The sequence below is a fragment of the Ctenopharyngodon idella genome, chromosome 12 (genome assembly GCF_019924925.1).
Source record: "Ctenopharyngodon idella isolate HZGC_01 chromosome 12, HZGC01, whole genome shotgun sequence".
NCBI classification, from domain to species: domain Eukaryota; kingdom Metazoa; phylum Chordata; class Actinopteri; order Cypriniformes; family Xenocyprididae; genus Ctenopharyngodon; species Ctenopharyngodon idella.
In genome coordinates, this window is record NC_067231.1 from 25602653 (window position 1) to 25891010 (window position 288358).

A 288358-nucleotide genomic window follows, 5' to 3' on the forward strand; every position below is an offset into this window, starting at 1 on the left:
CACTCCGTCAACTTTACTGTAGTAAACGCTACACACTGGCAAGTGGAAATACTGGTTTAATCCAGCCATATATGTTTGAACCAGAAATTGATTCAAAAGAAGAAGTGGAAGAATGAATTATACAGTGTTGTCTACAAGTCGATGTATCAGTAATGTGTGTTATGTTTCGCTACAACATCGGACATGTAACGGTAATTGATATAGCCTTTGGCTTGACTACGTTATTAAACAGCTAATAATGTGTTGCTAATGTTAGACAAACCATGTTTCCATTCGCCATCTCAGAATCAGACCGCTGCCTTTTAAAAATCAGCATCCTTACAATGCTTTGAACAACTTCTGGAAAAAGGTATATAGCTCATCATAACATCGTAATATTCATCATATACATAATGCACCTGCTATATTGCTAAATATACCCAATTTTTCATATCAAAAGAAAAATATACCAGGATAACCTGGCTTCTCTTGAGTTTCGCAACATAGTTAAAGACATGCTAAACCCAACCCGCTTTGACGGGAATTGGTTACAACATGCTTGTGAACAGACAATTTCAAAACGCGTTTTTGACACTGTCTTTGGTAAACCGCAGTTTTAAGGAGAAAATATGAGGAATTTGAACATGGTTTGTCTTGAAGCATATTAAAACCACCACACAGACATTAAAACCTGATTTTCACTACAGGGGGTCTTTAAATGCTATAAAAGCTCTATCAGATTAAAACATGCCTATTTTTCACCAAAATAAGCAGCTCAGACTGTCAAATAGCATCAAGTTTAACAGGACAACATATACAGTTTAAGTCCTTCAGGTCAATGCATACTGACACCACTGCTAAGTTTGGATCAAATGAAGCCATCTAGGAAATATATATGTATTCGGCAGACACTTTTATCCACAATGACTTATAGTACATTCATTCCCTTGTAATAACCCATGACCTTGGTGTTTGTTTGCAGGAAATATATAACAAGTGAAAATTTGAATCTCAACAACTCTGCCTTGCACTTTTGAACATGTGTTTTTCCGTTTTTTTTTTTTTTTTTTTTTTTTTTTTCCCATAACCAGTGGCTTCTTAAAAACACATTCAAGGAGAGATATATTACCTGCTCACTATGTCTCCTCTATGAAAGCAAAGCCTCAGTGGCAGTCACTGTGCTAATTTGTTTACACATCTGTATGAATGCATCCCAATAAATAATCTATGTGGGACACAGACAGCTATCCAGGCTTATAATATCTACACTACTTTCATGATCTGGCTGTAAAAACACCTGATGATCACTCCCTTTACCTGTCCGATCTGCCTCACTAAAGACATTTATCCTCATCTTCTCCACATCAGGTTTGGCTTTGCATGAAGGCTCAGCGGGGATTTGCTTTTGTAGTTCAAATCTTTGTCGCTTCTGGTTAGCTGCAGCGCCTCATATCAAAATGCCTTACAGATTAGACACCTCCACCTTCAAAAAAAGGAATAAAAAGACAGTCACAGGGAAAAAAAAATGTTTTCAAAGATTTTACTTCACAGGGAAATGTGGCAAAAAGCACAAAGGGAATTCTTAATCCAGTTGTTAATGATGCGAAACAAGTGTTCCTCAGGAATATTGGATTTTCAAAAAGATTGCCAAAGGCTGTTCACCAAACTGCCACCAGCTGATTTTTTTTATGACAACGCATGATATTATCTAAGTGACTCACTTGCCCCATGATTTTTCCATGCTTATATGGCTATGTGAATAATATTTAAACTCTAGTGTCTGTGACGGCATGTGGCTTAACAGGAAATACTCTTAACCTGACCTTTGTTGTATTTTAATTCATATTTCAACACTTTCATTCGCATTTATAAGACTTTCTTAATGCCAAACATTCAATATAATGGACTTTAAAATCCCTCCAGGGAACGCGGTCTGAAAGATGTAAACTGCTGTGAAGCTTCTTGCTCTGGTTTCCACAGCACAAACATTAATGTGTGACATACATTGCATGCTGTTTATAGACATGGAGGGAAGCAGTTCAGTTTAACTGTTTGTGCTCTACTGTCCATTAGTTCTATCTGCCGATATATATATATACATACAAACAGTATATATGTTGCTGTATGATTGAATTTGTACACAACATAATTGGTCACCTTTAACAAAAATATAGTATATTATAAAAACTGAAAATTAAATACCATATGCTATATGCAAGCAGTGTTGCTAGCAACTTCAAGGTCATGGATTGGGCCTCCATTAAGTGATAAATGCATATAAACAGATAAAACGTGAATATAAAAGCATTTGGCTAATGCATAAATGTGAATGCAAACTTTTGAATTCTTATTTCAAACCTGGTTTGTATGAATGAATTTAAAAGGATCTATACATTTTCCATTCTTCCTCCTTCTTTTGAGATAAAAACAGATGAATGCACTATAAACTTTCAGAATTCAAAACCTCCTCCTGTGTGAAAAGAGACCATAATCTGATGAAATACATTTACTGATTAGTGAATTCACCCCTCAAAGTGCATAAAAGATTGTTAAAAGACTTTCCTCATTACAAAGTGTAACCCATGCCAGGCTCTGGTCCACTATGATTACAGGTAACAGCCGTGTCACACTGTATCTCCCAATCACAGAAAGTGTCCTCCATCTGCATAACCTTGAGGAGTGTGAAAAAGTCTGTTTTTCTTGGTAAATGTGTCTAAACAGGCTGCCCTTTCTCCCCTACACCTGTTCAGCTTAATATTAGCATATTTCTGTGAGGACAGAGTGTGCATGTGAAAGCAGGCTGAGAGGATTAGTGAGAGATGCACATGAACTACAGTCCTGCACTGCTGAGGAAACCCTCCCTTGTGGTGTTCTGCTACTGCATGAACTGTAAGCGAGAACAAATTTGTTATTTCATAGAAATACTGTGTATGGGCTGTGTTAGGAAGACACATCATGGCCATATTCCACGATGACAATGTCAGCAGGCTCAAATTGAGCAAGAAGCATTGGGAGGGGAGCATGAGTAATCATTTTCACAAATGAATTGGAACCTCTGACCTTAAATTCATTGAAAGTCTTTGTGATGTGCTGGAGTAGACTTTACAGAGAGAGTGCTTGACTCTTGCATTGCCAATACAAGATCTTGACCAAAAAAATGATGCATCTTTTGATGGAAATAACATTACAACATTTATTTACATCCACACAGTGACTTTTTGTTTTGGCCAGGCAGTGTAGTTAACAATACAGACCACTCAAAAAAAAAAAAAAAAAAAAAAAAAATATATATATATATATATATATATATATATACATACACTTTATTTTACAGTGCCGTAGTTACACGTTACTACATGTACTTACTACAGTAATAACAGTAAATTATGCATAACTACAAGTAACTAACCCTAAACCAAACCCTAACCCTAACTGTAACTCTATAGTAAGTACATGTACTTAATTAATATTACTTATTTGAGTAATTACAATGTAACTACGGCCCTGTAAAATAAAGTGTAAATAAATAAAATATACAAAAATAAAAAATTCAAATGTTTGGGATCAGTAAGTTTTTATTTTTGGAAAGAAATTCATACTTTTATTCAGCAAGGTGGCATCAAATTGATCAAAACAGTAAAGACGTGTAATGTTACAAAATAATTATATTTCAAATAAATGCTATACATTGCTATATAATGCTATTTATATACATCAAGGAATCCCGAGGAAAAAAATAAAATAAATAATATATATATAACATTAAGCAACTGTTTTCAACATTATTTCTTGGCATGTTTCTTGAAGACTGGCTGCTGAATATTCAGCTTTGCAATCACAGGAATAAATTACATATTATAATATAATAAAACAGTTATTTTAATTTGTAATAACATTTCAGAATTTTTGATCAAATAAATTCAGCCTTGGTGAACATAATAGACTTCTTTCAAAAACATTATAAAATAATACTCCAAACTTACAGTGTATATATATATATATATATATATATATATATATATATATATATATACACACACATAGGTTTTTTTGGCAAGCAACATATATTTCACCGGTGACATTTTTTGCAGGGCTTTTAAAAGCATGACTTGCATTTTTCCCCCCTGTCTGCTGTTGTTGACATCACAGCTCATGCACTAGCCTGGAGCAAGGAGTTCTTATATACTAGTCAAGGACTTGGGACTGTGCACATTCTCGTGGTGCTATCAGCCAATCAGTGTTGTCAATCAAGATGTTATTTACCTGCTGTTCTAAAGCAATCAGTCACATGACATTTATGGAAAAAAGCAACATCTGTAAAGCAACGGGAATGCTAACAGATTTCTCAGCATACATGATAATTCCAGGCTCCTTTTAAAAGTGAAATGCCAGAGTCTGAACTTCAATTCACACTGAACAGAACCTCACTTGGTTTGAGTGAAATGTCTGTATTGGCTGATGCAATAGCATTAACAGTTCTGAGAAACGTTTCAGCCAGACCAGCTACAGATTATGTTAGCGTGCAAATTACCGGTTAACATTCTCTTAGTACCAGACTTTGATGTCCAGTTTGAGAGGAGACATCCCCATCTCCATTAGCATACATAAATATAATCCCTTAATATGTACACCAAGGGCCTTCAAATTATTCATCAATTATGATCTCCATTCCTTAAATGTTGCTATTATCGAAGCCGTTCTCTGCAGGGGAAAGGCCACACTTTTACTTTCTCTTCAAAATTTCAAGTCATTAGAGTAGAGAGAACACTTTCCATATTCCTTCCCCGACTGATGTGAATGGTTAGGCATTTAATTAAATTTGCTGTACATAAAGTCATTAGCGAGCTTTTTGAAAAATGTTATGCTCAACTGAGTCTAATTATTACCCAGTGAAAGCTGGCTTCAAAGTTATTGTCTTTGATGATGATACACGGTCTCACATCGGCTGTTCCTTTGTGATCTTCAGGCGCCTTCTTCCTCAAATTCACCTTCTTTTTTTGCCTAAGTTCAAAGAAAACTGGGATGTATTTTTAGCTTCTCCGATTAGGTAAAACCATAACCTTTCCGATCACTCCATTATACTCTGACCCAAGAAGCTGAGAAAACTTTTCCTTCCCATAACTTTGTATACTTCCTACACTGTAAAAAAATGTCCTGTGAATTTACTGGTAAAAAAAAAAAAGTTGCCAATATTTTACTGTTAATTTTACAGTTCTTTACCGTAATCTACATTGCAGTATGTTGCTGTAAAAATACCATGCACAGAAATTGTCTGCCATTTAAATTCATAAACTTATATTTATAACTATATGAGCATATTATTCACTTGAACTTATTTCATTTGAGTCCACTAAAAAAAGAAATAACCAAATTAAACAAAATCATTAAAACTAGAAACATCATGTCAGTTTAAATCTTTTGCAGATAACTGCTAGCTAACAACAGCACATGTGCAACTAAAATTAGCTAAGAGATTGTCACTGCATCAGTAACTACACAGTTACTGCCTTTAAATAAAGCAACATGTTTCTCAGCTCATCATTGACTGAAGCACAGGCTCTACTCTTCTGCACAATGCTGACACAAAACTCAGACAACAGAAACCCTTTAAATCCCAGCAAAACATTAAACACCAACATTTTTGTGCAAAAACATAAAATACCACTTCAATTCAACATTTACTCTACTGATCAATTATTGAGTTCTATTAAATTTCACTATTACGTCAGTGAAATTAACTTGTTTCATTTAATAAATTTGACTTACGTTTTACAGTACATTGCTGTTTTTTTCATGATTTCACGGAAAACTACTGGCAACTGTTTTTCTACAGTTTGTTGCTGTAAAATTAATTTACAGTTTATTACTGTAGAAACGTGTTCCACTATGCGTGTTTATTGAGCTTACACCCCACAAATTGATCAAACAAAATCCCCAGTGTTTAATGAACACTTATATGTGTCCACAGTACAGAGTGTTAGAGTAAAACTGAAGCAGTGTTGAAGTTAATGAGATAATTCAGTGATTAATTAAGTGATGATTGAGAATTAGTGACAAACACCTGCTGTTAACAAGCAGAATCACGGAAGCAAAAGCAAATGCTGACCTCCATCATGGTAACGTCAAACGAAACAATAAAACAACATCTAAACCTCTGTTAATTCTCAGTAAGAACTGCTGTAGACTTGTGACAGAAATAAAGTCAGTCTGGTTAGTAATAAGTGAAGCTGGTAATGCTGTTTGTGGAGTTGTTTAATCAGATCTTGAGAGATTTAATGTCTTCTTTTATCTTCAGCTGACTTAATCTTTTTCTGTTCTTGTTGTTTCTTTTTACTTCATTGATTCTGCTTATTAACAGCAGGTGTTCATCAGTGTCTGAATTCGAACACGTGTTTTCATTCACTCTCTCAAGTGGACTATATTAGTGAACTAATGTAGGGAATAGTGAATGAGGGTATAGGGTGTGATTTGGAACACAGCCTCAGAGTGTCGAATTTGAGCGCTGTTAATTCACGGTATATTGCTGTAGGCTACTTTCTCGAAAACGTCACATATTACCCAGAATGCATTGTTTTCTACGGTATATTACTGTTTTAATGGAAAACAGCATGTTACTGTCGAAATTTGGCCATTTTTTTACAGCAATTTTTTACAATGGATCAACATTTTCGTTGATCAGTGTGTTGACTACAAATCCTGTTGATTTTTATGCGCTGATCTTTAAACATGATTTTTGAATTGTGAATTGTTTATTTTGGTTACTATTTAGAATACTAAAGAATGAATTAATTATGAATTGTAAAATAGAATATTTAAAACTGTATTAAGATTACAATAGCCACATGTTAGAATTAATAGAGACTTAGTGAATCGTTGTAAATGAATCAAACTGAATTGTTCTGAAAAATCGCTGTAAAAAATCCTACTTGAAAAACTTTCTTCTAACAAATGTAAAAAGGTAGCTTGAACAAAGATTATTTAGCAGGCTGAGCAGTTTATCTTAAGTGAACTAAACAAGAATACCCTAAACATGTTTTGTTGACCTTATTTATATTCTCAAGTATTTGTCCAAATGTTGTTCAAACTTCCCGAATTGAGTTATCTGAACAAGCAATTTTACTTTGAACAATGCTGTGCCAGTTCCCAATAGGTTGCCTTATTTTTTCAAGTTGAGTCAACTTTTTTTTCTTTTAGAGTGGATACAAATCATGAATTAAATCTATTTGCTCCTCAAAGATTCACACCCCTAAATAATCAATTTATTTGCTGATGTTGAATATCAAATCTGACACCAAACACCATCTTCAGAACACAATCTTTTATATTTTCACAATCATTGAACAAATTTTACAGTGTTACTTTGAGCTATTGGAATAAAGAAATGATTCATGCCAAGGGCGAACTTCCTTTTATAAAAGTTAATTGGAAAATATTACTCTCACAAATACAAAATACCTGTGTCCAATGAACACAAACAATTGCATCTATAAAAATTTTTTGTCCACATAGCAATTCCTTTCTTATTTCATTGATCTTCACGTGACAGCGAATTGTAGAAAAATGTCAAGAGGCTGTCATTTAATCACTCTTTTTCTTTCCATAACTGGGGAGAGTGACAGACCTCTGACAGAAAGAGGCGAGATTTCAGCAAACACAGTCGGTAGGTGAGAAACACCGAACAAAATCGTTGTTTCGAGTCAGCTAGTGGGACACAGCATTTTTTTTTCCTTGCAGTCATTATTTTCTCCAGTGTCTAGAGTATGTTTTGCTGAACCCTCAAAGGTTAAACCCTGTTTCCTGATTCAAACACCATTGATCTCAATGCCTAGCTGCCTCCCCTCCACTCAGCCCGACTCAGCAGAATCACAAGCTTTAAATGCTTTAAAGCCAAGCCCATTAAAACACAATAACTCATTAAATGAAAGATGTGTTTCCACTGTTTTGGGATGCAATTTAGTGTAAGAAATCACTGATGCAAATCCCTGTTTCCAATGTAAGGATTAGTCAGAGCACATTCTTTAAAGTATCTAATGAAGCCAAAGCTCAGCTGAAAGATCCATCTCTTTCCTAAGATGAAGGTTTCTGAGTCTTCCTGTGGGAAAGAGACAAGTGAACCTAGACTATAAAGGATCCATCAACGGGGCTTCAGCTAAAAAGAAACAGCAGCAAAACATAAGAGAACAACAATCATTGCACAGGGACCTTGTGTCTATTCTTATTGTTAAAAAAGAAACATCAGACTGCAATGCCATATGGAGTCAATTAGACCTGCTGTTATTGATCGGTGTACAGAGAGAAAGTTCAGATTGGCTGACTGATGTCAAAGTTGAATAGTAGAAATGTAATTTTCTTTCAATTAATCAATTGTTAAGAAGGGGTCAAGTCACATTTCATCATTTCGATAAAGTACTGAATCTGATTAAGTAAACTAGTATTTGCACTTGAAACTGTACCTGAAGCTATTCATAATTTCATAAACTATAAGCTACTAAGCTACCCTTCAAAATGTGGTTAGTTACAACCACAACCTACCAACAAAATGTAGCAGATCACTGTAGTGCCTCAGTTCAAACCGATCATCTCTTCCTAGTTATTGCATGAAATAAACATGAATGAACATCAAAAGGTATGTTGTTTCAAATGCAGAAAGACGTCAATACACACCATTTTTCAAGTTCAAATCCACCGACGTTAATCTACTAACTCTCCTGTCTGGTTTGTCAGAACAAAATGGTGGATTCTGCGTTATGATTGGTCAGATTGCCTGTCAATCAAACTCCCGGCGAAGGGTGAATTGAATGCACCAGACTGACAGACAGACAGAATTGGATGCATAATAATAATTATTGTCTTAAAAAAAAAAAAAAAAAACAATTCACAAAAATAAATCAGAATTCCCAATGCTACATAAGAGAGAGGACATTCAAGGAAAGGATATCTGAAATGCTGAAACATTATGTAGCATTTTGTTATGCTACATTGCTAAGTGTTGGAAAAGTAACTTGTTACATGAAAAAGTAAAAATGACAATGTAATTAATTCTGAAAAGAGCTAAACTACTGTCACACCTTAATATATTTAAGTCAGTAGTGTTCACTGTTTACTTGCTAACATTGCTAGGCTGCCATTCAAAAGTTACTTAAAAATATAATTTTTCGAAAGGATTTCAAACTGTACATTTCAAATCACAATAAACAGAATCGTAACTTTGTTCAATCACAACGAGTAATTCAATTATCCCAGCAGTTTGTCAGGAATGGTGTAAATACTGAAGTTTGGCGCTGTTAGGTGGCTTGGCAGCAGGCCAGCTATTGATCATGAATCCGGTACCAACAGAGGGAAAACTGCTGACGGCTCATGAATTCACCAAGGACATGGGTGTCCATTATTTAATCATCATTTCCTGGGTAAAGGGATCAGTTTTCCTTTTTCTAACTTCCTCTCAATAGGAGCTGCCACTCCAGAACCAAAGAGTAATTTGCAACTGTTCCCCTCTCCTCATTTCTGCCTTGTTGCTTTTCTTGATGTTAAAAGTGAGTCAATTACCCTGTTTCCACCATATAAAGGTAGAAGTATTTGAGCATGAGAAACGATACAAGTAATAGGATTTAACGGCACAGAAGAAAAGTAAAGAACTGAAAAATTTGCCCAGCATATTTTCAGTGAGTTTGTGAATTCATGTATTATTAAGGTCAGAAACTGTAACGTTATAATTCTATGTGTCAGGTAATGCATAAGCCCACATAAATATATATTTGTATACATTTAGACTTTATTTATTACTAAGTTAAGAACAACTGTTGCGAAACCTAGTGATTTATAACTTTTTTTTTTTTTTTTTTGCTTTAGTGAGGTGAATTTATTCCTAAAATAAATCAAGCAGTTTGCAGTTTCTGATTATTACACATTCATTTTAACCCTCTTTCGAATTAAAAAAAAAAAAAAAAAAAATTGTTCTTTAATATTTGATTGGATCTTTTCCTTAATTTGTCATTCTAATAATACCTTGGGAAATAATTGCTTTTCAAATCACAAAAGGGTTATCAGACATGCATCATAAATTTTGAAGACTTTCAGGTCTTCTGTGCTACTTGCTGTTCAATAAAGAAAAAAATACTGGAAAGAAGTGGAAAGAAATGAAAAAGAGGAAAACACCCTAGTCTTGGCACAGGCACTCATTCAAGCAAAAAATCTCCCAGAATGCCATAGTTCCTGCTCTTACTGTGAACCGCAGAGGCCTAAAAGGCTAAATGCACAGAAAAATAAACTGAGATAAACAAATACTTTATTACCCCTCCATGTCATCTCTTCATTGATCCACTGACCCATCACACTTCAGATGAAAAAACAGTTCATTTTTAGAACTGTATTCCATTTTCGTTTGTATTATTAGCCGTATTAATTCAAAGCTCTGCAGTTATGCCTTAGTTTCAGAAAATGTATGAATCATTTAAGAGCAGATTTTATTTGTATTTAAAAATAAATGAGAAGTTAGACTTCCAGTTTTTTTTTTCATTAGATGGGCAAAGTAGAATATGAGGAGATAACGGGAACATGGTGCATAGACAAGGACTGCACGACCACAGTATTGGTACAGTATGTACTGTATCATGTCATTATTATTTTTATGGAAATTCTGTGAAGAATGGTATTAAAACCATACAGTAATACCTATTGTATAGTCAATTAAAAATTTTACAAATCAAAGGCATTTAATCTAATTTGACTTTTTTGTGATTTGGAACTGTATGCACAAAAAAAAAAAAGAAAAAAAGATCTGATTATTCATAACCAATGAATGATAAGTCTGCCTGACACATTTCTACCAGTGCAGGTATATAGGCCCATTGACACCAAGGACGATAACTATGACGATAACTATACAGTTCTAAAAATCGTTCTAAATATAAAACCATAGCAGAGTCCACACCACGACTAAAACGATGACAGCACAGAGAAACAACATCACTTTCGGAATGATTTTTTTCCAGCTGATGAATGATAAAAACATTGAGAGCCAATCAGAATCTATCCTGCATTAAAGAACTCAAGCATTTAAAGTGGCAGACGACAAAACTGCAGCAAGCACTTAGAATAAACAGAACGATATTGTGTGTTGGTGCGAACACTAATATAGTTACCGTTATAGTTATCTGATGTTAATTATCATAGTTATCATTCTTGGTGTGAACAAGCCTTAAACCAATGCTACTGGAGATAGTGTGGGATAGTGTGGGATTTCCAGCATTACTCCAGTCTTCAGTGTCACATGATCATTCAGAATCCTTTTAATATGCTGATTTGCTGCTCAAGAAACATTTCTGATTATTATCAATGTTGAAACCAGCTGTTCGGCTTATTTACCATGATACAGTTTTTTTAGGAAACGTTTCCACCAAAATTTCCTGGAACAATTTGTCCCAGGAACTTTTTTCCCCAGACCTGTTGCTGTCTGCGTTTCCATCATGGTCTAAAGTAGCTTCAGAACTTTACAAATCGAATAAATGAATCGGAGCACCAAAGTCACGTGATTTCAGCAGTTTAGCCGTTTGATAGGATATCCGAATCACTAATAGGAAAACAAAAGATTCATAAAGCTCAGAAGCTTCATGAAGCAGTGTTTTGAAATCGGCCCATATAGATATTGTTGAAAAGTCAAAAAATTCTCAAAAATTATTCTTGTTGCTCTATTATAAGATAGAACCACTGAAGTCACATGAACTGTTTCAAATATGTCTTTAGTACCTTTATGGACCTTGAGAGTTTGAATGGCTTTGCTCTCAATAGTGGCCTCACTGAGCCATCGGATTTCATCAACAATATCTTAATTTGTGTTCCGAAGATGAACGAAGGTCTTACGGCTGTAGAACGACATGAGGGTGAATAATAAATGACTTTATTTTCATTTTTGGGTGAACTAACCCTTTAAACTAATGCTCCTGGAGTGGTGTGGGATAGTGTGTCCAACTAAAAAAGAAAGAGAAAGAAGTGATGACCACACGAATAGACATATAATTTGCTTGCTTACAGTTGTCTCTAAATACTGAACTGGATTTGGAAAAAGTGTTTTAACCACAAAATTACATAAATAGCTTTATATAAACTCCTTTTACGGTTTTAAAGGTGTTTTTTCTCTTTATCAATCCCTCGATCCACCTAAATAAGTATAAGGAATACATCATCAGTACTTCATCTAAAAGGAGCAGCAGTGTCAAAACACACCTGCTGAGAGAGCACAGGCCTTCCCCTCTGAGACCCTCCTGGAGCAGGTGAATTGGTCTATCACCTTCCATTTCTCCCACACTGAGGAACGTCATGCTGCAGGAAACATCTTAATGTTGTGTCTGCCCACACTCTCACCTAAACACACCCAGAGATGACGATTAATAGTTCACCCAAAAATGAACATTTTGTCATCATTTACTCACCCTCCGGTTGTTCCAAACCTGTATGTGTTTCTTTCCTCTGCTGAACACAAAAGAAAGATCTTCATTGAATTCCATAGTATTTTTTCCTACTATGGAAGTCAATGGGTGTCGTCAACTGTCTGGTTATACTAACATTCTTTAAAATATCTTCTTTTGTGTTCAACAGAAGAAAAACTCATACAGGTTTGGAACAACTTGAGGGTGAGTAAATTTTTGGGTGAACTATCCCTTTAACACATTTAACTCTGTGGTCAATTTATGTCACCAGTTTTCTGATTTAACCAAAGACAAGACCTCATTTATTAGGATTACAAGCAGATATTAAAGTGACATTTCACCAAAAATATGAACATTCTGTCATTATTTACTCACTATCATGTCATTCCAGATCTTTCTATACAAATACTGTTTATAATGTTGAGATACAATACTATATACAATACTATACTATATACTATATATATCCCCCCTCATACCCTTTCAAATCAAATATGCCACCTTTTATGCAATATGGGCATCAGTGATGTCATGTGTCATGACTGTCATTGGTGTCAAACATGAAGTGACACTTCTAACATCACCATATATTGATTTTAAGATAATTTAGTCTTTTGTATGGCTTTAATATTTTTAAGGATGTGTTTTATGCTCACCAAGGCTGCATTTATTTGTTCAAAAATACAGAAATTTTTTTTATTACAACCAAAAAAGATCTGTTTTCTATTTGGTAATATTTTAAAATGTAATTTATTCCTATGATGGTAAAGCTGAATTTTCAGCATCATTACTCCGGTCTTCAGTATCACATGATCCTTCAGAAATTATTGCTGTTTTGATAGTCAAGAAATATATATATATTTTTTTTATTAATATCGATGTTGAAAACAGTTGTGCTGCTTATTTACCATGATAATGTTTTCAGGATTCATTTTAAAAAGTACACTCTGAAAATGCTGGGTTGTTTCAACCCATGTTTGGGTCAAATATGGACAAACCCAACCGTTGGGTTTAAAAATTTTAATTTAAAGTTTTAAATCAACGGTTGGGTTTGACCACATTTGACTCAAACATGGGTTGAAAAAACCCAGCATTTTTTGGAATGTAGGTTTAAAAGAATTAAAGTATTAATTTCTTGGTGATTTGAATGTTGATGTTGATAGATGTGTTTTAAAAGAGCTGTATGAAGGGTTTAAAGTCTAATTTTGTGTTCCACAGATAATAAAAAAGGAGGAATACATCCTTGAATATAAGGTTACATCCTTGACATACGCAATGACAGAATTTACATTTTTGGGTTACACAATTCCTTTAAATCATATAGGTAAGAATTATGATATTTACTTCTTTTAAACATATTACATGTTGCTTACACCTTTCCCCTCACATAAAACATATAAAAAAAAAAACACTATAGATGTTTTACTTTCATTCCCAGAGAGGGCAGCTGTCTCATCAAAAGCTGATAATGACAGCAGTCCGCTGCTGCCGGAGCAAAGAGTGTTTGCATGAACAGTCTTCCCTCTGAGGTTTTAACACCCACACACCCACATACACACACACACACACACCCACATACATACATACACGTATCCAAGTCCATAAATCTGTGGATTTGATTTCCCTTGGTGCTCAAAGAGTAGAAAAAAAAAAAAAAAAAAACCTGAAAGAAACAAAACTAATGGAAAATATCCTGGTGGATGTGTCTGTGAACTCTGCATATATTTGGAGATAATCCAGCTTTGTGTTCTGCTGTAAAGCGGCGCTCTCCTCCAGTGTCACAGCGACTTATCATTGCTATAACAATTATAACAACATTAGGCACAGAGAAAGCACACCAAGACACCGCTGTCATCGTATAAACAAAGCGGATGTAGCTTTGATCCACCATTGACTTGTGATTTAGCATCAGCTAGATGTCAGGCTGTTTAAATATGAGCCAGGCTGCTCAGATTTCGAAACGCTATGAGAGGATACTGGGAAATTAAAAAAGATAAAATGTAATTTCTTGAAACACATTTGAAGCCATTCTCTTGACCTCAGAGGAAAATGTCATTGCTCAGAGGTTGCTAAGACTTGGAGTTTTATCAACATCGTCTTAAATGTTTCTCCTAAAACACAGGCAATTTGGCATACAGTAATGTACACACAGTACACAGTATAGAGCTATACGATTAGACAACTGGATAGTCCTGAACACAGAAATGATTCATTATTCATTTATTTATTTAGGAGAGGAGAAACATCTGAAATCAAGAAGCATTCAGCAAAGGTTTTCCTATTCAATTTAATCTTATATTTGCCTCTTTTGCAATTTTTGAGACCGCGCGGGCTGTGCGTATACAACTGCGCATGCACAAGGTGAATGTTGAGACAGAAGAGTCCACTAGGTGGCAATACACACAGTTGTGATGTACCGTGCAGTATGGTGTTAAAGCTCCCTCACACAGCAGTCATCATAAACTTCTTTTAAAAGTTTACTTTTCTTATAAATGCATGTTTGGTCCACATTACACTTTACACAAACAAAATTAATATTCATTCTGGGCACTTCTGCCAAAACAAGCATTCATCTGCACTATGACATGATGATGCTTCTAGCTGTATTGACAGCAAAGCACTATAAAAATGAATTGCTTGGCAAAGGCCACATTAATTTACTGACCCAATTTTCAGGGGACATGAAGGCCAAAATCCGCTTATTCCGTCGTCTAAATGACTTGCGGGATCATAACGGTTCAAAATAAGCTACCTCATGCTCTGGAGAGATTAAAAAGTCCAGTCATAAGTCATGCGATTCATTAGGTCAAATATAACTGGCCGAAAATGATCACTCACGCCTGAGCCTGAATATCAGTCCATGAAAGATGAGATTACATCATTAAAGTTAAAAAAAAAATAATAAAATAAAAAAACTGACTTTTTTCTCAGAATTGCATGATATAAACTCGCAATTGTGAGTTATAAGTCAGAATTGTGAGTATATAACTCACAATTGCGAGTTATAAAGTCAGAATTGTGAGTTATAAAGTCAGAATTGCAAGATGCAAACTCGCAATTGGGAGAAAAAAGTCAGAATTGTGAGATAAAAAGTTGCAATTATCTTTTTTTATTTTTTTATTTAATTGTGGAAACAAGCTTCCATAATATACCCTTAAAAAGAATGCAAATTATTTTATGTCCAATTAAATTTATAAATTACCTGTTAACTTTGACCAAAAATCCCACTAAAAATAATAAACACTTAACACCACAAATGAATCACATCAGTAAACGCATTAACATCGACAAATGTCTCTGCAAGGACAGTTCCCTGGCCCGGCTTTCCCAGAGCATATAAAACAGGATTACAGTATCCAGACAGTTCGAATCAATGTGACCTCTGCATGAATACCATCAGTGAGAAGAGAGTTGAGCAGAGAGAGAGGATAGAGGGTTGTCTGTTGAGCTCACCACGTGATAATATCCCACAAGTGTCCAGCCTGTGAATGAAAGCTCAGGGCGCAAACGAGAAAGACTCATGTTGGACACAGAGCTGCGCTGTATGATCACCCAGAATCCCTTTCTCTGCACAAACCTCCTTCTCTGGCCCCTGAGAATTCAAGAGAATCCAACAATCATGCACAAATAGAGTGATGCAGTACTGATGCATTTTTGTAGGCCAACCCAGAAGTTAGGATCTCCCTGGTTCCCTCGGCAAAAAACAAATAGGATTTTTCCATTGGCTTTTGGATTATTGCAGAAAAAAAAAAAAAGCTAAGTTTATGATTCTTACATATTTTGTTCATCATGATAATTTTATGACTTTTGAAGCCTAAGGGTCAGATTTACTAACAGCTTGTGCCAGCGCCACCCTTCTTTTGGCGTTAAAAAACTACTGTCAGGACTTACTAAAGACACACAGTGAAAAATTAGCGCTGGAAAGTCGTGGACGCAGTTATTTCTGACCTTATTGCATATGCATTTGTAGGAGTTTACTTTTCAGACACAAAATTTATGGGAGGAGAGTATATAAATGAATCATGCAAGGCGATTTACTAAGGTTTACTAGTCAATTTACTGGTATTTGCACCATTATTAATTCCGATATGTTGACTATATCCAATTTTTTTGATGACCAGCTTTTATCTTCTTTTAAAAGTGACCCATATCAGCTTAGGCTAAAAAAGGAAGTAATAATGGCGCGATTTGCAATGGACTCAGATGAAATTATAATAAAAGCTTTTGCTTTCCGAACCATCTTTAAAGGTCAGCAAAACACTGGGTTGAGCATTCATCCTCCATAGAGTGGTGCAGGTATGACATCACTTTGTAGGCCAAAACACGGAAGCGAGTTAGCATTTTAGCACTTCCAGTTCCAATGGGTTTTTTGAATGGGATTTTGGTTAAATGGCTGAAATAAGGTATGTGGTGAATGCAAGCTCAAGACAGTTTCACGTTTTATTCTACGCCATAAAATACATCAGTATTACCCCACTCGTGATTTTTTTTTTTTAAGCTGTTATGTGTCTTGAAAAAGGCGGTTGCTAACAAGTGGCTAAATGGGACTACACAGGCAGTCAGGGACATTAAACATCCTCACGCCGAAAAGGTAAACTCAGTCTGCTTTTACAGCCTCATTATGCTCATAATTGTACTCTTATAAATTAGTCTAACTCAAACATTCTGGGAAAATGTTTTTAGATAAAAACCGAAAGAGTTGTTGGAAGCTTAGTGATGGTGACGTTGAAGTCGAGCGACCGTGGTGTAGTTCATTTATAGCCTACCTTTAGCTTTTTACTTCTTGCGACTGCATTTATTCTTCAAAATTCATAAAAGTTATGTTCATCTGTGAAAATTATCTTGATGGACAAAATGTGTAAGTATCATAAACCTTTGTTAATCACAGAGCTTGTTTTTTTGCGATAATCCACAAGCCTGAGGAAAATCCCATTGGATTTTTGTCGAGGGAACCAGTGTGATGCTAACTGCCGGTTGGCCTACAAAGTGGCGTCATACCTGCGCCATTGAAAAGAGTCATGTGATCGCGGTTGGTGTCCATCTGAGCTGACGTTATTCGCCACGTCGCTTTTTCAATGACGTACGACTCGCATTGGCAAGGGAATATCCGATCCGTCCGCTTACATGGCAGACGCAAATGCATGTATCCAATTCATATCAGATTTATTTCCACATATGAATGAGGCCTGAAAACAATTGGAGAATATCGGAATCCATGTGCTTTTTTCCTGCTCACACTTTTCAAACAACACACACATTTTATTATAAAAGATCATCAATGATAATTGAATCAGCATTTTATATCATTAACTGGCCCTGTATGCATCCTCAACATGTCTCACACAAACCTTCATATCATCAATAAAACAGCTCTGTGAATCTCTCCAGTGACATGTGAATCATTAAACGCATTATAACCACTCAAAAAGCCAGAATCATAAAATATTGGCGAAATCAATTATTTTTATAATTGAAGAATAATAAATAATTACAGCAATGATAATCTGATTATCTTCAGTCAAATGTGCTTCACAGTATAGACATGGAAAAGCACAGCACACGCAGGAAGAACATGACAGAGGTTCTATTTTTAAAAATAAACACAAACATCACTCAGACATCAGTCAACGCATGCCAATACGACAATGAATGCAGCACATCTGAGTAAGCCAGTGGGTGGAGAAACAAAGAGAAGGGGTAAATAGTTTTCAGATTTTTAGTAGGTTGTAATCATTTGAGGATTTTTGCCCCTTTTTGTTTAATATTTTATAGTTGTTATGCAGCAAAGACAGTGGGAACTATTATTACGTTATCTGTTATTATTACAGTATCTGCTGTTACTTTTATAATTGTTACTTTTATAAACATACACATTTTTGGACTTGGTACAGGTTTAACCTACATTGTGCGGACCAAATGTACGGTACGGTTTATACAGTCAATATTGTACAAAATCATTATGTCTATGGAGAGTCTTGCAAAACAGTCTTGAAATCCCAGTACTATTTTAGGATACAGTCCTTATTTTGTGAATTAATCATCACTGCACACTTACACGCACAAAATTCCCTAGTTTCTGTTCCATACTGAAAATCAATGGACACATGGATAGACTCCAGTTGAAATGATGCCCATTCATTTAGCTCTGACTCAATAACTCGCTAGCTTTTTCCACACATTTGAGTCTGCCTTCTGTGCTGCCTTTTTTTATTGTCTGTGCTGGACTAACATTAGCTATGAAGGAACATTGACCATGACGGTTACCACACAAATACACACACACCACTATAAGCCATGCACTAATGCTCCAGTGAAGTAAAGGACGGGTCTGATTATGATGGCAGCATTAGACTCAGGCAGTCTGTGTGTTTTCCACTGTCAGCTCCTGTGTGTACTGTCACTCAACACAATCATCACACCCACTCTCTCTCTCGACCTCCAGTCCCCTCAACAACACACAAATGTCAGAAATACTGATGCACATTCAAATCCCTCACAAAAGTCATAAGACCTTGTACATGCCAGTTTTTTATTTATTTATTTATTTTTATTTATATAAAAACACACACAACAGTAACGAATGATGATGTACTATTTATATTTTTACAATACCATGATGCTACCACATGTTTAAAAAACAGAGTCGTGGTTTTTAGAAGGGCTTTTTACCCTTGAAACAGTTAACCCTGGGTCATTCTAAACCCCGGGTAAATGGAATCCTGGGTTATCTTGCTTCACGTTTCACACTGCTCATAATTTACCCGGGGTTAACAATTAATCCTGGTTATTTATAAACTGACGTTTCACATTGTACATTCTTAAACCCTGGGTTAACGTTCATATTTGCATATGTGCAGTTTCAGTGTCATTGATTGGATAAACACAGCATGTGACCTGTAGCTCCAGCATTGCGCATCCTCATATTGCCGACTGTACTATCGAGTTTATACTGAAGGGACATTTCAGACTATAAAAGTAAGAATGAAACGGTCTCTTTTTCACTCAAATTGTCACGTTTTCTGTCAGCATTTGAACATTTTCCTCACAAATGCTGAATTTACTGTTTATATACAACGCACAGTGTTTGTGACTATACAAAGCAGACAAATATGAGGCACACGATTGGTTGTCTGTTGCTAAGCGTCTAACATAACATTCTAACACCGCATCATTTCACACTGTACAAGTACTAACCCCGCTTCTGAATTTAAGTGCGAAACGTTCCTTTACCCGGGGTTAAAACTGGTGTTTAGAACAATGATAACCCGGGGTTAAGCGCAGTGTGAAAAGCCCTAGAGTCATTCAAAAGCTTCATATGAAGGTGCTGAAATCAATACAGACCTCCTCCATTGCTGGCAAACGCATTTTTGGGTTTTGTTTCAATGGACTGTAGTTAAATATCCACTTTATCCAGCACTCTTTTCATGCTCTAGCTGTGTTCTGAAGTAGAAATCACTACCGAGTGAGAATCCAATATAAACGATTCAGTACGTGAGTGAATTCATGAGAGTGAGTGAGCGAATGATTCAGTTATTCAAACTGAATCTCGAACCGATTCAGGGGTGCGTTTCCCGAAAGCATACTAAGGTCACAAATACATCAATATCAGCAGTCGGTGTTTCTCGAAGCCATAGTTCCAATGAACATTAGCAAACAGCATCGCAAAGTTGTGTGGATGGAACTGCAGCTCTCAACCTGTGGTTAGAAGCATAGTTTCTGTAACCCAGCATGGTTGAATGACAAACTTGCGAGAATACGGTTTCGGGAAACAGTCGTGACTAGCTACTGTAATTGATTTCTTCAGCAATGCATCTTACACCATATCTACACCGGACACCCCTTGCAAAGCATTTGTCCTTCATGTCAGTACGTCATAAATAGAACAAGGCATCAGTTTACTGTTGGAGATTTGTCGCTCGTGTCGCGCCGCATCCAGTGTAGACAACAGGCTCGTTTGAGATGAGCAAAATCTGCGCAGAACCGATCACCAGTGATCACTGCGAGATGCATGCCGGTTAGAAATGTGTCCGAGGGTGGGCCGCCTTGCTCTGATGTCATGCCGACGTGTGTCAAAAAAGTCTTGCGACGGCGAGGCGGCCTCATTGGATTCTGCAGTCGGGCGCAGTTGCTCTCCACCAACTGCGCAAACCAAAAGCACGATGGGAAACGACTTGCTGATGACACAGCTTAATGCTCATTGGTTTAAACAACCGTGATGTATTGATTTTAAAACTCTAATATCATGATTTTATGTGTATAAATTATGTGTGAATATTCCCAAACTTTCTGAGAGTGCGATCTCTCTGTGGGTTATGTGATTGTTGTCATATTTATAAATATGACAAATTTTATATAAATATATAAAAACATGTCTGTAATTAAAATAAAAATGATTGATACACACGCCTTTCGAATGGAAATAAATAACAAGTACTTTGGGCGTATTGTTCACATCGCATCGCGCCGCTTAAAAATCTTTTTTAAAACCTTTTTCCACTATAAAGAACCTTTTATGTTAAAGGTTCTTCATGGACCCATAGATGCCAATAAATAACCTTTATTTTTAAGAGTGTATGTGGCTTTGTAATTTACAAACTGAAGATCCTCTGATTGATAAGAATCATGTCTAAATAAACCAATTCTGCTTCATATTAGTTCAACATTAGGGTTCATTCAGGTTTACTTAATAACTAAAAGACTATAATTTAAAAATCATTAAATAATAATTATATAAAAATAATAAATAAACCAGCTTACCAGAAAGGCTGTTAAAGTAATAGCTCTCTTGCTTGCCATGCCACATTACATGCTTACAGTGTAGACACAGAGGCAGAAATTAATTCTCAAAAAAGTCTGGATTGTGGCGGGCCACAGATAACACTTGGTGGGCTGGATTTGGCCCGCAGGCCAGACTATCACTGCATTGTGGGTCCTCTCTATCTTCTGCTCGCACACAAAACCTACATCTGTGTCCCTGAGGCCATTTTCTTTCCAACACTGCAGTGGAAATCCCTCGCAAGGTTTGAAAATACTGACAATGGACATTTTCTTGTTCGAGCAGTCATTACACATCATATGTGGCTGTGTTATTTAGAAACTGAAGCTCCCCTGATTGTTCATAAGAATCATGTCTAAATAAGCCAATTCTGCCTCGTATTAGTTCAGAATTAGGGTCTATTCAGGTCTGATTAGCAGTGCAATTCAGTTTGTCTGTGAAGATGATTACAGTCAATGGCCTTACTGATGTGTGTCTGAGTTCTGTGCACTGTTTCGATTTCTGTCTTTTTCTTCTGTTCTTCTCCCAGACAGATGTGGATGTGGATGGGAAACTTTTTTTTTTTTACCTTGTAAGAGTATGTCAATATGGCAGAGCAACTGTCAGTCTAGGAATCAGGACAGTCTCTCTGTGTGGCACCGGTTGAGTTTTTATTGTTTCTTTTTTTTTTTTACTATTATTTCTCTCTCCCACCCCCATCTTGCCATAAGAATTTTTCTTCAAATCCATTATGAACTATTCAGGTAAACCTTAAACTTTAAAAACTACTCCAGTTAAAATGTTTGGGTCTGTGACAGATTGGAGTTCAAAAATGTTGTAAGTATCAAATGCTGGGTAATTTTTTCAGACATTTTCATTAACCAAAAAAGCACCACTAAAACTCTCAGTTTAGCTTCGGTTTTTAGTGAATATGAATCTGTAGGAAACCATGTTTATCTCAAACAAAATCCCTTTTAAATAAAAATGTAAAAATTATTTCTCTTGCAGGAAGGCATTTGGAAGCTTTTGGAAGAATTTGTTGCTTAAAACAACCTTGATTTACCACAAATGTATGTATAAACGCAATGAACAAAATGATAAAACTCTCTTCCAATGTGCAAAGTGTGCCTTTGTTCTTTGTCATTTTAATTATGCATGCTATAAATACATGTCAAATACATCAAGATGAACAGACGCTTATGAGAAATGTGTCTTCTGCACCTGGTTTGAATAAAGGTCTTTCATTAAGGTTGAAAAGGGAACACAATGTCACAATATCATCTTTAAAGACAGTGAGGATGAGATAATTGAAATGAATAGATGTGAATTAAGGGATCAGACTGTGGTACATAATGAGCCAGGAACAAAGAAAGCCCAGACTGTTAAAACTCATGAGCGCACAGACACAGACAGACACGCAGCTGGTCCTGAGAGAACAAACGGTCTTGTTATAAGAGGGCTGTGGTCCGCAGCAGACAGCAGGGCCCTTCGATTAGCTTGCTCACTAATGACTCTAACACACCTGAGTCCTCAATGTCCTTTTTCCCCTAGAGAGAAACTCACTGATAAACACACAGGACACACTCACGGACACTGTCAACCCAATACTTTCCCATTTGATCTCACACTTGAAGGGACAGAAAATAAGAAAGGCTATATAGACGAGGCAGATATACTGAGAAATAGTTAACTCAGAGACAGGGGTCTTAAAAAGAGATGTAACCATGATGGTCTTCGGTACAACTAGGCATGTCATTTAGGTATTATATAGCCTATAAATTAAATTAAATTAAATAATATTATATTAAATAAACAACACACTTAACTTTTAACAATGCAAAGATATCCATTAATTATTTGATACTGATATCTGCTATTTATAACTGATTAGTTAATTTACTTTCAAGCAAAAACAATGAATAATAGTGATAAAATATATAATTACATAAACTAATATTATCTTTTTGTTTAATATTCCAGCAATAAATATCTATTTAAATAGAATAGAGTTCAGAAGCAGCTACTAATCTCCACCTCCGTCAAAAATGAGATAATGATATTGAGCAAATGCTCTCTGCTCAAGCGTCAGCCTATAGAGGGTATGCATAGACGTCACTTTCCCACTGGAACGCGCTCCCTCAGCTGGACTGAGTGGCAAAAGAACCTGCTGCATGACTAGATTTAATAGGGGAAACTGTGAAAACGCGAGTAAAACAAACGATTACACTAAAGGTTGGAAGCATTGAAAATCAATGCTACCACTCAGTCTTTTGCCACTCAGTGGGTGTAACCGCAGTCATAACAGTCGACGGTGACGTCACGTGCATACCCTCTATTCAGAAATACTGGTTCGTTTGCAGAAATCGATAAACGCCACTTCACTTCATCAGCAAAAGCCTAAAGCTGCGTCCGAAATCGAATACTTCTCTACTATAGTACACGAAAAACAGTATGCGAACAAAGTAGCATGTCCGAATTCATAGTATTTAAAAAACAGTACGCGATTTCGGACGCAGCTTAAGTCCTCAGGAAAACCAATCAGAAGACTCAAATCGAATCATATGATTTCAAGATGAACTATGGTGTGCGTATGATTCAGCTTTCAATTGCTGAGCTGCAAAGTTTTTATCATGTTTTGTCCATCATTACAGTGGCACTGACAGGATTTCACGAGTAGCAAGTAAACACAACAGTGTTCCTTTTGCTGCTGTAAAACTGACAGAAACAGACGTTTTCTGTGGCTTATTGAGGTGGACTTTACACCGTGTCTACACCACACGCGACCGTTGCCGCAACAGCTAAAAGCTGTCTACACTGAATGCGAAAAACCAACCGTTGCAAATCACTTGGACTACGTCAGAAATAGAAAGGGGAATCCGTTTACTGTCGGGAGTTTGTTGTGTCGCATCGCGCCGCGCCACATCCAGTGTAGACAATAGCACTGATTATAATGGGTTCTATTGTCTTTTGACGCGCCGCGTTTGCCCTTCGCGTTCGGTGTAGACACTGTGTCCGAGCTATATCATGCTATACAGTGACAAAGAAATCACAACAGGGAATTTTCAATCATGGTGCTGTTTTGATTTAAATGAGGCCGATCAAATGTCAATAAATACATATGTTTATTTATTTATATATAGGCTATGCTATCATACTGCCCAGCCCAAATAATCTCTCAGAGAGCAGATTGTGTAGGGCTTGTTAACCAGACTCCCTGCATTGCAAATGTATTCTAACTCAGCCTCTGTGTTGCAGTCAGTGCTCCCCAATGAGTCTCACTTGTCATTCAATGGATATTCGAAATCAGTGACGGAAACATGCTGAACAAATTCATGGTAAACCCAATAACTGTGGTTTTTAACACAGTGTTGTGGCAAGATAACAAGGCCAGCTATCTGTGCAGAAATTCTGAGAAGTGGCAGCACGTCAAGCTGTTCATGAGGGCAAAGAAAAACATTCTCTGTGCAAGACTAAGCTTTTTTCTTTATTGAACATTTTACAGATGCTTGCAAGGTTTTTTTTTTTTTTATACTGGGACTTGTATATGTGGTTTATGGGGACTCTCCATAGACGTAATGGTTTTTATACTCTACATATTCTATCCCCCTACACTACCCCTACCTCTAAACCTACCCATCACAGAAAACTGTCTGCATTTTTTTAATAAGAAAAAAACAAAACAGCCATTTGGTGTCCTCATAAACCATGTTTTAAGGGATAGTTCACCCAAAAATGAAAATTTGATGTTTATCTGCTTACCCCCAGGGCATCCAAGATGTAGAGTCCAGGGCATCCAAGATCTATAAGAGTCAAAAAAAACATGCACAGATAAATCCAAATTAAACCCTGCGGCTCGTGACGACACGAAACAATTGGTTTGTGCAAGAAACCAAACAGTATTTATATCATTTTTCACCTCTGAAACACCACTATGTCCAACTGCCTTGCGTATCCGGTTGGTGAGGTCAGAAAACGCGTTCTGATGACGGAAGTGATGTCTCGCGCTTATACTTCAATGAGTGCGAGACATCACTTCCGTTGTCAGAGCGCGTTCAGACCTCACCAACCGGATGCGAAAGGCAGTTGGATATAGTGGTGTTTTAGAGGTGAAAAATTATATAAATATTGTTCGGTTTCTCGCACAAACCGATCATTTCGTGTCTTAGGACATCGATATGTCGTCACAAGCCGCAGGGTTTAATTTGGATTTGTCTGTGTATGTTTTTTTTTGACTATGCTAAACACTAAAACAGCAATGCTAAGCACTAAAACAGATCACTGGCTTTGCCAAGGTTTGCTGCAATGAATAGTCTAAAGAGTTTTGTTTGAGGAACTTACATGCGATTAGAGAGGATATCCTTGAACATACCATTTCTTTCAAAGAAATTCTGACCACTAAGCCTATTTTCTAGGAATTCTGAAGACCTCTTTTTAGATTTGAACCTTCAGATTTTGAGCACAGTTTTTGAGTATATGTCTATTTTGTACTCGTTTGGACTAGTTTGTACCACCAAAAGTTTCTTTGAGTTTTCATATTTTTTCGTAGTTCCCATTAATTTCCTATGTCGGTCGTTTTTGACCACGAAGCAGCCAAATGTGACTCTTTTTTTTTTTTTTTTGTGACCCTTTAACATTTTCAAATCATGTCAGTGATTTTTTTTGTGTGTTCACATAGCTAATGCGACAAAAGTCAATCAAGTCATCAAAAAAATTTTCAAAACGTACAATTTTTCGGTCATTTTTGACCAAAGAGGACCAGAAGGGTAATATAGCTGTTTGTGAATGTAAAAGGTTTGCAAAGTTTTAAAGATCAAAATGCACGATAACTAAATTTTTCTCCTAAAAGAACGAATTGATTCTGAACTGCTGAAACAAGTTTTCAGCAATTCCAGTCCCACTTCCTGTTACATACCTACATAACAATGTAACAAATTTGCATAATGCCAGCCTATGGTCATCATTTGCTGCCCACGAACATTGTTTACTTTGCCCCACCCTTAAAAACTGTAGTTGTACCTGAGGCCTGGAAGAGTTTGGTTTGTGTTGTCAACAAGTCGAGAAGATGCTATTTTCAGCACTGCAAATCCACTTTGCATGCACTTCAAAAGGATAAGGACTCGTGCTGAAATTGATATGGAAAAACAAATGCCATTATTTGTATCACTGTGTGTCAAGCGCTGAGGAAGATCCTGAGCTGAAATTCAGATATGGTAATATGCGTTTCATTTCCAATATACTCTGAAAGTGGTAGACCAATCACAACAGACTGGACCATCTGACCAAGTAGAGCAGAGTAGTCTCATGAAAAGGAAGAAATTTGACACTGAATTTGTGAACAAACCGTTTTCAGACTATTTGAGAAATGAGGTGATGTGCAATGTATATTATGAGAAAATTAAAGTGTTTTTGACCTTGAATGTGTGTAAACCTATTTTAGGAGACCTCCAAAACAAAATTAGGAACCTTTAAAATAGTATAATAGGGTCACTTTAACTATACTCTAACTACCACTTGTGGCTCCGCAGTGGTCACGAACATGCATGTATTCCTTGATGTAGGAGAGTTTTTGTGCATCTCTCCTTAATACTGAATGCGTATAAAGTGTTTTCCATTTTTCAGTGAAAATGAAGCTCAGTTTCACTTGCCATTTTGTCTGTGCATAAAGAGAGAAACATAATGAGGGACCTTCGAAGAACGAAACAAAGTGGTGTGTTTCCTCCATCCAATAGTGAGCATCTGTGCCTAATGGAGTCACTTAGTGGTCACTCATTCTCAAGGTCGATTTGTCAATCTGAGTGAAAGGGAATTGAGCTCGTTGATAGCTCATCTTTTAAAACACTCTCCAGTCAGAATAATTGTTTCTGTGCATACAATGGCACAGCAGTCGGGACGACTCCTCTCAGCATGACTCATCCTTTATTTTCCTTCCTGGAAGGGAAAACAGCAACCGATCACTACACCTCTCCATGTTCTACCATCTAAACTCGAAAAGAAAGAAATAGCTAAGAGATGACTTGAGGTGCTAAAACAAACCAAACTACTACTTATTCTTCTTTATATACAGTGCACAACATAAATGAGTACACCCCCTCAGAACAAATACAAAATATGTATTTTCTTTATGATCACTAATACAATTCATGGAAAGATGGCAAAACTAAAATGTATTAAACATATACATAATAAAAACTGAGAAATATATGTCATTAATAGCCATAAAATAAGTAAATTAGCCAATTTTGTTTAAATTAAGGATTGCAGAAATGAGTACACCCTAGATTTAATTCAACAAATGTATAATACTCTAGTACCTTCATAATTTTGAGTATACTGCTCTAACACTTCTTGGCAGTGTACAAGTTCATGACAAGTTGTCACATCTGTCTTGTTAAACTCCTGGATGATGAGCTCCTTAAATGCCCTGATCTTTAATGGGGAGTGTTGCTCAACTCGTCTCTACAGAATCCCCCACAGGCGCTCAAGAGTGTTAAGATTGGGAGAATGCATATCCTCATTGTCATGTTGAAAAAATGCCCAACAATGCAGGGAATGAGGAAAGGGTAACATCTTCTGTTTTAAGTTTGTGTATTAAATTACACAGTGGTGTGGGAATTCATGACAGCATTGATAAAGCACAACTCCCTCACACCTTCAGCACTCATACATCCCTATATAAGAGCTTTACTACCACTGAACTTTACTGTGGGAACCAGGCACTTCTCACTGTACTCCTCCTCTAGCAACACCATAATGTTTTGGATGCTGTTAGATCTAAAATGATTGATTTGGTCTCATGAGACCAGAGTATTGATTCCCAGAATCTATATTTTGTAAATATGAGCTTTGGAAATGGCTAACTGACTTTATTGTGCTTCGGCTACAGTAGGTAGTTCCAGTGAGAACAACAACCATGCATGTCACTTCTGCAGGCTGCATCTTACTCTGTGAGATAAACAGTCACTCTTTTCATAGCTTTTGCTGGCTCTGAGACACTTGCTTGGTATTTCTCCTGCTCTTTGTCCAGCAAAAAAATCCCTCATCACTAAATGAAAGCTTAAAATGAAGGCCTGATTATTTCAGGGGCCTTGTCACAAGTACATTGTTTTTGAATTTCTGTGTTACTTTTGCTATATTTTCACACTTAAAACAATGATTTGGTAATCCTCTTGTACCACTGTCCTCTTTTGTGCTAAGAAATAAGTCTCCTGACAGTTCTCTCCCAAGTGGTTCCATTGTTGTCAGCATTAATTGTCAAGAATTAACTTCTCTTTAAATGTTTTGGTTCAACATACTTGCCTGTTGATCAAACATACTTACCTGTTGATCAAACATTGCCTTAAACTTACACCAGGAATTTTTTTATTTTGTTTTATTTAGTAACTTTTAGGAGGGTGTACTCATTTTTGCTACACAACATTTTATCACCTTGGTAAGAAAATCTTATTTTCCTGAATAATGTTGACATTCTTCTTTAGTAATTGATTAAGCAGACTTGCTGGAACATTATATCTCTAAAGAACCCTAACATGTCTTCAAAGTAATTGAGTAATTGCTGACTTTCAGAAGTTTCAGAGGGGGTGTACTCATTTATGCTGTGCACTGTATCCATCGTGTTATGTGTTGGGAAGTTGTGATAAATGATCAACACTCTCTCAAAAAGAAAACTCAAGACTTTTATACTACACCAACAAAATGTCACTTAATGCTGCATTCAAGTTTCAGAGGATTTCCAAGACTTTTTAGACTTTACTTTACCCAAGGCTAAACCTTTAGAGTTAAAGCAAAAATTAAAATTATATAATCATTTCATTTACAAACCTGTATTTTACAAACCTTTTTTTAAACCTGCTGTCTGCGTTTCCAGCATGGTCTAAAGTACCGTGAAGATTAGTCCGGTGACGTAGGACTGCACACGACTTTCCAGTTCCAGTTGGATTTCGTCCTCTGCATATAAGCTTAATAAAGCCTGAACCTCGTCGTCGGTCCATCTGTTGTTTTTTTTTTTTAAACTCCATTGTTGATTCGAACAGCAAACAACCCTTCCTGCACGCACCGCAACAGACTTTTAAAAATGGTGGTTGAAATAAAATGCAGCATGGAGTCCGCCAATCAAAATGCTGTGTGAACTCAACCAATCAGCATGTTCAGTGCCCAAGTCCTACCCCTGAAAGTTCCTGAACTTTGAAAAAGTACTACCTAGTAAGCAGGTACTTTCTGAGGAGGGAATTTTGACCTGGAACTTCAATTAGACCCTGGTTCCTGCGGTCGAAACACACCGAGTACCCTAGTTCCCTAGTTCCTGGGGAAAGTTCCTGCGGTGGAAACGTAGCTTTTGTGTGAAGAAGAGACTGAAATGTAATCGCCCCCTCCACTTCTGCACTCAAATGTTTTACTCAACATTATAACCTTGCTGCAACAACATACAGTGCAAGAGGTTTGACATCAACTGTCAAAATGCAATTAGCTCTAGCGTGTTTTGTGACTGATTGCCACATGCTGAGTTTGAATGAATTTAAATTAGATTTGAGAGACACGGCAGAAAAGTTTCAGCAAATAACAACAACTTTCGCTTTTCTCACAAACAGCTATCATATGGCTTCAGAAGACTTTATATACAATGAAATTGTTGGACAATGAAATTGAAACACCTGGCTTTAGACCACACCTATTTATTAGTATGGTGTAGGGCCTCCTTTTGCAGCCAATACAGCATCAGTTAATCTTGGAAATTACAAATACAAGTCCTACACTGTGGTCAGAGGGATTTTGAGCCATTCCAGTGGCCAGGTCACTCTGTGATACCGGTGGAGGAAAACATTTTCTGACTTGCTCCTCCAAAATACCCCAAAGTGGCTCAAAAATATTTAGATCTGGTGCCTGTGCAGACCATGGGAGAACTTCACTTTCATGTTCATCATATCATTCTGTCACAAGTCTTGCTGTGTGTATTGGTGCATTATCACTCACGGCACCCCTCCAGAATGGTTCGGTAGTCCTTGGCATTGATGCGCCATCAAGCACAGTAGGGAATGCCATGAAATTGCAGCCCAAACATCACTGATCCATCCCGGTGCTTCACTCTAGGCATGCAACAGTCCAGGAGCCTCAGTGTGGCTTCTCCACACCGTAACTTCCACAGATGTAGGATAGACAGTGAAGGTAGACTCATCAGAGAACAATACATGTTTCACATTGTCCACAGCCCAAGATCTGCACTGTTGGCACCACTGAAACCGACATTTGGCATTGGCACGAGTGACTAAAGGTTTGGCTATAGCAGCCCGACCATGAATATTTACACTGTGTAGCTCCCGACCAACAGTTTTGGTGGAAACAGAAGAGTCGAGGTATGCATTTAATTCTGCATTGAGTTGGGCAGCTGTGGTTTTATGTCTTTTGGATGCCATCCGGGTTAGTACCTGGACATCTCTTTCAGACAGCTTCCTCTGCTCTTACAAAATTTCCATTTCTGGGTGACTGAACAGCATTGCTATTCAAAAGTTTGGTGTTGGTAAGATTTTTTTAAACATTTTTGAAAGCAGTCTCTTTACGCTGCATTTATTTAATTAAAATACAGTAGAAACAGTAATATTCTGAAATATTATCACAATAAAAAAAAAAAAAAAAAAACACAAAACAAACTGTTTTCTATTAATAGATTTAAAATGTGCCATTTTCCCTGTGATGCAAAGCAGTCACTACTCCAGTCTTTAGTGTCAGATGATCCTTCAGAAATCCTTCTAATATGCTGATTTGCTGCACAAGAAACACTTATTATGATTATTAATGTTGAAAACAGTTCTGCTTTTTTGTGAAAAACCATGATACTTTTTTTTCAGGATTCTTTGATGAAAAGAATGTATTAGCAGTGTAGTTCAATAACAATAGAATCTATTGCATATCAAAATTACCTGATGTGACAGTTTCATTGCAGTTATTTTCATGCAATGTTTTAGCACCTAATTCACGCCCAAAAATTGTGTCGTAAACGCAGTTTGCACATTGCAGTTTTGCTAAGTTCTGGCATATTTTACTGGTACTTTACAAGTATCACGACATCACTGTAATCCAGACATCCGAGTCACCTCTTTAAAATGGAAGAAGTGTGTTTGATTACACCTCAAGTCTGCATATATGCTTGACAACCATCATCTGATAAATTGCTGCTGCCATGGTCAAAACATAAGTGTACAAACGATATATTTTAATACATAGAAAGTAGGCATGTTTTTGCGATGCAAACAAAGACAATTACTGAATTTTAAATACCATCAGTGTGGATGACTGTGGGTGATTATTGAATAAGACTGTACTGAATTACATCGTGTGAATTCGGCCCTTACTCTGATATCATGAGACTTTTTTTTTACATTCATTCCTGAGTGACATTCAGTGTTTTACAGATTAATTAATTTCGTTTGTTCATTTCTAAGTTAATCATCCTCTGACCAGCTGATTCTCTACCCTGATCACTTGATTTATCTCCACATTGTCTAGGAAACGCTACGCCTTGCTTTGCTCACTCTGAGAACAGCAATTTTTAGACAATTTCATATGCACAGAACGATTTCAGCAGCGGGCATGATATCATCGTGCACTTTTCCTTCAGATAGCATGAGATATTTAAGGGAAAAGAACTCTCTGAACTCAAGAAATTTAGAAACTGTTGAGTGAGACAGACACAAAGACAGATTGGTAGACAAGTCCATATGCAATGCAAAGACAATGACTTAATTTTAAATACACACAGTGCTATTTAAGCACATTTAGGTCTGGGTTAAGCTGGACTGGGTGATTAGTGAATAATACTGTGCTGAATAGCAGTGCACTTTGTGAATTTGCCTCTTAATTCTTCACCTTGATCAATGATAGCGTCAGCGTGAGTTCTACCAGGAAGACTTTAATGCCATTCATTCATAATAATAGGTCTGGCCAATCACTGCTTGACACTTGGACTAGATAAGCACTGAATTCTCTGTTTCATGTTCGCAGTTGATGGCGCTGACATTCCCCACTATCCTCCCAACCACCACCAGTTTGGCCCTGTCCATACATGGGGGTAGGCTCCACCCTTGCCTTCATCTTCAGGCAGGATCAGCCAAATCTGCATCCCCAGGATTTGGACTAAGGACGGGGCCTACGCTAAAGAACTTTTCTATACAACTAAACCTGAATCATTGTAGCTCACTACTGTCTGTTTACACTTTTGGAATAAATACCATGTAAACATTCACCTGCCTTCTGAGTCTTTATGGTAGAACTTTGTTTACCTCCTTGTTGTCTAGGAATCGTAATGCTTTATTTGCTTGTTTTCTACAAACAGCAATTTGCAGACAATTTCATATGCATAGAGTGATTTAAGCAACCCTTTGTGCAGTATTCTGTCAGACAGTGGTTTAGACAAGTCCATTAGCAATGCACAAATAGAATGGCTGCGTCCAAAATGTCCAGAAATCAATTTCAATAGGACATTGCTAAGTCATTTTTAATGTGATAGTTAAAGTCACTCTACTATATCTCTAATACAATATATTGTTAGTCCTGAGATTATTTACATCAGTAAATAAACAGATCCACAAGTAGTGTTCAGATTCCCTAATGGTCTGGTGGTAGAACTTTTGTTAAGCTTGTCAGAGGTTCTGAGTTCTAATCCGCCCTCATATAGTTCTTTTTTTTTTCCTCATTAAAATCAGAGCAATTTGCAATGCACACAGAGAATGGCTGCATCTGAAATCGCATACTTCCCTACTATATAGTAGGCGAAAAACAGCATGTGACAAAAGAGGTATGTTCGAATTCACAGTACTCCTAAAAAAAAAAGTACCCAGATGACCTACTACTTCCAGCAAGCTTCTGAAGTGTGCATAAGATGCAGTGGCATAACTTTGTTTTAAAAAGTGGGAGGGACAGAAGTGTGTGTGTGTAACAATTGTAGAAAAAAATCACATTATAATGTCCAGTAATCAATTTCAATAGTACAACTAACTCATGTTTAATGGGATTGATTCAGTCTTACATATATCTTTAATAGAATATATTGTTATTACAGAGATTCTTCACGTCAGTGAATAAACATAGATCAACAATTACTTTTCAGACTCCCTGATGGTCTGGTGGTAGAACTTTTGTCAAGCGTGTCAGAGGTTCCGGGTTCTAATCCCCCCTCATATTTTTATTTTATTTTTATTTTTTTTTTCCTCACTAAAATCAAAGATGTTCATCAATGTTTGTATATCAAAAGCAGTTACACATTTGTGTGCATTTTGTTTTGTGATTTCACCAAAAATAATTGAGTCTCCACAATGACATTTAGCGATAGATTGACGCGCTTTTCTGTGTGAACACTGTTGCCTTCCACCACTGATAACAGTGGCAACGAACACTTCATGATTTCAAAAACAACACATTCAAGTGCCAGATCACCTCTTATTTAACACAAATGAATGTCAACTGGATATGTTTCATTTGCATTAGGTATATCTGTGCAGCGAGATGTTTCAAAAAAAAGTGCTGGGGACAATATCGACCCTGGCAAAAAGTGATGGGGACATGTCCCATCCATCCCACTCGCCAATTACACCTATGATACGATGGACACTACATTTGGACACGAGGAGGATTTGTAAAGGGCAGTTTAGTGATGCAACTGACGCTGGTAGGTCATATAATAATGACAACATATAGCGAATGTAGTACATCACACTACACACACTCATAGAACATACTTTTTTAGCAGTCGTGAAGTAATTACTTGATCAAAATAAGTACCTACTCAAGAGAGTATGCAAATTTGGACACAGCCAAAGACTTAATTTCATGGTGCTATTTAAGCACATGGGTCTAGTTAGACTGGATTGTGGGTGATTAATGAATAAGACTTTGCTGAATTACTATGCACTGTGTGAATTCGCCTTAGACCATTTGATTCATCTTCACGTTGTCTAAAAAATTGCAATGCCTTGCTTTGCTTGTTCTCTACAAACAACAATTTGCAGACAATTTCATATGCACAGAGCAATTTCAGCGGCGGGCATGATACCCTTTTGCATTTTTCTGTCAGACAGCATCAGATATTTAAGAGAAAAAACTCAAAGGACTCTCTGAACTCAACAGGTCCACAAATCTAGAAACTGTTGAGTGAGACACAAAGACAGATTGGTTGAAAGACAAGTTCAGACAAGTCCATATGCAATGTACAAAGACAATGAATTAATTTCAAGATGCTATTTAAGCACATAGGCTTTAGTTAAACTGAATTGTGGTTGATTAGTGAATAAGAATTTGCTGAATTACTGTGCACTGCGTGAATTCACCTTAGACCACTTGATTTACAGAATCTCCACATTGCCTAAGAATTGCAATGCCTTGCTTTGCTTGTTCTCTGACAATTTCACAGATAATTTCATATTCACAGAGTGATTTCAGCAGCAGGCACGATACCCTTGTGCATTTTTTTCTGTCAGACAGCATCAGATATTTAAGGGAAAAGAACTCACAGGACTCTCTGAACTCAACAGGTCCAGAAATCTAGAAACTGCCGAGTAAGACAGACTGGCTGAAAGACAAGTTTAGATGTAAAACCTCTCATAGAGCAACCGAGGGACTATGAAGAGTTTCATTCAGCTACACAAACTGAGATAAAAGAGATATGTGGAAATCTCTCCCAGCAGCGGGATAACCTTACACTGTAAGAGTCTACAACCAAAAGCACAAGTACACTTAAGAAAAGGGGTTGACCGTTCATCTTTATCTTATCCCTTCCTCAGCATGTGTTTTATATTTGTGTAAGTGTGTGTGTGTGTGTGTTTGCTGAGAGGATTATCTTCATGCCCCGCTGAGGGTTACACACCATCTGGATGGGAGGTGACCCTGGGTGGGGAGGGGGCACGTCTGGAGCCGTTAGGACGTTGATGGTGTGTGTGTGTGTCCTTTAATCCAACACTCCTGTCCAATAATGTTACAATTCGATGGAAGCATACCGAATAAAGCTCCCCCGCATCTGAACTAAGCAGTCTAGGGATTTAACCATTCAGGGAGATGGGAAGACACTATATAAGATCATTTAGCCTGGCTGTCCCCAGGTGTCTGTCTCCTTCTTGCTCTATTCATGTCCATATGTTTGGACGCTGCTCTGTCACAGCTGTACACCTGCTTAATTAATCTCTGATCACTCCCAGTTCCAGCAGAGGGGGAGCTGTCCCAATGAATCACTACGAACAACTGCTTCCTTAATGCTATCACTCTGATTATCTGCTTAGACTCGCACGGTTAGCACAGAGATTGCTTAAGGCAAATAAAAAATACTCGAAAATGGAAATTATCAAGAGATCTGAGAAAGTTCATTGGAAGTTCTGTAGAATGTTCATATATGGCATTAAGTTGTGGTGAGGTAATTATAATTAACTCATTTACAATGATTTTTGAAAGTGTCAAAACAAAGCATAGGTGCCATTTACAATTAACATCTTTCCCATATAATCATAAGAAACACAGGTGTAAAAGGTCCAAAAATGGGTTTTGCGATCCGAGCTTTCTTGGATCTCTGGATAATTTTCATTTGAATATTTTGTTTGCCCTAAGCGATATCTGAGCCTACCAACGGAGTCTCTGCTGCTAAAACAAAAAGAGCGACAGCATTCACGGGGACAGCTGAGCCTCTGCTGGAACTCCCAATGATCAGACTGATGATTAATTAAGCAGGTTCTAAATGCATGTGATCACATTTAACCCTCTGGTGCTCTTCTGTCATTTTTGACCTTTTTTTTTTTTCTTTCTTTTTTTTTTTTTTTTTTTTTTTTAGATTTTTTTACTTCATCGGAATGGTACGAAACTTAATAAAGGTTTTGGCACTTGCTATGTGAACACACACACACAAAAAAAATTATGGACATGATTTAAACAGGTTAAATGGTCCTGAAAAAAATAGTCACACCTGGCTCCTCACGGTCAAAAATTACCGAATTGGAAATGAATGGGAGACGAATTTCATCTAGTGAAAACTTTTGGTACTGCAGCCAAACACAATCTTACTGAAAGCTCATTTTTTGAGATATCAAGCTCAAATTTGGAAGACAACTTGTTTAGATTTTTGCTTTGATTTTCTTGCAGTTTTAGAGTAAAATGTGTTATTTCATATAAAATTTGAAAATAGTATTTTTGTGCATTTTTCATAACAAACATAAAATTTAGTAACTCTTTTTTAAGATAACTTTTTAAAACTGTTTTTTCACTTCAGCAATAATTTGCCAAGTGTCATCTTTAAAAAGAGACCAAAATTAAGTCTGTGCTCTAAATCATTAAAAATTTATGACAGTTTAACTTGGAAATTTTTCACTGACACGCAGAGAGTACCCGAGCATTAAGCATCAATGCATAAAATATAAGACTTTTTCACTTGTTTAAAAAAAAAAAAAAAATCTGTTAGTGGAGTACGACAAAACACACTTATTAAAGATATATTGTCTTAATATCTTGAGCAGTGTTAGTTCTCAAGTAAATTTTTCCTATCTTTTATTAAGGGAAAATAAGACAAAATAGTCATTAAGAATGGGATTTTGAAAAAAAAAAAAAAAAAGTAGTTATAATTAGCTATATAAATATATAAATAATAAAATACCACATTCAACTAAGCATTATTATAAGCATTATTACTTACTAATTCATTAATCAGAGTTTCTTGTTAGTTAATAGTAGTTACTAGAGTGTTAATATTGCATTACTCATTTGTTCCTATGTAGTTATTTATTAATGATGGAGAATTATTCTAAAATGTTCCCATATACTATATAAGGCACACTGTTGGCTACATCAGTTTTTTTGATTAAAAAGCAAATGAAATATAGATGACAGAGGTGAGAGATGGGTATGGTGGATGACAGTGATGGGCAATAAATACCTTGTCCTATCTTCAACCAATCCCATCCTGAAGGACACCCATTGAAAACTTCAGGCGTCTATGATGTCATCGTTTTTTTTTTTTTTTTCCTGAAAATACTGGACAAAAACTGAACAAGGTTACAAGAGAAGGAATAAGACATCTTGTTATAAAAACGTTATAAAAAAGCGTGCTTCTTGACTTCAATGAGAAGTTTACAGAACATCAAAACCTCATTTATTTTCTGACTGACCATGAAGATTAAAAAAAAAAAAAAATGCTTTACTTTAGCTAATAAAAGAGCCTTGTAGGTACACTATAAGAGAACCATTATTCCATGTTGCATTCATAAAGTGTAGGTCTGGTTATTTGTGATGCAGGAGAAATGTGAACGGAAAAGTTAACCTTTCCCATGAGTGATGGCCGTCAAGGCACACAGCTCCTCTTCATGACAAACCCCTATCCTTAAAGGTTACATATCACCATCTATATTTGCCTGTCACTTTATGAAGGTAGAAGTTGGAGCCGAGTGTAAAAGACTCCATCCTGGATTCAATCATTCAGCCATCATGCCAACTACCCAAGCAAAAAGTTCTGCACCAAATTCTGAAATTGCAGAGAGCTAAATAAAATTTCAGACTTTTCAACCAAAATATTATGCTTATAATATAATGTGTAATGGAAAAAAGAGATCAAATTATAAAAAGAGAAAAACAGAATAATTTTCCCTAGTGGTCTCAGCCCCCCACAGTATAATAATTTTGTGTGTGCATGCTCCCCACATGTTATGACTCTGCCGAGCAGCAGGAATCCCCCAAAAATAGGTCAGCATTAACAAAGACCTGCCACTTCTGAGGAGTAATGGAGGTTTAAATATTTCACAGAGATGAAAAAAGAAATAAATAAATAACACAAACAAAATGATTAGTGTGTGTGTGTGTGTGTGTGTGTGTGTGTGTGCGCGCGCCCACACACGCGCGCGGGGGGGTCAAAACAAAACATAATTCAATTGTTGATTTTGACTATTTGTATGTCTATTTTGACTATTTATATGTCTATTTTTTTATAGTGCCTATTGTATATATTGTGCATATATATATATATATATATATATAGAGAGAGAGAGAGAGAGAGAGAGAGAGAGATTTCTCTGAACATTTTAAAACTGAAATTTCAAAAATGTTTAAAACAATTATCCCAGTCACCAAAACTGTAAATTTTAATTTAGCTATAAATTAAACCATAAAATATCGTTCACAATATTCTCAGGTAGCTTTAGAAAAATAAATATTGACATAAAAATATCTAAAATGATAATATCATTATAATTTAATATAAAACCATGTTTGTTTGATGTTCAATTAAAGCACTATGGGAAAATAAGCGCCTCATAAAATAAAAAGTTAAATTCCTCTTAAAGTTAAAATTCAAATACATCCCGTTTCCTCAATTCAGATTCAGGGACTGAATTGAAATTTAAAGTAACTGTACCAAGTCTTGTACCAACTATCCACACACAAGCTCGCTGGACACTACCTGCACACACACAAACAAATTAGGCTAACACATACACACACAGAGACAGAGAGAGAGAGAGAGAGAGAATCAAAACATACTAACATAGGACATCTGCAAGTGTATTAGTTTGGAAAAGACACCGTTCCCGTGAGACACCGAGAACGGAATGATTAGCATATATTCCTGCGATGACCGCTCAGATCGCTGCTTCTCTGCGGGACTGACGGAAAGGAGGGAGGGGTGGAGGGAGGGAACGAGGGATGGAGGGGAGGCTCCATCTCTCTAATGTAGTTGATGAAGATCCCACACTCCAGAGACCTGACAGGGGTCGCACTCTCTCCAATCACGCCACGGACCGCAGAGCCGCGAGCCAGTCAGCAAAGCGCTCTCTCATTCCGCTCGGTCTTTTTCTCTCCGACCAGCTCACTCACTGTCACTCTCTCTCTAACACACACACTCGTGCGCGCTCTGTTCATTCTAAAACCGCAGGGACGTACACTTCAGCACTCTTTCTCTCTCGAGCGCGCGTGCGCTCGCTCAACCTTTTTTCTTTCCTCACTGGCGGCACGCGCATCTGTCTCCGCTTCTGTACTGTACAGGATGAACAAGAACGATAGACTCCTAAGAGAGAGTAGATGAGAAAACAAGGAACTAAAACAAGGAAGGCAAGGTGAAACGAGGAATGAAAAGAAGCTGAGGACAGATGAAGGAAGAGAGTTTGTGAAGCGTTTGGATTTTACTGATTTCAAGCCTCCATCCATCTTTTTGGACGGTGGAAAAGGACCCAATTAAGGTAGGACATTTTCTGTGCACAAATCTCCTGAATCCGTGAGTGTATTTTGCTGATGTAGACTTTCTTACCAGGTCAGTAATGAACAGTTAGGAAGCGCGGAGAGCTCATAACTCTTGGTGCAAGTGTTGGGTTGCTCTCAAGCTAAATCACTGACCTGTCAGCATCCTCAATTATGAGCGTTTATCCCCAATCGTATAACATGTAAGCTGCAATACTTCCAGTGCTTAGAGTCCAGAAGGAAAGAAGCCAACGATTAATCCCTGCCCCCTTTAGAACAGTTTTTGCCTCCGTTTTTGGAAAGGCTTGAGAGTTTGACTGTGGAGGCTGAAGGAAGGTTGTTTTGCTGACTGACTCTTCAGTCAGGTGAAAAATGATGGCTTGATGCTTGCAGAGATTGGAGTGGAAGTCCTGATTGCAACCCACCAGTGCAAACACTCATACCTGGAGTGTGTGTGAGCCTCAATTATGAGTGTGAGCCAACATTTACATATAAAAGCAGGTGTGTGCTTCGCTTCTTACTGCCAAAAAGTAGTGAAACACTGGTTCATAAAAAAAAAAAAAAAAAAGAGCTCTGCCAAGAGACATTTGGGCAACATCAAGGACCTGCTTCAAGTGGGACTAGAAAAGACAAATTACTAGCAGTGCTGAATATCTCAAGTGGCTCTAAAATGCAGTGTTTCCCTGACAGCTCCTTCCCAGATGAAACAGCAGTGCAATGAACAGTTTCAACATGTTGTGAATTATGAAAGAGAATGACACTTAATCCACATAATGCACTTGTTAAGTCTTTGTTTCTCACACATCATTGTCATACTATTAATAGAGATATTCATGTACAAAGCACTGGAGTCTGGTGTTTATGTACATATTAATTTAATCTCACAGAGATTATGGACTTTGTGACATGCGAGAGGGATTAGACCTCAAATGGTTTCTGTGTTGCTGAGGTATATGAATCACACAGTATTAAAAAAAAACACGCCCTCTACAGTATTTATTACTGTAATTATTATTATTTGATTTAAGGCTGAAAATATCGCAACATACATTTTTACAATTCAAACCTAGACATAAGTAAAGTCTTGGCATTTAATAATTATAAAAAATGCAAACACATTTGTGTAATTAACAAAGTGAATTCCTTTATACAAAAGACCAGATGTTCTTGCTTCCACCAGAGCACAAAATAGTCTTTGGAACATTTCAAATCACGCTGGAGAAGAACATGAGCATCAGGTTTTTCTCTTGTTGAGTTAATTCAGATATTCATAAAATGTTCAAAACAAATTGTTATACTGATAATATAAAATTAATAAAGAAAAAAGGTTGTATTAAATAACAAAAAATGCCAAACAGAGGCTTTTACCCAAGTGTTCTTAGACTCTTTATAGAGGTTGCATCGGTTTAACATCATGTTTGCTTGTAGGAAACACTTCAGACGCTTAAAAATAGCATTTCTTGCATTGCACATTGCTCTGAAATGCAAAAAGAACATCATCTGTAGATTTAATATAAAGATCACACCTACGATGATTCATGTCAGATATCTGTTTTGAAAGCATTTCATGACTGTTATAATTACTCAGTATTATGGCAAGTGTAACCAAATATAGAATCACACTCTGGTGGTAGGTTTTCCCTCAGAGACAACATATCTATAATTTTCAGTGGTTGTTTGTACAACCGTATTGTGGCAGCTGTTATGTGTGTGTGTGCAGGGGGAGGTGTGGCGTAATCCCTTCTGGATAGTAAAATTCAGCATCAGCATTCCTAGAATAAACCACAAAGTACAAAACAGTGTTAAAAATAATAGGAGGTGAGCTGTGACATCCACTTAAATTCATCCAGACTCTGCCTCTAGCTGTCATAAATCAGAGGACGTGATGTGCCAGGACAAACGACACAATATCAGCCTATCTCTAACTGTATTATCCACCTATTTTCATTTGATCTGTTGCGGCATTGCAAACGTCCCACGGTAAAAAAGCTGATCCCGTCCATCTGTTAAAGGTTGCATGGATTTGTGGGACGCTCTAGGACAAAAAAAGAATAAAAGATGAATGCACAACAGTCAGTGGACAGAATTTAACTCACAGATGAAGCCGAAACGCATCCTATCTTTTCCCTGGATCAAGCCAGCCTTTACAAAGAAAGGAAACACCAGGCTTCAATCAGTGTCTGAAATCAGTAGGCAGGGACAATCCAAAGATCCCTCCTGAACGTACTTTACAAACTCAGAGCTGGCAGGTCTTGGGTTTGCTTTTTTTTGACAGAGATCAGAGCAGACAGTAGAAGAAGCAGAGCTCCTAGTGATCTGAGCTTCTGGTGAAAACAAAGCCATGTCCCAACAAGAGTCCAATTCCCCAGAGTGAGCTATAGCAGATGCACAAGCATTGGGTTTAATGAGGAATCCTCTTTTGACCAGTTGGTAACACAAGAGACAGGCAGCTCACAGATAGAGAGACGATCAGCACTGAGGGAGAGAGAGACAGCTCTCAGGGAGAGACGGCTTTGAGGGTGAGCTAAATGAGGTCTAATCAGCTCAAAGCAGATGGGAACCCTGAGACGGAGGGGATCGGGAGCGGCAAGATTTGACATGTCCCTATGTCCCTCTCATCAGAATTCAATTGGAATTGAGAGAGAACGATGACATAAAGTGGCACGGGTCCAGGGCCATGGACACAAGGGTCAATAACAGCTGGACACACTGATATATTTGTGTGTGTGTGTGTAATATAGACCCAAACATCCAGATTAACCTTGAATGTACCCCTATACCATTCCCATAAACCCCCCCCCCAACCTATCCATCTCCATAAAATGACCAAATTAAACACCATATCATGGACCAAAGGGTTTTACTGCTCTTTTTAAATTAAATAAATGAATTCAGTGCACTATGTAGACATGCTCTGTTCTCAGTCCGACCAGACAATTATGGAAAAAAGCTGCAAAAGCGGGTTATTCAGAAAGCATATAAACACAGAGTTTTTTTTGTTACATATCAATGTTTTTTTATGGAAGCTTGTTTCCGCCACTGAATAAAAAATAAAAAAGGTAATTACGACTTTTTATGTCACAATTCGGACTTTTTTTTTCCCCAGAATTGCTAGATACAGACTTGCAATTAATTGCGAGTTATAATGTCAGAATTGCAAAATATAAACTCACAATTGCAAGAAATAAAGTCAGAATTGCGAGTTATAAACTAATAATTGCACGTTATAAACTCGCAATTCTGACTTCTTAGAATTGTGAGATATAAACTCGCAACTCGCAACTTTTTTTCCTCAGAATTGCAAGTTTATATCTCACAATTCTGACTTTATAACTCACAATTGCATGTTATAAAGTCAGAATTGAGATATAAACACAATTCTGAGAAAAAAAAAGTCAGAAATGCGAGTTTATATCTGCAATTCTGACTTTATAATACACAATTGCCACTTTATATTTCGCAATTCTGACTTTATAACTCATAATTGCGAGTTTATATCACAATTCTGAGAACACACTACACTGTTTACACTTTTATTTTTTCTGACAGTATATCTAAATGTGAGGATGTCCATCAGATATTCTAATGTTCAGATGCCCTTCTGAAGTATCATAATCATAGAAATGAAAAACTGAAAAAATGGGGGGAAAAATTAGAAATTTGTAATTTGATATATATTTTTTTATACAAAAAAAAAATAAATCTTATAAATGCTGTTCTTTTGAACAGACCCCACACTTTTCAATGGTAATGTAAATCAGATTTGGCATCCACTAGGAAGCATCAACTATACACAGAAAACCCACAATAAATAAGCACAGTTACTCATTTCACATGCCAAAAAAAAGTGTTTATATAGAAACACTAAAGGAACATTAGCTAAAATATGTGCCGTTTAACTCTAAAGGTCAGAAAAGAGAAGACAAATGGTCGTGAAGAACTAAATTACAACTGTTTCTGCTGCAAGAAACCTTTAACATTATAAGTGGACTTCAGAGAAAAGAAAATGCTGCCAAAGTGTAGGATATGGCCCAGAGATACTTCACATCACATCCTTTACACACTTCTCACTCCCTTGATACTCCAAAGCATCAAGTTCCTCATTTCAACCAGCCCAATGGCTCTTTTCATTCACACAAACCTGAGCCGCTTATCTCGAGTTCTCTCTTAAAGCGATCTCAATGCATAATGCAGCTGAATAAGCTCTCTCTTTAAAGAAAGCCATCGCTGATGCAGAGAAAGAGCATTGAGGGAGTGAATGACTGGGCAGTGCTGTACAGAGGAGGATATCCTCTCTGGTGTGCTGCACGGCGCCGTAGGCTGCAGGAAAGATCCACGGTAATCCCGTGTACTTATTGTGTGACTGACGAGGGCCTTCAGATATCCTGGAGACTGAATGGGTGGCAGAGAGGTGATGCAACAGGCCAGCTGAACCCTTCTAATGCCAAAGTCAACAAGGCCATAGACAGTTCAAGGAATAGTTCATCCAAAAATGACAGCTCTGTTATTATTTACTCAGCCTCATATTGTTCCAAACCCGTATGACTTTCTTCTGCAGAAAACAAAAGATATTTGAAGTTTTTCTATGCTTCCTTATCATTAAATTACAATAAATGGGCACTGGAGCTTTTAAGCTTCAAAAAAAAAAAAAAAAGGCATCATAAAAGTGTTCTATGACTTGTGTGCCATTTTCTGATTCCACACAATAGGTGGCTGCAAAAGAGACTTAAGTTGTTCAATGTTCAATTCCTGAGTTAAAGGGTCAGTTCACCCAAAAATTAAAATTCTGTCATTAATTATTCACCCTCATGTAGTTCCAAATTACAGAATCTACTGATTCAGTTAATCAGTAGATTCGGTTCAGAATGAGAATCAGATTCCAGTCTGAATGATTCATTAATTCACTTAATATTCTTATTACAATAGATAACAAGCCACTGGAGAGGAAGACTGTCAGTTAAAGGGGTTGTTGATTATGATTTCACTTTTTTAACTTTAGTTAGTGTGTAATGTTGCTGTTTGAGCATAAACAACATCTGCAAAGTTACAACGCTCAAAGTTCAATGCAAAGGGAGATATTTTCTTTTAAAGAATTCGCTGTTTAAGGACTACAACAAAGGCTGGTTGGGACTACAACGAGCTTCTTCCCGGGTTAGTGACATCACTAACCCTAAAATTTACATAAACCCTGCCCCCGAGAACACACAACAAAGGTGTGAAGCCAAAACAAATGCAATAGCATGTCATAAAAGCAAGATGACAACATAAGTTATAACCGTAATTAAACTAAACTAAACCTGTTCTATCTTCATGCAGCATATATTCTCTGGCTGTATAGGATCTTACAACAGTCCTCACACAAACGATTTATAGATTATCATGACAGAATGCTAATCAATAACTTTAAGATATCCCACATCAGCTATAAATTCATCAACTAACCATTCAGAAACGTCCTGTTGCATTGTACGTTGTCACTTCTTCTTGAGTCTTTCTATCATTGTCCGACTCCGGTTTGAACATAAAAGGCTGAACAGTTTCTGACATTTTCAGTGAGTCTGCGTGATAATCAGAGCTGCTAACACGAGCTCTTGAAACACCACCCTCTTCTTGGGAGCAGCAGCTCATTTGCATTTAAAGGGACACACACCAAAACTGAGCGTTTTTGCTCACCCTCAAAAAGTGACAAATTTAACATGCTATAAAAAATGATCTGTGGGGTATTTTGAGCTAAAACTTCACATACACACTGGGGACATCAGAGACTTATTTTACATATTGTAAAAGTGGCATTATATGACCCCTTTAATACCCCTTTTGGTTTTTTTAATCACAAAATTTGACAAATTTCAATTCTACTTAATTCCAGAAGACTTAAAATATACATATGAATCTATTTTATGATATTTCATTGTGCTTTTTTGTTGTTTGAAAGCGGCAGTCACCATTTGTTGTAGTTGCATGGAAAAAGCACAGCAGGAATGTCTTCAAAATATCTTCTTTTGTGTTGCACGATAAAAACGAAAGTCATACAGGGAACAACATTAAGGCGACAGAATTTTCATTTTTAGGTGAACTGCGCCTTTTAGTTCTTTCTTTCTTTGCTGTGGTTATTTTAATCTCTTTCTGCATCTGGCAACTTTCTAAGTTCTTCCTTCTCGCTTTTCTGTCTCTGTTCTTTTCTCTTCACCCGTGTAATTTTAATGGAAGGACAGAGCAGCTGCTCTCACCCTCCTTCGTGTCCGCAGTGATGATAGCTCCTGGTATTGAACTTGGGTGTGTGCGTGTGTATCTGAGTATCCATTATCATTTTCATCCAGAGCGAGAGATCAGCCCAGATCACTCATCCGGATATGCCTGCCATCAACACTCACTGCCGCAAACACTCCTGCGGAGAGGCCTCTGCCCAACGCCGATCAATAATTGAGATTATTTGGACTGCCTTCACCTTGGGCTATATGTAGTTTAAAGCTTCGGTAAAGGGACTCATTTCTACACTGTTTTATCACAGGCGGAGCTGCTTGAGTGTGTGCGTTCATGTACATGCGTCTGCTCGCACACAATTGAGATGTCACCTTGGTGGGGTTACAGATATATCTGTGGCTGTCATGACATTGTTACTGCTATTCTGAAAGTCTTGAATCATATAATGCACCAACTCCAATGCACAATCCATTCAACTAATAGCAGCCTAAAAGAAATAAATAAAGAAAAAGAGAATAAAAATCATTTTGTGGCGTTTCAAGGTTAAAGCAACAATACATTTACCGTCTCTGTTCCAAAAGCTACCAAGCTGCCTACGTATAAATGCTTTCTTTAAGCCAAATTCAAAGGCAGCATTGCATATGTCCTTCAAAAAGAAAGCAATCCCATAATGCTTTGCAACAAGCTACAAAAAATTGCAGATGGAGTAAAAGAAATGTTAAATATAAACTTTTTTTACTCAGTATTTGCGTGTGCTATATCATTTTATGCTAATTGTGTGTTTTTGTAGCTCAGCTGGTAGTGCATGATACTAGTAATGTCAAAGAGAAGGATTCAATTCATCTATTAAAAACATACAATACAGTTCAAAAGTTTTGAGGTCAGTAAGATTTTTTTAAAAGAAATTAATACTTTTATTCTGCAAGAATGCATTCAATTGATCAAAAGAGACATTTATAATGTGGCAAAAGATTTCTATTTCAAGTAAATGCTGTTCTTTTGAACTCTGTTCATCAGTTTCCACACAAAAAAACATTAATCAGAAATGTTTTTTTTTTAGAATGATTTTTGAAGGATCATGTGACACTGAAGACTGGAGTAATGATGCTGAAAATTCAGCTTTACTATCACCGAAATAAATTATATTTTAATATATATTAAAATAGAAAATAGTTCTTTTAAGTTGTAATAATATTTTAAAATATTACTGTTTTTTACTGTATTTTTGATCAAGTAAATGCAGTTTTGGTGAGCATAAGAGACTTCTTTCAAAAACAATAAAAAAAAATCATAATGACTCCAGACTTATGAACAGCAGTGTACATGTAATTAGAGTAATGCTAAGTTCACAGCTGTGCATTTTGTGAGAAGAGCAGTATTTGTATAACACACAGAACTGATGTGTATGTACAGCCTTTCTCATCCGTCCATTACAGTTTGTATGCTCCCTAAGTAGTAAACAGCAGGGCAGTACACTAGGAATTGGAACAGAGCCACTGTGTTTTCTCTAATTTCCATCACTTTCACAGTCATTTTTCTCAGTCTTTTTTCCTTCCATGTCAGACCTCCTACCGTTCTCAAGCTTTTTAGTTGTATTTTGAACATGTAACCCCTCACTGTCACCCTCCACCTGCCACCTCCACACACACACACACACACACACACACACACACACACACACACACACACACACACACACACACACACTTGCTATGAGACAATCAGCAGAAGGGGGCCTAAACATCTCAAATTAAAGTCTGGCTGTGATGGATGGGCTCCTATCTGAGAGAGATATTGCACCTGTTTCCCCCCTGAATGATAGCCACTTCTCCCCATCGTTTATATTGATTTGTCTCCATCCTCCCTGCTCGTTTTCAGCAGCTACTCGTACACCCACTACTACATGGCAGTAGCATGAACAATCGTGCTTCGACACATCTGCATACTAGCTATAATTTGACTCTGATGTCTTTTGTGTAATACAAGTTCAGAGATAAACACTTCAACTGAGCGTCAAACATGTTCCACAAATATTTAAAAAGAATCTTCCACCCAACCTTTTTTTTTTTTACAAGGATTTGCAGACAATGAAGAACTCAGGTTATTGCATTTCTATTGAGAGAAAGAAAAGCAAGAGAAGGTGGGAAGAAGAGAAATTCTTTGCCAATGCAGAGGTGGCTTGGGAGAAGAATAAAGGACGTTAAAGACAACAACAAATAATAATGATAAAAAAGAGACAGCAAAAAAAAAAAAAAGAGACACATAAGATGATATTTCTTTTGCAATGTGAAAAGACAACATGAAATCAAAATTGACCCAATTTAGTTTTTTTAAAGACCCCCTGTAGTGAAAATCAAGTTTTTATGTTGTTTATATGTCTATGTGGTGTTTTTAATATGCTTTAATATGTAGACAGTCGCAAACCCGTGGTTTGAAATCACTGGTGTTTCTGACGTCACAAACTACCTTGTGACCAATCACATCAACGTGCCGGCGGGCTTTAGCATATCATTAACAGAGAAGTAGCAGGGGAGTCTCGAGAGAAGCCAGGTTATCCCGGTATATTTTTCTGTTAATATAAAAAATTGTGTAGATTTAGCAATATGGCGGGTGTATGATGCAAATTACGATGTTATAATAAACTATATGCCTTTATCCACTGACGTTCTGAGTTGTTTCTAAGGATACTGATTGTTAGAAGACGGCTGTCTGACTCTGAGATGTCAAACATGAACATGGTTTGTGTAACATTAGCAACACATTAGCTGTTTGATAACTTAGTCAAGCAAAAGCTAATCATATTAATTACCATTATATCCAACGTTGTAAAAAGCGATACCACTGTGCAGCGTTTACCTCAGTAAGTTGACCAAGTGGATCTCTGAGCTTATGCGAGTGAGAGGAGGCAGGGCTAATTAGCATATTCATAGATCCATGTATACTAAATGAAGCAAGGGTCTAGAGTTACATTCAAGCTATTTTAAGGCATGAAGAATTTTTTTTCACAGGAAAAAACGTTTGAATATGTCATTTTGGTGATCAAAGGTGAGTTTTAAGGGATAAAATTATTGACTATAGAGGGAATTTAATAAAAATCCCTGGTCTTTTTGTGCACTATTTATCACTAGATGTTTTCTAAAGAAAGAAAAAAAATGCATTCTCAGCGTTTGAATTTTTCTGATGTAAATAAAGCTGCACTGACAAGGACATATAATATCAACTATTAATCTAAAGTTGTTTTACTCAGCAATCTCTTGTCATTGTACAAAAATGCTAAATCTATCTTTGTAGAGTTCCAGTGTTCTATTGTTATCTGTTCTCTCTATCCATGAAGAGAGAAATTTTAAGACTTGCTTTTTTTTTTTTTCAAAAAGCATGTCAGTTATAACTTATATTAATATTATTGTTTGTTATTTACCAATTCTCTCAATTCATTCAAACCCAGCCTGATAATATAAAGTCTCACGGTAGAGTATTTATCACTAAATATTCTGTTTTAGTTGTAAATGTGTCACATTATGGAAATTAAATAATTGGGATCACCATTTCATGTGATAGTGTCATTTGCATTCTTCTCCCTCCACGGTTCATTTCTGTTCTCCAGCATGCGGTTCTGTGCTGCGTCGTGCTGCTATCACATGCTGCGCCATGGTGTATCTCCTGTATAAACCTTCCTCTCTTCTTTCTGTGGATGCTGTGTGTGCAGTGACATTCTCCACTTGTTCTGTCCTCATACTGTTAACTAATATCTCTGCATGGCTTTGCTACTTTTCAGTGTTTTACATCATCAATTTCTTGTAAGTTCCAACAAACTGTAATTTTTTTATGATTTTTTTTTACCCCCGTATTTGAATGTCTGTCAAAGGACAGTGCCATTTGGACAGCTGATGGGTTCAGGCTGTAGAGGAAGTTTTAAATATATTCATGGGTTTTCCTGGGCGAAAGTGAAACCCACACAGTGAAACAACATCCAGACAGAAACAAACTGGCTGAAGTCCTACTAGACCCATGCAGAAAATGCCACCGCTACAGCAGGGGACAGAATATGTGAGCACTCGTGTGTAAAATAGAAAGATAGTTTTTGTGTGTCTGCATATACTGACACATATGCTGCATTTGGATCAATCTCAGCAGGGCATTGCCAAACATACATTGAACTGTGTCCATGAGTGTATATGTGTATCAACATAAAGTCTACATAGACAAGCGGACAGACGGACAGACGGATAGAATACAGATAGATAGAACGATGGATGGATGGATGGATAGATAGATAGATAGATAGATAGATAGATAGATAGATAGATAGAATGATAGAAAGAATGAAAGAACAAATGATAGATAGATAGATAGATAGATAGATAGATAGATAGAAACCCGATTCCAAATAAGTTGGGACACTGTACAAATTGTGAATAAAAAAGAAATGCAATAATTTACAAATCTCATAAACTTATATTTTATTTACAATAGAATATAGATAACATATCAAATGTTGAAAGTGAGACATTTTGAAATGTCATGCCAAATATTGGCTCATTTTGGATTTCATGAGAGCTACACATTCCAAAAATTTGGGACAGGTAGCAATAAGAGGCCGGAAAAGTTAAAAGTACATACAAGGAACAGCTGGAGGACCAATTTGCAACTTATTATTTCAATTGGCAACATGATTGGGTATAAAAAGAGCCTCTCAGAGTGGCAGTGTTTCTCAGAAGTCAAGATGGGCAGAGGATCACCAATTCCTCCAATGCTGCCGGGAAAATAGTGGAGCAATATCAGAAAGGAGTTTCTCAGAGAAAAATTGCAAAGAGTTTGAAGTTATCATCATCTACAGTGCATAATATCATCCAAAGATTCAGAGAATCTGGAACAATCTCTGTGTGTAAGGGTCAAGGCCGGAAAACCATACTGGATGCCCGTGATCTTCGGGCCCTTAGACGGCACTGCATCACATACAGGAATGCTACTGTAATGGAAATCACAACATGGGCTCAGGAGTACTTCCAGAAAACATTGTCGGTGAACACAATCCACCGTGCCATTCGCCGTTGCCGGCTAAAACTCTATAGGTCAAAAAAGAAGCCATATCTAAACATGATCCAGAAGCGCAGGCGTTTTCTCTGGGCCAAGGCTCATTTAAAATGGACTGTGGCAAAGTGGAAGACTGTTCTGTGGTCAGACGAATCAAAATTTGAAGTTCTTTTTGGAAAACTGGGACGCCATGTCATCCGGACTAAAGAGGACAAGGACAACCCAAGTTGTTATCAGCGCTCAGTTCAGAAGCCTGCATCTCTGATGGTATGGGGTTGCATGAGTGCGTGTGGCATGGGCAGCTTACACATCTGGAAAGGCACCATCAATGCTGAAAGGTATATCCAAGTTCTAGAACAACATATGCTCCCATCCAGACGTCGTCTCTTTCAGGGAAGACCTTGCATTTTCCAACATGACAATGCCAGACCACATACTGCATCAATTACAACATCATGGCTGCGTAGAAGAAGGATCCGGGTACTGAAATGGCCAGCCTGCAGTCCAGATCTTTCACCCATAGAAAACATTTGGCGCATCATAAAGAGGAAGATGCGACAAAGAAGACCTAAGACAGTTGAGCAACTAGAAGCCTGTATTAGACAAGAATGGGACAACATTCCTATTCCTAAACTTGAGCAACTTGTCTCCTCAGTCCCCAGACGTTTGCAGACTGTTATAAAAAGAAGAGGGGATGCCACACAGTGGTAAACATGGCCTTGTCCCAACTTTTTTGAGATGTGTTGATGCCATGAAATTTAAAATCAACTTATTTTTCCCTTAAAATGATACAGTTTCTCAGTTTAAACATTTGATATGTCATCTATGTTGTATTCTGAATAAAATATTGAAATTTGAAACTTCCACATCATCGTATTCCTTTTTTATTCACAATTTGTACAGTGTCCCAACTTTTTTGGAATCGGGTTTGTAGATAGATAGATAGATAGATAGAACGAATGATAATGTAAACATAGACGGGCGAACAGACGGACAGACATATAGAATACAGAGAGATGGATGGATGGACAGACAGACGGATAGATAGAATGATAGATAGAACAGCAGAATGAATGATAGACAGAATGAACAAACAAATGAACTATAGATGGATGGATAGATAGATAGATAGATAGATAGATAGATAGATATTAGTATTTTATTTCTAAAAACCTTTATTCTTTGACGCTTGGAATCAGACAATCAACCTGGAAATCACAGTTATGGAACTATCAATCTTTTATTCTTGTGTGTATTATGCATCAGACGGTCTGTGGGTGTGCTGTCTGAGGCCGAGACTAGTAATCGGCCTCCAGACAAATTCTCAACAACTCTTCTTTCCAGCTGGCAATATATCCTTTCAGACCAACAGACATTGGTACAACATATCTCTCTTACGACTTTAGCTGCATTCATCAGTCTAGGGTCGTCTGTGAAGCCCCACGGCTCAGGGGAATGCTAGAGTAGGCCTGCAGAACTGATGGTCTCCTCCGAGGCTTTGTAACCTTAAACATAACCCAGCCATCGCCCATTGGCACCAGGGGAAAGATTTCCTGTCAACCAGGTGAATGACTATTAGTTTACGGTGACTGCAGGAGTGGGGGGAAGTGAGGAAGAATCTAATGGCCCTCTGAGATGGGCTCTGACTATTTTCCCCTAGCCATATTACAGTCTCCCGCTCTCTTGGTGACTCTTATCTTCCCTTTCTTTCTCTTTTCACCCTTTCTGAATGGCAGAAGAGATAGCATGGAGGACTGTTGGATGATCAAAAGCTTGAAGTGGTTGTTGTGAGAAAACAATAAAAATAAGACGAAGCGAAGAGGGAAGAAGGGGTGACTAGGAGAGAGTCTCAGCCACAAGCGGTGAATAAAAATCAATGAAGCAACTTCAAAGCATCAGAGATGCTCCTTTCAGACAAAAGGGCCCAAAGAGTAACATCAATATCATCCATACATATTCACTCTCATCCATACCTGGATGTTGTCAAGCCATGCCGAGGGTTTTTTTTTATGAATAGATTTTCTGTGTCAGACTCAACTCTGGCCTATTTGTGAGCTCAAACAATTACCTCTAATCTCTCTGGACCCTGGGATAGGATTCATCCTGACTATTTAATGGAAAATATTTACATGTATGAGTTTGCCCTTTGACTGTATGTGAGTGTTCCCTGGGAATCTGAATGAACAGGTATTAATAACAATTACTAACAAAATGTTCGTTAACAAAGTTTTTTTTTTTTTTTTTTTTTTTAACGGTAATGAGACAAAAAAAGTGCATCATGGCAATAATTAAACAGTTTTACATATAGTGCTGATCCAAAAACACACTGATGACAAAAATATGACATGAAAAATAATGTAATGTAATTTTTCTTGTGTGGAAAAGTGCCAATTAAACAAAACTAAACTAGCCAATCGGATTTCTTTTCACCCATCCCCCACACATGCACGCACATAGGCTACAAACATTTGCTACTTTACAACACACAAACGCACAACTTCATTTATTCTCATTCTCTCTTGATTTCTCAATATGTCATAAGTGTAAATGGATAGATTAATTATCAATTAAAAAGTTATCTAAAAAATAAAAATGGCATTAATTAGCAACTTCTCATGGTACGCACAGCTCGTACAGCCGTACACCTGCAGGCGCCACTGTACACTACCGTTCAACATTTTGGGGTCAGTAAGATTTTATATGACTATGGCTGAAAAAATAACTATGACTAAATATAACATAATAACTATGACTGAAAAAAAAAAACTAGTTCCTAGAGCAATGCTTTACCAGCTGAGCATGTTCATGGAAGACGGTTGACTGTTTGAAGCTGCATTCGAAAATAGGAAGACAACTGATAGTTTGAGTGACATCATTGAGTGCCGCCCCACAAACTGTCTTGCACTTGTCCATCACAAAGAACCCTCTAGCTAGCAGAGCCGTCAGAAACTGTGTCTGATATTATGAGAAATTTGAGTGTGATTGACTGCTGAGGGGGGAAAAACAGGTTTTTTTTTAAGCATGACAATTTTGTGAATGCATTTGTGATGCTGAACTAACAGTAATACCATGATTTGACTTAATAAGACTATTTAGAATTGCATTAATCCATGGAAACTGTGTAATTATCTGGAAATGGAAGCTAGAGAAAAGATCCATCTTACCAAAAATATTCATACTACTGCATCTGTCTAGATTAGGGGTTCCCAAATCCAGCCCTCGCGCCTCCCCGCTCTGCACATTTTGTATGTCTCTCTTCTGACACTCATGGGTTCCATTCGACCATATGTGTGCTGTGAAGTGTACTTAAAAGGGTATTTTGGCATCTTAAGGGAGATTCCAATCTGAAACAGGTGTGTTTGCATGCAGCTGTTTGTAAGTGGGTGTAAAGTGCGTGAGGCACAACAGTTACAAGTCAACTATCATGATTACGGATTGAATAAGATAAAAGACCAAATTATATTTTCATATTAAACATCGCAATATACATTTATCATTCAGTTTAGGGTTTTTGAATTTGACAGATTAGATTAAGTGAAATGTGTAATTAATTAATATATATGGATACTATATAAATAAAATAAAATAAAGATTTATATGGATTTTATACACATGTATATATGAAAATATGGTAATTTATATTATATTTATAAGTATATAAGTATATAAATTTAAGTATATTATGGCATCAAACCTTAAACTCTAATATGCGTGACCTGAGTTTCGTCTGTGTTTGATGACATTGCAGGGTGTTGCGAATGAACGTATTTTGTTATTATGGAAAATGAGCTTTTATAAGGTGTTTGAACACCGATGTGTGTCTGCAGTGTGTGAGAACAACCAGCATATAATGGTAAAAATCCACTCACTCATTTTTTTTTATAATTCCCATAAATCAAAAGCAGTCTCTTCAAACGAGTTGATTCAGATCCACCCCTACGATGACGTCATTGTAGGTAGAAGCCCCACCCACAGCCGGTGACAATCTGCCCTATTAGCATAAACACAGCCCTGAGTGGGTCTGCCATTTCTGTATCCTCGCTGTAGCAGCTGGAGTTGAAAAATGTATGTGCAAAGAGGCATTACAAATGCACATAAGAGTCTCCATAGACTCCCGCCATCTGAGTCACTGAGGACATTGTGGTTAAATTTCCTTTTCAAAGGAAATGTGCTGAAGAAAATCAGTAAAGTCTTATTCGTTTGCGCCAATCATTTTGCGCCGGACTGCTTCACAAACGAGGGTCTTTTCAATGCCTACAGTTCAAACATATAAGGCTGAACTCCACTACTGACAGTTTCTGATATTTTCAGTGCGTGAGATTGTCCTGTTTTGTTGTTGCCTGTGTTCTGGCAATCTGTCCTACATCAGTATGCCGGAGCATGATCTCTTGAAGCTCCACCCTCTTCTTGAAAGGGGGCAGGGAGCACCAGCTCATCAGAGACTTAGATTACATCTTGTAAAAAGGGGCATAATAGGTCCACTTTAAGTGAAGTGAACTTGTGCTCAGGGAGTAGGGAGCAGTGAACACTGCGTAGGGACCCTGTCAATCGGGACGTACCCGAGAAACTGTGCAGAGCTAGGAGGCATGAGGACTGGAATTGGGAACCACTGGTCGAGATTAGGGTTGCCCAATCCCGTTCCTGGAAATCCACCTACCTGCAGAGTTCAGATCCAACCCTGATCCAACATACCTGTCTGTAATTATAAAGTGCTCCTGAAGATCTTAATTAGCTGGTTCAGTTGTGTTTGATCAGGGTTGGAGCTGAACTTTGCAGTAATAGATCTCACAGGATTTGACACCTCTGGTCTAGATTACTAATACTGACCACATTATTTAAACACAACTAAGGCCTAAGTGATGCCTTTGACTCATTTTAAACACAGGTTGTCAGTATGAATAAGTATTACTTTCTAATCGTGCTTTTCACCAGAGCCCTTTCCTACCTCTTTGAAATTAATATTTTATCCACTGCTGAGTGTCACAGAAAATTTGAGGTTATATCCATGCATGCCAAAACCTATCTTCATTTCATTAAGAGGAAAAGGCATTTCCCCTGATTATGTCATTTAGCAAGTCCAATGGGTCAGGAATTTCAATGAAAATGAAGTATATGATGTGTATATACAGTACATGTTTTAGAAGGTAATGTAGGTCCCTCAGGTATATGATGTGATATTATAAATGCAACATTTACACAAGAAGTTTTTCAGTAGTGTGCTGGATTTCATCAGAAAATCAACTGTTCATTTGAAGCGTGTCATCTGAGTGCTTCTGCATCTGGTGATGTGTCATCTGTCTGATCTACAACAAAGCTGAATTTCAGTAGAATATAAATATACTTGCTTACTCAATTTGACCTCATTTCACAAGCTAGTACAACAGGATTATCTTCCTCTCACAACAACAAAGATACAACATAGCAGTTATTATACAGTTTATGACCACAGAATGTCATGACTGACCAATCAGAATCAAATAAAACAGTGTAATATGTTAATGCTAACATACACTGGGGGAAATGGTGTAGAAACCATTTCTACTCAAAAATGAAAATTCTGTCATCATTACTCACCATCACGTCATTCATCTTCGGAACACAAATGAAGATATTTTTAATGAAATCTGATTGATTTCTGTCCCTCCATTGACAGCTACACAACTACCACTTTGACACTTCAAAAAGTTCATGAAGAGATTGTAAAACTAATCCATATGAATTGAGCAGTTTAGTCCATTTTTAGTCCATTTTCTGAAGATGATTGCTTTATCAAAACAGGTTTAATTTAGTCTTTTATTCACATATAAACATTGATCAGCGAACATAAACAGAAGCTCAGCTGAGCCTGCTTGACGAGTGAGAACAAACCTCTTGTGGACGCTTAAACGTGCTGCGTAACACAAGAATGAACCTCATTTCACGCCAACACTGAGCTTTCGTTTACCACAACTGATGTGTGAGTAATGTGAATAAAAGCCTAAATTAAATCTGTTCAGCATATAAAGCGATTGAGTCTCTTCAGAAAATTTGGACTAAACTGCTCAATTCATATAGATTAGTTTTACGATCTCTTTATGAACTTTTTGAAGCGTCAAATTGTCAGTAGCGTAGCTGTCTATGGAGGGACAGAAAGCTCTCAAATTTCATCAAAAAGATCTTCATTTGTGTTCAGAAGATGAACGAAAATCTTACAGGTTTGGAATGACATGAGGGTGAGTAATTAATGACATAATTTTCATTTTTGGGTGAACTAACCCTTTAGTTAAACTGCAAAAAATGCTTTTCTTACTTAGAATTTTTGTCTTGTTTCTAGTCGAAATATCTAAAAATTCTTAAATCAAGAAGCATTTTCTAGAAAAGTAAAAATTATTGTCTTGTTTTTGAAACAATAATTCAAAATTAAGTGAATTTTTGCTTAAAACAAGCAAAATAATGTGCCAGTGGGGTAAGCAAAGTAATCTTATTTCAAACCAAAAACAAGCAAAATAATCTTATTTCAAACCAAAAACAAGATTATTTTACTTATCAGATTATTTTGCTTGTTTTTTGCAAGGCATTTTTTGCAGTGTAATATTTTCTTAATGCTACAGATGCTACACATCGCTACCCTAATTCAGCACTTTCATGGCAAATATATGCTCTGGGTTTGCACAAGGAAGGACAACACTCAAATACAATATTAGGTTTGTGCCCAAATTGCAGTATTCTGTGATTCATAATTAAATAAAAATCTCAGTCTGTGCACTCCTGCTGCAGTGGCTCAAACCTCACTGAAGTGAGGGATCTTGGCTCAGATTCTGGCTTGCCTCTCTGTTTCCCTTGAGCTGGATGGAAGGAGCAAACAGTCTCAGTGTTTGTTCATCAATCACAGAGATTTCTCTCTCTCTTTTCCTCCAGCTTCTGCTTTCTTTCCTTCTCATGTTCCCTTCCTGCAGGGTCACGGTCCTACCCGCTCTCATGATTCCTTTTTACAGAGTAAATACAAGTGACATTTGCCTGATCTCAGGATGGTCACCGATTAGTCTTAGCATTAAACATAAGCAACCATTAAACTATTCACACACGCAGAGACCCTTGAGTTTTCTAGCCTGCAGTGCTGATCTTTCTGAATGCATCGATTATTTTACACTGGATTGTAACAAGGATATTTTAAAGCAAGACTGAGTTTGCTTTCATGTGTGCTCAAGAACTTGTCATTTTTGTAGGAGGAATGCCACAAGGTGATTTAAACAAGTAAAACATGCTCCATGATTGACGTTCTACATTGGTCCTGAAGGAACAACCTATCAACCAAGCATAGTCCTTATTTTTATGGAAAAAAAATTTAATAAAGTGATAAAAAAAATACAGTATATCAGAGGTTTTCAAACTTTTTGATATCACAGACTCCTAAATATGATGATCACAACTGGTCAGTCGTTCATTCGACTGTACTATCTCTACTATACTTTTCCACAAACCCCCTAAAACGCCATTTCAAGACCTCAGTTTGAAAATCTCTGCCCTACATGTTTATATGGAGGCACAGACAACCCCTTAAATCACAGAGAGCTGACTGGTTGATGGAAATACTTTTATAGAACAAGCAAAGGATGTTGATCCAGGAACACGTCCTACTTTGTTAAATCACATTAAGCAAGAGAAATAAGAGTTTTCTTGAGTGCAGAAAAGAAACAGGATTAAAAGACAGTCAATCAGGCCACATTTGGCAACCCCAAAAGGAAAAGCGTTTCCCTTGAGCAGCTTTCAGACAAATTCAAATGCTATTTCTGAAGTAACAACATCGTGATTGATGTGTGTAACAGTAAGAAACCAACATGCTGTCCATGCCCCGTCAATTCTGACCCACATCTGAGCCAATGCAGATTAACCTTCCAGGACCCCAGAGCAAATACCCACAAGCCCCTGACAAAGACGATGGAAACTCTACCTTCTTCCTCACAATGTCCAAAAAACAAACCAGTTTTTATGTATAAAGGAGTTGTTGAAGAGATAGAAAAGTTAAAACAATATCTGTCAATCCTTCAAGGACTCTGACGGCTATGGATTTACAACAAAATTGCCCATGTTCCCAAAGCCCCCCTTTAAATTACAAACGACTGCGAAGGACGTTGTTTCATCACCATACTTTGACTAAACAGCTTACTGTTTGGATTAGGGCTCGGCCCCCCTCCGTTCTGGCACTGCTGCCTCGTATAAACCATGAACCCAGGGTAGAGATAAAGCATTGCTCTTCAACTACCAAAATGGAATAAGAAATCATCCTGACAGAGCCAAGCGTCTTGAGGGCCCGGCGAGTTGCACAGTGAATGAAAGGAGGCTGAAGGTCACTGTTTTTCAGAGCCTTCCCTGGAAACAAAGACAGAGTCGGTTTTGATAAGAGCACAGGTTAACGCATTCGGTTTAGTCTGGAAAAGGTGAAAGGTTTAAGGTGAGAGCCTGATACCCTTTGATGGACAGAAAGAGACGGACAAATATGTCAAAGAGGCAGATAGAGATTCAGGATATCATTGAATCTCTTTATCAAAATGTAATTCAGAAACAACATGATTAATCCTGCATAACAAATCTGGTAGACAGCAGTTTGCTCTAAGATGCAGCATGATGACAGGCACCTGAGGACAATTTTTTTCCTGACGCTATCGCAAAAATCTCAGTGCCGAAGTTTCGTTCGCCATATATCACTGTATAATGCTGACTCATGCTGAATATACTGCGCAGAGTCACTCTGTGTCAGACCATTGTGCCTCCCAGGCAGAATGTCATATTTGACCAACCTATGATATTGTTCTCGTGTCTTTTTAGTTTAAAGTCACCATGAAATCAAAACAGACAATTCTTGTTTTTTATGGAATAGCCTCTGGCAGAATTTATCATTAATGATTTATTTTATTTAATTCATGTGGCCTTTTGTAATCTTTAATCTAAATAACTTCACCTCCCATTTGCAGCGACATCTTGTGTTTACTGGCGCGAGGGCAGGACAACCTGTCACTCACATGAGATCAACCAATAGCAAACCATGGCCATCCAATGAATACCCCATGGACAAATCAAGTCCTGCCCTGCGATTTTTTTTCTTGTTCTTGTTTCACTCAGGTATGCTTCACAATAGGGAAGAAAGGACTATTGCAACTTCCATTTCATGCCGACTTTAACAACAACAATATGTGACTTGATTATAAAATCAACCAATCTTCAAACAATGTGCTTTGAACAGCGGTAGATCACTGCATAGACAGTTTTCTGAGGTGACTCAGGCACAGTGCACATATTCATGCAGTTTCATGACATATATACGCGGCTGCTCTTCATTCCTCTCAACCATCTCACTGAAAATGAATTGTGTCCTAGTGCATAACTTTCTTCGAGCAGCTCTCTGTGCTTTACTTCACCGCCCCCCTTCACTTTCCTTGCTTTCTGTCTGCACCATAGATACAGAATAAACTGTATGGTCATAAAAAGTCTCTTCACCTGCTAGAAGCCATCAAGATCTGGAAGGGATGATAATAGCACCATTCCAAAGATCAGATGCCTAATGTACACCCACTGACAACCAGTTTATATATTTTAAGTCAATTTTGCTATGTAAAAAAAAAAAGAAAGAAAGAAAAGAAAAAAAATCTACCAGAACATATGTTGACCCTAGAGGGTTAAATAATGCAAACCATGCTGCCATGAGATATCATTATTTCTTTGTCTTTGATTCTTATTTTTAGTTGATCATTTATAATAATACTTTCCCCCCCTTTCTTCCTAGCTAAGAAATCATAAAATAATACAAAATAATGTTTATTAGTAGTTGTGTAACCTCTCCTGTTTGAACCGCCCACTCTAAGCGGGACTCAAACCCCAGTCTTGTCCGCATGGAAGCCGGGCACTCTAACAAGCAGGCTAAAGACCGCAGTCTCTAATGTTGGTCACTAGAGCACCTCTTGAGATCAGGAGTGTGAGGTTTACACGCACAGCCACTACCGGCCTACGTCCGTTACACTCACCCCCCCCCTAAACCTCACTGCCATCCGGGTCACGGCACCAATGTAACCCCTGCTGTTCGAACCGCCCACTCTAAGCGGGACTTGAACTCGGGTCTGTCCGCATGGGAGTTGGGCGCTCTAACAAGGTGGCTAAAGACCGCAGTCTCTGGCGTCAGTCGCTAGCGCCTCTTGAGATCAGGGGAGTGAGGTTTACATGCACAGCTCTTACCGGCCTATGTCCGTTACACTCACCCCCCTAAACCTCACTCCCATCCAGGTCACAGGCACCAATGTAACCCCTCCTGTTCGAACCACCCACTCTAAGCGGGACTCGAACTCGGGTCTGTCCACATGGGAGTTGGGTGCTCTAACAAGAATACTAAAGACGGCAATCTCTAGTGTCAGCACACAGCTCTTACCGGCCTACGTCCGTTATAGTAGCATTAATAATCCTAATAGGTTAAACTTTATTTCAATAGTCCACAGACATTCTACTAACTATAAGTAACTTGCAACTACATGTCATATCACTCTCATTAGAGCATTTGTTGACTGTAGTAGACTGTTAGTTAAAATGTAATTCATTTCTGTGACGGCAAAGCTGAATTTTCAGCATACTCTAGTCTCTGTCACATGATCCTTCAGAAATCATTCTAATACACTGCTTTGTTGCTCTATAAACATTTCTTATTCTCTATAACAGTTCTGCTTAATATTTTGGTGGAAACCGTGAAACATCGTCAAAAGAGCAACATTTATTTGAAATAGAATCCTTTTGTAACATTATAAATGTCTTTACTGTCACTTTTGATCAATTTGATGCCAACTTGTTATGTTCATTTCTTAAAAGTTAATTTCTTTTAAAAAAAAAGCCCCAACAGTAATGTGTGTATATTTTCTAATTTATGAAAATGCATGTCTAAATGTGGACGATACAGAACACAACCATTCATTTTATCAGCGTAACATTTAGTTAAAGTAAAAAGAGACAAATATCTACCCCCTCCGAAATACCAAATGCCCCTGTAAGTAATTCATCCTCGTGCTGACTCTGGAGCTAGACATAAAAATAAAATAAATAAATAAATAACAAGAGGAGAGGAAAAATGGATGTGGCGAGTGTTTGCAGCCAAACCTGTAAGAAACTTATTTCCTGTGGAGTCGGTTTGCTTGCGGGTGGTGCATACGGACAGCGGTGGGATTGAACTTGATACTCTGCAGGTGAAGGGAAGGCAATAGTTATTTCCCACCTCATCCATACTCGCAGATTCCCTCTCCATCAAACATGACCTACAGGGTGAGGAAAAATACATTACCAACTGGAAACGTAGAAACACATCAATGAATTCACATACTCATGTGAACCATTCTTCTAAACCCGGGAGATGGATGATGCACTAAAGCTACTGACAGGTTTTGCTAGCGCAAAAGCCAGTTAGAAAAACAAAAGCTGCACTTCAGTGATGATGCTGCGCACTAAACCGGTCAAAAGCACTATTTGGTGAGGTATTAATGTAAACACATAAATAAGGGAATATTATGCTGCGTTCACGCCACCTAGTATTTACCAGAATCTTGAGATGACAACACGTGACATTGTATTCGGAGCTGTTCGCGTCCTTTGACTGGGAATTATGCATTTCTATGGCACCACTATCAAGGCCTAAATGAATATACAGCGGTCAGGTGGTACATGTGGGAGCTTTCAGAAAACTCCCAGCTTACAAGCTGTAATTACGAGCTCTACGAGGACGTGAACGAGCTAGAATCTCGTACTTACAGTAATTACGATATGGCGTGAACGCACCTTTAGTCTATTCGGAAATTGGTATCAACTGAATTAAAGGGTCAACTCTCCTTTTTTAGACACCATCGTTCAGTTTTATTATTAAAACTTTGTCTTGTGAAATAATTTTTTTTTTTTTTTTTTTAAATCTGCTGTTGAAATAGCTTTAACAAAATAGTAACAGGGCGAAACTGAATGAGAAATTTCATCGTTCCAGAGCAGCAGAAATGTCATCATCCAATATCATCTGCCAAGAAGTGCTGTTAAAAAAGAATGACTTTGCCCATTTTTGCCTGCTGAGAGATAATCAGGAGTGCTCAGTAGACTTTGCATATAGATACGGCAGTGCCTTTGGGAGCCTTGCAGGCGTAACACCACATACGTGATTGATTTTTTTGAAACATCTCTATTTGAAACGGCATCTCTGTCTACAGTACGTCACTGCTCTGTGTTCCATTCGGCAGAACACGGCACACACGGCAACTGAGCTAGCTTATAGTGTAAGTGTACTGGGACCAGGAGGGTTGATCTTTCTTATCCTCAGTGATCCAGAGAGATTGTAGCGCCCCTACTGAGGTTGGTTAGTTATCGGCTTACTGTTCTTACAGAGAACATGGTTGAAAAAAATTATAATAAAAAATAAAAAATGTGGTAAGCCTGCCAGTTTAAAGCACATCATGCCCTTCTTTCTTTTTTGAACCACAAAATGAAAAAAAAAAAAAAATGTCCCACTCACGCTTATCCATATAATAGCAACCAGCAACAAGCTTTAAAAAAAGATGCAAAAGTATCACAGACATTTCGGTGAAAAACAAACCAAAATTTTATGAGTTATTTAACGAAAATCCTGACCTTGGCCTTTTGTCTTCTGTGCATGGCTATGCGACTTGAGACTCTATTAAGATTAATGAATACGTGTCCTTCTTGAGGCATCAAGGGGTATAGAAACTTTTGAGCACAACTTTTATATACATAATGTACACGTTTGACTCTGGTACAAAAAGTTTGCAAAGTGTATTACGTCTCCACTAGAAGTTATGCCTTTATGCTTAACATTATTTAGTGAAAATAGTGGTATTTGGGAGTCAAAAGGAGAGCTTAAAGGTGTAGTTCACCCAAAAATGAAAATTCTGTCATTAATTACTAACCTTAGTGTCGTTCCAAACCTGTAAGACTTTCGTTCATCTTCGGAACACAAATGAAGATCTTTTTGATGAAATCGGAGAACTTTCAGTCCCTCCATTGACAGCCACACAACTGACACTTTGGCGCTTCAAAAAGTTCATAAAGAGATCATAGAACTAATCTATATGAATTGAGTGGTTTAGTACCAATTTTCTGAAGAGATTTGATTGCTTTATGTATGATGAACAGATTTAATTTAGGCTTTTATTTACATATAAACACTGATCAGCGAACATAAACAGAAGCTCAACCCAACCTGCTTCAAGCACGAGAACAAACCTCTTCCGGAAGCTCAAACATCCTTCGTAACACACAAGATTGAACCTCAGCGGTTCTCACACGTCAAGCAAACATGCTTGAGCTTCTGTTTACCACAACTGATGTGTGCGTTGCTTAATGTTTATATGTGAATAAAAGTCTAAATTCAATCTGTTCATCATATAAAGCGATCGTGTCTCTTCAGAAAAAATCTATCCAACTATTCATGACAGAGACTGCATATATGATGACTAAAAGTTTAAACGACTGAAACGTCATTAGATTCTTGTTAGCAACACGTTCAAAGGAAATTATGAAAGCAGAAGAAACAACACATTTTTCTCAAAGAGAAATGAGGGACTCTATTCTAGTAGGTCTTGAAATCAACCATCTTCAATGTTCTCTGCTCCAAAAAAAGGTCAATCAAACCCTGTCCTACTTTTCCTCCAGTGAAGTACCTGCAGACTGCTACAGCGCATACTGTATTTGTGAGTGTGTGATTTTTTTTTAATAGAGCACTACGGGGAGCCATCAAAACCGTTCTCAAGAGATAGTTGAGGATTTCCTGTACACCACAAAGAGTCAAGTGTTTCACTGAACGTTTTACGCTTGTATTCACTCATTTAAATTACGAGCGCTTGTCGTAAATTCCTTTAAGTCCAACAGTGCCTGTAATTAAATCTTGCACAAATATGCCCAAGGCTAACCAATTTCCGCTTCTCTCCAAGGGTCAAATCAAGGATGGAGAGATTTTAAGCAACACTACTTTCCCCTTTGTCACTGCAGCAATTCTGCATGTCACACCATGGTACATATATATGGAAGAGTGGGCGGCGACAGGCTAAAGCTCATAGCGAACCTAGTTTGGCTGCGTATGAGAAACCAGATTAGCTTTTATACCTTCTCTTCACGGTTACTGCAGAAGGACAGAATGTGTTCGGAGGAAACAAACGGTACAAAAACACACTAATATATACTAAATGCATGATGAGTCATATTGAGGAGGTAGTAATATATTAAAAGTAAATTACATTGTGCTGCAAGGCCTACCTTGGCTGTGCATCACCATAAGACTAATTTCCCAGGGGAAATCAATAGCGAGTTTTGTGTGTCTGCACGTTTGGGAAAGTCTCATACTTTTCTTCTGTTCGCTTTGCCTCTATTCTCCATCAATACCTGTTTTTAATCTACCCTTCTGCCATTTCTGGCTTTGCACACATGACCATCCATACCTACTGTAACAAAGCACTGGAGCATGTTGGCACCCCAAATGAGTTTTACATGATAGATTACCGTTTGTTCACTGGCTGCCCCGAGAGACCCAAGAAAGGGTATTGATTAGTCTCCATGATAGGTGTGCAAATGGCTTCACACACAGCCTAGACGTGACACCCATGGGCTTATGTATGCAGAAACGCATACATCCACAGCCTGGTTCAAAATTAATGAACTTGAAAAAAAAAAAAAAAAAGGGTCTTCCCTAAGGCTCCATTTTACACTGCTGGTGCATGCAAATATTGAAACCCACTTTTCACTTTATGGCCACCATTTGCGTGCTATAATTGTGCGTACACACGCAGAACTCTCAAAATAATTTTAGCTGGTTACATTTACAACCTTTTCGCCAGCTTTAATTATTGACACTTGAGACTGCGAACGCCTACTGTAAGTTTAGATCCATTTTCACATTCAGGGTTTTTAGATCTTCTCGTACCTGGAACTCCGGGATGTTTTAATAGCACTCATGCTCAGAAATAGAATCACTTGAAGCAGTTTCAAAGCTTTTGTGAATGTTATAATTGAGCTATTCAATATTTCAATAGGATTGCCTGCAGTCAAAAGCACAGGGAAATATTGTCATCCTCTGAGAACTTGGGAGCGGCTGATCTACCTCCCAAAAAGATAAAACTGAGAGCAAAAAAAAAAAGGGAAAAGGCAGACGATAACAGACGGAGGAACGTCGGCAACTTGCCAAACAAGTTTTTCTCTATGAAACGCTCCATTGAAAACTTTTTCAGAATGATTATCTCAATGTGATTTCAATGAGCCATATTCTTTTCTGCTTGTTGTTAATCTCAGTAAGTGTCTCCTACAGTAAACCAAAATATTAATTTTAGATTTAATGCATGACTTACTCTGACCAGAATTCAATAACAGTCAACCCAGAGCATGTTTTCTGTTACATTACAATATGTAAACTTCAGTTCGGACAAACAGGATTGATTGTCAGTAGGGTTTTCACAATATCTGAATTTTATTTGTCACTACCACAACAAAAACCTATAAAAAAAAATAAAAATAAATAACTAAAAAAATAAAATAAATAGATAAATAAAGATATTATAATAATATTTTACTGAACACACTCCTTTTTAAAAATCATGTAAATATTACTAAATTAAATGTAAACAACGAGTATTTCTGAACTGTGTTTACTTGAGTAATTACTTGCAAACCTTGGAGCAATATTTACAGAGTATGTGCACAAATATGCATTTCAAAGCAGTTGCATGTCAGTCACACAGCCTTCGGGCATCAAATTAAGTAGAAAGACTGCTATCGGTGACCTTTTTATTGTACTACCTACTGGGTACTGAAGTTCCAATACTTTTGACATCCTTAAGCGATTATCTGTTTTTTACCATCAAACTGCCTATACTTCAAATGGCAAAACATGAGTCTAATTCATCGATGGAGGTATTTCACACTTATTTGGGGATTTGCATGCCTCTGTGTGTCTTCACAGCATGATAAGTCTTTGATTAAGTGAGTTGTATCACCTCATTGCCTGAAATAGCCAAGCTTTAATACCTGGCAGTGGGATTACTGTGACATGGCCCGGGGCTAATGTGTCTCTTCCTGCTACTTGATTACTGCATTTAGTGGTCTAATGAGACCAAGCCAGCCTGGTGTCTCTCACATTTTATTCATCTGGCTCAGCTATTAAATGAAAATACATTAGCGTTTGTGAGGTGCATAATGGAGAATATTTTCCTTCTGATTCAAGGAGCATGAGTACCTTCAATATCAAATCTTAGAATAATTAATGGATCCTAAAAAAAATTAAACCAGCACTTGAAGTGGAAAAAAGAGGTGCTGATACTTGCTTACAGGCTAACACTGTTGCTTTAAAGTCAACATGAAATCATATATATATATATGACCCTAGCACTGTAACCGTTCAAACGTTCAAAAGTTTTGGGTCAGCAAGTCTCTAATTCATACCAAGGCTACAATTATTTGATCTAAAATACAATAAAAACAACAATATTGTGAAATATTATTAAAATTGAAAATAACTGTTTTATATTTTAATAAATTTTAAAACGTGATGTGATGTGTGATGGCAGAGCTGAATTTTTTAGCAGTCATTACTCCAGTCTTCAGTCGATCCTTTAGAAATCATTTATTTGATAATTTATTTAAAATTTGAAATACAAATTTTTTATAACATTCTAAATGGTCTAAATGTCTTTACTGACACTTTGGGTCAATACATATATATATATATATATATATATATACATATATATATATATATATATATATATATTGTTTTCATGACATTTCATAAATTAATTTAAACATATATTAAATAATTAATACATTACTAAAAGGTAAAGTAAATATAATAAATATATTTAGTGTATATATTTAGAGTTCATTTCTCTAGTGAACTAACATGCTGTGGACACTAAATGACTTGCCTGAGGTAAATGTAATGCTGTGTGAGATATTATTCTCAAGCTGTTTTATTGATGTCTTTTTGCGGTTGAAACACTGGTTGAGAGATTACACGTAAACATATCTATGCATAGATCATCTGTTCTTCTTCTTCTTCACTTTTTCCTGTTGTGGCGGTTAGCAAACTGTGTTGCATTACCGTGTATGCCACCTTCTGGATTGGAGTGTGGATTGCATGCTTGACTGTATTTGACGTCTGGCTGTATATATGTACTGAACAGTGTACACCCCTAATATATAGGAGTGCTTGACATTAACACCCACCAACCCGCCAAATGCGGGCAGATTTCAGCTGCGGCGGGTAAGACAGCCACTCCCACTAGCCACTTTAGCGTGTTGAATATAATTTCAGCCTACAACCTAATCAAAGGTAGTCAGGCTCGTCGTAGCACAAAATTGCAATCCGATCACAATTCATTATCGATTTACTTGCAGTTAGTGAAGGCGGGATAGGCAGAATCGCGCTGAATGACACACAACAGAAGCACTTTCTCTCTCTGTCGCGTACGTGATTAGATCACCTTGCGCCTGAGTAGTCAAATACACGCACACACAGATGTCAAAATATCCATCGTGTGGAGTATCTCGCGTGAATACAGTCAGTTATGGCTTACGTGGACATAAACAGGTGGGTAAAAACTGGATATGTGTCAGTATATCACGTCCATGCATTCAGAAGGCCAATTAAATACCTGTCTGTCATTAATGTTAATCAAACAACAAAAGACGTTAAATAAATGTATACATGTTAAATAAACCTACTGTATCTGAAAAAAAATATATAGGGTTAGGGTATATATAGGCTATATATATTTTATATAGCCTAACCCTAACTTAGAAAATTATCAAATTTATCATATTATGTTCATATTACCCACCCCTTGCCCACCCGTACATAACAGCTGATATACCATGAAGGCCTAGTCTTGAATTGGGTGGTCAATCTGCATTTGAAAGTTTGAAAGGGTTTTAAATCTAGCTAATCAAGTAAAATGACTCAAAATCAAGTAATTTTAGCATGCCAAAGTCAACCTTAATCATATAAAATGTAATTTCCCAACAGCAAAATTGTGACCAGTGAATGCTGAGTGGCTAGTAACTTTGGAAAAACCACTAGCCACAGTGGCTTGTGAGCAAAAAAGTTAATGTCAAGCCCTGTATATATATATAAATGGACTAGCTTCCATTTGTCTGAATATATCATATCACAGTAAGGTCTGACTCACCAAACTTTTGTGTAATACACAGCACATGTGAAATAGCTGCCAAACAAAAAGGCAGCCCACTTGAGCGGTAACTTGTCCTCAAGAGCGTTTTAACTACTCAGCAAATGGCCTGATTGCTGCCACAGCTACTGCCACCAAGAACAAATGGCTTAAAATATCCATGAGCAATGCCTGGTCAAGTGTTGTCTGCGATTATTGGTGAATGCAAAGAGTTTTGTTTTCTTTTTTTCAGTCGAATTGACTGCTGAGTACACTGAGAGCAACCGCAGGTTCTTATAAGATGTACTTAAAAAGTAAAATAAATGGAAACACCGACACAAGCTGAAGCAACATATATTTACCGAACCTTTATTTAATTTCCACCAGGCACGGTGGGAGTTAGATGGAGGCCGAGCGCTCCAAGACAATATTTTAATGGACTGAATGTACCGAGAACTTCATCACCTCATAAAGGCCTAATTCTTCCTGTCACCTTTGCCTGAAATTGTTTTCGGTATTCACGAGTGCATGACAAGGCAATGGACTTCCGCCTAGTCAAATTAAGCTCTGGTAGATCAGCCATAAATATTCACAATATGAGAAGCCCATGCCGGTTAACATCCTTTACCAGACCCAGAGGCCTCAACATGCGGTGATATATAGAGCTCTGACAAATGGATAATGCATTGTAATCAAACTTGATAGGCCTATTTATGGAAAATTGGACAGAAAAGTCAGCTTTTAATGGCCTGTATGCACATTAATAAATAGAACATCTCAGGATCATCTCATAGACGCCACATGATAATTCAATTATGGCTTGGTCCCCATGAATTTTAAATAACTGCTATTGTAGTGCTGTTCAATTAGTTAGAAAAGAGATAACTGGAACTATTAGCAACACAATAGTTTTTAAGAGAGCATGCACCAACACAGGCACTGACAAAAGGACAACACTGAAACTAAGTAGTTTTGCATAATTGGAATTAATTTGCCAAACTTTCAGTCCTTTCTCTGAATCTGAGAGTATAGCTCAGCCAAATTTGACCTGATTTTACAAAACGTGTAGTTATTTGAGCTCATGTTTTCAATATGGAAAAAAAAAATAAGTTGGGTTTGAAACAACATGAGGGCCACTTTCATTTTTGGGTGAAGTATTCCTTTAAGTTGCTCTTCTTACTCAACTGTTGCATCGCCAATTGTTGGCGTTGCTCATGCCGCCTCTTATCGCCAACTCTCATCGAAAATGAATGACTTCCAGTCACTTTGTCGCAGCAAGTTGCTGCCAGCATGAATGCTCCGTTAGCGTTTTGCTAAAATGACTCATGATGTCATCACCGAGAAATTCTTCATGTTTTTTTGATCAGTTGAGATCAAGAGTGTGCAACCAATTGGCAATCTTTCATCTCTCGCACTTTCGTACGCTTGCACACATGCACTGTGCCTTTCGCTCTCAAACCTCTAATGAGTCTCGATGCGACTAATGACCCTTAAAGCACCAGAGAAATATTTGCCGTTTCATGGCAAGTTTCATATTGAAAATTATAAAGAGCATTTAAAAAAGAATACTGTGAAAGCATAAAGGCTGGTGAGAGAAAGTCATATAGTGAGAACGGGGTGAGAGAGAACCAAAAAAAGAACTAGAGAATATTCCTTCCTGATGAGAAGCCAGAGGCCTGACAGAGAGAAACAGACAGACAATGAGAGAGAAATACAGACCTGCATGTGCAGATCCTGGTGGGAAACAGCTGAATCACCCCAGCACTCAACATCTAGTGAGCTACAAGGTCAGCTGCATCATTTTAGGCTCACTGAGTTGGCAAAATCTACTGTTTAATGCAATCAGAATAGGTGGTGTCTCTCCAGGGTGAACAAGAATTCAAGGGCGGACTTATACTGGGGTGTATCCTGTTTCACATGCTGTAGAGGTAGTAGTGTTCTCATTATATCGAGAGCATGTGAGCAAGAGTATCTTTTGCTACTCTTGCATTCTGTTTCTATTTTTATAATTATTCGTAAACATGGGTAACAGATGGACGCTGTTTCATGAAATAATAGTTACATTTGAGACAGTGTAGCATATAAAAAATGAATCAAAATTGCATCTGTTTGTCAGTAGTTGTACATCAGAAATGGTAGTGGATGTGGTTGCATTTTATTTTGTGATTTCACTTGTATGTTACAATCACTGGAAATCACCCGAAAAGAATGGTATGTCTAAACGTTTCGACCCCTTGTAACCTGTCTCATGAGAAGTCATAATAATTTAAACAAGGAATTGCATGAGTTGGGTTGTATAAAAATGTGCAAGCAAAATCTAACCCTTATCATAAAGTCCATTTCCAATATATACTCCAATTCAATTCCTGAATTTATATTGAATTCGAGCTGAGGTAGCAAACATGAACTAGATCTGAAATTCGAGTTCGAAAATTCAAAACTAGATCTGAATTTATGGAAGTACAATTAAAATGACTTGATTCTCCAATAAGTGTATAAAAAAAAAAAAAAAAAAAAAAAGGAAAGTTTGTCAAAAACAAACATTAAAGGTCCAGTGTGTAATATTTAGGAGGATCTATTGACAGAAATGCAATATAATATATATAACTAAGTTTTCATTGGTGTATAAAGACCTTATATAATGAATCGTTATGTTTTTATTACCTTAGAATGAGCCATTTCTATCTACATACACCACGAGTCCTCTTACGTTAAGTTGATATTTTGCGCTGACATGTTTCTACAGTAGCCCTAAACGGGCAAACTGCAGAGTGTGTTTCGTCACTATGTTGTTGTTGTTCTTCTTTTTCATTGGTGTTTTTAGAGGCAGCTTGCATCACCACTACATTGAATACACACAAAGAAAATGAAGAAGAAAAAGTAGTAGTAGTAGTAGTAGTAGTAGTTGTTGTTGTCTGGTTTATTAGAAGCAGAGACTGTTTTTTGTTAGAAGTAAGATGAAACCCCATTGCTTGACTGACTACTCTCTGGTGTCTCAGACGACGACATCTTTGTCCTGTGTCAGCCACCGTAGCTTCTCTATGTGCTTCGAAAGGGAGGGGTGAGCGGTGGACTGAGCCGTTAGTTGCAATTCGCAACCTCACTGCTAGATGCTGCTAAAATTTACACACTGCACCTTTAAATGTTGGCTTGACAGCCTTAAAAGGCCTTATACATTTTGTATTTTCGTACAATCCAAGTCATACACTTTTATAAAATTGTATAATCTCATATGAATTATTACAAATTTTCAAGAAAAGGTCACTTATGACTGGCAGGGGGGCTGCTGGGGTTTCTGGGCCCCCTGGTGGTCTAGGAAAATTTACATCTTCACCCTTTATTCAAATATTATTACAAATGTGTTAAAGATTGTGTAAGCAAATTGCATAGTTGTGCTTGGAGTCAACTGTTTTATTTGTGATAACGCAATAACACATGCCAAATTGTGCGGACATCATTTTTGACCATCTTATGAACACTTGTAAAAACAAGAGAGAACCAACAAAATATTAATAAATAAAATATTTTCCTCATATTTTGATGGTTAAATCGAACTTGTAGGGTCATTTAAAGCAAATATTCCCTCCGGACATCAATTTTGGCACTACTGTATGTCTTTACGTGGAACACAAAAGGAGATATTTTGAAAGTCAACATTGGCTTTCATTGTATGAACACAAAATAGACACTTTCAAAAAGAGTCTTTCAAAATATCTTTCTGTAAGGTCAGTCAGTCATACAGGTTTGGAATGACACGATGATGAGTAAATGATGACAATTTTCATTTCTGAAATGAATTTTAAAGTATTTAATGACTGCAAAGATTCAGAATTAAATCCTCAGATAACTTACTGCAGGTGCTTTTTCTAGCTCATGTGAAGAGAGATCACAATCATAGATTTTGGTGTTGACAGCTGAGAAAACAGCTGATGTTTAGGGGGGCTGAATCAGCTCTTAAATATGGCCTAGTCTTCTGTTGAATTCTGTTGCACTATACATTATGTCTAGCTGTTTAATGCAAGAACGTATCCTGCTTGAAGGCCATATGTGTTTGAGTGCCACAAAAAGATATAAACAAAGCCACTGATACCAAACAACACACCTACACTGGTACTGCCACAATATCTGATACACAGAAGATGAATAATGACTCGCTTTGCAGGTGAAACACTCCAGAAACACTTATGCACAATGCACAAAAAAGTAGGTTTCATCAAACTTGCAGTTAAGATATTTCATGAGGACAAGATAAGGCAAGTTCAGACTAGATACATACCCCAGACAGGCCATTCATTTTAGTCCTAATTAATTAGTATACATAGTAAGGGGGCAAAGGACCTTCATATGTACTCAAGAAGTGTATTAATTAAAGCAGATAACACACTGCCTAAAGACACTTCATTTGTCTTTGTCACTTAGAATGTTCTTTAACTCGAGACTTTAAACCAACACAGCATTAAAGAGTGACCAAGGCCAAGAGTAAATCTTGTAATATCACTTACAATAGCAGCATGCAAATGTAATTGAAACTGATGTTCAACAGGGTTGTGTGCCATTCTGAGCTGATCTAAAAATGCATTTTAAATTCCCTGAATTTGAAAGATAATAAACAGGATAGAGGATTAGTATTTATAATTTAAATAAATGGAAGCAGAATTAAATGAACTAAAATTCAAAGAAATTCTAATTTCTAATTTTTTTTAAAGTAAAGTTTGTCTAGACAAAAACTTGATTGAGAGTTTTGGGGGGGGAAAACACCTCTTGAAATTTGATGGTTTATAGATCTTATGTACAGACGCCCAGACAGACAGACAGACGTCCAGATATCCGGATGGACGGACGGACGGACGGACGGATGGATGGATGGATGGCTGGATGGAAAGAACGATAGACAAAGAGATGTTGAAGTTTAAAAGGTTAGTTCACCCAAAAATGAAAATAATGTCATTTATTACTCACCCTCATGTCATTCTACACTCGTAAGACCTTCGTTCATCTTCGGAACACAAATTAAGATATTTTTGATGAAATCCGATGGCTCAGTGAGGCCACTATTGCCAGCAATGCCATCAAACTTCTCAAGATCCAGAAAGCTAAAGACATATTTAAAACAGTTCTTCATGTGAGTACAGTGGTTCTACCTTAATATTATAAAGCGATGAGAATACTTTTTGTGTGCCAAAAAAACCCAAAATAATGACTTTTCAACAATATCTAGTGATGGCCGATTTCAAAACACTGCTTTGGAGCTTTATGAATCAAATCAGTGGTTTGGAGCACCAAAGTCACATGATTTCAGCAGTTTAGCAGTTTGATACATGATCCGAATCACTGATTCGAAACAAAAGATTCGAAGCAGTGTTTTGAAATCTGCCATCACTAGATATTGTTGAAAAGTCTTTTTTTTTTTTTTGGCACACAAAAAGTATTCTCATCGCTTTATAATATTAAGGTAGAACCACTGTACTCACATGAAGAACTGTTTTAAATATGTCTTTAGCTTTCTGGATCTTGAGAAGTTTGGTGGCATTGCTGGCAATAGTGGCCTCACAGAGCCATCGGATTTCATCAAAAATATCTTAATTTGTGTTCCGAAGATGAACGAAGGTCTTACGGGTGTAGAACGACATGAGGGTGAGTAATAAATGACATTCTTTTCATTTTTGGGTGAACTAACCTTTTAAATGTTACTACTTAAAGTAACAGTAACCACTGTATTTGCAGGTCAGCTTTGTTCTCGCCTTGCACTGTACACTCGCGTTTTCAGCCTAGAATGACCTTAACAACCGACCTAAACAGCAAGAAAAGCACATCAAAGCGCTCGAGAAAGTTGGGGCCGGTCGATATTGGCGTAGAGAGTGGGATAATGTACGGCATCCATTCTGAACTCCCCTTGCCTGTCATGCAGTGTTGGTGACAAATCGTTGGTGACATATCGCCACGTCCAGGTGGAGAGAGTATCCTTATCATGAGCTGACACCTCTGGCCAGCATGTTTTGTTCATCTGTTCGAGTTCATCCTTGAAGAAAATGATATATTAATGGCACGTCTCCCTGGAGGTCGACCATGCCTCTGGTTCTGTTTCAGAAAAAAAAAAAAAAAAAGAGTCTAGCAACATCTTTAGTGTCTGCTTTCAAGTTCATCCTGTGCCAAGCACATTACTGTAGAAGTTATATAGTATATATACAGTTTGCAGAAGGGAATATGTAGGAGCTATTCCAGACATCCAGATGCACATAAGTAGTCACTATGTACATACTCGGACATAAATGGATATATATATGCATATATTCCCCTCAGCGACATATGCATTTATGTCCGAGTATGTACATAGTGACTTCTTATGGGTATCTGAATATCTGGAATAACTACATATTCCCTTCTGCAAACTGTATTAAAAGACACTTTATTTTCTCCAAGCATCGGCACATTTTTTATTATTTTCATGCAATTGTTTGGGCTCATTATTTCGAGTAAGTAATGGAACAACTATGCCATGTCTCTTGGTAATTCATTACCCGTTGTGTGGACCTGTTTTCATACCAGAGAAATTAAATTCTAGTCTTTTTGAATGTAGCTGCTCATGTGTTTGTCATACCAATGTGTGCGGGGTGTTGGAAAAGTGGGAGAATTCATGCATATATTTAGGATATAATCAATATATAACTGATTTCTCATTCCCACTCTCAATCATGCTAAAGAAATTATGAATTGCTTAAGGTTATTTGTTCTCTAATAATGAGCACCGGCCAACATGAAACCATAGATTGATAATATATTCCATGAGCTGATTTCTTGAACTCTAGTTTTCGCTTTCTGTCTCAAAAACAGACTATTGTCTATAAAATAATTCAACAGTGGGATCCAAAAGTATTAGTCCACTAGTGAATATGCTATTATTTTACAATTGTATAAGTCTAATCTTACTTATGAAGGTGTTAAATGGTCACAAATTTGCCTAGAAACAATGCAGAATCAAAAATATTTCTTAAGCACTACCTTTTAAAGGGGTCCTTGATTATGATTTCACTTTTTTTTTTAACTTTAGTTAGTGTGTAATGTTGCTGTTTGAGCATAAATAACATCTGCAGTTGCGACGCTCAAAGTTCAATGCAAAGGGAGATATTTTCTTTTACAGAAATCACTTTTTAAGACTATAACAAATGGCTGGTTGGGACTACAACGAGCTTCTTCCCGGGTTAGTGACATCACTAACCCTAAAATTTACATAAACCCTGCCCCCGAGAACACGCAACAAAGGGGGTGAGGCCATGTTGAGCTGCTTCAGAGAAGAGGAAGAGCTGTTGTAGTAGAGTGTTGGTGCCATGCCGTCATTTTACAGTGGACTGCTTCACAAACGAGGGTCAATTCAACGCTGGATTTGCACAAAAGATTAACATGACTCACATGCTAGTCAATGAGGTGAATCAACTCCACAGCAACTACATAAATTTATCCACTAACCATTCAGAAACGTCCAGATGCAAGTTGTAACTTCTTCCTGAGTCTCTCCATCAGTGTCCGACTCCAGTTTGAACAATGTAAGGCTGAACACCGTTACTGACAATTGTCATTTTGGCTGCTTGAGATTCTCCAGCTTTGTTGTTGTTGAGCAACCAAAGTGTGAGCTGTTAAAGCTCCAAATATACTTTACTTAAATTCAAATATACTTTAATTATCAATCCCAGACTTTTAAAAGGGTTTTGGACATTTGGACCCCCCTGTATGTTAGTGTTTCATTGTTCTTGAGTTTCCTTAGTCTCCCTGTTATCTGTCCCTCAGTAATGTTGAGCCATAATTCATTCGGGGTAAAATGGTAAATCCATTCAGAGCTTTAAATAATTAATCAGATCTTTCTCCGAGTTACAAATCCTTCATTATTTATGCAGAATGCTTATTGGACCATAGCACATTTGCTGCACTCTGTAATTACTTGTGGAGTACCTTAACGTGTTTACTTTCTATGGATTATTGCCCTATAGCCTAAAAGCGAGCAATTTCAAGAACAACCCCGAATACAAGCTAATATTTTATAAACGTTAGACGTAGCATTCTTGTAAAAACAAGATTTTTCATTCTGTCTATGGTGCCTGATCGTGTACCTTCACACACTGTAACGGTACCTCAGTTAGGAACACAATGCAATGCAACACAATACCCTTTCATTACTTCACGCTAGTTTGCACACCATTAAGTGTAGACTAAAGGAAAACTCCTTTTTGTAAACTCTTCCTTTGTAGAAAATAAAAATGGAAGAATGAAAGAACAAGAAACTGAAAAGGTCAAAGAAAAGCTCAAAATGTATTCTTTCACATCACCTGTAAAAGAACCAATATAAGACATTCCCTTTTTCAACAAATCCTGGAGACTGAAAAGCTATTCAATCTATTGTGTTCATTGCTGCCATTGAAATTGTCTGCCTGTGTCTTGACCTTGGCCTCTAGTTACAACACCACTTGGTTCTTATAAAAGCCTTTTCTCTAGCAATACTTTCCAGGTTTAAGCAAATGTAACATATAGCTGAATGCATTAAACATACATGTACCATTATGTGTGTTTGTTATTGAGGTAGAAACCTCCAATTTTACAAAATTATGCTCAAAACCCATACACACAGTAAATTGTTGCACTAACATAACAGTGGATTATGAATGACCTACCAACATTCATTATGCATTCTTTCTCAATAAGGTGTGTGTTTGTTCATGTACGAGCATTTGTCAAACTAGCTAAGTTAGTAGCTATTATTGAGTGAAGACTTAAGGCCTGTTTACACCAAAGATGAAAACTATAACAATAACGATATAGTTCTAAAAATCGTTGTAAATATAAAAGAATAGCAGAGTCCACACTCTATCTGTTACAATGATAACGGCACAGAGAAATTATATTGTGGAATCACTTTCAGAGCGATTTTTTTTTTTTTTTTTTTCGGCTGATGAATAATAAAAACATTGACAGCCAATCAGAATCCATCCTGCTTTAAAGACCTTGAGACTTTAAAGTGACAGACGACAAAACTGCAGCGCCTGCTTAGAATAAACAGGAAAATATTGTCCGCTGGCGTGGACACTAATATAGTTATCATTATAGTTATCGTTCTTGGTGTAAACAGGCCTTTACGCGGGGGTTTCCAAACCAGGGGCTCCCTAGAGGTTTGCAAGGGAACTGCAAGGGATTTGTGAGCTTGTAAATGAAAATGTACAATTAAAAAAAATAAATAATAAAATTAAAAATAACAATATGAAAATTAACAAAAATGATTAATTATTTAACAATTTGCAATTAATAACATGTAGTGATTTGAAATTCATATTTATTGAAAGGTTATTAGGTAATGATATACAGTTCTTATATACAGTGTGTAACCTTTTACCACAATATTTATTTTATATTTTTTAATTCTTCTAGATGTTCAAATATTCCTATATACATTATTCTAGGTAAAAGAACCAGTACTGCTGTACTGTGTTGCCAAAAAAAAAATAAAAAAAAATAAAATAAAATAAAAAACTAAAACAAAAAAACATAAAAGGTCATTTTGGTACCTGAGCACTGTCTAGGAAAACCACTTGAATGTTAAATTAGAAAAATCTTGAACCAATGTTTACTTAACTGCATAATTGTCTTTGTGCCATTGTTAACATTTAATTTGTTAATACTGATATTAATGTTTAACTTTTAAAAACATAGCACAGTGTTTAACAACACATAAGAACAGGTTAATATCTCCAGAATGGTTTTATATGAAAACAGCAAATGTTCCCATTAAAATCCACAGCCAAACCATCATGCACCATTGAGGAAACATTCCCCAGACTCCCCAAGTGGAGTCAGCATCTATGCAAGCCTACATCATCTCCTTAGGGCTACACATGCCCCGACAATGAGCAACATTATGCAAAGCCGAGCGAACGGCTCATTAAAGAAAGTTCAGCGTTCTACGGGTGTCAGTCATGCTACAGCTCTGCCTGTGAGCACAACATGCTAATTGGCATAAACAGAAAGTGGACTATAAATTGGCTGAATCAGATCAGCTATGAATCACTGTTATTGAACATATGACTATTGTAAGCTAAATGCGTGCTGGTGGTTGACCGAGGTCAGAGATGAGTGCTTTATGCTGACTGTGGGAGATTTTGCCTTATGAACAAATTTATATTGCTTCTGCCTGAAAAAAGAAAGACTTTAGAAGCAACAAGGACTTATCAGGCTACCTTTACACCCTACAAAATGACATAGTAATGAGTAGTGCACTGCACCAAATAGAGTAGTGTACTAAATGTAGCCTAGATCGAATCTGAATCTGTAGAAGCTATGAGATGAACTGAGTGTGAGGATGCAAATTCACAATGGCATGAATCATCCAATTTTGGTTCAGAATATTTGATAAGTCTTTAAAATAAGGTTATTTTAAGTTGTAATAATGTCCCAATATCACAGTTTTTTTGGTGAGCACAAGAAAAAAAAAATCTTACCAACCCAAAATTTTATAATTTCATATAAAATAACATTTCAAGTTCTATCCTTAAAAGTTGTAATTTTTGTGCCACCAATGTTTACAAATGGAATTGCAAAATAATATCTGTATACTCTTCTGTACATGGCCTCTCATCTGCTATTGGTCAAACAAACATTATGCCTGAGCTAAACGCTCTCCATTGGTTTAGCAAATATTGCAAACAGAAATGTTTGATAGTGCCACAAAGTTTAATACACTTTCCAGGGAAATCTACTAAAGGCTTATTTCAAGACATTGTCTTCCTATAGCATTCTTTTTTACATCTTATATTACCAAAGACTTTAGATATATAAAGACGATCTCATTACTATGAATGGGAGAAAGTGCAACACTCAATATGGCAGAATAAGTCCCGCCTTCTAAATAAAAGAGCCAGTCGGCAGTTGGTAAAGCCATTTGGTGTGTTTGACTGCGCAGACTGATTGGTGTATGACATCAAAGTACCACGAGAGTGATTAGAGAGCAGATGGCTACGCATGCTTTCGAATCACTCTTGCTGTACTTTGATGTCGTACAACAATTGGTCTGTGCAGTGCCGCTTTAAGTCAAACACACCTAGGGCCCTATCATACACCTGGCGCGATGTGGCGCCAGGCCTGACGCAAGTGTTTTTTGCTAGTTTCATCCCCATGCAGTTATCATTTTCATGTCCTGCGCCACGCTGTTTAGATAGCAAATGCATTGTGCCCATTTGTGCGCCCATGGGCGTGCTGGTCTGAAAACGAGGTGTGTTCAGGTGCATTGTTAGAGTGTTGCTATTTTGAGGCAACTGAAATAGATTGCGCCATTGACCAACTGAAACCTGGTCTAAAGTCAATGGTGCAATATTTGTTTTGTTATTTAAAGAGCGCATTATTAATAGGCTATGCATCTGTAGGCAGGCGCAAACTCTGTTTATTACACACACAGGGATGCGCAGCAGCACACAAACATGCCAAATATTAAAAATAAATGGATTACAATGTAAAAGATTATTATTGTGTGCATAAAGATAAAAATGCTTTGTTGGAATCTGGGTTTTCCCGTAGTCTGCTTGCTCGCTTTAATGTTGCGCACAAGCAGATCCGTTTCCTCGCTAGAGAAGCGTTCAGTTTTGCAAATTCCACCATGTTAATTGCGAATCCGCCATGGCGTGAGTACAACTGGCTTTTAAAGAGAATGGGAGATGGGTTTATTGCACGTTATGCCCAAAACACACCCATGACTCATTAAGAGAATAGGGTTAGACCATGCGGCAGGTGCACCGACCATTTTTCTCGTCATTAAACTAGCAAAAGTGGATTCGGACACGCCCTAAGTGCACTCACGCCATGCGCTTTAGACCATGAGCTTAAATCCTTAAAATAGGGCCCCTACTGTGTCACTGCAGCTTCCTTTAGATGCTCTGGTTGCTATAGACTGTAGCTGCATCTCATTTCGAAGGTAGCATCCTCCTGAGGTCGCATTTGAAGGCTGCATATGTCATAGAGGCGGTCTCATTTAAGAAAAGTAACCGTTAGATTGCAAAATTTTATTTTACACCTCAGGAATAACAGTCAATGTTATTATGGTTACTTTTTTTAAATAAGTTATCCTTGATGACATATGCAGCCTTCAAATGCAACCTCTGGAGGACGCAACCTCCGAAATGAGATGCAGCTAAAGCCAGTGTTCTTAGCAAGTGTGCCACACAAGTCCTGAAAAGTGAAGCCAAAATGTTTTGATCGCCCCCAGGTGGCTGGATCCAGTATAGGTCATAAACCCCGCCCTCTCCATGTAATCTAATGAGACGTGAGATGATTAAACAATCAAATTACATATTGAATATTTTTTTCCAAAGATGGTTTCTGTCATTTTAGGTAGTTTTCATCATGTAAGTGATGTAAGTTCAAGTGTTCGGGCTCCTGCGTAATCAGCACGAATCAGCGCTAGATGTTAGCGCCATACTGGGACATTGTCGGCTTCACTTTTCTACAATGGAAGAGAGTGAAGGTGCATGTGTCGTCCATCTTTTTTTTTTTTACAGTCTAAGGTTCTGAGATGCACGCTTATGACTGCACATGTGCATTGGCTGATCCAGCCTGAAAGATGTAGTTTTTGTCATAACTGAATGCTTAGAAATTAAATCTATGAGAAAGTTGTTGTCAGATTTCATTGGTGATTTCAAATATGAAATTTAATTGTAAGCTTGGTGAACAGCTTCAAAGAATTTGATGTTCTCCCATTCAAAGAGATTGGAGCTATACTTGCATGACTGATATAGCTGCCCGAGAGGCGTTTCAAATATGGCTGCTGAGTAAAATGACTTACCTTAAAGGGACTTTGATATTACAGGAAACACTGATTTTCACATGAAAAAAATTTAAACACTGATATAAACAAGCAAACACGCTGTAAGCCTCAAAAATACACTGAAAACAGTTCTGAGACTCATGATAGATTTAGTTCATAAGAGTCAATTATTTGCAAGACAGACTACACTGATCTGATTACACAACGTTTGCTGCAAGCAACCAAAGAGGACAACAAAATATAGCAATGTGTTGTCTATTTATTGTGTTTTTCACTCATTACATTCTTTGCTGACTGCAAGTTCACAACTCACACTTCTCACAGAAGTGCCATAATGCTCAAGTACTTTTAACACAACAGTTCTAGTTCTCATATCTTACCTACAGTAGCACAATGCAATAGCTGAATGTAGCAGTGTAAATGTATTTACAAGTGTGTGCGCGGGTATGTGTGTCTGCCAAGGGAATGCTTGACAGCTAGAGCTAAGTGAATGCCATGTCACTCATTCTAACAGCTGGCCAGAGCAAAGATTGATGGCCAGGGTGGCTGGAAGTGGATAAAATGAAGCCTTTTACCACCACTGGTCCGTATCTTCTTCCACAGGCCCAGATGCAGTAAACCATACGGGGCTCAGCAAGGTTTTGTTCCCTCGCTATAGCCCGTGAGAGCTGGTTGTCGGCACAGACAGGAACATGAGCTTGAAGCATTTCTGCTATTTTTCAGCCTGTCAGATGACACGGAGCAATGAAGGATGAGAAACACTGTGTTAATTTGGGAGTCTGAATGGTACGGCTGGGGACGAGCATGCGTTTGCAGGGCAGCAAGAGGCAGTTCTCTTGGATCAATGTTCTGACACCGCTGCGCCCACCTGAATTGTGTCCCAACAACAGAGCGTCTGCCGTCGAGTCTCCGCATCGATACAAATGTATTTTAAGCTTGTTAAAGAGTATTAAGAAACACATGAGCGCACTCAAACGCACACAGTCTACCGAGAAGGAGCGATACGAAGAGAAAATGTGGGTTTATCATGTCCCAAAGGATGATATGATGGATTGGCACTCTTGTTGTGAGTGCTTTTGTTCATTTAACACAAATCCCTGCTCTCGAATTGAGATGCTTCATTGAGACTCTCGGTGGCACGTTAACCCAGTAGACCGTCATCACCTTTTATCGAAACCCACCATAAAAATGATGTTCCCATTTGGAGAGGAAAAAGCTTGTGTCTACGGATTGCATCCAAGCGCTTTGGAGAAGAAAGCCAATCAAAATTTGCATTTAGATTAGAGTTGTAATGGGAAAAAATGGGGCGATGAATCTTGCTGAGGTAAAACAAGGACTAATTTTCGTGTTTGCCAAATAAAAACATACAGCCTCCACATTGAGTGGAAAATATGTATATGACTTGGTTTTATGAGGAACTGTAATTACCAGATATTGCAGTATTTAACTGATAATGGCTGGGTGGTAAATGTACACAAATGAGATAAATAAATTACATTTCATTCAGATTAAGTCAAAAGAAATTGCTCTTTACTGTAAGATAAGCTTAGCAACATTTTAAAGAGGAATAGTAACTTTTAACATATTTTACTTACCCTCATGTCATTCAAAATACTGTTTTCTATAGAACATAAAGCAGACATTATGATTAATCTTTTTTCACAGCTATTTTACACACAAAATAAAGTCATTATTCATGGAATATAAATAAGTTTTAGGATATATATGCCCATGATATATACATATACATACAGTCAAACCAAAAATTATCCAGACATTTTTGATATTTTGATATTTTTGATATTTTGATATTTTTGATATTTTTATATTTTTACTAGTGGGTGCAGGTCAGGACACTATAGTTCATTTATGTAAGAGAGGATAGCAAAATAAAGTAAACTGTGACATATTATACCTATATTATACCCAAACCAAAAATTATTCAGACACTTTGACCTGACCATGTTTTGCTTAAGTGTTATCTGGCATAATTAAGATTATTTTTTCTGACACAGTTTAACTCTGGGATGTTGTCATATTTTATTACCATTTTTTTAAACTATAGTGAATAAACTGTATTAATGAATGAAATGTTCAAGGTGTCTGAATAAATTTTTGGTTCTATATATATATATCATGGGTATATATCATGAATATATATTTTGGGACATATATCATGGGTTTGATTACCAGGAAAATGCATGAACTGATAAAATGTATATCTCAAATGCAATGTTCTATATGAAAAAAAATGTTAAATGCATAAAATAAATATTTAAAAATGTCATCAATTTTTATAATATAATATAATGCATGAATATAAATTTTTACTAAACTATACAATAAAATACAATACATTTTTATGGTGATTTTTGGTCCTTTTTTGAGTTTGACAGTCATGGTCACGATAAACTGCCACTATAAACTGTCAATGCATTCAATGAAATTAATAAATAAATAAAAACATACAGGTTTGAAATGACATGAGGGTCAGTAATAACAGTTGCTGTACTACTTAACCATACCTGTTGTTGTCATTAATGAAAACTGTATATGGCCTCTATATATGGAAACAAAACTAGTCCAAAAGCCCTGAATGTTAATTTACACAGGCTATATTAGACCCAGAAGTCAGATAAAGACGACATGTTTTAATATTTATATCTGCAGAGGTTTTCTCATTCACTGTGTCAAAAGAAAAGCTCATTTGTTTTCATAGCGCCCAACCCTCAGCCCGATCCTGCCATTCAAATCACCCGAGACCCGAAAGTAACAAAGGTAGTTAATTAAACAGGCCGATTTTTAGGACACACGGACACACGATTGAATGATCTTGTAAAATTAAACAATTTAGCTAATACGCAAATGCCACACACAGAAACAATGAGCCTAATTCTCTGGCTTCCTCCATCTGTGACTCAGTCCAATCACCGTTCCCTTATTCACTTACAGATAAGCACTACTGAAAATAGCAAGTATTTCTTACAGAGACAGACACTCCCATTTTCATCACCAGACGTGTGTGCGGACCTGTTGCTATTCTTCCAGCCATAATGGCAATCATCTGACTGTCAGCAGGCATCAGTTTCAATGTAGGGGTGATGAAGACACAATCCTCCTCTTCTTCCCCCAGAGCCCCTCAGAGAATAAAAGCACAATGCGACACTCCAACAGTCTCTATTTAAGAGCCCCTGCTAACTGCTCTCAATCCGATGCCTCGGTACCTTTATTTACTCACGCACCTCCGAAATACAAATTCAATCAGCTTCTTTATAAATGCCCAGAAAAAGCGCTTGTTGCTGCTCCAGGAGGGAATAGAGATTTGTGCTGTTTTCTTTCCCCCTCATTCTTCATAATCATGCAAATCAGATCAGGGCTGAGCGAATGCTAAAGAGTATCATGGGGTCTCCCCGTGGCCCCTGAGGAAGGGCATCTGGGGCTGTTTTCATAAGCATTTTATTTAGATTGTGACCTTAAGTCATACAATAAACAGGCTATCATTATTACCTCTCTATTTATGCGTTTGCCCCATGCACTCGGATTTCTCATTGCACATCAATAAATAGCCACGTTAGAATCTCAAATACCTCCGGTTTATGCTCATAATGCTTTCCCCAAAACCACTCCACTCTGCATAGTTTGGAATTATTGGAATGAGAAGTAGACTCCAAGAAGAACCTGTGACGGCGGAAGTGTTCATTATGTTAGTGATGTGCCAGTATGTGTAAACTGTTGCACCGAAAACACTGCAAAAAATAGCACAAGTGATAATTGTGATAAGTGATAATTGCATAAACACCTAACATAAAACCAAAAGTGCAACACTTAATGTGATGCATATTTGTAAGCAATACATAAAAAAGGTAAGATTTATTGATTAAAAAATAAAAAATAAATAAAAAAATTGATTATTTTTTGCATCAATTTGGCATATCATAATCAATGCATTTTTTAAATAGCTTAGAATCAAATCTGTTTATTGTGAAAAAAAGTATGAACACGGTTAAAATATGGCTGGCTGTGAAAGAAGTGATATTCAATTAGTTTAATTTTTAGTTTAATTGGTCAATAGCTGTGTTTTATTCACGATAAAACACGGCTATGACCGCTTCACCTAACGGTTCTGTGTATCACTACACAACACCCTTAGCAACCACTCTTAGCAACGTAAACTGTTTGTTCACAACTGATATTGTTCATTGAAGCTTACTGTATTATGTAGAAGAATACTGTGAGAAAGAAGCAAGTTGAACAAGTTTATTACTTGCATTCAGATTTAGCATTTTCCTTCAGGTCAGTCCTATGTTTATTATAAAAAATATGTTTAAATGTCCGCTGCAATATCTTGTCCTTTTAACAGTTAAGGGGTTTTCCCGTGAGTGACAGCGCTAGTCAAAGCATTTGTCAGTTGAGTCTTGTTCCGTGTTCACAACAATTCAGTCTTTTCAATATAAAAGTCTTCGCTACTGAGTGACTCACTCATAAAGACATCTAATGGTATAATAACATAACTTATGTTGCTGTTCACGGTCAGGGACTATTTTTTTCTGACGGAAGGAAGGCTTTTAGTGATTTTACTTCATGAAAGTTGCATTAATACATAGTTTTTGGCTTTAATATTTGTATTGTGTGGTAATCGTTTTATAAAAGCAATAAGGTTCTCGAGGCTAGTGCTGTATCGTGAATAAGTCACGGCTGAAGGAGTTGCAAAGCCCTTCAGCCGTGACTTATTTACAATACAGCACAGCCTTTCGTATCTTATTGCTTACTTAAAACACATTCAGTTTATTAGTACTATTACAGAAATCTTGCATGTTTCTTGGCCGTTTCACTTACACTCACCATCCATTATATTAGGTACACATTGCTAGTATCGGATTGGACCCCCTTTTGCCTTCAGATCTGCCTCAATTCTTCGTGGCATAGATTCAACAAGGTGCTGGAAATATTCCTCAGAGATTTTGGTTCATTTTCACATGATAGTACCACGCAGCTGCAGCAGATTTGTTGGCTGCACATCCATGATGCGAGTCTCTCATTCCATGAGATCCCAAAGGTGCTCTACCTGATTGAGATCTGGTGACTGTGGAGGCCATTTGAGTATAGTGAACTCATTGTCATGTTTAAGAAACCAGTTTGAGATGATTTGAGCTTTGTGACATGGTGCGTTATCCTGCTGGAAGTAGCTATCAGAAGATGGGTACACTGTGGTCATAAAGGAATGGACAAGGTCAGCAACAATACTCAGGTAGGCCATGGAGTTTAAATGATGCTCAATTGGTACTAAGGGGCCCAAAGTGTGCCAAGAAAATATCCCCCACACCATCACCGCCAGCCTGAACTGTTGATACAAAGCAGGATGGATCTATGCTTTCATGTTGTTTACACCAAATTCTGACCCTACCATCTCAATGTCACAGCAGAAATCGAGACTCATCAGACCAGGTAATGTTTTTCCAATCTTCTATTGTCCAATTTTGGTGAGCTCGTATGAATTTTAGCCACAGTTTGCTGTTCTGAGCTGACAGGAGTGGCAGCCGGTGTGGTCTTCTGCTGCTGTAGCCCATCTTCTTCAAGGTTTGACATGTTGTGCATTCAGAGATGCTCTTCTGCAGACCTCGGTTGTAACAAGTGGCTATTTGAGTTATTGTTGCCTTTCTATCAGCTCAAACCAGTCTGGCTCATCTCCTCTGACCTTTGGCTTCAACAAGGCTTTTTCACCCACTCCGAAAAAAGAGACCATTCTCTGGAAACCCTAGAGATGGTTGTGCATGAAAATCCCAGTAGATCAGCAGGTTCTGAAATACTCAGACCAGCCCGTCTGACACCAACAACCATGCCACGTTCAAATTCACTTGAATTACCTTTCTTGCCCATTCTGATGCTCAGTTTGAACTTCAGCAGATCTTATTGACCATGTCTACATGCCTAAATGCATTGAGTTGCTGCCATGTGATTGGCTGATTAGATATTTGAGTTAATGTGAAGTTGAACAGGTCTATAAAGCGGCTGGTGAGCGTATGTATTACTGATGCAAATATGCATTGCATTAAGTTCATTAGTTTATGCATGTTAAATTGATGGAAATTGTATATGCAATTCAAAGACATAAATCTTAAATAAATATACAAATGCTTGTTGAAATTAAACTTGCGGTACTTTATTTTACAGTACTGTTCCACATGTACATGCTATGTACTTAATATAGCAGTTACAATAACTGGGTTATAACTAGGTACTAAACTTGAACCTGCTCCTAAACCTAACCTTAACCCATGTAGTTACCTTATATTACCAGTACTTTCCTGGGTAAGTACACATACTGTAAAACAAACAATTCTTGCCTCAAACAAAGCTCTGATGTCAGTAACCTGGCAAATGTTGACAAATCCAGTGATTAATTCTTCGTCCTGCAATTATGCGCTTTTAAACATAAAAATATTGCTTTCAATCGTTTGCCAGGATCTGAACATAAAAAAGACATGCAAAACAATTCACCATGAGACCCATTAGCTGGTCAGTAAAGTGCATCAGATATACGCCTAATTGAGATATAATTGGTTGCCACTAATATAACCATTTGAGCATAGTGAGCTATTATGGAATATCTGACTAGAATTAGTTGTTTCTAAAATCAGAACAGTTGACAGAAGCCAGACTTCTATATTTTATAAGCCTATAAAGAGGAAGTTGCTAAAGTGCCATGTCACCTTCTAGAATAAGAATAAAGAGTTGTGTCAGATTTGGTGACAGAATCAGCGCATGAATGATTTGTGCAAACTCAATTTCAAGCAAATTATTGGCAGACACACTAAAACGTAAAGACCCTTGCATCGATAATAATCACAAAATCAAATAGAGGTATATCAAATATTGATTTAACAGAACAAGTGATGGACATATCTGCTACCCCAGCACTTCCCAAACAGGAGTTCATGAGATTGCAACAGAAATGCCAATTAAACTTTTTTTTTTTTTTTTTTTTTTTTTTTAGCATTTAGGGTTTATTACACATTTAATTCCCAGGGTTTAATTACTTAATTTAATAATTAAAATATCAAGAACAATGACACAATAAAAAACTGCATCAGATGACCAGTAAGAACGCCAGTTGATAGACTGCCGCAATGAAAAAGCCTGCTGCAGGCAATCTGTCAAATTCACAAAATTAAGTGTAGCTTTTTCCATCAATTAAAATGAATGTTCTTTCATTTGGCATTCGTTAAAAGGGTTTAAATATATCATTGGCATCGTTTTTCAGATGAAAAGATTTGTTGCTGTGGAAGATGACTCATCTTGGTTACTGCCAAGAGATTATTTGCTGGAAGTACTCAGTCAAAAACTCAGAGAAGTGAGGTTAATCACTATTTTGACAGTTTTACCTGCAGTTAGATTACTTTTGCGCAATTACAGAACCCAGTCATTCCGCAAATGCAATAACAACAACAACAACTGTAAGACCACAGTTTGAAGTCTATATGTGCCTGCCAAGAACTCTGATCCAATGGGACCAAATGGAAAAAACAATGATTCAGAATGAGTGTTTCCATTAAGTAAAGCGTTGCAAATTAACACAATTATCATTTGCTTGGAAAGTGCTCTTATGGGAGAGCAGGAGTGGAACAGTGCTTTACAGTCAGACTAATGAAGCTTCTTGTTTAAAGGGAATCAAATGTAGCAAAAGGGAGAATTAGGCATGCAAGTGATTTATTGGCTCGGAAGATTTCATTTCCTTCTCTCCAATAAAAGTTTTCAACAAGGGACACTTACACAGAGAAAAAAAAAAAAAAACAGTTGCTTTTACATTCTCCATCACTCATAAGTTTTCCTGACACTGGTTTACTTTTTTGCACACACTGAACAAAATGCATTAAAGCGAACACACAAACATAAATCGGCTCCATCTGGGACATTAGACGGAAAATCACGGAAAATCAAAATTCCCCAAAACAGCACAAGAGTAACAGTCTGCGTTTTTATTGGCCTTGCACAAATCTCTGACTTTCTGGAAGGTCTGTATTGGGAACATTTTAGCTAAAAAACTGTTTATTCATGGAAAAAAAAATAATGTGTTGTTCATTTCTGAACCTATACATTTGGAGACTTGATAAAGAATGACGAGTCAATCAAAACAGCATATAAGCAGAATGCTGTTAATATTCATTTGTAAACTGCAGTGTTCTCTCACTGACACAATGTACTCATGAATAAAGATGAGTCTAGAAACTGAGTGCAGATATAGACATACCTTATGAATTAATATGACTATTTCAAGTCATCTCTCAAATTGCCCAGTGAACATATGGTGCAGTTCCAAACAGCTCATTTAAAAGTTCAGGTTACAAAGGATAAAGAAAGTGAGAAAAGTTTCATAAATGAGTCAGCTTGTTAGCAGATGCTTTCATACTAAAAGTGACAGAGAAAAAAAAAAAGTTATTTTCTGATGTACAGTCAAAAAACTATGATCATCATTACTCCAGTCTTCAATGTCACATGATCCTCCTTTTCCTTTTTTCAGGATCCTTTAAATAGAAACAACAACATTTATTTAAAATGGAAATCTTTTGTAATATTATAAATGTCTTATTTGTCACTTTTGATCGATTAATGCATCCTTGCTTAATTTATTTAAAAAAAAAAAAAAATCTTATAGGCACCAAACTATTGAACAGTAGTGTAAATTTTATAGTTATTTTCTTATAATTGAGTATGTACAGAACAATATACTTAATGCTTTCAATACATAAAAACGTCTCAGTTACGTATGTAACCCTCATTCCCTGAAGGAGGGAACGGAGACATTGGGATCTCAGTTCGTCGGTTCAGTTTCGATGTAACGTCGAACGTGACAGACTGAAAAACCTCAAGGAAAAAGGGAAAAAACAATCATGTAGACAAGTGTGCATACTGTTAAGAAAGTTTGTGAATGATTATTGGTCAGTTTCTGCTGATAAAGCTCCATTTCATTTAAAATGCTGCCATAAACTGTAGGTAGTAGACAGCAAGGCAGCTCACTATGTTTTGGTTTTGTCTGTAAATTGTGGATAGCATGCTAACACATCAGTACAGGTACAGTAAGGCAGCTGAAATAGTCCCAGCTCTCTTCCGGTCTATGCTGATGCTCATTGGTAAAAACTAAGAGGCACTGTTACTCCAGAAACAGGCTCCATTGCTCTGCAACGCTTTGTGGATTCAGCTCTTGAACTGAAATCAAAGGACTGAAAGCTTATGCTCAGGACAAAGAGGGTTTCAGACCCATAAATGATGTGTCATTGCCGCTAGTGTTGTTGAAGCTGCAGGGTTTTTAGATTCCTCTGCTCGCACTGACAGTGTTTCCTTACTGATCTGTCTCCCTTTCTCTCCGTCTGCCTCATCTTACATCTTGCTCTGAGATTCCTTTTCTGAATTCCGACCGCTTGGACTTTTAGATCAGAATGTCTAACACCAGGGGTTTTAAACTTGACATGTGCTTCTTACTTGCTTTCAGGGTGTTTAAAGTCACAAAGCTCCAGATTTGACAACTGCCCCGCTCGTTTTCATTTGCTGTGTATTTAAAAAAAGCCCGGTCTCTGCAACTCTAATATGACAGGTAGCAGGAAAATATAAAGTCCAGATGCTTGGAGCCATCTCTAAGCTGTCAGATGATGTTTCCCTCTCCCAAACAAGGGGTTTTGTTTGCATTCGTTTGGTGCTTGCATCACAGGCACTGATTCTTGGCAGCGAGGCCTGATGTGCTCCCATAGGGCTCTGCTGACTCAGTGCCTTCCGTATCTATGCTGTTCCTAGCCCGCGGCTATCTCTGTCTGTGTGTTCATGCTCGCTGTGTCTTCAGGGGGTAAAGGAGAGTTCATTTCTGTGATGTTATGGCAGCTGCACTGCTTTCAGCAGGTCAGGCAGAAGTAGATCAAGGAGAGTGTAAAAAGATTTGGAACATGCAGACTAAATCATGAGATTTAAATTAGCCCGAACTATTTAAATAATTCCATTTTTTTAAATCAAAGGAATAGCTCAGCCAAAAATGAAAATGCTGGAACACAAAATAAGGAATTCTTAATAATCATTATACAGCATTTAACAACTCCTCATTTATCAACTGTTTCAAGCTCCAACAAACTTTAAAAAAGTCACTTTAGAACTAGTAATGAAGGAATGTTGAGTCCCTCCATTGAAACTCATAGTATTTTGTACAGTATTATTGAGAGAGAAATAGAGAAATAGAGAGTGAGCATTACCTGTGTCTGATATAACATTCGTTCTTCAGTCGATGTCCATAATATTATATCCATTATAAAAATCCGTTTCAATGTCCGCTGAGGAAAGCAATCTTTGTATTTGTCCTTTCTACAGTGAAAGGAATTTTCCATTACATACAGCGCTAAATCAACGTCCTTTGTTTACAAAAGTCCCTTTCAATTTAAAAGTCTCTTGCAACTAACTCATTCACTCACAAATTTGCTGTCATCTAATGGCGTATTAATATAACTTTCACTCAATCCATATTAAGCGCTAATGGACCCTTTCTCAATATAAAAATACAACATATCATTTATATAAAATAATATTTATTGAACAACAATATTTAAATTAACAACAACAGCCATTATAAATGATAATAGGAAATAAACACAATTGTACAATTCAGTCAAACGTACAAAAGAAGTGCTCTACAGGATGCAAGTTAAATATAGCCTTAATATTAAATGATTCAATTTAACATCACCCAATTCCATTTACTCGGGAACAAGTAATAGATTAATAAGACCAAAGATTGCCCGTTTTATGAGCTACAAAATGAATTATAGCTCATGTTTAACCACTATAAGAGCCAGCGGCAAATCCCCAAAGCACTAGCCGAGATGAAGCTGTTCTCGGCGGGTACACGAGCACTGAACGGCTGCTGACGGCCTGGAGCTCGCATCTCTGAAAACGTCTGAACAAACTGTAAAATAGGTGCTATGATTAAATCACTTTTAATTAAGTTTTAAAATAATCACGTTTCAGGTCTAAACAACTATATTCTCGTCTAAAAAAGTCTTAAAACTACAGTTCGTGGTACAACAAGTGTAGTATTTGTAAAAAAAAAAAAAAAAAAATATATATATATATATATATATATATATGGTGGATTTGCTTGGCCGCCATGACAGTCGTTTCAAGCAGAGAGATACAAATGGTGAAAAGGTAGGAGTGCTGTTATCCATTTGCAAATCCATTTGTTCTTCATGACAGAAGTAGCGCTTGAAGTACATCAAAGGTAACATCAGATTTGTTGTCGCACTGCGCCACATCCAGTGTAGACAGCATCATTGATTAATAATGGGTTTTATTGTCTTTTGTCGCATTACACCACTCGTGTCCGGTATAGACATGGTGTAAGTCTTCTGAAGTCAATAGCTCTGTATGAGGAGCAGCCCACAATTTGGAATATAGGTCTACTTTTATGATTTATGGATTATTTATTTATTTATTTGTTGACTGTGCTCAAGAAACATTTATTCATATTATCAATGTTGAAAACAGCTTAATATTTTTCTGGAAACTTTGATACATTTTTTCACTGTGATTCTTTGATAATAGAAAGTACTTATTTGAAATAGAACTCTTTTGTAACATTATGAATGCATGTACGGTCAACATTTATGGTCACATTTATTCAGTTTAAAAGATAAACAGTAAAGATAAAATTGTGAAAAGCAATTATGGGATATACAGTGACCTGTTTTGGAAACTTAAACTACTATAAATGTATAAAAATGAACTACACATGTTGTTACTCTGCTAGAATTTAAGGAGAACTGAATCAATGTCGCCACATCCAACAAGTTGGTTAAAAATAACAATAATAATTTAAAAAAATCTCTTAAAGGTAAAGTTAGTTTTGAGAAAAGCTCATCATTTTTTTGCAGATGCCACTTAATTTGATTCACGTCATTTTTAAGCGTGTCCAAAAAATTTTTTGGGTTGACTTTAGTCACAATTATATATATATATATATATATTATTTTTATTTTTTATTTTTTTTTACTCTGAAACTGTCTTCTATTATGAGTCGCTTGAATATTCTAATTTTGTATTCTTTGGAAAAATACCATCAAACAAATCTAAAATTTCATGGGAGTGAGTAGTAGATGCCATAATAATTTCGCATTTGGGTGAACTACCCCTTTAAAAAACAGTTCTTATTTTGGTCTACAATCTGTTTGGAGAAAAGATAAGAAGAAATAAATGTGTTGCTACAGCCCTACAGTGGGATGGAGTTCTCACGACTGTTGGGAGATTTAAGTGACAGACACGATTGGCATTTAATCCAGTCTGCCTGAGGTCTCTCTGGGGCTTAAGCTCCATCCGTGCGGGTTAGCTTTCCTCCTTCCCCCTTCCTCCCGCCCAGGGCCAGGCTGTGATGGAGGACATGCATGGGATGGGAGCTCAGGCCACCAGCACAAAGCTGCAGGCAGTTGTTCCAGATGGCTGGCTGGTTAATAGGAAGCTTAGCTTGGGGTTTGAGTCACTCAAATGACCGTTTCTCTGGTGGGTATGTCTTCTACAAACTTTGGACACTGAAAAGCTCCTGATCCCATAGTGTTTACACAGCAATGTCGTATTGACTAGAACATACAGCAAATGAATGGGAGGATAAACAATGTGCCTAAACCCTGGCAAACATGTCACTTTGCTTTTAGATCCAGAAGGCTCTTACCTTAGTCAGTCTATCAGAGGCACAGACTGTACTGCTACACTATTCCTTCTGCTGATAAACATCGGTTCCTCTAGTAGCCAAAAGTGCCATTGATTTAGATAGAATCTACAGACAATCAGTGTACCTTTTCCAGCTAAATGGAAGTCACTGGAAGTGCTGAACAGAAGAAAGGTCAGTCAATAGAGCGGAGTCAGAACTTTCTTTTTAAGTGGCAATAATTGGCCCCTGGAACTGATTTTCTGAGAATTTCACAATATTGGAAATAAGTGAACCTAATTGAACCCAAGCTAATTTAATAAAGATACCACCTGAAATAAAGACTTCTTTCTGAAACTGTTAGATGCAGAAGCACTAAAATATTTTAAAATAAACTTCAAAACTCACTATGAGGGCATTTTTATGCTGATTTTGGTGGCATTTTTACCCTAACGCCTGAGTGATTTCTGAAATTGCAATGTTCTCATCAACATGCTGCCAAGTTTTATTGTAAACCTGTGAGATTGCAGAGTTAAGAACTCATTTGATCTTCTGTATTTTCTTATATACCAGTCTTTGTTTCTTTCTGAGTATCGACCGTATAGTCATGTATAGAGTTGCTTTACAATGATTGCCCTGCACCAAAATATAACCAGTGAACTGTTTAATCACCCTTTGAGTCAAAGCTTGAGCAAAAACACCGACCCAAATATCCATTTGCAGGCATTTATCACTGCTCTTAATATAAAGCTTAATTCTCACATGTGTCACTCAAACTGACAGTAGCACAATGAGATGGATGTGGAACAAGAAGAAGTAGATGAGTGAAACAAGGGAAAGGAGTGAAGACTTGAGTAAAAGCAATCTGATGACTCAGCAACACAGACCAAATGAAAACTATAAGAACAGCTTGGCTGTGATTCAGATGTACTGAGGTGTGATAGCCTTTGCTCCTGAGCTTAGCACTGCACTACACTGGCACACAGCTTGAATTATCAAACCTAAAGTGGCTTTGCACAGGCTTAAAGATCATATGAAATCAAATTGGAGTTCTGTGGCTTTCAGATAATGTTTGTTAGCTTTCAGATCATATATGCTAATGCTCCTAAACTTTGACAAATATCTTTTAGCAGATATGCACATTTCAAATGGTCTTCCATTTTCAGGGAAATGGTTTACCGGGTTCAGCTTCTTAATGTCCTTTTGTTAAATTCATGAGTGCTTTCTTGATTATTTATTAGGCTGGTTGAGTCTGGTACACACTTTATTAGCTCTTTCCATCTTTGTTTTCTTGCCCTGTCTTTATATAAACACCCCCTTCTCTTTCTCATTTTTCTTCAAGTCTTTGTCCTGTCTTTCTCCTCCCTGCAGTCCTAGTTTCAAAGCAGTGATAAACAACAACTGTGTTTTTACAGGGCCTTGCAAAAGGTGGTCAGAGGTGCAGTTCATATGAAAACAATTCATCCTAACTCACAAAGGTGAACCGCTACTGATGACGTATAATTTGCACACTCCCGGTCATTTATAGAATAATATATTTCTCCAAGCTGCACAAATAATTCCCATCTTGGAGCATCTTGTATTGTATTTTTACCGCCTGTTTGCATTGTAAATTACATCTTTGACTCAAATGTTACTGGCACCATCCCAGCTAACAATTTTTGGTTCTGAGAACATTAGTTTTTTGGTTCCCAGAATGTTATTTTTTATGGTTTGTTTTTGGTTAGCCAGGAAAGTTTTCTTAATGTTCCCAGAGCATTAGTTTTTGGTTTGTATAACATTATTCTAACGTTCTTATGGTTTGCTTTTGGTTAGCCAGGAAAGCTTTCTTAACTTTTCCAGAACGTTAGTTTTTGGTTCCCAGAACATTATTCTAATGGTATTCTAACATTAATCTAATGTTCCCAGAACGTTAGTTTTTGGTTCCCAGAACGTTACTCTAAAGGTATTCTAACGTTAATCTAACAGTATTCTAACATTAATCTAACGTTCCCAGAATGTTTATTTTTTTATTTTTATAACGTTTCCAGAACATTAGTTTTTGGTTCCCAGAACATTATTCTAATGTTATTCTAATGTTCCCAGAACATTATTCTGACATTATTCTAACATTAATCTAACGTTCTCAGAATGTTAGATTTTGGTTTGTATAACATTATTCTAATGTTCTCATAACGATATTATAACATTTCCAGAACGTTATTCTATTGTTATTCTAACGTTATTCTGATGTTCCCAGAACATTATTCTAATGGTATTCTAACGTTAATCTAAGGTTCCCAGAACATTAGTTTTCAGTTTGTATAACATTATTATAACGTTTCCAGAACATTAGTTTTTATGCTTGTTTTTGGTTAGCCAGGAAAGTTTTCTTAACATTGCCAGAATGTTAGTTTTTGGTTCCCAGAAGTTATTCTAACGTTATTCTAATGTTAATCTAATGTTCCCAAAACGTTATTCTGACATTATCCTAACATTAATCTAACATTTCCAGAATGTTAGATATAGGTTTGTATAACATCATTCTAATGTTCTCATAATGTTATTATAATGTTTCCAAATGTTAGTTTTTTGTTTGTTTGTTTGTTTGTTTTTTTCCCTAGAAGATTATTTTGCTAAGGTTTGGTAAGGTTAGGGGAATGTAATGTGTTTGCTGGGATATTAGTTTTTATAGACACATAAATCTCTGCTGACCCTTTTCTTATGGTGAGTAATATGTTTGCAAGTTTGCATAGTGAATTATGCATATGTGTCTCTGTCTTAATGCCATATCCCAAAGCAAATCCCCTCTTGGTAAATTATGGGTTACCTGGACGGCACAGGTTTATGGCAGCACTCTCCTTACAGAAAGAAGAATATATGTAATGACGGTATACACATCCCATATGACTGTCCTCAACCCCTGTCCTAGGGGCTTTAAAGCCAAACTAATCCAATTTATACCAATATTCATACTTAACATGTACATGTACATTTTTGTATGCTAAAAGTTACAATATGGACATGACGGTATTTCAAAATTTAAAATGCACATGTGAAATACAAACTAATACAGACTCTCATGCACAATATATTACCATTTGTAGTCATAGCCCTGTTTCGTGATTTGTAGTCCCACAAGATTTATAGTATGCTGCCGAGTACATAGGAGAGGAGAGAAACAAGAATTGCTATGCTATCATTCTAAAATTCCCAAAAGAATCCCGAGGATCCATTTACCTTAATTAAAACAGCTCTGACTTCCATGCCTAATAAAATATTACTCACCATACAGTTACCGCACACACAGACATGCACCTGTGCCATCGACACAATTAAAATACCACCACCCCGCATCTACCGTTGAGTGATAAACAGATTTTAGATTAAGGTCTTCATCCAGATGAGCTCCATCTTTCTTTCTCCAGTTTGCCACAGTTGCAGCTGCTTATCAGTTAATCATGTTTACGACAGGCCTGACAACTAATAACTTTCCCAGGGAGTTTCGTCTCCCGCCTCTTAATCGGCGGCGGCAGCTCGGCGAGCCATATGCTCGCTGATTATTGAAGGTGATGAGAATGGGGAACGTCGGGCAACACTCAGGGAATGCTGTCAGGCCCAGGCTCCGTGTTATCGGGGGCCAACATGCAGGTCAGGGCTCCAAACGCAAGGCTTGACACATGCTAATGAAGCGCGCTCTCATCAAGCATGCGGCTCAACGCGGCCCGTCGAAAACGACCGGCGGGGCGTTCTGGACTCTTCCGGAACCGCGGGAGCAGTCATATCCCATTATGTCAGCGCAGAATAAGCTCTGACCCTCACCGTCACACGGACGACCCACGTCGTGACAGCTTGTCTTGATCGCAAGCACAGGTGGAGGAGGAGAAGAAACTGGCTGATGAGTTTGGACTTTAAAGCAGCATCTTGCGGGTGTAAGTGAAAGGGGAAATGCTGCATAACCTTGATAAAGTCATCTCTCCCATGCCAGTGTTTTAGGTCTATGGAATTAGACGAAGACAACGGGTGTCAGCAAGACCAGTTCTAATTGAACTAATATGGCAATGACTTATAGAATTATGCAACTTATAATCAATTTAGAATGGAACTTTGAAAGACCAACAGTGGAGACAGTCAATGCAATCACATATTAGACATTTTCTGAAATGATGGCTTTCATAACATTATACTTTGACATATACTGATGCTTAAACTTAAGAGAATAGAGAATTCTGTCATCATTTAATCATCCTCTTGTTGTTCCAAACCCAAATGACCTTTATTTTTCAGAGAAACACAAAAGAAGAAAATAAACAATTGCACTATTTGTTCTTTTCCATAAAATAATAATGAATGAGGACTAAAACTTTCAAGCTTCAAAAAGGATGCAAAAACACAATAAATCTTTCATAAAAGTGGTTCATACCTATCTCTACTTGAGGTGTTTAGAGGTGAAGAAACAATGTTTGATTACTGAATTAATCTTTAGAATTAGATTTTTTATTAGATTAGATTATTTATTTCATTTACAAAGTTGGTCTGAATTAAAATTGCATAGGGAAAAAGACAACACTTTACAATAAGGTTTTTATTTCTTAAGTTAACTACAGTTAACATGAACTAACAAAATTTTTACAATATTTACTGGTCTTAATGTTAATTCCTACATTAATAATTACTAATACATTTTTAAAATCAAAAGTTGCATATGTAAACATTAGTGAATTCACTCTGAACTAACATGAACAAACATTGAACAATTATATTTTTAACTAACATCAACAAAAGTTAATAAATGCTGTAAAAATGTATTGCTCATAGTTAGTTGTTATTAAGCAAGTGTTAGTAAGTGTTATTAAAAAGCGCATACGGATAGGAAAATGATGACCAGATTTGTTCATCTTTGAATAATGAATAACATCTTACATGACGTGTACTGGAATTACAATTTGAAATCTTTGAAGCTTCAATGTTGTCTTTTTAGAAACCTAGTTCTGCTGGAATTTAGAGTAAATATTTCATAAAATCCTTTAAATTTGAGATAAATATTGAGCGAATCTGAGAATATCTCCAAGGACAACAACAAACTCACATAGGATCGATATATTTAGTCCGGAGCACGCCTTCTCAGACTGGCAAATTTAGGCTAGGTAATTTGCCCAGACCCACCAACGCTAATTAAATGCAAATCGTCAAATGAACTCCTGCTGATGGGTTGGTTTTCCTTGAACTTTGTTTAATCCAATCCTTTAATTGCTTAACAGGATCAATCATGGAACCTTAATTAGCCTAAATGTCCAGATGTGTTTAAGTCATTCAGGTTATGGAGATTGGAAGAACGTAATGGAGGCTGGCAGTCTGGGGCTGTCTGGGAATTCACCTACTGCAGTCAGTCGTCTCCTTGAAATGCAGCGTGAATGCTTCCCTCTCCCTGCCGGTCCACTTTCTCTCCGTGCGGTGAGATCAGTCAGTGAACGAATGCTATTTTGCTCTGCTAAATAATTTTACATTAGGCCTACTGCTTCCAAAAGTGGTATGACGCAACTTGCACAGGCCTCCGTTTAAATCAGCCACATTTTGACCGAAGGACTGGGCTGGAACTGCAGAAGATATTTTGTAATTGAGTGAAATTCAGAGCAGTCTGCTGAAAAAGACTCTAGTTGAAGAGAGATATGCGTTTCACAGGCGTCGAATGACTGGGATGAGTTTGACTTCAGGTCACCTCAATCTATGCTGTAGTGACGGAGGTTTCTAAAGTGTTGACATAAGCCTTCTCTATGCGGAGGAATCAAGGGCGTAGGCTTGCCTTTAACATTGCAGGGACATTTTAAAATCAATCAAACTATACAGATGCACCACGCTTTCACCTACACAATGAAAGTGCCAGTTACAGTTGATCAGATGTTCTTGTTTTGAAAAAGCCATAGCCTTGTAGGCAGGGATCTGACATATGATGCAACAACACTTCAGGCGACCCAAGTTTCTGTCTCTCCTGTGTCACTGCTTTCTGTCTTCCCTGTACTGCCCTATAGACAAAGCCAAAAATATTTGGAAACAATCAAATCTAATGTGTGTGTGCGTGCGTACATAGTATATACATATAGTAAGTAAGAATCAATACAAAATATAAAAACACAATCAATTACTACTTAAATTAAATTTTATTGTGTAACAGATAGGGGTGTAACGATTCACTCGTTTTCTCGATGCATCGATTACAAGTCCTGACGATGCATATGCATCGATCTTGAAACATGTTTTTTGAATCGTGAATCGTTAATTTGGGTCGATAATCGATGTAAAATGCTAAGAATGGGATTAATCGCGATTATATAACGATTCAGTGCTTTAAAATATATTTAAAATATATATATAAACTGCTGAAGTAACTACAACATTGACAACACTGAAATAAGAGCGCGCGGTTTATCTATCAGTCAGACGCGCATTAAAGTTGCGTTAGTTACTATAGCAACAGTAAACAACCGGCGCGTTTTCTTTCTGAATCATCATTAGGAAAATGTTCCGTATAAAGAGAACAAAGAGGGCGTTTCTTACTATTCCGTGAAGAAAAATTAGTTTAGGATTATTTGGGAAAGTGCATGATATTCTAGAGTAGTCTCTCCATGTACACTTTAATAAGGTTGTGTAACCTTTAAGACTGTGATTAAAATACCATTTGAAATAAGCATTCAGATGTGCAGAGATATGTTTCATGCATTCCTATCAAGATTAGACACAAATGCACATTCCTCTGTTTGCTTTCCTCATTCACTCACTGCGTGGCAAATACTAAGCATACAGTGCATAGTACATTAGATAGTAAATATGTAATCTAACCTGATTTAGCAAGGCACATTTCATTGGAGACAACTCAGATGGAACCTGCATGTTAAGAGCCCGAAGTTACTGCTGAGATTTTATAACCCTTGCTTAAATTTATGACTCTGAATCATTTTAGCTTTTCACATTTGCTTCTTGATTAGAACAGGCAGGTTAAATTTCACCAGCCGTGTCTCGCTCTATATGAACCAGTTTGAAGTGTCTCTTTGATTTTATTTGGCTTTGAAAAAGGCTGTTTCAGCTGAGAGCATCCAGGGATAAGAAGTCAACCGCTTTTTCATCGACACCTCCCCTGTAGGAGTATCAAGTCTGGCAGGCTTTAAGAGCTACTCCTTCCTTTGGCCTCCTCTGACCACTCTTGGTGTGCCAGCACCTCCAGATCTATTGTGTGCTAACTGAGAAACCTGGCAGGACTGCTTAACTGTTTACACTTGATGCACTTGAATGCTGCCAAACTACCACTGGGTGGTAGCAGGTGGGGTTCAGCGCTGGCAAACTGATAAGCACATTGACCTGGGCACAAACAGCTAGCGATCAATCCCGCAGCCAATGAAGCACACAAGAGAGGCGAGATGTACTGAGGCATATCGGAGAATTATTGGGTTGGCATCAGGACAAATCAGGTGGTGTGAGAGCTAGCAAAACTGAAAATGTTCAAAACTATGATCTTACGGGTAAGCTGTATTTACAGGATCGATGAGGTGTTGAGCACAGGCTCGCAGTGATGTACCTCTGTTACAGCATAGCATCAGGACATAGAGGAAAGCTACTGAAACACTGGGAAATGTATTATATAACTAGAGCATCAAACCTAAATGCAGATTTCATATACTTTCATGTCTGGCCATGCATTAGACAAATACATCATCCTAGTGCCTCATTTGTGTGAGAGCAGCGGTCTCTTATGTGTCTCTTTCAGTCCCTTGACATTACCAAAGATCAAAGGCCCAACAAATATCTTTTATAATATGAAGTAAATCTTAACAATGGTATAACTATTGTTATATACTACACAGCAAAATCCCTAGAGTTAAATCAACTCTGCTCAGAGTACATTTGGTCCCTCTCTACAGAGTGTTAAAGTAACACTAAAGCAGAGTTCAAGTTAATGAGATAATTAAGCAATTAATTAAGTCATGACTGAGCATTAGTGATGAACACCTGCTGTTAACAAGCAGAATCACTGAAGAAAAGAGAAGCACAAGAACTAAAAGGCTGTGTCTGAAGTCAGTTGTAGTTCTTGTGTTTCTCTTCAGTGAATCTGCTTGTTAACAGCAGGTGTTTATCACTATATACTATTCAAATGTTTGAGGTCAGTAAGATTTTTTTTTATAAGAAATGAATACTGTTATTCAGCAAGGATGCATTCAGTTGATTAAAAGTGACAGTAAAGACATGTCTTACATTACAAAATATTTTTTATTTTTTAATAAATACAGTTCTTTTAACTTTCTATATATCAAAGAATCCATATTAGAATGATTTCTGAAAGATCATGTGACACTGAAGACTGGAGTAATGATGCTGAAAATCCAACTTTGTCATCATAGGAATAAATAACATTTTAAAATATATTAAAATAGAAAACAGCTATTTTAAAATATAATATCTCCATTTACAATATTACAATAATACCGTTTTATTGTATTTTGATCAAATAAATGCATTAGACACTAAAAAAAATTCTCACACACACCAAACTGGTAGTGTAAATAGTAAATGTGATAGAGTGGTACATGGTAGTGTATTTATAAATTAAAATTGACATTAAAACCTGTAAAAAATGTTGTTCATTGGTATTTTTCATCATTCAGTTTGGTACTACAGTGTAAATTTCCTTACAACTTACTCTTCTGGTCCTTTTAACACAAGGACATTTTATATGCAGTGCTTGAGTGACCAATTAGAAGGCTTTCCCTTCCACAAAATTCCCTGAACTGATCTCAAACAGTGCTAAATTGCCTATGGCATCAATATCTGAAGATATGACAATCCCCAGTAATGCTTTGTCTCTGCTCTTGGATGTACCGTGGCCAATTGCATCTCAAACATGGTTTAATGTCATCCAAATTCATGCTGAAAGGTTTATTTGCTGTTTTTGTTTTTGAACAAGGGGAATATGCTTTGTCCCATTCTCAGAGAAACTAAATGATTGATTAAATTACCATCTAATCATGGTAATTTAGGAACCTGACATATCGCGTTCCTAGCCAGAGATGCTCAGATAACCACTAGCTCGTTACAATCCTTGATGGATCTGAGCAATAATTGCAAGCTGCTCCTGGTGACAGCTTCTATGTAAAATTGCTGTTGACTTTAACTCAATTGCTTTTTGCTAACAAAGTGACAAAGGTTATTCTTAACATGATATGATGATAATGATTCACAGATAAATGTTCGCTCCACTATCCCATTGGACTGTGCGTAATGACAAGTGTGTGCGGGTGTGAAAGTGACAGAAAGTGTCAGAGTATGTTATAAGTTAAGAAATAAAAGTCACAGTTCCAATTTACCAAAAATAAGTTGCAATTACCTTGTGTTCAACATAATAATAATACTTTTTAGGACTGGGTTATCGACAACTACCTTAAAATACGATATCATCATTATAAATATGTCACAATTCAATGCATTGCAATGCATCACAACATCATAAATTGGATTGTGACTGAAACAGCATTAAACACACACAGTGTGTACATAACAGAGTGAATCTCTGTGCTTATCTGGACAACTTCCTTCTTCAGTTATCGATCTGCAGGACATGATATGAATGCACAAAATATTGATAAAAGGATCTAAAGCACAACATCATGACAACAAATATTGCTCTATTTATATGATTGTATCAACACAGCAGCCCTAATACTATTACTACAAAGACAAATATTTCTCTAAGCCATATAGGAATAACAAGTGACGGGACAAAGGTAGAGTTCATACTTCTCATACAAATTCTTTAAAATCCATTGCTATATGGGAACTTTTTTTTTTAAGGCAGAAAAAAATAGGGGGCCTCCATGCATATCCATTATGACAGCTATTCACTCTGCAATTTCAGATCTCTCTAAGAATGGACATGCTGTGAATGTAAGGGCAGTATTAATAGAAAGACAGCATTCCACAGCAGCCATAGAGCATTTTAGAGGATGTATTAAGCATTTATGTCCCTGTGCTTTCACCGAACATCCTTTCAGATGCCAAACAGGGGTCAAAACAGGGTCACCGTTATCTCTATTCCACAACATGTATATTGTAGCTATTGCGCTTTTAAAAAATAATAATAAATAGATTTCTGTTTCATGACTACAAAATTGATTTCTCTATTTTCAGTTGCAGGTGATGAATTTATTACCTGGGTGACTTGAGTCATATATCCAGAGAGGGGAGTGGTAGAGCACCGGACCCCTGACCTCTCCTTAATCACTACTGGATTCACGCTCCAGCTCGTGAGCCTCGGAGCCCTGGATCTCTTGTCTCTCACCTTTTTCCTCTGGACCTTGACGTGGGAACAGCACCATAACAGTCCGCCCAATGCTGAGGAGGAACTGCCTGCTGCTGTTCCTGTGCTTCCTCTTTGAGCAGAGCTCCTGCGCTCCCTTCCAAAGCAGGCCAGGGCAAGAGTGGCCCCACAGCCAGACGGGGCCATCGGCAGCAGGAAGGAATGGAGGTTCCAGAGGATTCCAGAGAGTCAAGAGGGGCTGGGTGTGGAACCAGTTCTTTGTGCTTGAGGAGTACATGGGCTCGGACCCACAATACGTTGGAAAGGTACAAAGTGCTTTGATCAAGAATAAGAAGAATGATTGCATTTCAACTGCAACTCTGGTTAATAACCGTAACATCTTTCAGAAGTCATACTCTGCTGAGCCAAAGCCAGTCCCCTCTGCCATGGGATCTGTCTGCCTTTCATTTAATTTGTTTAATCCAAACCCACAGCTCATATTCGTTTGCCTAAATTAATTAACATATTCTGTCCCATATTAAAGGATCTCAGAGACTCAATTTCTTAGCGTTGCTTAAAGTGCCCCATTATGCTATTTTAAAGGTTCCTTATATTGTTTAGAAAGGGCTCCTACAACAGGTTTACATGCATCACCACATTTTTAAATGATTCTCAAACGACTCATCCGATGATTCAGTCTCTCTAAATCCCGCCTTTTCCGAGTTACTGCAAAGACAGTAACGATGGCGTCGATTTTACCGTATCAATCCGAGCGCGAGTCCGATGATGAAACATTGGAAGAACTAGTTATTCCTAGTTGAACCTCCATCGCAAGGACGACTTGAGCAGGATGTTTCTCAGTGATATGTTACTCAGTTTGACGTACAATACGACATGATGCAACTGTAATTCCTCACCATCAGAATTATCAAGGTTATGTCCATCAACAAACCAATGTGTATATTTCTAATTTATTGCAGTGCACATGTAGGAACTGTATTACTAACTATATCAGTTAACGGTGCATACATTAGCCGAACACTAACATGAATGACTGATATAATATTAAAGTTTGTAAAGCTCCATCCTTTATAAAACACTTAAGCAAACGCACACCATCCGAGGTGCAGGTCAAAGATAACAAATCTGTATAAAGGAGATATGACCACACACTCACTTGCAAATACTTTATTATACCAGACTTTTTGCCGAAACGTTGGTATAATGAAATATTTGCAAGTGAGTGTGTGGTCATATCTCCTTTATAAAGCTCCATCCTTTATCATTACTCACAGTAGTAAGATTGACAGACAATCTGCATTAATGTCTTTTGAACACTTGGTAGAAAATATGTACAACAATAATTAATCATAATTACAGGTTGTGATTCTGAGGGGCAAGTTGGTCCAAATAAAGTGGGTACTGTCCCATCTTTAATGGACAAGTGTTTTGTAAATCCTATTTAGACCTCAGGAGATTTGAGAAGCAGCCCTGCTGTTGTAGCGCTGTGGTAATTTTAACCACTGACTCTTCACTTCGTCATCCTTTGGAAGTGTTTACATAGAGAATTTGTTTTTGCAGAGCAGATGTCCACAGAACTAGCTACAGTTTTTTGATGGCGGGTCAAATTGTTCACAGGCGGACAACGTAGAACATGGGTGGGCATTAGGCAAATGTGTTACTTATTGATGTGTAACCATCACGGAATTGGGATTCGAATTCCTGACGACTTGTTTAGGCAGTTCAGAGTCGATTCTATGTTTTGAGAGATAATAACTTTTTTTTATATCATGCACTTTCGGCTTTACAACTTTGCAGATCGTTTACATTCACAGACAGCTGCAGTACACATTGCATGAAAGGTAATATTCGCTGTAGCATAATAGGGGCACTTTAAGATAAGCTAAAAGCACAGGATAGACAGGCATCTGCCATAATATTTCCATTACTTTAACGTTTCAGTAGGTGCTTTCTTACCATGACTTGCAAGATAGTTATGCAAGAAAACATAAGTAGTGACAGCTTACCCATTGTAATATCAAAAACAGTAATACCAAAAAAAGACTGTTAAATCACTGATTTGAGATCTAATACAAATCCTCGAGTAAGAACAGTCAAACAGAATCAACAAATTGTCTCATTTACTAACCATGTATACAAACATATGTGCATAAAACCTGGATGTATGCGATTTTATTTATTTATTCGTTGCATCCTTGTGGTCTGCATAAACACTTGCATGCAAATGTTAGTGAATGAGACCTTTTTTTTTTTTAACTATCAAGCAAATATAAATCACACTGTAGTTTATGTTTTTGTCTGTTACTCCAGAAAGCATTGTTTCATGAAAAAAAAAGAAAACATATTAATGTGTTTATGGAAAATACATCAGCAAATATTGGAAGCGATGAAATCCAGCCACAAGACAATACAGACAGTGAGACTTTGCCATTAATTCTAATAATGATGCAGCTGACAGGTCAAATAATGTAATTTTTCTATTGTATTGCATGTACATGAATCTGTCATCAGGTGAAAATTGGGTTTTTAGCATGATGCACACGTTTTGGTGGAAGACATGTGCGCACTGACAGTGATCTTTAATCACAAACCATTCATATTCATTGGTGCATTTCCGAGCATGCGGTCATAACAACACAACATGGAGCTGAAATCTAATTTTCATGCAGAAAAGTGCCGTAGTCTCCAAAAAACATCGCCTTTAGCAGATCATAACCCGACCTGATCTTTCCACACACTTATCAAGTAAAATGAGACATTTCAGTATGAATATTATTTTGCATTAGTAAGATTCATCGCTGATGGGCCTTGCCTCTGTCACTGTCACTGCCTTTTCCAAATACATCAAGACATGTGGAGAGGAAGAGACTAAACAAATCTCTCAGAGTGAAGTTCAGTTCTTAGTAGTGATTAAGGCTTCATTTTGTGCCAAATTCATCTTAAAACAGATGGCTTCGTCCCCTGCCGAGTGGTGCATGATTTGAACACCTCACTTTATTTAACATTTAAAGAGGATTTTCCCTCTAATGAAGTATGAACTTGTGCCCTCCACCCTTTACCCATAGTTTAATGGAACAATTCACCTGATACGTCCTATATGTCACTGCGAGCGGAAGGAAATGACATATTGTATTTAGCATTTGCTTAACTTTTTATTTTAAACTACTGTCTGGATTTCAAGTAGAGAATTTCTTTCAGTTTCTACAATAGCTGTTTCATTATCAGGCAAGTAATTGTGAATTTACCAAGAAAACTAGGAGAAACAAAGAAAAAAGTGACAATGGAATGCTCAAGGCCACAACACATCAGCAAACATGACTTGCGGCACAGATGAATACTTCGCCACCTTTAGCGGTGTCTGCTTTGCATACTCTTCAGAGCGGTTTATGTAAGACGTCTTAATCAGGACAATGAGTCAAAATACCAGCAAAACTGATTAGCATAATGCAAAATAAAATAAACACAGTAATGTCACAATGCACATTCAATGAGTTCCAAGACCGTAACAGATCATGGCTGGGGTTTAGAGGGAAGAGGAAATGCAAGGAAGCTTTTCTTTTAGTTTGCTTTGTGTTTTACCTTGAACCAGGGACTGGCTTTTGTCTATTCTGGATTAATAAATGCAAGACTCTCCTAACATTTGTTTACTGCTGTGTGACAGAGAGAGCGTTGCGTGCCATGGTGTCAAAGGAATAAACAAAATGGAAAAGGAGCGGAAAGAACAATGCTTGCATTTCTTTAGGCTTCTTAGTCAGGCATAAATTGCACTTGAGACTTTGTATTGTTTCTTTGCCATGTCTATTACCTTTATCTATTGGCATGCAAACTGCTTTTTGTTTGTGCATGGGTTAGTATTTCTGATGAACCGTGAAGAGTGAGGTCTGCCATAATCTGTTACAAAACACAACTGAATATGTTACATGTGTTTATGAAGAGACTACACATACATTTAGCTCATGAACACTGTTCACTTTTATTTAACCATTTAAACAATCCATATCAGAACACCTCAGCAGCGACATAGAAACAAACCAATAGAGTTCAAACAGTCAGGATTCGGAGGTAAAATTTCCATTAATTTTCTTCATAGGGAAATTGATAACTTAGAAACATTTTTAGACAGTCCTACTGTGAGCTACAAGGTTTTTAATCAGTGGTATTTGGTTCTGTTGAAGATGTCAGCCTGCATTATTGCAACTTATTTTTAACTGTGTTTAACAGTAGAATTTGTGAAAATCTACATTACCCATAATGCTGTACAGAAAATTACAGCAATCAGAGAGTCAAAACAAGCAAACCGCGGCAAAAGAGCTCTTTAGCTCCACCCATGAAGCACAACGAATGACATGTCGGTCTCTCTACACTCTCAAAATATTTTAAACATATACTTCAGTTTATGTGTTTACATGCATATTTCGCAATAAACTTAAAATATGCTGTTTAATAGATATAATCAATATTTTCAAACAAGTAATTTTATATTTCTCCATCATTTTTAATTTGATTATGTTGTTCGCAATGCTTCATGGGATTGAAGTTGTTTCCCTCAGTAAAGCTGTTAAGTACAGTCTTTTACCTTTGTGTTTTTCTCAGATTTTCAAATACTTCTTTGCTCCAAATCAAAGTTTGTAATGTTATGATTCACCTCGTAGCTGATTAGCTTGGTTCATGGCCTATAATGCTTTAACAAAACTTTTTTTTAAATCCCTATGGGAGAAATTAATGAAAAAAAAATACTTCCGCCACTGAAAAATTGGGCAGACACTGTTGCACTCTATAAGAACACCTCAGCAACCACATAGCAACGCACTACAAACCAGTAAGAATACCTCAGCAACCACATGCACTGTAAACCCTAACAAGTTGAGACTACTCAAATGATTTGAGGAAAGTGATTCCTCCAGTTCAATTGAGTAATGGGGAAATTTACAACTCAAATTAATTGAGTTGACCTAATGTGGTCTTTTCATTGAATTAACTTAAATGTTTAAGTACAGATAACTTAAAAGGCAAATACACCATAAAAACAAATTTGTTTAGTTTACTTAATTCAATTGTACAAACTCGTTGCCTTAATTCAATTAAGTAAGCTTAATTGTATTAAGCTGATCTTACTTAAACCATTTAAGTTTTGTCAACTTAATTATATCTGTGATCTGAGGAAGTGTACTTCCAGAGTGCATAGCGGCATGAATAAAGTAATTGCTTTGATTTACTGTATGTGGCTTTTTTTTACAATTTTATTTGCTGTCTTGTGTCAGTATTACCCCAACAATGACAGCAAATAAAACTGTAATGGTCTTATTAATTAAAAAAAAAAAAAAAAAAATTAACTGTTACCATTGTTGTGTTTTGCATGCTGAATGTTTATGTCTGTGTGTGACTTGAGCAAGGTTGATTGCAAGGCACTGGCTCAACTAGAGAGGAATCACCCCCCTTAAAAGTTTGATGTTTCACAATAGTATGGTGTTTATGATATATATATATATATATATACACACTAGCGAAACAATCTAATAAACCAAAATTCTACATGAAGTCTAGTTTAGATTATTGATTTAGTGCCAAATTAGATCACTTTTTAAAAGCAATCTATTTAATATGTCTCTTCCTTTGAAACCACAAATAACTGTAATTTCCTGTTGGGAAATCAATTGGAAGAGAGTTATAATAATATAAATGAAGTTCCAAGTGCACAACCAAAGGGAACACTAATCACTAAAATGGTGAGAAAAATTTTAGAAAGTCAACAAGAATTTATAGTCAATTTATGTGATGTTCTCCCAAAAGTTTTAGTTGTATTGATAATTCAAGATCACTTTGAGAAAATGATAAATGCTAAAGAGAGAAGACTGCAGAAGTGGAGGAAATGAGTGAAAAGTCTATTAAGAGTTGTCCCGCCTTGAAAAACTTTTGCACCGCCTGATTTTTTTAATTATTATTATTTTTTTCTTTTTTGCTTGACAAAGTGGTACTCAAACCAGTTAAGTAATTTTAACTTGGCTTTTTTGAGTAACAAAGCATAGCATGCAAACAGTACAGATCACTAAAACTGTTTTAAGTAGGGATGCACCGATACCATTTTTTAAGGACCGAGTACGAGTACCAATACTTTTTTTGTAGTACTCGCCGATACCGATGCCTATACATTTATTAATTTCTCTCTCTCTCTTTGACAAGTGCATTTAACCATTCAGGCTCAAGGAGAACTGGTCAAAGGGCTTCTGGTCTGTGTCATTCAGCGCGATTCCGCCTACCCCGCCTTGACTAATCGATAACAAATTGTGCTTGAAAGTATTTCCACACCTCTGAGGCTGACATTGTTTCTGCTGCTGCTGTCGGTGTCTCTGTGCACGGAAAATTCTGTTGGTTACGTCACGTGAGGTATCGGTCTTTGGTATCGGGGGTATTTTTAAGAGTACGAGTACAAGTACATGAGCTTGGTATCGGTGCATCCCTAGTTTTAAGTAAGTTCAACAAATTCTTGGACATTAAGTAAAGTTTACTAAAAAAGGTTAGTTAGAACAACTGTTAGGTTTTACGCAGTACAGTCCAATAAGAACACCTCAGCAACCACATAGCAACGCACTATAAACCACTCAGAAAATTTCAACAACTGCATAGCAATGCCGTGGCAACCACCCATAACATTCAAGCATCATGATAAAGATCTCTGCTCCTTTCTTTAGAAAAAGTAAAAATCTAATTTAATTATATTCTTAAATCACATGACCTGGGTCATTAATGTTAAGCAGTACCCTTTGTGATCTGTAACCTTTAAAAATCTATATGCTTGTGTTAAGGAAGTAATTCTATAAAAGTATATACAAGACTTTCATAAATATGTCTGGTTAAGAACAGACACTTACTTATAGTGTTAATTAACAGGGTGTCTAACAGGATGGAAATGATTGATTACTAATTAAAACAATATTCTCAAGAAAACATGTTTTGTTTTAAACATTTCAACTGCAGAATTAAAAGCAGATTTAAAAAAAAAAAAAAAAAAAAAAAAGAGAGACTTTGCAATTGGTATTAACAAATAGTACCCAAAGACATGACAAAAATAGCAATGCTCAAATGTAGTGTAATGGTTTAAAATTAATTCACCTTTAAAAATTGTGAGTTTAATATTTTACCTTATGACAGGGACTTTGAAATGTACTGCATAACAGGAATAACCAACCCTGTTGTAGTGGTAGACATGGAATTTTGGCAGTGGAGACCAAATAGATATCTTATTTTATGAGATAACATTTTTGCAAGCATAAAATATTCATTCCAAGCAGAAGAGTTGATGGATTGACACATAATATGCAACAGCAGGCAGGGTTTTTTTTTTTTTCTCTCTCTCTTTTTTTTTTCTCGGTATGCATTTATGCAAAAGCTGTAAGCATGAGAACATCACACCCTCCAGATACAGGAGAAACTCTACAACACATCAGCACTTTATCGTTTATTACGGATGAATAAAAGCCTCATTGAGCCTTTGGGAATACCACAACAAAGCCTCAATTCCTCAATTAAATAATGCACTACCGTCCCCGGTGTTGAGCAATGTCTGTTCGCAGGAAAAACGGCAATCATTCGGCTCGCTGTAAATCAAGTTCTCTTTCTCCTCCTCTCCCTGTCCTGCTTTAGCCTTTCAATCACCATTAAACCCTCCTCTCTCTGTCACTTATGACCACCCACAATTCACCTCTTTCTTCAATCATCTGAGCTAATAACATAATAAAGACTATACGTAATCTCAAAGACACAGGTCGGTGGGTTTAAGCAACTTTATAATGTAACATTATTTATGACATCATTAGCCAAAGTGCACTCAGTCAACTTCGGTTTCCAACCTTTCATATCTGATAGCTGTAATTTTAAAAAGCAAATGAACCAATTTACAAAAGTAATTTGATAGGATGTGTATCTGTGTCTTTTTATGATGTTTCAAGTCAGCATGAAATCAAAATTTACCCCATTTACTTTCTTAATGCATGTTTCTGGTCTTATTGTGCATGATTCATCGAGAGACATTATTCCAAAGGAAAAAATTGTTTTTGTAATGTTGCATCAAAACGTAATATCTTGCTCTGCTTCTGAAACAACATTCATTTTCAGCTATCATGAATCCCTTTAACTTTTTAACCCCATCCTTACAACCTTCTGGCTCCATTCTGCACTTAATGCCCAATGTCTATTAATCCAATCAATTGTGGATTGGATTGGGAGATTGATTGGATTAATATACATTAAAGTATGGATACTATATCAGAATGAAAATCTAAATGTAGCCAAGAATATTCTTGAGTAAACAAATAGATATCAGGTACAAATATGTGGATTTAAAGGCATAATATGTAAGATTTTTGGAGTAAAATATCAAAAAAACACTAGAACAATGTTATATATTTTGTTGACTTGTATACTTACATTATCCCAAATGTTTCCAAGAATGTTTAAATCCAGAGAAATAAGCAATTTTAACTATACACGGACCATGTCCGTGTGTCGCCTATCAATGACATCATACCCGCGTTACCCTTGGTTTCCGGTTTTATTTTGTAGAAACCATGGAAACACCAAAGACACTTTAATATATTATGTGTTTTATTAGACAGGTGAGCAACTGTTTGGATGGATACATTCAACGACAGAAAAATAATCATGTTAGCTCAACACAGTAAGTCTTTTTGTTTAAATCTCGTTTTCTCATTTAGCCACCGAGGGAACACAGAGTAGCACTATAACAACTTTCAACACACAAATGTATCTAATATGATAAAACAGCGCTGCTTTACCCCACATACACTTGACCAGAAGAAGTGGAAGCGGCGACTGTGGCATAATAAAAGTTCTGCTGCTCTCGAGACGCGTGTCGCGCTTGTCTCCCATTAGCAACAGTTCCAGCGGCCTCGTTTCTGCTCGCATAGCACTCAGTCCTGCTCTGCTTCATACTACAGTAACGTTAATAATCTCATCCATGAACATCCATGAACAAGCTACGACTTTGTTTTGAATAAGCGACCTCTACCAGCGAAAATGTACATATTGTGCCTTTAATTGTACCTTGCATATTTAAAAGTAAAAACCTTAAACTTTCTTAGCTTTTGAAATTGACTGCGAGAAACAAGAGACAGTAGAGAATTTTCTCATTAAATTAACTTTGATGCACAAACTTGTAAAACAGCCATTGATGTAAAACAGCCATTTAAATCCTAATTTCCTCTGTGTCAGCAAGATATAAGTGATAATGACCTGCAAAAAAGTCTAAATGAAATGAAAAGGAATAAGAAAGGACAGTAATTGCATTGGAAAGGTAATTGAGTAAGACTATAAGTATTTAGTACTCAATACCAAATATATAAGTACCATAAGTACAATTACTTGAGCATTTTTTTTTTTTTTGGAGAATTTTCCAATTAAATTAACTTTAATGAACAAACTTTGTAAGTAATTGTCCTACATACCCAATGATTTAAAGGGCAAGAAATGGATACAGGTATTTAAATACACATTTACACCCATGAAAATTCAGTTTCACTCAAATACGTCAGTTTGCGGATGCAAAACGGCTGCAAACGGCATTTCAGATTGACTGTAAAGCAGAGGGAGCTTCTCAGAAAGTTAAGCTGGATCACATTCACCTCGTATCTGAGGATTTCAATCCCAGATGAGCACAAACGAATCATCAGGAGACCCAAGCGGATCAAGGGTTTATACTGTGTTTACAAAGACGCAGCCGACTGAGCTTTTTCTGTGTGTGTGTCCATCCCACGGCAAGCTTTGTTGAAAAAAGGCACAGAAAACTGTATGTGCAGGGAACACAGAAGAGGATCCGTGCCCTTAACAAAGAGTCTGATAAATGAAAGAATCACTCTGTCTAAAGGAGATGTACAACGCGTTGTCTGGGAAAATTTGAGATGGGTATTTACAGACCCAATCCAATAATGGCAGCTGGGCGAGATGCTCCAGATCTTTTGAAACCTTCCCATTCTCACAGTTTTACCTGCACTGACATCATCTTTCATTCATCTTCAGCCTTTCTCAGCAGCACAATCTGTTCATCAACTGCTATCAAAGAGCCTTTCCAACAAACCATTTGGCCTCTCCTTTGCTGTCTCTGCCATACTCTTGTACTCTTTTTGTGAAAGGAACAGTTCACTCCCCCCCCCAAAAATCACCATGTTTCAAACCTTTATGCTGCTGTTTTTTTCTTCTGTTAAATACTATATATATATATATATATATATATATGCTCTTTTTCATGCAACAACAGTTAATAGTGACCAAATATTTTAATCGCAAGAGAAAACAAACACCTTAAAATAACCATAAAAATTAGTTAATTCAAATTGGCTGAAATTGAGGTTGTCAGCATACAATTTTGCTGCACAATTTCCTTCAGAAAACACTTTCCTCATTAATGCATTTTGTAGAAAGACCATCCATTTTACAGCTTGTTTACGTGCGCTCTTTCTGGCTGACAGGTCGACACTTGCTCACTTCCATCTTGTTATTGACACCCACGTCCACCTCATCTCTTCCCATCACCTATTCTCAGATTAATTCCCAGAAATGAATGCAATCTTATCTGTCTGAGACAACCTATCATTAGCTCTCAGATCTTTTCAACATAACTTATGAAGACATGGATCTGTGCATGGAAGTCAAGAGGGTTATTTACCAATTAAAAAAAAAAAAAAAAAAAAGAGAAAGAATACATTTTTACAGATAAACATGGATGGATGTACACAGCATAATACAACTTCAACATCAATATAAAATCACAAATTAAGCCTATGTACTTTCTTAATATGGTTTTATTGTGCATAAATTAATCATTGTTCAATTAATTATCATGAAGACTAACTTTATCAAAATGCAGTAATGTTACTTTCCTTTTCAACTGATAACACCTTGGCCAGAAAGTAAGCCAACTGTTTTATGTAATCCAGCCATTCTTGTTAACATTAATGTAATATACTGGGGAAAAAAAAAAAAAAAATTATATTGGATTTACTTTGAAACAACTTTCACTCAGAAATTGCTAGAAAAATATTTACAAAGAAACAGCAAGTAATATTGAATTAAACATACAAGTCACTCAAAAATATAAAATAACAATGAATTCAACTGCTGGAACAGGTTAAGATCATGTTCTGGGTGAGCTTGACCTTCAGCCTCCATGACACAGTCTAAAAACCTCATCAAAAATTGAGTGTCTGTACTGATTCAGACTCAATCTGGTATGAAACACCACTTTTCACAATCCAATCAATTCCCACTGGATAAAATCTACTGCCCTACTTTTTTTTCTCATTGAATATTTAATTTCGCTCAAAAATGTCACATTAGAGAAGTAAAATGGGTTAGGGACGTTGTTTCATGTTGACTTTGAAATGAAAGAGAATAAGCTTTACATGCACAATTTCCAATGATATACAAGATCATCCATCTTTTCAATTTAATCTAGTTGTTTAAAATAGTTCATAAGGTAAATGGTTAAACCGACCCTTAAAATGTCTATAACACACTCCATAAATGCACAGTAGCTGGAGTGAGAGCACTAAGCTCTATAATGCAATCACAGGCTGCTCTCTCCAGTAATCAGCGTCAAATGACCAGACAAAATCTCTCCAGTGACCTGTACACTAATCAAGGTTACCATGTACATAGACCCAGCAAGACACACTGCAATTATCCATTCACTCTCTTCAGCAAGCATGTCTAAAGCATTAATAGAGGTTTTGAGTGCCATTGCCATGGATCACTTAACTGGGCTTATTTATGGTTAAGCACACCATGCACCATGCCATCTGCGGTTGCGTTCCTTTTAAAGACTGAAGTAAATGTTTTAATGTAATCTATATATGTAGTCCTAAATGGACAAAATATATTGATGACTTGTCATGCATTTCACATCAGCATAGTTCAACGAGTCGGTGTAGTTCCAAAGAACATTCGCAAACAGCATCGCAAAGTTGTGTGGATGGAACTACAGCTCTCGGCCTGTGGTTGGAAGAATAGTTTCTTGTTTGCATGACATGCTGACTTAAACCCTTATCGTGGGCAAAATAAGAAAGCTGGCATTCAGTACATTCTATATCTTTTATTTTGAATGTATTCAAATGTCATTTACGTCTTTTAGGTTGTCAAGAGATTTAAAGTGCCATTTTTGAAGAGCGCGCATGTGCGTACATGTGCCCTAGTACGTAAGAACGAGCCTATGATCGAATCTGGAAATTAACCAAAATAACTGATAAAAATGGGAATTAGTTCTCAGATGCCATGTCTGTAATTTAGTGAAAAAAAATCTGGCATTAATTTGATTTCAAAGAGATTCATTAAGAATAATGTATTAATCAACAACCTGCGTGACATTAACTATCATGGTTGAACAATATGATTTTGGGAAACAGTCGTGACTAGATAGTTGATGTCTTAATGATGCATCGAACTATGGTAGTTATGTAGCGAGTTACGGCGTTGAACGGGAAACGCACTCCTCGATTGCAGGAGAAGAAAATTCAATACTTTTACTTTAGTAATAAAAACAAAAACATGAAACACAAATGTGATGTTTATCTAAAGTCATGTTTGCTAATTAGAATAGTTGAATCATTGAAGGTCAGCAGCAAAGACATGTTTCTATGTTATTTTATGAGCATTGTAAGTATCGCATCAGAAACAAGTGATGGAAATGCCAAATTTCAAATAAAAATCCCTTAATTTGCAAAAAAGTTTTTAAGTTCACTTGAGGTGGTTTTTGACTTGTGCGAAAAAGATGGAAACGCATTTGCTGAATAAATTCTGACATAGCAAACTAGGGCTACACAGTTTATCGTGATTAAACCACACACGATTTGGCAAAGGCTGCGATTATTTTACCATCATCCGCTCGAACAACTTGATGGAAACACACCTAATTTGCATTTGTCTTTTTCTTTGCAAACTTTGAAAAGATTCGCTTTCCCGTTAGGATGGAAACCCAGCTATTGGTTAATAAAGTGAGATTAAATGTGTAAATTGTATTTGTATTATTTAATGTATTTAATTTTTGCAGGTTTGCATTTCAGTTTGTATTTATTTTGTATTCACCATCACTGCCCATAAATGATTGCTTTTTGCCCCCGAGTCCAAATGAATACAATTACATGAATTCAAGACAGATAATTCCAGAATGCAACAACACACTTGAGCACTCAAGTAATACTTGACCTTGCTGGATCAGAAGTGCTTCTTCTGCAGCAAATGTGTTCCAAGCCAGATTGAGCCTCTTCCGAATTCCTCATCTAGGGTTGACCTTGCAGGCTGACATCAACTAGTAGCAGATAATAATGGATTTTGTGCTGGAGAGCTTATCTTAAACAGACCAATCTTTACCTGTGTGTGTCTCACGACATAGCTTGGTTAAAAGAGAGGTCAGATTTACTGTGTGCATTTAATGAGACTCAAGCATGATTGGAAATCTGATAAGACTGTTTACAGCGCCATAGTGTCATGAACGCTAAAGCTGTGGAGATGCAACACTAAACATTGCTTGAGGCATGGGATATAAACAATGCAAGAACAGTGCATTTTCAGTTATTGTTGTATTGATTACGTTGGTTTCACAAAACCAAATTTGGGGCTTCTAAAGAGACAAACCTTTTTAAATGTAACTTCTCCAAGAGCTTTCAAGAAACATCCACCAAACTCGGCACAGGCTGCATAGACTTGGTAGGGCTTTTCACACTGTGCTTAACCCCAGGTTATTGTTGTTCTAAACACTGCTTTTAACCCCGGGTAAAGGAACGTTTCACACTTGTAGTTTAGAAGCGGTTTCTTGCAGTGGACAATCCAATAATTTTCTAAATTGCCTATTCTTCCTTTGAAAACTTCTATTCATCTATTGATATAGTACAGTCTTCAGAATATACAAGAGAAAAAAACTTCAATTTTTCCATTGTTGTCAAGCCAATTGACAAAATTCATCGTCTTATTGTTCCAATTACAATTGTACAGTTCTATATAAAACATGTTATTCAGTTGCTCTGAACAAGACAGCCTCTTCATGTCTGTGTGCAGCATTGTGCACTATGAAATCCTTCATAAACACTGTAAATTCAGTATTACTGGTTAAATCGAGTTTAAAGGTGACTTAATCCAAACTCTTGATTATGTTTGAAGAACCATGATCCAAAATGCCATGAAATGGTGTTGGTTGCATGCAGGAACCTGAGCAGCACAATAATCCAACACCCCAAAAACAATCATGCTGCAGTAATCTCACTCGTCCCAAAGCTCATGCCGTTTAGCTCACAAAAACCTGATGCCAAACTAATTCTGCAGATGTGAAGTCATTTGTACGGATAACTCTGCCTCAAATTATGCATGTGAAATGCTAGCAATGCAGCAGCCCATTCTGTATGCCACAGATGACGAATGCGCTGGCACAGATAAGTTTAGGGAAAAAGGAATAATGATGTCATTTATCTGCACTGCCAATATAATACACGTATTCTAATCCAACTTTTATAATAATGAGATTTCTGCTTGAATTGCACTGAACACGTAGTTCAAAAAAACGCTAATGTTCCTAGCAGTATCGCCCGCTCTTTGCATTGAGGCCAGATGAATTCAGAGTGAGCCGATATTACCGACTTGAAAGTTGAAATTGCTTTTTAACACTTTTCCTTCAACTTATTCATATAGCTTATTAATATTTTGAACTATGATCCCCATTTTAGGCCAAGGAAAAAAGACGTCTTCATCTATCATGTACAGAAGCATTAAAGCTTGGCAATCTTGTTTAGTTAATTAATTGAAAGGTGGTATTACTTTTTATATATTACACATAATTAAAATGCTAAATATCAGCATGACAACCAGGCTGATTTTTTTTTTTCCATGTTCTTACAAACATCAGTGTAACAATAATAAATTATGTTGTAGAAGCTGTGCAGAATATTATGTACACTACCGTTCAAAAGTTTGGGGTCATAAGATTTTTTAAAAGTCTCTTATGCTCACCAAGTCTGCATTTATTTGATCGAAACAGAAAAAAGTAATATTGTGCAATATTACAATTTAAGTTAACTGTTTATTAATCAGTTAAAAAGTTATTTTGTAGCTGTTTAGCGTACATCGGTTGTACACTCATTATTACAGTGCATTGTGGGATTGAATGAGTGCACTCGATAACATCCACTAAGGTTTCGGACACCACTACAAATGGCTGTTCCCTCAAATAGTGCACTATTTAAAGGTATAGGGGGTGATTTCAAACACAGCCTTTGGCTGAATTCCAAATGGCACCCTAAACCCTCACGGTCTTCCTCTGAGTCCACACTTTTGTGACGTAATGGCGCTTTGATCGCAAACTTGCGGGCTCAGCTGAAGTGCGCATCGAGGGCGCATAGCCGCAAAGGGGGCACTCGCTAGCACCCTTCTGAAACCTAAAATGATGAATGGGACACCCTACGGTCTCTCAGCCTTAATGGACATGTGCATGTGGCAGCCATTGCAAGCCCACAAGACCGAAAGTGCATAGAAGTGTGCCATTTGGGATTCAGCCCTTCTTTTCCTGCATTCTATTCTTCTGAAATCCAGAATGGCAGCACAGCTGAAAGGTTTGTTTGAGCTTCGCCCTCTACTGTAAAGGAGTGAATTCGCATTTCATTCAGCCTGAGGCTTATTCATTTCACTTTTGATGTTAAAGGGCCTTACATGTGCAAAAAATAGAACTTTATTTGTTATTAAAAAAACAAAAAAAAAAACAAGCCCAGCCCAGGTGAAAAAAAGTAACTCAAAAGTAACATAACGCATTACTTTCCATAAAAAGTAACTAAGTAACAGCTACTTTTTTTTGGGAGTAACACAATGTTGTAACATATTACTTTTAAAAGTAACTTTCCCCAACACTGTGTATGATAATATTCTGAAAACAGAACAGAACAACAAACTTTTGTCCTCTTAACACATGCACATCCAATAGTTTGAAAAGCTACTGACATATTTCCTTTGTCACTTGAGCCTGATGGACTTTGATAGTTTGTTTATATGCAGCTTTTCTACGTTTCTTTTGTTCTAGTTGTTATGTGAGCGTGTTGCTGCATTTTTGATGTGGAAGTACAATGTAGTATTCCTTAATTGCTTGTGATTAGATCAGCTGTTTACCCACCTGAGACTGTCTCCATCTGTTGGGGCTGGTGTGTTTGTTTCATAAAACACACACATATGCAAAAGCACGTCAGTATTCTACCTCATGAGCAAAAAATGAAGCTCGCAAAAAATGCGCTTTCTCTCTGTAACACATAATCAAACAGCGAACTGTATAACAAACTACAGGAGTGTGAGCCTGTTTTCACAGTTTAAAGTGAGTCTTCAGCCCAGGGCTCCAGAAACACACAGACACACTTCTGACTGGTTTTGTGGTCCATGGTCACATACATATATATATATATATATATATATATATATATATACACACATACACACATTCATTCTCCACATATGGTCACACATAATTGATTTATAATCACACACACAATCATATTTATCCTCTTGCGCAGATGTCTGCTTTTTCACATCCATAAACACATCCATACACGCGCGCGCAGGTTTGGAGTAAATGACTCTAGTGCTCGTTTGCTCAGACTCCTCGCAGTCGTAACACGCTGGGGAATGTATTTATTTAACTGAATTGGCTGAGTGTTTAGGCCCCGGTCTGACTGTATTAGCATGCTGTGAGTGTGCAGGAACGCTGGTCCTCAAGGGGTTTCATTATCCCGGTGTGTAAGAAATATCCAGTCATTGAGCTGACTCTTCCTTTGCAAACCAAACATGCATTTAATTACTGGTCAGACACCATGTAGTGAACCGTAGGATCATGCACACACTTGAACACAGAAACATACATAATGTGGAGAGCTGAGCTTATCAACCATGCATACCATTATGAAAGGCACATTAAAAGATCAATGAGATATGGTCAGGGCTTTGAAAACACTATAAATATCATGCAAACACAGATTCTCTTTATCCTCTCTGAAAGAATTACAGCTTTAATAATTACTAGTGTTGTAACCACTAAAAAGGCTGCTGAAGAAGGAATTCTGACAGGTTGATTCTTCGCTTATATGAAGGGCTCCGAATGATAATAGACCCTTTATTTATTCCTCCAGTATATTAGAACCCTATTGAATCCGCAGGCGGTAGAACAGTCCTCTAATTGTCCCTATTGTGAGAGGAGGCAAGTATTCGACTGTTGCTCTCTCAGCACCTGTTGACTGTGACAGTAACACATGAAATCCAGTGCTTATCTTTCCTCTAGATATTTAGAAAACAGCATAATGGAGGTCTAAGCCTTTCTGTATAACAGCAGAATTTCCAAAGATGTTAAGCAGATAACCACAAATTTGCAGTGTAACAAAAATAAAATAAAAAAATATTTAAAGGGTTAGTTCACCCAAAAATGAAAATTCTGTCATTAATTACTCACCCTCATGCCATTCCACACCCGTAAGTCCTTCGTTTATCTTCGGAACACAAATTAAGATATTTTGATGAAATCCACGTTTTGTTTTGTTTTTTTATCCTCTATTAAAAGCAATGAAATTACCACATTCAAGGTCCAGAAAAGTAGTAAAAACATCGTTAAAAAAGTCGACGTGACTACAGTGGTTCAACCTTAATGTTATGAAGTGACAAGAATACTTTTTGTGCGTTAAAACAAAAATAATGCCTTTATTCAACAAATTCGTCTCTCCCCTGTCATTCTTCCTGTCGCTGCAGAGCTTCAGTGTTTACGTTCGAACGCCGGGTCAGTATACGCACAAAAAGTATTCTTGTCACTTCATAACATTAAGGTTGAACCACTGTAGTCACGTTGACTTTTATAATGATGTTTTTACTACTTTTCTGGACCTTGAATGTGGTAATTTCATTGCTTTCAATAGAGGATAAAACAGCTTATAACAGCTTATAAATGATAGTATATGATGTTTTTTGAAAATGTAAAAATGCACAACATGCATGTGCACGTGTGTGTGCGTGAGTGTAGGTTGGGCTATACTTGTGAGGGCCAAATGTCCTCACTTATATAGAGAAATATTAGGACAATCGACTAGTGAGGATCAAAAGTTGTCCTAAAACCTTCTTCTTAGGACAGCTTAGTTCATAGGACAACTTTAATGAACTTTTTTGATCCACTTCAAATGTTGACTACCATAGTTAAAAAGGCTTATAAATAGGCCAAAACATGTTTTTATTTGAAGTGTTTTGCACATTTCAGTGAGGGTTATGTTTAGGGGTAGGAATTGGGTTAGATGATAGAAAATATCATTAACCTAATATAAAATCAATGGAAGTCTATGCAATGGCCTCACTAATATAGTGAAACAAACGTGTGTGTGTGTGTGTGTGTGTGTGTGTGTGTGTGTGTGTGTGTGTGTGTGTGTGAATACACATCTAACAGGTAATGGACATCTTAGTATGCACTGAACCTCTATTTTCTATTTCTTCCCTGCTGTATTTTTTGATTTTGCAAGAATTTGCATGTAAATACATATTTCTCACCTTTATCACTTTTTTGTGCTTGTCAGTTTTTGCTGAACGACTTCAACTTGTCATGTAGGTGTGAAAAATAAGAGCAAGTGTTTCTTCTGAGAGCATAATGAGTGTCTGGGAAGGCCAGTTAGTCTGATTTGTGTTTTATTTTTCCTGAACTTATTATCAAAGACAGAAGGAGAGAGAAATATGTTCTCTCTAATTCTGCGTGAATATTATTTGTGAGGTTTCTTCCAAGATGTCTTGAGGACCCAGTCTGCACATGAATCCTTTTTGTGTAATTGATTGCTATTGTTATGCTAATGCCATTTTAATTAGTATCACCTAACTTTCCCACTTCTAGTTATTACTGGAAAGTGATTGTTGAATTTTAGCTCTTTTGAAAATCTCCCTTTTCTTTTTCTTTATCTATTCTCTTTCTTTTCATTCGTTTCTGAATGTGCAGACATGTGACATTGAAGCGGTCTGATAATTAAGCTCTCTTTCTGATTTACGGTGCGCTCTAGATATTATGCAGATTGGGAAAAACAAAAGCTTTTTAAAGTTTCAACAACTTTGGCACAATCTCTGATTGATGCTCCCTCAGATGAGAGACTTGCATATGATTAATGACTGTACAGCATTGATATAATTATTGAATAATATTACTGCTTTGACTGCATTCAAATGCAATTCACTTGAGATACAACCGTTCGCAAAGTTACTGTTGCTACGTCCGACAAGCCATACTGCTCTCACCCCACACATCATGTTCAAAAACATCACAAAGAGGACACTGATAACGCATTGACAGACAAGATAAGGCAGGTTACTTTTGATATGAAACATCTCAAATTTCAAATTTTGTAATTTGTAAAGAAATTTAAACCATAAATACTATTTTGTGGCTCTTTAATGTGTCGTAACAGATTGCTGTAGCGCCTGAGTTTAAGCGGCTGGTGAACAGATCATCTCTTCCTGCTAGTTAATTTATAGCATCAAATAAACATGAACAAACATCAGAAGGAATGCTGTTTCAACCGCGGAAAGAAGTCCGTACACACCATTTTTCAAGTTCAAGTCCACCAAAGTTAATCTACTAACTCCCCTGACTGCTTTGTCGGACAAAATGATGGATTCGGTGTTATGATTGGTTAGATCACCTGTCAATCAAACTCAATTTATGGGATAGTAAATAAGGTGCAGATTTGAAAGTCGAATTAAAAACAGAATTAAATTCATATAACGGCAGTAAAAATAGATATTATTTGTCTAGCTAAATAAATACATGTATATATAATTATAAAAAAATAAAATTATATAAAAATAAATTATTTATTTTACTTGCAATTATATAAATTTTCATTCTTGACATTCTTAATGACATTTAAATTCCAAATCAAAATCATCTGTGTGAGGAAAATTATATATAAAATTTCTCATTAATTCCTCAATAATAAAACTCGTTAATTAAAAGGGAGACCACTGATAAAATTTAAATTTAGCCCAAACATTGTGATCATAGTCATAGATTGAAACTGAAAAAAATATTATCAGAAAATCAGACTTTTTCCTCCATGATTCAACTTTAGTGACACATTTTCCTCCAAGACCGGCACAGCATCAGAGAAAATATGACTAGTCTGCTCTAACAAAAATAAAATAATAAATAATAAAAAAAAATAAAAAGAGGATTTAAGCAAAGCGAAAAACAGAGAGACACACAATATACTGTGCAGATAGAATTAGGTCAGGTTCATCTACCTGCAGGCTACCAGAGCAAATCACATCCTCAGAGTTCAAATCAAAGGAAATCTTCATGCTGAAATGTGAAGTCAATGACGAAACACTAAAGTTTTCTGTCAAGAATAATTACATTATAAACTTCCAGACTCTTATGTAGAGTTTATATAGCACACAGGGTATTCTTACATGTGTAATCTATCTTTTACACTATACTATATTGGAAAAATAAGGCAATGTTCCTCCCCTTAAAGGATTAGTTCACTTCAGAATTAAAATTTTCTGATAATTTACTCACCCCCATGTCATCCAAGATGTTTATGTCTTTCTTTCTTCAGTTCCTTTTTGAGGAAAACATTCCAGGATTTTTCTCCATATAATGGACTTCACTGGCTACCAACAGGTTGAAGGTCCAAATTGCAGTTTCAGTGCAGCTGAATGAGGAATAAGAGTCTTATCTAGAGAAACAATTGGTAATTTTCTAAAAAAAAAATATATATATATATATATACTTTTTTACTACAAATGCTTGTCTTGTACTAGCTCTGCGATGCGATGTAATCACATTGGAAAGGTACGCATGACGTAGGCGGAAGTACCGTGATATGGCGAAAAACTCATTTTCTCCTCCAACTTCAAAATCATCCAACATTGTTGTTTTAACTATTTTTTGTAAAGGCTGTTTGACTCAGTCTTTGCACTTTTGCTTTGTAAACACTTGCTCGGTACTTACGCCTACGTCACGCATGACCTTTCCAACATGATTACGTAATGTGTGGCGCATCACAGAGCTAGTGCAAGATGAGCATTTGTGGTTAAAAAGTATATCTTTTTTTTTTTTTCTTTTTTTTTAAGAAAATGACCGATTGTTTCACTAGATAAGACCCTTATTCCTCGGCTGGGATCATGTAGAGCCCTTTGAAGCAGCATTTTGGACCTTCAACCTATTGGTAACTGTTGAAGTCCACTATATGGAGAAAAATCCTGGAATGTTTTCCTCAAAAAACCTTAATTTCTTTTCAACTGAAGAAAGAAAAACATAAACATCTTGGATGACATGGGGGTGAGTAAATTATCAGGAAATTTGAATTCTAAAGTGAACTAATACTTTAACTTCTTAATTAACCATACTGTGCAACCCAATCAATATATTCAAATACACCACTAAGGTCATTAAAACACTCTTGTGTATTCCAGAGAGCTGTATTATACAGTATATTGTATATCTTTGCCACTGTTTGACACATTTTTGCCACTCTTTTTGTCTCATTTAGTTACACACTGACTTGGATAAAGGGGATAGCGCAGTGAAATACACTCTCTCAGGCGAGGGGGCTGGAACCATCTTCACCATCGACCAGACCACCGGGGACATACACGCTCTGCGCAGTCTGGATCGGGAGGAGAAGCCTTACTACACGCTACGAGCGCAAGCTGTGGACATCGACACCAACCGTCCACTGGAACCAGAGTCAGAGTTTGTCATCAAGGTGCAGGACATCAACGACAATGAGCCAAAGTTCCTGGAAGGCCCATACATGGCTACTGTACCTGAGATGTCACCTGTGGGTAAGAAGCCTATTAAGATGGTTGCTTTTGCTGAAGCATGGGTGGTGTTTTGGTGCTAGAGGTTGGAATTCTGTCAGTAAAGCCCTGATTTTTACTTTATTTATGTTTAACTACAAGGTTCAATTCACTAACGTTAGTTAATGCGTTAGGAAATCATGAACTAACAATATATATATATTTTTTTTTTACAGCATTTATTATTCTAGGATAATGTTAATTTATAAATAAAAATATTATTACAATTTCTAAATATTAAATTAATCAATTAATATCATTTATGTTTACAAATATTATTATAATTAATGTTTGTTCATGCTACATTAATTTGAACTAATTGTTGTAAAAATTATAATGGTTCCTATATAATTGGCATATTTAAGTTTATTCTTCTGCATAGCAGAACAATGCAAACAAATGTTAGAGCAAATAAAAAAATAAAATAAAATAAAATAAAATAAAATAAAATAAAATAAAATAAAATAAAATAAAAAATAAAAATCAGAAATTTAACCTATGGAAGTCAGTCAATGGAGCCTAAAAGTTACAATGATGATAGTCACAGTGTTACAAAAGCCAGGAAAACCAGATTCCAGCAACAAGCAATTTGTCTGTCCACACCATGGTCATCCACCAGACGTGACGCGACAACGAGACGTGACAAGATCAATCAAAAATCACAGCCAAGCAGAACAGCATGTGGATGGCTCTCTCTCTCTCTCTCTCTGCAAGAGCTCTGCACTCACAACGAAATGGATAATTACATAATCAAATTCATAAATATTATACAATTTTAACATCATTATAAATGCACACTGAGTAAAACAATCTTTGTCATAGAATACACTTGTTTGTTCACACTGAGTTCACAGTTTGAACATTCTTGTTTCCTTTAATTTATTTTCAAGATCTGAGGTGAATTATCCATTGTCACTTTCAGTATGGCTATAAAAGTCACACAAAATTATATTTAATGTGAGTTTAACATTAAATAAAGCACATAATCATTAGGCTACCTGAGATTATCATTAGCCCCTCACACAGCAATCCTGGTAAATTACTGTAAAATTACCAGAATAACTTTATCGGTAAATACACAAATATGCTGTTCACACAAGAAATGGCGCTATGGCTTTTTACAGTTAAGAGACCGTTCACACATCAGCACCAAAATACTGGTAAATTCTGTAATGTCAGTCATCGGAAATGATCCTTAAACACTGTGCTGTTGTCTTCATTCGCTCGCATGAGGAGAAGCGCTTCAGTTTCATGTTCAATTTGACGTCTTAGTGACAGACATAAGGGGATGATCAAACTGAACGTGTTTTTGCTCTTAAAAACATGAGTTGCACATAATAGTATCCAACTGCAGAGCCACAGCACTGATGAATAGAAAAGAAGGCCGGGTCTCGAGTGCAACATGTTGAAAAAGCTGCGAGATGTGGCGCAACGGTCAAAGATGTCCATCTAGCGCATATTTACATAGAAAAACTATTAAAAACCAGCAGAGCTTACTGTAAACAGCATGGAGTAATCACATCATCTCCATAAGAAGTTTATGATTGGCCCAAAGCAGACTAAAAGCAGAAAGCATACTGGTCATTTACCGGTAATTTACCAGTAAAGACTGTATGTGTGAAAGGGGCTATTGTCATAATTTGTATGTTGTTGTTCCAGTCACTGAGATAGAAAACGAACAAATGAACGAACGAATGAAATGAAATGAAATAAGCTAATCAATGAAGCCTAAAGGTTACAGAGATGATTGCCACAGTGTTACAGTGAGGGATGCTGGAGGTCATACATTACTCATGTTATGAGTTTGCCAAATATTCATTGGTGTGGCAGAGGGGAGCTAATCCAGATATTACTGTGTGCCGTCAGATAATGAGAAGTGCATGGGCTCCAAATCCCCGCCAAACTGGATTACACAGCCCTAGTAGGATTTCTCATCTCACAGGGTAGAAACCTTGATTGTATTACTGATTATTTCACCAAGGCATCTGCTCTGGGTGATGATGGCAGCGGGACCTTATTTTGTTACTGTCTCTAAAAAGGCTCGTCTCTAAAGCCGGCCAGAAGTTGTATTGATTTCCACACAGCCTAATCCAATAGCCGTAACTACTAGCAGATCAATGTAGCGCTATCCTCTTGCATTCATGGAACACATTGCAGAGCTTGTTAAAGTCATAATGGCCTCCATTATTTGGACAAATATTCTTAATCATGATGTCAAATATGATTGCAGACGATGCATCAATCCCGAGGCCACGCTGGGGAGCTATGTAATATGACGCTACGTTCCCTGCAAACATGATGGTCGATGAAATGCTGGTTCCTTTGTGTTATATAACATTTAACTGGGTACTTCACTGATTTATAGTCCAAAGAAGAGAAGAAAGCTTGTTTGTTAACCAGTTTAGTTGGAAACATCACAGACGGGCCCACCATAGATGTTTGAACTCACTGCATGCTACTGAAACATTTAATTGCAAAACTATTTAAAATTAGACTTCAACAACGATATTTGATCACAGATTTATAGCAGAAATGATACAGAGAAGCAAACACGCAAAATAAAAATCGTTAATGACATTTATAATATAATAACGCAGCACATGTCTCAGCATTCATCTATGCTCTGCTATATTTGTCATGACAAGGGTTCACTAAACAACATCCATTATAACTTTTAGTTTGTATGTCCCTTTAAAGGGATAGCTCACCCAAAAATGAAAATTTGATGTTTATCTGCTTACCCCCAGGGCATCCAAGATGTAGGTGACTTTGTTTCTGCAGTAGAACACAAATGATGATTTTTAACTCCAACCGTTGCGGTCTGTCAGTCGTATAATGTTTGTCAATGGTAACTCCATCTATAAGAGTAAAAAAAAACATGCACAGACAAATCCAAATTAAACCCTGCGGCTCGTTAAGACACATTGATGTCCTAAGACACGAAACGATCGGTTTGTGTGAGAAACCAAACAGTATTTATATCATTTTTCACCTCTGAAACACCACTATGTCCAACTGCCTTGCGTATCCGGTTGGTGAGGTCTAAAAACGCGTTCTGATGACGGAAGTGATGTCTCGCGCTTATACTTCAATGAGTGCGAGACATCACTTCTGTTGTCAGAGCGTGTTCAGACCTCACCAACCGGATGCGCAAGGCAGTTGGACATAGTGGTGTTTTAGAGGTGAAAAATGATATAAATACTGTTCGGTTTCTCGCACAAACTGATCGTTTCATGTCTTAGGACATCAATGTGTCATCACGAGCCGCAGGGTTTAAATTGGATTTGTCTGTGCATGTTTTTTTGACTCTTATAGATGGAGTTACCATTGACAAGCATTATACGACTGACAGACCGCAACGGTTAGAGTTAAAAAACATCATTTGTGTTCTACTGAAGATACAAAGTCACCTACATCTTGGATGCCCTGGGGGTAAGCAGATAAACATCAAATTTTCATTTTTGGGTGAACTATCCCTTTAAATGCAAATGAGCTGAGTGGTGGTGTAATGGCACTTTTAAAAGATGTTAAATAAGTCTCTGATGTCCCCAGAGTGTGTATGGGAAGTTTTAGCTCAAAATACCCTACAGATAATTTTTTTATAGCATGTTAAATTTGTCACTTTTTGAGGGTGAGCAAAAACGCCCCGTTTTTGTGTGTGTCCCTTTAAATGCAAATGAGCTGTTGCTCTCAAAAGGAGGCGGAGTTTCAAGAGCTAGCACTTAGCAGCTCCGATTAACCTTACCTCACGCAGACTCACTGAAAATGTCAGAAATTGTTCAGCCTTTTATGTTCAAAACGGAGTTGGACAATGATGGAGAGACTCAAGAAGAAGTGACAACATTTTGAATGCAACAGGACGTTTCTGAACGGTTAGTTGATGAATTTATGTATCTGATGTGGAGTTAACTATCTTAAAGTCATTAATTAGCATATTCTGTTATGATAATCTATAAATCGCTTCAGTGGGAACTGTTGTAAGATGCTTACAAACCCAGAGAATATATGCTTCATGAAGGTAGAATAGGTATAGTTTAGTTTAATTACGGTTATAACTTGTCAGTTTGTCATCTTGCTTTTATGACATGCTATTGCATTTGTGTAACATACTGTATTGCAATAACATGCCCTCACCCTTTTGTTGTGTGTTCTCGTGGGCAGGGTTTATGTAAATTTTAGGGTTAGTTATGTCACCAACCCGGGAAGAAGCTTGTTGTAGTCCCTACCAGCCGTTTGTTGTAGTCCTTAAACTGAGAATTCTTTAAAAGACAATATCTCCGTTTGCATTGAACTTTCAGTGCTGTAACTTTGCAGATGTTTTTTTTATGCTCAAGCAGCATCATTACACACTAACTAAAGTTAAAAAAGTGAAATCGCAATAAACCACCCCTTTAAAAACGTGTGCACAATTAAAGTAATATTAGTTATACTAAATGTCAAACAGCTTAATAACACTTTTTTTAGATAGTCCATTTAGACATATTACTAATTTTAACCTGACTTTGACTATGTCAACAACTAGCAGTCATTAGAATATTAGTAGACTGTCTGCTTAATATCTGTGAACACTTTTTTTTTTTTTCGATGGTCCCTCAGTAACTTTGCAACTATACTAACCCTAACCTAACAGTCTACTAATACTCTAATGAGACTTAGTTGACAAGAATGTTCAAAAGTTACTTATAGTTAGTAGAATGTCTAAAGTGGACTGTCAAAATAAAGTGTTACCAATTTGGGACACATAAACAACAGGACTAAAAAAAAATCTAGAAATATATTCATATAGCATCAGGCTACCACAAATCATTACAATTACTACTAATTTCTCCCTTGAGCAATTCAAAATTCAGCTGCAATGACTTCCAAACTAAGAGTCTCCATTTAGTTAATTTTAATCCAAATGAATTCAGTTCTGAGTTATTTGTATAGCACTTAATGTATGGTAATTTCAACAAAGTTGCTTTATGAACTGCAGGAATTGCCTGCAATGATACAGCGCAGTAAACAGAAGCAGTAATTCTCTGGGACTCACGATCATTTGCAGTCACAGGCCCCAAGAGAGATGAGTCTTAAAAACGGGCCTGAACGAAAGCATTTACTGACTATTTTAGGAAAAGCAAGATTTGATGGAACTGTTCATAAGTGTTTGAGAAGAAGTCTTTTGTGCTTCAGCATTGTGAAGCAATGATATGCAAGTAAACAAGTCCTCTAAAAACAACATGAGGTTATCTTATATATTACAATTATGTATTTGTCTTGATCTACCCTATATTTTTGTATAATTTACTTTTCGCAGTACTATGCTAGTGTCTTCTGTTGAGTGGTCTGTTGTAGCATGTAATTAAGTTGGTCTATTCAAGTGGCTCCCTGTGGTCGAAGAGAGCAGCATAAGGTCATCTATTATCTACTAGTATACCCCCCCACACACACACACGCACACACACACACATACACATACACACACACACACACACACACACACATATACATAAGTAAACTGCATTCATCAAGTCAGGGAGTTTTAAAATCAAGAACACAGTGAACAGGTAATTAACCCACAGAATTTAATTATGGAATAAAGGCCCGTCTAGATTAAAACAATCAAAGTTATTACCGCAGTGTATCACTGTTGGATAATCCACATGATATCTTCACACATGATATCATATCATTCTTGATGATCGTAAGGATAAAACAACTGGAAATACAGAGTGCGTAGAAAGTTTAATTACATCTTTTGAAAGCTGATACTGTAAAACTGAAAATTACAGGAGAGAAATCACTTGTTACAACATACCGTACATAATATCACTGATGTAAATCACCTTTCATCTGATAAGCACAAAGAAAAAAACAATTTTTTTGCTTGTGAGTTTAAAGAGTTTTTCATCATGGAAATGCCAAGTATATATTCAGATAAACAAAAGAAATAAGAAAAACTTTGCGTGGCAAGAGGTAAAAACCAAGAGTAAAAGTCTGACATACAATTTGGTGTCAAGCTTAATAAACTACATGCCCTATCCTGCACCAAAGCCCTTTTCATGTTGCTTCCCCTGAGGATGACAGATCAGGGTAATTCACTTTGAGATTGTCTTTTCCTTGATCTGAATGGCAACGAAATGAAATGAAACCCTCCCCTTCCCAGCTGAATCAAAGCTACTCATGATCTCAGATAGCGAAATGTGAATAGACCGGTTTATAAGTGCACCATAGTCTAACATTGAAGCTATAGGCTTATTTTGCAGATATCTGTGTGATTTCTATTGTGGCTGCCACCACCACAAACTGAGTCTTGCTGTTACACACAAACAAGAGAGGAGGATTCTTGCAATTCTGCCTTGCCTTTGACCATATTTCTTGACATTAGATGTATTTTTCATCAGGTTACAGGATTTTGTTCTGACAGAATGTGACTCTAATTTGGAGGTCACTTAAAGGAGGGGAACTGTGTCGTTTTTTAATGTTTTTCACCTCTTTTATGTGGAGGCCAGAACAATCTGAAAACATATCGATGTGTGCTGAGAGAACTCAAAAAAAAAAAAAAAAAAGGTAATTGCATCAGCTGCTTGAAAAGGACTTCCATTGGGAAATGGCCTTGATTTAAAATCTGTACAATTACTTCTTGGTTTCTTTTGGTTTTTTTTCCCTCCCTCTCTGTCTCTCTCTTCCAAGGCCTTAAATTTTCTATTTATTTATTTTTTTTCATCTCATCTCAAACAGTACACTATGATAATTCATTCTACTTTGTGGTAGTGTTGTCAAAAGTAGTGTTCAAAAAGTGTTCAAAACAATCTTGATAAGATATTACAAAAAAATTTACTATATATATATATATATATATATATATATATATATAATATAATCACACTCTTGCTTGTGTCATAGGAAATATATAGTTAGTGTATATAGTGTATATAGTTCATATATATATATATATATATATATCAATAATCAGGAAACTATTCTAGAAAACAGTTCCTGCAGAAAAATATGATTCATTTTATTATTCTATATATATATATATATATATATATATATATATATATATATATAAATAATCAGGAAACTATTCTAGAAAACAGTTCCTGCAGAAAAATAAAATGAATCATTTATAATATTACAGAGAAACAACACAATTGCTGCTAAATTGTGAGATGGTGGAAGTGCAGAATACTGCTGCATTTCAGTAAAACACGGTGATTCAGCGGCCCGTGACCATCAGCTCATTCTACAGTAAGGATGGGTTGTCATTTATTGGGCAATTTAAAAGTGCTGCCTTTGTAATGTAAAAACTGCTATTTCAGACATATCGAAATGCAGTGGAAAATCAGTACATCGGAATCTACTTGGTTTTATGTCTGCCCATCATAACCAACGCATATAATGGCGTGCCTATACTGTAGGCCTGTTTTCGAGTCACGGTCAAACCCTACATTCAATCTACCAAGGGCCGATCCATGAGCTATTACAGTTATAACCTTGAACAAAGCACGATATCTATTCATGTGAATATCCTCTGTCTGTTTGCAGGTACGTACGTGATGAAGGTGACGGCAACAGATGCAGACGACCCTACATACGGCAACAGTGCCAGGGTGGTGTACAGCATACTGCATGGCCAGCCGTACTTCTCCGTCGACCCCAAAACAGGTAAAGCACTCATAGTAAACATACAGAAAAATGTCTGCTACATTAAAAATGAAATTATTATTATAACAAACAAGTTCCTCTGCTTTGTTTGAGTAATAACAACAGGCTAGGCTCATTAATTTCACAGTTCACAGGTTTCAACATAATTACATTCATTGACCCTATTAGACAAATAAGCTCGGCGGTTTGATTTGATAATGTGGCCAGCCAAGAAAATGGATTTGTAACTCAAAATGAACTGCAATTCATTTTGAATAGCGGAACAGAAACGAACATCCTGTCAGCTAAACAGGCCTGAAAAGATCTATATTTATACAATCAGAAGTGCTATACATTTCAGTCCCCAATACCCTCCAAATAGAAAGTAAAGTCAGCTTGGTAAAAGCAAATGGATTATTCTGTTGTTTATATGGCTGGAAGAACTGTAGCATCATCAAATGATGCAGCAAATAAACTGCCTATTATATTCTGCCACTGAATATTTTGTTATGCAATATTCAGGAGTGTTTACTGCAATGAATGTGAGTCTACAAATGCATTCACTAGACTGTAATATCCAATATGTAAAAGCACAAAGCACAAACCTGCAAGGTAAACTTGAGGCACAGAGCATGTGTGAGCATTTCCCACTTGTATTCGGTATGTTTACGGCCCTGTTGTACAAGTATTAAGCATAGCAAACAGGAATACATGAATAAAAAAAATATAATATCTTGTGCTCAAAGAGTGACATTCTGCAGCCGAACAAATTAAATGACTGGTAAGGAAGAAAAATCTGTTTTTGTCCCAAGCAAAAAAATTGGCAACACAAACCGACAGTAAAAGCAGTGAGACGAGGGCGGGAAAAAGAGGCAGGGGGTAAAATGCATAACGGAATCAACACTGAGAGTCGTGAGAGAAAACAGACTCGGGAAACACACACCTTAAAGGAACAGTTCACCCAAAATGAAAGTTTGCCACCATTTAATCACCCCCATGTAGTTCCAATCAAGTGTTATTTTCTTTCTTCCCTCTTTGAAATACAAAAGGAAGATCTCAGGCAGAGTTTCTGCTTTCAATGCAAGAAAAATGTATGATGATGCAGTAAATGATAACAAAATGTAATTTTTAGGTGAACTATTCCTTTAATTACCGACACACACTTCAAAGAGAGATCTGTCCATGCGAAACTAAAGTCAAAAAACAGATCCTCCTGTAACAGGCCCAGAGAATTACATGTGACATCCCTTTTACGTTTCATCTGAAACTGGCATTGTATGAAGGTCCGTGTCCTTCTTAACTGCTCACCGCCATGTCTAATTCAACCTGTGAAGTGCTCTCTTGATCTGGGAAAGCTTCTTGTGGCATTGGGAAACGCATTAGTTGTGCTTTATGGAAGAAAAGTGAGGGAAGGTGTTGCTACATTGGCTTTGTCAGTTTGATAAGACTGTTAAGTATCAGAAGCTTTAGGACTGACCTCAATCTTTTAGCTAGAGAAAAACACTTGAAGGTAAAGGTGTATATCACTGGTTTCAGGAATTATGCCCAAGGAGAACATTTTTTATGCTCTGTGTTACTTTAGAAACCATCTATGTGCTGGAACTTTAAAGAACCCAGGAGAGCTTTTCCTTTGTTAACTGCTGATTCCTAGAGGCAATGAAGTGTTCAGAAGAGGGCATAATGAAATATGAAATATCAAGATTTTTTTTAATTCAAAGAACCACATAGCCCATATATTTTTTTCAGCGTTTGATGTGCTATGTAGACATACTGTAATGCTTCCACTGAAAGCATTCATGGAAACTGAACTGCAAAAATGGTTAATTCAGAAATTGTCATCATGTTACAACCATAAAGACATTAACATATTCAGCAACTTGCAGTCTGAATGGCACAAATGTAGATTGGCACAAAAATTAATTTTGAAAGCAGAAACATTAAGGTCCCCTCCCATGAGGGATATCCATTCAATTGCTGATTAACAATATCAAGTCACACCCTACTTCTTTTTTTTTTTTTTTTTTTTCTCAAATTGATCAAGAAGCCATTTTACTCATACACATGGCGTCACAATAGAGAAGAAAAGACGAATACAATTTCTGTTTCATGCAGACGTTAAAATACTGTTTCGAAAATATAACCACAAGACTTAAATAATGTGCATGTTAACATTTTTTTTTGTTTGTTTTAGTGTGGAAAAAAAAAACAATTTAATAGCTATTACAACCATAAAACGGCATTTGTTTCCAGGTGGACCGTTAATGAACATGACACGCACGCCTCCGGACATCCCGTAGAATTCAACCAACCAGATGACGACTTCGAAAATTGCTTAGCACACCATGTTATACCGGTTAAAAAAACTGTTGGTATATTTTACCACCACAACAAATGTGTTAAAACATAGGTAACATCTCATCAGCCAGGAAATAGTTATAAAGATTTGTGAAGCAGGACTAACCTATAACCCCCAAACACTAAGTTGAACCCTAAAACAACACAAATGTAATGTGGGTAGGTCATGCTGAGAGGTAAATCGATTTTCAGGACACCAATAATAGCACAGAAATGACACACTGCACCTTTAAGTTCAATTTGCTTCGGTTTCCTTTTCCACAATGGTACAGACTTCCATCCATTTGCTTTTTTTTTGCCGCTCTCAATTTTCTTATCTCAATTGTGTCTGTTATTTTAGATTACCATTCACATCCCTTTCTCAGCAGGCCTCATTCTCAGGTCTAAACCCTATTCTTCTCCTCACCTTACCCTCTTTTCTGTAATCCGATTCTCTCCACACACTGATACCTGCCTGTATTCACAGCCTCTTCATCTACACTTTCTGTCTACCTCACGATCCCTTTATCGTCCTTTTCTCTGGTCTCTTCTTTCCATTAACGCAGTCTCGCTCTCTTTCGATCTGTGCGCAGGGGTGATCAGGACAGCTCTACCCAACATGGACCGGGAGGTGAAGGAGCTGTATCAGGTTCTCATCCAGGCCAAAGACATGGGCGGGCAGTTAGGGGGTCTGGCAGGGACCACCACCATCAACATCACCCTGAGTGACGTCAACGACAACCCACCCTAGGTTCTCCAAAAGTAAGATAGTAAATAACTGATAAACTACCAACTCATGTAAACTCAAATCAGTCAAAAGTTTGGACACACCTGTTCATTCTTTTATTTTCAACATTTTAGATTAATAATAATAAAGCCATCAAAACTATGAAATAACACAAATGGACATATCGGAACTATACTGTGATAAAGAATTTTGGTAACACTTTATTTGATGGCTCCCCAACTAGGGTTGTCAAAAAGTACAGACTGAAATTTAAAAAAATGTGATGATACCAGCATTTCCCCCTAACATTTTGAGCACTATTGAGTGGATTCTTAAGCACTTCTGATTGGCCATTGTGTTCACGTGCTCAACAGATATGTCTATGATTGTCTACAAAGATCAACGCTTCAAAAACATGTTGTAAATAGACATCAATGACGCTCTTTACCAAGCGCTTACACAGATACATATGGGAGCGTTTGAAAGTCGGGAACCTTCTATCAGCGGATATATTAGGGACACCTGCTTTCAAATGCTCCCGTGTGTATCTGTGTAAAATTTCAGTACCGACTTGGTACTGAAGTCGGTACTTTTGACAACCCTATTCCCAACAGACATTACACAGAATACTTTGCAAGCACACCCCTAGGCCAAGCCAAAAAGGGCAAAATATTTAGTGACCATTTCAATCACAAATCACTGGCCAGGAAATTAATAAGAATTGCACAAATACTGTAGATAAAGTAACTTGGCATGGAATAGCCTTCCCCAACTTGCAGACAGCTTTTTACAAGAAGAAGAGTCAGTGTTGTTCTGCTCAATGTTAATAGGTTCCAACAGTTCATGAGTAGTTGAAAAATGTCTCCCAGTTCATTTAAGTTTAATGTGAGACCAAATATTCACTATAGTGTTCAAAACTGGACTCTGACCAGGCCAAACCATGAGTCTGATGGACTTGTTCTCAAGCCACTTCTTGGTCGTCTTTGCAGTTTGGGCAGGAGCATTGTTTTGTTGAAAAACAACATCACTCCTCTTTAGACAACTTTTTAAGTGTGGGAAGCAAACCATGCTGCAATATTCTCCTGTACTCCAAAGCATTAAATGACTTTTCACAGTGAAGTAGCTCATCAATACCAGCACAATGACACCTCTTTCTCCATGCCTCACTGTGGAAGTGATGCATTTATTATTAGATTTCTCACCAGATTTTCAAAGACACCGCTCTGGAGCATCACCATGCATCTCATCACTCCACACACAACTTATCATATTCTGCCAGAAACTTCATAATGTCTTTGATGTTTTTCTGAGACACAATATTTAAGTAGTGCATTTGCATAAATTTAGCTAATTTCCAGTCCGATAATTTGTGGTTAAGACAATTAAAAGCTTAATGCTTAGCCAATTTGGGCTTGACTTTTTTTTTCTTTTTTTTTTGCCCAGGAGTGTAAAAGAGTTCAGAAGTATGCCATCTGCTCTTTTTAAAATGTAAAATTTTAGTAGGCACAATTTATTCAGTCCACAAAACAAATTTAAGCATAAACCTTTAGATCATAAGGTCTTTAAGATAACAAACATAAATTCAGGCAAGTGTGTCTAAACCTTTGCCTGGTATTGTAAATTTGCAGCATTTTCTTTTTAAATACACACAGGAAAGATTAAAAACTGAATTCATTCATAGAGAAAATGTATGCCAGCATTTGTTGAAAAATAAACAGATAAACTTGAATCTATAAATCTTGTTTGCATAAACCAGTAAATGCATATTTAACAGCATCCCCAGAGAAGTAGTAGAAAGACAAAAAAACTGCACGCAAATATCACTGGTTCTTGAGTGTATCAACATGCTAGATTTGAATATGCATGAATTAATGAGATTTCAGAGAAACCAGTTTCCTAAGTGCAAGCAATCATAAAAATGAGCATGCAATCTTCATAGCTTCTACTTAATAGCCTCATATTTTATGCATTTATATACTTGTAGAACTTCCTTTGTTTATTTTTCTACTGAAATAAGGCCAAGCCTTTAAACAGGTGTACGTGAACAAGCTCCATTTGCGCTCAGAAATCGTGAAATAGAAATCATGTTGAGATTCAGTGATGAGCACTGGTTTTCTAGCTGTGTAAATATTGGTAATACCCTGGGAGAGAAGTAGATTTCCATCTGCATGTCTCCGAGGATGGCACTATGATGACTGCTGCATTCTGGGCCGTGTCTCTGCCTCTCTCTCTTGTTGTTTGTTTTTTGGTGCATTGCACTAATGCATCTAATGACTTCTTAATTAGCTGAGGTGTTTTTTTGCAGGCATGGCCACTCAACACATTCATTTCACTAATCAGCATGATCTGTTTGTGTCTACTGCGCATGTGGCTTCACCAGCATTGGGGCAACTAACTAAAAGTAGTCGTTCTACGAACTTAACTACAGTTTAAGTAGTGTGGCATTAGCTCAGCTGTTTTCACAGTGTAGCTTAGCTAAAAAAAAAATTTTTCTAACAAAAAGCACTGTAGTGTGAAACCAACACTACATCCTGCTTTTTATATCACATTTACAGCCCAGTGCATTGAGACAGTTATCAAACGCTCTTTCCAACAATAATGTTCTCTCTAGGGTTGCGAACTTCTGAAATTTGGCACAGGAGGAGGAATACTGTGGAAGTATGGATCTGTTGTTATGTAAATATAAATATGTGCATTTAGAAATCAGAAATCAGTGAACATAGCTTAATACACACTCCAGGTCTTCAAGAGTTGGTTCACTTTAAAATGAAAATTAAGTCATCAATTACTCACCCTGGTTTTGTTCTAATGCTATATGCCATTCGTTCTTTTTCGGACCACAAAAGGAGAAAACAAAATGTCCCGCTCTCACTCGTCCATATAATGGCAGTGAATAGTGACCAGCATCAAGCTGCAAATAAAGATGCAAATAAAGTATCACAAAATGATCCCGTGCAACATGTGTTGTATATTCCAAGTGTTCGGGGGGAATACGATAGGGTTTGGTTAAAAAAAAGAAAAAAGAAAAAAAAATGTATATATGCATTTCAAAGACTTCGAAATTAAAAGGCTGTAATGAAAATTCAAGACTAAGAAAAACACGACATGAAATACAATCCATGTACATTCTTCTCTGAGGTGAAAATATCCGTTGTGTTCCTTGCAACAAGAAGTTATCGCATTCACATCTGTCAACTGTCATTCTGACTGACAACCGGAGTTCCGGTCTGGAGATATTCAAGAGATGGAGATATTCAACTCAGTACTCAGAAAATATACGGATACTTTTTTGGGATTTCTAGGTGTTTTTCATGTCACATTTTTATTCATTGGTACATGTTATTCCAAACATGACTTCTACTGAATCATTTACTCAAAACAACTAGTTTTTTTTTTTTTTTTTAAGTAGCTTCCCCAAGACATGCTTAAAAAAAAAAAAACTGATTTTGATTCTACAGGCATCTTCCATCTGCGTGTACCGGAGTCATCAGCAGTCGGGTCAGCTGTTGGCCGAATCAAAGCTCATGATCTGGACATAGGAAAAAATGCAGAGGTGGAATACAACATCGTCCCTGGAGATGGAGGAGCCATGTTTGACATCACCACCAACGAGCACAATCAGGAGGGAATCATCATGCTCAAAAAGGTAAAGCCTTATTTACAGTACAGTCAATTCTAACAACAAAATACAGGTTAAAGTCTCTGCGGGTGATTTGTATTATTATATGGACTGGCGGTCGCATTCAAATATTTTTTTCATCCTTTACACTTGTCGCTGACACAATCTTAAAGGCCCACTGAAGAGCCTTGGAACGCGCAGCATTATTCAGTGTGTTGATGTAATTTCCACTGAAACAGGAAGACAGGGCGGGACGTATCGAACAGCTCCTCCCCTTTTTTGAAATAGCCAATAGCGTTCCTTTTATATCACAGCTCGGCCAGAGCCATTGAGCTCGGTAAAGCTTTAGTTTCCTTCTAATCTCCTCCATAACGCTATAAAATATAGCATTCTGTGCAGAATTCAAATGAGTCCGATACGTTTTGTGGTCTGTGCCGACTGGCGCATAATCCGCTCTGTGCTATCGTGTCTCTGGAGCAGAGCAGACTGTGTGCGTGCCGTGGTGGTTCGCATGACACTAATGTGAAACCAGACTTCATTCTCCTCAATGGAAAGCATATTTACACTATCTTAATCGTTCCCTAGCTTGAGCATCTATTTATAATGTAGGGGGCGGGACACTTTCGATTCTAGAGAGCATTTGATTGGTCAGAAAATCTGATGAGAAGCTGAAGTGCAGAGTGATGTCATCAAACCCGCTGATCCATCTTGGCGGAAGTGAGAGACTAAGTTTTGATTGCTTATATCTTCTAAATGTGAATTTTGTTTTGGAGCACACTACCTTATAGATAATCTTAAGGCTAACATATCCATATAAAAGCTAAAAAACTTCAATTTTGATTTCATGGAGACTTTAAAATATGAAAATGCATCAAAAAACTATTGGATAACAATTTACAATAAGGTTTCAATTGTTAACATTAGTTAACTACATTAGTTAATAATAACTAACAATGAAAAATACTTCTAAAGTATTTCTTAATCTTATTTTAATCTTAATCTTATCCTATTTTAACATTTACTTACATTATTAAAATTAAAACAAAAATCAAATTTGTTAATATTATTTAATGGACCAGAGCTATCATGAAATACCAGGTTTAATGATGATAAAAAAAAAAAAAAGTTGTATTTTTATTTTATTAAATAATATATGAATTCTGTAGCAAACGTACTGCTCATTGTTAGTTTATTTTAGTTCATGCATTACCTTATTGTAAAGCATTACTAACTATGGATTGTTACATTTCAAAAACGTTGCTGGTAACACTTTACAATAAATTGCCATTAGTTAATGTTTGTAAATGCATTAACTAAAATGAACTAACAATGAGAAGTACATTTGTTACAGTATTTATTAATCTTTGTTAATTTTGGTTAATAAAAATACAGTTCATTGTTAGTTCATGTCAGCTCAGGTCCATTAACTAATGTTAGCAGATAAAACTTTTGATTTTAAAAATGTTTTAGTACATGTTGAAATTACTATTAACCAAGACTATTAAATGCTTCAAAATTATTTTTTGTTAGTTCATGTTAAATAATGTAGTTAATAATATTAATAAATGGAAGCTCATTGTAACTTCTTACCACTTCTTATAACCAAAACAGAGTGAAATAATTATAAACTATTTTAGTATTTATTGTGTGAAAATGATTTATATCAATTATTACACTAATTACGATTGACCTTCAGTTAATGAAGTTGTATCAAAAGTTAGTGGACTTGGTTACCAAGACGACAAAACTGCCACTCTAAGAGTGCTTGAGATAAAATACGAGGTGTATTTTGTGTGAAGAAAACAGAAAAAAATCAAGGTAACAATTATATCTTGTGAAATTTCCAATCATGCTGTAATTTTGTCAAATTGTGTAAAAAATGTTAACCTATTAATTAAGCCAGTTATCAGTTTTCAAGGTTCTACATGCTGCCATAAACTCAAACTACATAACAGAAACACACACAAGCTTTACTTTTAAATACAGAAACCTGAGATATGTCATTGTGTGCAAGTTAATATACATGTAAAATGACCTCCCTCTAGGTCCGAGTCTATCCGAGTTGCCGTAGTCCTTCAAATGTTGTGTCATGACTCAACCATACACTGAAAATGACCCATCAGCCCATCATTCATACAACCGCAACCGCATTATCAAAACATCACTCAAACATCAGTGTTAAGAGCACTTTGGGGTAATTGTGTCTGACATTAAGAACTCCCCCAAAGGTAAACTAGAACATTCAGCTCTGCTAGAGAGTACGCAAGGTGACTTTCTTTGATTTGAATTGAGCTCAGTACTTAAATACTGGCAGCGTGACAGGACTTATTAATGCGGCACACATCTCTTTATATTATCTCTATTGTCTCCGCCTAGTGGAATGAGGACAGCCTTGTCAATAAAAACAGCTGCAGTTTATACGGGACAGTGTGTGCTGGTATAATATTACTGAAACCGCACTGCGCTGATCTCTGTAAGTGTTAGTGGAGATATATGAGGGTGGGGAGCACTAACTGTGTCCATATGCTTCCCTCTAAATGCACACAGCATGCATGACAATAACACAGCCAGGAATCCACACATCTTTTTCACAATACATTCTGGATATCATCGATCACGTACACACTGCTTTGGGAGTGACAGCAGTGTTTATGTGCAGGATTGAATCACAGTGGTTGACTAAGTGCAATGTTTTACCTGGTTTTGAAGCTGTGAAGAAGAACCTTTAGTCTATATTTAGGGACATTTTAAAATAACTGTTTTCTATTTTTAATATGTTTCAAAATGTAATTCATTCCTGTGATGGAAAATCGCATCATTACCCCAGTCTTTAGTGTCACATGATCCTTCAGAAATCATTCTAATATGCTGATTTGCTACTCAAGAAACATTTATTATTAATATCAGTGCTGAAAATGGTTGTGCTGCTTAAAGGGTTAGTTCACCCCAAAATGAAAATGATCCCATAATTTACTCGCCCTCAAGCCATCCTAAGTGTATATGACTTTCTTCTTTCAGCCAAATACAATCGGAGGTATATTAAATATTCTGGCTCTTCCAAGCTTTATAATGGGAGTGGATGGTTCCTGAGATTTCAAACGAATAGGGCTGGGCAACAAACTCAAGCTCCTCTTCTCTTATATCGAAATCCTCTGACATTTCTCTTTAAAAATTCTTGTTTTAGACTTCTAATTCTTGACTGTCATGTGTCGGGTCAGAGGTCGCTCTTCCGCCAGAACTAGACTCGCGTACGACCATTGCCGGAAGCCAGTGACTATAGTTTATAAAGTTTTAAATATAGATATTTTTCTTACAAAAATGCATCGCTTCGCTTCAGAAGGCCTTTATTAACCCCCTGGAGCTGTATGAATTACTTTCATGATGGATGAATGCACTTTTTTGGGCTTCAAAATCTCAGGAACCATTTACTCCCATTATAAATCTTGGAAGAGCCAGGATATTTTTTAATATAATTCCGATTGTTGTTTGGCTGAAAGAAGAAAGTCATAAACACCTAGGATGGCTTGAGGGTGAGTAAATTATGGGATAATTTTCATTTTTTGGTGAACTAAACCTTTAATATTATTCTTGTGGAAACCATGATACCTTTTTTCAGGATTCAAAAGAACAGCATTTATTTGAAGTACTTATCTTTTGTAACATTTATAAGTGTTTTTACTGTTATTTTAAATCAAATTAATGGGTCCTTACTGAATAAATGTATTAATATTAAAAAAAAAAAAAAAAAAATCACTGACCCCAATTTTTTGAATAGTATTCATTAAGTAAGTGTAAAAAAAACGGAACAATAAAATATTAACAATAATAAATTATTCTCTGGAAGACTATAATACCTTTTGGCTCTGCGACACTATTAAAATATTGCTGTTTATTTGAGCATCTCAATCTGCTACCTGTCTATATATATATATATATATATATATATATATATATACACAAATTTTTTATTTTTTTTGCTCTCATGCGATAGAGGTAGGGGAAAGAGTACATTGACTTTTTTCATATTAACCTACTGTCAGGCTCTGTCAAAATCTTTCATTAACCCATCAGTTTTGGTGCAATATTGCATCAAGGAATCTAATAATTGTATGTAAACAACAAAACACCACAGCAATATAAAACAGCATCATGATTTCATTTTAGCTGCCTGCCATCTTTTCCAGGAAACAGAGATGACTAGGTTACCTCCAGGAATAGAGCATTGCACCATTTCCAAGGGTACTCATAAAATCTGACACATACACACTCAGTTGCAAACACTTCTCTTATTAAATCGCTGAAGCTATAAATGCTTTTGTTGTGATTTGAAATTCTCTTTGTCAACACATCACATAAAGAATCACACGGGATATGGAGGCAGAGCTAAGAAAGTATGTCATAAAACAATAGGCAAGCATCAAGTAATGCCATTAAAACAGCTGGAACATTAGTGTCAGGTCTATATTGATCTATCGCCTGTTTTTGCCTGTAAACATCTCTCTGAGTTGCACACAAGATACGTCATAGTCACTGATTCAAAGTCAAATGGAACTTTGCACACTTGATGAATCAAAATGAAGACTGGAATAAAATGTCATTACATTATGGGTAATATGACTGTTTATACTGTGCAATGGTAAAATTATCAAGTGAAAGAGATTTAGCTATACAGTCCTTTTCATCATAATGCTCAACAGCAGCTGTAGAGATGAAGGTCTTGCCTTACAATTTAAAAAGCCCATCACCTGTTTGCTTACTCTAAAATGTGCACATGCCAATTAGCTGGACCAGACTGAAATAGTTTCTAAGCGATGTGATACATATTTGAAGATGCTTATTTTATTTGCAATGATTAATCTTATCTTTTGGTTTGCAAGTTACAAGTTAAAAAAAAAAAAAAAAGTAAAAGTGTGTGTGTGTGTGTGTGTGTGTATATATATATATATATATATATATATATATATAATTACATTGATAACGTTTATGTTAGATGTGCTTAATCGATTTTACAGCACTTACAATTCTAATATAATATAAAATAATATAAAATAATCAGTGTTGGGTAAGTTACTTCAAAATAGTAATTAATTACTAATTACTAATTGCATCATCAATGTTGTATTTAAAATACTTTTCTAATTACTCTGTCTGAAAAGTAATTTAATTACTCAATAAGTAATTCAACTAATTACTTCTTAAAATCCCTATAAACTTTGTCCGGATAGACAATAGAAAGGAAACTACATGGAATAGTTTAGCCTTTTATAGCTTTTTGAAACATTTTAGCTTTATTAAAACATACTATAAGACTTAAAATTTTTTTAGTAACATGTCACGATGCTAAAAATCTAGTAGTCGCTACCGATACCACCAAAAGTGCACAATACTCGATACCAAAGTCGATACTATGGTAAAAATATATAAAGATACAAATAAAACAATGCTATATTTTTTTTTCAGATAGGTCTAGTAGTAAGTAAAAATACCACATAAATTGAATAATCAAATATAAAATAACTCTGCATAGTCATAACTGTATAAATCAAATATAGATTAATCCTTATTAAAGCTTTTCTTTTGTTGTTTGATTATCATTTATAATACAGACAGCCAATAGTAGCATGTTTTAAAGGCTGCTGTCACTAAGACCTAATGGACGGAGACAATATGATGTTACACATTCACATAACCAACGCGAATATACGCCAAGACGGGCATTTTGACATAACTGTGTGTGTATTTGAACGTTTATGTGTAATAAACTGCGAAAATCTGACACTCGCAAGAGGCGGCTATGTGTGTGCGCTTTGGTTGAGAGCGCACTGACTGAAGACCGTCTCTCAGAGCGCGCGCGCAGCTTTTCTCCCTAGGACATAGCTTACGTTTTACCGTAATGTTCTTGCCTACCTGTGTCAAAAAAGTGAAGTAATTGGAATATTTCCATTCTGCAAAACAGCCACTCGCTTTCCGCCTACATCTTCAGACAGTGACTACACAGCCAACTGGTGCGCTCAACAGCATTGACTTTTACCTTTAGATGACAAATTTAGATTTTAAAATCAATATTGATTTAAACAGAACTGTTGAACTAATTTACAGTATGTAACGTAAGTACATTATAAGTAACTGTAATTAAATTACCTAAAAATGATCAGTAATCCCTTTACTTTTTCAGTGGATAAGTAATTTAATTACAGTAACGTGTTACACCCAACACTGAATATAATATAATAATATAATACTGGACATTCAATGCTGTAAATATACTTTGAGAAACACAAACGAAATGGTAAATTACTTTTGGTCTTGTTTGTGCACTTTCCACAGCAACCGTTTCCACATCAAAACATCTGCATCTCTGTTACCATAGAAATATAGATTATTGAGCAGCAGTCTCACAGCACTAAAGGCTAAATCTATAAAATATCAGCATGCTTTTTGTTCTTCTCCTTTTCTTTTCCAGTGCACAACCTTTTTTTCCCCCACTGAGGCTTAAAGAGATGGCATTATGATTTTTCTTCCCTCCACTTGTCTGTCAGTCCACTAACAGGTTTCAGTGCTTTGTCTGTATTCTTGGGGGTTCAAGACACCAATTACAGGTGTGGACAATGTCAGAGAAATTAGTGCAGTTATTTTCTCTCTGTCTTTCAGTCTGTGCGTGTCTGTACAGCTGAGAGAGAGCGAGAGATTTATTGTGGGCATGTATTGTCTCTGTTTACCCCTCAGTTTGACTGTGTGTCGTGCCAACACTGAGACAGAATGATGCATTCTCCTCAATAGGAGGTCCAGGCAGCAATCCTGCCAGTGTGGAGAGGCTGTCTCTTTCTCCACAGTGAAAGAATTGAAGCATGTGCCCTACAAGCCACAGCTTACATGAGGTGAAGAGGTTTCTGTTTTTTTTTCCTGAGAAGTGTTTTTGTGCAAATGTGTGCTGTTTATGCGCTTGATAGCAATGAGGCATGGTGACCCCTCTGTGATTTGGAACAGTGGGCAGAACAGGATTAACAGTACAGGAACAAACTAGCATTTCAAACACACTCACACACAATGGGAATGTTCAAGATGCTATAATTCTACTTAATGTTTTGAAAGAAAACTAAGCGATATTGCACAGTGTACAAATTTATTTTCAAATAACCAAATTTTGTCCTACAAAAACTACTTTGAACTTTATGTCATAATGATGACTTTTTATATCATAATGATGTTTTTTTTTTTTTTTTCTCATGTGGCCGAAGTAGGCTTACAGCTATTTTAGGATTGGAAACAGTTCCTATGTCAATATTATAAGGAAAATTATTGCATATCATGGACACGGTAACACTTTAGTATGGGGAATAATTCTCTCTTTTAACTAGTTGTTTATTAGCTTGCATATTGGCTGTTTATTAGTACTTATAAAGCACATTAATGCCTTAAGCTCGGGATACACTGCACGATTTTAGCAATCCTATAAGATCATTACTTTATCACACTGTACGACATGGATCTATTAAACTTGGGTACGACATGCATTTAGACTGTACGATGATGTACCTGTTGACTCGTAGGCTACGATGCAAGTTTCTATAGAAGAATAAAATGTCATCAGCGAGCGCTAGTGGTAAACAAAAAGACTATGTTGAAAAAAGACTATGTTCATCACTCTCCCCATCTATTGTACATTTCCTGCAGGTACTGAGACTCGAACCCGTGACCTTCAGGATACAAGTCAGACTCTCTAACCCAGGGGTGTCCAAAGTCAGTCCTGGAGGGCCACTGTCCTGTAGAGTTTGGTTCCAACTTGCCTCAACACACCTGCCTAGAAGTTTCTAGTATGTCTAGTAAGAGCTTGATTAGCTGGTTTAGGTGTGTTTAATTGGGGTTGAAGCAAAACTCTGCAGAACAGTGGCACTCCAGGAGCAGGATTGGACACCCCTGCTCAAACCATTAGGCCACAACTGCCTCATTTAAGCATTTTACTATATGAAAAATACAACAGAGACTTTCATGATCAGTTTTGATGATACTAATGAGTCAATGAATCAGTATTCAAATTCAGCAACTACTTCTGTTCAGATAAAGGCGCTATTTTGCTTGTAAAATGCAAAAGTAAGCTGAAGACTATAGCGGGGCTTTGGCTGAATGGTGCTCTATGCTGGCCGACTGAATGAAATGTATGTGTGTGTCTGTGTGTTGAGAGGATCATCAAGGCTTAAGGATTCTGAGTGATTACCTGCTCTACTGTCAGCTTGAACATGGGCGGCACAGGAGATCATGAAAATGTTTAGACAACCTCTCGGCTAAAGTAGCGATTAAAGCAAACAATAGGCCCTGCCGATCCCCGCTACAATCGTGCGTAACATCCCTATTTACAATTCCTCAAATAAACACTCAGCAACACAATAATGAGCATACACACACTTATACAGACACACACAGCGATTCACATATTTCCTTATCTTCGGTTCTACTCAAAGGATGCTCTTGTCAGATTAAAATGCTTTGTGAATTGTAATGCATTTGTGTGTCTGTTAGCGAGTGTGCATGAAATGAGTGTTTTGTGAAAGTGGCAATTGAAATACTAAATGTGGGGAACTGGCTTTGATGCTACAGACCCCACACATTTTATATTTAGGGGAGACTGGGGCTCGTTGTCACAGTTTTTAGTGAAAAATTCTCAGCAAAGGTTTCTTTTTGCAGAGTTGTCACAACGAGAATCTTCTATTAAATAACATATATTGTGGTTTAATATTACAAACTAAATTTAATTTTTCATAAAAAATTATGAAGTGTAAGATGTTTTTTACATACAACATCATATGAAATATATATATATATATATAATAGATCAAATCAAATTCGGTTCTGTTCTTTTGAACTTTCTATTCAGATTTTTTTTTTTTTAATGTCTCACAGTTTAACAAAAATATTAAGCAGCAAATTAGAATTATTTTAGAAGGATCGTGTGACAATGAAGACTGGAAATGATGCTGAAAACTGAGCTTTTGACATCACAGGAAAAAAAAAAAACCAATAAAACAAAAAAATAGTTATTTAAAATTGTAATTATATTTCATAATAATACTGTTTTTATTGTAATTTTGATCAAAATGGTGAGCAAGAGTTCTTTTCAAAAGTCTCACCGACCCCAGTCTTTTGAACTTTTAATGTACACACAAAAAGATACATACATTTATACATAACCAAACAAAGTCAGGAATAATCATGTTGGGAACCTTACATTTCACACCAGTCAGCATTCTGTGTGACGGTGTGAAGCAACAACAGCCCCGAATTCCCAGTAAGTGGGTCAGCTCGTGATTAGTCATCAAAAACAAATGATGCTCATTTCTCCCATTAGTAAACAAAAGCAATTATTCTTTTAAGTTGTGAGAGAAGTCTGATCCCACAGGATCTCACTGTCTCCCACTCCCTCAGAGTTGGCAACACAACACTGAATACAGGCCTCCTAATTATCACATAGTTCACTTAAACAAAGAAACAATGACAAATTATTGAAGATAATCGGAGCTGCAGAGAGGCTAACAAAACATGACAAGAAAAGGTGTGAGGCAGATGGACATCCCATAGCAGAATTTCAACACAACAATCAATGTTGCTCTTCATTTGCCACATGGAAATGAGACTTCTGAAAGTCTGAAATGCCTTCAGTCTAATGACTCATTCCTGCAGTGTCCTACTCTGTCAGAGTTTCTCATCCCCCATTAAGTATGTCATTAATGTGCTGTTTGATCTATAAATCAGCTGAGAGTGTTCAAACTGCCACACTCACTGGGATTTTAATGACTCACCACTTCCATGATAAAAAAGTAATGACATATTCACCTGATTTGAGATCATTTGGGAAGGAGGAAAGTCTTGAATGTGAAAATCACATTGGATGGCCTTGTTTATTCCACATTTTCTCCATGTGTTTTGTTTGGGAACAGAACTGTAGGATTCTAACAGGAGTAAGCAGTGCCACCTATGTGTGACTCCTGGTTAATATACTGGTAAAATAAATAAAAAGGGCAATGTTCAGAAGGGAATAGCTTACTTCTTGTGGAATACTATAAATCTACATATACTGGATATTAATTATTAAATAGTATGTGAAACAGAATGGATTATGCAACAAAAAATTAGTATGCAATGTTGTCACTTGACCTCAATATGTTTGTCACATGACCTTGTCACATTCTGGCTAGCTATGGTAAATATCTTGTTTCTCCGTTAGGAAATTGTACAGTATGTGAGTATAAATTTTGAGGGCACTTGAAAGTGTGAAATTGGTGTTTTTCACTATGTGATGCACGAAGTTCTAACATAGTGTGATTAGTCACATGATATTCATGGCTAACATGAAAAAATATTTCTGGAGCTGTGTACCCCATGAAGCAAATATGGCAATGTTCAAGATGCATAGTCCTGGGAATACAAGCGCTAGCAAGCAACTGTCATTGAGATGAATGGGAATCCTGATGGATAACTTTCACCAGGTATTATACACTTTAGCAAGTGTATCTTGGTTATTTTCAGTATATTCAGTTGTTATCTTGGTTATTTTACATGTTTATTATAATATTTTAGTTAAATGTCTTATCATTTGGCAGTCTTATGTTAAAATCATGGCTGATATCACTTCCTGTTCATTTTTCACACTGGAAATGGAGGCTGCGTTCGAAATCACATACTCTCTTGAGTAGGTACTTATCTTGAATAAGTACTTTGCGACCACTAAAAAAGTGTGCTCTATATATGAATGTGTGTGGTATAAATGTAATACGGACGTACTACATTCGCCATGTTGTCATTATCATGTGACCTAGCGTAATTTATCACTTCAATGCCATTCATAACACAAATCCTCTACCGTGAGCTCATAGGATAGTAAATTGTCCATCGTATGCACACTTCAGAATCTTGCCGGAAGTAGTAGGACCCCCGGGTACTTTTTGCCTTCTCTTTTTTTCTTTTGTCACATTCTTTTTTTACCGCCTACTATATAGTAGGGAAGTATGTGATTTCAGACGCAGACGGAATTGTATTGTGGAATAGCATTCCATGCATATGGAAAGTAGGTCATTCATGTGTAATATTAGCATACAGTGCACAGTATACGTTGTATATTCTGCAGAAATAGTATGCTATTTCAAACAGCCAAGAGGAACAAAATTGTATTTGGAAACAGAAATGGCTTGTTTACCTTCACGCAAACCTGTGAATGCGAAATGTTATGACATGACAGACAAGTGCAGTGACAAAGATCTGATGATGTATACTTGATAATATCCGATAATACATATCAAGGACTCCACAGGTGTGTGTGTGTGTGTGTGTGTGTGTGTGTGTGTGTGTGTGTGTGTGTGTGTGTACGTACAAGTAGGAATGTCAGCATGCATGCCATGTGGTAAGGAAAAGGGATATAAAAAACTTTAGCTGAGAGCAGCAGTCTGAGGGTAACGAGATGTTAGCGTTGTGTTTGTGTCACTGCTATGAACTGAGGTTATTAGAGGGGATATTTTATACCACCAAATGTCAAGAATCTAGAAACCAAAGGTGTGTTATGACACTACTTGTGTGCCTGCGGATATATGCATCAAACCAAGTGTGCAATATACATTTGTTGTAGTGTTGTCAAAAGTACCGACTTCGGTACCAAGTACACACGGGAGCGTTTGAAAGCAGGCCTCTATCAACAGATCCGTCTATCAGCAGATATATTAGGGATCTGCTGATAGATGCCTGCTTTCAAATGCTCCCGTGTGTATCTGTGCAAGCGCTCGGTGAAGAGCGTCAAAGATGTCTATTTACAACATGTTTTTGAAGCGTTGATCATTGTAGCCAATCACACATATATCTGTTGAGCGCATGAACACAATGGCCAATCAGAGGTGTTTAAAGGATTAGTTCACACCCTCACGCCATCCTAGGTGTTTATGACGTTCTTCTTTCAGACAGTCGAAGTTATATTAATGATGACCCTGATGCTCCTAAGCTTTACAATAGCAGTGCACGGAATCCACCTGTTTGAAACTCAAAAAAGTGCATCCATCCATCATAAACGTACTTTACCTTACTATGGTGAGATAACCCCATGTAAACAAAGACATCAAACATCCCAGTTACAACATGAATTATCGACACAGAAAACTCATTTTAGCAGTAGAGGGCTCTGCATGCTTTGCTGGTTCTAAATAGAGGGCTGTATGCACCTCCAAACCCTGCTGTGGTTGGAATAGGCCTTACCGTCTATTTCCAGACAGTTCTGCTCAATGCAGAGCACACACTGCTGTGTTTACCTCCAGTGATCGTTCAGTATCAAAACAATGTCAAGTTTGATGTATTGGCCAATACTTGTGGAACAGTGTTGTGAGATACAGTTTATGAGTTTGGTTGTGTGGTTGCATGCTAGTTTGAGATTCTGCTACTGATTCGGTGAAATGCATTATGGTAACGTAAGGTTCTCAATTAGTGGGTTATGAACCGAAAATGGGACACAGGTCCATTTGATTGAATTACGGACCACAGGGAGAAAACATAAGGGGGAAAAAAATCATGCTTTGGTAAATCATAATTATGACGTAATTTATGAGGAAAAAAGTAATGAGATAATTATGAGAGATAAAGTCAAAACCCTGGACTGAGTCATAATCATAAGATAAAAAGACAAAACTATGAGATACTAATTCATAATTATGAGATAAAAAGTCAAAAGTATGGCAAAAAGTCAAATTTTGTCATCATTATGTCTTTTTCTCATGATTTCAACTTTTTATCTCATAATTATGACTTCGTATGTGATAATTTCAACTCTTTATCTCATATTTTTAATTCAATTTAATATAAAGCACTTTTTTTCCCAAAAATGGGCTTCCATACTGGTCATACTATGTTTAATGTGAATAATATAATGCAACCATATAATCATAAGTAGTTGGGCTTATCAATGTTTAACACATTGCTTCAATGTTGTGCCAGTGTTTTTGACATTCTCAATCAGATTAAATAATGTTAGGGTAAACATTTGTATGTAACTCAGTAGACACTTAAATTATTAATTTAACAGGTAATATTAATGTATTTACTTTAGTATGCTAAACAATTTTGGTGCTGTGTTGGGTCGCCACTTCATGTCCGATGTAAAATCTGGGTCCTGACGCAAAACCACTTAAGAACCACTGGGACTCATGGCTAAATGTCTACTCAAGGGAACCATGCTGATATTCACCAAATACTTTTATCTTCCAACCTGCAATCTTTGTACTTCCAGCTAAGAGGCTTACAGGAATATTAAGGTTATTTTCAATGTAATGTCTAGGCTTTGGATTTGTGGCAATTTGGATTTGTTGGATATGCTGATTTCCAGACAATAACTTTGACTTGTCCCTCAGTTTTTAATAATGCACGAGAAACCTGTTTTACAGCAATTCACTTATAATGGAAGCCACTGTTTAAGTGTTGTGTTTATAGTTTTAAAATGTTGAAAAGCTATAGGCTTCCATTCTGGGTCTGTTATTGTAAATATGTAGGCATTATGTTCTTCTACTCAAACTACTATAGTTAAAGACTATGGTTAGTGCCAAGAGTAGCAATTACACTGCTGTTGCATCAAAAAGTGCATTCTGGATGAGAAGCATCAGTATATGGACATTGGCTTGAAAATATCCCAAACTATTCCTTTAATTTAATTCATATCCAAAGTAATTTACTATATTTGTCTTAGTTTTCAAATCATTTCCATCTGTTTCTTTCAGAAGGATGCTGCCTTTTCCTATTGTACCTCGCTGACACACATTTTGTTGCTGCTTGCCAGAGTAATTCATAATATAAAGCAAATTAAGTCAGCAAAAGATTCATAACAGTATAATTTTAGAACTGCACAACTGCAGTTTCAGGTACTCTGTAAAGTTGTTCACTAGCCGAGTGAATTTTTTTGGGAGCTGTGACTTTGTGTCAATACAAATTATCCACTGTGCAGTTTCACTAATAAAATACAATAAGCTAACTTGCAAGATGATCCTCTAATGCACTCATTAATGCTGATTAAATTAGCTCTTATCCACCCAGATCAGCAGGAGATGCAGACAGGTTCTTTACCTCGGAAAGACATCCTGGCCATGGCTTGCATTGCCAGTAATTAAGCACATTCTGACAAATTAGAATATATAATCGGGTCCTTTTAAATTAGTATTAATTAGTATGCACAAGGTGCAAATATAAGTAGGCCAGAATTTTAAAATAGAATGCGAAATGTTAAATTTTAAAATAGCAGTTTTTCTGTTTTTACTGTATATTTGATCAAATAAATGCTGCCTTGGTAAACATAAGAGACTTCATAAATAAAAATCTTACTGAGCCCAAACTGTGTGTATATACAGGGTAGTATATGGAAAATAGTTTGTAATAATACTCTAAAAATGACATTACTTCCTAGATAATAATGTTATTAGAACCTAGATTTTGTTTGATAAAGGATATAAACTGATTACTCATTAAAACATACAAAATGACTACAAACATTTTGATTAGAAAAAACAAAATGAAGAAACACCTGCAATATTTATTTTAATAACTTTGTTAATGTTATAAGTTAGTGCAGCACCAGGAACATGGTAAAAATTGTAATATCCTCTCGAGCCAAAAAATGTAAATTATTTAAAATTTGCATTTAAAGTATGTTCACTTAAATGTGATATTGTGATAATATTTTTTTCCAGTATATTTAGACATAGTAGGAATGACAGGTGGCAGGCATTGCTGCAATAAGTCTGTACTGCCACTTGTGGGACATCCACAGGAAGTGAATCTATGCATCCATTTTAATTCCTGTCTTGAAAAGAGGATGAGAAAAGTTGTGTTAGTGTAATGCTGTTCCCAACACAAACAAATCCAGCTCTTATTAAAAATGCATCATCCTGCTTCCACGTCCTACAGAGGAAAGTGTACGAGCGAGCATCTGATGGGCCCGTGCTGAAAAAAAAACAGCCTTTTCATGAAAACTTGGAGCTATTTCACAGGCCAAGGCTAACAGGCGCACTGTAACAACAACAACAAGAGCACTTTTTCCGGGTGCTTCACATTGTAATCTTATTTAGATGAAGGCAAACTGCATTACACTACGAAAAGCTGTGAGCGAGTTCTGCATACTAATAAGAGGGTGTATTGATATCGTGCAGAGACGCCCTGAGGATTAAAGGGCTGACTTTAATAATAGCTATTGATTTCACAAAAATCTTCTTAAGTAAGAATAGAATAATGCAGTATTTGGCTGTGTGGGCAAAATGTCTGCTATGCTCCTATTGGTTACCAAGAATAAGCTCAGATCCTGAACGCTAATGGAAATAAAAATGAACTTTACATCAAAGTGCTCTCACATCTACACCGTGAGTTGCAGCAGAAATTCTCCAGAGGACGGTGACGCTGCGTTCTAAAAGCCCCTTAGTGTTTTAGAAATAATCATGAAGAGAATGCTAATGCCGGACATATTTACATTGCATCGAACGGCTCAGAGCATCTGCACCTACACAATGGATGTTGCTTGTTTCAGGATCAGGTGTGCAATTATTCAATTCCCATGACTGGCATTGACGGCTTGGGCTGCGATCACCTGGATTTCTCTGCTGGCACTCACACCAGTGCAAGGAGGGAGCACATTACCATATCAAAGAGTTCAGTGGCATGAAGTGTTGAATTTAAAGTGTCTTTTGTTCTGGTAACGTTCAAGTGTCAGTACACGCAGATACGGAAATGAGTATTTCCTTCACGTACATATATACACGTACTGCCTGAACTACTAACACCTTTCCTGAGGCATTTGATCTACGTAGTGTTGATTAACATTCTCCAAAGCTTTCAGGTTCTCAGATCAAATGTATCTGTTACAAACGCATAAAGCTGCATATACAATACACTCAGTTTAGTCTCTAGTGGGGAAAATGGGAAACCAAATGTAACACCAATATATATATAGCACTGAGGCGACTGTCATGGCGGCCGAGCGAATCTACCATACTTTTTACAAAGACTACACTTGTTGTACCACGAACTGTAGTTTTAAGAGTTTTTTAGGCGAGAATGTTGTTGTTTAGACCTGAAATATGTGACTCATATTTAATCATAGTGCCTATTTTACAATTTGTTTAGACGTTTTCGGAGATGTGAGCTCCAGGCCGTCAGCAGCCGTTCAGTGCTCGTGTACCCGCCGAGAACAGCTTCATGTCGGCTAGTGCTTCGGGGATTTGCCGCTGGCTCTTATAGTGGTTAAACATGAGATATAATTCATTTTGGGTACATAAAACGGCAATCTTTGGTCTTATTAATCTATTACTTGTTCCTGAGCAAATCGAATTGTGTGATGTTAAATTTAATAATTTCATATTAAGGCTATATTTAACTTACATCCTGTAGAGCACTGCTTTTGTACGTTTGACTGAATTGTACAATTGTGTTTATTTTCTATTCTCATTCATAATGGCTATTATTGTTATATATATATATATATATATATATATATATTACAATTTAAAATAATGTTTTCTATTTTAATATATCTTAAAATGTAATTTATTCCTGTGATGGTAAAGCTGGATTTTCTGCATCAATACTCCAGTCTTCAGTGTCACATGATCCTTCAGAAATCATTCTAATATGTTGATTTGCTGCTCAAGAAACATTTCTTCTTATTATTATTATCAATTGTCATGGTGTAGGTGAAGGAAGTTGAGCAGAGGATCTAAATTGCAGCAGTTTTAGTTTATTTACAAAAACTAAGACAAAGAAGGCTATCTAAAATGCAAAAATCAGACTAACAGCTTCACACATGTAAAGACAATACAGGACAATGGAAAAATCAAACTGAGGGCTTAAATTCATAGTTAAATGAGGAACCAAACAAGACTCAGGTGAACATAATCAATTAACCAATTAGTAACCATATAAACCAACTAGCAACGGGAACAGGAACTAATGCTGTGTTCACGGCATCTCATAATTACCCTCATTTCAAGATGACTAGATGTGACGAAGCTGTTCACATCCTCGGACAGGGATCTATGCGTTTATATGGCAACACTATCAACGGCCAAATGAATCTGCAGTGGTCAGGTGTTACAGCGGTCATGCGGTACAAATAGGAGCTCTCAGAAAATTCCCAATTTAAAGGGATAGTTCACCCGAAAAGGAAAAGTCCAATTATAAATCATTTTACATTATTGTGCTAGTGTCATTTCCGCATGTTCCTTGAGCAACATGTTTAACATCTGTCTTTCCATACAATCAAATGTTTTTCAATTTTTTTTTCTCTCAGTAGCATGTTTTCTTTTGTGTAATGTTTCATTTGAACACCTGAGATTTTCTGTGTGTCCCTTGAGTTATTGTCCTCCCCGTCGTGTCCTGATACTGTGACCTTTAGTTGAAGATCAATGTTTTGTAATGACAATACTTACTAGAGGTGACATCAGCCATTAAGTTAAATAATGTTGGAGTGTGTAACTCTTCTGTTTTATGTTGATAAATAATAGTTAATGGATCTGTGATGTGCAAAATGCGGTTATTTTGTCAAGACCATAAGATTTTCTGTCTGATTGTAATGACAAATCAATATATGGAGTTGAAAATTATTTTGAAACCGTCTTGTAGTCCCAAATCATTAATTCACTGTCAGATATTTCAGTGTTTATAAAGGATATTTGACACATTATTTTTCTTTTTGACTCATATTGAGTGATAGGTAAAGAAAAACAGACATTTTCTAAGAAATTTTTCCAATTCAAGAGATTACATCCAAACACAGGTGAATGTCTCTAAACATTTTCTTGATAAATTATTTATTTATTTATTATTATTTTTCCATTCAGCTGCTGGTTTTGTCCTAGTCTTCTTACGTATATAACCATTGACTGGCTATACAAATACAAGTCTGTTCTGTTAATTGCACAGCTATACTTCTCATGGTCAAAGGTTTAGTGTTGACGGTACAATATAGGACCTTTCCAAGAAAAAAGATGTTGTAAAGGATAGTCTTCGTATTGTGATTCAGTTTCATCAACAACTAGTGACACACTTGAAGAGCCTTTCATTAGTTTTGAGTCACTGTCATTACCCTTCTGGTACCTTTTCTGTCTTTCTCTCTCTTTTTCCCTTCTGTCTCTTCCCTTGTCTCGGCGTAAAGTCATTAACTAGGGCCGGCGGGGTGATGTGGCCACTCACACACACTAAAAGGGCAATGATGCTCTTGACATTCTTCTAGGCTAAACCTCCTCACCTCCAATAATCCTGCAGCTTCCTCTGACATTTAATCACCATTCACGTCCATCCACCATCAATACCGGACACGGGCCGCCGGAGAGATGCCACGTCTGGTTCACCCTTTTCACCTCACCTGTCGTGAAAACTCAAATGGGAATCTGATGCACATGGTAATAAGAGCAGGTGTTGGCTTGGAAATGTGCATATGGCATAATGGAGTGCTTCTTTCCCATTATGCTTAAAGAACATACACTATCGGTCAAAAGATTGGAATAAATAAGGCTTTTTAATGCTTTTGAAAGAAGTCTCTTTTGCTCACAAAGGCTGATTTTATTTGAAATACTGTAAAAATATTGTGAATACTGTTTTCAATTTTAATATATTTTAAAATGTAATTTATAAAGCTGAATTTTCAGCTCTTTGATGAATAGAAAATTTAAAAGAACAGCATTAATTTAAAGCAGAAATCTATTTTCTGCCACTTTTGATCAATTTAATGCATCTGTGCTAAATAAAAGTATTAATTACTTATTATTATTTTCTTACCCCCAATTTTGAATGCTGTCACAGTTTCCACAAAAACATTAAGCATGTATATATAAAAAAATAATAATAATATAAAATAAAAAAAATTAACATTGATAATAATAATAAGAACTAACGAAAATTTAGCTTTGCCAACACAGGAATAAATTACAAATATTTAAAAAATATATATATTATTATTATTATTATTATTAATATATTTTGAAATATAATAAATAGAAAACATTGCAATAATATTGCACAATATTAATATTTTCTGCATTTTTGATCAAAGAAAGGCAGCCATATAGTGAGCCTAAGAGACTGTCAAAAACAAAAAAATACATATTTTATTTCAAACTTTTGACCGGTAATGTTATGATCACTCCAGTTACATTCGGTCCACATGAAAGAGGAAAAGGCTTCGTCTTCCTTCTCATTATTTGTCATTTTGATGCACTGCTGGCCTGTGCTCTTGAAGTTCAAGAATGTGCACAGTTCATATGTTGTTGTTGTTTTTTTTTCCAATCTGTCAGATATTCATATATAATATGGGAATTCATCATCTTCTGAGTAAAGAAGGTGGTTTGAAATTTGTCTGACTGCAACAAATATCCCATTTTCATGAAGTCACCTTTGGTGCAGAAGTGAGGCGGATGCTGTTTATGTCTCTATACCTCTGTTTTTGCATGTTTATAAGTAATAATTTATACCGAAGCAAAGCTGTTATGTGGCCAAATAGTTTAGATGACCTTGAAAAGTCACTCTGGGGGAGTATAAATGAAAATACTGTGTCATGGAGGGAAAGTATATCATAAGGCGGCGCAGAGCTTTCTCGGCCTGATGCGACTGTGAAGATCCAGTCATAATTCAATAGGAGCATCACTAAAGATCCCTTTGAGGGGAGCTAAATGGAAAATAACCACATGAAATGGCAGTCAGAGAGCAATTTATAGCTTTTGTTTCAAATTAGAGTTACAAAGGCTGTGTGTTCTGATTGAAACGAGGGACGTGGCATAATGTCGCCCGGATGGAAATACAGTTTTACTAGTGTTATGCATATTAAAGAAGATAGAATTCCTCCATGTGTCCTTTTTTCTGAAAACCAAGCGATTTTGCTAGCAAACTGCCTTTCTGTCATTTTTCCATAGCTTGCGACCTTAATATCAATGCATCTCTTGGCCTCTAAAGACCAAACAGTGTCGTCTCTGTGGGACACAGAAGGCCATAGGCTAGTTTAAATAATGAGATGAATATCTTTTGTATACAATAACTCGGGTCCTAATTACTTGTGGGCAACTGTGAGCTTATTTTCCCTGTATTTAAGTAGTTTAGACTTCAGTAATACCAATGCTTCTGTTTTTATGTCAACAAGAACTTTAGGTAATTAGTGACTGCAGTTTTTGGAGGTTCACTTTCACCTAATTGGGATTCTAATTAGCACCATTTGATTTAGTTGATGGGGAAACTTCAGCAAGGGCATCTAACACAGACAAATCCCAAACGATTTGGAGTTGCCACTCACCTAGCTGATGTTTTTTATCTCTTCAGCTTAAAATCTGTTTGCTTTGTAAGTTTCAGGTGCAAAATACATGTCATTGCCATATAGAGTGCATATGCTGTGTATTTACGGATCTGCAGGTGCCAGGCATTTATACCTGTGGTGTAAACTAAATTGCTCATGATGGAAACCGTATACAGGTCAGATATATGATCTTTGTCTCCTTTGCCCTTTCGCTGTCTCCCAGAGAGACAGATTGACAGAGACAGAAAGCTGTGATTGTACAATAGCATTGTATGATTTTCATCTCTAGATGGGCTACTTTGATTTAGTGGTGCAAGACCACAATCATCCACACTAGCACATTTTACGGCTGTCATACTGATGATGACAGACAATCTTTGATTTAGAAGAACTGAAGTGAGAATTTAAAGATAGATTTCAGCAGAAAATAGGGCCCTGAATCAAGGGGTAGGGGAGCCAAATCAGGAGAAAATGCGCAAAGGAGCGTAAGAGGAGCGTAAGAGAACAGTTTTTGGTGTGTGTGTTGTTTGTTTGACATGCATGAAAGCAATTGTGACAAACTTCCTCAGACATCGACACACTCGAGATCTGAGAAAGGGCCTGCATTCAATATGATCAAAGTGAGTAATTCCAGCAAAAAAAAAAAAAAAAAAAGATAAAACACAAATAAATAAATTAAGCATTAATGTAAGACCTCAATGAGTAGCCAACATGGAGGAGTTCTATAATACCTGGAGAACACTATTCATTAGCATCTTTTAGAACCTGATGCCATATGTTACAACATCTACCAGCAGGGGCTAACTGAAAAAAAAAAGTAATTCTTTATTATTCAGCAAACATGCATTAAATTGATCAAAAATGACACTAACAACGCTTGTAATAATACAAAATAAATGCTGTTCTTTTGAGCTATATATTCATCAAAAAAATCCTGAAAAATATGTATCATGGTTTCCATTAAAAAAAAAATGCAGCACAACTGTTTTCAACAATGATAATAATAAATTATTCTTTTAAGCACCGAATCAGATTATTAGAATGATTTCTGAAGGATCATGTGACACTGAAGACTGGAGTAATGATGTGGAAAATTCATCACAGGAATAATTTATATATATATATATATATATATATATAAGAATAATATTTTGCAATATTACTGTTTTTACTGTATTTTTGGTGAGCCTTGGTGAGCATAAGAGAACAAATCTTACCAACCCAAAACTTTTGAAAAATGGTGCTTGTCAAATATATAAAATTAACAGAGTATATATATACTCTCAGAAATAAAGATACTTTAATTGCTATTTGGAGCATTGGGATCGCTAGACGAGGGCTTAATAAACTAATTTTGTAAAAACCTCAATTTCAACCATTTTTTTTTTTTTAATTGAGATTTATACATCATCTGAAAGCTGAATAAATAAGCTTTCCATTGATGTATGGTTTGTTAGGGTAGGACAATATTTGAGAAAATCGCCTTTAAAGTTTTTGATATGTTTACGATAGGAAATTTACAAAATATCTTCATGGATCATGATCTTTACTTAATATCCTAATGATTTTTGGCATAAAAAAAAAATATCGATAATTTTGACCCATACAGTGTATTGTTGGCAATTGCTACAAATACACCTGTGTGACTTATGACTGGTTTTGTGGTCCAAGGTCACATTTTCAGCTGTTTTACCCATAGCTCGAAATTAGCCCATGCACATTCCGACTCGTTTTGCAAGCACGGGCCACATATACATATACTGTATATAACCAGCCAAATGTTGACCCCTTTTGTTTAGCCTAATTCAGACATTGTCACACTTTACCTGAAGAAATCTGATGCATTCAACTACTTCTTTTCTGTTTCTCGTTCCTCAGCCACTGGACTATGAGACCAAAAAAGCGTACACATTTAAAGTGGAGGCCTCGAATGCACACCTGGATCCACGGTTCCACAGTTTTGGCCCGTTTAAAGACACCGCAACAGTAAAGATAAACGTTCTGGATGTGGATGAGCCTCCTGTCTTCAGCAAACCCACCTACACGATGGATGTTTATGAGGACACGCCGCAAGGCACCATTATAGGAGCCGTGACTGCACAGGATCTCGACGCAGGAAACAGTCCAGTCAGGTATGCAAACACAGGATATACAGAACGATAAGACTCAGGGCTGGTAACTGGAAGGTTGTTACTTCAGTCCTTGCCATCACCATTGTGCCTTAGAGCATCATACTTAAAGGATTATTTAATTAAACTCATGTTGTTCCAGACTTATTTTTCCCATGGAACACTTGGTTGTGTGCTGATAGATTAGTAATGATATATTAATAGTTTTTATTTAAAATAAAATACAATATAGCCTATATTTATTTTATTTTATTTTATTTTATTTTATTTTGAAAGATTGTAATTAGACAAACATGCATGCTTTCAGTCCATCTTACACATCTCTATAGCGTTGTGCACACTGAGGTCAAAACAGCAGCATGCTGAAAGATTTACCTCATTTTATAATCCATTATGTTTTAGAGTTACACTTCATAAGATTGCTTTTTTAAAGTTTTACAAGAAGACAAACAATTGATGCACCACTGAGGGGTCCCAACACATCGTAAGTCAGTTTGTTTCTCTATGAATATTTAATTCAATATAACAAAGCAAAATGGACAAAGAAAGCATTTGTATTTGTGAAAGGGCCTTTGTTTTGGCCTTTCTTGGTTAATTATTTAGAAACATTGTAACATTGCTCAATGGAGATGTGCACTTTCTCATCAGAAAACAGTAATCCCCAATGAGCTTCTGTGCGAAAAGAACAAAGCTTTTAAAATATTTCTATACATGGCGCGTGTCCAGCGCGTGCGGCCCACAGAGTGAATACGGGAACAAAATAGCTAAAGTGCTTTTTGGTATTGAAAGTTTCTGCGACTTCCTCCAAAGCTTTTTAAGTTTTTTCCAAACTACAGGGTTCAAGAAAATAGCTGCAGAGAGATCAGAAATGGATGGACTTATGAAAGAAGTAAATTCATCGGAAGCTGTGTTGTTCATGTGAACTTTTATTAACCGAAACATTTCTTGACGTAAACCACCCAAAGGTCACAGGCCCACAGTGAGCAAAATATAGGAGGAATAAAGTTCTGTACAGAATATCACATTTACATTTCTTCATTTAGAAGATGCTTTTAACCAAAGTGACTGACAAATGAGGAAATACAACATAAGAAATTCCTCCTAAGGAGGCAATAACATGGGAAATGCTGCAGTTGATTTGTCAGAGAGGTACAGACTAGAACCAAGATGATGTTGAGAAATACTGAACGGACAGTTAAAGAGAAATAAATGTGCATGTACTTATAGCAAAATGGGTTTTGAACAGCATTTCATGTTGATTTTAGATCAGTTTGTCTTCAGATGTTTCTGTATTTATGAATGTTTGTTTTTAACATACTCATATTTCCTCTGGGATATTTATCTCATTACACATTTGGATCCCGGGCGCAGCAAAGCTGCAATTTCAGCTGAATCGACCCACAACTCTTGCTTTCTTTTTCCAAATACTTATGAATGTTTCAGCTTTGAGTCTACATTTGAATATGACTGCATGACCCCTGATCCTGTTCAATTCACGAATAACTATGCTTATTAATAAGAGATAAAATTCAGGAAATAGACATTTGTTTAACTGACTGGCATCCCGCTACAAGAATAGAACAGAGAGTTATGTTAGTTGTTAAAATAGGACAAATGTGATGTTCTGCTTCATCTCTCCGCACAGCCAAGGGTCTGTCGAGCCAGTCTCTAACTACTTTCTACAATGAATAATTTGTTCATCAGTCTGTTTGTTTTGTAGTCTTGTAGTCTTGTAAAGATTAATGAAGCAGCATATTGAAATTCTGTTTGAAGCTTTTTTTTCTTTTTTTGTGGCAGCAGCATTTGCTGTTTAAAAAATTCAATTAAAAAAGGCTTTGCTCAAGATACATTAGGTTAATGATCAGCTAATTAGAAATGAACCAAAACGTATGTACCACTCAGGAACACAAATGTACACAATATTGAAACTAGGGGCGTCGTGATATACTGGTATTGACGATATCCGTGATATTTAAAAAATGAAATATCGTTATCGTGTTAAAGGTGCAATGTGTAAATTTTAGCTGTATCTAGCTGTGAGGTTGCGAACTGCAACTAACGGCGCACACCCCTCGCACCCCTCCCTTTCGGAGAAGCTACGGTTGCCGTCTGGCCGACACAACAAAGATGTCATCATCTGAGACTGCAGAGAGTACATCAGCCAGTGAAGCAATGAGGTTTCTTCTTACTTCTATCAAAGAACGGTCTCTGCTTCTAATAAACCAGAGGACGATGACTACTACTATTACTACTACTACTACTTTGTGCACATTCAACGTAGTGACAATGCAAGCTGCCTCTAAAAACACCAACAAACATAGTGACGAAACACGATCTGTAGAGCAGTTTGTCCATTTAGGGTTACTGTATAAACATGCCGGCGCATAATGACGACTTTACATGGAGGGGGACCCGCAGTGTATGAGACGGAAATGACTCATTCTAAGGTAATAAAAGCATAACGGTTCATTATGTAAGGTCTTTATGCACCACTGAAAACATAGTTATGTATATTATATTGCATTTCTGTCAATAGATCCTCCCAAATGTTACACACTGCACCTTTAATTAGGGGTGTTGCATTATACCGGTATTGACCATAACCGTAATATTTAAAATGAATAGTACACGTTAGGGGTGTCCCCAACTACGGATTTACATAGTTGAATCAGATTCGAATCAGATTGCCTATATTCGACTGTTAGTCGAATCATATATGTGTGAGCGGGGGGGTGGGGTGCTTGAAAAACAGCAGTCCACTAGATGTGGACAAACTCTTTCTGCGCTCAAGGCCAAAGGAGTATAGGGTACTTTGAAAGGCTCGCGCGCTCAACTGTGCACGAGATGGAGCAGGACACAGAAAATGAAGTAAGGCCTATATCCCGCGCCTTAAGACAACTTTTATTTTCTTTCAAACAAAGCACAGAGAAACAACTTTATAATAAAGCGACCAAACTGCCTGTCAAGTGATAGACGAAACTGACAATGATTTTATCTTATTAAAACTGATGAAAGGCAATGTGGATAAACATTCACAGCCACAATGTACAAAACACCACACAAAGATATAGAAGAAAATTAATAAAAACATTTTGGATCAGTAAACATCAAAAATGTATATAAATAACTGCAGAAAGGTTACACTGCAGATAGATATGCATTTCACATGTCGGCAAAACTAATTAAATCGGCTAAATTGCCTGTGCGAGCAAGCTTTAACTCTACAGCGCAACATCGATGCACCAAAAAACAATAAAACAATAAAAAAATTAATTTACAGAATTGAATTAGAACAGAATACACCGTTCTAATAAAATAAAAAAAAATAAAAAAAATAAATAAATGAAATAGTCATAATCAAGTCACAACTGCAAAATGCCTGAAGTGCAGGGGAACATTCAAAACACAAGCCACATTTCTTTAATTTTAATTTATTTATTGATCACTCTGGGTTATCTAATTTAGTTAAAAAATAACGAAAGTATAGCCAGAATTGTCAACTTTTCTTTTTAACTGCAGAGGCAATAAACGCTAAACTGGAGTGGCAGTCTTTTTAGCTAAACATTCACAGCATCCAAAAATCAAATTAGAACCGGCTGAAATATTTTGAAATCACTTGTACCCTACCTGATTGAAAGGAAAAAAAGTCCAGTCTTTCACACGATCTGCCTGTGTCCGTTTGAGTCTTTTCAAATAGCGCGCTAGTCAGCTCGTTAACGTTGGCCAGCAGAAGCGCGCAGTGTTTGTCGTTGTTGAGCGGTAGGACATGGGCTGTTGGCAGAACTTGCATATACGTTTTTTGGATCATCTTTTACCATTTCAAAGTGCATCCAATTCTACACTTTAGATTTTCTTATCCCAGACATTGTTAAAGATTTAATCCCTGCCGCCAAAATGCTCCTCTGTCGGTCACAAATCATGCAAGTGAAACTTAAATCTGTCACATCTCTGCGAAGATTCAACTGTGAGATTGGTAGTTGAATCAGGCTCCTCCTATCGAAGCATCGAATCGTCGACTATTCAGGGTCACCCCTAGTACACGTATGATAATATCACACGTAAATTATCCAGCACCAGAATCCGGTTGACATCCCAACGTACAGTAGGTGGTGGTATTGCACCTTAAGAATGGTTGTCATCTGTCATAAAACACAAGCAGTCACAGCGCACAGCCGCCAGGTAAAAGCATGTCGTCGGATATGACAGACAAGACACTCTACCCAGCCCCACTTCCTTGGGGCTATAAACTGAAATGGATATAAACTTATGGATTATCGTATGTTTACTTCAAATATCTTTAGAGAGCAGCATTTTTTTTTCTTCAAATTTTTACCCAAAATAGGGCGATGTGAGCATTATGGAGTGCTAAACTCTCACATGTAATTTATGCTTCATTCATACTCGACACCAGAGGGCGCCCTCGCGCAGAAAGTCCACAAGTGACACTCATGTGTAATAAGTTCCAGGAAATACCTTATATGGACAAAGTATCAGTGATCGCTGTAGCTGAATAAAATGCATATACATTTTGACTGATTAAACATGAAGAGAATTAACACACCATTGCAACAGTATTAAGGTTTATCTGTGTTCTTCAAGCCATCTCTGGTATTTTCATAAGGATAATGTATATTTATATATATTTGTGAATGATAGAACATATTCTATAATTAACTTTTTTTAAAATATTAAAAAGTACGTATTAAATGTTTGGCTTTCAAACACAGCTTGTGATGACCAATGCCAGAACAGTCTTTCTCTCACACGATGCCACACGTCGTTTTTTCTTTTCCCAAAATTTTTCTGTTTTGAAATGCGCTATATTAACACAAATTCCGGGTGAGTCATTTATATGCATTACATTCCCACAGCTGCAGTCTCTGTATGGTATGTATGATGATTATTATGGAGAATCAGGCCTCCTAACGGTTGTGAATCAGAACATCAAAGGCTTTTGTTGAGAATCCAATGCAAATGCACAAAACCCTCAGATGTTTTTCTTTTTTGTTGACCACCTTTTGAGTAAATTTAACAAGGCAGCAGCTGAAATGTGGAAAAAATAAACACCATAGCTTCCCACCTCACCCAGCGCTCCCACTTCATTTCCCTTTGCTCAATTCTAGGTCAAGCCACAAATAAATAAATAAGCAGTGTTGAAAATCAGCCTGCATTAATGCGTCCAGGAGTTCAGAACAGATTTGGAAAAGTGTTTGTGAGAGAATGAGTCCAAAACATCAAGTAGAACGTGAACAAGGTCATTGAAAACTGAACTTCTCATATTCATGCGTACTGAGGTGCAAAGTCTCACTGAGACACATGTAAAATACCCCCCGAGAACGGTTAAGGGGTGCGTTAACAAGGTTGCTGGCCATTACACCGACATCACAGCTGCTCAACTGGACCTACACATAGCAGTTCACTAGAGTGCACAATATTTTCATGCCAGCTTGCCGCATGACTAAATCAAACATAATGAGCGCTGTGCAAAACTGTAAGGACGAGAAAAGGTAATATATACTCATACTCAATATAGAAAATCGCCTACAATGCTGGGTTATTTCAACCCAAATTTGGGTAAAATATGGACAAACCCAACTGTTATGTTAAAAATGTAATTAAAAAAATAACCCAACAGCTAGGTTTGTCCATATTGACCCAAATTTGGGTTGAAACAACTCAATATTTTTTTTTAGAGTGTACCAATCTAGTAGTACCCAGTGTCGGAGGTAACGCATTACAAGTAACATGATGGTTATTGTAGTTCTAGACTAAATGTGAACATGCATTTACTCATATCACTTGCATGAAAACATTCAGTATTCCTCAAAATTAATAAAAACACTGAAATGCAATCTCAGAATTTTATGCAAACCTGTAATAATAAACTATATTAAATTACACAAATATACTTTATGTATTTAATCTCACTTTATTCAACATTGTCTTTGTTGCTGAACTTCAATGATCTAATTCAACCATACTAATAAGCAAAAATTACTTTAGAGTAGATTTAGAAATAAGAGTGGTGAACTTCCTTTTCCTGTATCCTATTCTTCTTTAGTCCAGAATGGCAGCACAGCTGAAAGGTTTGTTTGAGCTGCGCCCTCTACAGTACAGAAGTGAATATGCTTTTCCTTTAGCATGAGGCTTATTCATTTCACTCTTGGTGTGAAAGGGCCTTAACATTTGCCAAAAATAGAACTTTTTTTGTTTATTATTAAAAAATAAAAATAACTAACTAACAAGCAAGCCCAGCCCATGTGAGAAATGGTAACACAAAAGTAATGTAATGCATTACTTTTCATAAAAAGTAACTAAGTAACGCAATTAGTTACCTTTTTAGTGAGCAATGCAATATTGTAATGCATTACTTTAAAAAAGTAACTTTTCCCAACACTGGTAGTACCTAGCCTACACTCTAAAAAATGCTGGGTTGTTTCAACCCGTGTTTGGATCAAATATGGACAAACCCAACAAATTAAATTTTAAACCCAATGGTTGGGTTTGTCCGTATTTGACCCAAACATTGGATGAAACAACCCTACATTTTTAGAATGTAGTAAAGGTGAAAATGCCCCTCATATGTACTGTATGTACCAAATCTGTTCTTTGTTCTTCAGGTATTCCATTGACTGGAAGAGCGACCTGGACAGCTTCTTCGACATCGATCCCGTTAGAGGAACCATCTCCACCAATGAGTTTCTGGACAGGGAGAGTATAGCGCAGCACAACATTTCAGTTGTGGCCACTAAAGTTAGTAAGTATGGCTGTGAACCTCAGAAGTGTTTCATAAAAGTCCAATTGTATTAAATGCAGGGATTTTTTCTAACTGATTTACAGTGGCCCATCACAGCGCAGTCAGCAGCAAATTCCATTAAGTCTGCTTTTTACGAGCATTCATAAAATATGACGACTCTCCTGGAATATGTATCATTACTACAGTGTCTTTCTTTTCTCCTTGACCTCCTGAATTTAACAATTGATGTACTCCAACGTTCTTAAACTGCTGGTGAATTAATTGTTCCTTGCCATCAGTGTGGTCATTTATAGAAGACATGGTCTCATATTATGTCTTCATGAACAACAATAGCTATGTTTCCATCCACCTATTTTTATGCGCATTTTAGGATATCGCATAAAATAAAAAAATGCTGGATGGAAACGCCAAAATGTGCATAAATTCGCATGAATAAAAAACGTAAGTGCTCAATTGAGTTGGATAAACTTTTTGTTCTATAAGAAAACATGCATAAACTACGATGGAAACACATTTACCCAATAAATTCCTTGATGCGCATTAAAAAAGACATGTGACTGCGTTGGGACACCATAACTGGACCAACCAGCGGACCGATCTCGTTGCACAGCATCTAAAATGCTGTTTTGGTTGTTCTGAAACGCCTGAGCAAAGTCTGTCGTCAATGTGGTTCACTATAATTACATCCCAGAACTGTCTTACAATTCGTAACATTGGATGGAAACATAGCTTATGATAAAACATTAATGATAAAACCAAAAACCAAAAAAAAGTGTTTTAAAGTCAATATGAAATCAAAATTGACAGTTTGTTTTCATATTACTGGTCTTACTGTGCACAGTTCATTGGTACATGTTATATGTGCAGCATCTGCAAGATTTTTAAATGTTTTTTAAAGATCATTTTATGCTCACCAAGGGTGAATTTATTTGATTGAAAACACAGTTAAAACATCAATATTGTGAAATATTTTTACAATTTAAAATAAGTTATCTATCTAATTTCTTAACTTACCAACCCCGAACTTTAACAGTAGTGTATTTTTATTTTATTTTATTTTAACATTCTCCACTCCTTAAATAACTTTCCTTTTTGGATGACATCACAAATTCCTTTTACAATGTCAGTCCTCCCCTCCAGCCACCTCAACTGCGATGTATAACACCCACTTTTCATAAGCCGACCAATTCCCAAAGTCCCGGCTACAATTTGTATCTCTCCAGTTGAATATGTTATATTTCATTTGGAAAGGCCGTCAGATTATGGAAGTAAAAGGGGTTGCAAACTACATTTTGCATTGACTATTTTAGGAAGCCATTTGAAAGGAGATCATGCACCAACGTCAAACTTGTCATTGCTGTAATTGTGTTTGTGTCGGAAAAGATCTGTGGATTGAATCACCACGTAAATAAGCAAATCCATCGTCATCAAGTCGTCAAATCCGCTGAGAAGTCACCAAAGCCATTATCTTGGAGGCTATGTGGTGCTCAATCAAAATTACAAACGCGGCAACTCACATTCATTAAGACGGAATGGGGATGAGAGGTCATTAAAAGTTGAGCCTTTATCGCCATGGTAACGGTTATTACTCACTGTCTCTCAAGGTTGCACTGGTGATATGCTAATTGTGATTTCTAAAGCTAATTTAGGAGAGACTTAGCACAAGTCAGAGCTGTTAAACTTCACTCCTCTACTGCAGTGGGAATTGTCCACCCTGTGCTAGAAACTCCATTTTTATTCATATTGTATGCACTATCAGTGTCTTTTAGACAATTTTACATTCTGTTCTGTTGGCCCTGATGGAATCATTCAGATTCAGAGAAATCACAGAGCACATTTATAAGTCATAGCAAAGAAGAAAAAAATATAGTCAGTGCTATTCAAAAATATATATTAATTCTTGCTAAACGAAGCCATCTCTACTGTTTATCAAGAATTAATATATATTTTTGAATAGCACTGACTGTATATTTTTTTTCTTTTATTTTCTCTACTATATAATATACATATATTTATTTATTTACTTATACAGTGCTCAGTGTAAATGAGTACACCCCCTTTGAAAAGTAACATTTTAAACAATATCTCAATGAACACAAAAACAATTTCCAAAATGTTGACAAGACTAAGTTTTATATAACATCTGTTTAACTTATAACATGAAAATAAGGTTAATATAACTTAGAGAACAAAATTTTCAGTTTTACTCGAATTAGGGTGATGCAAAAATGTGTACACCCCACTGAAAGTCTCTGGAGCAGAGCTAAATTTTAGACTACAAATGTCTAATTTAACAAGAATTCAACCACAGGTGAGTCTAATTATTCATTTCACAGGTGTCCAGCAGACAGTTGACTATAAGAGTGTTAGAACCCAATCGAACACCTATGGGGAATTCTGAAGAGACAAGTTGAGCATCACTCTCCATCCAGTATCCAGTCTATAAAAGAGGCCATTCTTGAAGAATGGAAAAAGACAGATGTTGCAAAATGTCGCCAACTTGTTCATTCCATGCGTAGAAGACTTGGTGCTGTCATTAAAAATCATGGAGGCCATACAAAGTACTAGATGTTGTAGTTTTTGTTGTGGGGTGTACTCATTTTTGCATCACCCTAATTTGAGTAAAACTGAAAAAAAAAAAAAATATATATATAAAATTGTCCCACATTTTCATGTCACTACCGAAACACTGTATGTTTTAGTCCATTGGCTGAAACTGATTTTAACCACACCACTACATTTTACTCATTTTTGCATCACCCTAATTTGAGTAAAACTGAAAAAAAAAAAAAAAAATATATATATATATATATATATATAAAATTGTCCCACATTTTCATGTCACTACCGAAACACTGTATGTTTTAGTCCATTGGCTGAAACTGATTTTAACCACACCACTACATTTTTGATCAGGAAATATTTCTGTGTCCCTCTCTCTCATAGCCTCTCTTTCATAGTAGATAGGTACCATCATTTTGAGTTAAATGTGTTCAAAAGTCTGAAAATCTGTGTGTAACTTTAAGGATCGTCACTACCAAACACCTTTTTTTCTGAAATTAAGCAAATAATTTGGGTGTTATTCGATAATATTTATTTTTTATTTATTTATTTATTTTTTCTCTCTGTGTACAACTGTTCAGAATTGTGCTAGCTAATCATGTGCTGATTAGCATCTTTGAGCTAGGCTCAAAAGTATCTAAAATTGTAACTACCGAAATACTCATGACCGAAACATGTCTTTATTGTTTTGGTATTGACAAAAGGGAGCACATAATCATTTATTTGGGGGAACTAAACAAAATTTTTGTAGTTATGCAAATGATTAGTATTTTAATATGTTTTAGTAGTGTTTTACTATGTAAATTAAAATTCAGTAATGTGATGTGATGTCACGACCGAAACATGGGATGTTTTGTCAAAAATGAAGTATACTGAATTGTTAACTAAGATGTTATTATAGTGTTTGGTTCAATGTATATTCAAACTAATATATCCTTAACTTTGAAATCAGTATGATAAACTTTATCCCTTTTACAAAGCGAGATTGGATTCAAAATACAACAAATCTCATAAATTACATTTGAAATATTGTTAAAATTGTAATTGTTTTTGATTTACCTATGATTTTTTTTTTTTTTTTTTTTTTTTTTTTTTACATATTAACAAAAAATATATTTACAAGGTAGATGTAAGCAAAATCTTAATAGGTCAATATAAGCCTTCTTATTAAATTATTTATTATTGTGTTTTGGTAGTGACAAATTTGGGAGAGGAAAAATATTCCAAAACTTTTTGAAAATACAATATGAGAATTAACTGCACAATTACTAGAAATGTGTACTTTGGATATTATACAATTTGCATACATACAAAATTTGCGGAAAAAGACACATTTTTTTCATATATATAATTTTTGCAGTAAAATTTACATATACATATATTACGTAAAATATTATTTATATAAAAGTGATGGTAGCTTGTTCAGGCATCCCACTGAATATTCCATTTACTATGTAGTTTTGCATGTTCCTAAAGTTTAGTTAGTTAAAACTTTTTTGCCCACTTTGTCCATTTGGAGCTATAAACTATACAAAAAGTATTTAACAAGCCACTTTTGCTATCACCAGCGTGTGATGTGTAATACCCTTACTAGCATTATACAGAGTCTTGTAAAACATGCTTGACAGCTTTTATATCTCTCAGAATCAGTGATTACGAGGTGCGGAGAACACCTGTTTAACACCATCACAAGCTAGTCTAGCATATATTGCAGATTCTTGTTTTATCTTCCTCTCTCCTGAGCTTTTTTTAGGAGTGTTAATGTCACACCAGGTGGAATTCCAGATGTTCTGGAGTCTCTGAATCATTTTGTACTAAATATGAAAATGCTGAGGGAAGCATGAGTCAGCACACAGTTTCCAAACATGCCATTCCAAACACACGGATACCTCTGATTTACATAATCTCTTCTGTGATTAGTCAGCTAGCTGAAGAAAAAAAAACTTTTTTACACTACAGTTAGAACAAATATGTTTTACAAAATGTGTTTCAGCAGACAGAACTGTTTGCCCTGTTTACACCTGGTACAATACCAGTTGTAAACAAGGCCACAATCAAAATTTAATGAAAAGGAAAGTGGTGTTCTCATAAGCTAATGTACACAAACTGTCAGTCAAACCTGCAAAGCAAAGTTGTTTTGATCTAAATTAGAGGCACCTTTTAAATATGTGATCAGAGCAGTTTCATTTGTTTGAAGCCAGGCAAACAATAACTATTGATGCATTTCACTGTGCCTCCCACAGCAGACGAACGACAAAAACATCACAAAGACTCTCACAAAGGCACATTTATTGTTATTCTGTCTGAAGTGCAGTGAAATGGGCAATTTCGCTCTTATACAACAGCGCCATCTAGTGGTAGAAGCCGTCATTGAAGGTGAAGCCATAGTTTACTAGACTTAGATCCGTGTTGTAATTAAAAAGCTCACTAGGCTTTAAGGGTATTTCATATAAAAATTTGTTGCAAAATGTTAGAAAATTAATTATATTAGCATTACTTAACAGTTTATAATATCTCTCATTATTAACATTAACAACATCATTAATGTATATTGTTTTAAATGTTCATATTAACCTCCTTATGCATTACTTATTCAGTCCTCAAATATAAATAAAATCATTCATAGTAGTCTATTTTTATGTATTTTAAAGGCGTTTGTCAATTACATTTGTCTGCTTCAGTACATGGTATGCGTAACAAACATCCATATTCTGTAAAACAGTTTGCGTCGCTTCCGATTTTTGTGTATGTGCTTCATTAAATATAGAGCTGTTTTATTTAAGATGCCTAAAAGATGAGCATAACCGTTGTCCATCACATATGCAGATTGATATCTAAAAATTTTTTGTCAGTTCATACTGCTAACACTTTTCTGACAAGCGGATGCGATGAGACCTGTTTGTTCATGTGACGTTCAGCATTAAGCCTGTTTTGTACATTTTCCAGAGGAACTTCAACATTTTCATCAGCTTGTTGAACTTTTAATTTAAACATACACACACAAACGTTTAAAAAACATTTAAAAGAGGAAAGTCATATAGAATTATGGGTCAAAGGTCATAACCACCATCAGCGTAGTTTGGGTAACACCCTGAACTGTTAAATCATCTGAATGTACATGGATTATACTCATCTGTTAAGCTTCATAGCTTGAAATATATGAACATATTAAATAGGCTTATGTGGGTTCAAATGTTGCATTTAACATTTAGTTTGCCAAAACTTTTTTTTTTTTAATCCCTTTCAAAACTTCAGCATTGGCTACACAAAAAGTAATTTGCTGCCGGACATTTGGGGCAGAAGCACAGGGCCTGGAGAATGATGATGTGTCAGATCTCAGATAAATTGTAGCAACAGTAATTTTTTTTTTTTTTCTTTACTGGACATCAGACGCCCTGGAGTCCCTGAAGCTAAAGTAACAAACAGCTGCACACACACAAACACACTCTCTCTCACTTTCTCTCCGGGAAGATTGCTCATCTTCATCAAGGTCGCCCACAGGTCTTGGCTTTATACGGGACCCCTGGGAGGGATGAGTTCAGATCCCTCGTTCTAAGCCTTCTCACCTTCTCCTCAGACATGCTGAGCCCATCTCACGGATCTGATCTATAAAAGTTTATTCCGCACTGATGTTCACCTCCACACTGCACGCTCAAGCAGAATTCAAACAATATCAGCTAGACGTGTTAGAAAATCAACAGCTGTGCCAGAGAGGACAACACTGACCTTGTGTGTCAGCTAGAAAGTTCTTGGATTACATTCTGTGTTAGTTTCTTAACCATGCTATTCAATTAAAAATGATGAAAGCTATTTTTGTGTAGCTTTATGAATAGAATAGATAACTATAGACAGCTTATGAATAATAGTTAAAGCCCCTTTAAAGTTTTCATTGTAAAACCACATGGTGGCAGTATAGTGGTATGGTTTAAAACATAACATTCAATTCATTAGTACAGTGTACCACTCTTTTTTTTCTGACTGTAAATTTTCAGAACTGTATTAACATCTTATGGTTCCTCAATAGAAAGCTCATGTTATATGCCAGCTATGTATGATTTTAGTAAAGGAAGTTATTAATGTGACGGTTGATCCAATCCCAAATACAAAGCAGTTCTGAATCCATCATACCTATTGAACAGTTTTAAAATGTATATGTGTGATTCTATTCTAATCACTCTATTGGGTACTTGACTACTTCAAATCTTTCAAAAAGTAACCTCTTCAAACGGCACTAACATTCAAAAGTTTGGGTTTGGTTAGATTTTTTTAAATGTTTTTCAAAGAAGTCTTTTTTGCTCACTAAGGCTACATTAATTTGATTAAAAATACAGTAAAAACAGTAATGTTGTGAAATGTTATTACAATTTAAAATGACTCTTGAATATGTTTTAAATTGTAATTTATTCCTGTGACACAAAGCTGAATTTTCAGCATCATTACTCCAGTCTTCAGTGTCACATGATCCTTTAGAAATCATTCTAATATGCTGATTTACTGCTCAAGAAACATTTCTGATTACCAATGTTAAAAAAATAAATAAATAAAAAAAAAGTTGTGCTGTGCTTTGTGTGGATTTTTTTAGGATTATTGAATAGAATGTGTACAAGAACAGCATTTATTTTAAAAAGGAGCATTTGAAACATTTATTTGATATTGTAAAATAAAAATGTCTTTACTGTCACTTTTGATCAATTTAATGCATCCTTGCTTTTTTTATATATAAAAAAAATATCTTACTGGAAAATCTTACCAATTATTTTATTTTATTTTATTTTATTTTATTTTATTTTATTTACACATTCTTGCCTCACATTATCATTATTCAAAACTTATTTTTTCAGTTAAAACTTATGTCATTTTGTTTCATCCTAAAGACCAGAAAAGAAATCATCCTAAGAAAAAAAATAAATAAAAAATTCATTCTAAGGACCAGAAAACTCCCATAACTGAAGAACGACTGTAATCTTGTGCATTGTAATGTATGTAATCAATAAAGCAAAGTACACAGGGAGCTGTTTGTCATAATATTGTATGTTTGTGTTGTTTGTGTAGATAACCCAGTGCTGACCAGTAGAGTGGCTGTCACAGTTCACGTGCTGGACATTAATGAGTTTCCACCAGAGCTGGCCATGCCTCACGAGACCTTCGTGTGTGAGAGCGCCAAAGTCGGGCAGGTGAGTGCATTTAAAGGGTTGTGTGTGCATGTGTATATGTTTGCATGTCGAAAACCAATTCTGGTCTAATGAGCCATTTAAGATGATGTATGACAGACTCCAGACTTTGACACTCTCATTAAATCCAGAAAGTGCAGTATATTCCCTGTTTTAGCCAGGTACAGTGTGTGTGTGTGTGTGTGTGTGGGTGTGTGTGGTTCAGGTATTCCCTACATTATGGGGACAAAATGTCCCCACAATGATGCTGATACCAGAAATCTTTGACCTTGTGGGAGACATTTTTTGGTCCCCATGAGGAAAACAGCTTATAAATCATATTATTTATTTATTTATTCTTTTTTTTTTTTTTTTTTTCTTCCAAAAATGCAAATATGGGTTAGAAAGTTTTCTTTGGTGGGTAGGTTTAGGGTTAGGGGATAGAATATACAGTTTGTACAGTATAAAAATCATAATTTTTCCCATAACAACATGGACATTTACTTATTTAATTTAATTTAATTTTATTTTTACATTCCTACCTCACTTGGTGCCAGGAGAGGTAAAAAATAAATAAATAAATAAAAAAATAAAAATTAATATTAAATATTAAAAATCCTCTTTTCTTAGTTTGAATAAGTATGACACTTCTGGCCAGAACTGTGTGGTTTGATTGATACATTGGACAGGAAGAGCCTGTTGGGTAAGTGATGCATTAGTGCAGTGCTAATTGTCCTACCCAGCATGCACCTGTGGTGCCTGTGACAGCCCTACAACAGGTGATGCCAGCGGGAGGGTGGGCGGTACGGATGTCTGTTAGCCATGGAAGATCGATTTGCTTGCGATGTTAGTGCACAGTGTATCATGATCACTGGATGTGAAAGCAGACTAATTGGTTTTAGGTGCAGAATCGAGAAGAAAAATCTCAGGAGCAGTTGCTAAAACACTTTTTTTACAGGTTTATTATGCTTCATTTAATGTTGAGTTTAATTGATTCATATGCATAAAGCACTGTAAAGTGGGTTGTTTTTCTTATAAAGCATATATTAAGTGGCTGTATATATATAGCTCCATTAATTAAGACCAAACAGATACTAACAAATGAGTTTTCCACACTCTCTGTCTTTTAAAACATCTCCATGGTTTCAGATAATGTTTAATTATTACTATAGTTTGTCCATAAAGACCTGAAGATATTAATTTCAATTTTAATAATGTGTATATTTAATAATGTATATTTTTGTCCAACACAAGTTCACTATAATTGCCTAAGAGTTTGTGTCTGTGCTCACTAATAACCTTCATAAATCATTAGGAAGTTTCATAAACATCAATATTCACCATAAAATATTTAAAGTCGGCATGAAACAGAAGTTGTGATAGTCTTTTCTTCCCTATTGTAACATATATCTGAGTAAAACCGAGGGTGCTTCTCAATTCTTATTTGTGCATCCTCGTTTCCTTTCCTCGCGTCTTAGCTCCACCCCTTCAGGATGTGAGGGAAGGACGCAAGGAAAAGACGCGAGGACGGAGGAATTGAATCAAGTGAAATGATATCCTCGCTCCCTTTAGCGTCACTTCAAAGCGTCATCAGCTGTAGTCGAGGGATCTACCCATACGTTGTTAAAGTTTGGTTATTTAAAAAAATTATAATAAATATTAATAAAGCAAGATGCCCCGTTGAAATATGCGAGATGTAAAGGATACATTTAAATTATTATGATATGAAGGGGGAGGAGAATGTATACGTGCATCAGGTTTTTCGACGAGAAAGACTTCCGCAAAGGATACACCTGTGTATCCTCGCTCATGACTCCTCAGGAAGCTTCCTCACTCCTTGTTCCTCGCCTCCTCGCGGTGCAGTTAGAGAATTGAGATGTCCTTCAAGATGGCTGAGTTTGATCGGTTTCCGGGTCATAGGATGGAGGACGGAGGAACGAGGAAACGAGGAGGGATATTGAGAAGCACCCCAGGTTGGGAGTTGTAGGGCGGGACTTGATTTTGTCCATGGGGAATTAATTAGGTTGTTGGATGGTTGTGGTTTGCTATTGGTCGATCTCATGTGGGTGACAGGTTGTCCCGCCCTCACGCCAGTAAACACCCCATCAGAGAAGAGATGTTGCTGAAAGAGGGAGGGGAAGATTAAAAAAATATATAATAATGATGGATAAATGATTAGATAGTTTAATAAAAACGAGAAGTGTCCATTTTGATTTCATGGTGACTTTAAACAGGAGATGAACCATTAAAAGATAAGTTATGCAATGATTACTTTAGGTTTTACATTTTTGCACATTCTGGGTGTCCAGCAGTGATAAAATGTGCCATCAGAGACAGTTTAGGATAAATTCTTAAACCCTGATCAATAATCTTTCGATTAACTTTGTTTCACCTAGGTGGTTCAGGTCATCAGTGCAACTGACCAGGATCTCCCTCAAGCCGGACAACGATTTTCCTTCAAATCCCCTCAAGAGGGAGTGAAGACCAAAAACTTCACCATCAGAGACTTTGGGAGTGAGTCTGTCTGTAATTCCCTTGTCAAGTGATCTGTTTGGAAGTGTACGGAGGGCCAAATTACTCAAAATTATATCAATGAATAAGTGTTACAATATTTAAATAAATTACTAAATACATAATTAAATTGTTAAAGGCACAATATGTAAATTTCCGTCGCTAGAGGTCGCTTATTCAAAACAAAGGCGTAGCTTGATAACACCTTGATTTCGCGGAATCATGGGAGGTATTGTCTTCACGTCTACAGCTGGTGAAAAAGAAACATATATATATATAAATAATATAATGTGTGTGTGTGTTATATATTATTTCAGCTTTATCCTATAGCCTAGAAATTTATCTTTGTGCATGCAATCCTTAGATTAAAAATGATTTAATTCAAGGAACATTCATGAAACTGTTTTATGTAATTGTTTATTATGGCACAGCTGATGTGCTACTCTTCCACTACAGTGAACAGCTTTCACATAGTGTACATTCACTATTTTTGGCCTTATGGAATGCCTGTCCTCACTTCAGGCATGAATACACACTTAAGATGTGATTTACTGGGACAAGGTGACAGTTTCTGCTGAGGGCAGTTCAGAAAAAAAAGAGATGAAAAGGGGCTACCTGTAACATGCAAGATTTTCTTGAAAATGCTCACCCGTCAAGAAAATGCGGCAGCATAAAGTCACAGTGAACGGGGTCAGGTGGGCTAATCAGAGTTCATAACCAGCAACTTGCAGCCGCCATGATGCTGACAAAGTCTTTTGACAACATGTCATTTCTCTGAACATTAACACGCCAAGTACATCCCACTAATTTTATAAAACACAAACAGCTACATTGTTTGCTGCCATTTAACCTTTATGGCTGGAGCCTGGGGGTTTGCTATAAGGAAAAAGCTCTTATGAAAAACACTATTTCATTTTCAGTGTTGAGGCAACAAATAATGCTCTCTCTGTTCTCTGAATCTGTTGTCATATAAATCAGTTTGTTCAGGAGGCAGATTCACCTTAAAGGGATAGTTCACCCAAAAATGAAAATTACCCCGTGATTTACTCCCTCAAGCCATCCTAGGTATGTATGATTATCTTCTTTCAGATGAACACAATCGGAGTTATATTTAAAAATATCATGGCTTTTCCAAGCTTTATAATGGTAGTGAACGGGGGGCGTGTTTTGAAGCCCAAAATAAATGCATCTGTCCATCATAAATATAATCCATATGGCTTCAGGGGGTTAATAAAGGCCTTCTGAAGTGAAGTGATGGGTTTTTGTATCCATATACATGTATTTGTATCCCCCCCGTCCCGTTGGAAGGGCTTGGAACTGAGTCAGAGAGATGGAGTCAGAGAGATGGAGTAGCCTTCAGGAAGTTATAAATCTCAGTTGACCAGCAGTGTTACAGTAGGTCATCAGAAGGTAGATTGTGAAAGAGCTTCTCTACCTCCTGAAATCATTGCAGATGAATGTTCAGGCTCAAACCATCTCCTCACCGAGAAAAAGCATATTATTTAGATGCCTGAGGGGGATTCAGAACTCAGCTGTAGTGTAATATCCCTGTTGAACTAGACTGCATAGTACACTAAACACTGAATATTTTGTTCACTATGAAAAATCATGCAAGAGAGCTCCTTGTGATGCACAAAATCATCTGTATGAAGGATGCAGCGGTTACTGTAAATCAATAACAATCCTTCATAATGACACAAGCACACTTCCTGCGGAGCTCTAGGGCTGTTAACAAAGTCACCAAACAATCAATAGCTGTGTGCTAGTTCAGAAGTAATTTCAATTTGTGATTTTCTGTGTCTTGGGGGTATTATTTAGACATGAAGTTTAATAAAAAGGAAAATGCATTGGTAAAGTAATATTAAAACATTTTTAATAAATATTTATGTATTAATATAATATATAATAATTATATCTAAAACAATTGTATTTATTTTTATTTTAAAACATTATATTATAGATATAATAAATATACAAAAATATTAATATTTAAATATTAATAAAACAAATCAAATATAATAATAATAATAATAAATGTATTAATTTTACTAAAGAATCTGTATACTGTTCCTTCAATAAAAATGGCAAAAAATATTTTGGACAGAGAAGTCTTAAAATGTCAGTTTTTTTTTTCTTTCCCCAGATAACACTGCCGGAGTCGTGGCCCTGCGTGGTGGTTTTAAACGGCGATCTCAAGAGATCTACCACCTTCCGGTGGTGATTGAGGATGGTGGCCTCCAGACTTTGAGCAGTACCAGCACCCTCACCATCCGCGTGTGCGGCTGTGACATCGATGGATCTTTATTAACATGCAGCGCTGAAGCCATTTTCCTCCCTGTGGGCCTCAGTACCGGAGCCCTGATCGCTATTCTGGTGTGCATCGTCATACTGCTGGGTAAGCAAACATCCATCCATCAGAGCGTATGACAGAGAGAGAGCTGCCTGTCCAGACACCATATACCGAATGTAATCCCAACTCAATATGGAGTGACTGCATACTGCAAAGCAAAAGCTGCCAGGATCTTATTTTGAAAGATAGCTAAAGAGACTGTGATAGTGTCTGTCATAGCACAGGCACTTCTGAATCACATTATTTGGCATTCTATGGAAGCTTGTTTTCACCACAGAATAAAAAAATAAAAAAATAAATAAAGATAATTGCAATTTTTTTATCTCACAATTCTGACTTTTTTCTCACAGTTGCAAGTTTACATCTCACAGTTCTAACTGTTTTTTCCTCAGAATTGAGATATAGTCGTAACCGCGAGTTATAAAGTCAGATGCATGATATAAAGTCACAATTTTGTGTTATAAAGTCAGAATTGCAAGATATAAACTCACTATTCTGACTTCTTTTCTCAGAATTGTGAGATATAAACTTACAATTGATAGTTATAAAGTCCAGTTCTAAAGGGGAAAAAAAGATTGACTTTTTTTTAGAATTGCGAGTTTATATCTCACAATTCTGACTTTATACCTCACAATTCTGACTTAATAACTTGCAATTCTGACTTTATAACTTGCAATTGAGTTTATATCTCGCAATTCTGACTTTATAACTCGCAATTTTGACTTTATAACTCACAATTGTGATTTTATATCTTGCAATTCTGACTTTATATCATGAAATTCTAACTTTATAACTCGCAATTGCGAGATTATATCACACAGTTCTGACTTTATATCTTTGAGGTTGTATCATGCAATTCTGAGAATAAAAGTCAGAATTGTGAGATAAAAAGTCACAATTACCTTTTTTATTTTTTATTCAGTGGCATAAACAAGCTTCCATAGCATTCAGTTATCATTTTGAAAATTATTTTGCAATTTGAATCCAATTTGGTGCAAAGAATATTTGACTGTATGATCAAATAATGAGTCCAGAAATAAATTCTTCCAGTTTATCAGTCACCATAGAAATGGAAGGTCATTTTGGCGAATGTAGTACTCTAGGTCATCTGGGTATTCTATGCATACAGAAAATCTGCATAGTGTGGACAGTATACACACTACTCTATATACTAAGTAATGTAGTATTCAAAACAGCATTATTTTTAAAATATTATTTTGTGATGCTATTGGTTCGAAAATTTCACACTTATCTTGAAGTCATGAAGCACATTTGCAATTGATTTTTTTTCTGTAATATGACATATTTAAAATTGAAAGCATTTAATAAAAAAAATATTGATTGGATCATGAAAAGTGCAAGAATGAGGCAGTTGGTTTGAGGGGAAAGTTTGAGAAATTTTGTTACACCAGTCGAAAAGGAAAGCGATTATGATTCTTTTTTTGTTACTTCTTTGAAATAACATTCGCTAATGAATCATTCACAACCATGTCCATGAACGTGCATTTAAAAAGTATATTTTAATTTTGATTTCATGAAGACTTCTTTCAGCTGGATTTAGGCTCTTCTTGGACTCCATGAACTTGCTTTTTTTTTTAGATTGAAGAAACATAGGCTGCTCTGAAACTCTCTGGGGTGGTTTAATTAAAACACACTTGTTAATTAAGTCCTTGTATATTGGCCTATTCTAGACAGGTAAGGAGGAGGATAGTTTGATAAAGCGAATAAGCAAGGGTTTAAATGAGCCTTGTCTTCGTCCATCAACGTCATGGTGAAAGCCCTAAATCTCTAAGTGTCATTAACATCAGATCGCAGGCTGAATTACTCTCTGTGTTAACTTAACCCCTAAGGTCTAGACGAGGAAATCTCAGGAGTTATAAACCCAGTTCATTTGCATACGGGATGTGAGGGGTGTTGGGGTGGAGGGGTGAGGAATGAAGTGGAGACTTTTATGGCCTCGTTTCCATGGTAATTTGTGTGGGCTGGCTGGTCATTAAGTAAGAGCGTTCTCAACAAAATGAGGTTAGCACTTGGCTGTCCTCGAATGAACCTCAGACACAGATCTCAGCACGCAGTACACTGAAGCCTTTCAATCGCAAATGATGTGTGTGTCCACTGGACTGACACTTAAGCCTATACTTCATGAAAATTACATTGTGCAGACTGTCCGTGAGCTGGACCGGAACGTGGACAATCTGCATGGTATAATTTTTGTCATCAGCACAGACTGCAAGGTCAAAGAAGTAGAAGACAATGAAGTATAACTGAGGTCATCTATATTTGGATGGATAGATAGACAGACAGACAAAATTTGTCACCAAAAAAGTCATTCGGTTTAATCAAAATTTTGGTTTTACCGAATGACACTTTTGGTTATACTGAATGACGATATTTTCAAACAATGCTAACAGGCTGATAACTAGCTAGCTAGCAAAAGGACAATCAAAAATGTTATATTTAGCACAAGTTTTTAAAATATTACAACATTTTCCATGTTTTATAGCGGTTGTACCGAATGACCTGATGTTTCGGGATATGCGTATGAGCAAGTGAAAACATGAATTTTTCAAATAGTTAAAAGAGAGTTAGTTACTTTGCTTCATGACCATGTGGTCCTTCGCAGGTGTCTGAATGATGTCACATCCTGTCAAATGATATTGAAAGCATGACTTGATCCAAAATGTTCCCTTTTATATTGGTCACTCCAAATGACATTAATGAAATTCATTCTTCTGGGCATTTTTTCTCATAACAAAGCAATGACTTCTACACATAATTTTAATACCATTGTGCACTATGTTGATATATGATGTTATAATAATCATGCCAGAATAAAAAAATATATACATTTATTACATTTTAAGATATTTTAATCACAAATTAAATGGCTGTATTGGCCTTTGGACGGTTAAACCGAATGACCTTTTGACACTTCAAAATCTTTAAAATACCTTTATATGTAGCAAAATATAATTAAAACCTTTTGGATTCAGTAAAAGAGATCTAGTTGTACTACCTTACATACTTTAGATGTCATATTTGTTTTTTATTATTATTAAGGCCAAAAAAAAAAAATGACCCGTCACGTCATTGACCCAAAATCAGTATGATGAACTACACAAAAAGCATTTTGAATGTCTCCAGCATGTTTTATAATTACCCAGAAATCAAACATAGATCCTTACGCATGTTATCACGTCCGTCAAAAACTTGGGTGGGTTGTCGGTTGGAATATTAGAACTAAAACATTGACATAACGCTTTCAAGGGTATAAATCACTTCAATAAATACTTGCTGGCTGAGAAATAATTAATTACCTTACGATCCCTCTGTTTTAAAATCCACATCATTTGAATATCACAACATCGATATCTGTCAAAAAATAACGTGCACAATGCACGGTAGGTTTTTACGAGAAGCAAAAGTCCAGCGAGTACACGCAATTCCTGGAAAATCCACACAGTTGACAAGCTCTAACGTTTTGATTTGTTTAGATGTCATTATTTTAATACTATACTTCTCTGCTATTTCAGGTTAGCATTCATGCTTTTCTCTCCACTGTCTCCATCTAATTTCAACTCATTTCCTTTGTTTATCCCTCAGCATTACACTTACAAAGGACAGTAGGCTGGCTTCTTCTCTTTTTAGAGTAGAGCAAATTAAGTTGAAACACAAAAGAAGAGGGTCAGACTGAGAACTCAAATACAATTTAAGCCTTCCTGCATTAGCCATTATGGTTGAAAGAAAACTGGAATGCATTGTATTAACAGGAGACATTTTAGAAGAAAATTATTTACCTTTTGCAGAGTTGATGGGTTACTTTTGACATTAGTCATATTAAAGTCAACATGAAATCGAAAACTAATGCAAATCTTATTGCTTGTATTCCAAAATAAATGAAAGAAAAGAAAGAAAGAAAGAAAGAAAGAAAGAAAGAAAGAAAGAAAGAAAAAGAAAAGAAAAGAAAAGAAAAAGGTTGTTTTTGTAATAACTTGATCCACCTCAGAAATGGCTTTCCTTTCCAACTGACATCACAAATCCCTCTTTAAAGGGATAAAAAAAAAAAAAAAAAAAAAAAAAATTCTGTCATCATTTTACTTGTAGAATATTGGTATCCACATAGTTTTGGTTCCCGTTGACTTTCACTGTAATATTTATCCATACAATGGAAATCAGACATCTTCTTTTGTTTTCCGCAGGAAAAAATAAATAAATGAAATGCATACAGGTTTGGAGCTACATGAGGTTGAGTAAAAGATGACAGAATTTTATTTTTTTTCTCTGGACTATCCGTTTAATTGTTCCCACTGTATACACCACTTCCAGTTGTAGAATGACCTTGAGTCATTTCACTACGCTGATCTTCACACCACTCAGAAAAACAGTCAATCCATCTTTTAACATAATGTGACAGCTTGTGTTTAAGAGACTGCTGCAGAGCTCTAAAGACTGACCTGTCTCACAGATACTGGCAAGCACCTCTCAGCATCACTGCGTCCTTGCTAAAGGTGCCAGCCAGGATCACAGACAGCACAGAAAGAGAACACATTGTCGCACTGGAGATAAGCCATTATCGGTGCTTCATTTGTCAGACTGACCCATTTCCCGCTCCACGGATGCAGTCATGGCAGACAGAGCAAGAGATCAGCGTACCGAGGATGAGGGCTTATCAATCTCTAACCAATCTCCTGCATATGCCAGTCAAATCACAAACACAGACTCACAAAATAGGCTACATGTCTGACATGTTTGAATGGTTGAGAGCTGCAATGCAAATATCTGTCACTTGGGGGTGCTGTCATCTCACAGACACTGATGTAGACTGTTAGACCATATATAAACAACCTTGTTGTTTGTTTTATAGCAGTTTCCTCTAATTTGATGCATACTAATAAACATAGTACAGGTGTTAACTTGTGTACTTAGAAACCTCCTGAACCTATAACAAACACTCCATTACAGGCAAGCACAGTGTGAGACACAGTATGTATGTGTTGATCATGGCTCTGTTCCAAATCATAGTGAGCTACTGCATTCTAAGGCCACATAATAGTCACATGAAGTCTGTCTATCTATCTATCTATCTAATCAGGGGTAACGGTACACAAAACTGACAGTTCAGTGCGTACCTCGGTTTTGAAGTCACAGATTCGGTACAGCAGGGGAGAGAAAACTAAACATAAAATGTTCTTCTTTTTTTTTTTTTTTAATTAAACTGGTTTACTGAACAAATTGTGTCTGTCTTTAAATGAATTCAATTATAATTAAAAGTTTCTTAAGGGTAAAAAAAAAATAGCTCTGCTAATGCTGTAAACTATATAGGGAGCCCTTACTATAATATTAAATTCATAATATTAAAATAGCCCAAACTATTAAATTCAGTTGCTATTTTTTTTTTTTTTATAATCAACACTCAAATAACAAATTGTAGCTTATGCAAACATGTAAATTGTACATAAGGCAGTTTTTGCATTAACTTTTAAATCAAATTATAAAATTATGTTTTTACTCCAATTCGTTGTTGAAATATAATCATTTACAGTGGCTGTCATTTTCATGACAGATTTATTTAAACATACATTAAATAATCAAGACATCACTAACAAGTAAAATATAATGAATATATAGGCAAATATAGTGCACAAATTTAGAGAAAGAGTTCATTTCTTTAGCGAACTAACAAGCTGTGGACACTGAATGACTTGCCTGAGGTAAATGTAATGCTTCGTGACATTGTTTACAAGCTGTTTTATTGACGTCTTTCCACCATTGAAACACTGATTGAGCGATTACACGAGATATCATGTTTCAGTAAGTTGTAATGTATCTTTCAACATACCTTCTGATGTTCATTCATGTTCTGTAACTGGCATTAAAGAGGAAGACATGATCACGTTCACTCACGCTTCATGCTGCTGCTTGAACTGAGGCGTCTATACAGCGATCTGTCTATTGTTCGTTGAGGATCTTCTGTAGCCAGTCAATATAAAATGAATGACAAAGCGAGAGGAATGGGTTCTGAAATAGTCACACACGATGGGTGAGAGAGTCCATCAGATGGAGGGTACACATTACTGCTGCAGCTTTCATTCCACGTCTAAATGATGACTGCAGTCAGGAGCTGTTTGCCAATCATGGAAAACTCTGACAAATGAGGGGGTTGTCGCCTTGATTGAATGAGGAAGAGTGTTTCTACTGGCCTCTGTCGTCTTTCTGCCTGCCTCACTCTCTGATTGTACAGACAGCATAACGAGGACAATTTGAGTCACCCGTAGAAAAATGAATGGGAGAAATCACAACACTCAATACGGTGGCTATAGGAACAGAAGACCCGCATTCTAATTATTATGAGCTAACCGTCTCTTTTTTTCCCCTGTCACATGCATATTGGCTTGACTAGCCTGAAAAAAAAAAAAAAATGCATGAGCTAAATAACTAAAATGTATGATATCATTGTTTTCAGATTTTATTAACTGTTTTGTGCATTTTTTTATTTTTATTTTTTTCAAAGATGCAGTCACATTTACCGCTCGAGTCATTTCGATAGGAAACTATGTGATTGGGAATTTTACACAAAAGATTCCCCTTTGCAGATTTTGTTACGGGTTCATGTTGGTCACTGCGGATTCACTGCATTGTCCTACAGAAAGCTGCTTGGTTTGAAAGTGATACACTATGGACAATAGTCAATGAGCCTTTTTGCCCACAAAACATTTTACTGAAATGTTGCTAATATGACCTTAAGTCATGTGATATTGATTTTCATCATTCAAATTCAGAGAAAATAATAAAATATTGCACAGCAACTCCTTCTGGGAGGCCACTTTTTTAGGTACACCTGCTCAACTGCCCATTAACAGAAATATCTAATTAGCCAATCACATGGCAGTAACTCAGTGCATGTAGACATGGTCAAGACGATCTACTGAAGTTCAAACTGAGCATCAGAATGGGGAAGAAAGGTGATATGGTTGTTGGTGCCAGACAGGCTGGTCTGGGTATTTTAGAAACTGTTGATCTAGTGTGATTTTCAGGCATAACCATCTCTAGGGTTTACAGAGAATGGTCCGAAAAAGGAAAAATATCCATTGAGTGCCAGTTCTGTGGGCGAAAATGCCTTGTTGGTGCCAGAGGTCAGAGGAGAATGACAGACAAATCTGCAGCAGCTGCGTGATGCTATCATGTCAATATGGACCAAAATCTCTGAGGAACAAGGCGTTTCCTGCACCTTGTTGAATCTATGCCACAAATAGAAATAGAAAATCACTCCCAGAAGGAGTTGCTGAAATCCTGTTGACATATTTCCTATTTTGGTTCCAGGAAGAGAAAACTTAAGTGTATAAAAACTTTATGTATTTATAAAATGTTTATATTTATAAAAAATATATGTATGTATAAAAGTGTATCTGTATATTTTTTTGTATTTATATATAAAAAGTGCATAAAAGCTGATTTTGACCACTTTTAGAAGTACACTAGATAGTTGACCTCAAATCTGACAGTCAGGAACTAAGGCTATGTTCACACTGCAGGTAAATGTGGCCCAAATCAGATTTTTCTGTCAGAAAAAAAAAAAAGATGTTTTGTAATGCAACCGCAGTGTGAACAGTCATATCGAAATTCATGCGATTTTACGTCACTCGAGATCAGCGTTCATCCTTTTACATACCCATTGTTATCAAGACAGTTGCAAAAGGTAGTCAGTAAGGAGGGCAGTGATGTCAGTATCTCTATAAGCAAAACATGAAGGCTCATATCATAAAAGTTTGAGCTTTGTTATCATAAAAACTCTGCTCTCTTTTGTCACATCATTGTCTTTATTTTTCATATTGCTTCCGCAGCAGATCACACTATAACACATAATCGCTTACTTTAATGCCCTCCATGTTTACTTCCGTATGACAGCGTGCTGTGTGTGTTGCCAAGTCCGCGATTTTCCAGCAGAATTGGGTTACTTTTTCACTGTTGCCGTGGGTTGTTTTGCAACTCTATGGGTTGAAGCAACCGCAGTATTTAACCCCCAGAATGCAATTTTTACCGGGATACCCCACAGAACACAATTGGGCTAGTTTTGGACTAGTTTTGAGAAGCAATTGAGTGGATTTTGTGGTAAAAACCCAGCAACCCCATTTGTATCGTTCTTTTGCGCATACAGGTCAGTTCAGAACCGTGATCTGTTCACATTGGAAATCTGATTTTGGCCACATTTAAAACAACAATGTGAACAGCTATACAAAACACACACACAAAAAAAAAAATCAGATCTTAGCAAAAATCAGAATTGAGCATAAAGGCTCGCAGTGTGAACGTAGCCTTAGAGACCTTGTTTTAGCACATTCTGAGAGCATCCTTGTTGATGTGTATGAGGGTCTTAAAAATGGTGATAAATTTCATTTCTGTTTCCTGCAGTGATCGTGGTACTCTACGTGGGGGTTCGGCGGCAGAAGAAAAAAGAGACTCTCATGACGTCCAAAGAGGACATCCGTGACAACGTCATCCATTACGACGATGAAGGAGGCGGTGAGGAGGACACGCACGCCTTCGACATGGGCACCCTCCGCAACCCCAAAGTCATCAAGGAAAACCTGTTTCGCCGAGATGTTAAGCCAGAGTTGGGTTTGTGTCCACGGCGGCCAATAGCCTCGCAGAACAGCGCTGACATCAGCAACTTCATCAGTCAGAGGCTGCAAGAGCACGACGGTGACACTTCCGCTCCGCCATACGACTCGCTGGCCACATACGCCTACGAGGGCGAGGGCTCGGTGGCGGAGAGTTTAAGCTCTATAGAGTCTGTGAAGGGGGAAACGGAGGAGGACTATGATTACCTCAACGAGTGGGGGCCTCGCTTCAAAACCCTCGCAGGGATATTCGGAGAACGATCAGAGAGCCAATCAGACGTAACATCCAGCACCACCACTGAAAACAAACACTGATGTTTTTTTTTTTCTTTCTTTTCTTTGCTTTGAAACAAACGTAGATGTGTGTTTTCTTTTACAAGATTTCATTATATTATTTTGTAGTGGTTCTTTTTGACCTTTTTCTTTTTGAACTTTTTAGTTTGCCTTGATTTCATACTCAAAACAAGAGAGGATAAAGGAAGCCAGAATAAAATGCAGCCTTTGGATTATCTGTAAATGAATGTTGGAGGTTTTTGGTCATATTTATTCAGCTTTGCTTTTCACAAAAAAAGAGAGAAAAAGAACCACATAGAAGATGCAAAATTTTTCTGACATCCTTAAAAAGTGCCTCAATGGAGTCGGTTTGTTATTCTTCTTTTTATGGTTTAGCTTTGTTTCGTCACCCTTCTTAAGGATGAATGGCATCCCTAACCGAAGCTGACCGTGACCTGGATTCCAAGCTTTGGTGGAGGGAGTTTTGAGGAGGAAATATCTTCACGGGCCTCGTTTGGCCAAAGATGTTTTTGAATGTTATTTATGATTCTATTTATTTATTTGTGAGGCTGTTGAGACGGGTTGTAATGTTTTGTTATGTATTTATCTATTTATCATGATTTCGAATCAAATATGAATTTCTTATTTTTTTGAAGACACAAGGATTTTCATAATTATTTGCTCCTCACGAGGACATGGACGTTGTAGTCCCAAGAGGAACTTGTATAGACTTGTACTTGTTGTAAAAAATCAACTTTAGGGCTAAACATGAGCTATTACAGTTGAGTCCTGTAATAAACACAGTTTTCGTAAATAAACACCACTTGGAAAACATGTGCTTAAACATGTTCTGGGTTTGTGTAGAATCCAAAGATACAAAAGACAACGACTTTTATGACTGCTTGAGATATGCTGATATAACAGTCCGAGCAGAGTGAGACTGCTGAAAATGAGATGGGTTATCAAATATACTCTTTGATCTTATCATGGTGTCTGCTGAGTGGGAAGGAGATTTCTTGAATCACACACTGCCAATCAATGAAAGAAGGCTGCATACCAGGCACACACACATTATATCACTGTTAGCACATCAATCGCTGTGCAATACAACCATAATGAGTCCATAGATAGTTTTCAAGCATTCAGTAAGATACTTTATCAGATAAACAAGCAATCAATCACTATGCAAACAATTGTCTTTAACAGAAATAGTAGACAAGAGCCAAACATAATCGACAACTTCTAGAGCTAACAGAATTAAATATGAATACCATTGTAAACAGATCTTTTGGTGCTTTTAATCACCCATTGGGACATTCATTTAGTTGGTAGAGCTAATTAAAATTTCCTCATAATGTACTATTCTATATCTGTTATTCATGGGACATGATCTCAGACTGCTGTGAAACCCTCTGAGTCTAAATCAAACATCACCATGCAGGCATGTCAGCGGAGAACCTCTGTACCTGTTGCGTTTGTATTACTTTGTCTTGGGGCATGATCTAGGGCACTGTATGAATATGCAAATGAGCCTGTCGTTACTAATTTGCTTAATGACTCTCTCCATGGGAAAGTCGGACAGTGATAAAATCTGCTGATCTTTGCTGTGAGCTCTGGAGCTCATTAGACAGCAGGAAGCCAGAACTGCTGGAAACACTTAGGATGTTCTGGACAGATAACATACAGTAAGATTATGCACAATAAAAGACAGGATTTTTCACATTTACATTTAGGCCTACATTTAATCATTTAGCAGACACTTTTATTTAAAATGATTTCTAAAAGAGGAAAAGCATCATGAATGCATTTTACAGGAGTTAACATATTTGGAGCATAAAATCACATCTAATGATCAGAAACAAGTGAGCTTTAGAGGTAAAAGGGTGAATGTTTGATGACTACAGTGCTTATTACTTGTTAGAGATCATATACAGTACATGATCTCTAACAAGTAATAAGCACTGTAGTCATCAAACATTCACCCTTATATATATATATATTCTCGTAAACAACATGTTGGGTGCAGAAGAAATCGTTATGGCAATTGTTATGGCAAGACGACCGGGTCAGAGTATCTCTGAAACAAGAAGGTTTGTGTGTTGCTCCCAATCAGGAGGGGTGAGAATTTACCATTTTCAATGTAGCAAAACAAGGGCCTCCAATATACAATGCATTAGTATCTTTGTTTTGAGCTTATCCACTTTCGACCACTTCCAGAGGTAGTGGAAAACGCATTCGACAGCATTGCTTTTGTAGTGTAGATGCTCATGTGGTCGAATGCGTTTGAAGAGCCGCAAAAGACCATCTTCTCTCCACCTACTGACATAATGCGTAAACATTATGGGAAGCGCGCTAGCCAGATGAGATTTAAACTTTGTTGGCTGGAGACCCAGGTTTGGTTTGAAGAGGAAAAAATGTACCAAGCACAATGTTCTCTCACCATTCCTGATCTTTAACACACGCTCACAGCGTTCGGCCAGTTTTGCGGCTGTCCGAGCAGAAAATAAATCTGCTGCTCTCCGTATGTTTTTCCGTCGTCTCCGTGCGCATTCATATGTGAATTGTGATCTACTTGTGATCAGATCGACCAAAATGCATCTTAATACCAGGTGGAAACAGGGCCATAGATTACTGCACAGACACTGACATTATAAAGAGGAATTTCTCTTATTTGAAACCTGTCTGCACATTTATTGTCTCTCTGGAACCATTCTTTCAGGGAAGAAAAAAAAAAAAAAAAGAAGAATGACATTCCCAGCTCTGTCCTGAAGGTCAGCACCAAGACATTCCCCTGAACTCTGTCCTGTTTTGTTATTGTTTTCATTCTTTGCCAGACACTTTATGCCATTCTGTCCTGTGGCGTGACACTCAGATGCTCATTCTGACTCCTTTTCTCGAGGGTATTTAAATCCTCGTGTATCTGGGTTCTACAGGGGACGGATGGTTATATAGTGTGTAAATGTGTGTACTTGTGTGCATGTGTGTTACGGTAAATTTGAATTTCATCCCATCTGAGGTAAATTACATTCAGATCTCCTGTCCTTGTGATGTTAAAGTCACGCTCTGAAAATACTTAATCATGTTATCCAATCACTCACTCTCTCTCTCTCATTTTTCTTTCCCTTGTTCTTCATGCTTCATATCCAGAATCTACTTCGAATGAGCTTCAATTCACATCCATTATCTACAAATATTGGAGTCTCTAAACTACATTTGTAAGGACAAACTGGTCTCGGGTATAACTTTGATATGACCCAATATTGTTAAAAATTATTCTTAGATCAAGTAAATAATGCTGTATAACAGCCAATGATTTGAAGTTTTTTGGATTTACTTGCTTTTCTCATGTATTTTTTTTTTTAGTCAAACCAAGAAACATAGCAGGTAAGCTTGATTAATGGAATTTTCTGCAAATACTGTATGCCTACACTGATGGTTTTGAGATTCACTCCCATTTGCCTTCTTCCCAGCATGCATTGTGGTATAAATAATTAATATGATTGTTTTGTTTGCCTGTTAGCCAATTTAATTTTCATTGTTGATTCTGTCACATTTAGTAACTTGTCTTGTGATGCCATAATGAGTTTATTTGTTCTTCTTAAAATGATCTCGTTGCACTTAGCTCTCCATGAAATGTACATTTCTTAAAGTAAGCATAAGATGAGATACTTTAAAAACAATTTAAAACCATGTGAATAAAAGGAACACTTTGCACAGAACTCTTCAGCTGATTAAGAAATCAAGTAAATTGCTGCAATAATGGCAAATTTAAGTTCAGTCGAGACATTTATCTAAAATAAGTAAATGAGCTGAACAAAAAGCCATGCAACTATTACCTTTTGCAAGCATTATTTAAAATGAATTGAAAACTTTATCAATGTAAATAATAGATCACACTTTAGATTAGGGTCCAGTTCTTACTATTAAAGGATTAGTCCACTTTCACATAAATTTTCCTGACAATTTACTCACCCCCATGTCATCCAAGATGTTCATGTCTTTCTTTCTTCAGTCGAAAAGAAATTAAGGTTTTTGATGAAAACATTCCAGGATTATTCTCCTTATAGTGGACTTCAGTGGCCTCCAAACGGTTGAAGGTCAAAATTACAGTTTCATTGCAGCTTCAAAGGGCTTTAAACGATACCAGACGAGGAATAAGGGTCTTATCTAGCGAAACGATCGGTCATTTTCGAAAAAAAAAATACAACTGTATATGTTTTATATAAACAAACGTTCGCCTTCTAAGTGCCTCCGCCAAAACCGCATTTCCGCATTCTCCAAAATGCTTACGCTGTATGGTCTACACCTTCCCTATTCAACTTACGGAACGAACGCAGCGCCAGATACATTTTTTTCCGTAAGTAGAATAGGGAAGGTGTAGGACATACAGCGTAAGCATTTTGGAGAATACGGAAATGCGGTTTTGGCGGGGGCACTTAGAAGGCGAACGTTTGTTTATATAAAACATATACAGTTGTATTTTTTTTTTTTTTTTTTTTTTGAAAATGACCGATCGTTTCGCTAGATAAGACCCTTATTCCTCGTCTGGTATCGTTTAAAGCCCTTTGAAGCTGCACTGAAACTGTAATTTTTACCTTCAACCGTTTGGAGGCCATTGAAGTCCACTATAAGGAAAATAATCCTGGAATGTTTTCATGAAAAACCTTAATTTCTTTTCGACTGAAGAAAGAAAGACATGAACATCTTGGATGACATGGGGGTGAGTAAATGATCAGCAAATTTTCATTCAGAAGTGAACTAATCCTTTAACTAACTATTAACTATGACTTTTGCCTCAATAAACTGCTAATTACTGCTTATTAATAGTTAGTAAGGTCATTGTTAAGTTTAGGTATTAGGTAGGGTTAAGGGATGTAGAATATGATCATGCAGAATAAGGGTTAGGGTTATGTGCTTTACAAGTACTAATAAATAGCCAATATCCGTAATATAATAAGAAACTAGTTAATAGTGAGAGTTGGACCCTAAACTAAAGTGTTACCTAATAATCTTATTATTATAATCTCCAAATAAAAAGAGAAAATAATTAATGGAAATGTAGTTTCATTAAGAAAGTATCAAATTCACTAAAATATCCAAAGATAGCATCACCCCATATGGACCCCTCAGCTGAAATCGCTGGGGCCCCCTGAACGCCTATCATATTATGATGTACTCCTTAGATTTTGGTCATGTGCCCCATCCCACCTCTCTCAACTCATACTTAGCCATGATAATGGAAGATGAAACACCATCATATGTCAGTGTGTTTCATACCGCGTGGCTGCGACAGAAGCAGGTCAATGTCTAAACCTAAATTTTTATCTTGAAGTGTCAGGTAACACATCTATTACCATTAATATACGTGGCAGAGAGTATTAACCTGCAGAAAAGGTCATAACCTTGTCACTTCCCTGCTCGATAACATGCTTCTTGCTCAGGGAACACAGTCACCCTGTGACCAGTCAAGGAAAATATATTGGTTTTATTATGGATCACACATATTTGCAGAATAGACAATGATCCAAGCAGCTGTCCAAAGGATTTTATTCACGACTTTCCTATTGCCCTTTTAATACCATAAATTCAACACCTGTCAGCTACACATCCAGGCTGCAAATGCCCTTGTGACATTGTGTAGCTTCTTGAATGAATGAATGAATGTTCTTTAGTGACAAATAAATCCTTTGTCTGGCAAAAGGTATCACCGTAAACAGACCTGAGAAAAATTTGTCCTAGAATATTTTATTAATCATGTCATGTGTCTCCGTATTTTCTATCGGCATTTTACTAAAACAAATACTGAATTCTGAACCATTTTTTTGAATCGGTTCTTGCATGAATAGGTCAAATTAGCAAAACCTCACACACTGAATCGTTTGAACAGCTCACTCGCTGATGCATTCTAACAGCTATCTCACACACTGAATCGAACAGCTCATTCACTCACTGGCTCATTCGAACAGCTCTCTCGTTACTATGAATCATTCGAGCAGATCACTCACATTTATGTGTGTTCGACTTGAAGTGGCACTACGCAGAGTCGCAGGACCGATCGGTAAGACTTCAACGTACTGCGGCAGCAATTCAAAATCATACAGAACCGTCTGCTCTCTAATCACTCTCGCGGTACTTTGTGACAACACCGAATTCGAAAACAACTATCAATTTGACCGTTCGCAAAGACCCGGCCCCTTTAGTTACTGTTGCTACGTCTGACAAGCCATGCCGATCTCTCGCCACACATCATGTTCTCACGCAGTGAAAAATACATCGCAGAGCAAAGAGGATACTGACAACGCGTCGACAGACAAGACAGAGCAGGTTACTTTTGATATGAAACAGTGTCTCGAATTTCAAATTTTGTCATTTTTAAAGAAATTTAAACAATAATACCATTTTGTGGCTCTTTAATGTGTCGTGACAGATCACTGTAGCGCCTCAGTTCAAGCATCAAATAAACATGAATGAACATCAGAAGGAATGTTGTTTCAATCATGGAAAGACGTCAGTACACACCATTTTTCAAGTTCAAGTCCACCGAAGTTAGTCTGCTAACTCCCCTGACTGCTTTGTCGGACAAAATGGCGGATTCGGCTTTATGATTGGTTAGATCGCCGGTCAATTCAAGACAGCTCGAGCTCACTCATACATTTAGAAGCGGTTTCTCTCACTCAGCAAAATGCGAGGTGTTCTAGGACACGTAACAAAAAGATGGCTGTATAAAGTGGATATTTACCTACAATCCATTGAAAACAAACTTTAAAATACTTTATATCGTGTGGTAGCGATGATGGACTTCATGAAGTTCAACACCTGCATGTGTGATGTTAGTAAATGAAAACACTTGATATATTAACGTTCTTACCATAACGCATGACCATATATTTTTTTATTATTATTATTTTTATTTTAAATGTACTTTGGAGTACTAGGCTAACATGTAAATTGAGTACTGCGGTACAAGAAAATGACTTTATTTTGACTAAATCATTCAGTTTTGACTGATAAAGTGATATTTTGTCTTGCAAAAATATATCAGAAGAAAGCGATTTTTTATTCTTGTAGACCTAGTGGTTTCTGAGATATGTGGTTAGAACATCAGCAATGATTCAAAATTTGATAGACAAAACATGCCTTCCTAAAGATTCTGATATGCCTCGTATTGAGCTACTATCTTATTTATTTAGCCTGTTGTAGGCTATTGCCTAGGATAAAGGATGTTGATTCTGTATTATGCGTGTATTAGTTATTGATATAGATTGATACAGACACTCTGCTCTCCATTTTGATTGCATTTATTTAAGGGTAAAGTGTGTCGTTTTACAGCTAATACTAAAAATGGGTTGATTAAACTTATATTTGATGCATTTCAACTGGACCTGACTGAAACATATATAACTTTATAAAGGAATAAACACAATTGGCCCTAGTATTAACCAGTGCAAGGATACACTTTGAAATCCTGCTGCTCTCAGTAAATATATAAATAAATACAATATGATTCAATAATCCTGAAGGGGGGGAACGGCAGGTTAAACTGAAAGGTAACAAAAGGAATCTGCGTATTTCAATTTATCAAGACGAGGCTTTACAGTCTAAAGTGCTGCACTATGAATTAATGGTTCCCCGTTGATCAGGACTTCAGAGTAAACATGGCACGCTTTAACATGCTTAAGAAAAGGAGGTGGATTTTCTGACAATTTCTTTATTATTAGGCAAACATTAACATTGCCTTTATATATGTCGTAGTTCTCAGGCTGCTTCAGTAGTGCAGCACATCAATTTTAAAACAGCATCTCGAATGCCTTAGGAGTTTTCATGCGAGATGGGTTTCTAGGATAGTTGAAGAGGGCAAGTTAAAAATTAGAACTAGAAAACAGGGAGAGAATTGTTGAATTATGGGCTTTTATTCTTTCTGGGCTTTTTGCCATTTTATTGACAGTGAGAGTCTTAGAGGTCACAGGAGAAGATAACGCAATGAGTTTAAGCATTGTATCAGTTCTGTTTCGCACTAAGAGCCCTCCAATCATTGGTAAGACAACTACTGTAATAAAATGAATGTTTGCATGCCAATGACTCCTATTTAGCATTGAGAAACTAAATACTATACGAGTAAAATGTGGTAGTCTATCAAACCATATGCCATTCTTATTGTCTGTCGCTTTTCATACTGTATGCTAGCTGAAAGATTTTTTTTTTAACAAGGTCCCTGATTATTTCAGTCCTTAACAAGTTGTGCAGCTTTAGGCTTGGATTGTTTAGTCAACCTGTCACAATGTACAGTAAAGCAGATTTGCAAAGAGGCTGTAAGTATGAAATAGTTAAAAGCTATTAGACCAGAGTGCAAACCCACTGGCTTGCAGCAAGGATCTATTTCTCATTTCATGTGCAAAGAGGGCATTTACATAAAAGGTCATGAAATCTAAATAATGAAAACATCATTAAGATTATTATAAGTTAATATCATAACATTATTAGTCAGGCAGAACAATGAAGCACTAGCACAGCATGTATTGGAGAGGCAAGGAGAAGCTCAGCATGTGTCAGAAAGACAAGTAACTGACTTGTATGGCACTTAATGTAGCAGGTGATTTTAGGTATGATCTCATTCTCTCCTTGGATCATAATTACGTTCCTGCTGTTTCTAGACTTCGAGCAGACAGAACAGAGAGCGCTTAGATCACTTTCTCTCTGAAGACAGCCGTACAAGACAAGCTAAAACATGGTACATGGAGGAGACTTTTTGATTATTTTGAAAGCTTAACACATTGCTGAAACTATTCAATGTCGATTAATTCATTTCCAGTCCCCTCACCCATGGGGTTTGGTATAATGACATGCCTGTCCAAAAAAAGAGAAAAAAAAAACCTATCCACTAAACCTATCCACTAAAAATGTATCCACTAAACATTCAGAAATGTCCAGTTGCATTCTAAAAGTTGTAACTTCTTCCTGAGTCTCTCCATCAGTGTCCGACTCCGGTTTGAACAATGTAAGGCTGAACACTGTTACTGACAATCCTCATTTTGGCTGCGTGAGATTCTCCAGCTTTGTTGTTGTTGAGCAACAGAAGCGCGAGCTGTTAAAGCTCCGCCCTCTTTTTGAAAGTGGCCAGGAGCAGCAGCTCATTTGCATTTAAAGGAACACACACAAAAATGGTATGTTTTTGCTCACACCCAAATAGGGGCAAATTTGACAAGCTATAATAAATTATCTTTGGTGTATTTTGAGCTGAAACTTCACAGACACATTCTGAGGACACCAGAGACTTATTACATCTTGTAGAAGGGGGATTATAGGTCCACTTTAACAAAGATTAATAAGTACTGCAACGATCTATTGCTTAACTAATGGAACCTTATTGTAAAGTGTTGTGTTCTTTTTTAGAACCTTTGTCTTTTTTAGAATAGATGTGTTTACTGTGAACTATTGATTCTTAAAAAAAATAGTGGATTCACAGCCAGGGCTAAAGTTTAAAATGTTTTTAAACTTTAGAGGGATTCAATAAAAGTTCCAAGAGGTTTCACAATTTCACTTTTTGGGATCTAGTGTTATTTGGATGTGAAATTAAAGCAATGGCCATTTAATTTGCATTATTGTACATTTCTTTTGCAGACATAATAACTTGTAAAATTTATGCTACCATCCAATGCACTCGTAACACCGAGGCATCCGTCATTATAACGTCATGCATTTAAGTCAACAAAACTCAACATGGAAGTCACCTAGCCTAAACAAACCCCCAAATAATAATATCCACGTAACTACATCTGAATTCAGAATGATGAAAATTATTTATTTCTATCAGTTATTTATTTCTATCTACAGTGTATATATATATATATATATATATTATAGTTATATCTTACTGAAATTATATAATATCAGGATTTCTGCAGTTTCAAATCGACGAGCCCCTTTCAACATTGCAAATCGGCAAACTCTAGAATTACAAGTTTTCCACTTGTAAATGTGACATCGCTTGGTCTTTCATATGCTTGGAACCCATATTGCTGATTTGTCCACTATCCGATCACAAATATTCAAATATTCAGTTCAAGTTTATTTTTGTTCCACTTTTTACGATACAAATAATTTCAAAGCAGTTTCACAGAGAATAAAATGATGCCTTATAAATCTCCAATGAGCAAGCCAAAGGTGTAGCAATGTGTGTGGAGAAAAATAACACTATAATTATATACATTTCTGATAAATGATTCACGGCCTGGGTGGAATCGCAGGTCCAGTAATTGGTGACCTGTGCTCTAGTTTGATGTCGCCTTCAGTCTGCCCCACACTTCCACTAGTAATTACCTCACTAATGACTGTAAAACTAAAAAATGATCTGTATGAACACTTGTAATCAGGTCTATTGTCCAGGATTGCAATAGTTCAGTGTCACGCTTCAGTGTCATGTGAATTTATGGATAATTATGAGCCTCCAGACGGTAGGAAGATTTACAGGTCAGCTCTGTATCAGCTCCACACAAACATTCCCTTGCGTCCCAACATGTGATCCCATCGTCCGCCTCAGTCCTTCACTCTTTTTACGCACTGGCTGTCAGCTGATGGAGCCCTTGCAGTAAATTGAAAAGGATGATGGTCTGACGGCTTGATGATAGTAATTATCTTCTCAGCACTGGCTGTAACATTTTCAAAACGATCAACGGATGCGCCGGGGCTGGTTGGAAGGAGTGTTTTTGTGTGAAGTGCTGCAGCTAATTTGGTAGCCACAAAAATAAAAATAAAAAAAACACACTCCCTCTGAATATGAGCGAACACTGAAGACAAAATAATGCTTACAGGCTATCTGCTCTGCCGCTGATTGTTTTTAAAAATGTACGGGATCGTTTCATCCCTGAGGCAACCAAGCGGACACCCAGGGGTCTGAAGACAGGAAGCAGTGAATTAACTGACGTCTCCTCTAACAAATGTTGAAAATCTGTCAAGCTTTCTAAATAGTCCCACTGAGCAATTCTCCATCTAAGCTGCATGTGTGCGCTTCTGGTGGTGTTGCCCCTGTGCAGACAGACAAAAATTCATGTTGAAGAAAAACTTAGAGATTCCAAAATTTGTTTGAGAGTTAAATGGATGGATAGAGTCCATCAAGATGTCCACTGAGTCAGGAGATTTCAAAAAGTAATTGAGGGGACCAGTTACCACAACAACAAATGCATGGTTGCAAGTTCAAGTTCAAAAATTCAAATTTTCTGTTTTTGTGGTTACCATTGTGCTGAAGAGACAACATGAATGTAAACACTACATTGACTCTATGGGCCCTATCATACACCTGGCGCCAGGTACGACGCAAGTGTTTTTTGCTAGTTTCAGCCCGACGCAGTTATCATTTTCACGTCCTGCGCCACGTTGTTTAACTAGCAAATGCATTGCGCCCATTTGTGCGCCCATGGGTCTGAAAACAAGGTGTGTTCAGGCGCATTGTTGGTGCGTTGCTATTTTGAGGCAACTGAAATAGGTGCATATTACTAACACGCTCTTTAAATAACAAAACAAATATTGCGCCATTGACTTTAGACCAGGTTTCAGTCAATAGTGCAATATTTGTTTTGTTATTTAAAGAGCGTGTTAGTAATATGCGTCTATATGCGGGTGCACAACGCGCACACACTCTGTTTATTACACACACAGGGATGCGCAGCGGCACACAAACATGCCTAATATTAAAAAGAAAAGGATTACAATGTAAAAGATTATTATTGTGTGCATAAAGATAAAAATGCTTTGGTGGAATCCGGCTTTTCCTGTAGATCCATTTCCTCGCTAAAGAAGTGTTCAGTTTTTCTGCTTGCAAATTCTGCCATGTAAATAGCGAATCTGCCATGGCGCGACCGTAACTAGCTTTTAAAGGGAATGGGAGATGAGACTCTGATTGGTTTATTTCACGTTACGCTCATGCACACCCATGACTCATTAAGAGAATAGAGACAACCCTTTTAGACTATGCGGCTGGCACTCCGACCATTTTTCCCTTCGTTAAACTAGCAAACGTGGATTCGGACACGCCCTAAGTGCACTTGCGCCGTGCGCATTAGACCATGCGCTTAGATCGTTAAAATAGGGCCCTATAAGTGATGACTATGCTAATGCCATGCAGTGACAAGTAATGGGGGTTATGCACAGTCTAACTTCCGTATTCTATAAAACAGATCAGATCGCTTCTGGTTTAGGTCTTTTGTATGTGCCTCATGAAAAAAATTGCTGTTTTATTCAAGATAACTTAAAAGGAGCGAGCAAAGATGAGCATAACTGATGTCCGCCACATATGCAGATTGATATTTAAAAGCTTTTTTCATTTTTCTTCTTCACACTAACATTTACATATTTAATAGAATAAAACACCTATAACAATGTGAACTAGGTAGTTTCGCTGATTATCTTAAAAGTCCATAGATATGCCGTCAGTTCATACTGCTTTTAACACTTTCTCTGACAAGCGGATGCAATGAGACCAGTTTTCCCGTTTGGTCATGTGACATTAGACAAATACCCTATATCTTACTTGTTCATTAAAAATACATGCTAAATAAGTTACATTAGCATGTGCTATGATAGCTGTTGATTTCAACTGAAATAGGTAAGATTAACTGGTTCCAGTGCTAACTTAGTTAGTTGGAGTGACTTGAAAAAAATGTGTTCATGCTACAAATTATTAAATACCTCTAACTCACTGTAGCTTGTTGGTTGAATGTAATTTCACTCAAAGCTGTCATAACTCAAAAAAATGATGCAAACTGTTGCTTTTTTTTTTTTTTTTTTTTTGCCAACACGCAAAAAAACTTGTATTTTTTAGAGCAGGGGTGTCAAACTCATTTTAGGTTGAGGGCCGGATGGGAAAAAAATGTAACAATGTGCGTGCAGATTTTTTTTTTTTTTTTTTAAACCTTAGTGAACTGACAGTTACATTAATATTAACCATACAAACTACACATTAATTTGCAGGGGAAAAAAAAAACACTTTTTTCTTTTTTTTTTTTTTTTTTTTTTTTTACCGTGAAAAGACTTTATTAGATTTTTAAAATAATGTTTTATTTAATATTTTTGTATTATTGATTTTTTTTTTTTAATTTTTTTTTTTTATGGCCAATTCCAATTTTTTTTTTTTTAACCAAATGTATTTGTTGTTTATTCTATAACAGGCCAAACTGGCCTTAAATAAAAAATATGTGTAGGCATTTGGTATACAGACACCACTGCATTTTGACCATGAGCAGTTGTTTTGCATGGTCTGACTTTATAGCTTTGTGAAATTATGCTACATAAGACACCTGCACAAAACAAAAATAGCAGACGGACTGAAAGAAAATGCAAATTCACTCTCTGTCAGTAGGTGGCGCATGTGGAACAGCAGCAATATAGCGTTTCCTTGGTTACCGCTGTACACAAAGCAGCGCTGCCCTTATAAAATAGGCTACTTATACAGAGATCGAAACTTTTCAGTTCCCTTCTAAGTTACATTCATATAAAACCCAATTCAATATTTATATTTTTCTTCCTATATTTCACAAACAGTGAGCTTAGCCTGGTACAGTATTTACTCTGCTGGCACGTCTGTGTTCTTCTCTTTGCGTCCGTATTCAGCATGTGGCTGTGTTAACGTCCTGTTTACAGACTTCATAATATTTCCACACAAATGACAGTTTGGAAAAATGACTGCAAAGCAGTTTGTTTGCAAGTCCAGAATAGATATTGGCCAAAATAAAACTAATAACTGTTCGGATTTATGGCCGGTGAACCATGCATAACTATTTTTTATTATTGTTCAAATCATCCCCCGGGCCGGATTGGACACCTCTGTGGGCCGTATGTTTGACACCTGTGTTTTAGAGTGTATAACAGCCCACATGGGCAGTGCATTATTATTTATATTATAATTAATTTTAAATTAATAAATATTTATATATTTTTTAATAATAAAAATTATAAAAAAAATTGCTAAATAATAATACTTAAATAAATCCTATTTATATAATATATACATTTATATTTATATTTATTTATATTTGTATAATACTATTATGTATTTTGTATATCCCTTTTTGTACAGGAAATTACAGTGACAAAGTCTTGAATACAGTGCACAATCCAATATTTCTTCATCATTTGACATCTTTTTTTTTCTTTTTCTTAATTTTTCTTAATTTCTTAATTTTTGTTAAATCTTTGTCTATTTTCTGGTTTAAATTGGTTTAAACAGTATTATCTGTGTGTGTCCAAATTTTGAGCCCCATGGTAAATGTAATGTCTGCTCAGGTGGCTGAAGGCTCCGCCCAATTGATTTGGGTTTTGCTCAGCAAGAACAAAAATTAGAGGGAACATTGCCAGGAAACATCCCATCGTAGTTTGGTTATCATTAACGGCCAATGGAGGGCGCTGTAGGGTTTCATCTTTTTTCAGGCCTTCAGGCCAAGTCTTTTTTTTTTTTTTTTTCTCCGGTCGGGTGACCCAACACTAGGTAACCTCCACTTGATTTCTGCTGCTGTTCCCATAGCAATCGGTCGCTTGTGGTTTAAAGGTCTGAGTGAAATAGTATAGACTGTGCTTGTGTTACAACCCTTTGATAACTTGTCTATAAGCAAAACGTGAACAGAATACACAGGTGTCAGCATGTGTTTGGGGGACACTTTGACCTCCATGTTGTTATGTATAATTGTGTGACCATTGGGAAATGTTTAATTTTCTTAAATGGATCTTTGTGGAAGTGCAGAGTTAAACATTTAGAAATCACAACAGAAATCAATATTATAAAGAGAAGGATTCTGGTTATGCTTTTGTGTGTGTGTGTGTGTGTGTGTGTGTGTGTTTGAGCATGCATTTATGTTTGTGCGTCCAGGTGCAGCTAGCTGTCAAAACAGTTTAGACAGCTGATAATACCAATAGATTAGATCCCTGAAGCCATTTTTATAAACCTCTTTTTATCCCTCGACATGTCACCATTACTTTTCTCTGTTGTATAAATATGGCTAATAATCTGCCATCTCCCAGGGAAACGACTAGGATGTGTTGATCTCTGTAGCAACCAGTGGGGACTGAACCACATTTAATTTCCAGGCAAATAAATCCTTTGAACAGCATAGGCTCTATGTGACTAAACTAGAGATTGAATGGCATAGATTATTCTTGAGTTGATATTAATGTGAATTAATTTTGCAGAAGTAAATGTTTCACCTTTGGAATTCTGTTTGCTGGTGTACAAATAGGTGAACGTGATTTCACCAAGTACAACATGTTTCTTGATCAACATCTTTGTTGATCCTGGAACAACACTCCAATCAACCAAGTATATTTTATGTCACGTTTAGGCTTACAACAAGGGTTAGAGGCTTCTACATCAGTGTTATTCACCTATCATTTCCTTCTGATTTTAGGAATAACTTATGGGTTGGGTTAGTTTTAGGTTAAGGATAGGGTTAGGACTAAATTTTCAAACAGAAATGTTTCAGGATCAACAAAATTTGTTGATCCAGGAACATGTCTTACTTGGCAAAATCACGGTGACTGTAGAAATAAGACACTTCACCTTTAACCCTCTGGGGTCTGAGAATTTTTGGGGCCCTGGAGAAGTTTTGACATGCCCTGACATTTGTGCTTTTTTCAGTTGTTCATAAACATATTAATGACAAAAGTGTCATTACACTGTATTCAGCACAAACTAGGCTACAATAATATGTGAAGAACATGCATGTACATGTTTGTGTTTTTGAAGGAATAACGTTTATGCGTGGTTATTGAAAAAACAAAAAAATTAAGTCACTGAAATAAGGACAAAAAAAATATTAAATCTGTGTTCACACAACTTCTTGGTACTGGAGGTCGTAGACTAGAGTTTTTGCTTCAAAATGATGTAAAAATGATCCTGCCTACTCGTTCATATAAAACAATAGAAAGGCTTAAATTTTCTAAGACACTTTTTGTCAAGAAACACAGTATGCGTGAAGGCGTGAATCATCATGAATAATGCTGTAATTCACACCTGAGAAGACAAAAGATCCGCATAAGGACCTGTAATGACCTGCATATTAATGAGCTCTTTCAGTCAGGTAGGCTGTGAAAAAACCCTCTGTGATCATGCTGATAACAGGATTAATGTCCACTCTTGACAAAAAAAAAACATGATTTTTGTGATCTCATGAATGCACGTATTATTGCACATGATGTGAAGAAAAAGCGGGTTTGTTGTAGACTTTGCCTGCTAACACTTAAAAATCATATATGGAATGTTACTAGCCATATTGATTTTGAGTTTTTGAATTGAATGTTGCGTCTACTCTATTCTTTGACCTTCACAATATCAATACATTTAAGTGTTCTCCCTTAAAATGACATTGGAGAATTCCCACTGACTTAGTGGGCGTAGTTTGTTATTGTAAATCAATAGCAGGAGAGTAAAGTTTGATTGATACAGTCAGGAAGGTTGCAGGAAGGTTGTCGTATTGTCAGAACCTTAGATGTGAGCAGTGTCTTACTTTTTTCTGACACTTCAGGGTCATCTAATTCGTATTTGTATGGACAGGTAGGCTTATTTGGTGGCAAGGTGTATTCTGTACATGTTTGAATGCTTGGATAGACATGGAAACATACAATATTAACATATAAACGACATCTAAAATGTAAACTAGATGGGAAACTTTAGAGATGTAGTAATCAAATCATCTGAAGATTGATCGGAACTATATTATAAGAAAAAGCATTTTATATATATATATATATATATATACACACACACACACACGCACACACACACAACAAGATGTAATTATAAGTCAAGCACTATATGGTTTAACATTAATTTACATTTCCTTTATGGATTTACCTGTGCTGTCAAAGTCAGATGGATGGATGGATTGATTGACTGATTGATTGATCAGTTGGTTGATTGATTGGTTGATTGACCTTGTATAGTTTTATTTATGGGTTCCAAGAATAAAGCAATGTTACACGACCCACCAGATGAGATTCACTGTTGTACAGGTCTCCATTTTCTAGGAGAGGACATGAGTAAAGTAATCATTCAGAGACATTCGATATCTCAAGATGGTCTCTTGGTGACAGTGAGGGGAAACATTACCTCAAAGTGGCTAGCTAAGGCCGTAACAAGAGTACATATTGCTATCATATGTCTTGGTGATAAAGCGGAGTGCTTCAAAAGGGTTAAAATAACTTCTCGCTGAGATATTTTGTGTTGTGATGAACAAGGAGTGTTTTTAATGCATTTCTTTCAATAGCCTTGACAAGCCGTGACAGATTAAACCATAACATCTGAACCACAGCAACAGTAAAAAGACATTCCAATACCATGTCCCCTACTATATTTTGTTCACATTGAAAGAAAGTTTACTCAAAGTGGTAAAATTAGTCTGAAGGAAACCATTCAATTAAACACAAGAGATATGCCACTTACTGGTCGAGCTTTCAGAAATCTAATATCCATTCGGCACATCCATCAAGCCGCAGGGCAAACTTATTTAAGCACAAACCCGTCCTGAGTGTAAAAAGTCTCATGCATTGAAAAGAAGCAAATTTAATTTGAAAACGGGGTTGTCAAATTACTTCAATTATACTGCACCCTAAATTTCCATCACATGGATTGCACCGAATGGATTACGTCTCCTAATTACTGAGGCGCTTTTCAAGGGGAATGATTTCTGTCACTTTGATGTGTTTAAACTCTTCTTTTTCTCCTGCTTAAGTGCACTAGTTGCTACTGTGAGGCACTTAGCGAGAAAGTAGCTTAAATGTTTAATCGTCAAACATTTTCACCTTATTTAACAAACTTGTTTGAGGACCTTCATTCCACTGCTCTCAATATCGTGGAATGGAAGCGGTTGGGCAAGACGAATGCAACTCGTCGAAACATGAACTGAATTTATAATCATCTGGTTTATAAAGCAACAAACACAAGACGAGGCTCAAGGAATATTTCACCTGATTGTTCTCCACCAAAACTCTCAAATGTCATTCGCATTTGTGTTCAGATTCAAAAATAGCAATTCGAACGGCACTTGATTAGCAGTGAATAATGATTTGTTTTAGTCTATTCCTTGCACAAAGACTTCAGATTAAGTGCTTCTAGTAAGATCCTAGTTTAAAAAGTGATCTTAAAAATGGATGTGCTGCACAATTCCATATTTTTCTCTTTTCTTCACTTTCTGACAAAGACAGGAAGCTTTTTAGCGATAGTGCAATATAATAAAGATCAAAGCAAGCACATTAACTGTATAATTGATGCTTTATCTCTATATTTCATCATTTTTATGCTGCCACAGAGAATGATGGATTTCCTCAAAACCAGTTACACTACCATTCAAAAGTTTGGGGTCAGTAAGATTTGTTTTAGAAAGAAATTATTATTTTCATTCCGCAACAAAGCTAAACTGATCAAAAGTGACAGTAAAGATATTTATAAAGATTGCTATTTCAAATAAATGCAGTTCTTTTGAACTTTCTATTTATCAAAGAATCCTGAAAAAAAGTATCATGGTTTTCACAAAAATATTAAGCAGTTTTTAACACTGATAATAATAAGAAATTGTTTCTTAAGCAGCAAATCAGCATATTAGAATGATTTCTGAAGGATCATGTGACACTGAAGACTATAGTAATGATGCTGAAAATTCAGCGTTACATGACAGGAATAAATTACGTTTTAAAATATATTTAAATAGAAAACAGTTATTTTAAATAGTAAAAATATTTACAGTTTTACTGTATTTTTGATCCAATAAATGCAGGCTTGGAGAGCATCTTTATTCAGGAACGTAAAAAATGATACTGTCAACCTTCATAATTACAACTTCTTATTTTCCACCATCAAATCTTTCATTCAAATACGTAATCATTCTTACATGACTTAATCACACAAATAGTGCATGATACTACTACCTAAAAAAAGGTACAAAATCTGTCTCAGGGGTAGTACCCTTTCAAAAGGTATTAAAATATGCTATTTAGTACTAATATGTACTTTTAAGATTCTAATATGCACTATTTTGGGGTAAATAAGATAAGTGTGTGTGTGTGTGTGTGTGTGTGTGTGTGTGTGTGTGTGTGTGTGTGTGTGTGTTTTAAAGACTTCAGGAATTCTCATTTTGTGTTGAAATAAATATTATGTAGACATTTGGAATGACATGAAGGTTATAAATAATGACATAATCTGCATTTTTGGGTGAAATATCCCTTTAAGAGGAGAATCTAGAGCTTGAGCAACACACACACACACACACACACACACACACACACACACACACACACCCCGTAACATGGCTGTATATTAGAATGACATATTGCTACAACAAGCATTGAGAAAGCTGATATCTCAGCAGAGTGCATCTTATCACAAGAGCACAGCCCCTCTACATTACATCTCATATATTTATCTACATCTCCACTTCCCACATGTCATATTTATTTACACACCTTAACAAGACGGGAGGATCTTGGGTGTAAATTCAAGACCTGCGGTTATGCTGTTATGGCCCAAAGTGCACCATGGTCCTTATCCACATTCACTACCCCAGTAAACCCAACAAGTAAACATATCTGGGGAAAAGGAAGTTAGAAGTGACCTTTACACCATCTTCACTATGAGCTTGGGATTTTCTCTTTACTTTTCTTTGTGGCTGAATCTGTTGATACTGCCATGTACAACGCATGCTAACTTTCCACCTTATTTTTACGCCTCATGATGCTTTGCACGAATTACGGGTGTGTAACTTCCGTTGAGCTGTAAACAATCAGTGAAAGACTCACTCTGAACGCAATAATATGTTTGTTTTTTTTTTTAACTGGGTACAATGAGATGACATTATTCTACTCACCCTTCAACCATTGAATATTAAAAGGACGTTTAAAAGTGTAAAAGCATCAACAAGATACTTTCAAAAGACCATGAATAACCCCAAAACCACGATTCTTTCCACAGCAATAACGGACGAGTTAAATATAACTATAGTAATATACAGTATATCTGTATTATGTAACATACGTTGCCTTAATCAAAAATGTTCATTGACTTCAGCATTGCGTGATAATATTTCAAAGTGATTTTCCGTCATTTTGGTAGATAATAAATTGTATTTACCCGTGAAAACAAATCTGGAAAAAGACATGAGGATTTGAGGAGAAAAACGAGAGATTCTTTGTGCATTCCAGTGAATTATTAATAGGATATATAATAAATTAAATCGGGAGAACAGAACACAAATGTGCAGTATATGTTGTCCTTTTTCATACTATTACAGCGTAGTGCAAAGGGAAAAAAAAGAAAATAATCATGAGAAAAAGAATGCAGCGACTGAAAAGAGCTCTTGCCTTAGATATTCTTGTTATAACATGTCATGTTAAAGGGTTAGTTCACCCAAAAATGAAAATAATGTAATTTATTACTCACCCTCATGTCGTTCTACACCCGTAAGGACTTCATTCATCTTCGGAACACAAATTAAGATATTTTGATTAAATCCGATGACTCAGTGAGGCCTGCATTCACAGCAATGACATTTCCTCTCTCAAGATCCATAAAGGTACTAAAAACATATTTAAATCAGTTCATGTGAGTTCAGTGGTTCTACCTTAATATTATAAAGCAACGAGAATACTTTTTGTGCGCCAAAAAAAACAAAATAACGACTTTTCTACAATATAGTGATGGGCCGATTTCAAAACACTGCTTCAGAGCTTTACGAATCGAATCAGTGACTCAGAGCGCCAAAGTCACGTGATTTCAGCAGTTTAGCTGTTTGATAGGAGATCCGAATCACTGGTTCGATTCGTAAAGCTCCGAAGCAGTGTTTTGAAATCGGCCCATCACTATATTTTTGAAAAGTCGTTATTTTGTTTTTTTCAAATGCAGATAAGTTGAAAGTATGTGATCTGGACGCTGCCATATTTGCTTCAATTGGGACTCAGTTCTTTTTTTAAATCAATCACATGAGCCATAAATGTCTGCAACTCCCTGGCAGCAGACACAGGGTAAACACCAATCCATTTCACACTGTTAAGAGCCCTCCAAAAAAAATCTAACCAGCCAAACTCACACCCCCGCACCCCCACCATACTTTTTTATCCATTCAGGCATGTGATTTATCGATTGGATGCACTGGATACATCTTTTCATTCACTCTAGTCTCTGCACATTACCTCTGCTGTTGTCTTGTTAGGTCTGCACCCTAAAGTGTCCAAAGTGTGATTTATCCAAAGCTTGCTTCATCCCAGCACCACTAAAGTTGTGGTATGTGTTGTGGTATGTGAGAAATCTCTCCTCAAACAGTGCAGAGCTCTCTAAAGTCTTTGAACACTTGAGAAACCACTCTCTTATGAAAGCCACTAGATAAATGTAGGGGCTTCTTGTTAAGATGTAGTTTTCTAGGTCAGAGAAGTGATGTGGTCTTGTTCAGCTAGCATCTTGAAACAAGCTGATGAAAAAATAAAGGCAGGGAAAAAGAAGAAAAGTTTGTGTTGCTTCCATTTCCAGCTCTCTGTATTAAATACATATGCTCTGAGAGGTTTCTTTCTTGCCTGTCTTGATTGCAGAGACCATTTGTTGGTGCAGCAGGTGCTGTCCAAGGTGCTGAACCCTGGTGGGGCAATAAAGCCGCTGTCCATGGTGCTGAATTCAGCAGCTCTGAGGTCTGTTCCCAACCAGGGGTGCGTTTCCCAAAAGCATGGTTAGCCAACTAACATCGCAAGTTCCGTCATTACTAACATAGTTAGTAATGACGGAAAATCAACACCAATGATTTGGTGTTTCCTGAAACCATAGTTCAAACGAACATTCACAAACTTGTGTGGTTGAAAGCATAATTTCTTGTTTTTATGACATGTGGACCTAATAAATCGTTATTTTGAGCAAAATAAGCAAGCTGACATTCAGTACAATGTATATCTTTTATTTCGAATATATACAAATGTCATGTACATATTTTAGTTTGTCAAGAGATTTTAAGCACCGTTTTTGAAGAGTGCGCATGTGCGTACGTGCTCTATTACGTAAGAACGAGCCTATGATTGAATCTGGAAATAAAGCAAAATAACTGAGAAAAATGAGAATTAGTCCTCAGATGCCATGTCCGTAATTTATAGCAGAAAATCTAGCATTAATTCGATGTTAAACGGATTCATTTAAAGAAGTTATTACTCCACCACCTGTGTGACATCATTCACCAACGTGGCTGAACGACAGATTTGCAACAATAAGGTTTTGGGAAACAATCGTGACTAGCTATTTGACTAGCATTTGAATTTGTCACTGTTATATAATATTTATATGTGCAGTTAATAATGTTATGTTAAATTTATAAAAGTTTATTACGTAAGGTGAACACATTTATTGACTTAATTTACCTTATTAAATTAACTATTTGCTCTACAAAGTGCACTCAAAAAATAATTCAATCTAAACACAAGCGCCACTATTCTGCATAATGGTAACCACACAATTCAAAAACATTACAGAAACTCCTCTAAATGTCCAACATAAACTGAACATTAAACACTAACATAAACTAACAAAATCTTTCCCTAAAGTGAAAAACACATAAAATAACACTTCAATCCCTAAATTTACTCTCCTATTGCAGTCCCTTACAAAGCATGCTGGGAACTAAGTATCCACTGCCCAGTTAGTGATGTCAACATTTATTTGTGCGATTCACTCAGCAATGTTAAGTTGACTGAACAAACACTTAAGTAAAGCTGACAGTACTCATTTTAGTAGAAAACAACTCAGTTAAATTAAGATCATGTAGTTACATGAGTTTTTTAAGTAATGTGAACAAGGATGGTTTTAGTGAAACAAAAGCACTTTTTTGAGTGCTGTAAAACAGAAACTAAAAGGGTTATCAATAATCTCATGGCTTTTGTCAAATTATAAAAAACAAAAAAAAACAAAAATCAAAACAAAAAGAAAACAATAGCATATACATGTCAGATTACATCAATAGATTTTATATGACTTGAGGGTGATATTTCATAATTCATTTGCAATGAATTAAATTTTGCTAAATGTGCCAGTTGAAAATAAAATAAAATAAAATCAATTCAAGCAAACAAAACAAAATATTCAATTAGATCATTAAATTTAATGTCTAAAACTGTCCAAACTTCAAGCTCAGGTGTCACATTAGGGCGAAGAAGCTACTTGGCGAGTCTGGTTTTCACCTCAGTTGTTTTTTATTTAAAGGTAATAATTTTAATTATTATTATTTTAATAATGATAATGCTACATGGCATCCAGTTTGAGTTAGTGAAGAATTGATGTTGCTGAAGGCGTACTCGAGGCTTACTGGTGGGGCTATGGTTGTACAAAGAAAAATGTTGTGGAACATAACTGTATTGAAATAACACTTCACACTGCCTTCCCTTGATTCATTTAATTCAAATGCAATTAATTGGTATTGCTGTTCATTTTTTACAATAACCACACACATTTATCAGAGGATTCAATGAAGACTAACAAGAATAATGTAAATATTTGTAATGCAGACATAATGATTGCCAAGTTGTTCTTCTGCTTGTGTAATTATAATAAAAGTAGGCTAAGGAAGTTTTGACAGCAAAATAAGTTGTTGTGATTGATTGCATGTGATGTAATACAATTAAAAGAAATTAAGGATTTGCATTTTAATGACATTATTATCATCAGTTAGACGGATTCATTAGTCTTTATTAGTTTGGTATCAGCGCAGACAAGTGCAGTCAGCAGAGCATGAGAAATGTAATGACATGAAAACGCTTCAGTGTAGCGACAGCAACACACACACACACACACTTGCGTCTAAACGGCACGTAGATATGCTGCGGGGTGTCGGTGAAAGCTGCGGAAACTAACTAGAGCTTTAAATGGAACTGTCATAACCTTAGATCATATCACGCACACCATCATCAACATATCACATCACTTCATATCATCTTGCCTTTTCTTGGCAGACATGGCAATGACAGCTAGCAGATGGGTCAGAGTTGTCATGACGACAGACAATCATGATCTGGTGACTCAGATAGAAGTGTGTATGTGTGTGTTTGGAATGTATATGTCTTACGGCCTCCCTCGTCTTTATATTATCGAACAAACACACACACACACACACACACACACACACACACACACTTTTACTCTAGTTATTAGGTTTAATTATAAGCTTTTTTGGTGTCTGAACAGGGTTAATTAATGAAGTCAAAGAAGCACCTTCATTTTCCACATTGATTATTATCAATTAATTTAGCATACACACCAAGATAAGACAACTCTGTCTTTGACTCGTGTAGGGAATGAACAAAATCCCACCATGAAATATTGCAAGTGAAATACCATTTCAAGTCTGAAGTCATGTTTGTGTGCGAAATGGAATGAAATTTAAGTGCACTTCTGTATATTCAAATGATGCAACAAGCAATAACCAGTGATATCAATGACTGACCAATCAGCATTTCAGGTGCCATATTTGAAAGTTTTAAAGCGTTAGTTCACCCAAAAATGAAATTTCTGTCATTAATTACTCACCCTCATGTCGTTCCACACCCGTAAAATTTTCGTTCATCTTCGGAACACAAATTAAGATCTTTTTGATGAAATCCGAGAGTTTTTTTTATCCTCTGTTGAAAGCAATGAAATCAATGTCCAGAAAACCTCTGAACGTCAGCTCAGTATTGGCCGTCGCCTGTTCACATGAGCAGCACGAGGTATGCGTGTGATGCTGACGCAGCAGCCAACCAATAATGAGCCGGCGTTCAGACGTAAACACGGAAACGCAGCACTGCGACAGCTGCGTAACAGACTAACACCCTGCAAACAAGCCTGCACTGGCCCTTTATGGGCCCGCTTAGGGCTGCCAGCGCAAGTCCCCTGAGAATTTGTTCATTGGCAAAACATTGGCCCCTTAGCACTGGCCCTGCACGGGCAGCCCTCACTTAGCCTCCAGGAAGCCATAGCGCTGTTTTATTGAAAATAATAAAGTTTGAAGTCACCGTTATGGAGGTAAGCGCTTGCTTTAGTTGGACCCTTGACTTCTTAACTTTAATGTTTCTCTGGCTGCTGTAACTGTGTGTTTCTGAAGCACATTTGTTAAAGCAAATGTTGTGAAAAGAAAAACTGATCTGATGATTCAGTTATCATGTAGTAGTCTAATCTCTGAGGACATTGTTTAGATCATTATTTAGAGCGCTTTATTTTGTCCTGCTTTACTATTTTAAACATTTTTAAGACATTATGCAAGATTTATTTGGACAGGATCATGCAGACTCACACAGACATCAAGATTCAGCATATAAACCTAAACAATGGTGACAAGCAACAAAATATTCAGATCAACTCTGAGCGTCACAAAACAAGCTACTAAAGTCACAAAAAAAGCTTTTCGTTGATTTTCACCATTGTTGAGGTTCATACGCTGATTCATGATATCTGTGCGAGTCTACACGATCCTGTCCAAATAAATTCTGCATAATGCCTTAAAAATGTTCAAAATAAGCAGGACAACATTTCATGCAACGTTATTCTAGAGCTCCTATAACGTGAAATTATTAAATCTAAACAATGTCCTCAAAGATCAGACTCTGGGTGAGATCAGTGAATCAGGCCACTACATGATGACTAAATCATCAGATCAGTTTTTCTTCTCACAACTTCTGTTATAACAAATGTGCTTCAGAAACACACAGTTACAGCAGCCAGAGAAACATTAAAGTTAAGAAGTCAAGGGCCCAACTAAAGCAAGCGCTTACCTCCATAACAGTGACTTCAAACTTTATTATTTTCAATAAAACAGCGCTAAGGCTTCCTGGAGGCTAAGTGAGGGCTGCCCGTGCAGGACCAGTGCTAAGGGGCCAACTTTTTGCCAATGAGCGAATTCTCAGGGGCCCTTACAGGCTTATTTGCAGGGCAGGAAAAAGGAAAAATTGTTGAATAAAGTCGCTATTTTTGTTTTGTTTTTGCACACAAAAAGTATTCTCGTCACTTCATAACATAACACTGTAGTTACGTTGACTATTTTAACGATGTCTTCTCTACTTTTCTGGACATTGAATGTTGTAATTGTGTTGCTTTCAATGGATTTAAATCAGATTTCATCAAAAATATCTTAATTTGTGTTCTGAAGATGAACAAAGGTCTTACAGGTGTGGAAATTTCATTTTCGGGTGAACTAACCCTTTAAGAACCTGTTGCAAAGGGCAAGTTTTTGAGTGAGTAATGTATTGATTCCGGCCTGTTCAAAGCTTTGGCTTTAGAAGACTTGGAATATATGCATGTCATATGGACTATTTTTCTGGTGTTTTTATCTTTTTTTAAGCTAAACAGCTTCGGTTGTTGTTGAATAGAAAAGAAAACCTCTGAGACTTTGTGGAATGTCTCCTTTTGTGCAAATCTGTGTGAATATTTCCTTTCTAGCTTTTTTGCAAACATTTTTTCCTGTTTGATCACAAACAATCAAATAATCTGGAGTAAATAAAACCTCTTTTTATTTCCTCTTACGTTTCTTTTCTTTGTTCCTCTGTTTTGGAAAGCAAGAGGAAATTTCCAGAGCATGAAAGATGACATTGATCAAATGCATTCTCACAGTCTTTTTTTTTTATTAGTATGCGTTGAAGGTTCACGCTTGGCTGTGCATCAAAAAGTGCAATTTCTAATCTATCTGACAACTATAGCGTCTCAGCAGGCACATCACTCAGCACCCACACAGTTTGCATCCTCCCCAATGAATGAGCTTAATGGTGAGATGTCCCTCTTCTGCCTGCCCATTGATCATGTGGCAAACTCAGATTCTCTCGACTACAACATATTAGGGCTGATGACAAGCAGAACATGTTACAAATGAGCTCTTACACATTTGTCAGGTAGTGTAACAGTCCGGATGTATGGTATAAGCATCTGTTCAGTGCTTTGTTTCTTGTAGTGTGTTATCCTTTTTTTCCTGTAAGTTTGCTACTCTACCTCACTGACTTCCTGGCACTTTCTCTGTTTCACGTATGCTCCACCTTCTCTTTGATTTCTCTCTCTCCAATCTGTCATGTGTAACATCTCTCACACATATCTCTTGTTCACGCACACGCACACACACACACACACACACACACACACACACACACACAATACAGTTAAACAATGTACAGTGTCAATCTGTGTTGTGAACGTTCTCTTTATCACCTAGTAGGGCTTGATATAGCCTATTCAAAATTCACAATATATTTAGGATTGTTTTCTGGTGATTAAGCAACAATATTGTGAATATCGCAATTATTTTAAAGCACTTTTTATTTTTCCAAAAAACAAAGTCACTACACTCACGAGTATCCAAGAGCATTAAAGCCTGAAATGTATTTGACACAAATACATGAACGCTAACGCTACTGTACACAAGCTCGATGATGTGCGTTGTTGTGTTCCGAAATGTGCAATTTCAGAACAAATATGTAAATATGTAGATACTGAATATTGTCAAAAGGCTGAACAATATTTATCTATACTGTAACACGAGCAAGAGTGCTAGTGTTCTGAATTCAGAGCAACAGCATGAATCACAATATGTGATATTGTTTGTATACAACAGTTCAGTTGAATAAACAAGAACACAATATTGAGCAACTTACACTTTAGAGACACTATTGCCAGTTACTTTGTCAATCTTTGATCTCTGCCAACAAAAATATTTCCAAAGTTTGGGTTAGTCCAATTAATACACTGTAGCAGCTTTCCTGAATGAATCAGTTTGAACAACTCGGTTGAGTGAACAACTTAATGACTCACTCATAAATACATTCATTTGTTTCATTACTGAATGAATCATTGTTTTGTACAAATCGGATGAATGACTATTTCAGTGATTCACACAAGAGTTAGGCTGCGTCCGAAATCGCATACACTCCTGAGTACTTATTTTGAATAAGTAATCACTTCACGCCATGTTCTATATAGTGAGAATGTGTGTAGTATGAATGTAATCTGGACGTACTACATTCGTCATGTTCTCATTATCATGTGACCTACTAGCGTCAGTTGCGTCGCTTCACTGCCATTCACAAATCCTCTCCCGTGGCCTCATTGGATAGTAAAATGTCCATCAAACGCACACTTCAGAATCTCGCTGAAAGTAGTAGATCTTCCAGGTACTTTTTGCCTACTCTTTTATAAGTACTATTTTATAAGTACAATTCTGACATATTTCTTTTGTCACATACTGTGTGACAAAAAAAATAAACTTTATTATTTCAGATGTAGCCTATGACTCACCCATAAACACAATAATTTGTTTCATTATGGAATAAATCAGTGTATTTGTACAAACTGACTGAGTGAACAATTCAGTGAATCACATGAAGAGTCATTTGTTTCATTACTGAATGAATCAGTGCTTTTTAGCAATTCGTTTAAATGACTGATTTAATAACCTACTCATAAAGAAATGCTGAATTCGGAACTGCATACTAGTGTACTACTCTTACTAATTTTAACATATCTTTCTATGGCAGAAATAGTAAGAGTAGTATGCGGTTCCGAATTCAGCCACTGTCACACGTTCATTCCTGAATGAATCATTTCAGTGATTCAGTGATTCACTCATAAAGACGATTACTTTTCGCCACCTACAGGTGCATGGATATAATTTGGAGACAGAGCCATCACCAGTATACACAAACTGTCTGGAAGACGCAAACACACACATATCTATATAGACATAAATATATACATAAACACACTTTACATACACATTGCAACAATCTACTAGTACCTACCACCCCCACATTCTCCTCTGACTTTGCTGAAACCATCTGTGGAGAGCTGCATCTCTAAACTCTCATATTTCACAGTGGGTGGAGGATGTGTCTGATTGAACTCAACCCAACCTCAGAGACGTAGAGTGTAGAGCGAGCCAGAGTGAGGGAGGGGAGAACACAGATCATGATAAATAATGAGAAGAGGAATGAGTGTGTAGTTGTCCTCTTTTCATGCCCTGAGATGTGTCATTAAGATGGGGAGGAAGGGAGGGAGGGAGTTTGCTGAATTTGCTGACAGTTTTTTGAAAAACGTCCCTATAACTGATGAAAGACCATTTCATGCAAGAATCTTGTTTGGCAGATTTAATTGAGAAAGAAAGATGTGTGCAAAACCGTGATTTTTTTCTTCCTTATTTAGATTTGTCAGACACCTACAAGTTTCCCCCTCTGCAGGCAAAACACATTGATATCTGTCTAAGTATGGCTCATTGCTCTCATTGTCTCTAGTACCAGACAGCAAGGACAGATGCTAACACCCCTGCACTCATAGATAATCACCCCTCATTTAATATGACTTAGAGTCAGTGTCATTCAACTGCTGTAAATGTATATTAACGCTGCTCCAGCACATGCGTAGTGGCTTCACCACTTTTTACACGTACGCGAGGGTCAGCGTACAGTGCGCGACGTGAATTTCGTCATCAGAATAGTATGCGCTTACTGTGTGCGCACCACCAAATTTTTGTAACCACGTGTACTTTGTACATGCAGGTCGAACGTGTGCATTTAATTTTTTAGCAGTAATTACTTTATCCACAAGATGGCAACCATGCCCTAGTAGCATCGATTCACAAAGTAGTTGATGAAAAACTGCATAAACAGAACAGACCGGAATGCATGAAAGCTACAGCAACAATGGAGGCTTACATAGACGAGAGATTGTGCGAAGAGGTTAGAAAGTACCCTCATTTGTACAACTCTAGCATGAAAGAATACAAAGATGTTTATATGGGTTGTTACTCATAGAGGTATTGCAATTTGTCGCAATGCGTATGCGACAGCTTTTTACGTGTACGAATCAAGTGAAGTATACTTTGCAAGGCTGTGTGTTTGACTGCACGTACACTTGTGTACATGTAAAATAACAAAGTATACTTTGGACTTTATCATACTATATAAACACTGTTTAAAATCTTCTGAAAATCAAACATTTTTCTATGACTTTGTTATATGACTAATGGAAATCAATTACCCCCAAGTAAGTGCGTTCCACTTCCATCAGAATTTTCAACTGTCTACTTCAAAAATGTGCAAAAGCCTATTGAAAAAACCATGCTTTGGAGCAGGGGTGTCCAAACTCAGTACTGGAGGACTGCTGTCCTGCAGAGTTTAGCTCCAACCCCAATTAAACACACCTGAACCAGCTAATCAAGATCTAACTAGGCATATAGAAACGTCCAGGCACTTGTTTTAGAGCTGGTTGGAGCTAAACTCTGCAGGACAGCGGCCCTCTAGGACAGAGTTTGGACACCCCTGCTTTGGAACATGGCATCTGGGTTCCATCACTCTTAGAAAAAAAAAAAAAGGTTCCATATAGAACCTTACAGGGTTCTGTCAGGCATTTATATAGAACCTTTTAGGGATTCTCATCATGAGACCATTTTATGGATTTAGTTCTTTAAAATGAACAACCCTAGGGTTCTATATAGGACTCCTTTGATCCTTTTTTTCTTAATTGTGTGTGTGTGTGTGTGTATATATATATATATATATTTGTATATGTATGTATATATATATATATATATATATATATATATATATATACTTTACATACACATTGCAAGATCTACTAGTACCTGCCATACACATGCAAGATCCACTAACACATTGCTATATCTAATTATAAACATATATTATATATAGTGTATTTTAAATAGCATTTACAATATATTACAATTATTTTACAATAGCATCTCAAACAACGCAACACAGCAACCAAATAAAATTTACTCTTCAGTTTTAAATCCTCTGAAAATATCAGAAAAATCTGTTTTGAGTGAAGTAGAAGATTGAATTGCATTTGTATAGATCTGAAATGGCAACACAGAGCGCATTGTGCTTTGAATTATTACCCATATTTCATTTATTGAGGGATACATTTATCTACCTCTCTATAGAATTGCACTCTGGTGTTCACAAAAGTATTATAGTGAAATTCAAATATTTGGTGCACTTAAGTTTATCTGTCCCTTAAGACACGACTGCAGTAAACATATAAAATAGCGTGTGTCAGTTTTGGTCATATCTCACCTGCACAGAGGGTTCAATCTTGCGTTTCTTTCCATCATAAACACACAGTCACATACCTGCTCTCTAATGTCAACAATGGCAATGCTCGCTTCAAACGTACCATTAATTTCCCCTGGCGTATAGCAGGGATTAGTATAGAGATCTGTCTTATGGGTCATTCAGAGAAACACATTAGCAGGATTTGTTCGCTTTTATCTCCTCGATGATCTGTGGCCCTTTTAAACATGGCACAGTATGACTTACACTAGACTCGTGGAGCCCAGCAGGAAATGGTTAAAGCTATATCAAGACACCGATCTTTGACATTTTGATGCTGGGATTCTACTATCTAGCCACTGGGAGTGAATGTTCAGGGGCATGTGAAATGATTATGCTTCCATGAGCATCTCAGGTCACACAAACAAAGTCAAGCCGCGGTTGATTCCACTGGGCTGGCCTCAAAGTGAACTAAAACAGGTGCTGATTCTGGAAACTTATATCTATATATATATGGTTTGGTGTCGCTACTTTATAGATATTACACAATGCAACTGTAAAAGCTAATGTATTATTTGCCCTGTCACAACTCTAGTAACACAGTCAAGCGCTGGGAACGGGTCAGTATTTCCATATCAATCGCTAGCTCTATTTTTCCTGAATTTGCAGTGGGAAGACACAGGCTCTGATGGTAAACTAGTAAGCTACTCTTGTAAAGCAGTGAAGCTGCCCTGATATGCTTCTCTCCATTCTAATATGATACAACAGAGAGGATGTTCAGACAGCAAAAGATGTAGTATGATATTATGAAGGATTAAAAACCTCATATCATGTCCGTAAAACCAGCTGCCCTTGTCAAATGAGTGTACTCATTAAAAATTCAGATTCTGCATATTACAGCACACAGTGGGATTCAACATGAAGAATGTGTGATAAGTTAATGCATAATGTTTAATGCAGAAAGCAGTTACAACACTACAACGGCCAGGACCGCAGTCTAACATGAATGAATACTTAATTGTGATGTATTTAACACGGACCTAATAGTGTTCACTCGCTGGAGATAATCATATCGCATTAACAAGCTTCTGACATACTGCACACTGCAGTGGAAACAACATCACATTAAAATCTTATAAGGCATAATGCTTTTGTAAACAAACCATGTATAATCCCAGCCAAAAGGAAACGTTCTCAGAACTTTAGCTAATATTCTGGTAAGGTTCTCTCAAAGTTATGAACAAACATTATTCCAGTAACGTTAATAGAACATTCGTTCAAAGTTATCTGGTCTTTAATAATGTTCTCAAAACATTAACACAAAAACATTATCTATACATGGTTTGTGGAAATTTTTTACTTGCTTCAGAATGTTAGATATCATTCAACGGTAACATTCCCATGAACATCTGATGCATATGTTACACAAAATTGGAAACACTTCAGGAGTTTCAAAGTCATCATCCTGTATTCTACAGGATTTCAAAAAGACGTTCTTTAACGGTCTGCCTGGAAACAAACATGCTGTGACGCCAAACCTCCTCAAGAAGAAGAAAGCCGTCATGTTTACAGCTGTGACAATGAACGCTTATCAGGATCAACTAAACGCTGGATTTTCAAAAGTATGTGAAGTACACTGCATAGACTCTTTGAAATATAGTTTTACATGCAGGTCTGTTATTGTAGGGACACCGACTACATTTTCACGTCCCAAACATGATGCTGAATGACTTGTGATTGGTTGCTTTTAGGGCTGCCCTCAACTAAAGATTATTCTAGTCGACTAGTAGTTGTTCTTTTAATCGATTAGTCAACTAATCGCACGTTTATATTAATAAACCATATAAATCATAATAATGAGCCTTTAATCACCTATAATACATAGCCTAATCAGCGCTCAAACACCCACATAAAGCTTGCAGCAGCGCACCGGCGAACTAATGATTGTGGCTTGAAAAAACAAAGAGATTGTCTCAACATTTTATTAATTTATTGATAAACTAGTGTCTTCGGATGCAGAGATGAAGTCGACAAGGCTCCGCAGTGTGGACGTGCCTATATGCAAGTTTCATATGGATTACATAATCTGAGAATATTTGTTTTAGATTTGAATCGGTTCATTTAAAAGTAGACATTTCAAGTTTTCCATAGATATATTTCCCATGTCTGTGAGGCAAGTATATGCTGAGCTTCGGTTCACTTTTGTGACGCGCTCAAGACTGAGACGGCAGAAAGCGCATCCTGTTTGTTTTCATTATTTTACAAAAGCACAACGTTTTGTTGTTATTGTGAGTTTACAGAAGTAAAAGCAAAGTTTCAAATGTTGGATTATTCTTATCTGTATGACCAAAATGACAGAGTATAGTTTTTAAGTTAAATGCAAGTGATAGCACCGGCGCCCCCATGTCATGCAGTAAGCGCACTCTCCACGAAAAACACTTGGATATGCGCCAAATAATGGCGCACATTTATCTAGGTTAACGTTAGAGCGAGTGGACTTGTAAAGTTGCTACTACTTACATGTTTCAAGTGAAAAACCATATTTGAGGTCGATGAATGATGAGTTATGGGCGAATGTTTAGATTTCCTGCCGTTAACAATCTGTCCATCACAGACTGTGTGATTTCGCCACTTGCTGTGGAGTTTTTTGTTTTTTTTTTATAGCAATTTTGGTCAAATAAGCCTCTTCTTGTCAACTAACGGTTAGTCGACTATTAGGGGGTAGCCTTAGTTGCTTTACATGTCAGTCAGATGAGCCAATGAAAGCTGCTATGGAGTCCAGACCTTCTGCTGTCAATCTGAAGGTCTGCCTACGCGAGACTAGATGGGATATGGCACAAGATACTGCCTCTATTCCAAAAGCTAGTTAGCTGCCTAAATAGGCAGCATTTAAATCATTACACACACTCTCAGAATGTGAAGGCTGAGCCAAAAAGTTGCATCATCCTCTATGGTACTTTTTCTGTCTAAATTCTAAGGTAGCATCTGTGTATATTCCGAAATGGAGAAGACAACCCAACAATGCAATACATGGAGAGTTTGAAATCATCCACTTGTGATGTTAAATTTAAGTTTTTGTGCTAAAAACAAAGGCTTAAACTAGCCTGAGTGGGTTGTCTGTTATTTGCTGGCAAGTTTCTTCTGATTTGATTGATTTAGAGGGGTTTTAGGCACTTGTCAGTAGCTATTCAAGCTGAAATATCAGCTGGCAGGAATGCTGAACTATTTTAACACTAGCTTAAATCATTTAAGGCCAGCAAACATTTTTTTTTTTTTTTCAAGCAAGGTTAGAAGGCAGCTGTCTATGTAGGCAGCAGACAGTAAAGCAGCTCACTGAGTTTTGGAACAGAGACACTGTGTTGAAGCAGATAAAGGCAAGCGGAGAAGTGCGAAAGAGAGAGAGAGAGAATTGGTATGAATTTATTTGACAATGCACATAGCACTTCGATAATTGGAAATGTTGAAAGGAATGAGGAAATTTTCCATATTCATGATTCAGTAAATGGTTTATTCTTGCCCAAGTTCTTTATGCGGTGGAACCTCAGATAACGGCACACATGACAAATAGGCTTAAAGAAGCAAGTTTGGAAATGAGGGGTGAGGAGCAGTCGGCGTCTCAACTATTCACCTGCGTGTCTTTATAAAAAGAATTGGATTTCAATCAGACATTCATGCGAATTTGCTGCCGAAGCTTTAGTCCAATAAGAATGGGTGTGAGAAAAAAGCGCTTAGATGCTCAGAATAGTGAGTGAAAAGTGAATGTGTGAAATAGAGGGGGGATGATAGAGTATAAAATGATGCCAAACGGCTGCGTGTAGCTTTGATGTCAAAAGTAATGAAGAAATATATACCAATGGATTCTCACCTCCCTTTGTAGATTGTGTGCGAAACATAATAATGCTGCTAGTCAGTAAACTTTAGCATATTAGCGCTGATGAAGAAGCGCCCATGTGTGGAAATCAGAGGTCTTTGCCCATTGACGTTAATCTGTGCATTAGCATCTGCTGGGCCATACGTGCACAGATAAACCTTTAACCAGGCCCATGGATCTTCATTACCGGATGCCAGTTAAAGCTGCAATTACTGCCAAATGTCTCTGTTAGCCAGATGCTACGTTTAAGAGTCACCACTGCAGGGATGCGTTTAGGTCAATATCATCAAAATGCAAAAAGCAGGACACTTTCGAGGACAGTGAAAAATTTGTTTAGTTGTATAGTCAAGAAACGTTCTTTCATGCAAGAAAGCGTGGGGTGGTGAAAGAAAATACTCCTGCTCTGACAGCACACAAGATGACTTTTTGCCTAAACCAGTAATTCTCACATAGTGGGAAAAAAGTAAAATAATGCAAATAATGAAATGCAACTAATCGGATAATCATGCATAGTTAGGATAGCAAAATGAATAGGCTTATCAATTTTAAAAGGGAGGAGAAATTCCATAACTTTTGTTGATGTAACTGTGTGAGCAAATGAACATGACTGGACGGCAGGTACAGTATTAATCTGATTAGCACTATTATTATGGCAAAACAAAGACTTTGTAAACTTAGAATACATCATATACACAATTCATCTGGATTGTTGACGTTCATTCATATAATACAGAAAAATAACATGATAGACACATGATATTTTACAAAAGCAAATTAGTACCTTTATCTGAGATTCCAAATAAATAGGGACATTAGTGTACACTCATGTATTTGTCAGCTACCTCCTGGTGATTAAAACCCAACATTTATAAACATAATGTGCATTTTTTAAGCGCTGTCTGACTTTTGCAATGAAATGCATATTTACACTGGCTCTGTACTGTTTCTCAGAGCAACTCAGGAGCATTGGATGCCAGCTGCGAATGAAGATACATTTGTTTTCCGAGCGATAAGTAAGATTACGCTCTATTTGTCATCGTGTTTTATGAAACTGTATGTGGATTTCAAGCTCTGCTCATTCTCATATCCTCTTCTTCAAAGAAAAACATGTCCCCAGGTAACCGCCGGCAACCTATCCTGCAAAAAAGGGTTTTTCTATGTCTGTATTATTGTATTTTTTCAGCTCATGCCTAATACTGAGTGAAAGGTCACTGGAGCAAAGATACAAGGTCACTGATATTTACGAATGAAAAATCCTCACGGTCAACCATAAAAGCATTCAATGAATCTCCATTTCTCTCATATATAAACAGATATTTTAACTCAAATCCAAAGGTATGACAACAGTAACATCTATTAACCCTGTAAAGCCTGACATATGAAACAGTAGTCCAAAAGAAATCTATTTGTTTTAAATGGAACAGTTTATTAAAGCTTTAGACAAAATCTAAAAAAATAAATTTTAAAAAAAGTTTGCATATGTGTTTTTTTGTTAAATATCATATTTGATATTGATATTTAGAGGCCATAAAAAATTGTGTATCAAAAATGATACAGTAGGCATTGTAGCAGTGGTTCCCAACTGGTTCCCAACTGTCCCAACTGGGACACATTTTCCCATGGTCATTAAGCCGTGACCCAAATTTTTAGGAATTTGAACTAAGAAAATTTATTTCTCAAAAATAATTCAAATACTAGTTCAAGTACTAATAGGCATTCAAGTACTGTCCCACTTTACTGAACATATATATAAACTATAAGGATATCACTAATGAATAAAAAGTATAAGGTAAGGCTATTAAATAACAGTCCTAAACTAGTTTTTCCATAGCCTACAATAAAGTTTGTAAGTTGGTATGAGCCACCATCATCAAAAATATATAAAATAGCAAAAAAAAAACAAAAAAAAAACTGAAAAAGTGGCATTTTGGGTTACAGAAACTACAGGTGCAATGAAAAATAACCCAGCTAACACACAACATTTATTGGTATTTTCATTACTTAACCTACTAATTGACAACGTAACTGCGAATGTTATTTCATTTGCTCATATTGTGAAGTGATATACAGCGCGCACCTCCACATTTGCGCGCACGATTGAAGAGTACACGCTACAAGCAAGTATAATGTCTGACAGGACAGGAAAGTTTGTTTTTCTGAGGTGAGAGACTTTTCATTTCGTAACAAATTACGAAAATAACCTTAGAATAATAACACTGACATATAGCCTGATAACATCTCATCTGACAGCAGATACTGAATCAAGACAGCGTTTTTTTCTCACACGCTTTTTAAAATGCCTCTGACAGAAAAGTCAACAGTGTTTACGCACATATTTCAAAATAAAAGTCTCACATCATCATAAAAAAAAAATAAAAAAAAACATTTTGAATCACGTTTTTGACTACACACTCTGCGACCCACTCAAAACAGTCTTGTGACCCAATTTCTTGGGTCGTGACACGGCAGTTAAGAAACGCTGTGTTATAGGTTTAAATTCACACAGGGATATTGATCTAAATGGGCTGGCTGGCTTTCAACCAAAAAAGATTGTAAACTTTCACAGAAGACATTTCCTACGGCATAGGCAGACGTCTATCACTCAGTAAGTCTGAAGTAGCACAGTGCACTCCAGTACCCCGCGCATCTGTCACTCACCCGTCTGTCACGGTCGTTTCCCTCTCACGCTGTCACACAGCAGCTGGTGGTCCAGCGGAGGAGAATCGAGATGGTCGTTCATTTAGACGGCAGATGTTGGATACAAAGTGACATCGCTAACTTAATACATCAAGTCATTACATCTCCACCCATCCAATTCTGCCCTACTTACTGGAACAGAGTAGGAGGAAAACTGATTCACTAATATTAGATAATCTCAATATTGCATTTATTGCTCTTACAAGGAATTTGCTTCTGGGATTTACAGCCTACCTGCATGCTAACACAACCTCTTCATTCTAAGGGGGTCTATAAAGTATATTCAGTCTAAACGCATTATGTTGTGTCATATAATGAATGTATGAATGTTACTGCATTTTAAAAATAAATATTAAACCAAGTGGCATCTTCAAAGTAATGATGCTAGAGCTTTTCTTAGAAGCATCTTCCCCTTTCAGAGACATTTTTGCACTTGACTTTTCACTAACCGATCCCAAGGTGATTTTTAATGGATGTATGAAGTCAGTCCCCCTCAAGTTCACACAAGTGTCCTGCCGAGAGTTTTTTATCATAGCCCAACCAGTCACAGTTACGTAATACAATAAATAACTTAAAAAAATAGAATAGTTCAGAGCTCTGAAAAGTTTGTTGCTCACACCAGATTTAAATTTCTTATGCATTTAAACAAATGTGTTTTGGCGTCTTTGTGCAAAGTAAGTACAAATTTCTAGTTTGCACAATAGCAATAATGTACATGGCTTGATGATCCATTCATTTATCAAAATCTGTTAGACAGACATTTATATCCCATAAATATCTATCACATGAATTGTTTGTGATGTTTGCTAAATTGGCAAATGACCTGTCATAGTAATTAAAGAAGAATCAAAATCTTACCAAACAACTAATCAAATCTGGAATAATATTTATGGAGCTTGTTTGGATGTCATTTTGTGGCTATTTTTTTTTCATTGTGACTTAACATGCAAGAATTGTGTAAAAAAGGACATTCAAATGCAAATTTCCTGTTTACATGTAACACATTTGTTACAAAAATGAATGTACAATTGATGAACATTTTCAGTTTACTGACACAATTTGAAGAATGCATTAAAGGGTTGGTTGACTATGATTTGGTGATTATGATGCTTTTTAACTTTAGTTAGTGTGTAATGTTGCTGTTTGAGCATAAACAACATCTGCAAAGTTGCGACGCTCAAAGTTCAATGCAAAGGGAGATATTTTCTTTTAAAGAATCCTCTGTTTAAGGACTACAATGAGCTTCTTCCTGGGTTAGTGACATCACTAATTCTAAAATTTACATAAACCCTGTTCCCGACAACACGCAACAAAGGGGGTGAGACCATGTTGGGATGCTTTAGAGAAGAGGAAGAGTTGTTGTAGTAGAGTGTTGTTGCCATGCCGTCATTTTACGGCGGACTGCTTCACAAACGAGGGTCAATTCAACGCTGGATTTGCACAAAAGATTAACATGATGCACATGCTAGTCGATGAGTTGAATCAACTCCACAGCAACTACATAAATGTATTCACCAACCATTCAGAAACGTCCAGTTGCATTCAATAAGTTGTAACTTCTTCCTGAGTCTCTCCATCAGTGTCCGACTCCGGTTTGAACAATGTAAGGCTGAACATCGTTACTGACAATCGTCATTTTGGCTGCGTGAGATTCTCCAGCTTTGTTGTTGTTGAGCAACTGAAGCATGAGCTGTTAAAGCTCCGCCCTCTTCTGTATAGGGGGCCAGGAGCAGCAGCTCATTTGCATTTAAAGGGACACACACACAAAAACTGTGTGTTTTTGCTCACACCCAAATAGGTGCAAATTTGACAAGCTATAATAAATGATCTTTTTGGGTATTTTGAGCTGAAACTTCACAGACACATTCTGGGGACACCAGAGACTTATATTACATCTTGTAAAAGGGGCATTATAGGTCCCCTTTAAATGTTTTGGGTGAGTTACTACATTTTGCCAAGGACAAACTTGGAATGGCTTGCTGGACAAGCCTTGCTTGAAAGTTTAGATAGATAGATAGATAGATAGTACAATGCTATCTCTGTTTTATTTATATGTGCCTCTGCTGTAATTATTTTTGCTTTGTTGTAATTTTTTCCTATTCTTGTGACAGGCGACTGTACATTGAGTAAACGCAGGCTTTGCTCTCGGCAGAATGATTGATTGTTTTGATGGTGAAGTTGAGAGAGTGCCTTTTTCTTCTTAAATATACTCATGCATTCTTTCCACTTTCTTAAGCACTTGCATCCAAGATAGTGAGAATGTGAATGCTCTTGCTGTTATAAAAACGAGAATGAAAATTGATGCACTCTTGTCATTCCTTCATGTAATTTAATGTTAGTTTTAAACATTCATTTTGGGTTGTGGAAGTGAAGACTACAAAAGTGAAAAAAAGAAAGAAAAAGAAAAAACAGTCCTGTCAAAAACCACTAGGCAGCAGAATACAGTAGACATTACAAACTTTTAATTTTAATTTATTTTTTTATTTTTGGGAGAACTACCCTTTAATCAAAGTTATCTCACTTCTGAACACAAGAAAGTGAGTCACCTGAGCCGAAATGCAATGTGACTAATCATTGCATGATGTTATAGCAGCATTGATTGGTTAATGGCATCACAAAAATGAATACAGTTCCAAACTCTTCACTAGTGATGACAGAGAAAATAAGTCCATTTAATGCTTTCAAGCGCCCTGCAAAAAAAGAACTCATGACCTTGCCTTTACAAGCGCAATGTTCTACCATCTGAGCTGCAGGAACCTCTAATGTAAAAAAAAAACACGTACTCATTTTTGAAAACACAGACAGAAAAGCAGATTGATATGGAAGGGAAGAAATAAAGAAAGTAAGAAAAGTCACAGTCGGGTGCCCATGAAACTATTGATTCCATAGGCAGCGTTGTGGAGAAACAAAAACAAGCACTGGCTTTCAGACAGGCCTGTGGCACTGTCATTAAATGAAGCCACAGTTGCGCCAGTTTGGGTGTCTTCATATGCGCTGTGACAGCTTTTACACCTCGACTGCCAGCGTCTCGTCCCGGTGCATATCTTTCCCTGGAACGTCGACTCAGCGCTTCACCCCTGACATATTACACAGAAACACAAAACGCAATTTCCCCCACTACCATGTATCTGCGTCAACGTGAAGGAAACAAATCAGCACTACGGTGTTTCTATCAACTAAATCTTGCCTTTCAGACACACAAACTAGGCAAGAGAGACTAATTACGCTAGAGATTTACATGCAAGAATGATGGTTTTGCCCAGGCTAGCATTTTCATGGCACCTCATAAAGACCTATTTATTAAATACTTATATACGCACGTGGTAGCATGCATAAGTGTGCATGCTTGGCTAATATAACAACATGATTGATGGGTTCAAAAATGTCATATTTACATTATGCATGACTGAAAAAATTTATTTAGTCTGCACATACTCAAATACACACAGTTGCATATTCTTAAAAGGCTCTTATTAAAAATCTCAAGCCATTGAGAACCATAAGTTCCTCAAAAGCATGTATGGTCACACTTCAGTATAGAGTCCAGTTCTCACTATAACTATTAACTACGGCTTTGCCTCAAATTCCTAATTTCTGCTTATTAATAGTTAGATAGTTCTGCTTATTAATAGTTAGAAAGGTAGTTGTTAAATTGAGGTATTGGGTAGGATTAAGGGATTTAGAATATGGTCATGCAGAATAAGGCATTGCTTTATAAGTACTAATAAGTAGTACTTATAAAGTACTACTTTATAAGTACTTTAGTACTTTATAAGTACTTATAAACAGCCAATATCCTAGTAATATGCATGCTAATAAGCAACTAGTTAATAGTAAAAATTGGACCATAAAGTGTTACTGAATGTTTTTTGCTGATCTGAAGACTTCTGAATGTAACATGAAGAACTTTATGAATCCCAAAAGAACCCTATAGGCAACCCTAAACTGCTTTAAAAAAAAGTTCTCGATGCAAAGAGGGTTCAAAGGAACAAAATCTCTGTATTGCTCATTATATAACAATCTTTCTTGCCACATACTGTCTTGTTGTTGCAGTTGCATGCAGAAATTACTAAATCTATGGCCAAGAAGTTTTCAGACCAACAGTGAAAAAACATTTTACTTCCATAAATACACACAAGAAAGCCAATTGTTCACGGGACACTGCCAGAAATGAGCAGCCGGCCATTCAAGTGTCAAAAATTAGCTATTTATGAAGAGACAATTTAGACATTTTTTTTTTCAACAATAAATGTTCAAACTGTGTCATTTTTACATCATACTCAATTTAATCAGCTTTATTATTAATATAAATGCTTAATTATACAATTATACTTGCTCCATGCTCATGTAATATATGACAAATACTTAATATTAGCAGAGACACAATACTATTTGTACAGTATAACTAAATGCAGAGAATATGATAGATAGATAGATAGATAGATAGATAGATAGATAGATAGATAGATAAGAGAAGAGGAGGAAAGGAAGTAGAGGTTTTTCCTTTAAACATGAAACAGAAGAACATAACACAATGTGTGAGGTATATACATTGAAAGTCAGGTGCTAAAAAAAGAACAAAGAATTATGTTATTTTGGGGATTCCTTTGGGAGAAATCGAGAGAGAAAGAGACAGAGAGGGAAGGACATCTGTTCCTGAAATAGACCCATGCAGCCGTAAAATCTGCACCGTCTGCAGTTCTGGCACTTTCAACATAGTTTTCGTTCACTAATTTCATACCCTCCGACCGTATATGCTCTTATTACTTAATATTTGGCCAGATGGATGAAATATACTCATGAGCAAAATTCACTACAGCTTCATTTAGTGTTGGTACAGCGCTCGTTTCATTTCATAACTGGTTCAAGAATTGACTAAAGGCTAAATTTGATTCCACTGAAAACACTGTGCGAATCCCATTCCCATCAAAGAAGAGCATGTCTTAAATGCTCTAAAGCTCTGTGGCCTGCTCTCTGCCTCAAGATGGAGTACATCAGACACTGCGTTTCCATGGAATCAAGTCTGGCGGCATGGCAACCATGGAATGTTCCCAGGGCAGTACTTCAATTGATGTTCTAATGACAAAACATGGAATATCGGTGTTACTAAAGGCAAAATCTACATATTTAAGCTTTGTGTTTACATATATATATATATATATATATATATATAAAACATATATATACACACACACACAAACACACACACACACACATATATATATATATATATATATATATATATACACACACAGTATCTCACAGAAGTGAGTACACCCCTCACATTTTTGTAAATATTTTATTATATCTTTTCATGTGACAACACTGGAGAAATGACACTTTGCTACAATGTAAAGTAGTGAGTGTACAGCTTGTATAACAGTGTAAATTTGCTGTCCCCTCAAAATAACTCAACACACAGCCATTAATGTCTAAACTGCTGGCCACAAAAGTGAGTACACCCCTAAGTGAAAATGTCCAAATTGGGCCCAATTAGCCATTTTCTTTCCCCGGTGTCATGTGACTTGTTAGTGTTACAAGGTCTCGTGTGTGAATGGGGAGCAGGTGTGTTAAATTTGGTGTTATCGCTCTCACTCTCTCATACTGGTCACTGGAAGTTCAACATGGCACCTCATGGCAAAGAACTCTCTGAGGATCTGAAAAAAAGAATTGTTGCTCTTCATAAAGCTGGCGTAGGCTATAAGAAGATTGCCAAGACCCTGAAACTGAGCTGCAGCATGGTGGCCAAGACCATACAGCGGTTTAACAGGACAGGTTCCACTCAGAACAGGCAACAAGAAGCAACAAGAATACTTTTTGTGTGCAAAAACAAAAATGACAACTTTATTCAACAATTTCTTGTCTTCCCTGTCATTCTCCTACGCCGTTTACGTAGTAGCTACAGTGCAGCACTTCTACGTCAGAACGCAGAGGGGTCAGAGAGCTCTCGGATTTCAGCAAAAATATCATAATTTGTGTTCTGAAGATGAACAAAGGTCTTACGGGTTTAGAACGACATGAGGGTGAGTAATTAATGAGAGAATTTTCATTTTTGGCTGAACTAACCCTTTAAGTTATTACTAGCTCCTCAAGCAAAAATCTTACCATATTTGATACCTGATGAACTTTGACAAATCTTTACAGCAGTTTTAATTAAATCAGAAGATCCCATATTGCTTTAAAATGTGATACTCATATGGAAGAAAAAAACAACACTGGATAAATACATGAGGCATCGCATTATGTCAGATTGTTGACGTAGACAAATTACTTGCAAAATAAACTTGGGTGAATAAAAATTGCTTGCATTATTCATGATACAATGCTCATTACAGTTATCGTGTGCTCTTACAATAATAAATCAGGCGATTTTTGAGGTATAATAAATAACAACATGGCATAGGCCAAATCGTCTAGGACATACAATATGTTTTAAAATTGCCCTCATCCTTGTAATATTAACTGATATGAAAAGTATGAACTGCTTAAAAAAAAAAAAAAAAAGAAGGAACCTGACCCTGACTTGCACAGAAGAGCAAATGATAAAGAAAACAGTGTAATGAGCTTAAAAACACTGCTGCACCATCATAACAGCCTGAAATACTCAATCACAGTCTCTACTTAAACATGCTGATAACTACCTATAGGCAGCTGCTTTTTTGTCATAAGGATGTGATTTGGAATTTGCTGCTCAAGAAACATTTCTTAATTTCAAAAGAACAGCATGTTTGAAATATAATTTTTTTGTAACATTATAATGTCTTTAATGTCATATTTGATCAATTTAATGCCTTGATCAATACAACAACAACAACAACAACAATAATGACCCCAAAGATTTGAATGGTAGTTTCTAATAAATTAAATATGTATATTTATAATTGATTGAGAGATTTATTACCTCAGAAAGTGGTCATTGTATAAATGCATTCTGGGATTGCCGACCACTAATGTGACAGTTTCATAATCTGGCAAAAAGACGATATTTTAAAAGGCATACAGTAACTTGCCCAACATTTGGTGTGTCAGGAGTGTATCTTAAAATACTGCCTCTGTAGGCAGCTTAATAGATTTTTGAACAGAGCAATGTAGATGTCTCGTTCTGTTTTTAGTGAAGATATACGGGTCAATTACGCTGCAGTGAATATTCCCCGAGGTCTATGCAGCAATGCATATGTATATGCAATGTCAGGTTAACCTCCTGGTCCCAGCTCCTGTCTTGTTAGTATGCAATCACCTGCTTCCAGATGTTTGTACAAACACGCAATTCTTCAACTGTATGAACAGAGCCTTGCCTGTTTCTCTCTCGCTTTTTGTCTCAAACTGCTGATAACTAATCGGAGTTGAGTGTTTGCCGCTCCTCTCAATATCACTTGGCACACTAGAATGCAGATCAGTACCTGACAAATAGTGTGTCACTCAAGAGGTGCACTCTTATTATTTAGAGACAAAGACACACTTACACACTTTTGTCTGGTACATGAGAATGAGAAGGCGGCACTCGATTTCACATGGTTTTCAAATGGGGGTCAAAATAGTTTGTGGTCCATTCTCTTGAAAATAAATGAGTCAAGACTGACAAAGACACCAATCATCTGCTCATTGCACACCCAATGACTTCTGTACAAAAGGTGCAATGCAAATTGAGTCTGAAAATAAATTTAGAGACAGAGAATTCAAGATACTGTAACACACCAATATATATTAGTACTGTCAATTGATTAAAATACTAACTAATTAATTGCACAATTTTCTTTAATTAATCGTGATTAATCATTACCTAAAAATTTTTATATTGTAATAATTTCACATTTAATCTTCAAATTAATAAACAACATAAAGACAGTATATTTAAAATATTTGATCTAACAGGTAGGAAATATCCAGAATCAAAGCAGTTATCAAACACTTCACAATCTTCACTGCATGATTTAGATTAAAATATAGATTATTTTGTTTATTTAGTTTTGTTTATAAAAGCTACACAAGTTATTTAATTAAGAGCAGTGAGTGATTTTCTTTTCAGACTGTTGCATTTTTATTAGGCTACTGTCAATTTAAGACCTGCCGCTCATGACACAGATCTAATTTATGACTGTGCTGTATGGATATTTGACAAAACCGACATTTTGGCATAATTTTGGGTTTTTGTCTGTTCAAGCGCGATTTGTGCTACCTGCTCAGATTTTGTTACCTTCCTTTAAAACAGTAGGTAGCACAATTCGACAGAATGTCGAAAAATGCTAACTACACAGCAAAATCCCAGAGTTAAATCAACTCTGCACCGAGTACATATGGTCCCTCTCTAAACAGTGTTAAAGTAACACTGAAGCAGAGTTAAAGTCAGTTGTAGTTTTTGTTTCTCTGTTTTCTTCAGTGGTTCTGCTTGTTAACAGCAGGTGTTCATCACTAATGCTCAATCATCACTTAAAAAAAATCACTTAATTATCTCATTAACTTTAACTCTGCTTCAGTGTTACTTTAACACTTATTTGTGTTAAAGGACACCTATTATGCCCCTTTTCACAAGATGTAATTTAAGTCTCTGGTGTCCCCAGAATGTGTCTGTGAAGTTTCAGCTCAAAATACCCCACAGATCATTTACTATAGCTTGACAAATTTGCCCCTATTTGGGTGTGAGCAAAAACACACACATTTTTGTGTGTGTCCCTTTAAATGCAAATGAGCTGCTGCTCCCGGCCGCTATCCAAAAGAGGGCGGAGCTTTAACAGCTCACGCTTCAGTTGCTCAACAACAACAAAGCTGGAGAATCTCACGAGAATCTTAACGTGTTAATTTTGACAGCACTATTATATATATATTTATTACATATATTTCAAATCAGTGACTTAAGAAATAAACATGATCGTGCCTTAAAAGACAGCTGGACTATATGTGAGCTGAGCAGCTCACTAAGTATTGGAACAGAGCCTTTCCTGCTATCTCTGTGAATGCACCATGTATTCTCAACACGTGCATGCACAGTAGATACTGATACGCTTCTGAGTTTGCATTAAGTAACAAGACGGTGCATTTAATTTCCTTTCTTGCCCTTTACATCATGTTTTTAAGAGGACTTTTGGTATTCAAAGCGCACAGCGTGAGAAAGGATAGTGGCCATCCATCAGGCCTGCCAATTTCACACTGCAAACCCATACAGGTTTACCTATTGAACTTGAGCCATTCAAACCTCCTTCCGCCCCTCACTCAACGTTACGACAACATCCCTGCAAATTATGACTTATGCTAATAGCTCCCGAAAGACCATAATGAGAAGTGAAATGGCAAAAGAGAAGTCATTGAACCACACAGATAAACACAAGGGGATGTTAATGGCCACTGGAATGAAAAGTCAATGGGAAACATGAATGTCTCGATCCGCTGGGCCATCGCGGGTCCATTTGTATCCCAGTGGACTATAGCTAATGTGTAATCACGGCTTCAAACACAAGAAGCCCAATGAATAATGCACTTGATGATGTTTGCTCTGCGAAATGACGCAGATCCAGCAGCTCATGTGCTGCCCAAAGGAATCAGACCCCTGCGTTCAACCTAAGGGAACCGTTATCGAGTTTGTATTGAGCGTAATGAATGCGAGCGGAGACCCATTAGCGGTGGGTGTTAATTTAGCCTGAGGTCAAATTGCAAGAGGCATATATACAGTGGGTACGGAAAGTATTCAGACCCCCTTAAATTTTTCACTCTTTGTTATATTGCAGCCATTTGCTAAAATCATTTAAGTTCATTTTTTTTCCTCATTAATGTACACACAGCACCCCATATTGACAGAAAAACACAGAATTGTTGACATTTTTGCAGATTTATTAAAAAAGAAAAACTGAAATATCACATGGTCCTAAGTATTCAGACCCTTTGCTCAGTATTTAGTAGAAGCACAATTTTGATCTAATACAGCCATGAGTCTTTTTGGGAAAGATGCAACAAGTTTTTCACACCTGGATTTGGGGATCCTCTGCCATTCCTCCTTGCAGATCCTCTCCAGTTCTGTCAGGTTGGATGGTAAACGTTGGTGGATAGCCATTTTTAGGTCTCTCCAGAGATGCTCAATTGGGTTTAAGTCAGGGCTCTGGCTGGGCCATTCAAGAACAGTCACGGAGTTGTTGTGAAGCCACTCCTTCGTTATTTTAGCTGTGTGCTTATAGGGTCATTGTCTTGTTGGAAGGTAAACCTTCGGCCCAGTCTGAGGTCCTGAGCACTCTGGAGAAGGTTTTCGTCCAGGATATCCCTGTACTTGGCCGCATTCATCTTTCCCTTGATTGCAACCAGCTGAAAAACACCCCCACAGCATGATGCTGCCACCACCATGCTTCACTGTTGGGACTGTATTGGACAGGTGATGAGCAGTGCCTGGTTTTCTCCACACATACCGCTTAGAATTAAGGCCAAAAAGTTCTATCTTGGTCTCATCAGACCAGAGAATCTTATTTCTCACCATCTTGGAGTACTCCATGCGGGCTTTTATGTGTCTTGCACTGAGGAGAGACTTCCGTCGGGCCACTCTGCCATAAAGCCCCGAATGGTGGAGGGCTGCAGTGATGGTTGACTTTCTACAACTTTCTCCCATCTCCCAACTGCATCTCTGGAGCTCAGCCACAGTGATCTTTGGGTTCTTCTTTACCTCTCTCACCAAGGCTCTTCTCCCCCGATAGCTCAGTTTGGCCAGACGGCCAGCTCTAGGAAGGGTTCTGGTTGTCCCAAACGTCTTCCATGTAAGGATTATGGAGGCCACTGTGCTCTTAGGAACCTTAAGTGCAGCAGAAATTTTTTTGTAACCTTGGCCAGATCTGTGCCTTGCCACAATTCTGTCTCTGAGCTCTTCAGGCAGTTCCTTTGACCTCATGATTCTCATTTACTCTGATATGCACTGTGAGCTGTAAGGTCTTATATAGACAGGTGTGTGGCTTTCCTAATCAAGTCCAATCAGTATAATCAAACACAGCTGGACTCAAATGAAGGTGTAGAACCATCTCAAGGATGATCAGAAGAAATGGACAGCACCTGAGTTAAATATCTGAGTGTCACAGCAAAGGGTCTGAATACTTAGGACCATGTGATATTTCAGTTTTTCTTTTTTAATAAATCTGCAAAAATGTCAACAATTCTGTGTTTTTCTGTCAATATGGGGTGCTGTGTGTACATTAATGAGGAAAAAAAATGAACTTAAATGATTTTAGCAAATGGCTGCAATATAACAAAGAGTGAAACATTTAAGCGGGTCTGAATACTCTCCGTACCCACTGTATATATTTAAAACTAATTCCCCACCCTTTATGTGGGTGGTATTAATCTTTCAGTCTTTACTATCTGGAAATTAGCACTATATTTGATATGCAGAAAATGGAAAAGAAAGAAAGAAATTATATATAGTTTAGGCTGCCAGTGTAAAAATAATTTGGTACGAATTATCTATCAATAAATAAATAAATAAATAACACAACAAATAATTATTTTTATATTCATGCCCCGTGAAGCATTCATGTATTGGATTGTATTTAATTTTTCTACAATAAAAGCATTATAAGTTTAAAGCATTATAAGTTTAATTCTGCATTCAGAGCAGTTCAGTATTGTATGGAAGCCTGTTTCCCCCACTAAATAAAAAAATAAAAACAGTAATTGTGACTTTTTATCTCAGAGTTCTGACTTTTTATCTCGCAATTGCGAGTTTATATCTCACAATTCTGATATATAAACTCGCAATTACGTGATATAAAGTTTCACACAATTGTGAGAAAAAAGTCAGAATTGCGAGAAAAAAAAGTCAGAATTGTGACTTCATATCGTGCAATTGTGAGTTTATATCTCGCAATTCTGACTTTATAACACTCGCAATTGTGAGAAAGTCGTAATTACTGTTTTTATTTTTTTATTTAGTGGCGGAAGAGGGCTTCCATAGTATTGATATATGTGATTAATAATAAAATAAAAAACTGATAAGCCTAAAAATGATTACTTTATAGATGCAAATCATAAATACAGTAACAATGAATTGGCACACACACACACACACACTAAATCTCAGCATGGCACAGATCCTTTATATATTATGATTTCAGCTGTATTCATCCCTTATGCCTTATTCATTCCACACAGAACAGTTTTAAGGCTACAGAAACGAAAGATCAGCTGACAGTTCTTACTCTTTGCCAATAGATTCAAATGAAATGCTAAAGAATTGTTTCGTGCTGTTAGATCAGAATAAAATTATTCTGTTTATCTGTCACCAGTCATTGTAAAGACGGAGAAAGCGAGCTCTCCCTTTGGCAAAGCAGATCACACTGTTTATATTAGTTATAATTTGTCTTCGTGTCTGATGCCTGTCATGTTTGTCTTTGATCTGCACAGTATGGATCCTAGTGTGCTAAAATACCAGAGTGTTGAGTAGTCATGTGATCTACATCAGGCGTAAGGTATCTAGATGAAAATACACAAATCACACAGCATGCTGTATATTAAAGGAAAAAATGACTCTCCATTTGCTCTCAATTTAATCTCATTGCCTTCTCGGAGAAAAAGTTGAGATATTAATAACATTTTTTTTCCTTTAGGGAATAAGGAGGGGGGAAGAAAAATGAGAAAGAGACTAAAGGGTCAGAGGTAATTAACCTTAAATGACTGTTTACTCTAACGATCCTCCAGGGTCATTAAGATTGGAGTGCGCTGCCGTCTGCAGTTCATAAAAACATGTTTAATTTTTCATTTGCTGGAACACTTTACCAACACATTCCTAGCCATAATATATCATTGCCGCTGGATATTTTCAATACTTAGAAGATTCTGCAGCCAGATTGGCCACTTTTTTTGGGTGGGTTTTGAGGAATCATTGGGCTGGGGGAAAAAAAGCCAAATAAACACATACACACACGCACACACATATATAATGGCTGTGTAAACACTGGTTTTTCTCCTCTTCAGCTGTTTGATTCACTCTGTGCCACTCTAAGAGACTGTGTACACACTGTAACACAGACTCATGTAAAATACATGATGTGTTTAATCTGCCAAATATCCGTCACAGACAGTGCCTTTGTAAGGGCTGATTTATGCTTTTGGTCACCAGAGAAAAAAAGTAGTTGAAGAAACACGGATAGAGATTTCAAACATTCCCTCTCATATTTCTATGTTCAGAATAGCATACATCTTGTACTATTTCTGCAAATACTATATAAACTTTGCACATAATGAAAATTATCTGTATGAATTGGAATACCTGGATGACTTAGAACATTTGCCAATTTGTAAATTATAAAACAGAAAGTTCTGATTGGCAAAAAATGCCTATAAACACAATTGTAAGTGGCTGGCTGCTATATTAATCTATATTAATGTACCATAGTGGTATATTGCCATATAAATAGCCTACAATTATGAAGTATATTTAGAAAGTCTGATTATGAATGCAAAAATATGCATAATAATGATAAATGGGCACCGCTCTCTCTGAATTAAAAATGCATGACATAATAAGGTCATGTGACAACGGTTATTTAGTATACTATTTTTACAGTATGTAGTGAAATGTACTCTGGTATTTTAGTGTTCTTGAGTTCTGAGGTGAAAGAGAGCAGACAGGGAAAAATAGTTATTTAAAAAAAAAAAAAATAAGAAAAACTATAATAAGAAATCTACTATAATATAATAAATATTTGCAATTTGAATGTTGCTTACAAAATAAAATAAGATAAAATATATAAAATAAAATATGTAGTTACAGCATCCACCAGCTAACCAGCCAATCTTGACCCCCTTGGTGCGATTGAGAGACCATGTGTGCCTTCATTTGTAACTCAATATGTTTTAATAAGTAAAACATAAGTTATGCAGATGAGAAGTGTTACTTCTCACAGTAAACAAGAACTTGAGGTTTAAAGAGCCCATTTTAAATCGTGCTTCTTGAAAATAAAATACAAAATTATGCGTGCAAAATCCATCTGAGAACTGTGTTCTCAAATAAACCCCAAAACTCTTCTGACAATAAATCTCCAGCATTCACCTGCTGAGAGATTTTGCAAGCGTTCTCGGAAATACACTTAAAGAAACAGTCACCTAAAATGACTATTGCACTCCATCTGAGATGGCAGAGCCTCGGGCTTCTATTTGACACACATTGGCATAATTTAAGCCCACATCTTATTGACAAAAGCATCTCATGTGCAAGCCTCACTCCTTCAGGAACGTTAACAGTATTGTAATATTCTCTCGCAGTAATCAGACAGGCTTCTCATACATAGTCAAGCCGTCCTGCGCCTCCCCATTCTCCTCAGCATGAGCTGTCAAACTCAAAGCCTTTGATAATACTGCTTCCAACTCTTTGAAGTAATTTAAATACAGTTGACTCCATGTTGAATTAAATACAATCGGATGGATATACTTCTGCCCGCACAAAGGAAATGAAAAAAGAGGGTGTGTACGGTCACGCCGGGTCTGTTTGGGCATCAAACCGAGCTGAGCCAAAGAAAACAAATTCACAATTAATTAAATCTTTAGAGAGTTGTCAGAGATGTGGTCTGTAGGGTATATACAGCATGTGCTCACAATTGCACAATTCTCTCACCATAGACATATCAGATCTATACAGGTGAAATTAAGTGCCCTAATCCTAAAAAAAACATACGTGTGAGTAGAAAGGTCAAAATAAAATTAAAATTGACTGTACGTAATACAAGTTCCTGGTTTTATTTTGCATCATGCATATTATTCCAAAGAAAATTTTGCCTTTTTAATCATCAAAATGTAATAATTACTCTTTTTTTTTTATTGGCTGACATCACTAAGCACTCTTATTTTTCATAAACTAATCAATTCCTGATAAATGAATGCAAGTCTCACCTTATTTTTCCTTACTGAATGTTACATTTAGAAACACATAACTCTATAGTTGTTGTACAATAAATGTGTTTCATGTTGACCTTAAACATCAAGATAAACCAGCATGAACAGGGTGATAGAATGAAAAGGGGAATAATGGGTAATGAATTTGGCAAGGATGTTTCTGAGACAAAGTGAGATTACACTTACAAACTTCAAACTTTGCAATCTCACAAACTAAACTTGAAGATAGATACACTTAGGTGCACAATGCCCAGAGGTTTTTATCTGTGCGGATGCCGTTTCAGTGTTTGAGAGGAGGGTATGGACTGTCTCAGAGTGAAAAATAAAAATAGAAATTGTAAAATCAAGTTTCACATAAGAAAAAAAAGCCCAGTTTTGTTATTGTTAACTAAAATAAATGCAATTAAAATTGTTTTCATTAAAGTCCCTGTAAAGTCAATTCTGAGAATTGATTCTAAACACATTATAAATGTTACAAATGTATTGCTAAAACACATTACAAAGACTGTGAACTATGTAGTACTGAATTGTGGAGTTAGACCATAGACAGTTTTTCACCAATTCTGTGTTCAGGATTTTTTGGGTGGGGCTAAAATGGTGGCTCGATGACACACTGGAGCCACAGAGCATGGCCCCGCTCCTAACATTATAATAACTAAAGCTATTAGCATCAGTCGCTCGCCCGTTCATTCAATCGTGAGTTACTGTCATTACCGTTACTACAGCATACATTTTGCTAGCTAGCTATGCCTTTGTCACTCAAATGCGTATTATCGTTACCTGGTTGCGCTAATATACAAAACAGCTCTGTCTCCTTATTTAAAGGATTAGTTCACTTCTGAATGAAAATTTCCTGATAATTTACTCACCCCCATGTCATCCAAGATGTTTGTGTCCTTCTTTCTTCAGTCGAAAAGAAATTAAGGTTTTTGAGGAAAACATTCCAGGATTTTTCTCCATATAGTGGACTTCAATGGGGTACAACGGGTTGAAGGTCCAAATTGCAGTTTCAGTGCAGCTTCAGAGGGCTCTACGTGATCCCAGACGAGGAATAAGGGTCTTATCTAGCAAAACGATCTGTCATTTTCTAAAAAAAAATAAAAATTATATACTTTTTAACCACAAATGCTTGTCTTGCACTGCTCTGCGCCACTAATTACGTTGAAAGGTCACATGTGATGTAGGCGGAAGTACCGCGGTAGGGCGAAAAACTTTATCTAATTTTCTCCTCCAACTTCAAAATCATCTGATATTGTTTTACCTTTTTTTTTTTGTAAAAAGCGTTTGGCTTAATCTTTGCACCTTCGCTTTGTAGACACTGGATCGGTTCTTCCGCCTACATCACGCATGACCTTTGTAAAGTGATTATAAGTATACAATTTTTTTTTTTTTTTTTAAGAAAATGACCGATCGTTTCGCTAGATAAGACCCTTATTCCTCGTCTGGGATCACGTAGAGCCCTTTGAAGCTGCACTGAAACTGCAATCTGGACCTTCAACCTGTTGGTAACTGTTGAAGTCCACTATATGGAGAAAAATCCTGGAATGTTTTCCTCAAAAACCTTAATTTATTTTCGACTGAAGAAAGAAAGACATGAACATCTTGGATGACCTGGGGGTGAGTAAATTATCAGGAAATTTTCATTCAGAAGTGAACTAATCCTTTAAATTCCCTAAAAATTATGCTATGAAGAATAGGTGGATTAATTTGGTGAAGAGCCATCTTGATGGAGAGTAATGGGGCTGAACCGACTATCTCCCTATCTCGACCTTCATCCTCCCATCCCGCTGACAACCGATAATATGGGGCCGGACTGACTATCTCCCTTCCCGGTCTTCATCCTCCAGTCTCGCGGCACCGACATCTGGTGCCACAGTCGGCAGTACGTGCCCACCAATGAGTGTAAGTTGCCTTGTGTGCTTATGTTATAATTAGTAGGTAGTCCAACGTAACTCTACTAAATTTTGCAACCCTGTAACGTGATTCTTTTGTTTATATGCATCAATATGTTTGACTCATTAGATTCAAGCTGAGATAGAGCATCTTTCTCACGAGTGGGCGTGGTTTCAGCGCAGACAGTGGACACGCCCGCTTTTTTTTTTTTCAAGATTTTGATAACTTATTTCATTTACTTGGCAGTTTTTTTAATAATTTTTAATCATTTTAATCATTTGGCTGGGTGGTTAATAACATTTTTCTGTGGTGTGACAAACTCAGAACACATTTTAATATTGCTTTACAGGCACTTTAATTGAAATGAAATAAAGCTGAAACAAAATAAAACAAATATTAGTTAAAAAAAATGTAAACTTAAACAAAAATTCTGCCTTGGCAACTAACTGAAATAAAATAGGTTTCAGAAGAAGTATAAAATAAATAAATACTAAAATAGAATATAAATAGTTCTAAAATAAAGCTGTGACTAAATTCAAAGTGAAATATATAGTCACAATTGTGAGATATTTTTTATGTTTACTCCGAGATGGAAACAGGCTTCCATATGCGGGTGAGTAAACAATGACAGAATTAATTAAAACTATTCAAGTATACAAATATGTATACATATTTTTTATGCTTGGTGACACACTGATGACGATGATGAATTGAACTGAAAATAATCAATACATGTTGTTGGTACATTGTCAATAAAAGACTGTAATCCAATAGGGCTGCATGTGGACAAAACCGATGATATGATATTCATTTTATAAGAACAGCTGAGTATTACCGGCACGCATTAACTAAAGCTAAAGAGATGTATTTGAGAGATCCGGAGAAGCGAGAGATGCTGGCTGATTAGATCAGATCATTCTCCATTTGTATCATCTTTAGCAGGAAACTTTCATACATAATGCAGAAACGCAGTGATTTGCTGTCATATTTCTCCATCAGACCACGAATGGGTCGAATTAAGAAGAAGCACAGTTACATAAGAAGAAAGGAGAGGGGGGAGGACACATAGAGGTGATTTTTCAAGTAGAAATTTGGAGTCCAAGAGAGGAGAATGATAGGAAATGAGCCATCATCATCACCATCACCTGCCCACTTGCCACAGATTCTCGGTAAGAGGATCTGGCAACCACGCGCACATCATCAGACAGCTGCGCTCACACTTTCACACTCATACTCACATTTGGCCTCACTCTTATTCTCATGCAAACACCTACACACACACAAACGTACACAAAGCAGCACAGGAAAAGGGCCACAAAAATTCTTCCCCATCGGCCAAGTGTGTGTGTGGGCATATATTAGACACCAGGACCCACTCGGCTGGCACCAAACCCAAACACACAGGGGAATGCCAGCTGTGGTTCCCCATCTGGGCTGCTGTATGTTTGCGGCAGTGTTGGGGAAGACACTTATAAACTGTGGTTTTCAAAGCTACAAACTTCGGTCACGCTTTATATTAGGTGTTCTTAACTACTTTGTACTTGCATCAAAAAATAAGTACAGTGTACATATTGTGTTCATATTGTATTGTAAAACACATTTTCTTTATCCTGTAAATGTAAGAAACATCTTACATTTATATTCAATTACACACTGTTATCCCTTTACAGTTACTACTCTCATAAAATACTTGAATTACATGTTGACTTTTAAACCTAAATTTAACGTCCAACAACAGATATTTCAGCAAAATTAATATTTTTGTGATGAATATTGTCTCCCTCTCCAATGCGTCCCGTACTGTTTGATGCGTATGCGTGCGCCAGTGTTCATTCAGTAAAGTTTGAAGTTTAACTCAGACTGTCAGGACGAGCCTTCATACAAAATGGAAAAACCTGCGTGAATTTGTAGCATTTACGGATAGGGATATAACCGTAAAAAGAAAGTTTTGTGCTGAGGAAACATATCACACATTAAAGGGTTAGTTTAATTCTGTCATTAATTACTCACCCTCATGTCGTTCCACACCTGTAAGACCTTCGTTCATCTTCAGAACACAAATGAAGATATTTTTGATAAAATCCGATGGCTCAATGAGGCCTTCATTGCCAGCAAGATAATTAACATTTTCAAATGCCCAGAAAGCTACTAAAGACATATTTAAAACAGTTCATGTGACTACAGTGGTTCAACCTTAATGTTATGAAGCGACGAGAATACTTTTTGTGTGCCAAAAAACAAAACAAATTAATGATTTTCTTCAACAATATCTAGTGATGGGCGATTTCAAAACACTGCTTTTTCAAAACACTGCTTCATGAAGCTTCACGAATATTTTGTTTCGAATCAGTGGTTCGGAGCATGTATCAAACTGCTTCGTTACATCATAAGTGTTTCGAAACGTTTCGAAATTTCAATGGTTCACGTGACTTTGGCAGTTTGATACACGCTCTGAACCACTGATTCGAAACAAAAGATTTGTAAAGCTTTGAAGCTTCATGAAGCAGTGTTTTGAAATCGTCCATCACTAGATATTGTTGAATAAAGTCGTTATTTTATTTTTTTGGCACACAAAAAGTATTCTCATCACTTCATAACATTAAGGTTGAACCACTGTAGTCACATGAACTGCTTTAAATAAGTCATTAGTAGCTTTCTGGGCATCTGAAAGTGTTAATTATCTTGCTGTCAATGCAGGCCTCACTGAGCCATCGGATTTTATCAAAAATATCTTAATTTGTGTTCCGAAGATGAACGAAGATCTTACGGGTGTGGAACAACATGAGGGTGAGTGACAGAATTTTCATTTTTGGGTGAATTAACCCTTTAAACAACAGCACATGCATCTGTCAAAGTGCCCGACAGTGCAAGCCATGATAAACATTAAGCTAATACATTATCTTAAAGCATAAAATAAAGAATTCTCATGTTTTGGGCAGCTTGGATCACATACTTTTCCATCAACAGCTTGTTCTGTGCCCTCCATTGAAATGCGTTAATCAATGCAGTTTGATGCGACCGGCGGAAGTTTTCCGTGCACGGTGGGCAGACGCGTCTAATCCATAATGACATTCGGTGTCGATGATTTTCATTATTGATTATTATCGATTAGTTGTTGCAGAGCTAGTTCATTGTTCATTGTCAAAGTATTAATAAAATGTAGGCAGTATATTGTACATACTGCAGAGTCAGCAGAAAGCTAGTAGCCTATTCCATTCTGAACACAGAATGTAATTCATTAACCAATCTGATTGAATCACTCAATTTAATTGCTTGGAATGGTTCTTGAGGTACCAAAACACTCAAAGATGGAAGAACATGAGAGATTCTTACATTCTTGTGCATTAATTATATATCAAAAATGGATGGACCAACTTCATTAAAAGCAATTTAGAAGAAAATCGCTCACCCCAAGTAGAAGTTACAGTAATTAACCTGTAAACCGGAGAATACCATGTTAGGTCAACTTTAATGCTGGAGCACAAGAGACATCTTAAAGACAACCAGAATATGAGAAAGAATTATGAGAAGTTTCATGATAATGACAGACCGGGTGAACAAATGTTAAACACAGATTATTTCTCTGTGACGAAGATTAAGCGAGCATGCTGAAAATACTGGTTCTATTGTCATAACACTCCTCCAAAATCCCATCTTTGAAGCTTGTATCCCAAATGCCTCTTTAATCTCTGACCTTGATTCCAGTGAGGCATGTTTAAGGCTAAGCAGATGCCATGAAAGGCTCTGAGGAATCAGAAATACTTTAATAAAACCACTTTGAAGATTCAAAGATCTTTCCTCCCTTCAAACATAAAAATTCAACACCCCTCCCTCCCTCCATTCTTTTTCTTGACAGCCTCCCTCTCTCTTTTATGTTACTGAGCTGAAACTTCGAAATCTACCATCAGGCCTCTATCAGTGAGAGGGGGAGAGCGATTTAGCGGTTGATAAGCAGTCAGGCATGGGCGACCTCCGCAGCGGGGCACCGATACTCAGCCCAGAGCAAACCGCTCTCCCAGCAGCCCTTAATGGACAATATTACGTGAAATTGTCTCTATTGTTGAGAAGCATGGAGTCAGGAAGTATCAGGGAGAAAGAGAAGCATCTGCCTCAGCTTGAGAGGTCTGAGTGGAAAGCCTGTCCGACTAGGCTGGATTCTGTGTGGTTCCCCTTGTGTAAACAAGGTGTGGATGTTAAACTTAGTACTGCAAATGAGTGATCAAGTGCTTGAGAACAAGAGCAGTTAAGGATTTTAAGAGGAAACCAACAGGTATTTGTATGTACAGCATTAGGGAAGAAAGAGAAAGGGCCAGAAACAGCTAGAATGAATCAGACTTTCCAGCGTTATACGCATCGAGGCTACAACTATACACCCTTGACATGTTGGAAATAAGTAGTTCATTATTAGAAAAAGCTTATAAAATAGATTAGCAGCATCGCTATTTGAAGTTTTATTTTACATTTGGATAGACACAGAAACTAACCATTTGAACAGCTTCTGAAACATAAACCCTTTCACGTTTGTACAAACAGACTTTCTATAGAATGGATTTGTGGAAAATTAATAATTAATATTCATTTTCCACATTTTCAGGTGTAAATGAAAACTGAATACAGCAGTGTAGTTTCAGGCTTCTTGGACCCCATTTTAAATAACAGCATTTACATTTTAGAATTGGCCACATGCCGATATTGTACATATATATCATTGTCTATCCAAACATAAATAAATGCTCTTGTGCTAGAACTACTACTTACATATGCCAATGAATATTAATGGGGTTTCTGTCTGAAAAAAACAAGGTACACTACCACAAACACCAACACCAATAGAAGTGTTTTCTGACACATAGCTCATCACAAGAGGTCAAATAAATGAGTTGCTCTTTGTACATGAGCGTCTCGGCTCATTAGTTAACCATATGGTCATGAATGCCGATTTAGGCCTTTGAAACCGTATATTTCATATACTGTTACTATGTGTGGGTCTCATTTGTGATGTGTGTGCTATTGAGGGACCTTGAAGTGACCTTCATGTGGTATGACAACTTAAAAAAATAACTTGTTTTATTTTATTAATTACTTATTTTTAAACTGAAATCATTGTTAAGGTAAGGGAAGCTCATCATGCAGCAACATTTCACACAATCAAACTGCAAAAACGAACAAATTAGCTAAATAAGAAAACCGCAGCTTTGTGGCATTGAGCAGACATAAAAAATTGAGTTGACAACAAAAGCTCTAATAATGTGTCAATCTTACTTAAAAATCTCACACTTTATTAGAGTCATGAAGGCCCGTCTGTTTAAAAACTCAACAGGCAGAATTAGCATCAACTAAAATATGAAAACAGATATAAAATAATTACCACAAGATAAATGAACTGAACAAAACTAAAAACAGTATTTGTCGGAGGGAAAACCCTGAAATAAAGTAACAAAAAACAAAAGTAAATAATTGATTTCGTGATCATTAAACTGGAGGTGGAGTCACCTGACCTGTCACATGAAATAATACATCCGACCTGCAGATGGTGATACAGCATGTGAAGCAGGATCATTTGCTCACTTTACATAAAACAAGAATTTAACCCCTGCTGGTAGTTGCTGTAAATACACCATTTGGTGGGCAAAAAGCATCATTAATTGATGTGCATTTAAAATTAGCTTTGTATTCTGATTATTTCTGCAAAATTTTCTGCAAATACAAATTTATATGATCAAGAAACACTATAATAAGATTCAGCAAAGGTATAATATTGGACCTGTGATTTTTATGCATACAGTATGGTACACGATTATAGACACATGGGCATATTTAAGCCAAGCTTACAACAGCAAAACTGACATTAAGACAAACAGCTTCTTCTGTGGAACATCAGCAGACAGCAAGAAACCAGATCTTGTGTCCTACATTTTGAATTCTTTTCCTATTTGTTATTTTGTGATTATACAGTTTATTGTTTCATGTATTATTTTCTTCCTGTTTAATGAGCTATTTTTCTGCACATTTGGAACTGGCAGTAGACAAGTCAGTAATTCATATTTTTTAACCATCCTTTGTCCATCCATTTTGATTTGATCACACCAGTTTCTGTACAGGATGGAATGAGACTACCAACTAATACTACAAAACATAACAGAATCAATTACTGATACTTACTAATGTGCTGTTTTTTCCCCTCTGAAATGATGCCACTTCCTGGAAGATAATGTCATAGGATCTGACAACAAATTACGGTGCGTTCCAAATGGGATATATCGCCCTCCGAAGGGCACTTCAGAGTGAAAACAATCATGGCCGCAATATTGAAGGGTCGTTCCAAACCGAAGTGCTCAAAACTGGCCACTTCAAAGTGCCCTTCGGAATGAAGGATTTCGAACAGTACAACTGATAGACACTTCAGGCCCCCATGATCCTTTGCAGTTGTTTGGAGTCACAGAATGGGTACAGGAGGCTCGGAGTTCGATTTACCTATAAATGTATATATAGTTTTTTTTCTATACTACTGTAATATTTAGACAAGTTAGATTTGGTACATTATTATGGTCAAAACGACATTGTACTTCAACAAAAATACTTTACAGCTACCTTTATCAGTCCATTTAAATGTTTCAAATACATAGACACAATATACAATAAGCAATAAACCAAAAATAAATTAATTAATTAACATTAAACCAAAGGCGCAGCTTGCACAATCTACTCATCATTCAGAGTGTGTTTTTTGGGGGGTCAGCCAGCGTACAAAATGTGCGACGAAGGCGCCTCCTTGATTGTCTCATATAAAACTATAAATAACTATATACATTTAACTATTTTATATACATTCACTGGCCACTTTATTAGGTACACCTGTTCAGCTGCTCGTTAATGCAAATATCTAATCAGCCAATCACATGGCAGGAACTCAATGCATTTAACCATGTAGACATGGTCAAGAAGATCTGCTGAAGTGTACCAGAATGTGGAAGAACGGTGATTTAAGTGACTTTGACTTTGAATGTGGCATAGTTGTTGGTGCCAAAGTAACACCTGGCGATGTTTTCTGTCTCACTTACAATCAATTATAATATCGAAGTGCTCTGGAGTCATAAAATTATTTGATATGACTGGATGGATGCTGCCACTATTGATTTTTCTAGAATGTAGCCAGCTGTGCGTATATTGAACTGGTATTGATGGGATTCAGTCGGCCATTCATACCACAACATATGTCACATATCTACTGCACCACCTGAGATTCCAGTTATTTTTATCATGGAGAAAATAGCATCAGATTTTCTGTGCGTATGTCGGTGGCGGGGCATGTCAGTGTCGGCATGTGGTCTTTGAACACGTGACTTCTGAGCTGGCATGAAAGGCGTGTGTTTTCCATTACACCACTCCACTGGGATTCAACTTTGTATTGTGGTTTTGAACAAGAACACTGGGTGAAAGTGTGTGTATACAGAGATGAGATGATGCATAGTGTGCCTGTGGAAAATCTATAGGGGAAAGCTTCAGTCAACACTGTCACATCTGCATCCTCCTCTAACATATACAAACAAATGACATCAGAAAGACTTACTCATGCATACACTCAAAGTGTAATGTGATTCAGCTATCGGGCCGACGATGCACAGTGATGTAAGACATTCAGATCACCGCGCATCCCATCGATCAACCCACAATGAAAATCAAGCTGAGAGCTGATGAAAAATGTGTGGGGGAAGCTGTGATGCATTCTGGGAAATGGCTTCAGCCCATCAGTCTCCTGCAGCTCTCAAGTATAAGAGAAGAGAAAGAGGAGATTCCTCAGCATGTGGTTTATGTGGTTTGTAAATCTGTACATAACATCAGTTGTGATAAACGTGTTAGTCCTCGCTGCCTCTCAAGAACTGCATATGTATTTTCCATGGAAACTATACATCTGTCAACATAAAAAAAAACTAGGTAATACAACTTGTTATTTCTTAAAAATATTCCATTACACTGCAGCTCTTAAATTTCAATATCCTTTTTGCATATTCAAACTGTTTTGTTTGTAAAGAGATCCTTCATATGTCTTGAATGATGAATAATCCATTAATTTGTCTTTGCTGTATATGGCATCTTCAGGCCTTAATTTCATTCCTGTGATGGCAAAGATAAATTTTCAGCATCATTACTCCAGTCTTCAGTGTCACATAATCCCTCAGAAATCATTCTAATATGCAGATTTTTGCTGCTCAAGAAACATTTCTGTCAATTTTTATAATTTTTATCAATGTTTTTGCTGCTTACTACACTACTCAGCATTCTGCAACAAATATTTTTCAGATTTTCTAGACTATTTTAGGTCGTAAAGTGAGCATATTAAGAGATTTTAAAATTAAGCGCATAGCTTCAGCAGGCATGTATTATGGTACTAAGCGGGGCAGTGGGTGCCTGAGTCCTGCCCAGCTCTACAGCGCCCCACAATTTTCCAATGTAAATCTGTGGTGAAAAATAGAACTGCAGCGCGCTACCCGTTTATTTTATCGTTACTTTACTACGTAAACCTCGCTACAGACCAATACCATATGAATTCACTTCAGCTATGTTTATGTCTGTTTTTCCTATGTGAAGTAGGCTACTGTATCAGATTAATGAATTATTAGATTAATTATAGATTTATAAATTTTCAGGCTATTTACGGTAGGGGGCACTGTTACGCATCTTCTGAAAGAGTACAGAATCTCTGCATCAAAATGCAGGAGAAGAAGAAGCTGAAACAAGCCATAGAAGATTACTCATGCAAATATAAAATAAAGCAATCATCAAACATTAAACAGCATATAAATAAAAACTGCCAAACGTTATGTGAACTTTGAGGACTATTAAGCTTTGGGGATGTTTATGGTCTTTGACAAAAATGCAATTTTCTCAGCTTTTTGTTTAAAATGTTTCCTTTTTTTTTTTTTTTTTTAAATGAAACTTAGCCACATTTAAGTGTTGATAAAAAAGGATTCATGAAGCTAGAATAAAATGTTTTTAAAATGGAAAGAGTTAAAGTACAGTTAAAGGTATTTCAAGTATAAAATATAATACCTAAATAGGAACATAATAGTATACTTAAAGTGCAAAAATAATATATAAAAAGTAAACTATAAGTGTGATATGTTCACTTAAAGAAAACTTACAAGTATACTTGCACTAAACTAGTATTTTACTGAGAGTATATTTCAAAGTGTACTTTCATATACTAAAAATGTACTACTAGTATTAAAATAGTAAACTACTAGTATACTTATAAGTTCACTTGTAGTACAGATGCAGTACAAATGAGAAATGTAGCTGTGAACTAGTTGTGTACTTAAAGTTTACTACTGTTACACTTATAGTACACTTAAACATATACTTCAATTGGGCCAATTTAGTCCCAAGCAGTATTAAAATAGTACACTTACAAGTTTACTACTAGTACATTGATACTAGTATACTTATAAAGTATACTTAAAAAATATACTTGAACATTACTTAAGTATACTTGATAAAATGAACTTGAAGTATACTTCTTTTTCGTAAGGGCAGTCAGGGTGCCCATGCTGACCCCTGTCCACCGCTGAAAGCGCCAACAGTGGACACGTGAGCATCAGATCTGGACCACGGAGCAATGGAAGAAGGTGGCCTGGTCTGATGAATCATGTTTTCTTTTATAAGTAAAAATGGTTCAGGAATGGTTTGAGGAGCACAAAAACGAGTTTGAGGTGTTGACTCGGCCTTCAAATTCTCCAGATCTCAATCCAATTGAGCATCTGTGGGATGTGCTGAACAAACAAGTCCGATCCATAGAGGCTCCACCTCACAACTTACAGGACTTAAAGGATCTGCTGCTAATATCTTGATTCCAGATTCCACAGCACACCTTCAGGGGTCTAGTGGAGTCCATGACTCGATGGGTCAGGGCTGTTTTGGCAGCAAAATGGGGACAAACACAATATTAGGAAGGTGGTCATAATATTATGCCTGATTGGTGTAAAGTTTAAAAGGTGTATCACGATCGGGTGCCACTAATGCATTCAAATGTTTGGGGTAATTGTGATTTAAAATAATAATAATAATAATAAAATACTTTTATTCAGCAAAGGACACAATTGTTTAAAATTGACAGCAAAGACATTTATAATGTTACAAATGATTTCTATTTCAAATAAATGCTGTTCTTTTAAACTTTCTATTCATCAAAGAATCCTAAAATATTGTATCAGTTTCCATAATTTATTTATTTATTTATTTGAAAAAGGACCATGTACAATTTTTAACATAAATGTTTCATGCATTGCACCATATTTAGCCAAAGGGTTCATTTTCATCCACAGCAAATTTTCATATTAAGCAGCAAAAACTGTTAAGAACAATAATAAGAACCATCATGTGACACTACAGACTGGTGTAGCGAATTAACTCAAAGGGGAAATATTAATAATTATTCATAATGATTAATTATGAATATGTAAATCAGTTAATCAGATTAACTGGATGTAGCTACATTAATATTACAATCAATTAACCTGTTCGTCCAGTGAACACTCAGTGTTGATTGTTTATTAATTCTAAGAAATGTTCATTTCCAGGTTATGGAAAAACAACATTCGTATTGTACAGTACTACTCAGAGCATGTAGTCAGGATCTAAATCACTTAAGAGGCAATTTATTAGCAGACGGAGTCAGAACCAAACATGTATTGTGCACAATCTTTATTAACTAACTCACAAACACATAACTAAACTAACAGACACATAACATACACGAAGGTCACACACATACATTGGTAAGAATGAGCAATGATAGAGTTGAACCGGAAGTAGAACTGTTGATAGAGCTATAGGAAAAAGTCATAGACAATCTGGAAAAGAATCATCAGTTTCCTCAGTAATAAAACACCTTTGCTGACAAAGGTAAGTTTTACAAATCAATACTAAATCGCTGTTTAGTGTTCAAATGTACGATACTTGCAAGATGCCTTTAGGCTGAGGAGCATCGGATCTGCCGGCTGGGTTGTAATCTTGATGGTTCGGTCCGAAGTTGTTGCCAGTATCTTCTGCGTTAGATGAAGTACTATGAAAACTTATAGATGAGCACATGGCTGGGTTGTAGGCCGAGGCCTGCAGGCCTAGGCCTACAGGCCTGCAGCAAGAAGGGGGTCTCTTCAGTCGTCCAAGAAGCAAGGAAAGAGAGGGAGTGGCATTGTTCACTGGCTTTTAACCTCTGGTCAAAGTCACACCTCTTAGTTGTTGACCGGACCAATGAAGATGTTGTATTTCCGGGCGATAACACGCCTCCTGTCAGGGCTTTTATGATCGAGCAAGATTTACTGGCTGAGTTTTTGAAGAAGAACTATTAAAGATTCTTGTAATACTGATGTGCTGCACAGGTATGGACATACCGCATACACAAGCATTTAAATCTTCTCGATACGAACCCATAGACACTAAACATGGCATAATTGAAGTTACCTTAAATGCATCATAAAACATGCGAATACAATGAGTGCAATACAACAACAGCAATAATGGATACCATTTCCTAGGGATGTGCATGTTCATTTATAGAACGGTCTGTCTATAAATTAATGCAGGAAAGTCTGTGTTCTGTGGGGAAAATGCAGGAAAGATGCACGTTTCTGTGTCTCTTCTCTGCTCTTCCATGTGGCAACCACATTCTTTAGCGCAATAAAACTTGTAACTGAGAACTTTTCGGGGGATGGGGGACAGGCCCCAGAGTGCTTTAAACAATTATTGGTTACCTATAACAAATAATTGTGTCTGATTTGTCTCAGTCGTTACACTGGAGTAAGGCTGAAATTGCAATTTATTAATAAAAAAACAATGGTTACACTTAAATTTTGATGGTCCACTTTAGACATTCTAAAGTGGACCAACAAAATAAATTGTTACCAAAACAACTTATGAATATATAGGCCTAAATGAAATCTGTACCCCTGGGCTAACAGAAGAAGGTGTTTCATCCACTGAGAATCTGAACTACAAGAATAAATTCAAAATGTCGTAGTTTTACTCTGCATTGCATCACTACAATTGCAACCATCTAGTAGTGCACATATAGTGGTATTTTCAAAGTCATTTCCTCAAAGAAGAAATTAGTTATTAGTGAAAAGCTATTGGCAAGTTAACAGTGTCAGTCTAAATGCCCCCCTCGAGGGCTGAAGTAATCGACATTTGTTTTGCTTTGTTGTGATAGATACGGAGGCACCCTGGGGCCGCTATTAGTAAAACCGTCACACACTCTCTGAAAAGCAGTCAGAAATAAGCGTACAAAGGGGCTGAGACCTGCACCGTAACAGAATGTTGAGTTAAAAAAAAAAACTCTGAAGAGACACTGAAGACGTGGCTTGATTGCTTGGACTGTTTTACTCTTTGAGAGACAATTTATTTTTGTTCTGTCTGGAATATAAATCAAAGGAAGAGAAAAAAAGATGGAAATTTAATCAAAACGTTGACAGATTCTTGCGTTATTGAAAGGAAATCACCGTTCTAGTTCACTCCCAGGGCCATGACATTTTGGAGATAATTTAACAGATTGCATGCCATTGTTCTGAAATCTGAGCCAAGCTTTCTGTGAAGATCTGACAGGTGCCTCACGCGCAACACACTCCGTCAAATGGCATTTATCTTTTCCTCCATAAATTTAATTCCATGGTGATAATACTGTGTTGACAATGGAAAAATATCATCTCCTCTCTGGCAGTGGCACAAACATCCCAATGCATAAGAAAAAACAAATTGGCTGGATTTATCATTTTATTGTACATCAATCTCTCATCCTTTTGAAAAGGTGAGAGTTTTAGATATCATTTCAAAGTTTACACATTTAACAAATAAATTCTTAGAGTATATGCATCAAAAAGTCATGCAACTGCTCTAAACCGCAAGTAGTTTTAGAGCGAGAATCAGTGCGGCATTTTTTCATAAAACAATGAACTCTTAAATCTCAAAAGATCGAAATTCATCAGGATATGACCCGTTTAGGCCTTCTCAATGAGTGTGGGTCCCAAACCCACGGCCCGATGCATATGCCTATTAATCAAATCTGCACCAATTGGCTTGCAATGATTGCAGTTCCAGCAAATTGGAGGAGCACTTCAGAGTGTGGCTTTTGACCGTCAATTGAACGACGCTCCATTAAACAGTAAGAGATGCTGGAGAGAGGAAATGAGAAGCAGTGTGGGATTGTGGCTGTTGTGTGTTTTGGACACCATGGCTGTACTAACTAGATTTCAGTGTGTCATTTTAGCCTGGCCAGAGATGTGATGGGATTTTTAGCCTCTGTTTGAATCCACAATCTACATTCTCTCCCACTCTCTCCTCCCGAACATTAGATTCCAGACACTTTCAATTTAATTATTTAAGCCACTCTGTGAATTTCTGTACTGTGGACAGAGAGACAGGGAATGTATTTGGAGAAAGTGATGGAGAAAATGCAGAAAGAAAAAAAATAAGATAAGCAACTAAATAAAAGTAGTGATGCTATTAACTAGCATAATAACATCAGGACAGTAGCTAATCTGTCTAATCTATATAAACAACTCTAGCCGCAGCACAAACTCCTGGGAATCTCATGAATGTTTTGGTGTTTTGGGGAAAAAAAACATTGCTTGAGCGAATGATTCAGTAACTCAGTAACTGAAGACAGTGGCTGCGTCCAAAATCTTCCACCTACTTCTTCCGAAGAGAGTCTGAATCGTGCATAACAATAGAGCAATAGAGACTTTACTATCCCTTGAGGGGATCCCATGGGAGAGGATTTGTGAATGGCAGAGATGCGACGCAACTGACATTGGTTGGTCACATGATAATGATAACATGGAGAATGTAGTACGTCCAGATTACATTCATATGCATTCATAAATAGAACATACTTTTTTTAGTGCTTGCAAAGTACTTATTCAAAATAAGTATCTACTCAAGAGAGTATGCAATTTCAGATGCAGCCAGTCATTCCTGAATGAATCAGTGTTTTTGAATTAATCGGTTGAGTGACTGATTCAAATGACTCACTTTTAAAGATTGTAGTCACTTGTCACCACCTATTAGTGTAACTTTGTCACCTATAGCACTAATATAAAATATATATTCTGTCCCTGAGTGGACCTTTAAAGTACTTTCGGTTTCATATTAAATAAAAATTTGACTGACAACAACTAATTAAATTGCTGAAAAAGTGAGTTGTCGCGTTAAGGCGAGACACTGCAGGTGAATAGGTAAAAAAAATGAACTAATAGTTATCACTATACTTCCCCAATGGATTGATTACAAAAAGAATTGCAAACATTTTTTGTATTACAAGTTTTCTAAAATGTTATGTTTAAATATGCAAATGAGGCACTATTTACTTAAAAATGTGCTAATTTGCATAAATTTCTAGTACAAAAAACTGAACAGTGGATGAAGTCAGAATTTCATTTTACATATTAGAGTCAAAGGTTTTGGGTATCTCTTTAAAAACTCATTTTGAAATCTATAGACACAAATAGATAAATTGGCAAAAAAATAAATGCTTAAAGGTAGTTTTTCCTTTTAGTTTACAGTCAACATTGTATAATCTGTCTGGCAGATCATGTAACAAACATGAGAACATCTGTACAGCAGCTCCATCATGCCACTTTACTGGTACAAATGGTTTTCCAATTAAACATACACTGAGGGCTACATCATTTAAATATGTATAGACTTATGTCAGCTTGCCATGAACATGAACTCACGAACACACTCATTAGTATTCAAAAAGAGACACAATCAGACATCTGCCATGTGATTCGGCAACTCTGCGACACCAATTACACCGACACGAAACTCTGAAAAGTTGTGGAGCTTTCACCCTCTTCTTAATCACTTTCTGTCAAGGGCATAAAAAAGGCAGCGGCAGCTTTTGTCTTGCTGTTTAAATAAGTAAGCCAACGTGGCTGTAAGCCACCAGTGCGACCCATCACTCAGTCGCTGCTAAATTAGCTTTCCCACGTGTCATGTTGAAGTTGCCGGATTCCGTCTCAGCAGGAAGTCGCCCCGAAGCTCTTCCTGTCAGCCTCCATATCTCAGCCGAGGTGTCAGACGGCTCCGTGGGTGCGCTGAGGTTCCTGAGAGCGACTCTGCTAGGTGAGGCCAAGAAAAACCCTCACCTCTTTTTCTTTTTATCTCTTGCTGGGCCAGACACGCAAAAGGCGAGATGCACGGCTTTGCTTTTCTCTCTTCGCTTCTTATCTCGGCAGAAAACAGAGAGGGCTACTCACAAAAAGCTGTCTGTTTTTCACTCGTCTTCTCTCCTGGCATTCCTCTGAAACAAGAAGACCACTCTTTACAAGGGTCACCTGCCAAGGAAACATTTTCGCTTTTCACTTTCAGGTGCTTTTCTTTCTGCTCTTTATTTCTTGTTGGTCTCTTTTCACCACAACACAAAGAAAGCTCATTTGGAGCCTTGCAATGTCAGATCCTTCAGTGTAAGCGCTCTCATCTATACTATCACCAATACTCAGCCCTTCAGCCTTAACAACACTGAATGAAACTGTGCAAAACAAACAAATGCAGCAAATAGCTGAAAAGCAATGCCACTTATGAAAGGGAGATATCTGAAATGCTCATAATAAGGTCCATGCCTGTTTCTTGCATGGATTCAATGCATAATCAAAATAGCATATGTATTTATTTTAAGGAGTAAAGACATGATTTTTTTTTTTATGCAGGTTTGGGGAAAGGATAAAAAATAAAAAATAAAAAAAAACACTAAAATACAGTGTATTTCCTGAAGATAACATGATTCTCAACATTTTGGCCCCAAGGCCCCCTTATAAGGAAATATTCCAGGGCCCCCACATGACTTTTTGACCTCAGAAAAGCATAAAAGTGATTTAAAACAGCTTTTGCCATTGTAGTAAATTCCCATTTGTAGCAAACTTATGAGAGAGGAGTAACACATCTAAAATCTGAGGAGGAGAATGGGGTGGTGGTGAGATGCAACAAGACAGTTTGGAGACTGAGAGCTGTCAGTTGTAGTTTAAATTATGTGGAAGGAGGAATACAATTGGAGGATGAGAGAAAGCTAAGACATGGTGACTGGCTGATGTTTTTGAATGAATGTAAACTGATAAGAGGCTCGACAGTAGGAGGTGTTTGTGAAGTAGGTTATATACCGAAATTGTCACAAACTTCAATAAAAGGCTATATTAAAGGATTAGTCCACTTTCAAATAAACTTTTCCTGATAATTTACTCACCCCCATGTCATCCAAGATGTTCATGTCTTTCTTTCTTCAGTCGAAAAGAAATTAAGGTTTTTGATGAAAACATTCCAGGATTATTCTCCTTATAGTGGACTTCAGTGGCCTCCAAACGGTTGAAGGTCAAAATTACAGTTTCATTGCAGCTTCAAAGGGCTTTAAACGATACCAGACGAGGAATAAGGGTCTTATCTAGCGAAACGATCGGTCATTTTCGAAAAAAACACAACTGTATATGTTTTATATAAACAAACGTTCGCCTTCTAAGTGCATCCGCCAAAACCGCATTTCCGCATTCTCCAAAATGCTTACGCTGTATGTCCTACGCCTTCCCTATTCAACTTACGAAAAAAAATGTAACTGGCGCTGCGTTCGTTCCGTAAGTTGAATAGGGAAGGCGTAGGACATACAGCGTAAGCTTTTTGAAGAATACAGAAATGCGGTTTTGGCGGAGGCACTTAGAAGGCGAACGTTTGTTTATATAAAGCATATACAGTTGTATTTTTTTTTTTTTTTTTTTTTTGAAAATGACCGATCGTTTCGCTAGATAAGACCCTTATTCCTCGTCTGGTATCGTTTAAAACCCTTTGAAGCTGCACTGAAACTGTAATTTTGACCTTCAACCGTTTGGAGGCCATTGAAGTCCACTATAAGGAGAATAATCCTGGAATGTTTTCATCAAAAACCTTAATTTCTTTTCGACTGGAGAAAAAAAGACATGAACATCTTGGGTGACATGGGGGTGAGTAAATTATAAGCAAATTTTCATTCAGAAGTGAACTAATCCTTTAACTGCTCTGTGTTATTCATGTAATCAAATAATTAGGCTATATCTTGATGTTTTGTGATTGAGGCATTCTGTAAGTAATGTTTTCAATCAACTCATATGGTAAGAAAGGTGCTATATAGCACTTAAAGTGGTTCCCCTATGATTACAAGCCAATGAATCACTTTTGGTGCTATTTAGCACCATTTTTTTTAGAGTCCACCGCATTCAACTGAGCGCTATTACTTCCTAATTCATTAATCAGGGTTTCTTGTTAGTTAATAGTATTTACTAGGGGGCTCATTTAGATGTGAAATCTATAAATCGCAAATGATCTTGAACTTGCGCACAGCTGAATGGTTTCAGTTCTCTGCGTTTTAAACAACAAATTAATGTAATTTACATATAAAAGATCACCAGTCATCGCCCAAATCCTTAGCGAGCTGCAAGAATAGCTTAGATTTCCAAAAACCTGCAGTAATCTGACTAGGAAAAGTGTGTACGTCTGCTCAGACCCTGACATGGCTCTAAGCACTGTTCTACGTCAAAGACCGTTTTTATAAATATGAGCGTTGGCGTGGATTTGAGCGTTGGCGTGGATTTAAGCGTACGCACACTCTAAGATCAAATCTGTGCTTACGCACTCTTTATAAATGAGGCCCATGGGTGTTAATAGTGCGTTCCTCATTTGTTCCATGTGTAGTTATTCATTAATGACGGGACAGTATTCTACTGTATACTGTTACCCAATTATTTGGTCTCATGAAAAAATATTGGGACAAAACAATATTATTAAACAACATTAAAAATAACATTTTCACTCTGGAACAATTTAAATATAAATATAAAACAATATAAAATATAATAATAATAAATGTAAACACAACATAAAAGAAACTTGTTCCTGTTCCTATCATATTCTAGAAAAAAAAAGAGAAAAAAAAAAAATCATTATTCAGTCTCTGGCCTGTTAAAAAACCCCATTGGGAAACCAGTACATTAGCATTGAGCTATGATAAATAAAGGTCTGTTTATTATTTGCTAACAAAATTCAACCATTTTACCTGATCTGAATACAAGATGGTTATATCTCAGGCATCACGTCCATCTTTAAAATGCTAAATGCAAAGGCACCTAGAGGTAACTCAACTAACCATACTGTAAGTATTTAACTTCAGAGCATAACACATCATGCAGTGTTTGCTATGGACATAAATGATACCTCAAATCATGAGGAGAGATGTGCTATTAGTTTTTAAAGTAATCAGACTTATGATTGTGCACTAGTGGGTGATGTAAAAATGTAAAAAATAAATAAATAAATAAATAAATAAATAAAAATAAGTCTCTTATGCTCACCAAAGCTGCATTAATAAAAACAATATGTCTTTACTGTTACTTTTGATTAATTTAATGCATCCTTGATAAATATAAGTATTATTTATTTATTTATTTTTTTAAATTACTGAAACAAAACTTTTGAACGGTAGTTTATGTACTGCACAGAAACGTTTTGGGGGGTGGGCTTTTTTTTCTTTCTTCACTCAGAACATCCTAACTGCATATATCAACACCCAATCATCATGGTAGTGAGATTTACATGGTCAAAAATCAGAAAATGTAACAATCTATTTGTTATATAATGTTGCTATAATGCTAACTGCTATTAACTGTGCAGCTCCAACCAATCAAATTCCATCTCACTCAAGGCAATAACAGAGCTGAACTATATCCAGACATTATTGCCGATCTCATGACAGGTGGAACAGGGACTTGTGTATTTCTGTCTCGGAATGACTCAGGAGAACGATATAGCTGTGAGAGCTCGACAAGATGTGCTCGTGATCCACCCTTTGAAGACTTTCAGGTTATATTCGTCCACAGCACAAATTCAAAATCTCTACTGCACTGTCTGCATCTGTTTTAGTCCATTTTCCCTTTCTTCCTCTCTCTTTCAGAAGCAGCTCTTGATCAGGAGACAGAAAGACAGCGTGTCTGTGGAGCCAGCGGGCGAGGGGAGCACAAACAGCCACGGGCAGCTCATAAAGCAGAGGCAACTTCATAAAGAGAGAGAGAGAAAACCAAAAGACAGAAACAAAGTGAAAAAGGAGAGGCAGACGGACAGACACACAGACAAAGAATTGACATCTGTACTGAAACTAGAAAGTGGCTTCTTTTTTGTCTCTCAATACCCTCACGTCAGGAGACACAAAGGAGATGCACAATGGCTCATTGAGAGACAAAGAATCACTATTGATTCTCTAAGAAGGTTTTGGGCTGCCCGGATCCATCCATCTATCCTCTCTCTGCAGTAACAGGCTTTCCCGTGGCAGGAGATGGTGCATAGCATCAGACTGGCGATGGTTCAGTCCGTCCTGCCACTGGAACTGATTGCTCTCATTAGATTCTTTAGCCTCTGGGTCAAATCCAGCTACTGGATCTGTGAGCAAGCTGATACTCCACAACCCAGGCCAATTTTCCTACTGTTTTCTCCCTCTCTTTCATTGCTTGTTTGTCCTTCATTCACTAGGATGTTGCATCCATCTCATAATGTATGTTGTGAAGAGATGCAGAGGTCTGTGTGGGACGAATTTTTGCATTCCGCCCTCTTTGCATTTTGCTTCTGCATGTTATTTTTTACTAAGGTGCCACAAAGGTGTTTATTCTTGATTTTGTGAAAGAAATAAAAAAAATATTAATTTGCATTTGCTAAGAGAAAATGGCAGTGCTTGCAAGAAGAAAACTGTTAAAAATAAATCAAGCATTACTAACAATTAAATTTATGCAAGGAAGGATAGGGCAATCACTATGCATACAAATAGATATAAGAAAAAAGACCAATTTCAAATATTATGACTGAAGATTTCACTTTAAGCCCGGAACACACCAAGCCCGTTTGGGTCCAAAGTTGCCCTGACACACCAAACCGACGCTTGACACCCGAAGGCCAAGTAGTACGTCCGTTCTGCGCCTGCTTAAGAAGAAATGCCTTTCCGTATCTGCAGGTGGCAGTAGCTGAACAGCCAATCAGGGGTGCATTTCCCAAAGCGAACTATGGTCGCAAGTTCTGTCGTTACCGATAGAGTTCAATGGGACTTACAACCATAGTTCACCAACGATGCTTTCGGGAAACGCACCCCAGAATGATCAGATGGCCCAACTGACTGACGAGCTCCGCCGGCGATTCAACATGTCGAATTAGCCGAAAAAAAGCAGACAAGGACCAACTTTAGCCGACGGTGTGGAACACACTGAGAAAACTTAGTCGGCCGACGAACAAAAACTGCCCGACCGCCGACCGTCAGCTTGGTGTGTTCCAGGCTTTAAAGACACACTACAGAACTTTAGATTCTCTATCGGCATCTATGGATGACAAATAATATTGCATGTAATATCCTATTTACAGATATAAATAATTATTTTAGGTTTGTAAATAAGATTTTCAACAATACATATTTTGTAACTTTAATCTTAAATTACTTAAAGGGTTAGTTCACCCAAAAATGAAAATTCTGTCATTAATTACTCACCCTCATGCCGTTTTACACCCGTAAGACCTTCGTTGATCTTCGGAACACAAATTAAGATATTTTTGTTTAAATCCGATGGCTCCATGAGGCCTACATAGGGAGCAATGACATTTCCTCTCTCAAGATCCATAAAGGTACTAAAAACATATTTAAATCAGTTCATGTGAGTACAGTGGTTCAATATTAATATTATAAAGCGACGAGAATACTTTTGGTGCGCCAGAAAAAACAAAATAACGACTTATTTAGTGATGGCCGATTTCAAAACGCTGCTTCAGGAAGATTCGGAGCATAATGAATCAGCGTGTTGAATCATGATTCGGATCGCGTGTCAAACCGCCAAACTGCTGAAATCACGTGACTCTGGCGCTCCGAACTGCGGATTCGACACGCTGATTCATTGTGCTCCGAATCTTCCTGAAGCAGTGTTTTGAAATTGGTGTTTTGAATTTGTGAGCGAACACAAAGTTTCTCAGGGGAACACGAGAACACAAAAGCATTGACATAATTTTTCCTCCCATCTCTTTTTTTTTTTTTTTTTCCCATCAACATGTCCCTTTAGGGGCTTAAGTATGAATTTTATAAAAACAAAAAAGTTGAAATTATTCACAAAACAAAATTTATATACAAAAAAAAAAAAAAAAAAAGTCTGGTGGTTCAGGCTAAATTTACCGCAAAATAGTTGCTTGTGGAACTAAAGAGAACCAATTACCTGAGCCAATCACCTGTGCCATAAATGTCATGTGACTAATCATTCTAGGGCATTCTATGTTGATGGAAAATTCACAGTCTCGAGCCCTGTGATTATCCTGTGAGAAGAGAGAAAAAATAATTAATTTCATGCTTTTAAGAGCCTAGAAAAAATAATCAGTCACTAGTAAAAAATAAATAAATAAATAAAACATTTTGTATGTTGAATGCAAGCATGAGGAATGTTGATTGACCAAAACATTAAACATATTAAACTCATTAAACTATTTTTTGTGATTATGCAAACTCGAGTAATGTGCAGGATTTTTATTTTTCTAGTTTTTGTTGAATGCAAAAATATATATATATATATAAGTTTTGAATATTTGAATAAATACCCGCAGATGCCTGCCTTTACTTAACTTTACTGAATGAGTCTGAACAAATGAGTGAGTGGAGAAGCACTGAATGTGACGCTGATTGTGAATGAAGCGAATGAACTTGGCACATCATTTATGAATGAGGATCTGCTGACCAACAGCGACTGAATGAAAGGGGGTTTTCAAGAAACACTTAAATAGTTAAACAGTTGTCACAACACTGTTAAAGTCGCTTTGTATAAAAGTGCTTACTAAGTAACAGACTTGCAGACTTGCTTTCTAGTTTCCTGTCCAGGCTCTGATAAGGGGAATTCCAGCCTGTGGTTACTTCCTGTCCCCTGTGTATCCCGTTACATTAGGAGTGCCACTAGTGGGAACAGTCTCATCATCTGAAAGTTTTATTAAGTGCCCAATTAAAAGTTTCTGAACTATCTAAGAAATGAATGATGCAGAAATTCATTTAAAATGCATTATATTGCACATGTTTTCCAAGAATGTCTGGGATCTTTTTAACATGCCATAGAAGGTTTAGCTCATCTGCAAAGCTTGACGTGCATATGAATTTATATTCCATTCTCCCCATATCAGGAGCTGACGGCTAATATTAAATATGAATTAATGCAAAGATAAATGTTTAATGGATTGTCTTATTACACTATTTGAATGGAATGAGAGGTGCTGCTAGAGGAGGCTGGGAATCTCTGCATATTTTCAGGTCAAATGGACTGTAGTGCTTTACAAAGCTATAATCTATCAGCCTATATCAGTAACATATTTTTTTTAAGTTAAGAAGTAAAGCAAAACTTGCAGATTTTTATTTCATACTCATTCATTTTAATTGCTCTTAACTTGAAATATTTTAGTAAATTCATACATTTAACTTAAAATTGTATAAAATATTTTTAGTATTGGAAACTTGGCTAGATTTAACTAGCTAATTCAGTAAATGCTAACTTGCTAATTGGTAACACAATGCTTTGATGGCATTAGCGTAGCATAGCCATTGCTGAATGAGTAAAGGGCCTTTCAGACAGAATGCGACAACAGCATCACTGCGCTATGAAACCCATTATTTCAATGGCTTGCGCCGCAAGAGGACAGTCTGTTGCTGCGTCGACCAAAGCCGAGCCCAAGTTTCAAAATAGTTCAGATTTCGTCACTGCACTGTGTGGTGATTACCCGTGCAGCCAATAGAAACGAGACATCCAAACAAATGCGGAAAGCAAAATGGCTGAACAGCTTGTACTGTGTGTGTCAGAATTTCCGGAGTGCTAACGCTCACTTCTTAGCACGGGACAGATACATATTTTGCTGCTGACCGAAAGGTGGAACAGCAATCAAATGACTAGATGCATAGAACTCCCTCTAAAAGTTTTGAAAAACTCTGCCTACTTTGCTCTGCCCAGCGTAGCGCAAAACACTTTGTATCTGAAGGGCCACACTGAACCCAGCGGCCAGTGCAGTGCATTCCACGTCTAGAAAGGGCCTTAAGGCAATATCAAACATTTAACATATATCTGTTCTCAAACCAAGCTCATGCTCCACGTGGCATCATGATGGTAACCCCCCCAATATACAATATACAGTAACAGAAACTCTTCTAAATTAGCATAGCAAAACATTAAACACTACTAAATCTACTAAAGCACAAAAAAAAAAAAAAAAACATTATATAACACTTAATTTTAGCATTTACTTTCCCTTTTGAGTGTCATGGCAAGGCATGCTGGGAAATAGAAATCCCAGCCCCATTTCAGTTAAATTTAAAGGGTTAGTTCACCCAAAAATGAAAATTCTGTCATTAATTACTCACCCTCATATCATTCCACACCCATAAGACCTTCGTTCATCTTCAGAACACAAATGAAGATATTTTTGATATAAAAAATATATGAACCACTGATTCGAAACAAAAGATTCATAAAGCTTCAAAGCTTCATGAAGCAGTGTTTTGAAATCGTCCATCACTATATATTGTTGAATAAAGTCACTATTTTGGGGTTTTTTTGGCGTACAAAAAGCATTCTCGTCACTTTATAATATTAAGGTTGAACCACTGTAGTCACATGAACTGTTTTAAATATGTCTTTAGTACCTTTCTGGGCATTGAAAAAGAAAATGATCTTGCTGGCAATGGAGGCCTCACTGAGCCATCGGATTTCATCAAAAATATCTTAATTTGTGTTCCGAAGATGAACGAAGGTCTTACGGGTGTAGAACGACATGAGGGTGAGTAATTTTGGGTGAACTAACCCTTTAAGTTTATAGTTTAAATTAAAGGAAACAAGTTAATAAAAGTCAAAACAATGAATTCATTCAGATTACTTAAAATGGGTCAGTTTAGTGAACTCAAAAGTAAAAGAAAGTTCTAAATACTCATAAAACTCAATTTGATTGAACTAATTTGTTTAATTAAAGTTTACCGTACTCAAGCCAATCAATTATTTTGAGCATTAGGGTTTACAGTTAGGGTTCAGACTCAACTCAATTAATTCCAGTGGTTTTAACCCTTGTTGACCCCAAGACCCCACATTGCCACATCAATATTCAAAGGCTACATGACTTTTCCAGTCCTTCGTGATTTATTGGATAAGGACTAAGGACAAAGATTTTTTAAAAATTTTATTCAATTTCTACTTGATAAAATATTAAAGCTTGACATAACAAAAATGTTTTTGTTTTCATTTTAATTATTATTATAATTAATTTAAATGACTTTTCCAGGCCTAGGAGGTTTTTTAAAAGAAAAAAAAAATGTTGAGTGGTTAAATTAAAATAAGAAATATCTTGATTTTTTTATTTGTTTCTAGCTTATTTTAATGCTTGTTTTGTCCTGTATTTGTGTAAATTAGCTAAGTCATTTTGATGAGGACCCCCTTAGAAGTTTATTGAGGCCCCCTAGTGGGCCCCTGATTGAGAACCAGTGCAAAAGAGTTTTGCATAAGCATGCTGATAAGCTAATGATTAAAAAGAAAAGGAAACAAAGTGCAAGCAAACAAAATTGTCGATTTTAATTAAAAACATTTTTTAATTGAAACTGTTTTTATTGATTTTTTTTTTTTGTATTAAATATATTTAATTAATAATCCATAATTCTCTTGCTTCTGATTTTTACTGAGCTTTTTGCAATGCATTATAGGATTGCCTCCTCAGCAAATGAAGATTTCATTTTTTATATTTGAAATAATGTAAAACTGTACACATTAAAAGCAGGAACATGCATTAAGTAAACAGGGGGTCAATTTTTTATTTCATGTTGACGCCAGGTCTCATTTATAGTCTGACTGAACAGAATATGGCTTGATTTGGCGCTTTTTAGATCTATGTGGGGAATCTACGTCCTCATAACAGCGTATAATCTTCCCAGCAGCCTTCTTAGATCGTTTTCCTGATAAATTCAGGGCAGCTATTGTGTCTAAGACCCCCAGAGATAACAGCGTATCTCGTACCACCTACTGTACGTGTCCAAATGAGACCTGGTATTCTCATAATCATGTATGAAATCGATATATTTCACACTTGCACTAATTTTAATGCCTAAATTGACCAATATGTCTATAATAGTCTCCTATATGCACTGGAAACAATCTGTATAATAGACAGAAATGCCTTCCACAATGTCATTTCTATAATGACACTGACTTTCTTGACACATAAGGGAGTCGAGATAAAGGGCTGGAATGATTTGAGCTCAATTACTTTCATCTATATGCTGATTGGTCTCTTTTTCGCCTTTGTCAAATGAGGACATGTGAGATGGATGCATAGCACTTTATGGCAGAATAAAAAGGCCTTTGGTTGTGAGACAGTCATTATACAGTAGCCTGTGATGACCAAACCTAGAGAACAGAAAGACTGAGAGAAACAGACAAAGACAGAAAAAGAATGATCATGTCTAATGTGGTATCAATTCCACAGGCACACCGACTTAATGTGCGCTTCTTTCCAGGCATAACGACCCCATTGCGTCAAACCTTCCCCCACGCGCTCGGGTCAGTCTGCCATAATCACGTTCCGCACACACAAACTCCTCGCCGTGTGTCAAAGCATCATTGCTCCCAAGGACGATGTTGACAGCTACGGGTTCCGGGTCCATTACGTTGGAAAAATCGCCCACTTGAGCAAAAGACATCCCAGCGGTTTAAGACATGTTCCATGAGCAGGCACTTCTGGATCGAGAGAAGGACATAAATTAAACATGCAAGCCGCTGATGGACGTGGTTCTTACCGCCAGGGCGTCTGCACTGGAAGTGTTGCATTACATGTTCCAGAGCTGGTATGAAAAATGAACCCGTACAGCTGGGGAAAGCAAAAGAGAGAGAGAGTGACGATGAAATTAGGCATGCTGATGTGCAGTGGGAACCACTGCTGGGGGCGGCAGCATTGCATTACCTGCGAGTATAATCTGAAGAGAGCTAAACTGGAGAGAAAATTGTGTGAGGCACCTGGGTGGGTGCATGAGTCAGGCTGTGTGCGCGAATCCACCACTTCTGTTATTGGAAACGTATTTACCCTCATGTCGTTCCACACCCATAAGACCTTCGTTCATCTTCGGAACACAAATTAAGATATTTTTGATGAAATCCAAGAGGTATATGATTCGTCCATAGACAGCAATATAATCAACACTTTCAAGGTCCAGAAAGGTACTAAAGACATCGTTAAAACTGTCGACGTGACTGCAGTGGTTCAACCTTAATTTTATGAAGTGACGAGAATACTTCTTCTATCAGAAAAGAAGATATTGTTGAATAAAGTCATTATTTTTGTTTTGTTTTTGTACACAAAAAGTATTCTCGTCACTTCATAACATGAGTGATATACCTCTCAGATTTCATCAAAAATATCTTAATTTGTGTTCCGAAGATGAACGAAGGTCTTACAGGTTTGGAACGACATGAGGGTGAGTAATTAATAACAGAATTTTCATTTTTGGGTGAACTAACCTTTTAAATGTAAGGGTCAGACAACGCGCTGTTTTCTAAAACCCTCTGAAAGAACATTTACTTAAAATAGTTTTTTTTTTTTCTTTCAACAATGTTAATGTCTTTATTGTCACTTGTGATCAATTTAATGCATCCTTGCTAAATAATTAATAATCAAATAATCAAAATCTTACTGACCCTAAACTTTCAAACTGCAGTGTGTCTCGGATTTTCAGTGTTTCATTGACTGATTGACACCAAGGTACACAACATTACAGCCTTCTGTACAATTTCATAACTATCATAAGTCATGATAGCAACATTTAAAGGAACACTCCACTTTTTTTGAAAATAGGCTCATTTTCCAACTCCCCTAGAGTTAAACAGTTGAGTTTTACCGTTTTCGAATCCATTCAGACGATCTCCGGGTATGGCGGTACCACTTTTAGCATAGCTTAGCATAGTTCATTAAATCTGATTCGACTAGCATCTTGTTAAAAAATGACCAAAGAGTTTCAATATTTTTCCTATTTAAAACTTGACTCTTCTGTAGTTACATCGTGTACTAAGACCGACGGAAAATGAAAAGTTGCGATTTTCTAGGCCGATATGGCTAGGAACTATACTGTCATTCCGGCGTAATAATCAAGGAACTTTGCTGCCGTACCATGGCTGCAGCAGGCGCAATGATATTACGCAGCGCCTGTGACCCCTGCTTGCACAGGGAGCGTGCCTTGCAACCATGGAGACCTTTGTGAGAGACGCTGCGTAATATCATTGCGCCTGCTGCAGCCATGGTACGGCAGCAAAGTTCCTTGATTATTACGCCGGAATGACAGTATAGTTCCTAGGGAAGTGGGAAAATGAGCCTATTTTCAAAAAAAGTGGAGTGTTCCTTTGACTGAATTATGAGTTGGCTCAAATGTTTCTTCTAAAATTATTTAGGAGAAGTAAAAATATTATAAAAATAAATAAATCCTTGACATTCAATACAGAGCTCTAAAATAAAGGTGGAAAGCAGAATAATTTGATCTTGGAAGACTTTGAGTAAAGATAATAAAATCACTGACCTTTGATTGCAGATTTTGGTAGATCTTGACATGCTTGAGATCTCATCTGAATCTCTATAGGAGAAACATGTAAAATGTTTTACTTAGGAAAATAATCTTTATCTATATTTTAATCTCATTGCCTAGGAACAACTGAGATCCAGTTGCTTTAGGGTCTGATTTACCCCCCCCCCCCTTTTTATCCACTATTTTTTTTCTTCTCTCTCTTCTCATAGTCTTTTACTTCTTTTGTTCTAGCACTCACTCATGGGATTTTCAATGAGAGCTGATGAATGCTGTGCTTCACATTCAGTATGGCAACATGGAAACCAAATAGTCTGTGCTTTAATTAACTTAGCCGAATGAGAGAAGTATGAGGAGTCAATATTTATTATGTCTTGAGACAGCTGGGCCAGCACTGGGCCCGTGTCCCTCAGCAGCCATGAGAGCTAATTGCCCGGAGGCAAACAGAGGCTACTCTCATCAACAATGAGGTGAGCTGTCGCCGACTTCCTAGATTTCCCTAAGTGCTGGAATAACGCACCGCAATCACAACGAGAGGTAGAGCCACAATGCCATCTAATTAAATGCATCTGAGATGATTCCATGAGATAAATTGAAGGATAAGATCCTGCACATCCACAAATCACAGGTTTATGAAACAGCTGCTAGCACGTCACATCAGTTGGCTGGTTCAAAGGCTAACAAAGTATATTTAACTTCCGTAATCAACGTGAAAAAATGTATCATATAGCAAAAAAACTTGTTTTCCTTTAAATATTATATAATATTTATACTATATATTAAAGGTAAACTGTGTAACACTATGTAACTAGCGCTTAAAAACAAAACCGCATGCATTTTGCTTTGAGAAAGCAAAGAGTGTATCATTTTAACATGGCCTATTTTTGGCAGCAAACTCACAGTGAAGCCAATGAGCAGACTTCACTGCACACAGTACAGCTTCATGTTGAGAGATCTCCAATGAGACCATTTTAATTAATGCTCCATTTAGAGTTAATATTACATTTTTTATGCTTTCTCCTCTTGCCACTTTGTCCTCTATCTCTCCCCAGCAATCTTCTATTTCCATAACAGTGAGAACTGTTGTAGCGAGCAAAGCTTCCCACCACAATTATATCTTTGTCTCAGACACTGCATGGAAATCTGTGCAGGTTTAAAGGTCATGGCAGTAATTCTATTGGGAAGAATAATAGAATTAAAATGTTATTATAGGTTAATTCGCTAACACAATCATTGTACAAAGAGACAAGATCATAATGACATATACCCCTGCTAAAACAAAACAGTGTGTTTTGGGTGCTGGTTCAGAGCTGGTGCTCATCAGACATCTTAGATTCACTATAGAAATAAACGGAAATGTCCAAATTTCACAGTATAGTTTCAGGTTTTCCATGATCCTGGGTCTCCTGCAGAACAAATAAGAAAGAAAAATAAGGAATTTGTGATGCGCAGGATGTCTATTCAATGTGTCGTTGTCATCTTGGAAGATGTTACTTTTTTAAAGGGTTGGCAAATCTGCAATACATCACTAAAAAGTTGGATGTTAGAATGACATGTTACGTCAGAGCAATAGTCTTGTGGACGTGCCAACATAAGGTGCGACAGTGCTTCAGGTGACCTGAGTTTGAGTCCTGTCTCAAACCGTTCCCCTTTCTCCTCTCCTAAAGTTTCCTGTCTCTCCTCAAAGAATGACATTTATCAGATTTTTTTCAGTGTTTATCATTTTGGCCTTGTTTACACCTGGACTTTGGTGGATCAGATCACAAGTGGATGATGCTAAATACAGGTGTAAACGGGGTCTAAAACATTTTGAGCTTGTCCACTTTCGACCACTTCCAGAGGTAGTCGAAAACGCATTTGACTGGATTACTTTCGTAGTATAGACGCTCATGTGGTCAAATGCATTTGAACAGCCACAAAAGACCACCTACTCTCCGCCTACTGACCTAACGCGTAAACATTATGGGAAGCACGCTAGCCAGACGGGATTTAAACTTTGCTGGCTAGAGACCCAAGTTTGGTTGGAAGATGAAAAACTTACCAAATTTTCTTGAGCACCAAATCAGCATATTAGAATGATTTCTGAAGGATCATATGAAACTGAACTCTGGAGTAATGATACTCAAAATTTAAATAGAAATTACTTTAAATTTTATTGCTGTGATATTGCTGTTTTTGCTGTACTTAAAATTATCAGATGTTTTTACAAACTATGATTCTTAAAGGGGTCATATTATGAACAATCTAATTCACAATGTCTATATAAGTATTATTAATCAAGCTTTGCAAAGAGGCTTTTATTTTATATTTACATTTATATTAGACATGACAGCAATCTTGGAGCAAAGCCCTTTAACATGCAACTTTACATATAAGTCTAGTCTTTTTAATTTTAAGCATAATTTAGGGTGGGAAATTGTCATATAAAACTAAATGATTACAGTTTTTAGCAGAAAAATTGTTATTAAGATTATAAATGGACCTGGGGGAGATCAGTTAAATAATAAAAGTTGAATATGACCCCTTTAAAACAGAATGTGATTCTTTCCAGATAATTTGAACCCCAGATTGTGAGAAAGCTATAATCTCCGTCACAGAACCCGCCATGATGCTCGGTTTCCAGCAAGGAAGACAAGCCCAGAGAGATGCCATGGCATTGTTTAGCAGCTCACCACCTCTTCCCCACAGCTGGACCACATGTGTTAGGCGATAAGTCATACGCAATTAACACAAGCCTGTTGGGGACCGGCAGGCTGAGGGAGATGGCGTGTGTGCGGTGCCGCTGCCTTCCTGCTCATTATCTCTTCCCTAACACTTGTGGCACTCTAAAATTGAGCACGGGTGAAAAATAGAAACAGGGCAAATTGAGCAGCGGCACGCTGGCTTGCAAGCAGACTGACGACATGTAGAAATGTAATGGAGTTTGACCTGACACGTTGAGTGTGGTTGGAATCAGAGAGCGAGGCTTCGTAACAACATGGTGCGTGTGGGCTGAAGACATGGGAGGAACATGAGTGTGTCAGGTGTCGCAACGAGGAACGGAGAGTCTGTAATGCTGTTTTTTACATAAATCAGACTGATCTGGTTCCGGATGGATGGATGGATAGATAGATAGATAGATAGATAGATAGATAGATAGATAGATAGATAGATAGAAGTCCACTTTAAATATTTGGAGCAATATGAGGGTGAGTAAATGTGGTTTCACTTTTGGGTGAACTAACCTTTCAAGAAATCTATTGTTCCTATTATAACAGACCAAACAACAACAGCGAGAAATGGGAAAAAAGAGGGGGGGAAAGAGCAAGAAAAGGCAAATACCTCATGTAAAATTGCCCAATCAGTGATCTACGATAAGTTCAACATGGGTGACCTTGTCTCTGCTCTTTTCTTTCTTCCCATTTCTCTTCTTTCCTCTGTCAGATGACAATGAAATCACGCCAATTAATCTCCTCTTCGTGCCATGATAACTCACTCTTGCCTGCGGATTGCTGTTGTATTCTTGTCAGAGCTGTTCTGGCTGTAGATAGATCTGGCTGACATTAACCAGCAGACTAATGAAGCTCTTTCCCCAGCTGTCATTCAGGTGACTGGTGTCCCGTCCACTGATAGATCTTTATCAGCCACCAAATGGCAACAACAGCTGGGGAGGTGCGATATCGATGTTTAGCCGTACATCTGATCACCTGATCAGACCACAACAATGAAGACTCCATGACGCTAGAATGGGCTCCATATATCTTCATCCTGGAGGTCAAAAGCATAAAATAGTTTATATACCATAATCTGGTTCTGGTGTAAGTTATGAATTGCAGCTTTCCTGGGATGTTTGACATAATTTTTAGCCACAATAGCACAATAAAGTCACATATGGGAGGTATTTCCATTTTGATTTTATATTCATGCATTTTGGGATTTGATGTAGTGCAAGATTATGTAGAACAGATGGTAATATTAAAGAACGATACAAAAAAAGTCCCCAAGCATGTATTACAAATTCAAGGAAACATGTTTTAAAGACACACTGTGGTGAAAATCAAGTTTTTAATGTTGTTTATGTCTGTGTTTTAATATGCTTTGATTCCTATCATTAAAGGGATAGTTCACCCAAAAATGAAAATTATCGCATGGTTTACTCCCCTTCAAGCCAACCTAGGTGTATATGACTATCTTCTTTCAGATGAACACAATTGGAGATATATTTAAAAATATCCTTGCTTTTCCAAGCTTTATAATGGTAGCGAATAGGGGGCCTGTTTTGAAGCCCAAAAAATGCATCCATCCATCATAATCCATACGGCTCCAGGATGTTAATAAAGGCCTTCTGAAGTGAAGCGATATTTGTCATTTTTATGCAGCTATCGTCCATACATCATACAATAGCTTTGTATGAGGAATACACAGGAATTTGCATTCCCTTTTTTGTGCAACAGAAAAATAACAGCATACAGGTTTGAAGAGACATGAGGATGAGTCAGTAATGACAGGGTTTTTATTTTGGGGTGAACTATTCCTTTAGTTGTTACAATGATTATGGCCACCAAAACAACCTTAGAAAAAGACTAGAGGTAAAGATGTTAGTAAAGCTGAAAATATCCTGACCTGCTGCAGTGCTCACTGCTGTGGAATGGAGATGAATGGAAGCGCCTGCCGTGTTAGTCTGTCCCTGAATTGCAGCTCCTTTGGGATGCTCACAGTAAACAGGCCCCCTAAGGTTCCTGCAATTCCCCAATGAGAATCATTTTAGCAACATGCCTGCTCTGAGCAACACATAATTATCCCACTCTTTACTGTGGCCTGACTGTAAACCCCCAGCACTTCAGGTATGTCTGTGGGGGGAAGGCTTATTGCAAACTCATGCTGATCTCTTGGGCCAAGGTAGATTGTATAAAAAAAGAATGCATTTGTCTATTTATTTTGAAAGAAAATCATGAGAAATGACTGCCGGAAATGGCAAAATTACTGTTCGAAAGTTTGGGGTTGGTAAGATTTTTGAAAGAAGTAAGTAAGAATGTTTCTGAAAGCAATTTCTTCCTAATCTCAAAACTTACGTTCCTTTCCAAAATATTGGAGAAAGTTGTATTTATACAATTGCAATCTTTTTTTTTTTTTTTAGAGCTACATGGTTTTCAAGAAGTGTTCCAATCTGGTTTTAAATCCCTTCATAGCACAGAAACATCCCTGCAATGACCTGTTACTAGCCACTGACTCAGGTGATCATGCTGTTCTCATGTTCCTAGATCTTACGGCTGCATTTGACACTGACCATAATATCTTGATTTCTCAAATGGAGCACTGTGTTGGCATTAAAGGTACTGCGTTGGAGTGGTTGAGATCTTATCTGTCTGACAGAAGTTTTTCTGTCCGCCTTGGGGATTTTGTGTCCTCCTCGGCGTCTCTCTTGTGTGGAGTCCCTCAGGGCTCCATTCTTGGGCCTGTTCTGTTCTTCTTATACATGCTTCCCTTAGGGTCCATTTTTAGGAAGTATGGTCTTGTTTCATTGTTATGCAAATGATACACAACTTTACCTGCCTTTGAAACAGAAAGATGCAAACTCCATAGCACCATTGTTGGACTGTCTTGAGGATATTAAAGCATAAATTGCCTTAAATATTTTAAAGTTCAATGAAGGGAAAATATTATTGTTGTGGTATTTGAACCCAGCAGTGCCTGTGAGTCCCATTATCTGGATCTGGGTGCTATAAAACCATATGTGACCTCAAACTTTTGAACTTCTTGCTGTAATTAAGTCAACATAAACTAGTCTGGACCAGCATGCAAACTCAATTCACATAAGTATATTACAGTATATGTAAGACAGGTTCAGATGTGATTGTGTTGGGTCAAGAAGCATTTTCACTTTTTGTTCTTGACAGACAATTAAACTTTTAATGAAACCTTTTTTTATTGTGTGCAATGTGCAAATGTAGAATAAGTATCAGTTTAACAACAGCTGCACAGTAATATATGAATATTTTTACCATACAAATAAATGGAGAAGCTTAACCAGGGTGCAGGATCTGTCCTGAGACAGCTCTGATAATGCAAATAAAATAAAATAAAATAACCACAAATCACAAAATCTGACACTTGCAGACAGAGGTGTCAATTAACAAAGTACAAATACTTCGTTACCTTACTTAAGTAGAAATTTTGGGTATCTATACTTCACTGGAGTAATTATTTTTCAGCCGACTTTTTACTTCTACTCCTTACATTTTCACGCAATTATCTGTACTTTCTACTCCTTACATTCTAAAAACAGCCTCGTTACTCCTATTTCATTTCGGCTTGTTTTCATTCCGGCTTGTCATCGTTCAAAAGAAAAAAAAAACCTATCCAGATAAATCGTGCCATCCGGATGTATGTGCATCCTAAATTTTTTAACATTAACATTTTAATATAACATTATAGTCATTATGGCCTTTAGAAAAATGTTTTTTGAGGAGGTGGGGTAGTGCACAATAGGCCCCTGTGGTGCGGCCTAAGCTTTTGTCCTTAATGGCATATTTTTCCTTATATTACTTTTACTTTTATACTTCAAGTAGTTTTGAAACCAGTACTTTTACACTTTTACTTGAGTAAAAAGCTTGAGTTGATACTTCAACTTCTACAGAAGTCTTTTTAAACCCTAGTATCTATACTTCTACTTGAGTAATGAATGTGAATACTTTTGACACCAGTGCTTGAAGAAGTATGAGACAACCTCCACAGCCTGTGTCGAATTGTACCCACATAAATACTTTTAAAATATTATATATAGGCTAGATGGATGTAAAAATTCAGTAGAGTGCAACTCTAAGTGTAAGTACAAAACGGTGGATAAAATGAGTAGTTTTCACATTTTTTAATGATTAAAGTGCCTTTATAGAGTGAGAGATAATGGTGAGGTGTAGAGGTCAAGTTCCAAGCACTTCATGCTGTTTAACAGTGAAGCTCTCAAAAGTGAAAAGAAAATCTATGTGTTTTCCTCAGTGCACACAGAGTGACATGGAAAAAATAGGAGGTATTGGCCTGTTTGAGAAGTTAAAGTTTGATCTAGTATACTTTTAAACACATTATTGTCACTTGCTTTCTATTTTAATTAATATTATATTTTTGAAAACTTAAATTATGAGGCATTTTAGTCGAGTAAAACTGAATTATTAAAATACTGACTAAATTTAACTGTACAAAGATGAACACTGTTAGGCCAGCAAGGACATTGAGTAACCAGGCCTTACATAAGCTCCATCTCAGCCAAAACTAGCGAGTTCTGCTCCTAAATGGCATTCAGAAGCAAATCGGTGTGAAAGAAAAGCTTGCATCCCTCCATCCCCAGCTCTCTCTCCATTTCTCCCGCTCGCCCTCAGAGTTCATTCTATCCATTTTATCTCTCGTTCTCATTCTCTCTTTCTCATTGTTGCTTTTCGTTCTCTGGCCATTTCTGGGGACTGCTGATAGCTGGTAGCTCAGTTTTAGAGGATGGTTTGAGATAAAAAATAACGGTATGCAATTTTACACTAAAGGTGACTTCAGAGAGCTGTCAACACAGCCTGGCTGTTATCTCCTGAGGAACGCTGCTCTCAAAGATAGAGGTTGAATACAGGTCTCATAACCAGCCTGAACATCTGAGCTGAGAAATGAATGAAAGCCACAGACATCACATATGACAAAGAGATGTTATGGTTCTTCTCATTGTTACCCCAATAGGATCACAGTGTAGGCCTTGAAATTGCCATGCTTTTCCTTCAAACATGCCACCTTTTTTTTTTTTTTTGAAAAATACTACACTTTACTTGGCATTTTTGCCATTTTAATATCATCCAATGACTAATTTTTTAAAAATATATATTTTTAGATAACATAATTTAGTATTTTTATTATATTATACACATTGAAAAAATAATCAGCCAATTACAGCGATGTTGAGGCACTGTCACGTAACTTTTAGCCTTACATTCATGTTTAAGACCTCGATGAGAAAACAATAAGCTCAAGAGAAATATAAGAGACAATGCATCTTTTTTTAAAAAAAGGGGTCCTTTCCCAAATCCTTTGGGACAGGCATGGTCACACAGTTGAAATTCAAACCACATTTGGACTGTTTTTCTGTTTTGTTTTACACAGCATGAAGCCCTAAATCTTTGTACCACAGCACAATATCTTTGAAACAATATCTGAGTATGACTGAAGGTTTAAAGTCTGAGCTCTTTTTCCAGAACAGCTGTTTCTCTGGATATGCCGGCATGGCAGAACCGCCCCATAAATATACAGCAGCGGTTATTATTATTCAACTCTGCGCCTTCACTACACAACAATAAAATAAATAAATAAATTGCGTAACATTATCTATGTCTCCATTCAGACTCTAACCCTCGGCTATATTATGAACATTATTACCTAACGCATATCCCTGTTGAAAAGAACCAAAGCCGCCGCATGAAAATTACACATGACCTTTTCTCTCTGCCACAACATCAAATGAAACAACATAGATCATGTATATTGGAGAAACCACCTGAGCCGCTAAGCGGACGCCGCTTGTGCAGGCAATATCCGCGGACTGCGTATTGAACCTGCAGTATCTAGCATCTGCAGGCCACCAAATCCATTCATAATGGATCCTCAAGTGGCCAGCAAGCCCAGGGTCTGTCCACAAATGAGAAAACAAGACTTTTCTTCTTCATTTGCTATGCACTTTCAGCCAAAACCAGCAGTCCTGTGTGGCTGCCATGGGAATATTGCTTCTGTCTGGAGAATTTTTGGAGTAAATTGCCAACATGCATGGTTTATTTCTATATTTACCGATATGTTTCTCTTGATGATCACTGTCCAAGAAATAAAACAATCCCAAATGAGCTGTGTTGCCGGAACGTTAAAGTCTGTGTTTGTGTTTGTTCTCTGGTGCCTGACAATAATGTATTTTACAGCATCCCACGAGATTTCATGAAAAGACGACAACCTCTAAAAGCATTAAGACATCACCGCTTGCTTCAGTTGTTTCTACTCTGACCTTGTTTAATACAGATTTGTGATGATGCATTTAAAGTTCAGGCTGCCAGTTTTTTCTTGGTATTTCTTCCTTCAGAGTATAAATAATGGCACATTTTCTTTGACATCCTCTTTCTTTCTCAGGCACTAAACACATTTGGCCAGTTTTGCATAATAAAAAGTGTCACTTTTAATAAATCCAAGGAGGTCTATAATACATGGAAAAAGCTACAGTATCCAGCATTCCCATTCATCTCAATGGTTGTTCAGCCTGCTGGAAGTACATGTTTAAAATCTGCCATCATGTTTCAGAATATAAGCTGTATATGGAGTTTGTGTTTTAAAGTTAGAATATCTTCATTTCAAACATTTTTACTCAAGTACTTTACATAAATACTATTAAATGGAAGTTGCGATAGTCTTTTGTTCCATATTGTGACGTACCGTATATCTGAGCGAAACAGCTTTGTGAACTAGAAAAAATGTAAGACGGGATTTGATTTTGTCAATCGGGAAATGATTGGATGGTTGTGGTTTGCTATTGGTCAATCTCATGTGAGTGACAGGATGCCCCGCCCTCGCGCCAGTAAACACATCATCAGAGAAAAGAAGAGATTTCACTGCAAGATGGAGGGGACATTATTTTAATTAAAAATGACAAGGGCACATAAATTTAAAAAAAAAAACGAATTATGTGCATGGATAAACTATTTATAATTCTTACTGCAATATTCCATAAAAAATAAGATTTGTCCATTTTAATTCAATGGTGACTTCAATTATGGTTTTTGGATGGAACTGACTCTGACAGGGTCAGGGATTGCAGTCATTGCAATGAACTGCATTGTTTTATTATTTTATAATGTTTCCTGGGGTGCACTTACAATGTTAGTATGCTTTTTACATCAAAAATAAAATGCATTTTTCCTACCTTGACTTTAGCCCTCTGGTTTAAATGCTCTGTTTTAAGGGCATGTCTGCTGTGAGACTTAAGTATAAACACCAACTGCTGTGATTGGCTAACATCTTTCCTTTTGAAATAGCTAAGTATTACTCTCTCCCTGAAACTTTTATCACATTTTTACTATTACAGCTCTCAAAGTTAACTAATTGTGAGAGGTGTTGATTATAGCTTAAAGGGTTAGTTCACCCAAAAATGAAATTACTCACCCTCATGTCTTTTGGCAGTTTGATACACGCTCCGAACCACTGATTCAAAACAAAAGATTTGTAAAGCAGTGTTCATGAAGCAGTGTTTTGAAATCGCCCATCACTAGATATTATTGAATAAAGTCATTATTTTGTGTTTTTTTTTTTTTTTGGTGCACAAAAAGTATTTTCGTCGCTTCATAACATTAAGCTTGAACCACTGTAGTCACATGAACTGTTTTAAATATGTCTTTAGTAGCTTTCTGGGCATCTGAAAGTGTTTCACGAGTTCATTTCCTCATATAATCTTTAAGCTAATAAGGTTAAGCGTATTTGGCTTGCTGTCCGCTGTGGAGGGGCTCGAGGAAGCAGCTTCAACTCGAGCTTGGATTTACCCCAAGGATTTATTTTTAGTAAAATTTAAGTACACTGGTGGTCACATGCTCTTCTGACTACTTGGGTGATGTTTACATTCGTATTTAGTGCTGAATACTTGTGATCAGATTGCCTGAAACTCATGTTAATGCCAGATATGAAGGTGTCATAATAGCTTGAGAGTTTTTAAGAACTGCTAAATCTAGTTTAAGAATCAAAGGTTGAACGAGTATTTTTTCATCAAGGTGCAATGCTTTTCATTTCACTCTCAGCTAGAATGAGATCACACATTTTGCTTTTAATCCCTTTTCGTGCATTTGTGTTCAAGCTATCTTAAAAAGAATGAATTCCTTGAATGGAAAGAATGCACCCGTGACCTCAGGGACAACGCAGCGGACTCATCTGTCGGCGTGTTTTCATTCACAAGAATAGCTCTTTTCCTAGACTACGTAACATCTTTTCACATCACAACTGTGTCACTGATTATTGTATTGGACAAATGAATCTTGCAGGAATTGGCACATATAAAAGATCCACAGCACTTGATTTATCTGAGCAGAACTGAGAGGTTTAAAGGCTGAAGATACGGTCAGCCCATAGTGGGAATTATCCAGAAAAGCTTACAGGATTATTAAACGTATAGCTCAGTCATTATTGCACCTATAAATAAAGATCCTTCACATTAATATTCCACAAAGCAATTATTTCACTACCGGTTTATTGGCATATTAGCATTGTAGGCAATGATATGCTGGTGCTCAAACTTTAATGGCATATTATTTTGTCATCATTCATATTATTGTATATTGGGAGCAACAAAAACGCCTTGGCTTGCTAATACTGCTCAATAAAACTGCAGTGGTGCGGCACGCAAATCATTATAATTAGAGCTCCATTCAGGACTCTAACAAAGAAAAAACAAACCTGCGGCTGTTCCAAACCACAACACGTGCCATTGATCGGCATCTTACTGAAGCCTGAGATAATCATTCTCACTTGAGAAGCAAAAGCAACCACTATGGAGTCAAGCAGTCAATACCCCAGTGGCATTACTGTAGTCCGTAATCTCTGGCTCTCATTAAACACGTCTGCTTTGGATTCTCTCTTGCATTTCTTTTCCTCAATGTGTACTACACGTTGCAAAAAGAGATATCAAAGTGTGGTGCATCATGTAATGTTATGAGTATAGTTTTAAAAAAATCTGTTTAGACGTTATTGATTTGGGTGAGCGGCGCGGAGTGGAAGCAGAATTGTGTGTTTTGCCTGAAGCAAGAAACTTTTTTGTTTTTTGGATAGTCAGAACTGTGTTTTCTCTCACTCTAAAATCAGTCACAAACCTGAGTTCACGAATACGAATACAGCAAGAATTCACAAGTGAAACAGTGTTGATAGACTATTATCAGTCTGAAAAAAAGAAACGGATATTGTGAAATAATGTTTAAAGAGATGAGGAATGCAAGGTCGAATTATACAGTAGGGAAAATATGCTCAAGAATTCAAGAAAAACAAAAAAACACAAAAGAAAAACATGTAAAACCAGTGTAGAGTAATGCAGTTTGTGGCCACTATTCTTTATAGACCCACCGGCTTCATTGGTAATCAATAAAACAAAATTAATTCCTTCGTTTTATTCCCCCATTTTACTAAATTCCATCACTTCAGTTAAATTGTGGCCACAAATTAAGAGATGTTTCCTTGTTTTACTAAATTGTGACCACATTGTAATAAATTGTTCACTTGTTTTAGTTCAATCAAAATGAGGGTGAATTAGTAAAACGCAGCCATGATTTACTAAAACGGGAACAAATTAATAATGTGGGCATGAATTCTTAATTCACAGCCACAATTTACTAAAACTATTCATGGCCATGATATATACACTATATTGCCAAAAGTTTTGGGACGTCTGTCTTTACGTGCACATGAATTTTAATGACATCCCATTCTTAATCCGTAGGGTTTAATATGGAGTTGGCCCACCCTTTGCGGCTATAACAGATTGAACTCTTCTGGGAAGGCTTTCCACAAGGTTTAGGAGTGTGTTTATGGAAATTTTTGACTATTCTTCTAGAAGCGCATTTGTGAGGTCAAGCACTGATGTTGGACGAAAGGACCTCTCTGCTCTAATTCATCCCAAAGGTGTTCTATCGGGTTGAGGTCAGGACTCTGTGCAGGCCAGTCAAGTTCCTCCACACCAAACTCGCTCATCCATGTCTTTATGGACCTTGCTTTGTGCACTGGTGCGCAGTCATGTTGGAACAGGAAGGGGCCATCCCCAAACTGTTCCCACAAAGTTGGGAGCATGAAATTGTCCAAAATGTCTTGGTATGCTGAAGCATTAAGAGTTCCTTTCACTGGAACTAAGGGGCCAAGCCCAACCCCTGAAAAACAACCCCACACCATACAGTAATCCGCCCTCCACCAAACTTTACACTTGGCACATTGCAGTCAGGCAAGTACCGTTCTCCTGGCAACCGCCAAACCCAGACTTGTCCATCAGATTGCTAGACAGAGAAGCGTGATTCGTCACTCCAGAGAACACGTCTCCACTGCTCTAGAGTCCAGTGGCGGCGTGCTTTACACCACTGCATCAGACGCTTTGCATAGCACTTGGTGACGTAAGACTTGGATGCAGCTGCTCGGCCATGGAAACCCTTTCCATGAAGCTCTCTATGCACTGTTCTTGAGCTACTCTGAAGGCCACACGAAGTTTGGAGGTCTGTAGCTATTGACTCTGCAGAAAGTTGGCGACTTCTGCGCATTGTGCGCAGTGCTTAAAAATATTGGTCAAATGGATTATTGTTATCTCTAGTGCTTTAAAATCAGCATGAAATGAAAATTCATCAACTTTCTAAATTAATGTTATTGATCTAATTGTGAACCATTCATCGTACATTCTTGTTCAATAATCCATTTTACTCTAATATACTTTAAAAAAAAAGTTTCTTTTACATTGCAATTTTACAAAGGAGTGATTTTTAAGTCAGTACATGGCAATGAATAACAATGATTTGTTACTTAAAAGATTTGTTCACACTCAAAGCATCATTATTCAATCTGTATTCAGTTCTCCCCATGGTGCCGTTCTGTCAGTTACGTGGTTCAGGGTGGCTTTGCAGAATACAAAGACAGTTGTTTCTACTGCTGATGTCAAGAGCTGTCAGGTATCAACACCCTCCTTGTGTCACCAACAGAATTCGAGCGTTATTTTAGGTGTCTTCTAATGCCTGACAGGGTGTACTGCCCACTGTTAAGAAACATTTGTTAGTTAAAATATAGATATATAAAATCATATTTTAGTTATAAAACTGGCAAACCACCTGCAGAAATGACATCCAGGAATTAAATGATATCTTTTAGACAAGTATGACAGACATAATGACAGCAATTAGATGGCATAGATGGCGAGATGGGTGAATGAATAATGGAAGGGTATGAGGTGAAGGTGACAGTCATTTTCACAGCTGAAACACCTGAAATGAGATTTTAATTGGCCGTTTTATAGTGTTCCCACAACTAGGCCTCCAGAGATTCTGCTTCTGTTCATCAGGTTCAGCTACAGGAAGTAGAGAGAAAAGAAGCTTCATGTTAAAATGGAACATCATACTACAAATATAGAATGTGAAAAGTATAAGTATGAGGCTGCATTTGGAATATTACACTAGCATGCAGTCTGCAACTGTTAGTATGTGGTCTCATGACCTCAGTATGTTTGTCACATGTTACCATCTCAGAAAATGTTAGAAAGAAACGTTTTACATCTTGGACTGCCAAAGGTTGTTAAACTCACAGCTGCTTCATTTATCACACAGTAAATGTGATGGAAGTAGATGGAAGGTTAAGTCAAGTGCATTACATTGTGGGATACAGCATTCTGCACAGTATGCTCTATTGTAAACTGCACAATTTGGAGAATGTTGTCGGTCATTTGGGTATTAAATGCATAGAGTAAATTAGCATACTGTGTACACTGCAAAAATAGTAAGCGTAGTATGCTAGAAGGCGAAGACCTATTTCTGTTATGATGTCTAGTAAAGTAAGAAATATCTTGTCTTTAGGTATATCTGTGTGAGCAGGTGTTTCTTTTACACAGTGAAAATGTTGTTTAGCCTGTGGCAATAACCAGGAGTTCATGTCTTACCGGCATTCTGCACAGCGGTTTGCTCTTTCTAAGCCACATGCAGTGTTTGGACATGTTATGTAAGTGTACTCTAATATACATCACGCTGTAAAATAATAAAAGGTAATTCATTTCACTCAAAGTAGGATTTGAAAATAATCTGAGGAAGTTTAATTATTCGTATTACTTCTTAGCTGCTAAAAAAATGAATGCCTTTCTGATGACTTTGCTCTTGTTTTTTCTTAGTTGTCTGAGAGATGGATGGATGGATGGATGGATGGATGGATGGATGGATGAAACAAATGACAGACAGACAGATAGATCAAGTCATTCACGTATGCGCTATTCTTCTGCCCTTTTTCCTGTTGTGGCGGTTAGCAAACAGCATTGTATGCATGCACCCCCTTCTGGATTGGAGCGTGGATTGTCCGTGACTGACTGTATTTGTCGTCTGATTGCATGCACTGAACCGTGACGTCCATACCGTGCGGTTTGGGATAAATACATGTACCGATACATCCCAATATATAATGGTCATGTGTG

At 36.7% G+C, this 288358-nt stretch overlaps 1 protein-coding gene and 2 long non-coding RNA genes across 3 annotated transcripts; 2 read left to right on the forward strand and 1 right to left on the reverse strand.

Moving 5' to 3' along the window:
- Window positions 1-38877: 38877 nt before the first annotated feature.
- On the forward strand, window positions 38878-192106 carry LOC127523513 (cadherin-12). Its single transcript, XM_051914282.1, is given in 13 exon segments — window positions 38878-39344; window positions 104354-104788; window positions 126023-126317; window positions 133863-133982; window positions 136889-137040; window positions 137042-137057; window positions 140481-140668; window positions 162801-163054; window positions 169672-169808; window positions 177423-177544; window positions 179917-180034; window positions 182175-182426; window positions 190791-192106. Coding segments are annotated over 12 exon segments (2412 nt in total). The 5' UTR covers window positions 38878-39344; window positions 104354-104554; the 3' UTR covers window positions 191315-192106.
- Window positions 192107-260145: 68039 nt separating this feature from the next.
- LOC127524163 (uncharacterized) lies at window positions 260146-264498 on the forward strand. The gene is made up of 3 exons (XR_007933009.1): window positions 260146-260717; window positions 260831-260963; window positions 264361-264498. It is a non-coding gene; the product is annotated as an uncharacterized LOC127524163 (long non-coding RNA).
- A 2344-nt stretch (window positions 264499-266842) lies between these two features.
- On the reverse strand, window positions 266843-271725 carry LOC127524164 (uncharacterized). Its single transcript, XR_007933010.1, has 3 exons — window positions 271593-271725; window positions 271429-271499; window positions 266843-266939 (listed from the first exon to the last, which is right to left on the reverse strand). It is a non-coding gene; the product is annotated as an uncharacterized LOC127524164 (long non-coding RNA).
- Between the last annotated feature and the right edge of the window lie 16633 nt (window positions 271726-288358).